Source organism: Pelodiscus sinensis, chromosome 5 (genome assembly GCF_049634645.1).
Source record: "Pelodiscus sinensis isolate JC-2024 chromosome 5, ASM4963464v1, whole genome shotgun sequence".
NCBI classification, from domain to species: Eukaryota; Metazoa; Chordata; order Testudines; family Trionychidae; genus Pelodiscus; species Pelodiscus sinensis.
The window spans coordinates 93,812,115-94,100,472 of NC_134715.1; the positions used below are offsets into that span (position 1 = coordinate 93,812,115).

Sequence of the window (288,358 nt, forward strand, 5' to 3'; positions counted from 1 at the left end):
TGTCAAACAGCCGGTTTGCTGTCATCCCGCTAAATTGGGCTGCTTACCCAGCCTGTACTAAAAAGAATCTGAGTCACTGGGTTACGACTAGGCTTGATAGCCAAAGCCTGCCAATCAGTGTCTCACTACAAAAAAAACCCTGAAAAACATGAAACTGCACACAAATAAGGAGCACTGCTTTCCTGCCTGCGCCAAGCGGCAGAAGGGGTTTAAAAGATGGCTGCGGCGCCCAAGTGCACTACCCAGAGTAGGCCTTCCGCCTTCTCAAGCGACTACTCCCACGGTCAGGGCTTTACCCTCAGCTGACAGGGTCGGGAACCTGTCACTGTCGGGCGGTCTGGGTCCCAGAGGGGCATCCCCCTCAACTGGTACCCCAGTACCACCTTGAAATCACAATCGGGAATAATGGATAGGGTCTCCGACAACGGAGCACAGCAATGCAGTTGTTGTTGTTGTATGTTTAAGCACTACCCATACAAGTGTGAGTGTGATCAGGGCCTGACAAGGGTTATACCAACCCTCACCAGGTCCTGACGTGGTCGCCAAAACTGTTACCTGGGGAACTGAGGTAAGCAATTGTTGTGGAAGTTAAGGCTAATGGCAGTGACTGAGCCTACGGCCTAAAGCTGGGTGTCCCCCTCCCAGAAGCCAGATTCGGCCTGGTGGTACGTATCTAATCACCGTTGGATTGGGTAACCACAAATCAGGCTAGACCAATGTTTAGGGCCAAACCATATATTTTTGAACAGTGTAACATACATCAACAACAACAGCGTGAACAATTCACCCTATCCCAGAAGAAAAGGAGATAGATAAGTCCCGGGTACAACAAAGGGGAATATACTTTACAGTGTCATAGGCAGATGGCAATTGATGCCTGCGACCTTCTACCCTGCGGTTAATGTAAAGCCTTAGGGGAGGATGGCAGGGAGTCCCTCGCTGACAGGGAAAGGTAGTCCAGTTGAACGGCCCTCCTGCAGGTGGATCTTGCCTCTAATGGGTCGGGTAGATTCCCTCTGGGGTTAGTACTTGGTAGCCCTTCGACTTCCAGTCCAATCCAGCAGGTAAGGATAGCGGTAAATGAGTCCAAGTCCATGTGGCAGAAGCCAGTAATCCTTAAGTGGGGCGTTCCCACACTCGCGAGGCTCTCTCTCTCTCTCCCACAGCTCGAACAAAATCCTTATACCCGGTCCCACGAACTAAAATGGAGCACCACGGGAGACGAACAAACACCGACGGGACTTGGGACAGCAGACAGTGACTGACAGGCTACAATACAGACTGACAGTGGCGAACCCAAACCCTTCCTTGGTCAGGGCTTATAAGCCCTTCAAGGCGGGAAAAGGGTGGTAAGGGTGGTGTGCAGCAAATGGTGCTGTGTGCAACACTCCAGTAGGGAGGGGTGCACAGTTTCTGAGCAGTGTGCAGCTCATTTTAGTGCTCAGTGCACAGTTTTGGACTGAGTGCAAACTATAGTGCGGGCTGCACCGAGCAGATGACCGTGTGCACTTAGGTTTTGGCGGGAAAAGGGTAACACAGGGAGAAGAAGGAAAACAAGATGGAATCTAAAGAGGCTCCATCTTGAACATAAGCTTTAAATGTCTTTTCCCTGGCAACAGCAGGCTTCTCCAGACACCCTGTGGCCAATAGCAAAAGGGTCCTCTGTGGCAGCCTCCTGGGGCCCTGTGGCTAGGAGTGGCACAGCACATGCTCCCACAGGCTGCTGCATGATCTGCGGGCAGCAAGGGCAAAGTGTGGAGTGCCCAGTTTCTCCCCAGCCATTCCCTCCACCCCCTTTATGAAAGGAAAGTGATGGCACCCACATGATGTACTTTCCCCATCCTCGGACGATGTCCGGGACATGTCCGCAGGGAGCGGGTCAGGCTCCTGGGTCAGCTGGGTTGTGATGCTGGCTTCATCCAGGTCCATCCCCTCTACCCCCCGTGAGGTTGATGATGGGCTTCTTGAGCCTGGAGTCTACAACCAGGATGGGGGAAGGGACTGATCCACCCCCCAGGATGTGGGTAAGGTCTTTAAAATAAGGGCAGCTGTGGGGCTTTGCCCTGGAGTGGGAGTTGCCCTCACTGGCCTTGGCATATACCTGGTGGAGCTCTTTGACTTTCATCCACGCCTGCTCTTGGATGCGGATGTGTCCCTTATTGACCAGGCTGTCGGCCATTCCGGCCATAGACGTTTGCATTCCTGCATCTGGTGCAGAGATCCTGAAGGTTGGTCTCGTCATCCCAAACTTCAATAAGATCCAGGATCTTCACACCAGACCAGGAAGGCGCATGTCTTTTTCAGCCCCGGCAACTCCCTGGGAGCTGTCTGACTGCTCCCTGGGAGCAGTGGAGCGCTGGGTGGGAGCAGCAGACTGGCTCATTTTGGGGACAAAAGCAAGGTAGATGCAGCTGCAGGATGGCTCAGGGCGGTCAGGCTACCTGGTAGCCACAAACCATTTCTGCAGAAGCTGCAGCTTTAAGGGCTCCAGAGTTTTGCTGAGTGTGGACAGAGTGGCCAGCAATGCACCCTGGGAAGGGCTGGAGGCTCCCTATTTTGAAATAGCAGCTATTCCCTGTCTACATAGTCCCTATTCTTAAACATCTATTTTGGAACAGGCGTTATTCTTTGTCGAATGAGGTTTACAGAAGCTGTCCATTATTTTGAAATGATTTCGAAATAGCGGAATTGCTGTGTGGATGCTCTCATAGTTATTTCGGAATAACGACTGTTATTGTGAAATAACTTTGCTGTGTAGACACACCCTTAATGTCCTCCAGTCCCTGTGACCTCCCCCGGGTCATTGACCTAACTCAGAAGTGGTGTGCCGCGCTGCTGCCAATGCCTGTCTCTATCAGCAGAGCTCCACTCCTGAGACCAGACACTAGTGAGCTCCTCGGTATGGGCTGCCATAAAGTTGTTAATGGTTTCAGTTTCAGGTTTGGTGAAATTAGGCCTACACTCTTCATGACACCACCCCTTATACCTCTGCCGTTGCTCTGGGACATGGGACTTTTCAAACTGGTGCTGGGGTGTAGGCCAGTTAGGACCCAGGCTTCAGCTTTTATTGGGTGGTGAAAAGTGTTGCTGTTCAGTAATTTCAGGAGCCCACGTTAGTGTATGCTGCTGAAACCTGATCCTTTTTTGGCACAAAACCACTGTGTAAAGCCCAGGTGCAGCCATGTGGGTGCTACTAAGCATCTCTCTCTCTCTTTGCCATAGGCAGCTAAATAACTGCTGAACTCCTACCTTGTTTGCCTGACTCTCTCTCTGCAGACTGGCAGCACGCCAACCTGACTTGGAGCTGGGTGCTGGGTTGCACAGCAACCAGTGGCTGGCACTGAGCCCAGCTGTAGAGTAACAGGAGGAATTCTGGCAGCATGGGGGAGTGGAAGGTTACCTCTGCCCAGGAGTTTTGAAGCAAAGGATTTCTCTATAGTGAGGGTCAGGATGTGGGGAGGACCCCGCACCTTGACACAGATCTGTCTCCCCTCATTCTTGCTTATCCTCTTTCTCTGGCTGGGTATGGCCCTGAGGGAGTGGTGGAGTTCCCCAGCTGAGTCCAGTGGAAGCGGGTCGGGCAGCTGTCGGTGTTTCGTTCAGCTGTATGACTCCTGATCTTCCCCTGCTCACTGTCCAAAGCACTAGTCAGTATTGCCGTCTTTCCTGCCAGCCTGAGGCTGCCATGTGGTCCCAATGTGTGTGTGCTTCAGGATAGGAATGAACTGATGGTGGGTTTGATTTTTCTCCCAGTGGCCAGCTGGCACTGTGACAGACATTGGGATCATCAGATCCTCCTCTAGGATGATGGTTAGGCCTAAAGCAGTGGAGAGTAACCTGCAGCCTGTGGGACTCCTGCAACTATGGACTGTGAGATATTTTGTAGTGGATAGGGTTGCCAGATTCTACTGATTTCCAACTCCATAGTTTTATTCCTACCAGTATTTCTAAGGTGACACACTTGTAAAGCAAGGGCACGTGAAGTGAGGTGTGTGCTGATTGCATACAACATTGACTTTGAGAGCCATGCACTCCCTGTGCAGCCTACCAAAGTGCTATCTACAATCAGCACACCCTACAAATTCTAGGCATGCAAGTGCAGTTAGCAAAACAACTGCTTGCTGGAAGACTGTCTTGGTTATGACAATCTTGTGGCTCATGGAGATGAAGGAGGGCCACTCATGCAACTCACTCATGAGCCTACGTTGCCTATCACAGGCCTAGATGGAGAGTAGCCTCATTTCAGCTGCCATGATAGGAAATAGCACCTTTCCCTATGTGGATCAGACCAGAGAAAACCATTCTCTTGCACAGCTCTAATGCACAGACCCATGGTTCCCCGGCTGCCCTAAGATGCAGGGCTTCTCTGGAATGTGACAGTGTGTGACTTCTGCTGGAACAGGGGTCAGAAACCTTTCAGACGTGGTGCGCCAAGATTCAACATATTCACTTCTATTTACAACTCAGCGTGCTGGTGATACTTTTGAAAACCAATAATAGTCTGACTTACAGCAGCTTCATAATTAATTAATAAAGATGCAGATCTTACTGTTTAGTGTGATCCTTGGCCTTTCTTTCCCTTGCTGAATTCTCCGATCTCAGGCTCATAGTTTGATCTTTAAGCAGCACAGAAGCCTCTGAGTTAGAGTTCAGCAACCTACAGTATACCAGAGCAGTTGCCCAAGCAGCCACCTCCCAATGCAGCCGTGGGCCTGTCCCTGTCTCCAACTTGCCTGCCTACAGCTCCAACCCCCAGCAGCAACAACCCGCCCAGCCATGGTTTCAACCCGCCTCCCCTGGCTGCAACCTGCTCAGCTATGGCTTCAATCCCTCTGCTGGCAGCAACCCGCCTGGTTGTGGCTTCAACACCCTCTCCAGCAGCAACCCTCCCGCCTGCGGCTTCAATCTCCCTGACAGGAACCCGCCCACCTGCTACGTGTTCTAGGCGTAAAAGGCTAACAGCAGCCACCCCACAATGCAGCATGAGCCCCAACAGCAGCCACCACAAGCAGTCATCCCCCAACACGGTCCCGGAGCCGTCTTGGCCCCCAACCCGCCCACTCATGGCTTCAACGCTCCCCGGCTGCAACCCACCTGCCTGCATCTTTAACACGCTGTGGCAGCAACCTGCCTTCCTGCCATGTGTTGTAGGCCCAAAAGGCCAGCAGCAGCTGACTCATAATGCAGTCACAGCGGCAGCCAGTCCCCAATGTGGCCCGGGCCTCCAGAGTGGCCGCCTGAGAGGATACCCCCCAGTGAGGCCCTGGGCAGCAGGAGCAACCATGACACTCACCTTCCAGGAGCAGGAGAAAAGTGAGTGCTGCTGCAGAGGTGGGTGGGCTTAGATCAGAATTTTTTGTGCATTCCTGAGTAGGTGCAGACGTTAAGGGAACACTGGCACAGGCTCCCGGCTGCATGGGGGAGGAAGGGCAGTGTTGAGCTCCTGCCTCATGTGCGAATGAAAATCGGCTCACGTGCCACTTGCGGCACGTATGCTGTAGGTTGCTGACCCCTGTGCTAGAATGTGCCTTGACTGAGATCTGCCTGGTTGCTTAGCCACTAGAAAAGGGATAAGGCATGTGTATACGGTGTTTCCTTTGTTCATCCCTTGGATGCTCTGCCCTCCTCTTTGTGTCTGGTACTACTTGTTTCTCCAGTGATTTGGAAGGATTTAACATTGACCATATGTATGTAGAGTCGGTTGCCTGTATATCCAAAGTCCAGGAACTGTTGAGGTGATTGACAGTCAAGTGAAATGGTGTTTTTTGAGAGGAGTGGCTGTCGTCTTAGTCCGTGCCCTTCTGATTTCACGTTTTGAGATAGCAGTTTTTAGGAGGCTCTATGGGTGTTCTTATGATTTCAACATGTAGAGCTCACTACAGCTGATTTCCAAGGGTCTGTTGCTCTGCTTGATCATTAGAAGTAGAGAGGCTGTCTTGTGCATGTCAGTCAAGTGGCCATGTGTGGGTTTTGCCAAGTCTCTTGATTGGTACGAACAGATCTTCACTCCTGACTTCCATTGACATCAATGGCAGTTAGGCACCTACATACTGTTGTTCATTTGGCCAATGGAACTTCACTTTGTTTTCTTCTAAGCGCCGCTGCGTAAGATGGCTTTCTCTCCCCATGCGTACCATGGGAGCCCAATTAACTAACTTAGGCTTTGAGCAGCTCACTCACGCATGGCCCCACAGTATGCTAACATCTTTATGGCTGACCTAGAACAACGTTTCCTCAACTCCCGTCCCCTTTCACCCCTCCTCTACCTACGGTACATCGATGACATCTTTATGATCTGGACACATGGCCAAGAAACACTGGAGATATTCCACAGAGATTTCAACAACCTACACCCCACCATCAACCTCAGCCTGGACCATTCTACACGAGAGATCCACTTCCTGGACACCACCGTACAAATCAACAATGGAAAATTAGACACCACTCTCTACAGAAAACCCACTGACTCATACAGTTACCTACATGCATCCAGCTCCCATCCAGAACACACCACACGATCCATCGTCTATAGCCAAGCCCTTCGATACAACCGCATCTGCTCTAACCCCACTGACAGAGACCAGAAGCTTCAGGATCTCTACCAAGCATTTATAAATCTCAACTACCCACCCAGAGAAACAAAAAAGCAAATTGAAAGAGCCAGACGAATACCTAGAAACCATCTACTTCAAGACAGACCCAAGAAAACCAACAATAGAACACCACTTGTCATCACCTACAACCCCCAACTAAAACCTGTCCAACACATTATCAATAAACTACAGCCAATATTGGAACAGGATACCATACTCAAAGAGGCTCTGGGAGACAGACCCATAATCTCCTATAGACAACCACCTAACCTCAAGATGATTCTTACCAACAACCACAGGACATACCACACTAATACCAACCCTGGTACCTTCCCTTGCAACAAACCCCGTTGCCAGCTTTGTCCACATATTCATTCTGCTGATACCATTATTGGACCTAACCAAGTGAGTTATAAGATCAAGAACACATATTCCTGCGCATCCAGAAATATAATCTACGCTATCATGTGCCGAAAGTGTCCGTCTGCTATGTACATTGGACAAACATCTCAGACACTTCGCCAAAGGATTAATGCCCACAAAACAGATATCAGACAAGATCACAAAGAGAAAACAGTTTCTTGCCACTTTAACCAGAAAGGACACTCTCTAAATGACTTAGCCACCTGCATTCTGCTACAAAGACCTTTTACATCTGCACTTGAAAGGGAATCCTCTGAACTGTCATTCATGTTAAAATTCGACACTTACCACCAGGGACTTAACAAGACTTTGAACTTTCTCACCCATTACCAAGACAGTTTCCCCAATTATCACCTGTAATACCATTAACTCACAAACATCCCACTCTCCCTACCTTTAATATCAGCAATTCACAGACACTTACCTTCCTTCCTCCCCCTTCCCACCCCCCCGCATCCTCCTTCTGTTCTGCAATGTGATTTGTCCTTTTCATATTTGTTCATTTTTTTAATTGTATCCTTTGGTATATATGGTTGTGACTATTTTCTTCCACTATTTGATCTGAGGAAGTGGGTCTGGCCCACGAAAGCTCATCATCTAATAAACCATCTTGTTAGTCTTTAAAGTGCTACATTGTCCTGCATTTTGCTGTTCATGTGATTTTTTAGTAGCCTAACAGGCAGTATGATGCTCAGTGACACATGCCTAAATCCTTTCAAGTATCCAGCCCCTGGCTCCATAGGAATACTGCTGACATGAGAGTAAGAAATGGATATTTCTGATGCCTTGAACTCTTGGCTAATCAGACCCTGAAGCAGACTGAATGGAGACTCTCTCAAACCCTTGGAGAAACTTCACAGGAACAATCATCTGGACAGAAAAGATGTTTTGATGTCATATTGCATATATTTAAATGTATCCATACTGATTCACTTTGATTTAAATCTTGGTCCTTATCAAGTCCATGGAAGCTTAGCCATGGACTTCAGTTGAAACAGGATTTAGCCTTTTAACATTTAGACTGGAAACACTGGACCTCTTCATTTTACACCAGTACAACACCACAGAGTTCATTTACTCCTCAAAAGAAAAAAGCCATGTTATGTTCTGGACAAATGTATTCTTATATTAAAAAAGACACAAACAAGAGAATAATTGCATTGACCTCTAAGGGGTGTCTGAATTTACATAAGTGGAACTGAGAGCAGAATTTGGCCAATAATGTTCAAGCAGAAAGGGACCAAACTGATGAGAATGGCATGACTTGGAAAGTATCAGAGGGGTAGCCGTGTTAGTCTGAATCTGCAAAAGCGGCGAGGAGTCCTGTGGCACCTTATAGACTAACTGAAGTGTAGGAGCATAAGCTTTCATGGGCAAAGACCCATTTCGTCAGATGCATGCCACAGGACTCCTCGCTGCTTTTGCATGACTTGGAAATACAATTATTCCGCATCCTTTGCCAGTCTGATGTTTAAACAAATGATAAATGGTTTGTTTAAAATGCATTAGTTCACTGGAAGGCATCTGACCTTAGGCCAGGAACTGAATGATAAAGTATATGACTTTGGGCATTAGGATTGTGTAGCAATCTGCGTGGATACACCCTACTGAAACATATCCAGCTGATCTGGTTCATCAGGTCAAAATAATATTGTTTCTATGTTCCAATCCCACCCGCTGTCCCTTCTGAAAGCTAAGCATGCAGTTCACTTTTAAAGTGGTAACGACTGCAGGATAATGTCAAGAAGAGCTCTGAGTAAGCTCAAAAGTTTGTCTCTCTCACCGACTGAAGTTGGTCCAATAAAAGATATTACCTCACTCATCATTTTTTCTCAATCTAAACTGGCAGGACTCCTTTGCAAACAGGGCTGTCCCAAAGGGGACATGGGACCTGGGGCAAACCCCCCAGTGTCCCAAGTGTAGGGCCCAGGGCAACCGCCAGCAGCAGGCCCCACTCTTGCCTCAACTCCGCTCCACCCATTTCCCCAAGCCCCAACCCTATTCTGCCCTGCCTCTCTCCACCCCACCCCCGAGCAACGCGAGATGGAGGATTACAGGGACTGGCAGAGAGGCAAAGGCAGGGCTCACCCTCCCCCATTCACTCCAGCAGGGGCCTCCAGAGTGGCCTGGCAGCCAGCTCAGCTCCACCCTGCTGCCTCTTGAAGCTCGCTGCACCACACTTTTCCACAGCGGCAGGAAGTGGCGCATCGTGGGGCTGAGGTACTCTGCTTCTCACTGTCACAGAGGAGTGAGGCGCAGCGGGCTGGGGGAGGCAGTAGGCGGAGGCAGTGAGCCAGACCACTCCAGCTCCTGCCACTGTGGTGAATACAGGAGGGAGGGCTGAGCCTTGCTGCCACCCCATGACAGTTCCCACATGTGCTGAACTGAGAATCTAGTGTGAGGGGACAAAAACAAACACAAAAATATCTTTGTTTCTGTAAATTCATTCCTTTTAAGCCTTCTAAGGTTTTCAAAGGCACTTTCCTAACTCTCATCCCTTTAAAGTCGATACTGAACCTCCCATTGGCTTAAATGGGAGCAGAGTTGGGGCAGTCTTGTCTTGAGTGTTTTTGAAAATTCCACTCACTCTTTCTCCCAGTAATTTAACCAGTGAATCTACTCTTCCAGGTATATTCTGGGTGTTGTAAAATCAAATGAACGGTACGAGATGCCTCACAATACAAAGAAAAGAAAACAGACACACAGACCTTGGAAGTTATTTAGGTGCCTAACACCCACTGTGGATGCCTTTGAGACTCTGGGCCAGAATCACTTCCTGAAAAGTTGATATTCAAGCTTTGGAATGACAGACAAGAATCATAAACCCAGAAATGACATGATGATGTAGTCACACTGGGAGCTCTACACCAGTGTCAGGAGCTCTACACTAGCATCAGCAGGGCCAGAGATAGGGCAGGGAGCCCCAAGGACAGGAACCAAGGGGGTAGCCAGCAGGGGAGCACTGACCTCCCCTGGTCTGACAAATTCCCTGGTCTGGGATAGCTCAGGTCCTGAGGGTGCCAGGGAGGTCCAACCTATAATTTTGTCTGCTGTGGTCTTTGGTGAAGTAGTTTTCCTATCCATTAAGCACGTTCAACTCCTTGTTATCTTCAGCTGGAGAGGGGGATGATCACCCCCTAGTTGTCAGCTGGTCACTGAATAGCAGGAGGGGCTCCTCAGTAGTGCTAAAATATTTTTACTGGATCATGTTAAATATTTTGGATTTTTTACAACGGAATAAATAGGAAAAACTCAGCTGTGCTATGTAACACGCTAATTTATTGGGTTTGGGTTCTGAAGTCCCATGTTTAGGCTCCCCTGCAATCCACAAGACTCCCCTTGAACTTGCAGGCACCTAAACTCAACCAGCATCTAAGTTTTCTGGGTAAAAGTTCCCCTAAATGGTTATCCTCTACTTTAGCCCAATAGTGACCCATAAACTGAGGAAACAATGGCATTCACTTGCGGTCCTGAGTTGGTAGGAGTGCTCAGAGGCTGCCTACCAAAGCAGGATCCACTTAGAATCTGGCCCTTACAGGAGAAGAAAGAGGTGGTGGTGCCACCAGCCACCATATAGCTTTTATCCTAATAGTTAGAGCACTCAGTTGGGATGTGGAGATCCAGCTTCAACTCCCCACTCAGGAAGAGGAGAGAAAGGATTTGAACATAGGCCATCCTCATCTCAGGCATGTGCTGTAACCACCATGCTCTGGGAGTATTCGCTTTAGCAAAGCTTTTGATACAGTCCTCCCATAGTATTCTGACCAGCAAGTTAAAGAAGTAAGGCTTGGATGAATGGATTATAAGAGAGGTGGCTAGATCATTGGGCTCAATGGATAGCGATCAGTGGCTCAGTGCAGGGGCGGCCCGTGAGCCTAGGCAGACTAGGCAGTTGCCTAGGGTGCCGCTGGCCCGGGGCGCCCGATGATGATGTTACGGGGCGCCCGGGTGCCCGATAATTACATCACGGCCATTGATGACCATGCAGGTGGGGGCACCAATCATGCCTTCTGCCTGGGGCGCCAGCTGCCGCTGCTGGCCTCGAGCCACTCCTGGCTCAGTGTCTCGTTGGCAGCTGGTATCAAGCAGACTGCCCCCAGGAGTCAGTTCTGTGGTCGTTTTTGTTCAACATCTTCATTAAACATCTGGCTGATGGGACGGATTGCACCCTCAGCAGGTTCGCAGGTGACACTAAGCAGGGGGGAGAGGTAGACACACTGAAAGGTAAGAAGTGACCTAGAAAAATTGAAGGGTTGGGCCAAAAGAAATCTGTTGAGGTTCAACAAGGACAAGTGCAGACGGATGCACTTATGACGGAAGAATCCCTTGCACTGGGATTTTCTGCAGAAAAAGTCCTGGGGATTACAATACACAAGAAGCTGGATTGAGTCAACAGCGTGCTCTTGTTGCCAAGGAGGTTAACAGCGTATTGGGCTGTATTAGTAGGAGCATTGCCAACAGATCTAGGGAAGTGATTATTCCCCTCTATCCAGCACTAGTGAGGCCACAGCTGGAGTGTGGGACCCACCCACTACAGAAAGGATGTGGACAAATTGGAAAGAATCCAGCTGAGGGCAATGAAAATGATTAGGGGGCTGGGGCACATGATTTATGAGCCTGAGAGAACTGGATTTATTTAGTCTGGAGAAGAGAAGAATGAGGGGAGATAACGCTCGCTTTGTGGATTGCAGTATTGTTTCTGTGACTTTTTAGGCACTGTGACACTGAGTTCATCAATACCTAGATCATTTTGTGCATCCCTCAAGCCCAAATATCTCACCACTACATTTTGGAATTTGAAAACACACTGAAAGGCATTTTACATAGAAAAAACTGCACACAGTGTATTGAAAAATGTACTTCAGCTAAATACAACCCTTGGATGCATTCTCCTTTTGTGTAAACTAGATATTAGCAAGATGACCAGAAGCCAGCAGCTTGGATATGACAGCAAACCAAGCACAAATATACTAAAAACCAAGCATTATCTCTTCACCAACGAAACCTTTAGGAGCTGCTGATGCTCCAAACGATTAGTTGGGCAGAAACACTGCAGCTGTTTCTTATGCTACCCCCAGAAAAGAACTTTATTCTCTCTGTTTTCTCACACGCTCCTGAAACTTCTACTTTTCCTGCACTTGATCTGGGACCAGATGCCCAGTTCAGCCACTCCTTCCTTCCCTCTTCACATGACTCAGCCTCAGGTGCATCAAGCCATCTGCTCCTTCCTTGCCTTATGCAACTTGGGTGGGACAGAAATTGTAACAGCAAGATTGATTTTAAATTATGGGCTACACTCTCCCTCACCAGAATACAGGTGTTTCTTATAGGAGAAGGTACAAGGAGCCTTATGCTACTCCATGCACTTCCTGTAAATGGGATACAGCAAATAGAACACTCTGTGCTTATTGGAGTACTAGGATTGTTCCTTCCTAGCACCTCACAGTACAAACAAGGAGCATGAACAATACCAGTTCTCCCACCTTCCACATGTCTAGCCAGCCGTGTGAGCTGATGGCAGGGGAGCAGTCTGAACCATCCAAAGGCATAATGCAGAGTCCACACTTGTGCTTTGTGTAGAGGAGCTCCTGCAGAACTTGCATAACCTTTAGCCAATCTGTACTTCTCTGCCCCCCTCCTAGTGCTCCAATACAAGTCACATAGTAAAGCACATGGAGACCTAGAATTCAATCACTGAAGAAGATTTTCATCCAGGATTGCATAGGGTCAATCTCCTCACAATCAAGTCCAAAAGAACAAAAGGAATTAACTTAATTCTTAAGTACCAACTTTATAAAATCTTATAATGCTAAAAATCATAATTTCTACTACAGAACAAGGTTACTTCATAGTCTACATACATTATCTGTCGTTACACATAAATACAAACAAAAGAAAAATTAAATCAAATCCCACAGAAACACAGCAAGAAATAAATCAGTTCTAAAAACTGAGATTGAGTTAATCTGGTTTAGCCTTTGGTTCATCAACTCTATACTGTCTGCTGGGTCAAAAGCACTGCAATAGTATCTTCCCTCCCCTTGCTTACAAGAATTTCCACTTGGAACCCAGGCATTCTTTCTCTTCCTCTTCTAGACTGTGGAATTACTCAGGAGGTCAGCTAACTGATTAGCCAACCAATCCATATAAATGAAAAACCCTGCTGCAAAATGCTTCAGTTAGAAGCCTGCTTTCTGCTCCTATGGCTGAGCATCTCCATATTTAATCCAGGTCACATCTTGCTCATGTAAAGCATCTACACTGACTACTTGTAGCTGGACTAATAGAGTCCATTGAAAGCAGGAAGTCTAGTGAGGATGGCCAAAATCATCACACCCAATTCCAGAAACTTCTGGGAATCGAATGTTAACTGTGCATCTGCCTAGCAATGGTGATCCAGAGTAGACAACTCATTCCTCTTCCTTCCTTTTCTATAGATCTCTTTAAGAGATCCCTATTAGGCATGTGGGTTAGAACTGTACTGCTCTCATTGCAAGCCAGAGGCTGAATGTCAGAGTCTGGTTCTTTGCAGAACTAGTTATCCATCAAATAAATGCACAAATAGTACCACACAATTCACTGGTACTGGACAAGTCAGAAACTTCCTGCTTGTCATTAATGAAATTCTGATTTCCAGAGTCAGAAATCACTACCAAGATGTGTGGAGCATATGAGATCCATGTCCCAATGTACTGATATAATACACAAAGTCACTGTTGGTGCCCTAACCACATTTTATTGTGTAATAATTAGGAATGCGTAAACTGATTTAGATCAAAGTCAGAGCTATGTTCAACCTAAAGTCAACCAAGTACAAATATTAAAATCAGTTACATTTCAAAAAGAAAATGCTTCTACATAAGCCTGCATTTCCTGGGTTTGACTGTGCCTAAAAGTACCAAAATAGCACCAAAAAAAGGTATCTGTTGTAGTGTTTCCAGCCCAAACTAGGCATTAAAATATTAAGCTAACAAACTCAACTGCTTTGTATAAGAGCCCAAACCTTTGAATCACTTATCCAAACTCAGCTACTGAATCTTCTGAGCTTCACTCATCCCTAGTTGTCATGGAGCTCTCTCATGAGTCTGCCTGGCTCAGGAAAGATAGTCTTCCCATTACAGGGATCTATGCGACAATAGCACTTGTAAACCGACTGACATGGCAAACTGCCAGGGGAACCTCATAGGGACAAAAAGGTTATTTGACCTCAGTATTTGACACTTAGGTGACCACTGCTGTAATGCTGTGTTCAGGTCAAGGGGCCAGAGTGCCATATAAAAATGGGGGAAGGAATTCCTTGGTACAGAAACTGAGTACCCTGACACAGATGTTTTGCCAGAGGCAGACTGTAGTGTGCTGAGCTGTGGAGATTCTGGGCATTTCTACAGCCCATGTGATAGCTCTTGGAGGCTGTTGTAACTTACGAGTACCTCACTCTACACCAGTGCTACTAGGTGTAAAATTAAGCTCAAGGAGGCACACCCAGATTAGTTCTCATTGCGTTAGCATTCTAACAAGAGGGTGTTGCTACTGTGATGAGAGGCGCTAACTGCTAGGATTGGCAGGTGTCCAGTTTTGAACCGGACAGTCCAGTATTTGAGCTCTCTGTCCAGGAAACAAATTGAGAAAACACTGGACATATAAATGTCTGGTATTTTCTAATTAAGTACATTTTATTGTTATCATGAGCAGGGCTCAACAAACTGCGGCAAAAACCACTCGCCAGCCCTGCACTGCGCATGCACGAGACCCGCACTGTACATGTGCGAACCGCCGGTGAACAGGGCGACTGGCTGAAATCTACTTGCCACGGACAAGTAGATAAGTGGATTTGTCAAGCCCTGATCATGAGTATCAGTACATAGTTGTATACTGAATGAGCGCATCTACCAGCCAGGCAGTATGCAGCTACACAGTAGAGAGGAGGGGGGAAGTGGGTGGGCGTGGGGACACCCGTCTGCCCCCACCGGGACCGTGCATGGGTTGGGCAGCACCCCGGGATCTGCATGCGTCCAGGTCAGCCTCGCTCCCCACCGGCCAGTTCCCCCGCCCCAGCCAACCCCACACCCCCCAACCCCCTCCCAGCCAGCCCTGCTCCCCGCCGTCCAGTTCCCCCCCGGCCAGACCTGCTTCTCCACCCCCTCCTGGCCGGAGCTGCTTCCCGCCGGCCAGTCGTCCCCCCCGATCAGCCTCGCTCCCCCTGACCCCCTCCTGACCAGCGCCACTCCGGTCCCAGCTTGCCCCCCCCCCCCCCCACCATTCTGAGATCATGTGTGTCCAATATTTTTTTGAAAGCCATCTGGTAACCCTACTAACTGCTTTGAGTATATACCCACCTGAGACACACTATTTTGCTCAGTGTAAGCCCACGTATGTCTCCTCCAGCTGGGAATTACACCCCCACTTTGAAGTGCAGTCATATCTTTAGATAGGCCAGGTCCCTGACAGGGAAGGGTTAATCAGAAGCCTGAGGCTTAGGGAGTCACTCCCTGCTGTATCTTGTTAAGTTTGAGAAGGGAATTTAAAGGGGGAAGCCCAGCAAAGCAGACAAGCTGCACTGTGGTGTCTGGCTTATGTCAGGAGCCAAGCAAGTGCCTGCCTGAGGATCTGGGTAGGGTGACAGTGTGGTAGTCTCTGGGCAATGCGTTTGAAGTTCAGGAATGGAGGTGGGGGGTTGGCATTGGCACAGGCACAATTTACTGCAGCTGCTGCTTTCCTGCAAAGAATGGGGGCAATTAGTGAGACTGTGTGTGCTGATGATTTGGCGGTTTTATTTTCTGATGGACTCTAAGCAAAGGCTCCAGAAGGTGCTGGACTTCTAGAGAAGACACTGGGGGAGCTGGAGAGGAAGTGCTACAGGACCACTTCGGGACACGAAAGAGCAGGTTAGAGTGGTATCTGTGTGACAGGTCCCCGCTAATGTCTGCTTCAGATACACCAGGGAGCAGCCCAGGATTGGGAGGATGCAAAGGTAGCCCCACCCTCTCCCTATGCTGCCAGTTCTGTGCTGTCAACCGGTTGTGTGTTCTCAGGAAGGTGTGGTTGGCTGCAGAGCAGAATGATCAGGAAGAACTGGCTGTGCCAGTGGAAGGCAAAGATCTGCTGGTATCCGGCCATTCATAGCAGCTCTGCCTTTTCCTCCCACTCCCTGATGCCCTCAAGTGCTCATACCACAACTCTTATCTGTCCGGCACCACCAAGCCAGTCCCTCCTCCTTGCCGCCTGTCCACAGCTGGGTAAAGCTGCAGAAGGCCAGGCACTGTTTCTCACGCAGCACTACATTTTGCATTTTTAACTAACACGTTTCTGACAAGGGAAGAGGTCACACAGTCAGGAAACTCTCCACACCCTATGCTCTCTTCCTTTTACTACGACTCTGTCACCCCTCTCCCCAGCATTGCATAGCTTCTGTGGGGCTAGCAGCCTCTGTGCTAACAGGGGAATCATTCTACGTAGATACCATTTTCTTCTAAGCAGGTTCCCCCATTGGCTCTGCTTCCCTCCTCACTGCGCAGCAGATGGACTGTATATGTTCCTTTATGACTTCCCACAAGTACAAAGGACTGGAAGGAACCTCCTGGGTCATCAAGTCCTGTTACATGCTATCTCAGGCAACCACACCATGTAATCAAATCCCTTATCAGCCTCTTGCTATGAACATATCTTGTGTTACAAAAGTCTGCCATTCTGGGGCTGCAACTCTCCTGTTTGCCCAGTAACTCAGCTCAATCTCAGAGCTAGGCTAATGCTGCTATTAGGGTACCTTGCAAGTCTGTTTGTTGTTAGCACAGCCAGGCTGAATCCCTGCAATAACTCTGCTAGTGTGAGTTCAGTTTCACAGAGCAACATGTATTTCTGGGTGAGGGTACAAAGGCAGCTTTCCTTGTGTTGCTGGTAAAAATAGCTTCCCTCCCTTCCCAGGGCAGGAAGTGCACACCCCCCTCAACTTCCTCTGAGACTTGCTTACTGAGACGGGGTCCTTTCTCACCAAGAGAAGTCACACCCTTACGGTTGGGTGTGGATGTACCACACACAGACCTAGGCAGAACAGAAACTGTTACAATGCTGAGCTTTGCATTGGAATCCTCCAAGCTGAATCTACGCTGCAGGGGCTTAGCCACAGGCGGTGGCCCACATACTTTGCATCCAGCCCCACCCTATAGCCCTCCAGGGCTCTCCTCATGCCTAGGGTTGGCAGATGGTTTCAACAAAAATACCTGACACACTTGACATTACATCACAATCTACATTACATCTTAGTTAGAAAATACCAGACATTTATATTTTCTCAGTTCCCGAACAGAAAGAGCAAATACTGGACTGTCCAGTTCAAAACTGGACACCTGTCATGCCCCAGCGCTTGTTCTGCTCCCTCCAGCCTGTCCGGCTCTCTGACCAGGTTCTACCCCACTCCGCATGGCACTCCAGCCCAGGTGCAGAGTGCCTAGAGTTACTCTTTTGCCTGGTGCTACAGCAGAGGAGTGGGGCCAGTTCGCCAGGGCTTAATCCCCACCACCCATCAAAGCCCATCCATCTGAAGTAAAGGCCAACCCAAGTGGGCCCTTCTGGCTACACCACTGCTACACTGGCCTGCATGGAGATCATAATTACTCACTAATGCCCTGGTATTCAGAGCATGGTTAGACAAGGCCCATGTTTAAGGCACCTTTACATAAACTTTTGCTGCCTTACCATTTGATTTCTTAAATGCTAAAGTTTGGTGTGTGTTTGACTGTTAAGCTCCCAAATTATTCTATTAGCTACAATAAAAAGGGGTGTGGTCCGGAGGTGGGGGGGAGGCTGTTGGGAGGGCCACAACATTCTTTTGTTTGTAGTTCTTAATCCTGGAATACACTAAGGACTAAGGAAAACAGGGTTGCTTGGGCAGAGCCAGTCTTAGAGGCAGACGAGCCGAGCCCGGGGCCGCCAATTGATTAGGACCAGCTCTGAGCTTGGGTGTCTTAGTCCATAGCCATGTGGCTGGATGTGAATTACTTCAGAGGGGCATCTCATCTTTTAGACTCTTTCCCCCAGTCAGATTTCAGGTAATTAAATCAGGGCCAGCTTGCTAACTTGGACTCTGAAGGTATGTCTAGACTACATAGCTCCGTCGACAGAGCCATGTAGATGAGTTTACTAGACACAGGAAAATGAAGTGGCAATTTAAATAATCGCCATTTCATTTACATCAAAATGGCCACCGCGCTGTGCCGATCAGCTGTTTGGTGGCACAGCGCAGTAGCCTGGATGATCCGCAGTCAACAATGGAAGCCTTTGTTGGCCGCTCCAATAAACCTCATTCCACGAGGCATAAGGGAGCGGTTGACAAAGGCTTCCATTGTCAACCATGGAGCATCCAGACTACTGAGCTGTGTCACCAAACAGCTGATCGGCACAGCGCGGTGGCCATTTTGATGTAAATGAAGTGGCGATTATTTAAATTGCCACTTCATTTTCCTATGTCTAATAAACTCATCTACATGGCTCCGTTGACGGATCCATGTACTCTAGACATACCCTGAATGTCAGACTTAGGCATTGTAATCAGGAGCTCCCATAATGGTGCCTGTAGTGCCTTATGTTACCAAAAGTCTGCGCTTACTGTAGGTGTTTCACTTTTGATAGTTTGGGCAAACACGTGTTTCAGGGTCTCTGTTTATGGAAACACATTCATTCAGACAGTGGAAATTGCCTTTTGTTGAAGCACCCACTGCACTCTCTTTCCATTGAAAGATGTCAATAAAATGAACCCGGGTCATTTTATTTCTTTATGACACTGTCTGAAGAATGTGTAAATATTTCTGCTATCTAAGGGTTAAGATTTCTAGTAAATGATTAACCATGCTCTTGCATTTTGCACCTTTTCATTTACCCTCTCCTGCTTGTATTATCCATCACATATTCAAATTAAATTCTGTTTTTATCTGGCAGTAAATTGTTACAGTCCTCTGTTCAAATGTATGTGTGACATGGCTGAAATGCTGTCAGTGGTATGGACCAGGCAATAATTTAATTTCAGCTCAGTTTTTCTGAGAACAAAGGATGCTACCTGGCATTTTCTATGTATCACTTCAGTGAGACTAACACAGAATTCCAATATTTAATTGTAAAAGGCTCTTATGAGAGTATATAAGCATCTAAATTGAATGCATGCATAAATCCAGTGTAAGTTTTTTCAGGGGGGGAGGGAGGGTTTTGGAGGAAAACCAACATATCTAATTACATTCAATGCCTGTTGCTGAAAATGTCTCTTTCACACAAGAGTCTATGGTTGTTCCTTTGCTCATTGTTAGCAATTAGTAGTTTTCTTCATGTTAGCTAATATTTTATTTTTATGAAACACAGTGTGAACTAATGGCTACATCATTGGACTAGGACTGAGGACATGTGGCTGCTGTTCCTATCTTTGTCTCTAGCCTCCAGGATGACCCTGAGCAAATCAATTAATCTCACAGGAGCTTCCATTTCTCTGCCTGTCAAGTAAAGCTACTGATATCTACCATCTTTGTAAAGTACTTTCAGATTTACAGAGAAAAAGTGCTATGTAAAAGTTAAGTAAAGCTGGTTGGAAAATAGAATTTTCTTCGTACTTGAAATACCCTCTACTCAAAATATGTTTTTGTTTTGAATTAAAACAAAAAGCTGAAATTTCAGAATTACTTACAGGCAGGAAATTCCAAAACATCTTGATTTGGAAAAAGAAAAACCGTATTTTGGTATTGTTAAAACATAATATTAATGGATATTATATATTAACATTAGAATACAATGTAAGAATCTAAATGAAATTATACCATTGATTTTTCCTTTCAAAATTATGCAAAAAGTTAATCTTAGACACAACTGGACATTCTAACAGAAAAGTATTCCATCAAGAATCTTATGGCTAGCTAGAGCTAACTTTTTAAAAAGAAAACAAATATATAGGGCGTAAAATCAACATGATATGAATCATAGGCCCTGATATGCTTCCAGTGAGCTCATTTGTGTCCGAAATAGTCATATGCAGGGCAAACATGATATAAGTAAGGCAGGCTGTATAGCCTCTCTCTCTTTCCCCCATAAACGATGTAACAAGGAAAATTGTTGGGGTCAAATTCATGTATGTCAATGTAAATCCAGAGTAATTCCTTTTATTTTGGATTTACGCTGAGAAAGCTGGTACATGGAAATAGATGCAAACTGAGATAATGGTTGTGGTGTCCCACAATTTACAAGGTACCTACCATGCTTTTTATATGAAAGCCACCAAATGGATTATACTGGCTCTGCAGACAAGCAAGTTAGAGAAAGCAATGACTGTAACACACACATCTGATTTATCTGTATTACTCAACATGCTTTCAATTTTGAGTGGTTTATTAAAACCAAGGGAGAGGCTCTGGGTGTGGGTGACACACCTGACTTGTTTTTGTTTTTAGAGGTTGGCTGCTCCGTGTTTTCTTTAAACAGAAGCTCCTTGCTCACAAATTCTAATGTCAGTCTGGGTGCATACAGGCCATAGTCTGAAGAGATGAATTCTCACACCAGGGGTATCTAGTGGTAAATTTATTACTGATGATTGTGAAAAGGTTAATTTTTAATTGCTCATATGAAAGCAGCTGTTTGACAGAGGGCTACATTCTGATCTTAGTTATACTGGTGAGACTGAGATCTCAGACTATGAGCCAAGATCTCCAAGAGCCATGTAATTCTACTTTTCTAAATACAACCATGATCACATTGAACACAAGCTTCTCCTCAGATTCATTTTTGTTCCTTAATCTTTAATCTTCAAGCACCCTAACCTGCTATTTGCATTTGCCCCTTCCTTACTAAAGTAATACCCGGAGGTTTTGCTTGTGCAAAGACTGCAGGGCTGATCCAGATTGCATCTTAAAACCAAGGGCAGCACCACCATGTTGTGAGACAGACTCTTGACAAAATTACCAGACTAACTGATGGATATTGACAGTGGGTATGTCATTTAATTCATAAAATAATACACAATTTTTCACACTGAAAAACCCCAGCAAGTTATATAATGATAACTAGGGAGCTGCACCCGCTACTTTCTATGCTCACCAACCCCCCTCTCTCTGGTGACTCTTGTGGCCTGAGAGCGTGATGATGTCATTCTGTCGCCCGACAGAATTTTTTTTTAATATATATGGAGAGATAATAAATCAATTCAATACATTTTTAATGTATTTCACCGCCACAGACAGGGGCTTTACTGAGCCTCTTTGGGCACAAAAAGGGCAGAGGAGGAGACAGGATAATAGCTTGCTCACTGGTCAGATGCAGGAGGTGAGAAGCATGACGACTGCACCAATGGGATGGGAAAGTGGGTGTTTTAACCCCATGTGTCTGGGATTATGTTCCCATCAGGTTCAGTGCTTCCCACCAAGGTGGCCCTGTTCTACATAGCATACCCAAATGGGACAGTGGGTAAAAGTGGATAATTGCATAGGGACCCGTTTCATTACAGAGATCTGCAGTGCCAACCACTAGAATGAGCCTCTTTCTTCTAGCACCTTATGTGGCATCCCATCGCTGCAAGTGGATCCCTATCCCTGCTGTTGATGGTAGAGAGGAAGCATAGCCAGGCTGCTCTCCTGGCATGCAACCTCCATTTGCAGATGCCACCCTCTGCAGTTCCCATTGGTCATCATTCCCAGTCGATAGATTGGGACTCGGGAGCTGCAGAGTCAGTGCTCAGGAAGGTGTGATGAAGGCAGCATGCTGTGCTTGAATGCTGCCTCTGTCTCCTCTCTCCGAGCACTGACTCCATGGCTCTCAATTCATTGGCTGGAAACGACGGCCAATAGGAACTGCAGGGGGTAGTACCTGAAGATGGAGGCAACATGCCTTAGAGCTGCCTGGCCGTTCCTCCTTTCCACCAGCAATAGCAGGGATGGGGATCCATTTGTTGGGCACCAAGTCACCTGAGAGGAGTGCCTCCCATACCACAGACTTCAACATTTTTATGGTGTACATTTGTGCCCATGTATGGACATGTTGTCAACCCCTGCTTAAAATATGCTTCCCCATCCCAGCATTTGCCTCACGAGTTAGGATTCTCTTGAACCTTACTGGATCTTGTCAAATTTTACATCAAAAATCATTTAAACCAAAATGTTTTTCAACTAGAAATGGTCACCCATTGATTTCGGGGGGAGACGTGGTCAAACTGATTTCCTGACCATTTCTCCTAACTATACCACCTTTAGAAGTTTGTTTTTCTGCCAGGGAAAACCTCTTTACAGACAAATTGTTTTAAACAACATTGCCATCTAGAGGAGAACTAGAATCACAATTAAAGAGTATTCCTTAAATCAACCAAGAGATACTTTGTTCCTCTAACACCTTCTGTCCAAATCTCTACAAGAGCAATAGGTGATGGAACTAGGTACAAAAGGTGCTGCAGCATCTCCCAACGTGAAGTACTTTCCATTATAAACAAGGTTTCCAGTTGGGTTCAACAGCTCTCCGCAGCCTCACTATAAACATTGTTCTAGCACTCCGGCGGGGAAATTTACAAACACTGAACATATCCACTTTGCAATGGGAAAACTAAAGCACAGAAAAGTTAAGTAACTTGCTCAAAGTCACAAAGATATTACAAGTATCAGAGGGGTTGCCATGTTAGTCTGAATCTGCAAAAGTGGCGAGGAGTCCTGTGGCACCTTATAGACTAACCCAAGTGTTGGTGCATAAGCTTTCATGGGAAAAGACCCACTTGAAGTGGGTCTTTGCCCACAAAAGCTTATGCTCCAACTCTTGAGTTAGTCTATAAGGTGCCACAGGACTCCTCGCTGCTTTTAAAGATATTACAGTTCAAAATAGGAATTTAAGGGCCAAGATTTTCAGAAATTAGGCTCCTAATTCCATATATAGCCACTTAAAGACATCAGTAAAAGCTGCTGGGAGCTCAGTATTTTTGAAAATCAGGCCTTGTTTAATTGCCTAAATGTGGCCTTAAAAGCCTCACTTTAGATGCTTATTGCCACTTTAAGAACCTTTGTTGTCCTTTTAAAAAATGCTTCTTCCATGTACAGGAAGGTCGGTACCAGTGAGGATGAAGACTGTAGTGGTTTCAGTTTGATGTAACTTCTGTTACAGTTGACTGGACCATTAGCTATAGTGCTGGCTACACGAGTTTCTGTTCCTACTCCTCCACCCCACACTATCTACTTTTTCTGCATCAACATTTGTCTACCAGTTTTCTTTAAAACTCTTTTCCAGTGCCACTTGCTTTCTTGGTACTCCCATTGGAAGCTATGATTTATTTGAGATTAGTTGGGAAATTTGGATCAGGAACCTTCAAATTGCACAAAAGTTGCCTATTTAACAGGGATCTTATTTTTGTTACCCATGTCCCCCCATCTCTCCTTTTGTCTGTCATCTTTTCTCAAAGAAGATTGTATGCTCTTTGGAGTAATGTACAGGGTCAGAATCCATCCTTATAGATTAGACAGATGTGCTCTAGTTCAGCTAGAAGTTATGGCCTTGATGAAAGAATTACTAGTTGGGGGTTTATGGATTGTGTTATGCAGGTCAAACTACATCATAATGATTCCTTGTGGCTTTAAAACCCACACACTGAACAAGAAAACAGCGTTAAACAGAGAAATGCACCTCTCTGTGAACAATTTAGCATTTTGTAAGACACTCAGATGCCACAGATTCAATACTTGGTACAAGAGACAGAGGATGGTGAGAAGGCATGTCAGGCAATTAGGGATCTCTGATTCTCAGAAGCTGATGCACATAAGTGTGAGCAGTTGCCTGGGCTCCTCTAAAGCTGTGGCTACACTGTAGCCTTCTTGTGGAAAAGCTTATGCAAATGAAGCACAGCATGGAATATTGCTGCGCTTCATTTGCATAATTAATGAGCAGCCATTTTTGCGTAAGAGGCTTTTGTACAAAAAGGGGCTGTGTAGATGGCTCTTTTTTGCGCAAAAACCCCCTCTTGTGCAAGAGCCATTCTTCCTTCATATTTTGAGGAAGAACAGCTCTTCACAGGGGAGAAAATACTAGGAACTGGTGGACTCTTTATTGGGGAACAACATAATGAGAATCAATGGCTAGAAGCTGAAACTAAACTCAAATTAGAAACAAGGCACAACTTTTGAACACTAAGGATGGTTTCCAAGAAAAGTGGTGGCTTCTCCAGCTCTTCATGCCTTCCAGGCAAGACTTTGTGCCTTTCTGGATGATCTGCTCCAGCAAATCACAAGTTACTAGGCACAATCCAGGGGAAAACTGTGTGAAATTTAATAACCTGAAATACACACTAGGTCAAACTAGATGAGTGTTTCTCAACCAGTGGGACGAGTACCCTTAGGGGTACTTGAGAGAAGTCTGGGGGGAGGGGTACATCAACATAACTGCAATTTGGAGAAAACTGAATTTTTGTTTTAAGTTTTACAGTGCTTTATTATATTTGTACTTTTTACACCCAAAAATTTCACCGGCCACCCAGCTACGATTAAGTTGTTTCAACAAATGTGTTGCAATGGCTGAAAAAAATTGTGTGTGTGTGAAAACTGTAGGTACTGGGGGTACTTATAATTTTTTTTTAAAAAAGGGAATACTTTATTAAAAAAAGGTTGAGAAACACTGAGAATCTAATGGTCAATTTGTTACCCACACAAATTTCTCTATCCCTTCCAAACTTTAGGGACACTCACCTTTACCCAATTCCTAGTGCTCAAGGTGCAACCCTGTTAATTTACACATCCACCTGTAGCCAATTCCTAGGGCTCAGGGTGCAACTTCCGGCGGATTTGCAGGATCTTTTGCCACTGAAAGAGCCTTACGCAGTAATATTCTTATTCTCTATTTATTGACAATTCCCAAACAAACAGAATACACATGCTAAGCACAGTGTCATGCTCACCAATCCTGATAAAGGCAGGCAGACTTCCCTTCTTGGCCAGGCAAGGTCAGTCTTTCTGGATCTAGCTGCTGCATGACACAGTCGTGCAGAGGAGGCTGTGTCGTGGAAGTGAGCTCTTTCAGGTCTTCCCTCCTTTTCCTTTTTATCTTTTTCTTTCTTTTCCTTTTGCTTGCTTGTCTCCTTCTTGGACCCCCGTTTATACAGCAAAACTTCCTGCTTAGCTATACCGTAATCAATTATTTTACTGTAATTTTACTAACCAATCATAACATGCTGTAACAGAATTATCTAACCAATCATACCCCACCACCTTATTTAATTTACACCTAGCAAAATTAATTATACAACAGACACAAACAGTTACAAACCAGGCAGAGAGCACACAGACAAATAATAGGAAAGTGAGGACAATAATCACAGAATGCAGATTCAACTATTGGTAAACAGTTTCTTGCCAGACGAAATGCTGTTAATTAAGTTTTCTCTCCCTATCTTGATAACTGTTTCTTTACCTGGTGACAGTGGGTGCTATTATGATAGGATTCCCTTTTCACAGCCTGCTGTGACACTATTTTAATGCAATTTAGATGGAATGTGAGTATGTGACTCCAGGCTTTACAGCTAATGGCTGCTGCTCTTCAGTTTGGCTGCAGAAGACGGCTTTAGTTTAGGCCTTCCAATATGGCTACAGAAAAACCATATTGTTATATAGAGCCGGCCCAAGCCATTCATATGCCCCTGGCGCCCGGTGCATGCGCGGTCCCGCCCAATCTGGCAGCCTCACGTGGCGCCCCCTACAATGGGGTGCCCCGGGCGGTAGCCCAGGGTATGTCTACACTACCCCGCTAGTTCGAACTAGGAGGGTAATGTAGGCATACCGCACTTGCAAATGAAGCCCGGGATTTGAATTTCCCGGGCTTCATTTGCATAAGCGGGGAGCTGCCATTTTTAAAACCCTGCTGGTTCGAATCCCCTGCAGCTCGGCTACACGGTGCACAAACTAGGTAGTTCAAACTAGGCTTCCTAGTTCGAACTACCGTTACTCCTCGTGGAATGAGGAGTAACAGTAGTTCGAACTAGGAAGCCTAGTTCGAACTACCTAGTTCGTGCCCCGTGTAGCCGCGCTGCACGGGGTTCGAACCAGCGGGGTTTTAAAAATGACGGCTCCCCGCTTATGCAAATGGAAATTCAAATCCCGGGCTTCATTTGCAAGTGCGGTATGCCTACATTACCCTCCTAGTTCGAACTAGGAGGGTAGTGTAGACATACCCCCAGTCAGCCCGTAGCTTGGGCCGGCTCTGTTGTTATACCTTCTAGCCTTAAACTAGCCTACTTGTCAAAAGCTGGGAATGAACTTGAAGTTTATCTGTTCTGTTCATTCCCTCTGGGGCACCTGGCATTGGTCACACTGTCTGTGACTGGATACTGGGCTAGATGGACCTTTGGTCTGACCTAGTATGGCTGTTTTTATGTTCTTATTTTCATGAACACTCTAGCAAGTACCTCAATATTCAACTACTATGGCTGTTAGATCTTAAACACTGTTAGGCAAAGTGGTAGGTAACGCAGGACAGTGTTGTTATAAAAGCTTTGTAATCATCAGATTGCTAAATGAGATCAATAAGGTCAGAACACTGTTTGAATACAGTAACTTTGCTGGGAGCTGGGAAAAGGGCAATGGGATATTGAAGTGGGAGCCCTGGCAGAAATTGTGGCTGGCTCATTCAGGGATCACACTGGAGTTTAATGGGAGTCCACATTGGTGCCATATTTCCCGTCCTTTGAAAAGCTGAACCATGCATATCTCACATCAGTTCTGCTGGCTATACAGAAGGTAAGGTAGTAAGGCATGGTAGCACCTGCCTTTCCATTCTGGTAGCTGCCAGACATTGCATGGGGAAAGGAGAAAGTTCCATAAAACTTCTTTTCAGCCACAACTATCCCCTGCTGAACAGAATGTATTAGCATCTCTGATCCTCAGAATATTTTTAGGTAGCTTATTTAATGAACGTTCCTTATTTCTGTTCTACTAATGCAACATTGTAGACCCTCTCTTTTAGAAGATGCATTGTGAAATGGATGCCACTTCCAAACCACGTACACTAGTTTCAGAAAGAAAAGTGTCTATTTTTCTCATGCACCAGATATTTACAAGATATTATTAAACTGTTTCAGAATGGGACAGCCCTGACTGCAGATTCTGGGCAAACTAAGAGCTTACTCTTGATGGGTCCATATAAATTATTAATCATCAGACATTTGCTTATGCCTTGAAGGGCAGTAAATCGTGTTTCCCCTTTTTTATGGCTTCATGCCTCACCCAAAGGAAAAAAATACCATCGTCAGCTTTTACTTTAAAAAGAATTAGGAAGTTCAATAGTTATAGGAAATTTTAGAATGAAAGCATGTGTGAAAGAAGGAGGAAATGAGAGTTTAAGTAGTAAAGAGCTGACAACAGGGATTTATCCAAAATATCTGTAGGTTTTAATAACCCCAGCCAGAGCCCAGCAAGTGTCATGACACGTCTCTAGGTAGTGGACTACCTAGGACTACCTAGGCCACTTTGAAAAACAAGATGAGGCAATAGGTTGTAACTCTAATAAGGAAGGTTGTGATAAACTTTCCATTAAATGGTCATTCTTCAGTTCCTCCCATCATCCACCATATCTCATAATCCAAAGATGGGAAACAAAGATGAGTCTTCTGTGACTCAAGTGCCTAAAAATTAAATCCATATTTAGGTTCCTTTGCCTTTTTTCAGGCATTTAAAGATGAGACCGGGGTCGGCTAGCCTAGTGATTCGATGGTGATGACCTTAGAGTTGCAGGGCAATGGACTAAGTATATTTATTTCTGTATGATCTGATGGGGTTTAATTATACAAGTTTCCAATGCACTGAACTGCTGTTTGTTACTATCTGGAAACCAAAAAACACTGAATGGCCTGGTTGTCTAAGTCGGTGTTTCTCAAAGTGGTCTGGGGATTCACTCTGAGAAACCTGCTAACTGGCTGCTGTGGCTTGTTTATTTTCTGACTCCGCAGCCACAGAGCCTCATGGCTCCCAGTGGCTGTGGTTCACCATTTGCAGCCCAGAGGAGCTGCGAGAAGCAGTGTGGTTCGGACCACCCCTTCCTTCAGAGCCAGTAAATAACAAACCACAGCGGCCAGTTAGCAGGTTTCTCAGAATGGATCTGCAGAACCACTTTGAGAAACACTGGTCTAAAGTATTGTACCCCATCACCCCCCAACACAAATGCAGTTTGAAGAGATTTTCCTATAAAAAAGACCACCTTTGCCTCTCTCATGGCAGTTACATATCTTCATGGCCACAAGGCCTAGCTACGGTAATTGGTTCTTGGTAGGACTTCTTCACTGCTTAGAATTGGACAGTTCATTGATTCACGGGTCTGAGAAGCCACGATTATTTTTAGGCCGTTCCACATGCATTTCATCGGCAGTAAATACAGTGACACATTTTGTTAAGTTGTTTTTGCGGGCTTTGGGTGTACAAAATCATGGCTCTGTAGTAATGGGCCTGAGGGTATATTGCATATGCTTTGTGATCCAGCTCAGTCCACCTTGTCAACTTTTAAAAAGCACCCAAATATTTACCCCTTTCTCAAAAAAAACCAAAACCCCACACCCCAAAACTACCCACCAAACCCATTATTACCTCTTTGATGGCTTACTTTTCCTGTGTGGAACCCATTCAAAATGCATTATTATTATGCTTCACTTATTTTTGATTACATTGCACTGTAGCACTGGGAGCTACACCCTTTGTTTAGATAGAGTGCTGGGCATTAGTGCTGTGTTGTCATGGGCTGAGGTGAAGACCTTGTCCAGGGTGGGGTGGTGGCAAGGGCACTATTTTAGGAGGGTAGGAGGGAGTAGCAGCCGTGTGCTCCAGGATGTAGCTAGCTTTCCATCCCGTTCCCTGGAAGCTAGAGGAGTGAGGGGAAAGTGCTTGCAATCCATGCATGCCTCTCACACCTGGCTGGTGAGAGAGGCATGCACGGAATGTCAGCACTTTTCCCTCACTCCCTTAGTGTCCGAGGAATGGGATGAAAAGCTAGCCATATCCCAGAGCACACGGCTGCTACCCCCCAACCTCTTGAAATGGCGCCCTAAGGTGGGGGTGTCTGCCTCACAGCTGTCACACCTGCATTCACCCCTTTTCTCCCCCAGATGGTACGTCCAGTCTCTCATGCCCAAGATGGATTACTCCTGTAAGTAGCTCCCCAATCTACATCTTGCCCTTATTAGTGGGGTAGCACAGTTCAATAGTCTCAATAGGACCCAATGTCCAAGGTATTTAACTCACCCCTATTAGCAGGGCAGCATAAGTCCATAGTCTTAATGCAACCTGATGGTCTAAGTCTGTTTTAAGGGGTAATAATTAGGGGAAAGTTTTACATCCTCTGGTGGGGGGGGGAGGGAGTGTACCCCAGCCCAGGACCCTGTTAGTGGCTCACTCTAGCCACTAAGTCAGCGTGGAAATTCCTGATGCAACATGCTGATTCTCTAACAGCGGCTCTCACACCCTGTGGCTGTCGCCATCCCTGGGGTGTGTTCTAATTCCAAGACCTTGCTGCACTGGTGGATCTCTGTCTCCCCTCCTTCCTCTGGGATCTGGCTACTTCCACCCGCTTCTGAATCCTGCATTGTCTCTGGATTCATCGGGTTACCAACCTGCATGGTAGTGTCTCGGTGTCTGGGCCGTCGCTGAGGCTTGCAGTGAGCTGGCTAGGCAGGTCCTCTCCCTCCAGCTGCCAACCCCAATTGAGCAGAGCTGCTCTCTTTTATAGCAGTGCAGCCCAAACCTGTACAGTAGGATAAAGGGGGTATGGCCTCCTCTGCTCTCAAGATGGAGTTAACCCCCTCCTGCTCAGTGCGGGGAGAGTACACACTGTCACATGTGGCCATATTTACACTTTAAAGGGCTGCTGCCATGGCTGTGCTTTAATGTTTTAAGTGTAGACTTAGCCTTAGTGGGACTAGGCCTGTCTGATAGTTTGTCTAGGGGTGAGGGAACCTACGAAAACAAACTATTCTCAGTTAAAAGCCAGCACACTTAGCTGAAGTTATTTCAAGTAGCTCTGGTTTGGCTGAGAACACAGAACTCAATTGCTCAACTTACCAGGTTTCTCTACTCCTTTCAGCTAAAACAGGCAAAAGATGCACCTGTGAAGGGACCAATGCCACACTTTCACTCCAAAGCCTTGCAAATCGTAGAAGCCAATATCTTCAGGGAAAACACCCTGAAGCAGAGGAAATCCAGTGCTGGGAATGTACATGAAACAGATTCCAGGTGGGAGTAGTAATGGGCCTATAGTCCTACAACAGATTTTGTAAATAAACCTGGGAAGACAGGACAAACCATGCAACGTCTGAAAACAAAGGATGACTTCCTAATTGTTAGTTAACTAGTTAAGAACAAGCACTTTCTGAGGGACACGCTGCATCAAGGAGTAGCGAGCAGGTTCTCTTCTCCTAAGGGTCACCTTTGTAAGTCTACTTATAAATAACCAATTCCATTGGCAGAGAAAGCATAGTAGGATAATAGTTGCATTCGACTCCTAGTAGAAAGGAAAAAAAAATTCTCAGTCACTTTTTAAATTTGTTAGTCTAGCTGCTAGCACATTTTAAAGGAAAGAGATGAAAGAATCATGATAGTCAATTCTTATTAAAATGACACCTTGAGGCTGATATGAAATTAGAGTGTTTTCTTACTAGGAACTGGATCCAATTCTACAGCTGACTTTGGACTCCACCTCTCACTCTTTCCAATCACCTCCTGCTAGGGAAACATTCCCCTTTACAGATATCAGATAAAAGTTTCCCAAGCCAATTTGTGGTTTCCAACTAATGTATATAATCTTACATTACTGGTGATGGTGAGGAATTTAAAATGCACAGAACATCCCTTTGCTTTCCCTACAATCACAATTTTATTGTTTCCACCTGTTCTCCATAAGAAGTCCCATTCTGTCTTGCTTTTCATATATAAACTAAAATTGTGACATCAGTGATGTCCAGTTTTTCCAGTTTGTGAAGAATAATCCCCTTTAAGACCGTTTATAAAAAGAGACCAGGAGCCTTCCTGGTTATGAATTATTTGCTGAGTTGCTTTTGATTAACCTGAAAAGTGCAATTTTGAGGTATTAGATCCTTGCCACCTCGGAGTATATGGGTGAAAGGGAACATTTTCTGGCAACATCATTCATCAGCAAATGATCCACTCTGTGTTAGGTTATATACAACTGAGGAGGGGTATCCATCACATGCACCTTTCAAAGACGGCGTCTGGATAATACCCTCATCAGTTACTTCTACTGCCAACATTTATGGTCCTTCCACATTCATTTTAGTGAGCTCTATTAAGGAAAAAGCTATTCCACATCATAGGGCATGCGTGGTCATAAGATAAATTCTATGCCGAGCAGATAGACCTAAGCAAGGTTTGGCCTCCTGTATTCAAAGCATATTTACTGAGTATTCAGGTCTATCGAGATGCTTATGTGGTCAAATCACTAGGGCATTACACCATCTCACAGTTTTTAACATGTTTATCCTTGCAACCCTGCCCCCAGTAAGACAAGAATGTAAATCCCAATACTTCTAAACTACTGGAGAGTGAAGGCAAAAAGAAACTAAAGCACAGCTTTTCAAAGGGTCTGGCTACACAGCAACTGCACACCTGTGGCTGGCTCAACTCAGCTGACTCAGGGTAATGGGGCTGTTAGATTTCTGGGTGGACTTCAGGACTTGGACTAGAACACCCTGCAAATGGGAATAGTCCACACTGCAATGAAACAGTTTTGGAGCCTGATCTAGCTGGAATGGGCAGACGTGTTTTTCTTTGCTATGTAGACAGATCCAAAGGTACTTCGGCACCTAAGCCCCATTGACGGGTAGGTGGCTAAATACTTCTGAGGATCTGCGATGAAGCAACTAGCCTAAAGCAACAGCAAATATGCGGGGGAAGCAAGGAATTGAACCCTTACCACCTGAATCCCCAGGCAGCACACTAGCCATTGGGCTGTTCTGTAACCCTTTCAGCCTAAGGAATTCAAAATTCCTCTGAAACCATAAAATGCTCTGATGTCACACAGTGTTTCAAGTAAGTGACAGAATCAGGTATAACTATGTATAAATTTGGGGAAAAAAAATCTTAAGACGGGCATGTGTTGGCAGTGCTGTGCTGTGTAATTGTTAGTGGGGGGACAACATGCTCACACTGTCTACTACTTCGCTAATGCTACAGGATGCTAGCTACACCAAATATATTGGGGCTGGGGAACAGAAGAAAATGGCACTGCAGAAGTCACAATTAGAACTTATCAAATAATTCTGCAATTAAGAAACAGGGTTATCAGCCAAACAACACGGAACAAATAGTATTCAATCAGCTGTCGTTTAGGTACAGGGGCAACACAATGGTATCTGAGGGTACGTCTACACAGCAGTGTTATTTTGGAATAACTGACGCTATTTCAAAATAACTGCCCCTTGTGCATGTGCCTTGATGGGGTGGGGCAGCTTGCATGTTCTTATGATCCCAGGAGCTATGCTGGTGGGAGCTTAGGGCTTCTGGTAGTTTCAACCAAGCCGGAAAGGTCAAGGGGAGAGGAACCAGACTAAGCATGTACACCGGTCCTCCAGGATTGGGGGTTTGGCTCAGGGCTAACAACACTGATCTAGAAAAAGCTTTTGTTATGGAAACAGTAACAAAGAATTCCTTCTCAACTGTGTGTGATGGCTTTCCAGAGTCACTTACAGAGACTTGTATGACTGTCAGTGGTGAAAGCAGAAATGAAGGTATTGACATGAAGATGGAAGTCCTGAGTGCCAAGATTAAGACCAGAATTAGGTTCTGGAATGTACGTACCATGTATAAAGCGGGTAAGCTTGCGCAGATTACAAATGAAATGAGATGCTACAAACTACATATTCTTGGTATCAGTGAGAGTAGATGGATTGGATCAGGAAGAATGAAGACTAGTACTGGTAAAACAGTCCTTTTTTTCAGAAGGGATGATGATCAACACCATGAGGGAGTAGCTATCTTCCTGAAGAAAGGAACAGAGAAATGTTTGCTGGAATGGAAACCAATCAACAGCAGACTGATGAGAACTAGGATGAAAGGTAGACATGTAAACATTACATTAATCCAGTGTTATGTCCTAACAAATGAAAGTGAAGAAGGAAAGAAAGATAGTCTATGAATAGCTTCAAGCTGAAATAGAAACAGCATTACGTTATGATCTTATAATAGTCATGGGGGACTTGAACGCTAAAGTTGGGAGGGATAATATGCACAATGATAGAACTATGGGGAAACATGAATGAGAATGGAGAGAGGTTAGTGGAATTCTGTACTTTAAATAATCTTGTCATCGGAGGTACACTCTTCCCTCACCGTGAAATTCACAAGTTAACATCAAATGGTCTGGTAGGACTTTATGGCTACGTCTACACTGGCCCCTTTTTTGAAAGGGGCATGCTAATTTTAAACTTCGGAATAGGGAAATCCGCGGGGGATTTAAATATCCCCGCGGGATTTAAATAAAGATGTCTGCTGCTTTTTTCCGGCTTGGGGAAAAGCGTCTAGACTGGCCCTTTGAAGTAGAAATAAGAGATCCTCCGGAATAGGGCTTTATTCCGGAAGATCGGGCCAGTCTCGACGCTTTTTTCCGGCTTTTCCCCAAGCCGGAAAAAAGCGGCGGACATCTTTATTTAAATCCCGCGGGGGATATTTAAATCCCCCGCGGATTTCCCTATTCTGAAGTTTAAAATTAGCATGCCCCTTTCGAAAAAGGGGCCAGTGTAGACGTAGCCTATATGTTTTGTTAGTCTATAAACATAAACAAAATGGCCACCAGCAAAAAAACCTCTTCTTAAAGGGGCCATGCTGCTTTTTCATTTTTCCTCAACAGAATTTTTTTCCTGAAGTTTTTTTTTTGGGGGGGGAGGGGGGAGGAGAAAGGAGGGAGAGTGTTCAGTACTTTTGGTTAAACCATCTGGCAACCCTATCAGCAGCAATACAAAGAAGCAAACCGGAAAGCTAAGAAATTAGTGAGAGCTGATAAGAGAGCTCACATAGAGGAACTAGCAGCACAAGCTGAAGAAGCAGCTACTTGAAGATTTCAACAACCTACACCCCACCATCAACCTCAGCCTGGATCATTCTACACGAGAGATCCACTTCCTGGACACCACAGTACAAATCAACAATGGAAAATTAGACACCACTCTCTACAGAAAACCCACCGACTCATACAGTTACCTACATGCTTCCAGCTCCCATCCAGAACACACCACACGATCCATCGTCTATAGCCAAGCCCTTCGATACAACCACATCTGCTCTAATCCCACTGACAGAGACCAGAAGCTTCAGGATCTCTACCAAGCATTTATACACCTCAACTACCCACCCAGAGAAATAAAAAAGCAAATTGAAAGAGCCAGACGAATACCTAGAAACCATCTACTTCAAGACAGACCCAAGAAAACCAACAATAGAACACCACTTGTCATCACGTACAACCCCCAACTTAAACCTGTCCAACACATTATCAATAAACTACAGCCTATACTGGAACAGGATACCATACTCCAAGAGGCTCTGGGAGACAGACCCATAGTCTCCTATAGACAACCACCTAACCTCAAGATGATTCTTACCAACCACCACAGGACATACCACACTAATACCAACCCTGGTACCTTCCCTTGCAACAAACCCCGTTGCCAGCTTTGTCCACATATTCATTCTGCTGATACCATTATTGGACCTAACCAAGTGAGTTATAAGATCAAGAACACATATTCCTGCGCATCCAGAAATATAATCTATGCTATCATGTGCCGAAAGTGTCCGTCTGCTATGTACATTGGACAAACATCTCAGACACTTCGCCAAAGGATTAATGCCCACAAAACAGATATCAGACAAGATCACAAAGAAAAAACAGTTTCTTGCCATTTTAACCAGAAAGGACACTCTCTCAATGACTTAGCCACCTGCATTCTGCTACAAAGACCTTTTACATCTGCACTTGAAAGGGAATCCTCTGAACTGTCATTCATGTTAAAATTCAACACTTTCCAAAAAGGACTGAACAAACATTTGAACTATCTCACCCATTACCAAGATAGTTTCCCCAATTATCACCTCTAATACCGTTAACTCACAAACATCTCACTCTCCCCACCTCTAATATCATCAATTCACAGACACTTACCTTCCTTCCTCCCCCCCCCCCCCATGCCCCTCCTGTTCTGCAATGTGATTTGTCCTTTTCATATGTGTTCATTTTTTTAATTGTATCCTTTGGTATATATGGTTGTGACTACTTTCTTCCACTATTTGATCTGAGGAAGTGGGTCTGGCCCACGAAAGCTCATCACCTAATAAACCATCTTGTTAGTCTTTAAAGTGCTACATTGTCCTGCATTTTGCTTCAGCTACCCTAGACTAACATGGCTACATTTCTATCACTACTAAGAGAGCAAGGAAAGGTTTTTAAAATCATCAAGCTTGTTTGCGGTAAATACCTTGCCACTACAAGTGTCCCTGTCATGGACAAACAAGGAAATCTACTTATAACAGAGAGGGAACAAGAGGCTCGTTGGGCAGAATATTTTCAGGAAGTTCTAAACAGACCACCACCAGAAGAAGCAGCTGATATTCTAGAAGCGGAAACAGACCTTGATATAAATACTGCTCCACCAAAAATGGAAGAAATTAGCATGGTAATAAGGTCCTTAAAGAATGGTAAATCTCCAGGACACGACAATCTCAATGCTGAATTGTTCAAGGCAGACCTAGAACTTGTAGTCACTATTCTCCAACCGCTCTTTACAGCAATATGGGAAGGGAAGCAGATGCCAGAGGAAAGGACAAATAGAATTATTGTTAAGATACCCAAGAAGGGAGCACTCAATGACTGTAACAGCTGGTATGGCATCACTCTCCTTTCAGTTCCAAGAAAGATCCCTGCTAAGATCATTATTCAGCGGATTGTAGATGCTGTTGATAAATCACTGAGGAAAGAACAAGCTGGCTTCGTAAAGGAAGGGGGTGCGTAGATCAAATTTTTGTACTGCGTAGCATCACTGAGCAATGCATTGAATGGCAGAGGTAGTTGTTCATCAACTTTATTGATTTCAAAAAAGTCTTTGACAGCGTTCATAGGGATAGTCTTTGGAGTATTCTGAGAGCATATGGAATACCACAACAAATCGACTGCACATTCGGAAAATGGGTCAGACTAACAGTTAGCCAGAAGACGACAGAAGTCATGACCCTAAATATTGAGGCACCAGCATCAGTTAAAATCAATGACCACAACCTACCTATCACAGAGAGCTTTACATACTTGGGTAGTATTATCAGGCAAGACAGAGGTGTCAGAAGTTATATTCAGAGCAGACTCAGTAAAGCCAGAAATGTCTTCATGAGTCTGAATGCTGTATGAAAGTCAGGGGCTGCCGTGAGCCTAGGCAAGGTTGGCAGCTGCCTAGGGCGCCGTTGGCCCAGGCTCTCGATGACGACGTCATGAGGCACTGGGGCGCCCCGTGATGATGTCACGGCCATTGACGGCTGTGCAGGCAGGGGCGCCGCAATTGGTGCCTCGCCTAGGGTGCCAGCTGCGGCAGCCGGCCTCGGGCCACGCCTGATGGAAGTCATCACAGTACAGCATCCGTACCAAACTGAAGTTTTATCAGAGCTGTGTTTTATCAACACTATTATATGGATCGGAATGCTGGCAGATGACAGAGTACGACCTCAATAAATTGCAGACTTTTCACACCAGAAGTCTTCAGAGGATCCTCTGTATTTTTTTGGCCAAGAATAATTTCTAATCAGGACCTGCTTGCACAGTGTAAACAAGATGACATGGCTACTATCCAAAGGCACTGGAGATAGATTGGGCATGTTCTCAGGAAAGATGGAAGCTCCATCACAAAGACTGCTGTGCACTGGACTCCTGAAATAGAAATGAAGAGCATGAATTACACTTGGGGCACTACTGAAAGGCTGGCCAGAGACAGACAGAAGTGGAAGACCTTTCTTACTGCCCTACACTCCAGTGGGTGTGAAGGACGACGACGACGATGATGATTTCAAAATAACAAAATGCACACCTACACGGCAAGCTGGTATTTCAAAATAATGTCGAGCTGGAGGACTTCTTACTCTGACCCCTGTAACCCTCATTTAATTAGTAAGGGAAGTCGGAGGAAGAGTGTTCTTCCTTCAAATTTCTGCTGTGTAGACAGTGCTAAAAGCCAACTTAAGCTATTTTGACTTCAGCTACGAAGTTGCGTATCTTAATTTGACTTTTGCCCTGCAGCATAGATATGCCCTGAGATACACAGAAGAGGCCACAATAGAGGTATCTGGAAATACATATAAAAAGTTGCTCAGCTATTATAGGTCCGTATAGTGTCTCCCTCAGATGCATTATGATTTAAATAAAAGTTACGTGCCCACAAATAAAAATGCTCTTCTAAAAACAGGCCACTTGCAAGAGGGGGAAAAATGTGGTGAATTATCAAGATATTAATCAGACTATGTAAATTAGGAAAAAGAGTTTTGGATTAGAGAGAGAAAATCATCAAAATCATTTCAATGAAAAGGAAGGAACCATCTGCCTACCCTCCACTCAGGTAGAAGATTGAGCAAGCACAGCTTTTAACATGTGATTCCTTACTTCTCTCCCCCACTTTTACAAAGCATAGTAGTATTTAATGAAGCTCAACACTATCCATCAGGTCCAGGGAACTGTCTTGCTAAAAGAATTGTGGATTTTGGTTTTTTTAAAAAACTGTTTCCAAATATGGAACAGAAAATACTTTTGTTACAGTTAAAACTTGGCTCATCTATGTGCTAGATTTTCTGCATTCCTTTTAAAGTATCTTATAGTCATTGGTCTAGTCATCTCCCCACAGCTGTTCCATTATAAGAGTCTTTAATGGAAATACTACAGTTGCCCTCTTATTATTGGACAATTGCCTTCAGATTCCTGGAAATACAAGTTGTACCTCCCTGAACTGGGACTCTCTGGTCCGACAACATCATAGATGTTCATGGACCAGAAATCCCAGAGGTAGGGAGGCCAGTGGTGAGGCTGGCAGCCCCATGGCACAGTGGGGGCCCCACTGGTGTGAGGAGCTCCTGGCACAGCTAGGAGCCCTGCAGCAGGGGGGCTTTGGTGGCGTGGGGAGACTCACGGCGTGGCCAAGAGCCCAGCAGCAGGGAGCTCCGATGGTGTACAGACCAGTCAGATTCCAATGGTTTCAGACCGGGGAGATCCAACCTGTACCTTCCAATTACATGAACAAACCCCATGGAACCTTATTAGCAAAGAAGCAGGAGATACATTCACTCTGATGCTCAGCCCTCAAAATCCCCATTCACTCAACACTCCAACTAACAGGCATCTTGGAGAGACATTCAATGGGTAAATGGAGGTTATGATGCTGGCATTATCCATTCCCTCATACCCATACCCCTACTAGTGCAGATGCAACTTATCTGTAATGTTTTTAAACTCCGGACAGATTGGCAGGGAAGTTTGAGCTTTTGAGAAAAAGGAAATGGGATCTGAGAGTGCCATGGCATGGATTTCTGTACAGGATGGAGGGAAACATCAACTGGAAGGAATCAGTAACAAAGATCATGTGTGTCTAGAAACAACAGGAATTCCTTCAGTTGTTAATAACAGGATTTAAAATGTTAAATCCATTAGATCTAGAAAAACAGTTTGTTTGGTTTTTTTCTGCTCTGTTCTTCCATGCCACATATATCCTGAGTGAAATCCTGGTGCCATTGTAGTCAGTGGCAAAACGCCAGCTGACTGCAATGAGGCCAGCATTTCAGCCACAGAGCATTTTTTCTTTTCTAAAATTAAAGCATGCAGTTTAATGGCCCTATTATCGTGTAATGCCTGCTTGCCTGTACTGGCAGAAAAGGTGTATACAAAGTTAATAATACATATAGCCAATCCGGATGTGAATGCATCAGACTTATTGTGGAAGACAGCGCCGTATGTCATTGAATGGATGAAGTTTGGGTCTTTCAGACATTAGTAGCTATTTTTGCCCTATGCAACAGAATCCATCAAATAGATTTCAATTTTAAGTTATATAAATAAACCAGTGCTTTATTTTCATTTTGTTAATCAGCTGTGTATTCAAGTTATAGCACACTAACTTCCATACAGAATGTGCTTACTATAATAAAAAAATATACAGGTGGAAAGAAGTGTAATGCAAACACTGATATTAACACACACAATCACTATAGTTATTTGATAGAACAAGACCAGAAGTAGTTAACATTTAAAATTAAATTTACTGGATAAAAACTGCAACGTGCACACTGAAGTTCATTGATATAAAAATACAAGTCATTTATACATTGTATACACACAAAAGATATGTGGAAATCATTTACACAGCTAGATACCAGGAATAAAGTTCAGGATATGATCATGCAAAGCTTCACTCCTGTCACACACAATGGCACTGCCCGGAATTGCTAACAAGTGTAAGGCTTGTAGGAATGAGTCTCTTAAACGTAAGGGGGAGAATGTGTAATTGTTAAGCTTGAATGTGGAGACCATTACCAGGTAGCCTTAAAACTTGACAGAAGTGTTGTTCTTATTCCACAGTAAGAGTGAAATTGTCTTCAAATAAACATGACAGATGCACTGAAAAGAATGGGAATGGTGATAAAATAAAAAGGCATATAAAAAAATCTGATTTGTTTTTCTCCCTCGGGTCAGCTACAGAACTTCCATTAATTAATGGACGTTTATTTGACTACAACATAAAAGAACACCCATGCTAGATCTCGGGACTCTTGCCGTTATCAAACACAATACACAAATCATTATAGAACTCCAACTTCCCCATCTGCCTTCCCTTGGTCAATGGGGCTCATGCTTGTACCTCATCTTTCCTCTGACCAATGGGAGAAATAGAATTTTGTAAAATCCTATGTCCTTTCATGAGACTTGCTCTCATCCCTGCTCTCTAGCCCAGCCCAAGTACTTCATTCCTAATAATAAGCAAAAACAGATTGAATCTCCAACCTCTGAAACCAAAACGATTTGGTGCCCATCACAACTCTGCCCTCTGATACCAGACAGCCAATTAACCCAGTGCAGTTGGGTTGAAACACCTTCCTTCCCCTCCTCTCAACTCTGGGTTGGAACAGACCCCCCCCCAGTGCAGACAGGAGCTGCTCCAACTGGGCACCTAGGCCCGTTGCAGACAGAGGCTGCTCTGGATGCCATTACCAGTGGTTGTGTGTGTGCATGTGTGTGTGGGAGGGAACGGGGGTCCACCACGAACAGAGGCTGCTCCAGCGCCCTGTGACTGGCCCCCTGTGGGGCTGGAACAGCCCCTTACCCATGGCAGGTAGAGAGCTGCTCCAGCCCCCACCAGTTAACCTTAACCGGTAAGCCTTACCCACTAACAGGTTCAACATTCACATCCCTATTCTGTAATACCTACATGAGTCTCACCTATGGGGATATACATGCTAATGTAGTGTATTAAGTTAGGTGGGTCAGAAATTTCCCCTCAAATCTGGCTTTGGTCAGAAAACTGGATTTTGACTAAATGAAATTCTTAATTGTAAGTGTTTGGTTTCCATGGAAAATTTCAGCTAAAGCCCCAAAATATGAAAATAAAGTTGTGGTGCCCCAGGCTCACATTCTTCTCTGTAAGCCAAGTTCCCCAGCTGAATTGCGCGCGCGTGCGTGAGAGAGAGAGAGCGCGCCAAGTTCCCCAGCTGAACTACAACTGTGTGTGTGTTTTCAATGAGAGAGGAGTGTAATTACAGTCATTGGGTCAGATTCTAGACCATGCTCTGTCCCCTTTTTATACTGCTCCAGCACTGTGTCCTCAGGAAACTACGAGCTTCAGAATAGCATGCTAGGAAGTCTGAGGAAGCTACTAGTAGTCACTCTAGCTCCAAGACACTTCTGTAATTAGTGCCAGAATCTACAGCACAGAATCTGGCCTAGTGCTTATCCACCACCTTCGAAACTGTGAAGAAGCACTCTCATTGTGGAGTGTACAATTTGGAGCAAGGCAGGGAAAAGGGGAATCGAAAGCAAAAAGAAAATACCATGACTCTGAAGTCCACAGTAACATAAGAGAAAGACAGAGGTTCCTGCAGTAAGCAATTAGGGAAATCATTATCTAGTGTTTAAGAGCACAGGTCTGGGACTCAGAAGACATGGATTTTAGTCCCATGTCCCACTAACAACTTGTGCAACCTGTGACAAATCTCTCAACTCCTTGGTGATTTACTTCCTCACTCTGCAGCAAAGGGGAATAATAATGCTTATCCACCTTTGTAAAGTGCATGGACCTCCTCAGATGACGGACACTATGTCATATTTATTCTTTCTAATCATCTCTTAAAAATAAATGAGCCTATATATAGAAATGCCAACAAGCCAGCAACATGGGCAGCAGCATTTCCTCAGCCTGCTATTGTGGGTGGCATTCCACATGCTACACCAGCTCCACAGGCCATGGACGGCAGTTGACTGCTGTTATCAGAAGCAAAGCACCAAGTGGAGCAGATGCTTTCTTGCTGCAGATGGCTTGATTACCTCTTGCAATATTAGGGATCAAGTTTCTCTTCTGCCCCAGGTGACATCCTGTCCTGCTCACAGTGCATCTCTGAGCTGGTACATTAGTGTGCATCATCAGCATGCTCACATTACTCACAGAATGAGAATAGCTCAGCACCTGTTAAGGTGCAAGCTGTGTGCGGAAGTGAACTCCTGGGAGCATCTCCTGGGGAACTGATCTCCTTTTCCCTCCTTTTTTTCAGGCCTGTGGACCATCGGGGTGGCAGGGCAGGGGAGAGACTAATCACCCGTGGGAGAGGCCAGGGGGAGAAAACATTGTGAGCTTCAACTTGCAGCTTTCCTCAGACTCTGGAGAAAGGGAGGATTTTTCCCTTGTGGGGACTGGGGTACGGATTTATGGGTTCCCAATTCACTAGTAGATCTTAACAACAGGTTCTGACACAGCAGCCTGCCTGTAGGGATAGTTGCTGCTGTTTAGGATCCTCTCCCCCTGGTAACACAGATCCAGCAGGTACTGTACCAGTATTAGTAGAGGGCCCTGTGACTGCGCAGGAGCAAAAGGGACCTGAAGGTGTGTGTCAGGTGTCATATAGTGCCAAGCTATATTACTGCTCTCATTTCTATATAGAAACACCTGCGCTTTGCAATGGTTGGTGACTCGGAGCAGGGCACCTCTGTCTTACTCCCCCCAATATGGCCTCTTTCATCCTGCTCCTGCCTTGAGATTTAGTGGCACAGTGAAGAGGAGGGAGGAAAATGATTCCACTGGAACAGCACAGGCATCTGATTCCATGTAGGCAAGGGAAGGTTCTACTGCAGCTGTCCTGTGAATAATCAGAACCTAAGCTTCAGTGTGTCTATCAGGTGAGGTACTTGCAACTTTAGGAAGATGTGGTGCATTTGCACATGGATAGGTTTCACTACCGAAAGTTTTGTTTCCTGGATAAGTCAAATTCACAAACATGTTACTTACTAACCACACTCTCCTCTGGGAAGAGCTGTTCGAATTCCCATTTCCACACATAGTGTCTGGAGGAAAAGAAATTCTTTAAAAGATCTTTAGGCCAGAAGCTTTTCTGCATTTACACTGAAAGAGAAGCAGAACACCAGCCAAATTACTGCACTCCTTGAGTCATACCAAAAATATACATTGTGAACCAAGAGATACAGATGCTCAGTCCAAGATCACAACTGGGTACGTAGTGTGTCTAGAAAAGTTTGATGTGCATCAGTTTTCATTAATAACTATTTAAAAATCATACTGTGGTCACAGAAAAACTCTTAAAATATTAGCTTCTGAACTATCATATAGAGAACTTTACTTTTGTTCTTACCTTTAATAAAATTTGCAAACATAAATTTTGGCATGGATCATTAACTTTTCTCTGTTGCTCTTTTGTTTAATATAAAAAGCCAATGTATGAGTAATAACCCAAGATGTCCAAAGTCAACCTAACTTAATCCTCAAACAATAAGGGCGTGATGCAAAGAAATTTTAAAATGTTAAGTGTGAGCTTCTGTATGGCTAGACAATTAAAAAACCAAACATAAGAGGAAAGAGATTTGCAAAGTCTCACTTGTATGGAATTTAGACACTATGTGAATAGAATGGATTTGTAAAAACCAGTCACATCTAAGAAGTTACAGGAGTCAATCTGTGTCTTAGAAATTACACAACAAATTCTCCAATTTAATCCACAGGGTGGTATTTCATCCACACCAGTGGTACACATTGCAGAATGTTGTACCATAAAGAAGCATGCATGAAAATAAAAGATCTTTCACCACACTGTGGATTAGAGAAATAACTGTGCACTGAAATGTTAAGAATAAGAAATACCCAATTTAGGAAACTCACCTCTGAAATACTGATTTCTAATACAGCAGCAAGTTGGTGCCTGTAACTCTGAGTTTTGGGAAGAACAAATTGTGGTACTATTTGGTCTAATTCAACAGCAACCAAGTTAACTGGATACCCTGGGATATTATAGCACCTGTGGTTGAAACAGTGGTACTTTAACTGGCCTGAAAATGCTGTTCATTGTATTTTAAAGAAAAGTAAGCTCTCTTCAATGTGTAATCTTGCTCAAAAGATACATTGTAAATAGACCACGGCTCTAATTCAAACTTCCTTTATAAAGTAGTTTCAGTATGTCTGGCGCAAAAATTAAGCTTTGAAGTGCCTCTACCATCTCAGAGAAAGTCTTAAATATTGTTCTTCACTAAAGGATAGATGGGCACTGAGTACCAAATGAAACTAATAGCCAGAGGCATTTGCTTTCCTGAAAGAGGATATCTGACATCATACAGCAGATCAGAAACAAATAAATAAAATGACTCTTTACGGTATGAAGATAAATCCACTACAATGCTGTGAGAGTAGCAGACTCCACCTTGACAATGTCAGTGTATTCTGTAGAGAAAGTAAAATTCTGTTACCTTCAATGGTACATTTATGAGATTGTGTCAAACAACAACCCTAAAATGTTGGATGTCAAAACAAAACATATTAAAACAGTATATTTCATAAAAACTGATGGCAAAATGCACCAGAATTAATTATAGTTACATACAACCAAGGCCATCTCTCCATGGTCTACTAAATTAACACCTTTAAGCACACAAAACGTCTATCGGAGGGGCCTTAATAAAATGATTAGTGGAACACAGCCAAGCTGCAGGGGAATTACATTCTCAGAAATCTACTGAGTATAATCACAAAGCTATCTGTGAATGCTAATACCCTGTAGCCCCAAAAAGGCAGAGTCCCTTCACTGCCACAATTCTCCAGCCTTTTACAGGACATCTCATTTTAAGGTGGAGTTATCTAAGTACAAAAAGGAACACAAGTAACCAATATAAAGCACTTAGGTTTAGAAGCACTTATGGAAGAGTTTGTGAATGCAGATATTTACAAACATTGTATCTGGAGTGCAGATATATTATTTAGTGAAAGAGAAATTTTTCCTTATATTGTGTATTTTTATAGTTCATCAGAATTCCATAAGTTAACAAGCAAGAGTCTCCTCCCTGAGAAACGTGCTTCTCATATTTGTGCAGACACTCCCGTTCCCTAACTCGGCTACAGTAAGGCATGGACAATGCTAAGATGACAGGGTAAAATCCTAATGATGGAAGTAAAAACCAGTTCTTCCCTTTGTCTTTGTGGAGCTTGTCTACTCCTTTACAATTGCAGCTGTCAGTTGGCATCCATGCACTCTTGCCTGGTAAGTAGAGGTTTTCCACCTGGGCTGTCGGTCTGCATGCGCAGATCCTCTACTGTCTGCAGCAAAGCTTTTCTCTCCAGCTCTAGAGTGAGAATGGATTGCTTTAATTTGCACTCGTTGTTCAATAACATTTCTACTTCAGCTTCTAGGTTTTGGATCTTTCCATTTGCCACCTTAATGATAAAAAGAAAACAAGATTTCCTAAAAGCTATGAAACCAGTAGACCTTACAGACAGAGTTCTCCTTAGTCCCTCACGCTTTTACAAAGTTCTACCGATATGGGTCATGTTTTCTACATAACTGGAAATTCTATTATAAACACACACTGAATTAAACATATGTACCGTTACTTCCACAAACGTAATATTACTTATAAATAGCATTATCCATTTTTTCCCTTTCTCTAATCTGTATTGTTCAGGCTTTAGTGTGATTAAACCTAGAATATAACCAAGCAGAGAAGACTGAAAAGTTAAATCTACAAATAATCAGCTGACAGATCTTTAAATTTATTAGTTGCCATCTTTTAATTAAGGATAGCATCACTATAAATCCAGAGCGCTACTCACTACAAAATTACACTCCACAGGGTGTCAAAGTGCAGAAACATCATGATGCAGAAGGAAAAAATATGTCTGCCAATGACTTAGAAGCAAACCAACTGGTTACTTTTACCAAACTGAATAGGATTTGAATAAGATCCCAAAAGCCTGCATTCCCCATCCTACCCACGATGTCATCTACCTTCCAAGTTTTTGTTTTTGATCTAAGACGCTTGAAAATCTAAATAGAGAGCCCATCTCCAACCCCCATATTCCCTTCAAATTGTCCTTGAACTCAGAAGTTGCATTAAAATGTTTCTTTACAGAAAGAAGGAGCCCTGAAGAGTTCAGTGGATCAGTTTCTTCAGAGAACAACTGTACCACCACAGGAGCTGTGGCTAGATTACACCTCTCTGTCATCAGAGAGATGTAGATTAGGCATGTCGAAATTGCTAATGAAGCAGGGATTTCAATATTCTGTGCTTCATTAGCATAAACATGGCTGCCGCTTTTTTCGAAACGGAGCTTTTTCAAAAAAGGGGCAGTCTAGACGTGGATCTGTTGAAAATAAACCCTTTTTCGACAGATCCTGTATTTCTCAAAATATGAGGCTTACAGGATCTGACGAAAAAGGGTTTATTTTCGACAGATCCGTATCTAGACTGCCTTTTTTTTTTTTTTTTTGAAAAAGCTCCATTTCAAAAAAGCAGAGGCCATGTTTATGTTAATGAAGTGTGGGATATGTAAATCCCTGCTTCATTAGCAATTTCGATGTGCTTGATTTACATCCCTCTGTCGACAGAGGGATGCAGTCTAGACATAGCCAGGGCGAGTTTGGAAGCAGTCACCAACAGAACTGTAGACTGAATGGACTGAGGTCAGACACTGGACAAAAAGACATGCTATTTCGTGTGTTTCTAATCATCTTGGACCATAGATTCTCAAACTTTCTCATAAAAATAACTGTATCTTAATAGAGAATGTGTTTCATAAACATCTCTCCCATTCATGATCCCAAACACCATCTCTCTCTGATTTGTGACTATCTGCACTGCAACTACAGCAACTGCTTAAATGAGAAGGTATGATTCAGACTGCATAAATGCATTTAGAGGGTTTTTCCAACTACTAAATTTCATTAATTAAAGTGAGCCAGCATCATGGGACCCCAGTCTGCTTTCCACAGACCATCAACAAGGCTCAGGAATCTCTGCTCCAGTCAAACTTAAAAGGTTTTAAATATCAGTTGGTAAAAATTGTAAATAACACATACTGAAGACCTTGATCTCCATTAGGTTTCTTCTCTTTACAATGGTCTCTTCTGAAAGTATGAGCTAACAATGGTGTCATTGGCTCATTAGCTAGGAAATACAAACAGTACCTGCAGCTCTTCCAGCAGATCAAAATTCTGTTTTCTCAAACTAGTGTTTGCCTTTTCCAACTTGTCCATTTTCTGATTGTCATTGAGAGAAGAATCTATCAACTCATCCTGTAGCACATGGTATTCCACTTCATAAGCTTGCAATTGCTTGGCAATATCCATTTCAAACACCTGTTACATACATAAGAGTATTAGACACTATGAAGATCAAGAGAACCAAATGCATACAAAGTCTATTGGTTTATTTTTAGGGTGTAGGCTACTTTTTAGTTTATATTGCTTAGCCTTGAGGCAGTGATGTCCAATGGGTAGATGACATACATGGGAGTCAGACGTGAGTTCATTTCAAATTCTGACACGGACTTATTGTAAGTTGCTTCTCAAAATCATACACCAAAGTTTTCAAAAACTGTCCACCATTTTAGGTACCAAGGTTAAGTCAAGTAGGGCATCCAAAAATGGAGGTACCCAAATTTAGATGTCATTTTAAAAACTGTAGTTCAAGCCCCTTTATGCTTCAGCCACCACACACGTAAAATGTAGTTAATAACTTAGCTACCTTTGTATAGTACTGTGAAAGCTTCACATAAAGATCTCTGTGGGCAAACTACTTCACCTATTTCTGATCTTGTTATTTACTGTAATAATATTTTTAGTGCCTAAAAATATTAAAATTCTAGAATTACTTCAAAAGATTTCAGAGGAAACATTACACCATGTTGAAGCAGAATTCCACTATTAATCATTAACTATTAATCACTGACAATGTCCTCAATCCTTATCAAGACAGATACTGAGCCAGACCCTGCCCAAGAGACCTTCTATTTTAAAGGCAAATAAAGTAAACTGCATTGAGAGAGACCCAGAAGAAAGAAATGCTATAATGGTCTTCCCTCTGTTTTTAGTATATCCACTTTCCAATTTTCCAGGAGGGTTAAGTGGTAGTCAATATTACTCTAAGGTCCCTAAACAACCTTTCTGAAAGCAATGAAAAGATGAAATGAGAATGACCAAATGTCAAATTACAGAAACAAATGGAAAACTAAAGTTGAGTCCCTTAATAAAAACACAATAAGAAAAAATACTCCAAGTATTTATTTGGTTGTTCAAACTGAATTTAATCAGTTGTTCCTTATTTTAATGTCTTGTATCATATTTCTCTTGGAAAGACATCAAAATTCAATTGCCATCTGAGATACTTAGTGAAGTAATGAGAAATATTGTCTATTTTCCTCATTTGCTTTGGGACACAAGAGGTAACGTTTTCATTGCTAGAGGAGGGACATAATTTAAGAACATATCAGCTATATAAAATTACTGTAAAAAACTTAGAATCCATGTTACCACATTATAAAAATAATCCCTAATAGTTTTATTGAAATATGAGTGTAAATGTTCAGGCTTCTAAACACTGAAGATTGGATCTCAGTACTTTAGCTGAGGCCTCCCCAGTGCTGAATGGAGAAGGACAAGTATTTCCCATGTCTTACATATGACACTCCTGATAACATACCTCAGAATTATAGTGTTGACTCATATTCAATTAATGACCCAAAATAACCTCCAGATTCTTTTGATGAGTACTGCTGCTTAGGCAGTTATTGCCAATTTTGTAATTGTACTTTCGATATTTCCTTCCTAAATGTAGTATTTTGCAATTGTCTTTATTGAATTTCATTTTGTTGATTTCAGACCAATTTTCCAATTTATCAAGGTCATTTTTAATACTATTTCTGTCCTCCAAAGTGGTTGCAATTCCTTCTAGCTTGGCATCATCTGAAAATTTTATAAGTGCACTCTCCATTCCATTATCCATGTCATTAATGAAAATATTAATAATGTCCCACCAAAATCAAATCTATGCAGAATTCACTAGATATATACTCCCAGTTTGACAGCAAACCATTGATAACTACTCTTTTAATATAATCTTACAATCAGTTTTACATCCATCTTGCAGTAATTTCATCTAAACAAACTTCCACTAGTTTGCTTATGAGAAAGTGTCAAAACCTTACTAAAATCAAGATATGTCTCATCTACATTTACCCCATCTGCTAGATTAGTACCAAGCAGAAACTTGGACAGATGACCAGGGAGGAGTATAAATATATTGCTCGAGAATACAGGGGAGTTATCAGGAAGGTGAAAGCGCAATTGGAATTGCAGCTACCAAGTGATGTGAAGGCTAACAAGAAAGGTTTCTACAGGCATATTAGCAATAAGAGGGTGATCAGAGAGGGAGTGGGGCCCTTACTGAATGAGGGAGGTAACCTAGTGACAGATGATGTGGGGAAAGCTGAAGTACTCAATGCTTTCTTTGCCTCTGTCTTCACAGCCAAGGTCAGCTCCCAGACTATTGCACTAGGCAACGCAGTAGGGGAAGGAGGTGGATAGCCCTTGGTGGAGAAAGAACAGGTTAATAACTACAGTATTTAGAAAAGCTAGACATACATAAATCCAAGGGCCCAGATTTAATGCATCCGAAGATACTGAGGGAGTTGGCAAATGTCATTGCGGAGCCTTTGGCCATTATCTTCGAAAACTCGTGGAGATAAGGAGAGATCCTGGATGATTAGAAAAAGGCAAATGTAGATCTTTAAAAAAGGGAAGGAGGACTATCTGGGGAACTACAGACCAGTCAACCTTACCTCAGTCCCCGGAAAAATCATGGAGGGGATCCTCAAGGAATCCATTTTGAAGCACTTGAAAGAGGGGAAAGTGACCAGGAATAGTCAACACGGATTCACCAAGAGCAAGTCATGCCTGACCAATCTGATTAGCTTCTATGATAAAGTAACTGGCTCTGTGGATATGGGAAAGTCAGTGGATGTGATATACCTTGACTTGAGCAAAGGTTTTGATACGGTCTCCCACAATATTCTTGCCAGCAAGTTAAGGAAGTATGAACTGGATAAATGGACTGTAAGATGGATAGAAAGCTGGCTAGACTGTCAGGCCCAACGGGTAGTGATTAATGACTCGATGTCAGGATGGCAGTCGGTTTCTAGCGGAGTGCCCCAAAGATCGGTTCTGGGGCTGGTTTTGTTCAACATCATTATTAATGACCTGAATGAGGGGATGGATTGCACCATCAGCAAGTTTACAGATAACACTAAGCTAAGGGGAGAGGTAGATATGCTGGAGGGCAGGGATAGGATCCAGAGTGACCTAGAAAGATTAGAGGATTGGGGCAAAAGAAATCTGATGAGGTTCAACAAGGACAAGTGTAGAGTCCTGCACTTGGGACGGAAGAATCTCAGGCATTGTTACAGGCTGGGAACCGAATGGCTAAGTAGCAGTTTTGCAGAAAAGGATCTGGGGATTACAGTGGATGAGAAGCTGGATATGAGTCAACAGTGCGCCTTTGTAGCCAAGGAGGCTAATGGCATAATATGGTTCATTAGGAGGAACACTGACATCAGATCTAGAGAAGTGATTATTCCCCTTTATTCTGCTGTGGTGAGGCCACATCTGGAGTACTGTGTCCAGTTCTGGGTCCCCCCCACTATAGAAAGGATGTGGACGCATTGGAGAGGGTTCAGCGGAAGGCGATCAAAATGATTAGAAGGCTGGAGCACATGACCTATGAGGGGAGGCTGAGGGATTTGGGTTTGTTTAGTCTGCAGAAGAGTGAGGGGGGATTTGATAGCAGCCTTCAACTTTCTGAAGGGAGGTTCCAAAGGGGATGGAGAGAGGGTGTTCTCAGTAGTGACGGATGGTAGAACAAGGAGCAATGGTCTCAAGTTACAGTGGGGGAGGTTTAGGTTGGATATTAGGAAAAACTATTTCACTGGGAGGGTGATGAAGTACTGGAATGGGTTACCTAGGCAGGTGGTGGCATCTCCATCCCTAGAGGTTTTTAAGTTTCGGCTTGACAAAGCCCTGGTTGGGTTGATTTAGTTGGTATTGGTCCTAGTTTGGGTAGGGGTCTGGACTTCATGACCTCCTGAGGGTTCTTCCAGCCCTATGATTCTACCCTGTCAATGGAGGGTGTGAAGTTTGTTTGGCATGATCTGCTCTTAACAAATAAGCTATTATTTATTATCCTACTGTGCTCAAGATGTTTATAATTTGATTGTTTAACAATTCGTTCTAGTATTTTTCCACGTATCCAAGCTTGGTTGACTGGTCTATAATTCCCTGCGGTCATCTTTGTTCCTTTTTAAAAAGACCAATACTATGTTTGCTCTTCTCCAGTTCTCTGGGACCTCACCCAGGCTTCTTGAGATCTTGAAGATAATTGCTAACAGTTCTGTTAGAGGGTATATTTCATAAGCCTCTGCTAACTTGAATACATTTAACTTATCTCAATATTCTTTAATCTTTTTTCTTTCCCTATTTTGCATTCCTTCCCCTTGTTGTTAACATTAATTGTGTTAAAAGTCTGGTCACGATTTACCTTTTTAGTAAAGACTGAAGCAAAATAAGAATTCAACACTTCAGATTTCTTGATAGCATTCATTATTACCTATCCTTTTCCACTAAGTAGAGGACCTACACTTTCCTTAATCTTTCTCTTGCTCCCAATGTTTTTATGGGACCTCTTTTTGTTTATGTCCCTTGCAAGGTGTAAACTCATATTGTGCCTTAGCTTTTTTTATTTTGTCCTTAATTGCTTTTGCATTCTTTAGTATTCATCTGTAGCAATTTGCCCATACTTCCATGTTTTGCAGGATTCCTTTTTGATTTTCAGATCATTGAAGAGATGCTGAAGGAGCCACACAGGTCTTTTACTATTTTTCCTGTTTTTCATTTGCATGTATGGGATTTCCATTTTCTAGGCACATAAAAAATTCTGCAGAAAACAAAGTTGTGACTTTCAAAAATCAGCCTATGCAATTCATCAAGGCTGTTAGTTTTTGTCACGACTGCTCTCTTTAAATCTCCTTTCACCCTGAAAGGGGAATGTAGTCCCTGCTGTCATAACCAAAACATCAATTCCAAGAGGCCAGAATGTTAGGAAAATCAAAAATTTAACCTAAAAGCGAGCCAACTTAGGGCAAGTTATAGCACGGAAGCCACAGGCTACAGTTGGGGGAAGCAGGAGGATATGGGTTTGCCTAGTAGCCTTAAAGAAGCTATGATCAAACCAGATGCTCTCTCTAGCATCAGCCCTTACTAATCAAAGGAGAGCAGCTGTTCAGCCCTCAGATCATTCTACCTGTCTGCACTACAACTACAGCAGTCTGCAAGTACAGCTACACTGTGGGGGGGTTTTTTCAGAAGAGATATGCAAATAATGCTCGCATTTGCATACCTTCTTCTGGTTTTTTTTCCCCGGAAGAGGGAAATGGCCAAATGTCAGAAAAAAACCCTCTTTCGAAAGCCCCTGTAAACCTTGCCCCCTTGTTGCTTCTGCTCAGATTCAGCAGTTTCCCTCACTTTACCCAGGTGTGAGTCTTGCAGCACAGCACTATACTCTGGCCTTTGTGCACTGTACATAATCTACCTGCCGCAGAGCACCCACCTGCCGCAGAGCACCCACACTTTTAGCATCCTTCTTCCCTTAACCCTGATTTCCTCTAACTTTGCCCCTCTTCCTCTGATATTAAGCCTTGGGAAAAATCCTTAGCCAGTTTAGTGAGCCTGCTTGTTTTAAGGGAGCAGCGCTGCCAGGAAATGGAAAGGCACCTCCCCACCCCCAAGGTTTTCTGGGGGTTTGTAGTGCTTTCACCATGGATGTTTCTGGGTTGAAGGGCACTCTCAATCTGCACCCCCCACAGCCACCTCTGGACAGGTGCGTAAAGCTCCAGCTGCAGAATGAACCCCACCATGTCTGGGGGAAAGGAAAGCCTTCAGGAGGGGAATAAGTCACCACTTTTCAGTTCTCTGTTCATACAGTGCCTAGCACCCGGGGTCCTGGGCACTACAGTAATAAAATAGCAATACCGGTCAGGTGTATTTTCCCTCACTGTGAAGAATTGTCATAGCCAGGGCATTTTCAGGATAAGAGGGTCACTAGGCAGACCCCTGCAAACATGGGTTATTTGTGTTCTTTACAGGCCCACAAATACAATATTCTCCTGATTATCTGAACAGCACAAGATTATTTATTCAAATCATCAGGAGTACGGATAATGAGGGCAGGAGTCATTCAGCAGCAGGGTGCCTTCCTTCTCCTCACAGTCCGATTTGGGGTGGGTGAGTGTCTGCTCAGCCACTTCTCCCTCCTCACCTTCCAAGATCAGGTGTGACTGATCCTGCAGCAGCGCAGGCTCCCTCACTCCTACGACACCAGGGCTGCAGAGGTTCCCCAGCTGCCACATTAGCCATTCACCATCAGGGTGGCCTCTGCACTCCATGGGTCATCCTCCTCTTTGCCACCCTGACTGCAAGTCTCTTCTCTATTATCCAAAGCTCCATATTACCCCATCCCTTCCTTACCCCACCCCCCCCCAGCCTCAGACACATGCCCTTTGTTGTATGCACCTCACACTGGGGGACAAGGAAGAGATTCAGATAACGTGGGGGCTCAGATACATGAGAATATGTGACATCTGTTAGAATCACCTTTTGTCACATCAAGTATCAGAGGGGTAGCCGTGTTAATCTGAATCTGCAAAAGCGACGAGGAGTCCTGTGGCACCTTATAGACTAACTGAAGTGTAGGAGCATAAGCTTTCATGGGCAAAGACCCACTTCGTCAGATGCATGTAGTGGAAATATCTAGAGGCAGGTATGAATATGCAGGCCAGGATCAGGCTGGAGATGACGAGGTGGATCCAATCAAGGAGGATGAGGCCCACTTCTAGCAGCTGATCTGGAGATGTGACTTCCAAGAGAGCAGAAGCTGCTTTTGTAGTTAGCGAGCCATTCACAGTCTTTGTTTAATCCAGAGTTGATTGTGTCAAACTTAAAGATGAACTGTAGCTCAGCAGTTTCTCTTTGAAGTCTGGTCCTGAAGTTTTTTTGCTGCAGGATGGCTACTTTTAGATTTTGTCACATCAGTGTTTCATCATTCCCCTCCCCAACAGAATAGCTGCCATCGTGAGGGATGTCTCCATGCTCCCCGGCACTATGACCGAAGGCAGGAGATGCACCATCCCATCTACTGTGTCTTGAAGACAAGTTTGCTGTTCCACAGCATCTTCCTATGCATTAACAAACTTGCATCATACAATGCAGTAGAGAAGACATAATGAGGACATAGAAATCTATGACACAGGTAAGAAACATTAATGTGCACAAGGCTCTAGTAAAGTTATTTTTTTCTTCTGAAACTATATGTGGAGAGTCAAACACTCTGTAAATGGGTAAGTTTAGTGGACATTCACAGCTCACTTTGTTGCCTATCCTGTACAATGTGTTATACATGGAATATATGCCAACAAACTGAAAATCAATTAAATGCACTTAGTAAAAATCAGAATTGTAACTGTAATTAACAGTGTGATTAATGATGACTAATATGTAAGGATGCCCAGGTACTGCATAAGTAATATGGTTCCAAAACCTCACAAACATATTTTAAACTACAATTAGTAACCTAGTCTCAACTAGGAATAGCAACAATCACTTTTCTACACTGCAATTTTACAAAAGAATACTCCTCCTCCTAACTTATTTAATGAGAACATAATTTCTCTTAATAATAGGAAAATGTTCAGATAGTTTCATACTTGATTAATGGTCTTTTCCATCTGTACCAAGCCCAGGTTTGGAAGTGTATTTTTAATAAAATCCACTATGGTTTCCAAGTTCTCATGTTGCAGAATCAAAGGCTTGTGACTTCCCAACAGGCTTAAAGCCACTTTAAATATAACTTCTGATCCCTGAAGAAAGAGCATATCTGTGAAAACAAAGAATAATCGTAAGTACATAATACAAGCAAATCTTTTGATATGAATAGTACAACAGTAACGTTTCCAAAGTATAACAATTTCATATACTGTTGGGATCAAGAGGCTAGAAATATTCAGGCACAGGAAGAAACCATCCCAATGCGCAGCAAGAAAAGCAAATATGGAAGGCGACCAGATTGGCTTACCGGGGAAATCCTTGGTGAGCTTAAACACAAAAAGGAAGCTTACAAGAAGTGGAAACTTGGACAGATGACTAGGGAGGAGCATAAATACATTGCTTGAGAATGCAGGGGAGTTATCAGGAAGGTGAAAGCGCAATTAGAATTGCAACTAGCAAACGAAGTGAAGGGTAATGAAAGATTTCTACAGGCATGTTAGCAATAAAAGGGTAATCAGAGAGGATGTGGGGCCCCTACTGGACGAGGAAGGTAACTTAGGGTGTGTCTAAACGACACCCCTCTGTCGGCAGAGGGATGTAAATTAGACACATTGAAAGTGCAAATGCAGACAGGATTTAAATATCCCATGCTTCATTTGCATAATGGTGCTCACCACTTTTTTTTTTTTTAAACGGGGCTTTTAAAAAAAAACCCAGCAGTTTAGACAGGGCATTTTCGACAGAAATGTCCCCTTTCGAAAGATCCTGTACCTTTTTTTTCGAAACGGGTAATTTCTGTCGAAAAAGCTCCAACTAAACCACCTTTTTTTCAAAAAGCCCCATTTTGAAAAAAGCGGCAGCCGATGTGTCTAATTTACATCCCTCTGCCGACAGAGGGGTATAGTTTAGACACACCCCTAGTAACAGATGATGTGGGGAAAGCTGAAGTATTCAATGCTTTCTTTGCCTCTGTCCTCACAGACAAGGTCAGCTCACAGACTAATGCACTAGGCAACACAGTAGGGGAAGGAGGTGGACAGCTCTTGGTGGGGAAAGAACAAGTTCGGAACTATTAAGAAAAGCTAGACATACACAAATCCAAGGGCCCAGATTTAATGCATCCGAAGATACTGAGGGAGTTGGCAAATGTCATTGCGGAGCCTTTGGCCATTATCTTCGAAAACTCATGGAGATCAGAAGAGATCCTGGATGATTAGAAAAAGGCAAATGTAGATTTTTAAAAAAGGGAAGGAGGACTATCTGGGGAACTACAGACCAGTCAACCTTACCTCAGTCCCCGGAAAAATCATGGAGGGGATCCTCAAGGAATCCATTTTAAAGCACTTGAAAAAGGGGAAAGTGACCAGGAATAGTCAACATGGATTCATGAAGGGCAAGTCATGCCTGACCAATCTGATTAGCTTCTATGATAAAGTAACTGGCTCTGTGGATATGGGAAAGTCAGTGGATGAGATATAACTTGACTGGAGCAAAGCTTTTGATACGGTCTCCCACAATATTCTTGCCAGCAAGTTAAGGAAGTATGAACTGGATAAATGGACTGTAAGATGGATAGAAAGCTGGCTAGACTGTCAGGCCCAAAGGGTAGTGATTAATGACTCGATGTCAGGATGGCAGTCGGTTTCTAGCGGAGTGCCCCAAAGATCGGTTCTGGGGCTGGTTTTGTTCAACATCATTATTAATGACCTGGATGAGGGGATGGATTGCACCATCAGCAAGTTTACAGATAACACTAAGCTAAGGGGAGAGGTAGATATGCTGGAGGGCAGAGATAGGGTTCAGAGTGACGTAGAAAGGTTAGAGGATTGGGGCAAAAGAAATCTGATGAGGTTCAACAAGGACAAGTGTAGAGTCCAGCACTTGGGACGGAAGAATCCCAGGCATTGTTACAGGCTGGGAACCAAATGGCTAAGTAGCAGTTTTGCAGAAAAGGATCTGGGGATTACAGTGGATGAGAAGCTGGATATGAGTCAACAGTGTGCCTTTGTAGCCCAGAAGGCTAATGGCACATTAGGGTGCATTAGGAGAAGCATTGCCAGCAGATCTAGAAAAGTGATTGTTCCCCTTTATTTGGCTCTGGTGAGGCCACATCTGGAGTACTGTGTCCAGTTCTGGGTCCCCCCCACTATAGAAAGGATGTGGACGCATTGGAGAGAGTCCAGCGGAGGGCGACCAAAATAATTAGGGGGCTGGAGCGCATGACCTAAGAGGAGAGACTGAGGGATTTGGGTTTGTTTAGTCTGCAGAAGCGAAGAGTGAGGGGGGATTTGATAGCCGACTTCAACTTTCTGAAGGGAGGTTCCAAAGAGAATGGAGAGAGGGTGTTCTCAGTAGTGACGGATGGCAGAACAAGGAGCAAAGGTCTCAAGTTACAGTGGGGGAGGTCTAGGTTAGACATTAGGAAAAACTATTTCACTAGGTGGGTGGTGAAGCACTGGAATGGGTTACCTAGGCAGGTGGTGGAATCTCCATCCCTAGAGGTTTTTATGTTTTGGCTTGACAAAGCCCTGGCTGGATTGATTTAGTTGAGATTGGTCCTGCCTTGGGCAGGGGGCTGGACTTGATGACCATAGAGGTCTCTTCCAGCTCTATGAATCACCAATCAGTTATTTATATGATTGTGTTTTCTAGTTAAACAGGATTTTTTATTTTTAACAGTACCTTTACACTGAAAGGGAAAATGGAACTTTTGTAAAACTTTTACTCTGAAAAGGAAATATTTCTTTAATCCATGGAATCATCATCACAAGAAGCTATGTGGTGGGATGTGTGGGATTTTTAAAAGGATCAGCTATTCATACATTTTATGTAGGAAATATGTTTTCAGCTATGCTAGCTAAGTCATGTGCTTCAAGGGCATGAACCGAGCTATGCTATGTAAACAAGTTTTTTTTCCTGTTCAGATGAAATAGCGTTCAAATAGCCACATATATAAGAGAGTGAAAATGCATACATTGTGTGATGGTCTGTAAATTTTTTTCTAAATCATTAGATATAAATCATGGCCATTATTAGTTAAAGTGACAAGCATGTGTTTCACTAGCTAGATCAACAACCCTGGTTGGTGAGTTATTGCCTGAGACATCCAGTACATATTTAAGCTATGTATAAGCTAGGTTGTGCAGTGAAATTAAATAGTGTTACCCATTCTTATGTGCTGTATTTTTGAGGGGATTCATGAGAGCTCTATGAAAGTAAATAGAAGCAGCAGAATTTATTGTTCATTGTCAGTTCTGAGCTTGAATAGGAGTATAAATGCAAGAACCTTAATAAAAACAGTAGGAACCTACGCTTATAAATACAGTACTGACTAATCTTTCTTCAGCCCTGTTTCTTACCTATGGGAGGGAAGTGCAAAGCTGCATTATGAAAATATACCACACTCCATATAGGATTTTAGTTAAAGAAGTCAATTTTCCAACAGCATCTGGTTCATTTGTTTTAATATAAGTATCTGAGAAACACCTTAATATCCTAAGATGACACACTACTATTCACATTTGTAGCCTATCTTGAATTTTTTACTAATGCAGACTGTGCATTAATGCTGCAGGTGGCCCCATAACGACAGCATCCTGGTGCAGCCATAGTATCTAGCTACCTTTCAACGTAGCTTCCTTTCTATCTCTTTCTTTTTCCTTTACAAACAGTCTACAGTCTAGCACAGGTCTTCATGGAGACAGGAAATACAGGAGAGCAACTCTGCAGAAGTCAATAATTGCACTCACAATCCATCTGGCCAGGGGAGATACAAACAGCTCTTTCCCCCTCCACAGATTCTCTTGCTACTAGACCTCAAAATTTCCTCTAGGTTTTAAAGAGAGACTTTCATAGAGGAGGAAGTATCCACTATATTACGAAAAAGGTACGGGGGAGGGAGGAGCAGTGAGTGGACCCATATGGAGAGAAAGCAGATATTTGTTTTCATTTAGGTTCGATAATTACCAAATATATCTGTGTTTATACAAAGGCTTCCTCTCTTTCTTCTCTTTGAATCGGCAAGTGAAGTCATTCTGCTGAACTGGTAGCATCACAATAACTTACATGGCAACAGGCTGATGCCAAATACATTTGGGATGCCGTGATCAAATAGGCAGGGAAAACCAGCAATGAGGGGAAATGGTGCTGTCAATACACAAGACTCTCCAATGCATCAAAGAACATACAAAAAACCTGGCTGACAAAATTTCTCTGTAAAAATATTCTCTCATTTGAAGCTTGCATCAAAATGAAAGTTTCCCTCTATACTTCCTTGACTTTACCCTGAAGCTTTAGCTCATGTCACTTTTTCTTATATTCATCTCTCTCACATAGAGGGCAGAAAGAGCATGAGAAACATGTAATAACTGATCATAAATCTTGCATTTCTGCCCTGTTCACACTCAAAGCTATGCAAAGAGTTTCAGTTCAATATACCCTGTAAGAGGTAGGGCTGCTATGAAAGGTGTAAAGGAGAGCATCTGTCCTCGTATATCTAGCAAAACTTGAAAAATACAGAACACTGCTCTGTAATGGAAGATAGAGTATGTAATATTAATACAGAGGACACCAAGCAAGAATCAAGAAAGATGAAGTACAAAGCAGAACCTAATTAAGCCGAGAGTAATACATGACCCCACATCCGTCCTTAGGGACCTATACAGTATTAAGGTCTGAGCTAGATTGATTATATACTTCTGAAATCCCTCACTCGTCCATAAAACAGTGAGTAATGAACAAAGGCCCATTTGTTTTAGGAGCTTATCCATCCTGAAGCCTTGCTGCAAGTGGGCTGCAAGCCAGCGACAATGCAATGTAGACATCCAAATTAACGTCAGCATGATTGGCAGACATCAGGATTTAAAATCAAGTTATCAACCATCTTGGAACAGAATAAACTTTGTTCTTCCAAGTCTCCTCCCCCCACTAAGTAAATAGGTGGTTTTAGAGAACCTTTGTTTAGCAGTACCCTCACATGACCTCATACTCCAAAGTGTTGAAAGTTTGGACAGATGGAGAAAAAGGAAAAAAGCACTTTGGCTTCTTTCTAGCATAACACAGCCTTGTACCCCCAGAACTTCTTTATAACCTATGGCTTTAATAAACTGGAGCACAGCCTTCACAAGACAGTGGGTTCTATGGGAGTCTACATGCATTATACCTTTACATTCTACTTGACTGCAAGAGTCAAGAAATGAAGATTGCCCTGTCAGTGATTTTCCATATCCGCATTCCACTATTGGTGTATATGCACCTGATGTATTCCAGTCCAGAGTCTTTAGCCAGCAGCACCCTGGTCTTTACTCAGCAGAATGAGGCAGTGTGCATGCACTCTGAGAATGCTCATGCTCTTCATCAAGGACATATAAGGGCAGAGTGCATCAGCTCTCCTCAGTGCTTTGGGCATTGAGAGGGAGCTTGCCAGCAAATTTCTACCGAGCAGTTAATAGATTTGATATGTTTAATAGTTTTTAGTATGAAATGGCCAAAGTGGAGATTCCGAAATTACTGCCTGGAAGCAAGCCATAGTGAATTGTGCATATGGACAACCACACAAAAGAGAATGGAACGTAATTTACCTTTAGGGTAACTGGAATTCTTTGAGATGGGTTGTCCACATCCACATTCCACAACTTACCCATCACTCCTCACCTTTGGAGTCTTTATCCTTGGGATGCTGCAGTTGAGAAAAAATTAAGGAGCACTGGTGCACTCTGCCACTTAGATGTAGAGCATGAGAACTCAGCGTGCTTTTTTTGAAACCTTGTCTGCAGGTACTGCAGGTCAAAAATTCTGAACTCAAAAGAACTCCAATTTCTGCCTGGTAAGTTACTTTCCATTGAATGGGCTGAATAGTCAAAAGTTGGCAGGTACATCAGTTTGTCTGGTTAGTATGCATTTGAGACACTAAAGGAGTCAACTTATTTTTTCTTTCTCTCTAAGAATCTAATGAGTGAGTGTTAAAATCTAAACCTGCCAAGTAGTACAAAACTGAGTGACCACTTGTACAGGAATTACCTGGTTCCCAGCACAATATGCAGTACTGCCAACCCTAACCACTGAAAAATCATAAGACTGGCTTAAAATTGTGATAATTAAAATTAAAATAAGTTTGAGATTTCTATTTTTCTTCATCTTTCTGAGTTTTCTGCATGACTGAAGCTGAGACACTTTCATTTAAAAAAAGTAGTAAGTTCAAGATTTTCACCTAATCATATGCTCCAGGAGTTGCTTTTGTTTTAAGAAAGCCACCAAATATTGAGACTTTCAACACTGGACTTGTACTTCTGGGGAAATGACTTTTAGGAGATGATTTTAGTCTCATGTGCTCCTCTGCTGTAACAAGATACTAGTTTCACAGAAGTCATTCACTTGTATCAACCATTTATGCCATTGTAAAGTCTTCTGCTTTTTAAAGCTCTATAATCTTCCTGTGGCAAATTAAAAGCAAAATACACAATATGCAAATGTACTGAGAAGTCCCAAATGTATTAGGTTGGGCATAAACTAAAACCATGTATCTTTTGTGTATCTGCAGTCAAGCAGTTCACAAAGGATCATCCTGACACGACAGCTCAATTAACCATGGATAATTGAAAAGAGGAACGTTGATTAGAAATTAAGTACTTGACACTTTCATTTTCATTCCATTCCTGGACAGAATTATTGTCATTTACACACTATCACTGTGAGGCTAGCCTGTTAGAACACAATCTTGTTCCTTGATTAGGTGCTATGCTCACCATAACCAGCTGTGTATCAATAAAGGTAGCAAATACACATTTCATCTATATAATCTATTCCATCCTTATCGCCGTGGTATCTTCCAATGCCATTTTCTGCAATGATTTAAATAGAAAAAGGAGTGATATTAAATAGCACTAGGACTATTCTTGAAATAAATATTTATTATTTGCGTTTGTACCGAAAAAGACTGATTAAAAAGTTTAGGAAATCAGTAGCTTGATCTCTCCAATCTATTTACCAGGATAGAAATGAGAATGATTAGAGGCACTGAAAAAAAAACCTTCCATATATTGAAAGCTTAAAAAGATTGGGAATGTTTATCTTAGCAAGGAGAGAAATGAGAGGACATACGAAAGACATATGAAATGACGAAGGGCATAGAGAAGGCAGACTCATAAGAATAGGCCATAGGTACATTCAATGAAATAGAAAAGCAGAAAATTTAAAACTGACAAAGGAAATAAATACCTTTCCATGTAACACTCAGCCTTTGGAATTTATTGCCACACACTATTAAGGCCACTTCTTAATAGGATATTTTTAAAAGAACTGGACATTTATGTAGTTGCAGATACTGAGTCACATTTGCAAAAAAGTGACATAGTAGACTAAATCACATTGGGACTTAGTTGCTTTTAAAATTTACTCAATAGCCAAAGTTAGAAATGTTATCTAGGAAGAAACTTCCCCCGTGGAGAAATTGTCCCATAACTGTGACTGAAAATCTTTTTGCATCACCTTCAGAAGCAGCTGGCCCAGATACTTTTAGATGCAAGCGCACTGAGTATGTGGACCATTGGGTTTACAACAATTCCTATGCTCTGAAAACAATGCGTGATTATGTGCTTTTCTCAATGTGTTTTTCTGTACAAGGAAGCTAATGTATTTCCAGGATAGATAGAACCACTGTACTAAACTGTCTCCTTGGCTCTTCCATGCCTGTTGCCTAAGGCAGGGGCCCTCAACATTTCCAGAATACCATACTTTTTCAGGAGTCTGTTTTGTATTTCATACTCCAAGTTTCACCACATTTTAAAAACTACTCACATACAAAATCACACAAACACTCAAAAGTGCCACAGCACTATTACTGAAAAATTGCTTACACTATATAATTGTAAAATAAATCAACTGGAATATACAGTTTGTATTTACAGTTCAGTGTACAGTATATATAGCAGTGTAAACAAGTCATTGTATGCAATGCAACTAAAATTTGCACAGACTTCATAGTAGTTTTTATGTAGCCTGCTGTAAACCTAGGCAAATATCTAGATGAACTGATGTACCCTCAGGAGTATGCATACTTCTGGTTTAGAATAACTGTCTTAAGCAAAAACAAAAGGAAAAACTATGTAGCACTTTAAGGACTAACAAGATGATTTAATAGGTGATGAGATTTCGTGGGCCAGACCCACTTCCTCAGATCATATTCTGAAAGAGAATTGGCATGACCATATATACCAAAGGCATGCAAGGAAAAAAGTGAACACATTATTAAACTGACAAATCAGATTCAGAACAGAAGGTGGGATGAGGGAGAGAATAGCTGTTTATAAGTCAAAGACTGACTAATCAGGGGTGATAAGAGGGGAAGCTGTCTTGATAATATGTGTAAGGTAATTAGCATCTTTTTTAAAGCCCATTTACAAAGTGTCAAATTTAAGCATGAATGAAAGTTCTGAAGTTTCTCTCAGTAATCTGGTGTTAAAGTCTCTTTGAAGTAGGATGCATGTAGTAAGGTCGTTAAGACTATGTCCAGGTAGGTTGAAATGCAAACTGACAGGTTTTTCCTTGTGAAGATGTCTGATTTGTGGACATTAATTCTTTGGCGAAGTTTCTGAGAAGTCTGTCCAATATACATAGCAGAAGGACACTGTTGGCACATGTCCTAAGCAAGCAACTAATCTGGTTGAAATAAGTCATTCTTGTGACATCTTATTAATTTTGGCCAGTGTATTTGTTCTTAATGAGGCAGGTCATTCATCTAAGCATGCCTCCCCACATATATAATTTATTTAAAAATATATGTATAGTTAGTAGTGCCATCCATTTGTGGGTGTATTGATTTAGCCATGGGATATCAATTGCCTGGTTTTGTGCCCCTATTGAGTACATATTGTATTCCTAGACCATTGTGTGACAACACTGGTCTTTTTACACCTAATTGTAATATTGTAGACCTATAACTCAGTGGTCTCCAACCTTTTTAAGTATGAGATCGCTTTTTGAGTTTTAAGTGCAATCCAAGATCTACCTCAAATCCAAATACTTTTGCCCCATCTCCTTTGTGCCCCCTTCTCTGAGGCCCTGCCCTCTGCTCACTCCATCCTTCCTTTCTCCTCTATCACTTTCACCAGGCTGGGGCAGAGGGTTGAGGTGCAGGAGGGGGTTCATGACTGGGGTAGGGTTTCAGGATGTGGGCTCCAGCTGGGCCCTGCTTCCCTCAATTGGCTCCTGGGTGGTGGTGCAGTGCAGCTAAGGCAGGTTCACCCCTGACCTGGCCCTGCACCACTACCAAAGGCAGCCAGAAAACTCCATCCCAGGTCCTGTTGTGCTCCCTCCCTGCTCTGTGGAGATGGGATACAGGGTGGGAGAAGGGGGACACCTTGACATCAGCACCCCTCCCCTGCCCTGCACAGAAGGCAGGAGGCCCCTGGGGGACAGCTTCAAGGCAAAGGGCAGCAGTAGGGGGAGGGGCAGCTGAAGTGCCAGCACCTGATAGCCTATTAGCCAAACCAGCCAGGATCACCGGTCAGAGGCCTCAAGATCTACCAGTAGATTCTGATCTACTGGTTGGTGATGACTGCTATAACTCCTAGAATATACAGCCATATTCATTGTAAGATGCTAAATAGAAAAATGCTGATGAATGAGATGGACCGCAAGTTCAAACACAAAGGATCAAAGAGAATAATCCAGGATTCAGAACATTCTACCTATTGAAGCCAGAGTGAAAAGTACAGCTGAGGTCTAGTCTACACTACCAGCCACTGTAAGTTACATCACTCGGAGGTGTGAAAACAAAACTCCTCTGGCACAACAGGTATCTAAAAGTATGTTACAAGGAGGGAGAGAGAAAAAGTGTTCTCCTTGGCCTCTGAGGGCAGGACAAGAAGCAATGGGCTTAAACTGTAGCAAGGGAGGTTTAGGTTGGACATTAGGAAAAACTTCCTAATTGACAGGGTGGTCAAACACTGGAATAAATTGCCTAGGGAGGTTGTGGAATCTCCCATCACTGGAGTTATTTAACAGCAGGTTAGAAAGACACCAGTCAGGGATGATCTAGATGGAGCTTGGTCCTGCCGTGAGGGCAGGGGACAGGACTTGATGACCCTCAAGGTCCCTTCAAGTTCCAATATTCTATGATTCTAAGAACATAAGTTACATCAACTTAAAACAGTGTCCACATTGTGCTATGTTGCTCTCCTGTCAACATAGCTTCTGCTTCTTGTGAAAATGGAGAGTAATTATGGGAGAACACACTCCTGTCGGCATAGAGCATCATCACCAGATACACTGTGGTACCACTGTAGCACAGTAGTGAAGGGTTGCCCTAGGTGTGAAGAGAGACAGAGAGAAACACACTCAGCACTTGTATGCAGCACTTCGTGATGTCAGCAGAGGAGGATAAGAGGGAACAGCCTTTATGAGTTCATTTATGTAAACTATGCTGTAGCAATTGTAGGGAAGGACAAAAATCTGACAGTTACTAATATAACAAAGGGATACTAGAAATAAGATATGAGAGGATTGGTATATGTAGTACATATGGAATACTGGTGAACCTTGAAAATATATAAGGAATCATTACATCAATGACAGATGTAATGCCTGCAAGAAAATGGGAAATAATGGGTCTGGAGTCAGGCAAGCAGAACAGTGTAAAATCTTAGAAAATGCTTGACCAGATGTTAAATGAAAAGATTAGATCTATACTGAATATGTCAAAAGCAAAATAGATTACAGTTAGCAATAGCATAAAGCAATGCTGAGATAGCCTCATGGCAGCAATGCCAACATTCCTGTGTAAAGGGAGGCCTGGGACATGGCACAAGTAGGATTTCCAACTTAATGAACACAGAAAGGCTCAGTAATTGGGGAGTATTATAGGACTTAGCTGAAATGAGAAGAATGAGGAAATCCAGAGAAAAAAGTTAACAATAGAGGCAATGAGGCAAGACAATCAGTTCTAACCTTCTACCATCTCTGAACAGCATTTTGCTATAAACTTCCTATAAGCTGACTGTTGCCACTACACAATATATCTGCAGATGGGCCTACTAATCAAAAATAGGATAAATATTATCTTAAGTGTATGCAACAGAGTGGACCCGGTAGCAATTCAAACACAGTTTCAAGAAGATCAGAAAGATAATTTTATGAAGAGTTACCAAACACTCTGGCAACAAATCCCAGGGGAAACTGAGAGGCAAACATGGTCAGAAACCAGGGGGCAGCATAGAGACTAGGGCCAATCTCATGTTCCTCCAAATGATTGTAGAGATCTCTATGGTAATCGTGAAGAAGTCTGGAAAGTTGATACATCTGGATCTGCAAAGAAGAGAAAAAGAAACAAGAACTAAGAATAATAGACTAATTGGAAGTTATAAGAACAAAGACCATGCAATACATGAGAAAGGACTGAAACATATCTGCAAATTAATGTCAAAACACATTTATTAAAAACTAAATTAACCTGGAGCCTTTTCAATAGGTAGCCCTTCATGATCACCCACATTAACCACCCCTTCTCATCCCTAAGTTGACAGAGCGGATGCTCCCTGTTTCAGGGTTCCCTTGTGCTTTCTCCCTACAATAGCCAATTATGCAGGGCTTTCTGAACACACTTCCATGATAGAAGGGTCTACTTGAAGGTAAATCCATATTAAACAAGAGTTGTGTGTGTTTCTCATAATTTCCCAATGGCCTCTCTTAAATTGAAACATAAACATCTTTAAGATCTAATCCTCTTTACAGAGCCCCTTCATCTCTCTAGCAATTCTGCAGTGAAGTAAAAAAGCAGAATATGACAATCATATCACTAACAAAATATATTTCTCTTATTAGAAGCATCCTTTTTACAAAGCCATACAAAACAAATACCTGTAAAATAGTCATGTCAGGACGATACTGTTTCCTTAGGCCCATATCAAACATGAGAAACTTCAACATTTTAAAAGCATCTTCTTCAGTCATATGAAGCAGTAGAACTCCGGCTACAAAACTAAGGCCCTGGCAGTACCCTACTTCCTGGTCCAGTAGAGAATAGGCCTTTAAAATATTGTAGAGTGACAGCTGCCCAGTTCCCAATTGTGCTGAGAAATAAGGATGTGTTGGAAACGTGCGGCCTGTGAAAACAACTGAGGTTAGCAATTCCAATTTTAAAAACAAAATCTTGCGAGGTTACCAAGTTAATCTTTTAAAGTCAACTCTCAATGCTAACATTATTGAGTTTATTATATAAGACAAGGAGAGCTTTTGTACCCCATGACATATGTATTTTTGTAATTTAAAAAGGACATGGTTTATGGACAACTGCAGGGGTCCAAATGAAGCCTTCTTAGACCATTCAAGTGAATGGTGTTAACTTCAGATTTATAGTGATGCAATGATCAGAATTTAATCCTCTAAATCTAAACAAGCAAACAAGACCACCACTTCCTCCTTAAACTCAGTTATCCATAACCCCTTCAATATTGATTTCGGCTGGTTTATAATAATAACCACTGTGATCTTTAGTGGCCAATAGTAACTCTATTCCAGTTTCCTTAGAGTTATCTAATCCAAACAACATAAAGTTACATTTCTGATTGATCTGTGATATACGGTGAAATAGAACTAATGTGCTTTTTTTTTAAATCAAACAGGGCCATTTTATTGAACTCTCCCTACAGATTCCTATCAATATGTAAATGACCACAGTAAAGATCTGATATTCACAGAATAAATAGTAGGTGTTTCAGAAATAGGACATTAACCTTTTGGAAGGAGAAAATAAATTATGAGATTTCCCCGTCCACAAGCTATTTGCACTCAGAGGAAGTTTTAGAATTTCTTTTGTTCCAGGGCAAGCAAAATGCCTTTTGAAGTTGCCCACTTGTTAAATATCACTCCACCCTCCAGCTTCTGAATTGCTCTTGTGTGAGGTGTGTTGGTAGATACCATCAGAGCTCTTGTTTCAAAAAGACAAAGCCTGGGGCTGGTTCTTCTTTCATTCTGGCTAGTGCAGGGAGCTACCAAGTGGGAAAACTGCATTTGATTATTTCTGAGTCTAGTCTCATGACTGCCAAAGCAATTAAGGGATTGAGTGCTGCAGAGGTACTGTGCCTAGCTTCACAAGTGAAAGAGCACTTTCATTTTTCTGCAAGGACTTCTTTGCCTAAGAATGTATTATTCTAATACATTTGATGAAAATCTTACATAGCCTTTCTCTGATAGCAAGATCCCATGGCACAAGTCACTCAGTAAGAAGGTATAATTGGGACCAGGAAAAAATTCAGTATGGAGGGATCCTGAAAAAGAAGTGGGTGGGATGGAAGTAATTTTGCTAATCTCGCAATTTGGTGTATTTTTAAAGCTCCACCTGCTCCTGGAATCCTGTGATTCAATCAGGATCAGTTTTTCTTTAAAACAAAACAGTTTGTGGCCTTCACAGTTGTAGAGAAAAGATTTTAAAATGTGACCTAAATACACCCTTAAAGGCCCAGATACTAAAAGTAAAGTAAAAAAAACCCCTAACTCTACATTTATTTTTTTGAAAAATCTTATGATTTTAAGCTAATTTTGTGATTTTTGAAAATTTAATGTTGGTAAGATTGGGATGTGCAAGAATACTGCAGACATTTATCTCTGACCATGGCACATCCCTACACTGTAGCCAGGAGCGACCTGAGGCCGGCTATGGTAGCTGGCGCCCCAGGCAGGCAGCGCAACTGGCGCCCCTCCCCCACATGGCTGTCAATGGCTGTGACCTCATCATCGGGCGCCTGGGCCAGCGGCGCTCTAGACACCTGCCTAGTTCGCCTAGGCTTATGGGCTGCCCCTGACTGTAGCATCTAAAAGCCACAAGCCAACAAGCTGAGCAGAAGAAAAAAGTGACTGTTGATCCAGTTATTTGTTCCACATTCTCTCATATACATTGAGTCTGAAGTCTGCCATTGACTACAGCAGGCTTAATGAAAGGGAAAATATAAGAGAGTTATCTTCAAGTTACAGTCACTCATTTTAAAAAAAACTTACTGTAGTTACAATGAACACTTAAGGATTCTGTAACTAAAAGATGAGAGAAAACATGCTAATTTTGAGTTTATTTTGTCCATACACAAAATGCTATCAATGTCACAAGGGAAACAATCTCAAAGTTTCTCCTTCAATTAGTCAGTTAAGGCTCTGGAGGATCAGAACCTATGCCAAATGAATCTTGTGGCTCTAAGGTGAGCTCTTGTGGCTCTCAGGTGTCAATCTTTGCAGGCCTGGACCCTCAGTGTACATATAGACACTTCACAGAACAAGAGGGAAAAGAAATTAAACCAAACCAAACAAACAGGAAAATGTGCTCAAAGTAATAATAAATAAAAACTGGCAGACAAACTGAGGCTGGTGCAGTACACGATGTTAGCTTCTTAGAGGCAGGGATTGATGTTTTTTGTTCCATGTTTATACAGTGCCTAGCACAATGGGGTCCTAGTCACTGACTACTGCATAACCAATAATACACATATATTTAAAATAGACAAAAGATCATTTGAGAGTTCTTGTAAGAAAAGCTGTGCCAATGTACAATTCAGTATGTCCCCAACTTCAGAATGAGAGACAAACATTTAAATATCTATACTAACACAATCACAAAATGATGCTCCAGGCAATATTGATTCATGGCAGCTCTGCCGTCACTGCAGAGCCTTCAGTGCCAAGCAGCAACCTGGGCATTGTTTAATACAATTCATGCCCTTTTGAATCTTGCTTGCTTAGGCAAGGTTGATATCAACTAGGATGTGTCTTTCTTCACTATTCCAGCACTTACAAAGTCAGATTCCGATGCCATTATTCATATTTAATTGTACTTTTCAATTCCGTGAATTCATTGGGACTTCTTGTTCTGCTCATTAGCCTTAACTATGAGTCTGGCCATGCACCTGCTCAGGAGAGGAGAAATAAGCTACTCACATTGCCAGATGCAATCCAGGGAGGGAGAAAAGAAAGGCATCTTTCAGTGGGCTGCTACTGCATGTGGGCATGGAACAGCAGAAGTCTGGGCCCAGCTCTTCCCATGTGTCAGCCAGGAGCAGCCAGCACAAAGGGAATAAGCTGTGACAGGAAAGGGGCTGACTTACCTCACTTCCCCTCAAACAGAAAATGGGAACCAAACTATAACTGTCATTGTCCACCCGGTCTCTCTCCTGGGCAGGGGTGCTATGTGCTGCCCCTTCTTCAGGCTGTAGTGCAAGGTACCAATTCAGCCCAGTGTAACAGTATTATAACTTGGCCCACATTTTGTGTGAAAAGATTCCTGAACAGCAAGAGCTCCTTAGCTTAAGTTGGGAAAGTTCTGAAAGTTAGAGATGTTAAATTACGTTTAATTAACTCATCAACTAGTTGATGGAATTTCATAGACTTGTCAATTAGTTGATAAGAGGGGGAAACTGTGGAGCTGCAGTAGGGTTAGCTCCCAGTCCTGGGAGCTAACCCTACTGTGGCTCTGCCTTTTAAATGTTTTAAAAGCCTGCCGATTCTTAATGCATTAAAAACAGCAGAAGTGCAGCAAGGGGAACCAGACATGAGCTGGAAATCAGCTGTCCCAGCTCACTCCTGATCCTCCCCACTGTGCTTTTGCTTTTTAAATGTATTAAGAGCCTGCTGGCAGGTCGGCTCTTAATACATTTAAAAAGAAGAGGTGTGGCATCTTGGACTGGGCATAAGCCGGGAATTTGCAGATTCCTGGCTCACACCCAGTCCCCCGCTATGCTTTTAAGCTGGCTTCCCCAGCACTGGTTCCTGCTCCCCCCACCTTGCTGCCTCTGATAGAGGCAGGAAGCGGGGGGAGGGGAGAAGCAACTAGTTCAGTCACTACTCAACTATCTGATAAGCTTGTGCTTATCGGACAGTCAACTAGTCCCTTACATCTCTACTGAGAGTATTCTAAGTTACATGTTATGAGCAAATATCTTCTTGTCCTCAGAAGACACAGTTTTCCCCACAGAGAAAGGCATTCTTACAGAAGAACTCTAGCTCTGTTTCAGATAAACATCTCTCACAGCCTGGAGGAATGCCAGTTGAAACATGCAAATACTCTCTAACTACCTGTCGAGCTGTTGCTGCCTGCCTATTCACAACAATCATTTAACCTCACAGTAAACCTTAGGAGTGTTTAGTTTTCCTGATTTATTTTCTAGTTTTAGGGCTTGGTTCTTCCCCCACGTATAGCTTTCCCATACAGCTTGAAATCCTTAATGACTGTGTTTATACAAAAATGTACAATTATTGCTTTTGCAAATACATGCATTTATTTTAAATCTGAGTACATAACCGCAACCATAAAGAGATACTTCTATTAGCATGGGGCCAAAGAGAAAACATCTGTAGATTACTGAACTGTCAAGCCCCAGAAGTTTGCTAGGGCACCAACCTGTGCACTACTGATGAACTAAAGGAAAGGCTAGTTCAAAATCCCTAAGTTAATACTGTGAAGCTGACTAGACAGAGGAGATTTCAAAAGAGGCCACAAAATCCTATGCTCCCTGCTCTAGTCTCAGCCTACCTGAATCTATACTGGGGCATGATTCAGGTACCCCTCGGTGCCAACTGGCAGAGGAAACAGGGGTGCACCATGTTTTAAAAGGATACCCAGGGTTGGATATCTATACAGTAATTTACCCAAGCAGGCATGTAATTTCTCTACCAAAAGTCCACTGGTCAACACAATCATTGCGGGCTGTACAAAGGTATAATATTCTAAGAGTTCAATATCTATTGAAAATTATGTTCTTGAGATTTTAGAGTTAAGAGAGGTCACTGAGAGGTGACCTACTTTGGAAATGTTCCTGTCAGACAGGCAGTAACTGACACTTATAGTTGGTCCAATAAAAGACATAATCAGAACCACCTTGTTACCTATCTCCCTGTCTGGCCATTTGTGTATTTTATTTCTCACAGTGTGTGTTAATTTGCAAACTGATCCAGGTGCAAATTGAGAGATTCCAAAATATACATCAGAGAAAATGGTCTCAATCTTTCCTTAGCTTAATTTGGGAAAGCTCTGAAAGTATTCTAAGCCACATGCTCTGAGAAAATATCTTTTTGTCCTCAGAACACACAGGTTCCCGCACACAGTTAGGCACTCTTACAGAAGAATTATGTATCCCCTTCGGGAATCTGTTTTACCTTGCATACCCTATTTCATCTCACTTAAAAACTACTAGCTTACAGCAGTGAAAGTAGCTTAAATTTTCTTACAGATACTGTTCTATTTCAATATGGGTCCCAGCTAGCTCTTTAAATAGCTCCCTGCAGGCTCAGCCAGCTCTTGATGGAGCTGCACACCAGGGCACTTATTTACTTTCACGTCTACTTGCTTACAAAATGAGACCGAAAAATAGATAAGTATCACAGCACACTATTACTGAAAAATTGCTTAACTTACTCACTTTTACCATATAAAATAACATTGGAATATAAATATTGCACAGGTTAGGTTGCACATCCCTAAACCAGGACTCTCCAGTACAGCAACATTGGTGGTTCAGCAGGACCACAGATGTTCTGGGCCAGAAAGCCCTGGTGGACTGTAGTCAGCAACAGGGGGGCTGGAAGCTGGGAACTCCAAGCAGCCCTGCAGGGGAGCCAGGGCCACTGTCAAGTGTCAGTTCCTCTGGCAACTGGAGAAATGCAAAGGTAGTGAACAACCACATTGTGACACAATCTTTCCCTTAGCTGGATGCCAGTACTGGAGCTACATACTCCTGTTCTGTGAAGTGTTTATTCACTGACTTCCTTGTTACTATATTGCTTGGTATTTTGATTATGTTTTAGGAAGCGTGGTAGACGAGAAAGGAGAGTTCTTTAAAAACCAATTTATTTGGAGATGTGAATGACTCCTTAATATTGTAAACAATTCTGTACCTTCATATCTCAGAAACAAACCTCCTTTTAATGCTTGAGCTTACAAATGAGATCAGGTAAATTTGTACCTTCAGCTACATTTTACCAAGCATTCTTTTTTAAAGAAAATTATTTTTGGGCTACCAAACATTGGAATGTGGTAGGCTAATAATCCTCAGCACTTGCTGTAACAGAGCAATGGCACTGGGTCTCACAAGAATTTAAATACGCATAATGTGAATCACAAGCAGCTGGGTGGCAGCCATAGGGCACATAAAATCAAGACCAAATCTATGTCAGCCAAAAATCCCGTACAACAAAGCCTTCATTTTAAATGTGCTTTTGGCCTTTTACCATCAGCCATAAAACAAGCAACTTTGCAATATAACAAAAATTATTTATTCAAAATTCGCTCCCTTTGGTTAGTAATTAATAATCTCTCTCCACAGTTCAGAAGACTGCTACGTTCTTTAGAGTAGATACAAGTGTGGCCAGCCACCAATTAGAAATGAGAGAAAATATTCTTCTCTACTCTTTAAAACAGTGGTGGGCAATTAGTGGCCCATGAGCCACATGTGGTTCACTAGGGTTAGCCCCTGGCAAGCCACCAGTGCTTTATTTAACTGGGGGGGGTCTGCAGGTACAGCCACCTGCAGCTCCCGTTGGCCATGGATTGCTGTTCCCAGCCAATGGGAGCTTCAGGAAGCAGGGTCCTGGTCTACAACACTTCTCTCAGCTCCCATTAGCCAGGAACAGCACTTCGCGGTCAGTGGGAGCGACAAGCAGCCGTACTTGTGGACATGAAGGTAAATAAAGTGCTGGCAGCCCACCAGGATATGAACCCTGGCAAATCACATCCGGGCCGCAGGCTGCTTATTGCCCACCCCGATTTAACATTTGGATCATTCCAACTAATTCTACTCAGTTCCCTCACAGCTGGGTATCTGTGTATGCTCACTTGAAATAATTTACCTCTGTCCTCACAACTAAAGGCTTGTCTACACATGGAGTTGTTCAGGTACAACTCTAAGGCCTAAGACACTCCCTTAAAGTAAAATCTCAGAGTTATGAACCCCCTAATTTATGAACTGACTGGTCAATCACTATGGATGTAAGCAACTAGTCGACTACCCGATAAGCATAGCCTTATTGGGTAGTCGAGTGACTTCTCAACTAGCTGCTCCCCTACTACCTGTGTATCAGAGGCAGCAAGGGGGAGAAGCAGGAGCCAGTGCTGTAGAGGCAGGAGAAGCAGAACAGCAGGGTTAGCATCTGGGAGTGGCGCGAGTCAAGAGCATTGCGGCTCTGCACTTTAAATGTAGTAAGAGCCTGGCTCAGACTGCTCCCAGGACCACTGTGGCTCTGCCTCTCCCTCCTGCCATCTGTCTCTTATTACATTTAAAGTGCAGAGCTGCAGCAGGAGCTCCCCCACTTATCGACTAATCGAATAGTTGATGGACTTCCAACAACTACTAGATTTCAATTAACAGATACTTAACATCCCTATCAATCACATACCTCATTTGGAAATAGACATATGCAATCAGGCAGCAGCAAAGACCAAAAAAAAAAAAAAAAAAAAAACAGAGGGGAGGACACCACAGTGCTATGTTAAATGTCAACTGCTAAAAATAAAGGGAAAAGAGCATTTTTCTTCTGCATAGTAAAGTTTCAAAGCTGTATTAAGTTAACGCTGAATTGTAAATGTTTGAAAGAACAACCATAACATTTTATTCAGAGGTATGAACAATCTCCATTCCCAAGGTGTTTATAACTTTAAGATTTTACTATGTTTCAGGAAAGGATGTAAAACCACCTCACACCCAACTACTTCCAATGAAATCTGTAGTACATTTAAAGCTGCCTGATTCTAGTTTTAAAGAATAGTTCAGTCAGTTACACTTGCCATACAAAGAATTGTAGTTTGTCTTTCCACTAGCATATTATTGCCAACACTTGCTGATTTTATTAGTCTCAGACACAATTTTACCTAACACTTGGTTACTGTGCTGATAAAAAAAAAAGAAAGATCTAACTGAAGGAGCAGATCTGAAGGCTCTGGAACGGAAGTTTAATGCAGCAGTTTTGCCCCAACTGCTTTCAGCTAAATTGCTATTCTGTAAAAATAATTTATGGTAATAAATAATCTGAGGGCAACAGGCCAGTTCTGTTCTACCTCTTCAGGATTACCAAACAGCATCTAAAATGCACAATGTGTATTAGTCTTTCAGAGTAAAGAAAAAAAACAGATTTTTCCTCAAATTTTAACCAATTACCCAAATGACAGTTGTTTGGCTATTTACAGTTCTGGCCCTCTGTGAATGGCAACAGTTTCATTACTATTTTTAGTAATCAATCTCAGTGATTATTCTTTCATGGACATGTGAAAAAACAAAACCCATCAACCACACTCTTTCCACAGTACTCTGAAATACAGGGCCAGTTTATTCATTTATTATGGCAGAATTCAATGAATGGTCGTTAGCCTTGGACATAATCAGGGATTACAACCAAGGTATAGTTGGAGTCTTCTCAGAAATATAGATTAACCGTTTGTGTTTCAGAATGTAACGCTGCGTTGAAACACTATGTTGGGGGAAAAGAAGAATATTTATTTGAAGTCTAGGGAGTTTTCAACAGGGCTACTAACCACATCTTACCAAATCATTATGGCTATGTAGGCAATACAGTATTTTAATTGCCCCCCTGCATGTAGCATATCGCTCTTGGGGAAGGACTATGTCAAAAATTTAAAAATTCTGTGCACAATATTTTAAAATTCTACATATTTTATTTGTTACAATAACAGGCTAATCAAGCCAGTTTCTATTATTTTGGTCATTTGTTTCAAAATATCTCTCAGAAATACAGCCACCGGAAAAGATTCAGGAAGTGTTTTTTGAGAACTAGATTTTTTTAATAGGCATATTAAAACTAAGCTCTGAGTAATAATTAAATTACAATAAAGAAACATATTTCCTGTACCCTGCCTCCAAAAGCAATGCAAAGGCTTGGAGGAGCTTGTGGTAACAGAAGAGCTGACAGAGAGGGTAGTAAGGTCACGTCTACACAGCAGAGCTAAAGCCGAAATAAGCTACGCAACTTGAGTTACGTCAATTGTGCAGCTTAAGTCAAAATAGCTTATTTCAGCTTTTGGCGCTGTCTACGCAGGAGGAAGTCTTAGAAAGAGCACTCTTCCTCTGACTTCCCTTACTCCTCATAAAATGAGGGTTACATGAGTCCGAGTAAGAAGTCCCCCAACTCAATATTATGTTGAAATAACTGCTTGTAGTGTAGACGCAGACTATGTTATTTTGGAATAACATCAGTTATTGTGAAATAACACTGCTGTGTAGACGTATGCTAACTGTTGGGAAGAAGCCTGGGTGAGATACTGGAGGGTTGGTGGATGCAGGTGGGAAAGTACAGAACAGAGGTTTTTTTCTGTTGGTGAGGGATTGTTAGACAGTTGCAGACCCTGGCTGATCCCAAGCCTCTCCCATTTAGTCAAGCACATCTGCCCCCCCCCCATGTCCCTGCTTCCCATGGGTCCCTGTCCTGCTCCCCATGTGTCCTTGCATCCCCAAACAGCCACCTCTTCTCCTCCATCCCCATGTGTTCCTGCACACCTCTTCCTCCTCCCCCCATCTTCATTTGGCCCTGCACTCCCATTTCCATTCAGTCCCTGGCTCAATGCTCTCACCCAATTTGCTCCTATGCCTCCACCCCAATCTGTCCTGTTCATTAGCTCTTCTGAGCTCCAGTCTATGTGACCCCCCAACAGCTCCATGTGCCCTGTTCTAGCAATCTTTTCTATATCCCATGTCTCTTCCCATGGGCAAGATGCTGTGAGGAAGGCAGCCTCTCCATATCTGGCTGAGCTGACTGCCCTCTCTTCTGGTGCCATAGCAAGCCCTGCGGGTGAAAGGTATATTTGCAACGCCTTACTGGCAGAGCATATTTTCTGCTGGGGACAAAAAGCTAATGTCACGCTGATATTTTAAAAGGGCTCTAGAGGCACTCCCAGCAATTACAGACCGGTAAGTCTAACGTCAGTACTGGGCAAATTAGTTGAAACGATAGTAAAGAATAAAATTTTCAGACACATAGAAGAACACAATTTGTTGGACAAAAGTCAACATGGTTTCTGTAAAGGGAAATCCTGTCTTACTAATCTATTAGAGTTCTTTGAAGGGGTTAACAAAAATGTGGACAAGGGGGATCCAGTAGATATAGTATACTTAGATTTTCAGAAAGCCTTTGACAAGGTCCCTCACCAAAGGCTCTTGTGTAAATTACATTGTCATGGGATAAAAGGAAAGGTCCTTTCATGGACTGAGAATTGGTTAAAAGACAGGAAACAAAGGGTAGGAATAAATGGTAAATTTTCAGAATGGAGAGGGGTAACTAGTGGTGTCCCCCAAAGGTCAGTCCTGGGACCAATCCTGTTCAACTTATTCATAAAAGATCTGGAAAAAGGAGTAACAGTGAGGTGGTAAAGTTTGCAGATGATACCAAAATGTTTAGGATAGTCTGCTTCTGTCTTGACTGTGGGGGACTCCAAAAAGATCTCACCAAACTGAGTGATTGGGCAACAAAATGGCAAATAAAATTTAATGTGGATAAGCGTAAAGTAATGCACGTCAGGAAAAACACCAACTATACGTACAGTATGATGGGGGCTAATTTGGCTAATACAAATCAGGAAAGAGATCATGGGAGTTATCGTGGATAGTTCTCTGAAAACTTCCACATAGTGTGCTGCGGCGGTCAAAAAGGCAAATAGGATGGTAGGAATTATTAAGAAAGGGATAGAAAATAAGACCCATAATCTCTTACTGCCCCTTTATAAAACTATGGTACGCCCACATCTTGAATACTGTGTACAGATGTGGTCTCCTCACCTCAAAAAAGATATTTTGGCCTTGGAAAGGGTACAGAAAAGGGCAACTAAAATGATTAGGGGTTTGGAATGGGTCCCATATGAAGAGAGGTTAAAACGACTGGGACTTTTCAGTTTAGAAAAGAGGAGACTGAGGGGGGATATGATAGAGGTCTATAAAATCACGAGTGGTATGGAGAGGGCGAATAATGAAAAGTTATTTATTAGTTCCCATAATAGAAGAACTGGTTTCAAAGGGTTGTCATAGTCAGGGGTGGTAGTGGGGTAAGCTCCCACGGCGTGCGTCTCCAATAGCCTCTGACAACTGAAGTCCAGCTCCTGGCCTTCACGTGTGGCTTAGTTTTCTGAGTCCGGCAAAACTGTTTGTACTGACAGGAGAAGGGGTGAAGGCGGGTGACTGGCACCTTAAAACCAGTAGCTTCGAGCAGGTGGGGCTCGTCAGCCTGGGAAGGCTGCCCATCTAGGAGAAGGGAAACTCTGAATTAAAACCTCCACTGCCTTGCGGCAATACCTAGTTATGGGAAAGGCTTCGGGAGTATACCCCGAGGACAAATCTGGAGATGAAGCCCCTAAGGCTGTTTGAGGTCGTACTCAACCTCACTCTGGCAGCTCCTGCGATGACATTGATACCAAGCTGTACTGGCTTTCGCCTTTCCCTTGGGTTACATCAGTGGCGTGGAGAGGGGGATCCTACTGCTGGGCATCAGCCGGTTCTCAACTTACTTGCCCAGGCCTGCGTCCTGGAGAAGACACTCCGGCATCGCTTTCTGAGCGGTGACAACACGGGAAGCAGTAGTTACCGGTAGTAAGCCACTGCACTTGATTGGCGTAGAGTGAGGCGCCAGGGGTTGCTTCTGACGGTGGGAGAGGTCTTTGGATCTCATTGGGCAGCTACCGCCTGCCTCAATCTGGGAAGCCCCCAGCCAAACAGGTGCTGCCTCGCCATGGTCCACTTGCTCCATTGAGTGTGTGGGGCTTAGGGAATCACCAACAGGTGGATCGTTAACCTTATACCAGGCAAAACAAACAAGCGACAAAGTATTTTTCTTGACGTGCATTACTTTACACTTATCCACATTAAATTTCATTTGCCATCATTTGCCCTTCACGCTGGGCACATGGAATGTAAGGACCATGATTCTGGGCCTTACAGAAGACCTACAGAGCATTAGTAACCCCCGGAAGACAGCAGTCATTAATAATGAGCTGAGAAGACTGTGAATAGACATTGTGGCCCTCCAGGAAACAAGGCTATCGTCCTCTGGATGTCTCCGGGAGAAGGATTTTTCCTTTTTCTGGCACGGGAAGCCTCCAGAAGAGACCAGGGAACACAGTGTTGGCTTCACAATTAGAAACAACCTAGTTGGCTCAGTCATACCACCAAATAACTGAGAGAATGCTGAAAATCCAGCTTCAAACATCAGTGGGCATGGCCAACATCTTCAGCGTTTATGTGCCTACTTTAACTTCTGCCCAGGAAGATAAGGACAAGTTCTATGATGAACTTAGTATTGCCGTCAGTGAGGTATCTTCCCATGAGCCGCTATCCATCTTTGGCTACTTCAATGCCAGAGTTGGCAGCGACCATCACAACTGGCCATCCTGTCTGGGACAGTTTGGAACAGGGAAGATGAATGAAAACGGACAGTGCGCCTCTTTGAACTCTGTTCCTAACATGATTTCTGCATAACCAATACCTTTTTCAACGTCAAACCCCAGCACAAAGTTTCGTGGCGACACCCAAGATCGAAACATTGGCACCAGCTTGACCTTGTCCTCACCAAACGCAGCCATTAGGTAGTGTCAGGGTGACACGCAGCTACCACAGCGCAGACTGTGATACTGACCACTTGCTCGTGTGTAGGAAGGTGTACATCCAGCCGCAAAGATTTTTTCGTTCCAGAAAGGAAGGGAGGCCGCGAATTGACACTGGTAAGACTTGTGACCCTTCAAAAGTATGCGAGTTTGTCCACGCACTTGAAGAGGCCTTGCCCCGCCGGGATGACACTGATATGAGCAAGAGATGAGAACAACTACGGGACGCTATCTATGATATCTATCTTTGGGAAGAAGACAGTCCAGTCTGCTGATTGGTTTGAAGCCCACACTGAAGTGCTGACGCCCTTGATTGAGAAGAAGAGACAGGCACTGGCTGCATACAGGTCCTCTCCCAGTGAGGAGAACCTGCAGGTGCTCCAGTTTGCTCGGAGTCAAGTGCAGCAGGTTGTTCGGCGGTGTGCCAATGATTACTGGCTCCAACTCTGCTCCAAGATTCAGCAGGCTGCGGACACTGGTAACATGTGAGGAATGAACAATGGGATCAAGCAGGTCACTGGTCCATCACGAAGGAAGACTGCCCTACTTAAGTCAGCCTCAGGCGAGGTTTTGAAGGACAGAACCAAGCAGATGGAACGTTGGGTGGAATACTATTCACAGCTGTACACCAGAGAGACCATAGTTACAGAGAGAGCCCTGAATGCCTTTGAACCTCTGCCCACTATAACTGAACTTGATGCTCAACCCACCATGGAAGAACTTAGCGACGTGCTAAAAGCACTCTCTTCTGGAAAAGCCCCAGGGAAAGATGGTATTCCCTCGGAAATCCTTAAATGCACTAATGGTACCCTAGTCTCAGAGCTGTATGGAATACTCTGCCAATGTTGGAGAGTAGGCAGCGTACCGCAAGATATGAGGGATGCTAACATCGTTACTGTCTACAAGAACAAGGGTGACAAAAGCGATTGCAACAACTATCGCGGCATCTCCCTTCTCAGCACCGTGGAGAAGCTATTTGCATGTGTTGTCCTGAAGAGGCTCCATGTTCTTGCAGAGAGAGTCTACCCTGAGTCTCAGTGTGGGTTCAGAGCTGAACAATCCACCATAGACATGGTTTTCTCTGTTAGGCAACTACAAGAAAAGTGCAGGGAACAGAACAAACCTTTGTATATTACTTTCACCGATCTGACCAAAGCATTTGACCTTGTCAGTAGAAAAGGTCTGTTCACGATTCTGGCTAAGATCGGCTGTCCTCCCAACTCTGCTCAGCATTGTTAGGGCCTTCCATGATGGCATGAGGGGGACCATCGTATACGATGGATCCACATTCGAACCCTTCGAGATTCTCAGCGGAGTGAAGCAGGGGTGCATGCTGGCTCCAACACTGTTCAACATCTTCTTTACAGTTTTGCTCAAATATGCTTTTGGAACAGCTACAGATGGCATCTTTCTCTGCATGAGAATGGACGGCAACCTCTTCAAACTGTCGAGGCTTAGAGCAAAGACCAGGGTGCTTACGAAGCATCTAAGGGAGTTCCTTTTTGCTGACGATGCAGCTATTGCTGCTCACACTCAGCAGGAACTACAGTCACTCATAACTCGCTTTGCAGACGCATGTATGGAATTCGGCCTCACAATCAGCTTAAAGAAGACCCAGGTGATGGGCCAAAGCGTGGGTAACGAGCCATTTATCAGTGTGTTAGATTATGAACTGGAAGTCGCCCATGAGTTTGTGTACCTAGGCTCTACGATCTTGGATAACTTGTCATTTGATAGTGAGATTAACAAGCGCATTGGAAAAGCCGCCACAACGTTCACCAGGCTGACGAAGAGAGTATGGGCCAATAATAAGCTTACTATACACACCAGGGTGCAGGTCTACACAGCCTGTGTTTTGAGCACACTGTTGTATGCCAGTGACACATGGACTTTGTGCTCAAAACAAGAGCAGTGGCTCAACACATCCATATGCGCTGCCTTAGGCGTATACTCGGTATCTCATGGCAGGACAAGATCACCAATAGCGCAGTGCTTGAGAGGGCGGGCACTGTCTCCGTGTTCACCCTTCTCAAACAGAGGTGTATGCGCTGGCTTGACCATGTCTCATGTATGTTGGATGGCCAAATACCGAAAGAACTTCTCTTTGGCGAACTGGCATCTGGAAAGAGGCCGAAAGGGGGACCTAAATTGCACTATAAGGACACGTGCAAGCATGACCTCAGCGCTCCCTCTATCAGTGCGAACACCTGGCATTTGCTCGCCTTAGACAAGTATGCCTGGAAACAGGGAGTGAAGGAAGCTCTTGCTATGTATGAAACTACCTTGGTGAAGGAAGTGGAAGACAAGAGAGCCCTCAAGAAGATCTGTGCCCGTGATACCAGAGCGACATCTGCTGCTCACAGTGCGGAAAGGACTGCCATTCCCGGATTGGATTGCACAGCCACAGAAGAAGCTGCTCAAATCAGTCCAACAGGGGCACAAACCCATGATCCTTTGGGATCGAAGGATGCCTACGATGAATAGGAGAACTAGAGGACACCAAATGAAGTTAATGGGTAGCAGGTTTAAAACTAATAAAAGAAAGTTCTTCTTCACACAGTGTGTAGTCAACCTGTGGAACTCCTTACCAGAGGAGACTGTGAAGGCTAGGACTATAACAGAGTTTAAAGAGAAGCTAGATAATTTCATGGAGGTTAGGTCCATAAAAGGCTATTAGCCAGAGGGTAGAAATGGTGTTCCCAGCCTCTGGAGAAGGATGGCAGGAGACAAATCACTTGATCATTATCTTCGGTCCACCCTCTCTGGGGTACCTGGTGCTGGCCACTGTCAGCAGACAGGCTACTGGGCCAGATGGACCTTTTGTCTGACCCAGTACAGCCGTTCTTATGTTCTTATGGTAAATTTTCAGAATGGAGAGGGATAATTAGTGGTGTTCCCCAAAGGTTAGTCCTAGGACGAAGCCTATTCAACTTATTCATGAATGATCTGGAGAAAGGGGTAAACAGTGAGGTTGCAAAGTTTGCAGACGACACAGAACTGCTCAAGGTAGTTAAGACTAAAGCAGACTGTGAAGAACTTCAAAAATATCTCACCAACTAAGTGACTGGGCAACAAAATGGCAAATGAAATTTAATGTGGATAAATGTAAAGTAATGCACATTGCAAAAAATAACCCCAACTATACATATAATATGATGTAGCTAATTTAGCTAAAACTAATTAGGAAAGAGATCTTGGAGTCATTGTGGATAGTTCTCTAAAGACATCCACACAGCGTGCAGCAGCATTCAAAAAAGCAAACAGGATGTTAGGTATTATTTAAAAAAGGGATAGAAAATAAGACGGAGAATATCTTATTGCCCTTACATAAATCCATGGTACGCCCACATATTGAATACTGAATACAGGCAGTCCCCGGGTTACGTACAAGATAGGAACTGTAGGTTTGTTCTTAAGTTGAATTTGTACGTAAGTCGGGTACCCCAGGTGTCCCCGATTCGGCCGCTGCTGAAACTGACCAGCGGCTGACTACAGGAAGCCCGAGGCAGAGCTGCTTTGCCCCGGGCTTCCTGGAATTAGCCGCTGATCAGTTTCAGCAGCAGCTGACTTGGGGACACCTGGGGTAGAGCAGCTGGGGTGCTGCCAGGTTGGTCGCTGAGGTGTAGTGCTGCGGGGACCAACCCGGCAGCGCCCCAGCTGCTCTGTCCCAGGCGTCCAGATTCAGCCACTGTTGAAACTGACCAGCAGCGGCTGAATCGGACACGCCTGGGGCAGAGCAGCTGGAGTGCTGATGGGTTGCTCTGGTAGCGCCGACCCTCGGCGCGGTGGGACCAACCCGACAACACCCCAGTTGCTCTTGGGGACGCCTGGGGCAGAGCAGCTGGAGTGCTGCTGGGGTAGTCCCGCAGCGCCGCTCCTCAGCGCTGTGGGACCAACCTGGCAGCCCCCCAGCTGCTCTACCCCAGGCGTTGGCGAGAAAAGCCTGGTCTGCTGGGGGGGAGGGGGGAGCACACTAGCTGCGCACCCCTCCCCCCCCAGCAGACCAGGGAGACGCGGAGTGGCTTTTCTCGCCGCGGAGGACGCGGGAGGAGGGACTGCGGCGCGTCTCGGCAGTCCCGCCTCCCGAGTCCTCCGCGGCGAGAAAAGCCGCTCCGCGTCTCCCTAGTCTGCTGGGGGGAAGCGCCCCCCGCACCGCCGGAGGCAACGAGAGTGGGGGAGGCACCCCGCACTAGCTGCGCCCCCCTCATTCGTAAATAGGGGTCCGACTTAAGTCGGATCAACGTAACCCGGGAACTGCCTGTACAGATGTGGTCTCCTCATCTCAAAAAAGATATACTGGCATTAGAAAAGGTTCAGAGAATGGCAACTAAAATGATTAGGGGTTTGGAACAGATCCAGAGGAGAGATTAAAGAGACTGGGACTTTTCAGCTTGGAAAAGAAGAGACTAAGGGGGGATATGATAGAGGTCTATAAAAACATGAGTGGTGTGGAGAAAGTTAATAAGAAAAAGTTATTTACTTGTTCCCATAATATAAGAACTAGGGGCCACCAAATGAAACTAATGGACAGCAGGTTTACTACAAATAAAAGGAAGTTCTTCTTCACACAGCGCATAATCAATCTGTGGAACTCATTGCCTGAGGAGGTTTTGATGGCTAGGACTATAACAGGGTTTAAAAGAAAACTAGATAAATTCATGGAGGTTAAGTCCATAAATGGCTATTAGGCAGTATGGGTAAGGAATGGTGTCCCTAGACTCTGTTGTCAGAGGGTGGAGATGGATGGCAGGAGAGAGATCGCTTGATCATTACCTGTTCGATTCACTCCCCCTGGGACACCTGGCATTGGCCACTGTCGGCAGACAGGGTACTGGGCTGGATGTACCTTTGGTCTGACCCAGTATGGCCATTTTTATGTTCTAAATGTCTGTGTTGGTGCAAAGTCTACACTATCAGTGGGGGGAGGAGAGGCTGGAGCTGGCAGGGAACTACCATTGTAAGAGGAGAAAGACTGCAATAGAAAACACAAGCAGGAACAAGAAAGCAGCCTAACAAATTCTGTGAAACAAAATAGCAGACTCATGACTACACATGGCTAGCATGCTGATTGGGGAAGAACACGGCTGGACACACCACTTAAGAGGCCAGTCTTAGCAATGTGCATTAATATAATATTGTTCAATAGAAATCTACATCTTAAAGAACATCTGCCTTCAGGACTGAAAGTCTTCTGTACTTCGACGTCTTTAGTATTCTGAGGCAGAACTGTTATATTTTGGCATTTTGAGAGAGAACAGTAATGCTGACTAGAGATGTGAATGTGCACCTTTATATACATGATTTATTAATGAACCTGGGCTCATTGGTGAATCCTAAGGGTTACACAAAATCTCCCCCCGCCCCAACTCTATATCAGAGCCAGGGCGGTTGGAGACAGGAGGCAGTGTGCATGGGGAAATAGCTTTTAAGCTAGCTCCCCACGCATACCAGCTCCCAAGCTTCTGACACACAGGCAGCTGGGGGTAGGGGGAGCGGGAGGGAGAAGAGGCGCACTGGAAGCCGGAACATGTGGGGAGCTGGCTTAAGTCAGCTCCCGTAGAATTGCCTCTTCCTCCTCCAACAGGGGGCAGGTGGGAGCCAGTATGTGTGATGAGCCGGCTCCTACCAGGCCCCCTGCATGTAAATGTGTAACCACTGTAAATTTCAGCCATTACATGTTTACATAAATAAACATATTTTAACATCCCTAATGCTGACAAGGAGAGAGAAAATGAAAATGAACTGATATGCATGGAATATTGTCTTTTGGGTGGCCAGAGACTATCAACCTTAACTCTCTTCTCACTATTAATAAAATTAGCTCAAATCACTCCTCTGTGACCTCACCCTAAAACAACAGTTTCACACAATTTAATCTTAGTATCGTGTATTTCACCCTGATATTATAAACACCCTGACAAGCTTTAAAAGCTACTCAAGAAATGGAATGGAGGATGGCTAAAGGAAAAGATTTTCAAAAATGTTTGCCTAAGGTTAGCCTCCTAAATCTATAGTAACTGGCTTGATTAACAATGGTACTGAACATTAGTAGCAGCTCCTTAGGAAGCCCAGGGCAATGGCTGAGTGCTCAGCATCTTTGAAGGTCAGTCTGCTTGTTCAGGTGACAAGATATGAATTCAGCAACCTCATCTAGGCTCCTCTTTTTAAGAAAACTTGACATTAACAGGCCAGATGCCAGCTCGTGCCAAGGCCTTAGGCCTCCTGAACACTTACAAATTCCAATATAGAAACTAGTCTCTTTACCCTATGTGTTAGCATTATCAAAGTAAACGTCATATGTTATGTTGATAAAAAGTGTTTAATGATTTCTAAAATGCCTATAGGAAGCTGCATACTATTGTTCTCTGTTGGCTATACCCCACACTGTAAAACGTTAGCAAGCATTGGTATTGTAAACATCTGTGACTATGGAACTCACCAAACAGGGAAAAAGAACTGTATTAAGCAATTTATGGCATCTGAAAAAAAAAAGTTAAATTCTGTTCATTAAATGCAAATGATCCACCATGCAGGATCATGGATCAAAGTCTTTAAGTGCATAAACCCTCCCCATGAAGAAGGGACCTGTGTGGGAACTGTTGCTGTCATCTTGGTTTCTGTAAGAAGAAACTTTAAGTATGGACAGAAAAACATTTCAAGTCTGGACAGTATAACTAAACTATAAGACTGAGATCCCCAGTGTTACTCTGCAAAAGCGGCGAGGAGTCCTGTGGCACCTTAGAGACTAACTGAAGTGTAGGAGCATAAGCTTTCGTGGGCAAAGACCCACTTCGTCAGATGCATCCTCGCCGCTTTTGCAGATTCAGACTAACATGGCTACCCCTCTGATAGTGTTACTCTGGGTAGCCCTAAAAGACTTTTGGGAGACTGGCAGAGTGCTTACCTTTCAGCTGCTTTTTGAAATTACAGACAGCAACTCGCATACATTTTCTACTTCAACATCTCAGTAACACCAATTTCCCCCATTTTTTAGCTAATAAACCTTTGGTAAGTTTACTGCAGAACTGGTTACCAGCATTGTGTTTGGTGTGAGATCTATGATGGAAACTGACCTGGGCGAGTGACTGGTCTCTTGGGAGAGAATGTAACCTGAATATTTTGTAATTTTTTGGTATAAGTGACCATTTATCACATAGTCCATCTTGCCTGAGTGGCAAGATAGACTGGAGTGTCAAAAGAAGCTGTGTGGGATTCCATTATAAAACTATTACAACTCTTCAGTCATCTGAAGAAGTGAGTTGTGCCCACGAAAACTCGTGATACCATCTACATGTTTTATTAGTCTTTTGGGTGCTGCTAGATTATTCGTTGTTTTTTAAGTTTTTCCAGGTACAGACTAACTCAGCTACCTCTCTGAAACTCTTTGAGATTTCACATTTGGTACTGGCGTGGTGAAATGTAATTATGGAACACGGCACTGGTGGGGTATCTGCTCTGCTTTTTGACAGTCTGCCCTGAGGTAGGCCCTCTGGTCATGAAGCATACCAGGCAGCACAGAATTTTAGAACAGAAACTGAGTGAGACTCAACAAATACCTTTGAAAGACATACGAATTTATTTCTGAATTGTTTTACCAAAATAAAGCCAACAATCTATGGATACTCATTAGAACCAAACACCTACACTTTTCCAAATAAAGCTGTTTTAAACAGAAGGCAGCATTGAGGATTAGAAATGAGTCATGCCTATTATAAACACGCCTCAACTCTTACAGACCTGCTTCCCTGTCAGTTTCGATCCCATTGACTTTAGGAGTTCCCTGTCAATATCTGAACCATAGCTGCATTAATCACAAATATATCAAACTGTTTATTTGCCCTATCTAATGAGAGGAGATTGTAGAACAATTCTGTAATTGAAATATAGACTTAATGATTTCCTAATGATGTGAAATAATTATTTTCAATTATATTAGATTAAAATCACTTCCTATCCATAAACGATTATTAATCAAGAAACATTTTACCGGTTATTTTCTTCTTTAGAATTCTACCTCTCCAAAGGTTATGAAACTTTAGTTCTCATTTCACAATGATGCTGTAGACTTACCCAGGTCAATAAGTATTGCATGTTGCTGGGATGTTAATTGTTTTAAGAGTTCTTTGTAGGGAGTGTCCTTTGGCTGCTGCTTACTTGGAAACTGATGTTTAAGCTGGTATTGTTCTGCTAAAAACTTCCAGATCTCACCCCGGTGATGACGTGGTACTCCTTGCAAAAAAGGAAAAAATAAGGGTGAGTGGGAAATAGATTGCTCTTCTAATCACAAGAGTTAAAACATGCCTCCAGTAAACAGTTCTGCAGCACCAAAGTTACAAACTGATGAGTCAATCACACACCTCATTTGGAATCCGAAAATACAATCACACAACAGCAGCAACCAAAAAACACCCCCAAAACTAAATACAGTACAGTACAGTGTTAAATGTAAATAATTTTAAAAAATAAAGGGAAAACAGCATTTTTCCTCTGCATAATAAAGTTTCAAAGCTGTATTAAGTCAATATTCATCTGTCCTCATGTTTTGCTCAGACTTATGAACAACCTCCATTCCTAAGGTGTTCATAAATCTGAGGTTCCATTGTATTAGCAGGAATGAGGTTTGGTGGATGTATCTAATTGAAATTATCTCTAACCTTTCAATTAATACACCTTATGGAAGACTATAGAAGCTGGGTATGCAGCAGGCCAACCTAAATGGAATTCAGGTTGATCTGATTTGATTTTCTCCCACCTCCCAAAGCACAAAAAATCCTAACAGGAGGGATACACACTAGTCCTAGGGTTGGCATGCTGGCTGTACCAGGCTGAAATTAGCATTATGCATCTATTTTGAGAGAGAAGCACCACTAACAAACAGTTATTGCATCAGTTTCCTTGCCTAAGCAACCTAAGACTGCCAAACTGTAAAGTTATTAGTCTCCTTCACCTCTTTCTAAACTGAAGTATACAACTTAAAACTTTCTGATGGAATTCCTATAGATTATTTTCTAATATCTCAAATGATACTATTGTCCTTCTGATTAGCACAAGATACAGTGCACTAGGATTTGTGCATACCATAAGCACCCAGCATGTGCAATTCTGACATCATCTAGCAATTAAAACAGAGGCTTGACAACTAGGAAGAATGGTGTTCTATTCCTACTTCTGCTATAGACTTCCTGTGCATCCTTGAGCAAGAAATCATGTTTTAAAGCTTTACTTTCCCTATTTGGAAGAAAAGATTATGCTACTTCCCTAAACCATGTATGGGAGTTTTAACTCATAATTGCTTGTAGTGCTCTAAAATCTGTAGACAAAGGAAGTGCAAAGTATTAGCATAACAGGTCAAGCTGTGTTACTATTCCACATGAGTAAAGGTACTTTAAGAAATCCATAGGGCTACTCATAGCATAAGATTTTATTCAGAACAAATAAGAGCATCCAAATCTAGCCTGAAATGTGCTGGACTTAAAGGTCACATTTTAGAATTCAACAAATATATACCATACACCAAATCCTAATTCAGAAAGAGTGTTTATGCTAAGTTGTGTTTTTTATTGTTTCTTTTGGTAAATATTTAAAGCATAGGAAGAGGTCAAAACAGGAGGTCAAAATAAAAAATTACCAAATAAGGGCTGAGAAAAGTCAGAGTCAAACATTTTTGGCAAAAAAGGAAGATTCAGCTATATTAAAACAAATTTTGTTAATTTCACTCAATTATTTCAATCAAGGAAAGCATCCACATATTTCATTTTGATTTTTTAAAATAATTTATTTTATTAAACATTGGTTTTGAAATCCTTTAATTTTATTTTAAAAATAAAAAAAAAACAAAAATGAAATAAAAAAAGTATTTTTGTGAAACAAAACAAAATTGTCCATGACTGTTTAGAACTGCCAGTGAACTGAAAAAATATAGTATAGGCCTACCTCTAGATGAAATACTTACGCAGGATAATTTTATAGTTCTTCCTTACATGAAAACTGAAATGAATAAGTATATCCACCGATGGCCAATAATATATATCTACTACTACTGTATACACAGTTATATATCAATTAAATCACCTTCAGGGTAAACAGTTCATAAATTGTTCTCATATCTGTGTCCAATGCGACATCTACATAAATAAGTTATTTAATCCTATTTTAAAGATATTTTGTATTTAAATCCTATTACAGATTAAGACTCAAACGAATTAAAGCAAGCAGATAAAATATAGTTTAAGTATGACAGTAAAAAAGTTAGCATAAAAACTCTTTCTGAATTAGGATTTGGTGTATGGTACAGCTATGTTGAATTATGGTACATCTATGTTGAATCATGTTTTGAGGGTTTTTTTGTTTTTGTTTGTTTGTTTGTTTTGAGGGCTGGAGTTTCTTACTAAAATTAATTGAAGGACCCCTCTCCCCCCCGCATTGTCAGGAATAAAGTTAGAAAATTAAAGCTCCTGGGTGGTGGTGTGAGGGCCCAACTGGGCAAGGCAAGCCCTACCTCCATTCCTTCCACCTGAGGTCCTACCCCTTCTGCCACCTCTCCTCTCTGTGGAGTCAAGCCTGGTTCCCATCAAAGGTTACTGCCCCCAGCCCTCTTACTGTCCTCCATCCCACCAAGTGGCATGGCCCCGCCCTTCTCAGGTGTTCAGAGCTCCTGGGGCAGCTGTCTGATGCCTCCTTGGTGCTGAAGAGGTGGGCTGCCATGCCACAGCTCCAGCCCTTCCAGGTGGCCAGCATTTAGCATATGCCATTTTAGGAAAGCAATACCTTCCTTTGCTTATGCTACACATGTTGGAGCTGTACACTGGTATATCCGAGTTATAACTCAACTAGCGTGGCGTCATTTTCTTATCTATCAGCGGATGAACAGACAGGTTCAACAATGTAGTTTATTAAATACCTGTCAGCAGTGGATGACGGCTAGCTACCTAGCCAAAGAAGACCTACTACTCTACACAGATTGAGAACGTAAGGCTCTTGGCTCTAAAGGGCTGAATCCTCCAAAAATTACTGCAATACAAATAGCAGTATACAAACAATCAGCAAATGTGTTTTTCCATAAAAATCCTCAGGTTGTGTCCCCATTTATGCTGTTCAGACAGGACTGATCACCCATTTCTGAAATACTTAGGAAGATAGCTATGCCAAATATATACAAGATAGTCAAGCTGTGTGGCAGCAGAACTCAGCTATAGATGGCTCTCCTATTTTTCATATATAATATAATAAAAAAGGTTTGTCAAGCAAAAAAAATTAAATTATCATTGTGTGATTAATTGCACTGTTAAGGAAAACGAGAATATAATTTATTTAACTATTTTGGGTGTGCTCTACATTTTCAAACACACAGTTCAAATTATCACATGGAATATAAAGTGTGTAGTGCTCACTTAATATTTATTCTTAGCTATAAGTACTTGCACTATAAAATCAAAAGAAATAGTATTTTACAGTTTACATAATAAAAGTACTGTAATGCAAACTCTTTATTATGAAAGTTGAAATTACAAATGTAGAATTATGTACAAAATAATTGCATGTAAAAATTAAAAAAAATGTAAAACTTTAGATCCTAAAAGTCCACTCAGTCCTATTTCTTATACAGCCAATCACTCAAAAGAGTTTGTTTACATTTGCAAGAGATAATGCTGCTCATTTGTTGTTCATAATATCATCTGAAAATAAGAACAGGCATTTGCATGACTCTCTTGTAGCTGGGGTCACAATATATTTATACGTCAAATGCACAAAATATTCATATTTCCATTCAAGCTTTAACCACCACTGCAGAGAGCATGCATCCAATGGGTTTTGCTCAACAACAGTCCAAAGCAATGCAAACTAATGCATGTTCATTTTCGTCATCTGATTCTGTACCACCAGCAGAATACTGATTTTCTTTTCGTTTTCGTTCAAGTTCTATAGTTTCTACACCAGAGTTTTGGTCTTTTAAACTTCTGAAAGCATGCTTCATACCTTGTCCCTCTTCAAATTTTGGAAGGCACTTCAGATTCTTAAACCTTGGGTCAAGTGCTGTAGCTATCTTTAGAAATCTTACATTGGTACCTTCTTTACATTATGCCAAATCTGAAGTGAAAGTGTTCTTAAAATGAACCATATGCTGAGTCATCATCCAAGATAGTTATCACATAAATATATGGCAAAATGGAGGTGAAATAGAGACGGAGACATACAAGTCTCCCCCACAAGGAGTTCAGTGACAAATGTAATTAACATTTTTTTTTAAACAAATGTCATCAGCATGGAAGCATGTACTGTGGAATGGTGGCTGAAGCATGAAGGTGCATGCAAATGTTAAACATATCTGGCACGTAAATACCTTGCAATGACGGTTACAAAAATCCCATGTGAACACCTGTTCTCGCTTTTAGGTGACATTGTAAATAAGAAGTGAGCAGCATTATCTTCCATAAATATAAACAAGCTTATTTGTCTTAGCTATTGGGTGAACAAGTAAGACTGAGTGGACCTGTTGGTGCTTAAGTTTTGCATTCTTTTATTTTTGAGTGCAGTTATGTAATAAACAAAAATCTACATTTGTAATTTAACTTTCATAAAGAGCTTATACTACAGTACTTGTATAAAGTGATCTGAAAAATACTATGTCTTTTGTTTACCATTTAACAGTGTAAATATTATTAATAATAATAAAGTGAGCAGTATATAATTTGTGCTCTGTGTTGTAACTTAAATCGATACATTTGAAAATGTACAAATACATCCAGAGATATTTAATAAATGTCAACTGATTCTACTATTAGATTACTAATAGTATGAATTAACTATGATTAATCGACAGCCATGATAAATAAAGAGCCAATATCTGCCAGTAAAGAGCTCAACCCGCTATTAATATAGTTGTGGAACTACTTCAGAACATATTTCTTTGTTGTGTCTGTGGTGAAGTGCGTGCAGCAATGAGGGGAGGAGTGTGACTATCATAGTTCCTTATCCATATATGAAACAACAGGCCTAGAATATGGCCCTGACAAGTTGGCTGAAGAAAAGAATGTTTGTTCTGGCATTGCATAGAAAACAACAGTGAGGAAAACAGACATTTTTCTCATAAACATGTGTAGAGTTCATGCATGTTCAGCAATACCCTGGGAGCCATTTATTGCTAATTTGAGCTCTATAGGCTTCATGATCACTGAACATTCAAGGCATTTTTTCCACTTCATTTTCATAGAAGCATTCAAACTATACAAGTCAATCAGCTAAACCACACTGTATTATGGAAGATATGAATCTCCCTGGAAGCTGGCTGCTGGCAGAGCCTGAACAAGCACTCCCATAAGGCAATATTGTACGAGAATGGAATTTAATGCTAATCTGACTCAAAAGGAAGACTTCTGAGTCATTTCAACATAGGAAAATATTTTGTTTTTAAGCATGCTGAAATGTTTTGTTTTGATCAAAAATATTGAAATGAAATGCTCTGGCATTTAAAATATTATATTCAGAATTTGTTCTGTGAAAAAAATTGACATTTCAACTTTTCATCTCATTTCAGGATGAAAACTAACATTGGAATTTCCTGAACGACTGAAATTACAAATTCCACTCAGCTGTAGTAGATATCATTGACTCACTTGGGACCAATTTATTCTCTTGTACAGATACTGTATTGAACCACTTTCTGACAGGGTATGCAGTCAGAGTTGGGACAGGATTTCCAGGTAACAGAGAGTTCGCTCTGCTCTGTACATGAATAAATAAATCTTGGAGGGATTATCTGAGTTTTTTTCAACAGTGTCTAATACAACTGAGCTGCTTTTGCTACAATTATGCTGTCTTAATCTCTTTTTCCTTTAGGAAGAAGTTCATTAAAAGTGAACACTATAAATAGCCGGTCCCCGAGTTACGAATGCATCGACTTACGACAGTTCGTATTTATGACCAACCTCCTATACAGTCGGAACCCAAATTACAAACAAAATCCGCACTTACAAACAGCGTGGCCGTAAGTAAGTGAATTTAATCTGATTTACGAACAGATCAAGTTACGACCTAGTGTTTGGCTGTACTTTACCCTAAGGTAAATCAATGGGAATGGCATATGTGTAGTTGAGGGGCAATGGGCCTCAAATGTGTCAGTTTAAACATTGTCAATTGTTTATTTAAACCACTGAGAAGTCCCCACTTGATAGGGTAAGAAGAGAACTAATATTAGTAGAGAAGAGTAACCGAGTGACTTCTAACATTAGTTATACATAAATTTCACCATTTGAAAAATATAGGCTATTCTTACCTTGCCCAACAGCAGAATGTATTGTTTCCATGTCAATTTTTGTTTTTGACCTTCCTGGTGTACTCAGCATTTTCTCCCAAACTAAAGTTACATCTTTCAAGCATGGAGTGATTTCTTCATAATGAAGTTTCAAACGCCTGTTCAGCAAATTGTTTTCAGAAGCTAGAAAATGATATTAACAGTGTACCAGTTAAGAGTGTACAATACAAGTTCACTTACGTAGGGTCTTAGCATGCAAATGTCCACAATAATGCCAGTCTACATCACTGAAGATGTAGGATTTTTGACAAGCACTGTAAGAAATTAGTGATAGAAATGTAGCCGTGTTAGTCCATCTTGTTAGTCTTTAAAGTGCTACATAGTCCTGTATTTTGTAAGAAATTAGGGATGCTTTTCTATTTTAAGCTGTTCTAGTTGAGCAATTCCGTTTGAAACTATTCTGCTAAAACACACTACATGGAAACTCAGATGCAGAGATTTACAACTTCTCAGATCTTTAAAATTAAGAGAGACAATGAAGATGGTTAATGAAAAAGGCTAAATTGTTAAAGATAGTTCTAGATATCCACTTCTCAAAAACAGGATTTAATCCAAACAAAATAAAAAGTGAACATGAGATACAAAAGAAACATATGTCCACCCTTTTAAAAGCTAACCTGTATTTTCAGCAGACTTATCAAGGAGTACTGATATTTATTAGTACAACATCGTTACAACACTGAGCATATGCCACAATCAAAGTCTCTGGCAAGTCTATAGAGAATTTTAGGGATAGTAATTTTTAACAGGATTTAGAAAGGACTGGGGATCCAGTTGTTACTATTGAAAGACGGTGGTGAAGTGGTCAGAGCAGAGGTGGCAATAATTTTTATGAGAGGGGGAGAACACTTCACAAATTTCTGAAGTGGCCCTGGGCAGAAGGGGCATGGTCAGAAGACTTCTCATGCTTGCCTGCCCACAGACTCTGATTGACTTGGGGGTGAGGGAGCATGTGAAGTCTTTGTCTCCGCTCTCCCTCCAGCACCTAGAGAGAATTACCCCTCTAGGTGCCACACACCTCTGGCATGGAGAGGAGACTTTGCAAGCTCCTCTCGCCCGCAGGCCAATCAGGGCCTGGGGGGCATGGGAGTGTACAAAGTCTCTCGCCCTCTACCCCCGCCCTGCCAGAGGCACAGGGCCATTAGAGAGAACCACCAGCTGTTTTAAAACAGTCTGATATAGAGGGAGTGGGGGAGGACAGGGGGAGGAGGAATGAGAGTAATCAAGTTCTCAACTCAACTAGTTGCTTACATCCTTAATTTGTATGTGTGAAGAAAGTGAACAGAAGCACTTGTGAGCATATAGAGGTTTGGGAACAACCTAGAAATGTGAGCGAGGCAAGAGGAGATAAAAGGTATGTCTACACTACAGTTAGACACCCGCTCCAGCTTGTGGGGATCAGGATAAGAGGCTGTTAACTGCAGTATCGGCAAGATCCTAGTGCCTGGGCTGCAGCCCAAGCCTATATGTCTACATTGCAATTAAACAGTCCCTTTTCATGAGCCTCTAAGGCAAGCCCCAGTCATCTGGAACAGGCTAGTCACAGGTTTTTAACTGCAGTGCAGACATAGCCAAAGTGTGAATGAGGATGTAAAATGCTAAAAAAAAAAATTAACTCATAGTAAATCCCAAGCAGCCCTCTTGAACTGAAACTATGTTTAAAAAGTAATGTCAAAGTTTCCATCACTTTAATGGTGTTTGTGTAATATATGTTCAATACCTCGTTGCTGTGACAATGCTTTACTGTAATGCATTACGGAGTACTGTCATTCTGAGGATATATTATTACCATATATTATAAGACTACTGTCACGTTGATGATTTAATACCATAATAACTTCATCAAAATAACACACCTATTTAATACTGTGTTGAGACAATCTAATTTAAAAGGACAAAGTATTTTTAAGAGTTTAGCTCTCCATTGTTAAAGCTATTTATACAATGTAAATCTCGTTTCCTTGCTGGTTTTTCATCTCTCCCATTTGCTGTAGAGCTGTAGGTGGTACACTGAGAAAAAATTAATTCTGATCACGCCAAGATACTTTGTCATTACCACTATGGGTACAGTTTGCTATACATTTATTGCTATTGAGGTTTTTAAAGCACTGATTTTGTGGGTCACATGAAGCAAAGGCTATTTTTCAACTCGCCAGAAATGAATGGTAGATGGGATATTGTTTGAAAATTTTCACCTTTAAATTATATAGGAATTTGGGCCCTGATGCTGCCAACATTTATGCTCATGAACTCAGTGGAATTAGTCGTGAGAGTTAATTTCTGAGTTTTTGCAAGAACAGGGCCTTTTAGTTTGCCAATGAATAAAACTCTATGGATTTGTGGCATTTCATTAATCTGAATAACCTAAATCCTTACATTTTATTTTAAACTTTTTTGTTCATAAATTAGGGATGTTGACAGGTAACTGGTTACCCAATAAGCATTACTTTTAACCATTAAGGGTGAAGCTTACTGGATAACAGTTAACCGGTTGTGGCCAGACAGCCCGCCTCCATATCATCCATCTTATTGGCCTCTCTGAAGCATACAGGACAGAGAAGGAGCAATAAAATCAGCATAGTCTATGCTGGCTCATCTGATCCTGAGAAGCTGAAACATAGATATGAGGAGAGATCAGGATATGCGAGACTGCCACCGGCTGGCACCTATGTTGATTCGAACACACACACAGTCCCTGGATGAGGAATTTCCCACTGAGAAAACAATGTCCCAGTACTTCCAATTTAATCATCTCAAATCTCTCTTACAAGTGTAAATTAAGTTCACAACTCCCTTGTAAGAACTGGTCTCACAGCAGACAGACCAGCATCAATTGGCATTACAGATAAGAAAGAGAAATACGTGACCCCATGAGTATGTAAGATGGGCCCAGCACACACTCACTTGGAGTGTCATTCTACCCTCTACCTGCTGGTCGGGTTAGGTATTTGACCTCCCGAGGTTCTATGGGGACGCCCACCTCGTATTTTCGTCTTTCCTAGGAATTGAGGGACCGGCCCTGGCCTGACATGCTGGAGTCGAGAGGCACAGAAGGGGGTAAAAATGGTACCTGGATGTGGTCCTCTGTCTTAAGTGTACACATAGAAAGAGTAAGCTGTTACTTGGTACCATTATTTCTATTTTTCTATCTTTATCTTCTTTGTAACCATTTTTAAGACCTATATTTTGCTAATAGTTAAGAAATAGAACAATAACCATTGCAACCATATGATTTATAAGCTTCCTCAATAAACCTGTAACTGTTTAAGCTTTAACCTGACTCCTTCAGTTGCTGTAACAGAACCGAGCACAATTTAAAAGAACTTCAGCCGGTCATAAAGGGACAGATATAGGGAGAGCTTGGGCGTTTGGATTTGTGTCACACCCAGGTGGCAAAATTCAGTTGGGGCGCTTCTCAGTCTCCCCGAGGCTGCCCGCTGCGAAGGAATTATGAAATTCTAGCAGCTGAAATCTGAAGCGTAATAAGCTCTCCCTGTACACTTATTGGGGTGCCTTTCAACCTCTTCCAGGTTGCCCACTGCAAGGGACCCCGGTCTCAGCAGTTAAAGTCTTAGGCGTATAGTACACACATAGTATAGGAAGAGCTTGGGCGTTTGGATTTGTGTCACACCCAGGTGGCAAAATTCAGTTGGGGCGCTTCTCAGTCTTCCCGAGGCTGCCCGCTGCGAAGGAATTATGAAATTCTAGCAGCTAAAATCTGAAGCATAATAAGCTCTTCCTGTACACTTATTGGGGCACCCTCCAGCCTCTTCCAGGTTGCCCACTGCAAGGGATCCCGGTCTCAGCAGTTGAAGTCTTGGGTGTATAGTACACACACACACACCACTCACTGCCCTGACCGTCAGCTGACACCGGTATCCGAGGAACAGCCTGCTGTGGATGGAGGGCTGCTCCAGCCCTGCACAGGGCCAGAAACAACAGCCCCACACAGGCTGGGAGCCAGCAGCTTGCACAGGCCCCATTTAATCAATTACCCAACAAATGGGAGCTGTGAGAAATGTAACTGGTTATGGCCATCCAAGGCCAAAGGGAGCTACAACTGCCCATTCCTGCACAGATGCAGGTAAATATAGAGGCAGCAACCTGATGGGGCTAACCCATGTGAACCGGATCCAATCCTCAGGCTGGTATTTGTCTACCCCTGCCTTAGGGTACGTCTAGACTACATGTCTCTGTCGCCAGAGGCATGTAGATTAGGCTACCCGGCATAGTAAAATGAAGCGGCGATTTAAATAATCGCCGCTTCATTTAAATTTACATGGCTGCCGCGCTGAGCCGACAAACAGCTGATCAGCTGTTTGTCGGGTCAGCGCGATAGTCTGGACGCGCGGGTGTCGACATCAAAGGTATTTGTCGACCACCCAGGTAAACCTCATCCCAGGAGGCTTACCTGGGTGGTCGACAAATACCTTTGATGTTGACACCCGCGCGTCCAGACTATTGCGTTGAGCCGACAAACAGCTGATCAGCTGTTTGTCGGCTCAGCGCGGCAGCCATGTAAATTTAAATGAAGCGGCGATTATTTAAATCGCCGCTTCATTTTCCTATGCCGGGTAGCCTAATCTACATGCCTCTGGCGACAGAGGCATGTAGTCTAGACGTACCCTTAGAAACACAGACTACAACACTGAATACTGAATTTGGACAGTGTAAAGAAGATTATATAAACTAACCAGTTACACTCATATGGCAACCCCATGGCCAAGACTGAATTCCCACTCCCAATTAACTAACCCTCACAAGTTAATTATGTAGGAATTTACAAAATTAAAAGCTGAAACACTTTACTCCTTACAATACTGAATCTCATTAGAATGACCATCATTTTCCAGATGGATAAACCAAGTCACAGAGACATCACAGACTAGATTTACAGATATATGTGCCTAATGATGCAGATAGGCACCTTATAAACTCTCATTAAGTTAGGTGCTGAATTTGCTTATGTAAATTTATAAATCTCACTGGGTACCTGACTACGATCTTAGGTGCTTACATACCTTTGTAAAGATAGTTTCAAGTGAGCTGCCCAAACTTTTGATATTAAATATGAAATTACTTAATATTAATTTTTAAGATAGCTGTCTATGATGAGAACTAACATAAGAATTAGTGTTACAGTTTACCATATTCTTCTAATCTCTTTATGTTACCCTAAGCCCTCTGATAAAGAACCTCTACATTACCATACTCAAAAATCCTTACAATGGGATGGTTTTAGGATTTGAAATTATGCATTCTTATTGGTTTCACTGATCTGTATTTAATGCTTGTGTGGCTTGTTTTTGCGAACTAATACTAGAGGGAAAACAAATTCTAATGAGCAATTATTATTTACAATGCTTGTAAGAGGTCACTTTTTTGTGTTTGTCTGTTTTCACAGACCCATCCCGTTATGCCAAAGTTGTGGTTAAAAAATCCAAACATAAATTTTCTTTTGATGTACACACATTTGATTTTGAATGAATGAATAATTATTACTCTTTAAAGAAAGCAAAATAGACTTTCGCTTTACACTCTACAAGGCATTTTAAAAACAGTGACAAAGGTTATGTTTACTACTCCGTCTTTTCTGGATGGCTCAGTACTAATTTTGCTTTCAGTACCACCTCTGCCTTTACAGTCAACTGATACTGGTATATAATAATTTATGCCTGGTGTCATAAAAAACTGGCTCGGGATTGGAATTACAACCATCAAAAGGACACATATACATGGGACTTTTTGTGACAAGTCATGAGAGGAGTGAGTGAAACTAGGATGCAGAAAGACCCTAAAGGTTAAAAATAAGCAGTGCACTTTTTTCGTAATGCCCGGTTGCAAAGTGTTGGGTTGTTTGGTTTTTTTTTTTTAAGTCTTAACTCCTTAACTTTTCTTTCCTCCTTTTCACACTGCCATCATGGCTGTTTACTTCCAGGACAGGTAAGAGTAAGACTGCAAAGAATCTAAGCACCTGTGACCTTTACTCTTCAATTTCTAGTCTGGAGCTGTCCCTCCTTCAAATGATGAGACTTTTGCTGTAAACACAAGCAGTGACACTGATAATGGAGATTTGTGCAGAGAACAACATACAAATAATGTGATTTATTCTCTCCTAGATCAGTGTACGGTACCTATCTCATTAGCATCAAGGGGAGCTACAGACTGAAGGGAAAAATGGTCTGTTGCTACGCTAGCCAAGACTACTTCTTTCAGCTCAATGTTCAGACTCACCATATGGGTACATTCAATGTGTAATTAAAGGTGAGCCAAACTACCATAGCACAATGAGAATTGGGTATTATACATGTTGATCTTTTTGTAAGAGAAGAATTAGGCACTCTCAGGCAAAACAAATTCAGACGGATTGTGGTTACGCTTCAGTAGAAGTATTATTTAGCTACACATTCTTGGTAAGACACATCATAACTCATACCCTGATATTCCAACAACATTTTTACTACAAATTGCTGTATGCTTAAATGCTGAATTAAAACAATTATAGCATCAGTGGGTGTGTTATAGTTACGTGTCAGTTTAGAAAGTAACTCTGTATATAAGTGAAACTCTATTCATCAGAGGATCAGATTTTCTTTCAGATTTTCTTCAAGTAAATACAAAAAAAATATAAAAATCCTTAAGCCCCCTGGTCCTCCTATACAAAGATAACTAAAATAAGCATTGCAGTGGCAGCCTGCATTAGAGCTGATGGACAAGCTCACTGTGATTTTTTTTGTTTTGTCTTTTGCAGTTAACAATAGTATCTGCCACTTTTACATTTGGAAACAATTCTGCCTTGCTGTTCAATATAAAGAATGCTTATGGAAGTCAAATGTAGTGGTATGCAAACACTGAAGGTAGAACATGTCCTTAGTAAGCGAGAACACCTGGACATAATGTACCAGGAGCTAAAAAGGGTGTGTAGTAAATACTATATTGCCCATTTAATTTTAGCACATTTACTACTTAATTTAGTAGTAATCAAAATGAACAAATTCTGGGCTTACTGGAATATTATTGCATATTAAAATATTTACTGTTAGTTTCCAAAGATGAAACCCCAAGAATATATGGCTAATAGTAAAGCAGAGCCTGCTAATGCATGTTTCTACTGCTTTTCAAAACATGTTATGGGCTGCTTCTTCTATATACCAGCAACTCCCCTCCTTGAAATGTATCTGCCTGTAAGGAAGAAAAAAAAGCAATTCCAATATACATGTGATACTGTTTCTTTGACATGTATAGCACACTCCCTAGGTCTTGTGTAGACTTGTTTCTTTCATTTATACTGATCTCTAGTGTATTTGTGGTTGTTTAGTAATTAGTAGCTATTTTCTCTGGACAGAGTGGTATTCAACAGGTGATTATTTTCTTACTTTTCACAGATATAAGTGTCATACAATAGTTTAACATGTTAGCTGTGGGTTTCAGTTTGAAGGTGAAAGAGGCAACGAATAAATTTTAGAAGTATTAAAAAAAGAGGAAAATATACATTTAGGTTCTCACAGGTTCAGAAATTCCCACAGCAACTGCATAACATAGCTTCAAGTTAAAGCTCTAACTGGAAGTTTTAGAAATCTGTGTCTGAGCCGAGAGTCCATACTACACAAAATCTTTCAGGACTGGCACGGCGGATGCAAATGTTCCAGTGTATCGTTACCATCTTTTACAATTTGTACAACAGGTTAACCAAACACAAACAGGTCTTTGAAAAAGGTAACAAAACCAGGTTATGAATAAGGTTGGTTAATACTTGGAAAGTTCATACACATTAAAATGAAAAAAATAAAATAAAAACAGTTAAACAGAAGAGAGAAAAAAGGACTTAAATATTAATGCCATATCTACCTTTCTAATACCTTATGATTGTTTTCTAATATCTTATGACTATTTTCTGATCTTCTTACACAAAACACACAAGCTTCAGGGGATAGCCAGGTCAGTGTGTACAGGATAAACTTAAAAAACAACAAATGGTCTGGTAGCAATTTATAGACTAACAAAATTAGTTTGTTATAGACTAACAAAACATGTAGATGGTATCGTGAACTTTTATGGGCACAGCCCACTTCTACAGATTACCAGAGTTTTGAGTTTTGATGCACTTTAGGATGCCTATGAAAGCTCATGATACCATCTACATGTTTTGTTAGTCTATAAAGTGCTACCAGACCATTTGTTGTTTTTTAAGTTTATGCAAAACACATAGTTAACATTACATTACTCAGTTCCTATTATATTACTATCAGTGTCTGCATAATGTCTATGTAACTGTCAGCACCCTCGTAGACAGTATTTCACTACAGATTGCAGAATAAGGCCAACTGTTTGAGGGCTCTAACTCCCCGAATAGATAGACAGAATTTAATGGTTTAAACAACCACCTGGGCATCAGAATATACTACAGAGGCAGTTGAGAAGGACAGAGCTGAGCTCCTTATCAGCACTTTCTGGCACCAGTATAAAAACATCCAATGAAAGGCCAACAGTAAAGTGGCAATTAAGATAAAGTAAATAAGCCGTAGGTAAAAGATTAAATGAGGAAAGACTACACAGAAAGAGGATTGGGAGAGACAGTGCTAGACTTACTTATCTATATTGCTTTTACATTTTTTATTAAGACCTGATCCTATTCACTGCAAAGTCTTCAACACAAACCAACCACAAAGAACTTGTTCTCCATAGGAGCTAATTAAAATGATTACTAACCTTGCAACTTTTGATTTTCTTTTTCCATTCTGAGCAGCAGTATCTGTTGAAGAATGGCTTTCTGCCATAGTTCCCGAAGCTCCCAAGATGTCCGTTTCCTCTCTTCCTTCACTGGTCCAAAGGGACCATCTTCACAAACTGGTTCTAATGGGGACCTAGGTGGAATATCTCCCAATTCAGAATAATCTTGAAAAGACAGAAATGAGCATGACTCATTTAAGTTTCATAGTCAAATAAAGGGGTACATTTTCAAAAGCCAGCTGCCACTTACTTGTGTACATGAAAAAAATGCACTATATATAGATCTAATCTAGGGATGTTAACTGGAAAGCATATCAGTAAGCATGGGACTTACTGGTATGCTTACAGGTGAACCAACCCTTGTCAGTTAATTCTGGTGGCAGCCAGCCATAATAGGCCAGAGCAACACTGGCTGCGGCATGGCCAGCGGGCTGAACGGTGCGACCTAAGCTTAAAACAGTTTTAACATCCCTAACCTAAACTTGGCAAGTGCAAACAGCTGTGTGTACTTTAACACATACATATGCAGTCTCTAAACACCTAACCAAGTGCAATTGGAACCAATGGATTTCGCAGATGCAAATGTTAGAATTTGTGTGTCAAGGTCCTTAACTTCTTAAAGTACTGTTTTAAGTATTAGAATTCTGGATGCACACCCAGAGATGTTTGCACTTGACTTTATACAGAAAAATGGTCGCACATGTCAAGAGGAAGCCTAGCATGGCCCTTTTGTTAAATCTATCTTATGTTCCCGGGAGAGGGCTCAATTATTTAAATAATGCATTTATACTGGAAATCTAAGACTGGAAATTTCATGCTTAATTGAACACACTTGCATTGTGATTATATCTGTACCTTTGGTCTACTGCTCTATCAGATTTAGACACTTTTTCATTAACATCAGAGCATTAAAAAGAAATCCTGGTAGGTACATTTTCACCTTCCTGATGATAAGACTTGCTGTCTTAGGTTTGACTTAGACCTGTCATTAAAGCTCTGACATATTTCTCCTCCTGGAAGTTACTGTCTAGGGAGATACAGGGGCGGGGGGAAGGAGGTGAAGAGATAGGCAGAGACGTGGGAAATCCATATCTTTAGGCATCCTTACTATCAACTGTGAATTGAAAATCTCACTTTTAACCCATCTTTATTCGTTCTTCAAGTGCATCTCTCTCATCCAGTTTGAACACCATCTAATCTAAACATGTTGGCTATTTGTATCAATGGGGTTTTATTCAGTCACTGACTTCAGAGGAAGCACAAATGGAGAAATATGGGCCTGATTCCCTCTTATGAAATTTCAGTTCTAGTATTTTATCACCAGCAGTATCAGGGGTGGCCCGTGAGCCTAGGCAAACTAGGCAGCTGCCTAGGGTGCCACTAGCCCGGGCGCCTGATGATGACGTCACGGGGCAACGGGGCACCCTGTGATGACGTCACAGCCATCGACGGCCATGCAGGCAGGGGCGCCGCCCTGCCTAGGGCGCCAGCTGCTGCAGCTGGCCTCGGGCCGCTCCTGGGCAGTAGCTTTTGGCTTGCAGTCAGGGGCGGCCCATGGCTATAGGCGGACTCAGCCGCCGCCTAGGGCGCCGCCGCCCGGGGGGGCCCGATGATGATGTCACGGGGGTGCCCAGGGCGCCCACCGATGACGTCTGTCCATTGATGGCCCTGCAGGCGGGGGTGCCGATCGCGTGTTCCACTTGGGGCACCAGCTGCCACAGCCAGCCTCGGACAGCTCCTGCTTGCAGTATTTCTTGTATGTTGGAAATAGCACTGAATACCACCTTGCAATGGCTAAGAAATATTTTATCTCATACTCTGAGTACTGTACCATATAATTCTGTTTCTAGAAAAAGCTCTATGTGAGCAGACCATGCAAAGCCCAATGATTCTGTGCCAGTGCAGGGTTCCAAACCCAGATCACTGAAGGATCATTATCTTACTGATCTATTAGAAATTCTAATCAATATACCACACATTTTCATGAGACCAATGCACCAATAACAGGACAGACAGCTCAGGATGCTAGCTGTTTGTTTATGATTACTTGGTATATTTGAATGTCCTTACATTTGTGCAAATAAAATATGGGACTGCAACCAGACAATAAAATTATAGATAGCCCAGTATATGTTCCATAAACACCAATAATACAAAACAAATTTCTCCCTCCCCTTCTAAAAACAGCCTTGGTACATTTCTCTCTCTCTCTCTCTCTCCAGTTAAAACACTAGCCTGAAAAAAAATAATTTACCAAAGAACAGACATAACACAAGCAGTAGATTCTCAAATATCTCCATGCCCATGTGTCTCAAGTCCGACATAGAAGAATTCAATTTATAGGATTAAAACTATAGTTCAGGCACATGCAGTCAGTCCCTGTTCGGCTGAGACCTCCAAGAAGGGAACCAAGAGTGATGATGGTAGAGATTTTTGGTAATACGCAGAATAGCCTTCTAGGAACTTGACAATAACATAGGCCTTAAAGAATTATGTTTTCATGAGGGACTTGCTATTGGAGCGAAAACACAGAACAGGTCAAAAGAGCTTTATCCTCATTAATCATCAGCTTTATCCTCTAATCTGCTTAAGTTAGTAGCTGGAGCTGAAATGAGAAGACCCAAGGTACCACTCTTATGCCACCTTTATTTCGAGTTTTCTAATGTATACAGGCTTGTAGAAGCTGCACAGCAGCACTTATGTCAGCCAAGGAGTGCTATAGCACTTCCCCTACCCAAAACACTCCCTAACTATGCCAGAGGGTAGGGAGTTGACAGAGGAATGGCTTTGCCAGGCAAAGTTTCACCACTTGCCAGCTTACAGCAGCTTGCAACTCTTTTGCACTCTTGGAATCACACAAAGGATCTATAACAGAGGCCAGAGACTGGCCCATTATTTCTCAAAACTATAAAGACATCAAAACCAAATATGCTAACTAAAGCTTTATAAAAGGGACACATCAATAAATTAGAGATGTATACACTAGCAACTGAAAGCTTTTTTGTTCCAGAGATTTTAAAATAATCAAAACTATTATATAAAAAATGCTAAACTGGGTTTGACATAAAAAACACCCAAACCTTAACCGCATTAACACTACACCAATACATTTAATAAAATGGGATGAATATCAGTTCCCAATATAATTATTCAGTACTGTGGTTTTGAGACCTACAGCTAAGACAAACAAAACATTCAAGAAATGTTTGTTATAGTTTCTGGCTTTCTGTCACGCATAACCTTTACCTCTCACCAAATTTTTCACTTATGATTATGTATTTAAGTACCTTTTGCAGTCAGTCAAGCATGCAAATGTCCACTTAACAAATTCATTACAGAAGAACTCTTAAATCAAAAGTAGGAAATATGCCTGAGAATATAAAAGGAAATATTCTTTATTTTTAGGAAGACAATTAAGACTATTTAACACTTATAGCCACTTACATTTTATCTCTGTGCTCAATAAACTTCTTTTACTGTTTATAATTACCATTAAGTTTGTATGAAGTGTGTGGCAAATGTGCTTGGGTTTTACAAAAGCTGGTACATGTGCACTTTCCTTTGATGAAGTGATGAACCAATTAATAAATTAGATGCTTCAGTTGTGGGAGCTGGGAGTGGGAGTAGCTGGTGATTTATTCTGAGAGATTCATGAGTGGCTCTGGGAGCATTCATGCCATCGGGCTGGGTGTTGGGCTCCACATGTGGTTGTGCTGAGTAATAACAGCACCTGATGAGGCTGCTGCTGGTCACAAGCAAGGCATTGTGAGAGAGGGCTCAGGCTGGAAAGAGTTTAGAAGGCAAAGCAGTCCCACAGCCCCAGACCCTAGGGGAATCTTGTCACATATGGGACTTTTCTGTTCAGCCAAATGAAATAGCTGCACAGCCTATCCCAAGGAAAGCGCCAGATCACTCGGTGGCTACACATGCAAGGAAATGCTCTACTTTAAAAGTAGTAAAATGGACCCTACTCTAACTAGTCAAGGCCAAACTTGCTTGTGCATATTATCTCAAACTAGGGAGGAGATATGCTCTTGTCAAATTGGTAAGAGAAGTAGAAGTAGGTGGTAACCTGGGCAGCAGTGACCATGAGACAGTTGAGTTTAGGATCCTGACAAAAGGAAGAAAGGAGAGAAGCAGAATACAGATCCTGGACTTCAAAAAGAAGACTTTGACTCTCCTCAGGTACTGATGGGTAGGATCCCCTAGGAAGCTCATACGAGGAGCAAAGGAGTCCAGAAGAACTGACTATATTTTAAAAAAGCCTTATTGAGGGCACAGGAACAGACCATCCTAATGCGCAGAAGGAATAGCAAATATGGCAGGTGACCTTCTTGGATTAACAGAGAAATCTTCAATGAGCTTAAACCCCAAAAGGAAGCTTACCAGAAGTGGAAACCTGGATAGATAACCAGGGAAAGGTATACAAAGATTGCTCAAGCATGCAAGGGTGTAATCAGGAAGGCCAAAGAGCAATTGGAATTGTAGCTAGAGAGGGATGTGAAAGGTAACAATAAGAGTTTCTATAGGCATGTTAGCAATAAAGTGGTCAGGGAAGGTGTGAGACCCTTACTGAATGGAGAAGGCAACCTAACGAAGATGATGTGGAAAAAAGCTGAAGTACTCAATGCTTTTTTCTTGCCTTGGTCTACAGAGACTAAGGGCACGTCTAGACTACGGGTTTGTTTGTTTTTTCAAAAGGAGATATGCAAATTCGGAGCTAATTAGCATATCTTCTTCCAATCGCATTTTCAAAACCTGGTCTTTCGAAAGTGAAAGTAGTCTGGAAAAAAAACCCGCATAAATCTCCTTTGTTTAGGAAGAGCGGGTTTTTTCGAAATAGGGTTTTTTCCCAAAAAAACCCCACAACCCGACTACTTTCACTTTCGAAAGACCAGGTTTTGAAAATGCGATTGGAAGAAGATATGTAAAGTAGCACCGAATTTGCATATCTCCTTTCCAAAAAAACCCCTGTAGTCTAGATGTGCCCAAGGCTGGTTCCCAGACTGTTGCACTGGGCAGCACAGTATGGGGAGGAGGTGAGCAGCCCTCAGTAGCAAAAGAACAGGGTAAGGACTAGTTAGAAAAGCTGGACATGCACTAGTCCATGGGGCTGGATCTAATGCATCTGAGGGTGTGGTGAGAGTTGGCAGATGTGATTGCAGAGCCTCTGGAGAGTATCTTTCAAAACTCTTAGCAACCGGGAGATATCCCAGATGATTGGAAAAAGGCAAATGTAGTGCCCATCTTTAAAAAGGGGAAGGAGGAGGATCCAAGGAACTACAGACTCATAAGCCTCAACCTCAGTCCCTGGAAAACTCATGCAGCAAATCCTAAAGGAATCAATTTTGAAACACTTGGAGGTGGTAGTGGTGATCAGGAACAATCTATATGGATTCACCAAGGGCAAGTCATGTCTGAACAATCTGATTGATGAGGGAACTGGCTCTGAAGATTTGGGGAAAGCAGTGGATGTGATATTCCTTCACTTTAGCAATGCTTTTTATACAGTCTCCCATAGTATTCTAGCTGGCAAGTTAAAGAAGTCTGGCTTGGATGACTGGATATAAAGGTAGACAGAAAGCTGGCTAGACTATCAGGTTCACCAAGTACCAGTGATCAGCTTGATGTCTAGTTCGGACAACTAGACAGTATCAAGAGGTTTGACAAGGACAAATGAAGAGTCCTGCACTTAGGATGGACAAATCCCATGCACTGCTACAAGCTGGGGACCAACTGGCTAAGTAGTAATTCTACAGAAGAAAAACCTGGGGATTATAGCAGATAAAAAGCTCAATATGAGTCAACAGTGTACCCTTGTTGCAAAGAAGACTAATGGCATGTCGGGCTGCAGTAGCAAGAGCATTGCCAGCAAATGTACAGAAGTGGTTATTCCCCGCTAGTCAACACTGCTGAGGCCACATCTGGAATATTGCATCCAGTTTTGGGTTCTCTATTACAGAAAGAATGTGGACAAATTGGAAAGTCCGGTGAAAGAGAACAGAAATTATTAGGGGGACGGAGCACATGACTTATGAGCAGAGTCTAAGGAAACTAGGATTGTCTAGTTTTCAGAAGATAAGAATGGGGTGTGTGTGAAGGATTGATAGCAGCTTTCAACTACCTGAAATGGAATTCTAAAAAGGATGGAGAGAGGCTGTTCTCAGTGGTGATAGATGATAGAATGAAGAGAAATTGTCTTAAGTTGTAAGGGGAAATCTAGGCTGGATATTAGGAAAAACTGTTTTACTAGGAGAGTTGTGAAGCATTGGAGAGGTTTGCCTATAGAAGTGGTAGAATCTCCATCCTTAGAGGTTTTTAAGGTGAGACTTGACAAAGCTCTGGCTAGAATGATTTAGCTGAGGTTGGTTCTGTTTTGAGCAAGGGATTGGACTAGATGACCTCCAGAAGTCTTATCCAATCCTAATCTTCTGTAATTCTATGACATTCCTGAAAGCAGATATTCCCAACTGTAGTTTAGAAGGCCATTTTTTTCCATCATTGATTACCACTGAAACATACATTTGAAATTAAAAACAGAGGGCGTGTCCATACTGAAATTAATATATTGTAACTGATTTAGGGCTATTTAACCAGCAAAATCTTTACACAATGTGCATCAGCTGTGATAATTTTCTCTTTATATTTTTGCATTAAGATACACATGTCTTTTGAGGAGAATAGAGATCTGTAATAGTTTACAAGTTTCTTCTAGAGTTAGATATTTTAGCAAAAATTTTATTCAGGAAGAAATATGTCTTCTGATAAACAAGCATCATATTATTGACAAAGGCAGTTTGAGGTTGCCTGGATCTAGAACTCAGGTTGTCAAGCACAAAGGAAAACTGTTTGGACACACGCACACAAGTCTTTCTACATCTTCCATAAAGTTAGAAGTAAATACACCCAGAAAATGTGATAAGAATTCTACACCTTCTTGTTTTTAATCTCTACATCCTCCCTACTCAGCATTTGAAAACATTAAAACATGAGGATATCAATCTTCTTCAGTAGCAAGGGAAAACCTGTAACATATCATCTAGTTCAGTGCATGTGTTTAAACAATTTTAGCTCTCATGAATTCTCCAATAAAAAAAGTCACCGTATCAACATGTATCAGTGTGGCATATTAACTAATCAATGTCAATGTGGCATATTAATTAGTCAAGGTTTTGCTTCCAGTTCAGGCAAGAATTTTAAACTATAGAAGGGGAGAAATTTTCATATCCATTGCCCCATACCTAATCCTGGTTATCTTCAGAGAGAAAAACTTAAACCATAGCAATTAAGATGATAAAAGAGGAATCCATTATATGGAGATTAAGAAAATTATAAACTACATTATTATGGAGACCAATCCAACCTCTAATCACACCAAGAACGTGTCCTCATTTCAGTTTCCACCTTACGATTATTCGCTCTTTTGTGTCTTTTTGTTCTTATTGTTAACAGACATCTTAGGTCTTCCTAGACTAGACCTTAATATACTAATTCACCTCCATGCCTATGACGATATTGCAAAATAGCAGGTAATCAAGAAGCCAAAGTGAACATGTGTAGCTGCCTAGATGACTTGTTTAAAGTTTGCACAATGGCATCATTCATTTAGTTTATTGGGCAGAATGTGCACATAACCCTTGGAAGCTATGTAAAAAAGGAATTGATAATCCAGCCCTTACCACTCTTCATGCACATACAGTGTTGCCAATGACACCCATGCAGGACAGCTTCCAGAATCAGAACAGGAGTCAAAGGACCATTGGAAAAAAGTGAACATGTCAAGTCTTTCTTGCAAATGTTTTGGAGAACAGCAGAGAAAGGAGAAAGAAAGGCAGAACAATTCATTTGAAAGTAATTAGAAGTGCATATTCCAGTGAATCAAACTGTCATGTGCAAAAGACTAAACAATGTGCAGCTTTCAAGACCTATAAAAGAACAGCAAATGCACAGAGGCAAAACCTGAATACCTAAGTAAACAAATGGTGGAAACTCAAGGAATCAGCTTCCCTGTTCACTTGCAAACCTTATAGAATTTTGTTGACCCTACTCTGCATCTAATCCATATAACTTTAATGCACTGTGAATGAAGAATATCCAAGAGAAAGAGATACAAAAATCTACTTTAAATTCATAAAATGTTTTCCTGGTTCACATTTCCTAGTTGGAGACATTTTTACTTTTATTTCAGAAGATGGAGAAAGCTAGTAGGGGAGAGGCTAGTCTAGATTTCATTTTGACAAATAGGGAGGAACTAGTTGAGAACTGGAAGAAGGCAGCAGTTTAGGTGAAACTGACCATGAAATGGTAGAATTTGTGATTCTAAGAAATGATAGAAGAAAAGGAGCACAATAGAGATAATGGATGTCAAGAAGGCAGGCTTCAGCAGGCTTAGGAAGTTGGTAGATAAGATCCCATGAGAAGAAAGTGTAAGGGGGGAAACAGTACAAGAAAGTTGCCAGGTTTTTTTAAGGGTATGAAAGCAAACTATCCCACTTCAAAAGAAAGATAGGAAGTAGGCGGCCACTCTGGCATAATCTTGAGATCTTCAGTAAGCTGAAACTCAGATAAGAGACCTACAAAAAGTGGAAACTAAGTCAAATTACAAAAAATGAATTTAAACAAATAATACAAGTACGTGGGGACAAAATTAAAAGGGCCAAGACACAGAATAAAATTCAAGTAGCTGGGGACAAAGAATAATGAGATATTCTACAAATATATTAGAAACAAGAGAAAGACCAAGGATAGGGTAAGCCCATTACTCAGTGTGGACATGTGTGTAGAGGAGAAGAAACGATAGCAGAAAGTGTAGAAATGGCATTAGTGTTAAATGACATTTTTGTTTAATTTTTCACCAAAAAAGTTAGTAACAGTAGGAAGGATAACATAATGAATGCTAGTGGGAAAAAAAGGTAATATCAGAAGCTAAAATAGGGAAGTAAAAACTTAAAAATGTTTAAACAAGTTAGATTTCCACAAGTCACCAGGGACTGATGAAATGCATCCAAGAACACTCAAGGAGTTGACTGAAGAGAGGTATCTGAGCTACCAGTATCTCTGAAAAATCATGGAAGATGGGAGAGATTCCAGAGGGCCTGAAGAGGGCAAATATGGTGCCTAACTATAAAAAGGAAAATAAAGACAACCTGGGGAATTACAGACCAGTCAGCTGAACTTCAGTACTCAGAAAGATAAAGGAGAAAATTAAGGAATCAATTTGCAAACACCTAGATGATAATAAGGTGATAAATAACAGTCAGCATGGATTTATCAAGAACAAATCATGTCCCAACCTAATAGCTTTCTTTGAAAGAGTAAAACACCTTGTAGATAGAAGGGAAGCAAAGGAGGTTTAGGTTGGACATTAGGAAATCCTTCAACAAAGGTGGACATTTTCATGAGAATTTCTAAATTGCCAAAAATATTCATTTTTCATTGAAAAAAACTGTGATTTTTTTTTTAACCCGCTAGCTCTTATAATCACATTTCTGTAGGATGCACATCACTAGCCTGTGTTCTCCAACTAAGTATACGTGGAAAGATGCAGGTGTTGTGGTGGGCCAATACATTACTTATTGCCCTGCACAGGTGTGACCTGGGGATGGAACTGAAGTACAAAAATACTGGTGCACTTCATACTGGTCGTGGAAAGGATTTTTGTGCTGGTCACATATCCTATGGCCTGTTAAAGGACATACTGGAAGAAGACCAAATATCAGTGTTTACTCTTATCTGGTAGACAACACCCACCTGAATGATTGCCTGCCTATCATCTGGAATCTATGCAACAATCTATCCAGACCAATCTCTTGAACTTCATATGGGTGGAGTTAATTCATTATATGCATTATCAAGCTTCTGTCCTGAGAAGGCTCAGCAAAGAGTTTAAACAAACAAACCATCACCCACAAAGATGAGACACACAAATCAAAAGGGCCATAAAATATTACAAAGGAGGCACTACTGTGCAGTATCATTACAAAGCTCGCAAAACAAGTTTAAGGAAAGTGGAGGCAGAATGTGATATAAATGAAATTGAACAAAATTTGAGTGTTAGGGTAACAGAATTTGCAACACATTCTCATTGGACTTTATAAGCTACAAAAGAAATGACAGCAATCATCAGCAGGGCCATAGGCAGTGGGTGAAGGTAGGGCTGGAGAAAAAGCAAGCCCCCTGCCCTGCCCAACTCCACCCCTTCTGCCTAGGCCCCTCCCCCCCACACCACGGTGGAGCAGTACACAGCCCCACTGGCCCCTCCAGCTCCACAGGGAGGGAGAAAGGAACATGACCCCAGGCTCTCTGCCCCCAGAGCACTGAGGAGAGAGACAGGTGCATAGTCCTAGCCTAACTGGCCCCAGAGCACCGGAGAGGGTGGGAAGCAGAGAACTGAGGAGGGAAGGTGTTAGGGGCAGCCACATTCTGCCCCTAGTATGACTACAGTAGGTATTCTAGGGATGGAGAATGGGTGGGACCAGGCTGGTGGTTCAGGAAGGCAATGCCTTCCCCCACCTATGATACCATGCTGCCCCTAGGTAGGACCTCACAGAGATTCATATTTTCATAACAAGTAACTATAAGTTTTGCCTTCAATCTTTTTTTTAGAGTTCCCTATACTATTTATCAATGAAAAGAGCTTTGTTTTATTCATCAAACTCTTTTTGCTCACACAAACTCATTTTGAAACTCATTTTTTACCAAAAAACCACCAGGCTTTTCAAGAAAGCCTATTTTTAAAAAATATCCTCTCAGAAATGCATAGCTACTGTAGGTGTGCTGGGGGCGGAGTGTGGCTGCCCCCAGCGCTCTCCCTCCCTAGTTTTCTGGGACTGGGGAGTCTGAGTCTGTGCACTGTGCGCCCTTCCCAGGGCTATTCAACTAGTAATACAAAATCAAAGAGAAACAATACCTACGGTTATAACCACAGAGGTACAAGTACAGCATTTTGTATTTTACTTACAGGTGTAGAGTTTTTAAGTCTTCAACAGATGTTATAAGTACATATTGCTAAAATACTCAGTCCTTTTGCTTCCAGGAGAGTCAAAAATGGGAACCAAAGTCAGAAACAATTTATTTTAGTCTCATATACTGCTCTAATAATGAGGGATGGGAAAGACAACTGAATAGCTAAATGAGGAGTTTTTGAAAATCTGTGAATTTTAAGACAGCTGTTTAAATATCAGTACTGGGAAACTGTTTTGGTGTTTTGTTTGTTTCTTTAGCCAAAAACTTACTGTATTTGGCCAAAGCAAGCACTGCTTATAAAAGCACCTCAATTACTTATGTTATTAATTGTTCACAAATTAATACCCAGGCATTTCAATGGGCACACCAGCTGTCAGATATGAATGGATTACATGAGGCAAAGTCTACACCATAATCCTGCCTAACAGGTCAATGTGGGCACATGAAATCTATCAACATGTATAAGCGACGAGGAGTCCTGTGGCACCTTATAGACTAACTGAAGTGTAGGAGCATAAGCTTTCGTGGGCAAAGACCCACTTCGTCAGATGCATGGCATGCATCTGACGAAGTGGGTCTTTGCCCACGAAAGCTTATGCTCCTACACTTCAGTTAGTCTATAAGGTGCCACTGGACTCCTCGTCGCTTTTGCAGATTCAGACTAACACGGCTACCCCTCTGATACTTATCAACATGTATGTGTCTGAAGGGAAGAAAACTGAAGAATAGCTCTGTATAAACTCAAAAGCGTGCCTTTCTCACCAACAGAAGTTGATCTAATAAAAGATACTACACCTCATCCACCTTGTACCTCAATTTTTTTGTAAAAGTAGATACTTCACACGCTATACTTTTTTGTTCCAATGTCAGCTCACAACTTAACTATTCTGTGTTTCAAGACTAAAGCTATTTAAAAAAGATACGTGTCCTTTGAAAAGACAGTACACTACAAGGGCTCCAAAAGAGGAGGTTCATTCCAAAAACAGAATCTATCAAGTGTAAGGCACCATGTAGAGCAGAGGTGGGGAACCTAATGCCCAGGAGCCAGATGTGGCCCCCAACTTGTCTGGATTGAGGCCCAGAGGCTCAGCACTCCCCCCTGTATTGGGGAGCACGTGCTAGTTCTCCTGCCTGTCCCACTGTGGGGCTGGTGCACACAAAATCTACTAGCCTGGGCCCCGCCAAGCTCTGACATGCGAAGGGAATGAGGGGAGTGTCTTTCTCCTTCTCAGCTGGGGTTCACATCAGTGAGGGTTTCTTTTTTGCTTCTCACTTGTGTTGTGGCCCCCAATTGATTTTTCTATGGGTCAATGGCCCCCAACCCTAAAAAGGTTCCCTACCCATGATGTAGAGGATGCATCTGAAGTAGGCTTGTGAACCCCCAAGTCACCTGTGGAACATTTTAAGCATAGACATACCACAAGACAGATTCTGAGTATGGGTAAGGTAGAGAATAAATTTTCTTTGAGGTCGGTTTTGCTGTAAATCAAGCTACAGAACATAAGAAGATACACTTCTCAGAGCTAAGTAACACTAAAGCCTTATGCTATATATTTGTGCTAGGATTTCTAAATATTGTAACACAAGGAACAAACTATAATAGTTATGTCTACAGGAAAACAAGAGTTGTTAAAACAGCAGGGGTGCATCTACACAGCAGGGCTTAACGCGAAATAAGATACACAAATTTAGCCATATCAATTCGGTAGCTTATTTCAAAATTAGGAGCGTCTACACAGCACTTGTTTCTAAATAAGACCACGCTTCCTCCAACTTCCCTTACTGCTTGTACAATAAGGGTTACAGGAATTGGACTAAGACGTCCCCCAGCTTAACAATATTTCTACATTATCTCAAAATTGTAGAATCATAGAATATTAGGACTGGAAGGAACCTCGAGAGGTCATCGAGTCCAGTCCCTTGCCCCCATGGCAGGACCAAATACTGTCTAGACCATCCCTGATAGACATTTATCTAACCTACTCTTAAATATCTTCAGAGATGGGGATTCCACAACCTCCCTGGGCAATTTATTCCAGTGTTTGACTACCCTGACAGTTAGGAACTTTTTCCTAATGTCCAACCTAAACCTCCCTTGCTGCAGTTTAACCCCACTGCTTCTTGTTCTATCCTCAGAGGCCAAGATGAACAAGTTTTCTCCCTCCTCCTCATGACACCCTCTTAGATACCTGAAAACTGCTATCATGTCCCCCCTCAATCTTCTCTTTTCTAAACTAAACAAACCCAATTCTTTCAGCCTTCTTTCATAGGTCATGTCCTCTAGACCTTTAATCGTTCTTGTTGCTCTTCTCTGGACCCTCTCCAATTTCTCCACATCTTTCTTGAAATGTAGTGCCCAGAACTGGATACAGTACTCCAACTGAGGCCTAAGCAGCGCAGAGTAGAGCAGAAGAATGACTTATTGTGTCTTGCTCACAACACACCTGTTAATGCATCCCAGAATTATGTTTGCTTTTTTTGCAACAGCATCATACTGCTGACTCATATTCAGCTTGTGGTCCACTATAACCTCTAGATCCCTTTCTGCCGTACTCCTCCCTAGACAGTTGCTTCCCATTCTGTACGCGTGAAACTGATTGTTCCTTCCTAAGTGGAGCACTTTGCATTTGTCTTTGTTAAACTTCATCCTGTTTACCTTAGACTATTTCTCCAATTTGTCCAGATCATTTTGAATTATGACCCTATCCTCCAGAGCAGTCACAACCCCTCCCAGCTTGGTATCATCTGCAAACTTAATAAGCGTACTTTCTATGCCAATATCTAAATCGTTGATGAAGATATTGAAGAGAACCGGTCCCAAAACAGACCCCTGCAGAACCCCACTAGTTATACCTTTCCAACAGGATTTTGAACCACTAATAACTACTCTGTGAGTACGGTTATCCAGCTAGCTATGCACCCACCTTATAGTAGCCCCATCTAAGTTGTATTTGCCTAGTTTATTGATAAGAATATCATGCAAGACCGTATCAAACGCCTTACTAAAGTCTAGGTATACCACATCCACCACATCTCCCTTATCCACAAGACTCGTTATCCTATCAAAGAAAGCTATCAGATTGATTTGACATGATTTATTCTTTACAAATCCATGCTGGCTGTTCCCTATCACCTTGCCACCTTCCAAGTGTTTACAGATTATTTCCTTAATTACTCGCTCCATTATCTTCCCTAGAACAGAAGTTAAACTAAATGGTCTGTAGTTTCCTGGGTTGTTCTTATTTCCCTTTTTAGAAATGGGCACTATATTTGCCCTTTTCCAGTCTTCTGGAATCTCTCCGGTCTCTCATGGTTTTCCAGAGATGATAGCTAGAGGCTCAGATACCACCTCGAGTATTCTAGGATGCATTTCATCAGGCCCTGATGACTTGCAGGCATCTAACTTTTCTAGGTAATTTTTAACTTGTTCTTTTTTTAATTTTATCTTCTAAACCTACCCCCTTCCCACTAGCATTCACTATGTTAGGCATTCCTTCACACTTCTCGGTGAAGACCGAAACACAGAAATCATTAAGCATCTCTGCCATTTCCAAGTTTTCTGTTACTGTTTCTCCCTCCTCACTGACCAAAATAACTTCCTGCTGTGAAGACACAGACTGTTATTTCAAAATAATGCTAGTTATTTCCAAATAATGTTGCTGTGTAGAAGTACTCAAGTAGAATGAAGTTTCAGGTAAATAATTCACTGACTTGTATTGTATACAGTGAATTTTCCAAGTTAAGTGTATCAACTAGAAAAATAAAATATAATTCTTACAGTATTTGCCATTTTGCATTGTTGCTAAACAAATTAATACTGTTATAAATAGTTGCTAATGTGTTGGGGGTAATTTTTTCAGAAATGATAAAACTGAAATAAGCCTTCTTTATCCATTTGTTTGGAGAACAGGACTCCCCCATTACTTTTCTAACACTACAAAGCTGAAATATTTTTAGGACCTGCTGTTCATCAATATGTTGTAATATTAATGCTATTGTATAGTCTGTCTCATGCACCAATACAGTTTGCCAGACTGAAAAACCAGGAAAAAATACTTTTAAAATTGTATAAGATTTGTTTACTCTAATATGCAATTTTTGTATTTTTTTAAACTGAAGCAATTCTTATACATGGAGGTCAGATTTCTAAGTGCTCTATAACTGTTTTGAAAAAGTAGTCTCTTTGTTCCTTCAATATTGAATTGCTCATTCTCCAATATAATGATTTTATTCTCTTATTATCTGCACAATACCCCACTTTAATGCACATCCTAGAACAGATCATCACTCATTCTCAAATCTGAAACTGACAGAGCTGTCATAATCGTATGAACCCTCTTATTACTAAAACACCACTCATAGCTGCCAGCAAGATATTTTCAGTACAAAAAATGGATTGTTTTCCCATCGATATTCAAGGAGATTATATTATCACATCTATTTAAACCTGGTATTTTATTTTAAATGTTTATCCCAACTAGGAATTTTTGATGTAGTGTGCAAATATGTACCCATTATGATAAATTCTGAAAAATGATGTACAAACTCAAGATTTGAAATTGGAAATAAAATTATGAAAATAGCTGCACCAGGATTTAATTTTCTCAGCCATTTAAGAAGTAGGGCTAACAAACAATTTAAGATCCCCCACTTTTGTAATAAAATCCAGAAGAGCAAATCCTTGCACTTACACAATTTCTGACTGTAATCAGTGAGGCTGCATACAAGTGCAAGGTCAATCTGTGTGAATATGATTTCAAGTGGGGGCTCAGAGAAACACAATTTACAAATCCAGGAATTCTAAATGTTTCTGGACATTTGCAATTAATTGTGTGTGATGTTTCTTTTGAGGATTTAGTAATTCCCTTGAAACACACAAAATACTACAATTTAAGTAAGAACCAGATTATTCTCCACCCAGAAGTAGTGCTGTAGCAAGTCATAATACACAAAAGGACTAAGATTGGAAGCTACATTTTGCCACTATGAAAACAGCAGCAGAAAGGCAGAGAAAACAAAATAGTGGCATATAAATTAAATTTTGAATTGTCAACTGTTCTAGCATGAGAAACACCCCCACCTAGTGTTCACATGACTTCAGCTAGACACAGTAAATTTATTCAACGTATTTTGCTCTCTTACCTATAAACCAGTGGTCTCCAATCTTTTTAACCACAAGATCACTTTTTCAATTTAAGTGCAATTTAAGATCTACCTCAAACCCTAATATCCTTGCCCCCTTCTTTCCCGCTCCTTTCTTTGAGGCCCTGCCCCTGCTTCACCCCTTCTCCGAGGCCTCACCCTGCTCACTCAATCCCCTTCCTCTCCCATCCTCATTCATTTGCAACAGGCTGGGGTTGGAGTGCAGGCTCTGGTCTTGGGCCTATTAGTTTGGAGTGTGGGAGGGGCTCCAGGCTTAGCTCAGGAGAGGGGATTAGGGTCCAGCAGGAGTTTCAGGGTGCAAGCTCTGGGAAGGAGTTTGGGTTCAGGGGGACTCACATCTGAGGCAGGGGATTGGGTGTGGGAGGAGGTTAAGGGCTGGGACAGTGGTTCAGGATGCAGGCTCTTCTGGGCATCATTTAACTGAGACTGCTACTGGGTAGTGGAGCAGTGGGGGTAAGGCAGGCTTACTCTTGCTGTGGCCCTGCACCACTCCTGAAAGCAGCTGGTATGCATAACATTGGTTCCATGGCGCCATGTGCTGCTCCTTGTCTATAGGCCTTGAGCCCACAGCTTCTACTGGCCATGGTTCCCCGTTATTGATCTACTGTTTGGTGACCACTGCATGAACAAACATTTTTTGAAACTGTACTAACACTTTGCAAACACTGTCCACAAACTACATCTTAAACTGTTCATGGTGTGTGACTGGGGGGCAGAGTCACGTGCAACATTTCTGTTCAGACTGGATCAAAACAAAACAAAAACAAAAACAGAAAAAAAGAAAATAAATTAAAGAGGGCTTCATGGACACATTTTTAACAAGACTAACTCACCAAAATTGTGTGTACTGTATGATTGGGAACAACAGCAAAAAGACATTATAGACAGAAAGAAAAAGTGAGACACAGAATCCATAGTATATTTGAAGGCAGGAGCATCAAATTTATTGGAGCCTATATGTAACTAAGGTAACCATACCAAACTGCCTGCCAGAACTGTTTCAATGCAATCCTCAATGGACACCCAATGACTCAACCTGAGGGTGAGCATGAAGGCTCTCTTGCCCTCTCTATGCGTTCACCCTCACACCTGCTTTGGGACCCTGGACTGAAGCTAGAGTACCAGCACATTCTTGTTCTCTTACTGCTGGTGTGGCGCACAAGAGTCACAATTTATGTGATACCCAGAGGCAAATCCCCTCATCATGCCTCACCAGTCTGGCACACTGGTACCTCAAATCTGACATTTTCTAACCCACCTGCAGCACTGGAACCTGTCCACATAGAAACAATTGTAATTTAAACCCCAAACCAGACCTCCTGGATGCTGGGTTGGCAGTAATAAAACCCACACGATTGTAAGCAAATTCTGTCACATGGAAACAATCTCCACAGTCTTTGTAGTTTTCATAGCCTAATTGAAGCTCATAGTAAAGCCAATGCCCATTTCACAGAAATGGTGATTTGTTACTTGATTTGTACATGTGTTTGATTTGTTACTTGATGCAAGCTGTATTGTTGGAAAGTATCTAATATATTTCATGCTTAAAGATGCTAATTAATTGCAGCAGCTGTTTGAAAATGCACTGTTTAGGGGATGTGGCCAACAGAAAGTAATGTGGTTAGAATGCTACTACACTGTAGGAATAACTAGCTCCCTGAGGGTATGTCTAGACGACATGGCTCCGTTCACGGAGCCATGTAGATGAGTTTACTAGACGTAGGAAAATGAAGCAGTGATTTAAATAATCACCACTTCATTTACATCAAAATGGCCGCCACGCTGTGCCGATCAGCTATTTGGCGGTATAACGGGGCAGTCTGGATGTGCCGCGGTCAACAAGGGAAGCCTTTGTCGACCGCTCCGTTATGCCTCGTGAAATTAGGTTTACCAGAGCGGTTGACAAAGGCTTCCCTTGTCAACCGCAACGCATCCAGACTGCCCCGCTGTGCCACCAAACAGCTGATCGGCACAGCACAGCGGCCATTTTGATATAAATTAAATGGTGATTATTTAAATCGCCGCTTCATTTTCTTACGTCTAATAAACTCATCTACATGGCTCCGTCAACGGAGCCATGCAGTCTAGACATACCCTGAATGGCCTCATAATCGGGGGTAGGGGAAGTGACAAGCTTGCCTAGACCTGAGAATCCTATTGGTAGAATTTCAAAGAGATGAAACCAATAATCTCTACAGAAATTATTCTTAAACCCATCATGTGTAAACGGCGATGTCTGCCTACAGAAGTTCACATCCAGCCTGAAGAAATGAGTAGGGAAAACTTTATAATTGCTGTGTACCATCTATAATTTGGTTTTAAAAAAATACTATGAAAAAGACTGAATTCTCTGTTAAACTTCATAGAATAAGCTGGATGTGGGTGTGTTTAAATGGCATAAGCCATGGAACCTTTCAAATTTTATATTTCTAGATCAAAAAATGAAAATTGGCAGACAGATGAGAGTCACACTTATTTGCATAGTCTTGTACAAGCAAATGACCCAGTAAAAAACAAGTTACAGGAGGCCCCCGACTTGCAACACGATTGTTTCCGGGGGAAGTGTCGCAAGTAGGTGGCATTGTAACTCGAACCCACATTTACCATAGGTGCTGTGCGTTGTCGTAAATGTAGGCCGAGGACATAAGTTGGGGTTTTTTGGCCCCTTCCTCACTTACAAAAATGGTTGTAAGTATGGGGGGTCAGAACTCGGGCAGTCACAAGTCGGGGGCCTCCTGTAAAATGAAAGTTCTGTTGGCTGCTGCTATATATAGCAACATATAATACATAACAGAATTGCAGTAAATAATAAACAAAGTAGGAGGAACTTATGTCTACATCCAGACTTTTGCTGTGACCTTCTAAGATACTGAGTAGAGCTAAATGAATTTTTTTTTTTTTTAACATATACATTTTTTGGCTGAAAATATATTTCTCTGTGCTCTGCCACTAAGTAAGCAGATGAAAACTTTATTACCCCCTTATTGCATGAAAACTATCTAGGCAGGATTTGGCCATAGTGAGTGGGACCTATGGTCCATCTAACCCAGTGTCCTGTTGCCAGATGCTTCTGAGGGAATGAACAGAACAGGGCAATTATGAAGTGATTCATCCCATCATCCAGACCCAGCTTCTGGCATTCAGAGATTTAGGGAAACCCAGAGCATGGGTTTGAATCTCTGACCACTATGGTTAATAGCTATTTATGGACTGGTCTTCAATAAACTTATCTGATTCTGTTTTGAATCAAGCTGTACTTTTGGCCTTTGCAACGTCCCCTAGGAAATGAGTTTCACAAGTAGACGTGCACTGTGTGAAGAAGTAGCTCCTCTTGTTAAGGTGTTTGTCTATAGCTATATAAATATAGGTATACTAGATAGATCTGAGCAAATAAATTATAACAAATCATCTGTTAGACACATTTTGCTCTAATAAAACTTATGATTTTCACAAATTATTCATTATCACACCAAATCTAATAATGTTTTCTATAGTTTATGATTCAAACTATATTGCTTAGTTATGACTGGCCAGATTTGTCTTTCACTTTTTACAATGAGAACTTGAGTTCCTATTTTGCATGTCATCTCTTTTAGCTACAGATAAGAGGGTCACATGAAGGCAGTAAACTTGCTCAGAATGCCTTGCATTCAGATGGATTCAGAAGAACATAAGAAAGGCCATACTGGATCAGACCAATGGTCCATCTGGCCCAGTATCCTGTCTTCTTACAGTTCACACTACCATATGCTTCAGAGAGAATAAACAGAAGGGTGCAATTATCATCTGGTATCCATACCCTGCATCTGGCACTCAGAGGGCTAGGAACTCTAAAAACATAGGGTTGCATCTTGGCTATAGCCACTGATGGACCAATCTAATTCTTCTTTGAACTCAGTTATAGTTTTGGGCTTCACAACATCCCCTGGCAACAAGTTTCTATTGTTTGTTTTAAATCCGCTGCCTGTTGATTTCATTAGATGACTCCTGGTTCTTGTTTTATATGAAGTGGTAAATAACACTTCCTTATTCACTTTTTCCATGCCATTCATGATTTTTCCATGCCATTCATCAAGGTGTGAGGGGGGGAAGTACTATGCATTTGATAGTGCATTTGGATATTTTCTTATTGCCTACCCCTTTCACAATGGCTCCTAATATTGTTAGATTTTTTGACTGCAACTACACATTGAGCAGATATTTTCAAAGAACTGCCCACAAGGAACTGAAAGATCTCATTCTTGAGTGGCAAAGGCTAATTTAAATCCCATCATTTTGCATGTAGAGTTGGGATTATGTTTTCCAATGAGCATTACTTTGCATTTATCAACACTGAATTTAATCTGCCATGTTGTTGCAGAGTCACCCAGTTTTATGAAAACAATGAGAATTCCTGTGGCAACTTAAAGACTAACAAATTTATTTGGACATCAGCTTTTGTGGGCTGGAGCAGATCCATGAGACCCTTGGCAGGGATATATACACACATGCAAAGATAGGTATGTTACATTACCATGTAGAGGACCAGTACTAACAAAGCCAATTCAATAAAATGTGGCCCATTCCCAACAGCTGATAAGAAGGTGAGAATATCAAAAGAAGGAAGATTATTATTTGTAGTGAGCTAGTCACACCCTCTCTCTATTCTGACCTAGTTTGATAGTGTTAAGTTTGCATATGAATTCCTGCTCTGAAGTTTCATTATGGAAATTTTCAGGTCTGTTACTAAGGCCTTGTCTACACTGGCACATTTTGTTGCTAAAAACTGCCTTTTGGCAACAAAACAGTGAAAGTGTTCACACAACAATGTGACTTGTGTCTGGAAAATCATCCAGTTTTAGTGACAAAAAACTTCTAGCCCTGAGGCTTCTGTCATTTTCCCTCCCTTTATTATCAACAAAGAGCCAGTGCGGACTCTGTGGTTTGTTTTGTCAAGAGAACTGGCTTCCACTAGTATCCCACAATGCCTGCCCTGATGGCTGTCCTCAGTGGTTTGTGATCTCTGCTGTCCTCCAGGCATACACTCCTCCCCTTCCAAAGCTCTGGGAAGTACTTGACAGCTGCGTGAGTTGCTCCATTTGTGGAACAAACAAAGAACAAATCATTGGAATGGTTTGCTAGAAACACAGCAGCAGGCAGACTGCTGCTGCAGGGGCAAGACTGGAGAGGCTGCTGTGCTGCTTTGACATTCCTCAGCACTGAGAGTTCACAGAGCAATGAGGGAATCCCAAGAAGCACAAGGATAAGCTCTGCCTTCCCACGACACTGCATGTGGGATGCTTACCCACAATGTTTTGCTCTGTCTGTCAATAGGGTTCTAACAATGTAGTCATGAAATGTCAACAATGGGAGGCAAAAAAAACAGCCTGATCATTTTTCACTTTTGGTGACTTCTTCATGTTGACAGCACTTTTGTCACCAAACCTTCCCAGTTCAGACATAGCCCCAGTGTCAAGGGAGGTTGAAGAGCTCTCCTACTGTTATCAGTATTACCATACTTGATGTTTGATTTACCTTTGTAACTCTTCCCAAGTCAGAATTGGATTTAAATATCATAAGTGATTTGTTATTGTCTGCAAACTTTGCCATCTTGCTGTTTACTTTTTCCAGATCATTTATGAATATGTTTAATAGCAAAGGAACCAGTACAGATCCTTCAGAGACACCACTATTTACCCATCTCCACTGTAAAAATTGACCATTTATTCCTATTCTATTCTTATCCCATGAACACTTTACTCCTGCAGGAGTTCTGCAACAAAAACTAATAAAAATTCTGCGCCAAAAAATACAAAATTCTATGCACAACATTAGTTATGAAATTAACAGTAGAAAAAATGAATACTAAGCTAAAGTGAATGAGTTTACCACTCTGGTTTCTATACATAAATGGATATATACATGGGGGAAGAGAAGCAAATTCAAATATATTACACAGAAAAGAGAGGGAAGTAACTAAATCACATAAATAGTTCTCTAATAATTAATACTAACCCATCACATCTTAGCTTCCCTTATTTCTGCAGCTATTCTGTTTATCAAGCTGTAGATTGTTAAAATAGTATCTTGCAACTGCAGTACACTGACAAGCCCCAGAGAAAGAGCTAGATCAGGTATTATATCTAGGAGTTATTTCTTTTTTTAAAGGAGAGCTTTGAATTCATGTGTAACCCTATTTCTGTCAAGGATGTCAATCTTGCAAAACTTTGCAGATTCACTGCATAGCTCAACTTAAGCAGCACTCCATACATCTATTCTATTCATGTTTTCACCATGCCTGTATCATGGTATCAGAGCAGTTGTAAGAGATGAATTAAGCAGTGGCTGGTATCTATTATATATGGTGACTTTTCCATTCCTCTGCTCTTTCCAGCAGGAAAAAAGTGTAAGGCTTTGTCTTTGTTATGAAGAATGACATTTTCATTACAGAAGGCGAGGTTGAAAAATTGTGCTTTGCACTTGGAAGTGAAAGTAGTAAGCTTTGAGGATGATGCTAGAGAAAAACCATACAGCAACTACTCTAACAATCAAATTTGTAAAATTACTTTGGTGGTATATAAATACCTTTATGCTATTTGTGGGCTCCTCTTGCATGTTGCATTAATGTTTGGCAGTAAGAAATCCCAACTCTGTGGACAATGGTCTGCAGTTTCATTTTTGCTTGCTCATCTTTTAATTCCAAAATAATAAAAGCTTTGTAAAATGAGACTCCCTTTTCATTATTCTTGGTATGCCTTATGGAAACACCACAAAAATAGGTTTCCATTAGGTGTTTCCATAAGGCATACCAAGAATAATGAAAAGGGAGTATCATTTTACAAAGCTTTTGAACAGCACAAAGTAATGAACAGCACAAAGTAATGAACACCACCTAATTAGAGCTGGCAAAAATTCTCTGTTCTATTCTCTGAGAGAGTTGTTTATTTTCAGCCATACCACAACCAAATGCTATATTTTAAAAAAAGTTAATCCAAAATTCATTGAGGTTCTTTAAAGGAATTAAAGGAAGAAAATAAGGGGGGGAAGAGATAAGAAATCATTATTCAAACAAGGCAAGTGTTTTGGACTGAGGGTACACAACTGAAGCTTAATTCAGTCCAGTTTTAAGCAGATGCAACTCCACTGTAATTGGAAATGTTATACCTCTTTGCACAAAATGGATGCGAATTTTGCCTTTGAAAGCTCAGTTCTATGTGACATAAGATGATCACATAGTGGTATTATAGTTTCTTTAAATAATGTAAACCGATCCACACCATGTACTAAAAGGCACCACTGAGAAAACAATTATTTCACAGGATTAAATGAAATATATATAACAAGGTATGTCCCACCCTCTGCCCCCCACATTTCTTTAGCTAGCTGGTGTAATGCACTCTCAGATATTATTGTAGAGGTAACCTAGAGTTGAAAAATAAAAGTTCCATAGCTGGGTAAGCCATGCTATGACACAACAAAGAGTGTGGGAAACATACAATGGAAATGAGCCACGTGGTAGGTGATTAAATAGCAACCAAAAATTAACAAAGGTAGTTCTTCTCAAGCTGTTTAAAGTGTCAAACCCTACATATAGCAGACACAACTACAGAAAATTAGTACTTTGGAGGTCAGTTAGGGCTGTTAGAGTATAGCCAAATACAGATCTTACCGTCATATCGACTAGGAGAATCACATCCTTTCTGTGGAGTTGCAACTCGAAGGAATATCTGTTGTCTCCATGAATGCCGGCGAGTCTTTACAGGGGTGTCATTGCCAACATCCAGCTGGCTTTGTTTAGACTCATAGTCACTAAAATTACAGAGTACAGAATGGCTTATGTATAAGTTATGACAGGCACAAAAGTTATATAATGATACTGAAGTGTTAGGTTTCAGTAGACATAAAAACCAAAGCTATCAAGGAAGGACAGCTCTGTGTCCTATACATGCAGGGTGAGCCTACAGGTGTTAAATGGGTGAAATTCACCCCATTTCAGCATGCATATACAAGGTCATATGTATCACTTAAGTTAGCGACTGGGCACATGGCTTTCTTCAGCATTTGCTTGCCACATTTTTTATGAATTTAATGTCAACATTTTACAATTTATTTTGTCATAATATTTAAATTCACACAATATGTAACATGTGTACATACAGAATGGTGAAAACACTGCTTATACACACTAACAAACCTTTACATGATTAGTTAACAGCACTTGGCATTTTCCCCAATGCCTTTAATTACTGGATCTCAAAAAACTTTATAAACATTTGTTAAAACTTACAACCCCTGTGCATTCGGTACATGTTGCACTTCTTTTTCAAACTCAAAAACCGATGAACATAGAGGCTAAGTGACTTCCTCCAAGTCACACTATGAAAATCAGTGACAGAGCTAGGAACAGTTCCCAGGAATCCTGGTTCTATGTCTTTGTTCTGATAGGCTTCACATAATTCTGAATTTTAACAAAACACTCTAAGTAATGATCAACAGTATCTGTCCACTTTAAAAATCCCACTGTTAACTCTTTTAAGAACTCAGTTCATTTTTTGTCTTTTCAGTTACTGCAGATTGAGAGACTTGTGGGAGATTGTGTTGAATACTGAAGGAAACAAATAAGCTTTAGAGAGCTTTGGCAGTAACTTGTTTTATAAGCCAAGGACTATGTCAATAGGCTCATTCCAGCCTAAGGAAATTACTGTAGTGTGGGATGTACCCTGTATTTTCTTAATGATGTTCTGGTAATATGGATGTGCCCTTTTGGGCAAGAGGAGTCAGACAGTGGGAATTAAAGCTGTATTATCATGACATCTGGATTCAGAAAGGGACAGCAGATCCAGAGTCTATACAGAACAGAAACCATGGTAACCGCTCGACTTTTGATGGCATTCTCATTTAGCTTACTTCATCTATTACAAGCAAGCGAGTGATAAATTATTAATTTCTACAAATATAGAAAGTGCTCTCAAAATTAAAACAAAAAATCCTTTGAATAATACAGTTTTATATCCAGACTTGAAGACAGAACCCTACCTTGTTGCACTCCTAAAGTCAGAGGCGTTATTTTCATCTACAGGAGCCAGAAATTTTAAGAAATTTGGCACAGAGGAGGAAGAATGAAGCTTTTTCCGTAGGGCAGTACGGTAGGAGGTGCTGAGAGTGCAGTTGGGAAAAGTGCAGTTTAGAATGAGGAAGTATAAATATGCAGAATTAAAAAAATACACACTGCAAGCTTCAAAATAAAAACACTTTCAGAATACCAAGGAAAATAAAGTAAAAACTAAAATTGTGTCTCAAGCTCTACTCTGAAATCATATTTGGATCACCTAACTGTTCTAGTATTAGTATACTCTAATAAGTTAATTATCTGCTATGCCCAAGGATTTATAGTGCATGTTTCAACATAAGAATGGCCATACTGGGTAAGACTAAAGGTTCCATTTAGTTCAGTATCCTGTCTGCCAACATTGGATAATGCGAGGTACCCCCAGTGGGAATGAACTGATCAGGTAATCATCAAATAATCCCATCCCTGGCCTTTGACATACAGAGGCTAAGGACACCATTCCTACCCATCCTGGCTAATAGCCATTCATGAACCTATCCTCTATGAATTTATCTAGCTCTTTTTTGAACCCTGTAAAAGTCCTTGTCTTCACAACATCCTCTGACAAGGAGTTCCACAGGTTGATTGTGCAGTGCATGAAGTATTACTTCCTTTTGTTTGTTTGACAAACAAACTTGCTATCTATTAATTTCATTTGGTGACCCCTAGTTCTTATGTTATGGGAACAAATATATAACTTTTCCTTATTCACCTTCTTCACACTAGTCATGCATGATTTTATAGACCTCTACCATATACCTCCTAGACTCCTCTTTTACAAACTGAAAAGTCCATATCATTTTAATCTCTCTTCAAATGGCAAAACCTACAAAAACAACATATGGCCCTGCAGCACCTTGGAGACTAACAAAAAATGTAGATGGCATCATGAGCTTTCTGGGGGCAAACCCACTTCACGAAAGCTCATGATACTATCTACATTTTTGTTAATCTCTAAGGTGCTGTAGGACCATTTGTTGTTTTAAGTTTTTTTCAGTTACAAACTAACATGACTATCCCTCTGAGACTTTTCTTCATATGGCAGTCATTCCAAACCGTATTTATTTAATCTAATAAGAATTCATGCTATTTTATAGCCAAACAACTGCTAAAATTGATAGGTACATGTTCCAATATCCTGCTTTTTGAGGGAGTGCAGGAGTAGGAGGGGTGGAAAACAGTTGACACTTCTCTAGCTAGTATGTGGGGGCAGCAACTGAATAAGTTGACTATAAAAAGTGACAATGACTTTCAAACAGCAGTAAAATTTTTGGCATCTGATTGTTTGTTACTCTTATATGGCTGGCAGAAGCACCAATCAAACCTCTCTAGAAGCATTTCAGCAAATATAATTCTTGTTCCCAACCTTTCTCTCCTAAACTACCTACACAAAGCTCCCACAGTAGCACGCAGCTGAGTTAATGACATTTTGTGCTTGGAATGGAAGCTGATAAAGTCATCTAGTCTGTAATAACTAGAAGGTAACATTGCTAAGGACAGTAAAACTCCAATTGTCCGGCATCCAGTGGATAGTCCGGCACCAACTGGAACTCGGAAGTGCTCCGGCCAGCCGGACAATTGGAGCTGCTCTGGCCCCGGCTTCCCCAAGTCTGCCACAGGTCAGTTTCAGCAGCAGCTCACTTGGGGAAACTGGAGGCAGGGCAGCTGCGGGGCTGCCGGGTTGGTCCCACAGCGCTGCACTCTCCCACGCTGCACAGTTCCCCTCCGACCGCCCCACCCCAGACTCCTCATAGCCCCCCTTCCGGTACTCCGGCATATCTGATAATCCGGCACCCCCTGGGTCCTAAAGGTGCCGGATTATTGCAAGTTTACTGTATTAAGAAATCATACAGAATAAGCTACTTGGAGTAGGCTATTCTGTAGGGGGTCGCTAAGTCTCTCTTGTTGAAGTTGTTCTACTTTGTAGAAAACACTTGAATAGTCATAGGCCTAGAAAGAATTATTGTATAGTCTGGTGGTTAGAATCCTCGCTGGGATGTGGAAGACCCAAGTTCATGACCCTAGTCCAATGACTAATTATTTATAAGTAGTGGAACAGAGTCAGCATGAGATTGAAGTTCCATACACCAGAATCTCCTACAAACCAGGGATGGGGTACCTTGGCCCAGGGCTTCCCTTGATCTGGCTCACAAGGCTCAGGGCTCTCTCCGTGGTGGGGAGCTAGTGCTGACACTCCAGCCACATGGGTGGGGGAAAAGGGGAGAGCCAAGCCTTGTGGGCCAGATCAAGGCAAGTGCTGTCAGCATCCAGCCTGTGGGCTCTGCCTTCTGCCATTCCTCTTCTCCCCTGGCTAGGAGAATGGCAACACAGGTAAGCTCTGCCCCTGTGCTTGCTTGCAGACTCCACCTCCATCACTCCCACTGGCCAGGAACTGTGGCCAATCGGAGCAGCGGGGGCCAATGCCTGCAAGCACAGGGGGGCACAGAGCTGCCAGTGCCTCCCCCAGGAGTTGCACCAGGTAGGAATCCCAATCCTCTGTTCCCTCCCACCCAGGCGCTTCACTGCTGCCATGCACCCTATTTCCCACCCAGACCCCACACCCCCAGCTGACTCTCCTGCACCCTTCCTTCCACTCAAACCCAGCACCCCCATCCCACACCTGAACCCTTCCTCCCACACAGATTGCAAAACCCCAGCCTGCTTCTGCCTAGAGATATAAAATCCCAATTAATTGGTTAACCAATTAACTGTAAGGTTAACCTATCATTTAACTGACTAAGCGGGATCCTGGACAGGGGACCACTCCAGTCCATGTGGGACAGGCTGCTACCTCCCGGCCCCGCACTGAGGCTGGGCGTGTCACTGGCTTCTGGCTCCTGCACTGGCGCTGCTGCTGGTTCCCAGTCCCACACAGGCTCCACCTCTGTCACTCCCATTTGGCCAGGAATTGTGGCCAATGGGAGCGGTGAGAGTGGGTTGATGGCTGCAAGTGCAGGCAGGGTGCAGAATAAGCATGTTAAAGATTAGTCGACTATCCAATAAGCATGTGCTTATCTGATAGTCTTCTGACTAGTCGACTAGTAAATATCCCTCCTCCCCGCCCAACTGCCTGCCTGTATGAAGATTCTTGTACATTTCAAAGCAGGCACAAGCATGCAGCCCAGAGTCAGTGGGACTTCCTGCTGGCCTTGGGCTGTATGCGGAGTTTCGCAATCCTCCTTCGAAATGTACAAGTGCCCCCATTGAGAGCAGGGGCTCTTGTACATTTCAAAGGAGAAATGCGCAAGTACCTGTTGACTAATCAAATAGTTGATGGAAATTCCATCGAGTAATCAACTAGTCAATTAACCGCATTTTAATATCCTTAGTGCAGAACTTCCAGTACCCTCCCCCAGGAGCTGCATCAGGAAGATGTCCAAAAATTCTGGAGAAACAGAGAGCATCTGAGTGTCTTTGGCAACTGATTCCAACACAACAGTGGTGTGTGAGAGTATCTGAACTAATTTCATTCAATCAAAATAAAAAAAATCACACCAAGTGCCCTACACTAAAATGCCATATAGGTAAACATCATAAGTAAACACATCTCCTCTGGTAGATTTTAATCATCATCATCATCAACATTATTATTCAGTCACTGTGCACACAGTAAGTGAGAACAATGCAATGTTTTGTGTTTAAGCTACAATAAACCAAACACTCTCCAAACTACATACATCTGCCATCTCACCTCTTTTGGGCAATATGCCCACTTTGTTCTCTGCTTGAATTATGCTTTATATATTTTAAAAAGGTGGGTGAAGAGGCCGAGGGATTAAGACGAGCTAGAGGAGAGAGAGCTGAAGATTGACCAGAACAGCTTTCAGAATCGCCAATAGATGTGCCCAAACTGTACAGTGAGATTCCAACCATGTGGGGGGGTGAGGTCAGAAAAAGAAAGAGAACAAATCACAAAAACAGAGAAAAATGAAATGAGATTGATTATCTAGCCTAATTTTAAAATGTCCTACTTCTGCCAGCTAGTGATTACATATAATTCTGATTTATAACTCTATTAGCAAGATACTGCACACTGTAACCTAATCTACAGAAGTGTTTGCTTACAGGCCCTGATATAGCAGGGTACATAAACACATGCCTGAATTTAAGCACCTGAATCACTGCAGCAAAATCAATAGAACTATTCAAATGTATAAATTTTGACACATGTTCAAGTGCTTCACTGGGTAGGGGCCAAAATGCTCAGCATCTTGCACAATGGTTTCTACATGTACTTTGGAGATAATTTAGGAATCTAAATCTCTTTGAAAGTTATTAGGATTTGGTCCTAAATGCCCTGGGCACTTTTGAAAATTTTTTCCTACTACAAATTTTTCTAAGAGCTTCATATCCCCACACTGTATATTTATTGCTTTGACTAGCTTACCATAGTATACCACTAAGGGCCCAATTCTTCGAGGATTAAGTGTCATCAGCTGCTCCCACTGAAGTATTAGGATGGGACCAAAACAGGAAGTGAATTCAACTTTTAGCTATAGTCCCACCATAAAATATGAACTAACTGAGAAAATAGAAGCAGATAGAAAGTTTGAAGGAAGGCACTTCTGAAATTAAACCAACAAGCACTAAACTGTACCACAGAAGCCATTTTGCATTTAAGTAATAAAAAAGTTCAAAGAAGGGACAAAAAGACAACTCAGGTTATGTTTCCTTTTAAATACCACAATCCTCTTTTTTCTCTATCATCTAACACATTTACTTCTACCACCCTGCCGACTGCAGGGTAAAGTAAGCTAGCACTGAGACAGATTTACTACTGTCTAGCTTGTGTAAACCAGTAGTTCTGGCAGAGAAACAGAAGTCTACAGACAAGAGTGTTTCCACAGTAATTAAAAAAAGCCAAGACAGGGAAAGAGAAAGAAAGAGAGAGAAAGTGGTGGAGGACAGTCTATAAAGCCTTAATGAGATTTCAGGAATGTATAAGCAAGCCTTTAAAGGAGGTCATCTGAAGAGCATTAACATGAAAAATATTAAAAATCTATTTTTGTTAGTGAAACTTTCCTGCTGAATCAAGAATTGCTTTAATTATACTGGCTGGTTAAAACTGAACAGGAATCTTCCTTCTGACACAAATTAGAGAATTTTATCACGGTTAAATGGTAACAATGGTAAATATTCCTCTTCATAAATATGAAATGGAGTGGTACCACAAAAGCCAATATGTATTTAGACTGCTCTCAGATACATCCAACAAAAACTATTTCACACTGGTTGCACAGGGAACTAACTCACCACTTATATCATGCTTATGTAGAAAAAATGGCTTTTTGACACTTACTGTGGAATTGCAAGTTTCATATTTTGTCCCCTTCCTTGAACAATACCAGATGAATGGAGGAGATGCTCCTAAATATATTTTAAGAGGATGACATACTGCTCTAACACTAAGCACTATATTTCTCTTTTGTTAAATGAACATACCTGAGGTGCAATGAACATCCCCAAATTTTCCCCAAATATCTATCAAACAATATCCTGCTTTTAAAATGAGTCTTACTTTCGCCTGTGAGGAGTCTCTGTGCTCACTGAATGATACCTCATAAGTTTCCTTTGTGGAACGGATGGTGATGTTTCAACTGGTTCTAGAGAATCCTGGCATTCGATAGGCAAGTGACTCAATGTGTTTGCTCGCCGGCGAAAGCCTTGCTGAGGTAATTTATCAGGCTGTTCGATGGGGTGACTAACTGGTTCACTGGAGAGATCTCCCACAGATCCATTGGTCTCGGCAGGAGTTTCCAGAGGCACTGGGCCTTCTTTTTCCCACAAAGATGGTTCCTAGAAATAGAAAAATATTCACATATATAAAACATGATTTATAAATAACAATTTGAGGTTCTCTATCCCAGGTCTATTTTTTGACATCATAAACTCTTTTGTACTACAAAGACATTTATTTCTAAAGAAGACTACTTTTAGTCCAGCTGAACATTTCAAGAAACTAAATACAGTCCAACACTTTCCAGCTTTCATGCCTAAACTTAGGCACTCAAATATGGTATTAAAAACCTGCATCTCACAATATGTTGGTGGAAGCTAGACAACTCTTCAAGACAAGCATCTCCTTAGATAACTAATTTTGGACAGTAGTTTGAACATTTAGGCCACAGTATCTCACACAATTACCTAACCTTTAATGTTTCATTACTAATCAGCAAGACAGACACATGCTGTGATATCCATGCATTACACACAGGGGAAAAGGCTGAAGAGTAGTTATCCTCAACATTTTGAAAACAAAAACCTGATTAAAAAAAATGGGTAAATGAATATATGGCATGTTATTATCAAAAAAAGCTTCAATGTACAAGAAAGCATTTCAGACTATAAAAAAATCCATTTACATTGTAAAATTTAACACAAAACTGCATTTTTATCGAATTACCAACTCAGATGCGTGAATCTGTCTAGGTACTCATATTGACCCAATACCCATTATATCTGATTTCCTCATAACTAGGGTTCTACCAAATTCATGGCCATGAACCATAAAATCTGATCTACCACCATGAAATCTGGTCTTTTATATACTTTTATCCTATATTATGTAGATTTCACATGAGAGACCAGCGTATCTCAAACTGGGGGTCCTAACACAAAAGGGAGAAGTTGCAAGCTTATTTTAGGAGGGTCAGTAGTGCCACTCTTACTTCTGCACTGCCCTTACAGCCAGAGAGCAGCGGCTGATGACCTCTCAAGGCAACATCCCACTAGCAGCAACGCAGAAGTAAGAGTGGCAACATCAAACCGTGGCACCCTTACTTTTGCACTGCTGATGGCGTTTGTGCTATGTTCAGAGCTAGGATCCTGGCCACCATTCATCAATTGCCTAGCTCTGAAGGCAGTGCCGCTGCCAGCAGTAGCACAGGTGTAAGGGTAATACTGTAGTACTGCAACCCCTCCTGCCCCCCCGCCACACACTTTCTTTGGGTCAAGACATGTAACATTACAACACTGTGAAATTTTAGATTTAAATAGCTGAACTCACAAAATTTACAATTTTTAAAACCCTATAACCATGAAATTGATCAAAATGGACTGTGACTTTGGTAGGGCCCTATGCATAAACAATGAATTTATATTCACAATTCACCTGTGATGGGGAACTGACACACTAGGAGTAGAAATGTGGCTCACTTAAATAAGCTTTTCACCCTACCTGACTTATTCAAGGTCACATAAGAAGCATGTGGCAGATTCAACAACTGACATCAGGTCTCCTGTCTGGCCATACCACAAGACCTTCCTCTCTTAAGATCTTCCTAACTTATTTTACTAGACTCTCAAACCATACTATAATTATATAAATCCTTTATATTTAAAAGTTTAATTCTATAGTCCTTATCAATGTATAACTCTCACTGAAATCCAAAAAGCTGCATTGCTAAACATCACATTGAAATCAACAGTCCTTTGATGCATCATTTATGTTCACTGTTGTAATCTCAGAGAATTAATCATTGACCAAATAGGGCTCACTAGCCCCATTGTTTCTTTGCTCCATAAAAGAGATAATTTTTAATCAAAATGACTCAAGACAGCCTGACATTTTTGAAAAAGAGAAAGTGTCATGGAGAAATAGGTTTCTATCTCTTAGGGAAGCTGCCAGGGTCAGATCCATTATGATCTCTCTTAGCACATGAACTCAGGATTGCTGTTTCCTTGTTAGACATGCAAGGAGGATGAGGTAATATCTTTTACTGAACCAACTTCAGTTGGCAAGAGACACAAGAATTCGAGGTACATAGAGCTCTTCTTCAGGTCTGGGAAAAGTACTTAAGCTATGTCAACCCTGCCCACCATTCAGAGGCATAGCTGTATCACTGTAAGGTAGCAGTGCAGCCGCTCTCGGTTGGCAGAAGAGAATTCCCCCGCCAACAAAATAAAACTACCCTCACTGAGAAGCTTTAGCTTTGTCGGCTGGGCAGAGCACTGTCCACTCAAGTGCTTTTGGTCAGTAAAATTTTTGTCGGTCTGAGGCAGCGGGGCTGACAGTCTGGCTGGACTTCTGGGGGTGAAGAGGAGGCTGTTCTGCACCCCTGGAAGGAGCCGTGCCTAAAACTAGGCAGCCCTCAGCGCCATCTGGAGAGCACCATGCTTCCCCCAGGCAGCCCGCAGCACTCCAGCAGTGATTTAAAGGGCTCAGGGCTCCAGCTCCAGCTGCAGTAGCAGCAGCTGGGAGTTTCAGGCCCTTTTTATATCACCAAACCCCAGAGTAACTGTCCCCTTTAGCCACCCCGGCAGGATGGGTGTTTTTCCTCACACTGTTGGTGGACAAAGTTTTACTGATGAAAGTGCAATATATACGCTAGCCTCTGAGTGTCACAGTGAAACAAAGGGGAGCAGATTAGCACAATTAATTAATACATTGTGAGAGACCTTTCAAAGTGAAGTGGACCATTTATGCACTGCTGTCCCACACACAAAAAAAGGCAGGGAATGCTAAGAGGATTTCCATTTGTTGTAACAAACAATAAATACACTGTCTTTATTAAGATAATGACTTTTAATGTCCAGTAAAGTTATAACTTTAAGCTTCCAGGATCATGTTTTAAAGATGATGTGCAGTTTTCCTTTGAGGAAAAAGTCTGAAAGATCAGATATGGAGTGTTCATTTTGTGTGTGAAAGGGATATACTGTTTTTGTCTTTTATGATTTTTTGTGTGAGCTCATTCAAAAGCTTAGTCTGGTCTTCACTTCAGACCTGTATCAGTATAACTATGTTGCTTAGTCATGTGAAAAATGCATACTTCCCTGAGCAATGCAGTTATACCAACCTAACCTCCCCATGCAGACAGCATTATGTCATTGGCACAGCTTCTCCCATCAACATAGCTACTACAGTAAAACTCCAATAGTCCGGCATCCAATATCCGGCACTCCTGATAGTCCGGCATCAAAATGGCAAGAGCCTAGTGAGTGAACTTCGGCAAAAAATGAGTTACAAGGTAACAGTGACAGCAGCTGAACTGAGCAAAAGGTGTAAAAAGGGCTTAAAAAAACGAAAACATTACAGCATACTGTATATGTACAATACAATAACATACAGTATGTACAATAAAAAGGGTTAAGAACACTTTATATACAGTATATAATGTGTGTGCGCGCGCGCGTGTGTGTGTATATATATATATATATAAAAATAAAACCATCTTATAGTACCTCCTGATAGTCCGGCATATCTGATAATCCGGCACCACCTCGGGATTATCGGAAGTCTACTGTACCTCTCAAGAAGGTGAATTAACTGCCCTTCAGTCAGATGAGGGCCTGAAACATAAGCCCATGTATCACAGGCCTGGTGTGAGGCCTGAGGCCTAGGCACAATGGTCAAGACTTTGCTAATATAAAGCAAAGTTAAGCTGTGAGCAAGAGGCAGGCCCTGCTCACAGAAGTTGGCAAGAACAGGGCTGATATTACAGAAACACTCCTACCTAAGAGGTACTAAGAACAGGCTACATTACAGAGGGGTCGTAACAGAACACTTTGAAAAGAAACACACTCCAACAAACAACAGACATAGCGATATAGGTTCAGGACAGGGTCTAAACTGACAGCATGCTAATGAATGAACCCCCACGTACAAGATGGATAACTAGGTAGTGTCAGAGGGTTGCAAACCTGATACGTCAAAAGTAACATGCAATTTGTTTGTACCCGTGTATAAAAACGTACCCCATGTTTTCTTTGTCTGGCCTATGGAGCAAAAGAGAATCCAGCCATGGACTGAGCTGGTCCATTATCAGGAGATACCGTAATTTAGCAAATATAACCTGCGGGTTATATTCATTTTTACAAACCCCACACCTCCCCCCCTCGGGGTATACTCGGGTGCAGGGTATACAGAATTTTTTTTTTTTACTCACCAGGTGGTTGGTCACCTCTTCCTGTGGCTGTGCAGCCGCCAGCCGCCGGGCGGGGGAGCACTCACTCCCCGGTTCCTGCGAAGCTGTAGGAAGGGGCGGGGGAGCGCTCATCCCCTGGTTCCTGGCCACCAGCCTCCAGCGGGGGAGCGCTCATCCCCCTGCCCCTTCCTGCAGCTGTGCAGGAACCGGGCAGTGAGTGCTCCCCCGCCCAGAGGCTGGTGGGTCCTGCTCCCCCGCCCCTTCCTGCGGCTGTGGAGGAACCTGTGGGAGAAGCGCTTCCCCGCCTGGAGGCTGGCAGCTGCGCTGGAACCTGGGGCGGTGAGTGGCTAATCCTCCCCCTCCCCCGCACTGTAAATATACCCCCAGCAGATATATTCCCGGCACAGAAAAGTCTTGTATACCCCATAGGTTATATTCGTGCTCGGGGTATACAAGATTTTTTTTACTCAAATAGAAAAAACCGCAGGGTATATTTGGGTGCGGAGTATATTCAAATGCGGGATATATTTGCTAAATTACGGTACATATGTGTAGTAGTTTGGTAGAGTCTACTGACAACTATTACTGTACTTCATTTGACAATACACCTGGCCTGGGGCCTTTGATCCATATCAAATTTTGTGGTCTTCGGGGGCTCCCTCAGAGTCTGCTGTGTTAACTCCATGTGCAAAGTCAACACAACACATAAGAGGAGCAAACACATGCAGCAAAATAGTTATCATCATTAATAGAACAAAAGGCCTTGCAAAGACACCACCCCAGTGAATGTCTAACTACCACATATGCCAATGGAAAAACTCTTGCCATTTCCCTTGTAGAAATTCCCTTTATTATTACCTGATTTCACACACACAATTATTATCAGGGTATTTAATGCACTAGAAGAGGTACATCAAAAGTTGTGATAATGTATAAGACCCATGGATAAGCTAGCAAGGGATGTGAAGGGTATCAAGAAAGGTTTTTACAGGCATGTAAGCAATAAGAGGGTGATCACAGAGGGTGTGGGGTTCCTTAGTGGATGAAGGAGGTAACCTAGTGACAGATGATGTGGGAAAAGTTAAAGTATTCAATGCTTTTTTTGCCTCTGTCTTCACAGACAAGGTCAGCTCCCAGACTAATGCGGTAATGGGAAGGAGGTGGGCAGCCTTCGGTGGAAAAAGAACAGTTAAGAACTAATTAGAAAAGTTAGACATACAGAAATCCATGAGTCCAGATTTAATGCATCCGAGGGTACTGAGGGAATTTGCAATTGTCATTGCAGAGCCTTTGACCATTATCTTTGAAAACTCGTGGAGATTGGGAGAGGTCCCAGATGATGGGAAAGGCAAATGAAGTGCCCATCTTTAAAAAAGTGAAGAAGGACAATCCGGGGAACTACAGACCAGTTAGCTTTACCTCAGTCCCCGGAAAAATTATGGAAGGGATACCCAAGGAATCCGTTTTGAAGCACTTGGAAGAGGGGAAAGTGATCAGGAATAGTCAACATGGATTCACCCACAGCAAGTCATGCCTGATTAATCTGATTAGCTTCTATGATGAAGTAACTGGCTCTGTGGATATGGCAAAGTCAGTGGATGTGATATACACTGACTTTAGGAAAGCTTTTGATACAATCTTCCACAATATTCTTGCCAGCAAGTTAAGGAAGTATGGATTGGATACTGTAAGGTGGATAGAAAGGTGGCTAGATTGTCAGGCCCAACGGGTAGTGATCAACGGCTCGATGTCAGGTTGGCTGTTGGTTTCAAGCAGAGTGCCCCAAGCATCAGTTCTAGGGCCAGTTTTGTTCAATATATTTATTAATGACCTGGATGAGGGGATAGATTGCACCCTCAGCAAGTTTGTGGACACTTTGCTATGGGGAGAGGCAGATATACTGGAGGGTAGGGATAAGGTCCAGAGTGACCTAGACAGATTAGAGGATTGGGCCAAAAGAAATCTGATGAGGTTCAACAAGGCCAAGTGTAGAGTCCTGCATTGTTACAGGCTGGGGACTGACTGGCTAAGTAGCAGTTAGGCAGAAAAGGACCTGGGGATTACAGTGGATGAGAAGCTGGATATGCGTCAACCATGTGCCCTTGCAGCCAAAAAGGCTAATGGCATATTAGGGTGCATTAGGAGGAACACTGACAGCAGATCTAGAGAAGTGATTATTCCCCTTTATTCGGCATTGGTGAGGCCACATCTGGTATATTGTGTCCAATTCTGCCGCCCTCCCCCCCCCCACTACAGAAAGGATGCCGACACATTGGAGAGGGTCCAGCAGAAGGCAACCAAAATGATTAGGGGGCTGGAGCACGTGACCTACGAGGAGAGGCTGAGGGATTTGGGCTTATTTAGTCTGCAGAAGAGAAGAGTGAGGGGGGATTTGATAGCAGCCTTCAACTTCCTGAAGGGAGGTTCCAAAGAGGATGGAGAGAGGCTGTTCTCAGTAGTGACAGATGGTAGAACAAGGGTCTCAAGTTACAGTGAGGGAGGTCTAGATTAGATATTAGGAAAAACTATTTCACTAAAATGGTGGTGAAGCACTGGAATGGGTTACCTAGGGAGGTGGTGTCAAGTATCAGAGGGGTAGCCGTGATAGTCTGAATCTGCATCTGTGAATATGAATCTACTAGAGAGGTGGTAGAATCTCCATCCCTAGAGGTTTGTAGGCCTCAGCCTGACAAAGCCCTGGCTGGGATAATTTAATTGGGGTGGGTGCTACTTTGGGCAGGGGGCTGGACTCAATGACCTCCTGAGGTCTCTTCCAACCCTAGGACTCTATGATTCCATAATGTGTATGGGACCCATGGATCTTGAAATATGTGTTGGGGAGAGGGTGTTAATCATTACAGCAGTGGAGATATGTCAATGGATTTTGCATCTGCTCTGATGGCAGGGTCTGGGGCTCCTTTGAGTTCATTGACCTGGTCTGTGGGGAGTTTGCTTCTGGGGATTAGCTTGGCAAAGTGGGAGGGAGTGCTGTTTGAAGGCATGAAGAAAGGGTTTGTGAAAGTTTTCTTTCTGGATGTGGGACCTCTATAGTATGGATTGCTATTGTTTAATGATACCTGTATGTGCTCCATGGTAGAGTGGTAATCTGATGCCCAAGGATGTAGTTTATGATCATACCATTGCTCAGGGAATTCAGATATATTTTAAGATGGAGAGCACACCTGAGTAGTTTCAATGTAGGGAGAGAAGAAGACAGAATTTAGGATCTTGCATGTTGATATTATGGGCACATTGATGTCAGTGTCACACTGCATGGGAATGAGGATCTGCCCTCTGGATCAGCATTCAAGAACAGAACTCCCTTGGGCAGACACAAACACATTCTTAGCACCAAATTGTATTGCTATATTTTTCCTATCTGGTGTTCTGTTTTTTTCCCCCTCACACAATCCATCAGTCTTTTTATTCATGAAAAAATAACAAATATAAGGCATTACAATAGAATGATTACACCTACACATCACATGATTGTAAGAAATGTTACAAAAAAGGTTATCAAAAGATACTTAGTTTATTTAATCATTATAGTGATTACTTACTTTACTTGTGCTGCTTAATGTACTGGATAAGGAGCTGTCCAAATCTATACTTCCAGAACTTTCTAATGAACCCTTGGCTCTACTACCCTATAGAAATAAAGCATATGAAGCAATCAAAATTAGAACACAAAAATTGTATTCCAACAGTCATATCACCAATTCTGCCAGTATCAAATTCAATTTCCTGAAATGTTTATGAATAACTTTCCTCTCCATGACAAAAAGCTGTTTCCTTCAGGAAGCCATGGATATTTTAAGGACCATAGCAATTAATGCATTCATGCAGGTCAAATTGGTTTTTTTTTATTTTGCAACTAGGATTCTTGATGGTAGCATCATATTCCACAAAATATACACATGTGAAAACTGTTTGAATAATTATATGCTTCCAATTGACTTATAAATATTATCACAGCACCTCCCTCAGACCATGAAATGAATTTTCACAGTAGGTTTCCTCCATCATAATGTAAAGATAGGTTTTGACCAGGGTATTCAAGCAATTAAAAAAATTAAATAACGATTAATCGCGTGCGCCTCCCCTTTGAAACAATAGGGCAGTGCTGCATGGAGCCTGGGATCAGCTGGAATCCCCAGCTGACTCAAGCTCCATGCAGCACTGCCCCTTGAAAGCGCTGCAGTGGCGTTTCCAAGGGGAAGTGCATTAGGAGCTACGGGATCATCTGGTGACTCCAGCTGATCCCCAGCTCCACTGTGGGAAAGCCCCTTTGAAGTGCTGGAGCACCACTTCAAGGGGGCTTTGCAACAGGGAGCCAGGGATCAGCTGGGCACTCCAGCTGATCCCTGGGGCAGCTCAGCATTAATGCCTGCAATTAACACATTCAAAAAATTAATGCGTTAATCCTGTCCTGCATTAATCACCGTCGTTAAAGCAGGTCATTTAACAGCTCTAGTTTTGACTAGTACAGAGGACTGAAGACTACATCAGCACATTGGTCTCACATAGAATTTCCAAACATACATCACCTCTCATATACTGATTAACATTTCTCTAGATCAGAGTGAAAATCCATGGACTTTGCTACAGTCTCTTCAACAACATCCTGATTAGGTTACCCAGAGGAACATATAGAAACCTAAAAAACAACAAATAGTCTAGCAGCACTTTAAAGACTAACAAAATATGTAGACGGTATCATGAACTTTCGTGGCACAATCCCCTTCTTTAGATGACCAGAGTGTTGGAAGTCCAGATCCAAGAAGATTCTCCCCTTTTTTTCCCTTCTCCCTCCCTCCCTCTTTCCTTTATTTGTTCTTGGATCTGGACTTCAAACACTCCGATTATCTGAAGAAGTGGGCTGTGCCCACAAAAGCTCAGGATACCATCTACATGTTTTGTTAGTCTTTAAGGTGCTATTAGACTATTTGTTGTTTTTTTAGTTTTTCTTAATGGATAGTCCTGCAACAGAACATCTCCAGAGCAAATATGCTCTTGACTACAGGCAGCTAATACTTGGCTTATATTCTAAAGCACTAAGGTTAAAGTTCTGTATGAAGTTGCATTCCTACTACAATAGAATTCTTTGTTGAATCACTGCCATGGATAACTACTATTTTTTTTCTGAATCTTACTAACTTTTTTGCCTGAAGCCTGGTCTACACTTAAAGTTTATCAATATGGTTATATTAAGTAAGGGCCTGATTTTTTTTTAACCGACAGCACTATACCAATAAATGTAGATGCAGTTATATTAAAAGAATCATAGAAATGCAGGGCTGGAAGAAACCTTGAGAAGTTATCAAGTTCAGCCTCCTGCACAAAGTCAGAACCAAGTAAACTTTCCTGACCAGTATTTGTCCAAACTGTTCTTAAAAACCTCCTACAGAAGGTATTCTCCTTGGGAAGCCTATTCCAGAGCTTATTTACCCTTATAGTTAGAACAGAAAGCTTTCCCTATTATCTAACCTAAATCTCCCCTACTGAAGATTAAACTTGTTATTTCTTGTCCTACTATCAGTGGACATGGAGAAGTGATCACCATGCTCTTTATAACAGCTCTTAATGTATTTCAAGAGGGTTATCAGGTCTCTACTCAGTTGTCTTTTCTCATGACTAAACATGCCCATTTTTTTAACCTTTCCTCAAAGATATTTAGAAAACCTGATCTATCATTTTTGTCACTCTCCTCTGCAATTCTGTCCAATTAGTTCACACATTTCCTAGAGTGTGGCACCCAGACTTGGTCACAGTACTACAGCTGAGGCCTCATCAGTGCTAAGGTGGGTGAGACAATTGCCTCCTGTATCTTATACACATCTTTCCTGTTAATACAACCCAAAATACTACTTGGCTTTTTTAGCAACTGCATCGCCTTGTTGACTCAGTTTGTTTGTGACCCACTACAACTTCCAGCTCATTTTGAGCAGTACTACCACTTAGCCTGTTATTCCCCATTTTGTAGTTGTGCATTTAATTTTTCATTCCCAAGTGTAGCATTTCACATTTAACTTTAATGAATTTCATCTTGCTGAGTTCAAACTAATTCTCAATTTGTCAAGCTCACATTGAATTCTGAAAAAAGCAGTGATATCTGCAAATGTTTTAAGTGTACTCCCCACTACATTATCATAGTGGCATAACATATCCATCTACAACTGCACTTACACCAGTATAGCTTATGCCAATCAAACACTTCTACACTGATATAATAATGTACATGAGGACTGTCCCAGCAAAACTCTCCTAATATAAATTAGGCCTTTATAATCTGTGGCAGAGATCTTTAAAAGTTATCTTATGTTTGGTAAGGGCATATTTATTTTTATTTTTCTAGTCCATTCTCTACAACAAACTTTTGCTGGCATAGTTATATTGTTCAGGGAAGTGGTGAAGTGTGATTTGTTAGAAATGCATCTGTACCAGCAAAAATGTCCACGGAAAACACAATTATCCTGGTAAAATTGTGATTTGGCTGGGAGAGCTTATTTTCTTTTAGGGTTGGTAGCTGTAATAAGCTATGCTGGTAACAGTGCAATTTTACTAGTATGAGCTGCATCCATGCTAGGAGTACTTTGCCAATGCAGTATACAGGGATAGCTAAATTGGCAACACACTGACAGTGTTGACCTGCCCTTAATTAAGCTGAATGCCCCCTAGTCCTTGTATTATAAGAAAGGATCAATAGGACTCCATGAGAAATCTTCTCTACTATTCATTGTTTTATAAAATATACCTTATCAACTTTTATCTATCTCAGTGTTTCTTAAACTTTTTAAGACCGAGAAACACCAAACAATATTTTTTTTTAATGCGGAACACCAAGGATTCCCCCTTTTAAGGATGGCCATGTTCTCTCTACATATGGTGGCCACAGTTTTTGAACCTACACCCCCTGATCTCTGGTTACTGGTTACTCTCGGGGTCAAGATGGACACATGACCAGAAGTAAAAGTAACCCCCTCTAAGAACTTTTCCCACCATAGGGGATGAGTTTGGTCCCCATTGAACCCTCTCCCCTCCAATGCCGGTCTCTCCCCTGCAGGTGTCTGCCCTTCTGCTTCACCTCCAGAATCCCCTGGGACCTGCACCTTCCCTTAACCCTGCACCTTCCTAGTGCTTCCTCCTTCCCCTCTTTCTCCCTGATACCAATCCCCTCAACACCCTCTGCCCCAGTTCCTCTCATGCCCCTCTGTGCCCTCGCACATGACTTGCTCTATCCCTGCCTTCCTCGTGCCCACCCCTTCTTTCAAGCCTTCTCCCAGCACCTCCCCCTCCCCTTGTTTCCTCTTGCCCCCAAGGCCCTTCCCTTCCCCTCTCCCAGCATCATGCTATCCCCTCCACTCTCCCTGACACCTCCCCTCTCTCCTCCTGCCCTTTTCCTCATTGTTTCCACTTGGCCCCCTGGCATTTGTCTCTCCTCCACCCTTTCCCTTGGTGCCTGCCCCTTTCTTCTCCTGCCCTGCCCCCCCCTTTCAGGACAAGCCTGTTCTTCTCCTACCCTCCTTCCCCCTAGTTCTCTCCGAGCCCCTCCCCCACGTTTTGCCTTCCAGTTTGTGGGGCTGGAGTCTGTGGTTGGGCCCAAGCTCCTTCCAAGGCAGGACCACTTGCCGGGCCTAGAGCTGGGCTGCCTGCAGTGCTCATGTTAGTGCTGCATTCCAGTCCCCGCACCAGCTTTGGCTCCCATTAGGAGGAGCACGGGGGTGGGGAGGGGGAAAGAGGCGGAAGAAAGCCCCCACCCTCCCAGGTCTGGCTTGCGGAGCTTGGCAGAGTGAGCGGGTCCATGCACTGCTGCTCCCCCAGTGGAGTGGGAAGGGGCTCTGCCCACGAAAGCTTATGCTCCAATAAATCTGTTAGTCTATAAGGAGCCACAGGACTTCTCATTGATCTTCCATTATATCACCCAAATGTGTTCCTCCTAATCTTCTCTAGGTCTGACACAAATAATTCTGGGGTATATACAGATTTTTGAAACCACATTGTTCACCCCCTCTCCCACATCATTAATAAATGTTATTTTAAATACCTGTCCTATTAATAGTTCTTAGTAAGCCCACATTTAATTTCCTTATATTAAAAACTGAACAATTTGTTTTATTTCCCTTAACCAGTTTCCAAGTCCATGAGAGAATTTACTGCTAATCCTGTAGCTGCTTAGCTTCCTTTATAGTCTCTAGGAAAGCTTTTGAAAAGTTCCCCTCCCCCACCCCACCCCAAAATGGTATTTACTGCTTCTTTATCCACTTATTTTGTTCACTTCTATATGAAAGTTATAATTTTCATTACAAAGCCCATGTTTACCTAAGTATTTCTAGAACTCTAATAACTGTTAAATAACTTACTTTGGAAAGAAACAAAAGTCGATGTAAACTATGTGTTTGTCACTTAGATAAATGCTATTAATTTATAGTAAGTACAAATGAAGATACCTACCCGTGACAAGATACTTTCTAATGATTCTGTTAGCGACCTTTTAGCTTTGCTTTTCAACATATCTAATCTGAACCTGGGAGCACTGCTTGGCATCTCATTTCCTGTAGCCTCTCCAAAAGGCTGTGAAGCCTGTGATATTTAAGAAAGCACATGTAAAATACAGGGTAGTACAAAACAAAAAATTCAGTGAACGATTTTTGACATCTCAAACACATTTTCAAGCTTTTCTAAACCAAAGCTATATTAACCTTATTTGTGTGTGCATTGTGTTTCTACAGACATAACAGTGCTAAAGCTTTGCGGTAGTTTATATTTTAATTCTTCCAATTTAACAAAGAACTTGAAGAGTAGGATTCGTTACCCAGAAAGCAAATATGAGTAACATTGCAGGAGAGAAGGTAACAAAATTCAGGGTGTTTGGGTTTTTCATTTGTAAGATATGAAGTTCAAAGTTATTTACAGTTCTACAGCTCAGAAGATAAAAGATTGAAGTAGCTATGATATTTTCTACTAAGAAGAAAGGTTGGTGAGAGGCAAATCAACTTTACTGATAGAGCTTCGGCCAGATTAATATTTTTTGGTTTCAGGAGCTGAAAAAACACATTACAGTATGTCTCAGCAGTATTAAAATCACATATAGTTTATATATATAAGATATCATCTTACTCCCTAAACACCCACTTGCCAATTGTCTAGACTCTGAAACTATTGGATAAAAATAATTGATATAAATCCCAAATGAAACCCCCAAACACCAATTCCTTTTGTCCTACCTCAGCTCACACATTTCAGGTCAGATACCCAAATGACAGGAAAGTTGACAAAACAGTAAATGAGGAAAAAAAAGTGAAGCTTTTTTAGCTTTGATAATAATTAACCAAAAAGCAATAGAAAGACCAGAGACTAAAATGAACCAGGGCTAGCCACGGAAAAGTGGGTGATGCCTTTCGAATTACTTCATGTTTTAACTCGGAATACTTAGAGGAAGCAGATTTCCAAGATGTTGAACATAGGAACTTCAATGAATCTGACCCTTCAGTGCATTCACTGTGTACCCAACCAGCAGGAGAAAACTATCTAGAGTAGGCATTGCAATATATTTCCTGCTATTGGTAGAAACTGAAGGAAATGTTGACTAATATTTTCAAAAGTGACTAGTGCTTTTGGGTGCCTCGGTTTTGGGGTTACCAGATTGAGCCACCTTAATAGGAACTGAGTTTCAGAGAGGGGTGTTCAGTCTTCTCTTAAAAATCATACCCGTTCATCTTGTATCAAGGTGGGTACTCCAAAACTGAGACATTCAAAATCACTCGTCTCCTATGAAAATCTCATTCATGTATGAGACCTTTTCAAAGCCCTCATCTGATGAGAGGGAGGAGACACAAACTGCTGTAAGGCTAATGGCAGCAGAAAAATAAGCTTCTCCAGGGTAAGAACCTGCTCTCCTCCCTACAGGGGAGGAAGCTAAACCTGAATGTCTGTTTAGGGAAAGGACTGACATCCCGGGGCCAACAAAATGACACCCTGCAGCAAGGGGGCAGGGAAACATCTCTGTATTTTTTCTTTTCGTTTGGTGGAGGAAACCCTTCCTAGACCTGCCCCAAAGTGCTTCCCAATAGTGTGTGCAATCAGCTAGCACCTCATTTCACATACCCTTGCTTTACATGTGGGACACATTAGTAATACAAGGAGGTAAAAAAAACGTTGTGGACAGAAACCAGAGTAATCTGGCAACCCTACACATGGGTAAACAAAATATCTTTTGGACCCCACACAGAATTCCAGTGGGCCACAGGTTGCCCACCACTGATTTAGAATATTCCTATTAAATAAAGTCACTTCCCACACCAAATCACAGTATTAAAATGACATTTACTGCAATCCCATTGTTCACTTTGCTTCTGTGCTCTACTTCTTCTCCCAAATCCTGTCTCTGTCTTGTCTGTTTAGTTTGTAAGCCTTTGGGACACAGATATTTTTGTACAGTGATTGCACAGCGCATGGAACAACTGGACCACACTCTTGGTTAACTCTTGGTACTTTTCTAATAAACATGTTAAATAATAAATATCCCACTAGGAATAAGCAAAATGGGTTTTCACTTCAGTATTAATTTAACATTAAATACAAAGATTGAAATTCACCATCGAGAAGTTAGCAGAAAAAATATTTTTTTGTGAAATTTTACGTACCTGCTTTGCTTCCCCAATGTGAACATGATCCTTCTGTTTTTCTTCATACATGTTTCTTAGAACAGAGATAATCAACTCATTCTCTTTCTGATCATTTCTTGGTCTTAACTTCTTTAAAAAGAAACCAGACACATGGAAAAATAAGAGGTGCATTCATATAGTAGCTTTGAAATTATTCCCATGTATTTTAACTTTTGTGGTTGCTAGAGTGTAGTAAATGCTCACCAAATAGTTTAATCTATTTGATGTTGCTGTACAATTCCTCTAGAGGACGCCAGTGATTCAAACAATACAGCAACATAAATACATATTTTGATTATATTTCACAAATACCATATGGTGCTGTGACTAACAGTAGCGGCTACAATCTATTAAATGTCATTTGAACCATATTTTAGAAAACATAACATTGTCATAGCTAGAACTCTCAGTATAAATATCATTTATCAATATGATTACAAATTAAAATTATAGTTTTAGCTCTGTAGTGCTTATGTAATATTTCTCTCACCCATCTGACCTTTTACTAAGATACAATTTTCATTATATAAAACATCACCTTTGTAAAAGTACCTTAGGAGAACACAGGAACACAGGAATTTCAAAAATTCAACTTATATTTGTAATCTTGCTATTGATTTTTAATCTCAAATTTTGGGAATGGTTAAAATTTAAATACTCAGTGCAGCTATTGTATTTTGCAAAGAGGTATTCAAAACATTTAGAAAAATCATGTACAATTGATTAAATTAAATTAATTACAAGTATACTCTCCAACTCAGTTAAACGTTCTTTTAGTTACAGGGAAACTCAGTTATAATCACAATAGTGTTTGAAATGCATTAATGGCTGGTTCTACAACAGGTAAAATTCTATTATTAAGGAACATCTGAGAGGAGACAAGATGAACGTGTTAATCTCTGCTTATTCCAATTTCCACTTAGCCTTTAAAATTATTAGAAAATAACTCTTTTCTTCAAGTGGTAACCTATTACAGTGCATATCACAAAGAGAAAGTTTGTTTTTTTTTTTAATTCATGACATTCTTACAATTATGTATATAATATCTGGGATATATTATGAGCAAATGTCATATGTGACTGGAAGCATCTCTGCACATGGCAAATATTTTTAGAAAGACCTCAAAAACGGAAATCAGGAAAAAAATATTGAGCCTTAAGGACACCCGGCATCTAGAATCACAGACCACCACAATCTGTATTGAAAAAGCATGAAGAGATGATAGATTTTTTTGTTACATTTCATACAGGGGATTATTTCTACAATTTAACAATAAAATAAAAACAAACAATCTTCAATAGATTATGTTTTAGGGACCTCAATGCAATTAGACAAGTTTTAGATTACCAAAATGTCAGCTGACTCAATAGTGCCCATTAACCTCAAAATTCCCAGGTCTTACTATATTACGTAACAAACATTTTCAATTTTGATTAGTCTGCCCCAAATCTAAATATTTCAATTTGTCAAAATATTTAATTTTGGATTAGTTCCGCATTAAAGTGAGTCTGCCTGCATGGTGCCTTATGTTCCCATTCTCTATGAGATGAAATTACTCATCCTATGATGCATCATAGCCCCAAACTGTTACGCAGTGAGACAACATGACAACTCAGCAGGACACAAATTAACATGAGATTTCTCCAAAACTAAACCGATTTGATTCGACAAAACAAAATATTTACATTGAGGTCATATATCAAATCAAGCTGAAATGAAGTTCAATTCAGAAATGTCAAAACGTTTTGTTTTGGTCACAAGTATCAAAACAATGTTTCACATCTTCAAATTGAATGTTCTGGGGCTTAGTTTTTTGATGAAAAGTAAAGTTTTCTATAGACACTTTGTAAAAATTCCATTAGTCAAAAATCTAGTTTTCTATTAAAAACAGTTTAGACGGAAGACCTGATCAGCCGTAGAAACAATGGTGAATGACTGAGAATTTAAAACACGGGGAGATTTCCCAATTGTCACCAAATACTGCAAGAAGCTAACAAACAAATCTCAGGAAAACAAGCTTTGACATAGATTGTACAAGAGCATGGCTATGTAACTTTTAACTTAGAAACTAAACAAGCCAACAAAATACACATATTACCTGAATCTGCTCAAACACAGAGGCCTGTTCCTGGTTATTGAGTAGTGTTAGATGCTTCTGGAGTTCTAGTTTAGTTTTAGAAGGATGTAGCCCTAAATAAGCGATGAACCAAGAAAAAGCAGACAAGTAATAAGCAAACTATAAATCAATATAATACACTAATCATATGATGTACACAGAAGATTAAATAAGAGTTATAATCATTGCTATTTAAATTAATTATCTGCATTAGTTTTAGCTGATAGGCACTATAGTACATATATTTAAAAGAAGTGTACTTTTTTGTAAGTAATTATATAGAACCATCTCTAAATACGGTACTAATTTTATGATACATGTAAAATGAGGAAACAATCATTTTCATCAAGGAGTTTTGCTGGAATAAAGTGCAGGATTAGGCTTTTTAGCTGATGTAGAAGACTGCAGGGCTTTGTATTACAGAATGAACCTAGAATCTGCTGTAGTTTAGCAAACAGCCTCATTATTGAAGTTTTATGCAGTAGAGGTTTTGGGTTTATTATATGCCATTAGCTACTCTCTCACGTATATGCCTTTGTCTCTAATTTGTCTCTTCAAGAGTTTTGCCAAGATATATTAAATACTGTATTCTCCAGCTTTTTCCTTTGCTGAATTCATTTACTGATATTTTAAAGGAGACAATCCTGTGGCTGTCAATAGTTCTTCCTCTTCTCATTCTTGATTAAATTTCTTTTTCCACTATAAAGTTTCTGTACTTGTTAAGCCTCTGATTGCGGGATGTATACATTTCTCCATCACACTGAAGTGGACAATAATAGTCAATCAGACTCAATTGTCTTTTTAATGCTCTCAGAATTGTAGCTAGCTGCAGGCCAAAACAAAATACAGGATAGTGTTGTTGTGGATATTCTGCTGTTCCTACAGTCTAATATAAGATATATCTTGGTCCAACAAGCTACTGTGGCTTTTCATTTATTTGACAGCTGCTGCTGTTCCTCATTCACCCCAGTCCTGCCCTAAATAGCTAAATTCTTAGCTGTAAGATTTGCTGAATTGCAAAATGTTCCTGGCCTCAAGTCTTTGCCACTTTCTGTACAATGGATGTAAACTGCAATTACTTTGTTTTTTACCAGAAATATAGTTCAAACACATCAAAGGGGTCCACTGTCTGACATCATGTTTGAGAGCAGACCACCTCTTCTATCTATCTCAGTTCATTAACAGAACAAGCAATCCTCAGCTAGGGCAATATATTCCTTAAAAGTACATTTAAAAGTTATTTCCATTTTTTATTGTTTACAAATTTAAGAACTGTGTAATTTTCAATGCAATTATACTTAACCTTTATTTCTTTTTAAAATGTAATTAAATACACAGTATGAATCAATTTAGCTTTTATTTGATCATTCTTGACACTGGCACTCTGTCTGACCTTATACTGAAGTTACTTTTTAATTAACTGACCAGCTTTCAAATGTCCAAAGTTAATATATTCCTGAGTTTTAAAAAAGTGTATTTCTTTAGATCAATGTTCACACATAAAAATATGACTTTGGCAACTCAGAATACATTTTCAAGAGGTTTCATTATCTACATTGCTTAATACTTACCTTCTATCTTTTCACAGAGCTTATGCAGGCATTGCATAGGGCATCCGTCACAGAGTTGGAGCTGAGCTTTGGAGGTTTGTTGCACAGCAGCTACCGTGAAAGCCTGTTTCAAAGTCATCATGATTTCATCAACCTAACAAGAACAAAAGAGAAAATCAAGGCAAAAGATTTAAATGTGATTTCTGCTACACTAAATTGGTGTTGTTTTCAACACAGCAAAGTCAATCTCTAGGGCTCTTGTACATTTCAAAAGCAAAGCAGATGGGAAACAAGGGGGCTCATACATTTCAAAAACAAGGAGCACTAGGCAAGAGGGGGACTGCTTAAGTCCCCCACTGGCTCTGCTCTCCCTGCAACGCTTCCACCTTTGAAATGCAGCCAGAGCCGTCAGGGCTCTTGCTACATTTCAAAGGCGTAGGCACCCTTATTAACTAACTGAAGAATTGATGCAAATTCCATCAACTATTTGATTAGCTGATTAATCTAAATTTAACATCCCTAATTCCAACTTCAATAAAAATGTAGTTTCTTAAAAGCATGTAATCTTAAGAACAATTATATTTTTATAAATGCAATGGGAGTTGAGAGCAAACAACAGAAAAGCATAAGATTGTATCAGATCAGGACTTTAATTTGCATCTCTTACCAGGGCTTCATCTGTGCACTGAAACACATAGCAGACAAAGTAGCAGCCACCGTTTCCTGAAGACTCTCTACAGATGAACCCAAAGTGATCCACATGTCTAATTCCCTGGCACAAAAGTAGTAGTAACAAAAGAGTCAGACACATTTACAAGTTGATTCCACACAAGTAATTATCCCACCAACATTAGACAGATGCCCAACAGCATTAAATACTTATTTATAAATTTATAAATGGATCTTTTGGAGAAGAAACTGCATGGACAGACACATGCATGACCACTAAACATACCACTAAACATACCAGATAAAATTTGACCTCCAATGTATAGCATTAAATTTAAAGAACTGCTACAAAGTTATTGCATCCATACTAGGGACTTAATTCAGTGACCTTTACTTAGTTGGACTACTATTGTCAGTACATATTAAGGATGTTAAGGACTAGTCAAATAGTTGACTCCGCTCCCCCCCCCCCCTTGCTGCCTCTATCAGACAGAGGCAGCAAAGAGTGAGGGAAGAGGGTGTACCTCAAAGAGGCAGTGACACACAGCTAAACCTGGGATCAGCTGTGCGGCGCTGGCGCTTTGAAACAGTGAGGTGGCGTTCAAAGCGGCAGTGCTGCACAGCTGCTCCCCGGCTCAGCTGTGCGGCGCTGCCCCTTTTGAACACCGCCTCAGCATTTCAATGTGGCAGCGCAGCACATCTGAGTCCCCAGTGGGGGCTCTTGTACATTTCAAAGGAGGAATGCAGAAATGCTTATTGACTAGTCGAGTAGTTGATGGAAATTCCATCCACTACTTAACTAGTAAATTAACTGATATTTAACACTCTTAGTACATCTAACTCAGAAAGAGGAAAGATTACAGAATCAGGTACAGAATTGAGGAAAAAAAACATATTACATTATTCTGGCAGTGCCCATAATGTGATAAGCACAGCTCAAATGTCGAGAAAGAAAGTACTTACCTTAAAGAGTTTTAAGACCTACTTCCCCAATATTGCAAAGATTTATTCATGTGTTTAACTTCACTCAATTTGAATAGTTCAACTGAATACAATGGAACTACTTTTGCTGTACAAAATTAAGCATGCACACAAGTCTCTGCAAGATCAGGGCTTCTGGTATGCACTGCACAATGACTGAAGGAGAGAAATATAATCAAACTTTGTACTATTTTATTTCCTAAATACAAATTCTTCTATCCCCAACTGTCCCTCTTTCTACCTGTTATTAGTTGCTCCATGTCATGTAGATGACACACCAAAACTTGGTTTAACTAACTGATATTATGTTGATTCAATGAGTATTAAATAAAACTTCCTAGATCACACAAGAAACTGACCTCACCTCAGGTCACTTTTTCAGCCAAAATCCTGAGTCATCAGAAAGACTTCAAAAGTGACGAGGAGTCCTGTGGCACCTCATAGACTAACAAGCCCAACAAAGAAACCAACAGAACACCATTGGTCATCACCTACAGTCCTCAGTTAAAACCTCTCCAACGCATCATTAGTGATCTACAACCCATCCTGGACAATGATCCCTCACTTTCACAGGCCTTAGGAGGCAGGCCAGTCCTCACCCACAGACAACCCGCCAACCTGGAGCAAATTCTCATCAGCAACTATACACCGCACCGTAATAACTCTAACTCAGGAACCAAACCCTGCAACGAACCTCGGTGCCAGCTCTGCCCACACCAGTGACACCATCACAGGACCTAACCAGATTAGCCACACCATCACTGGTTCATTCACGTGGAACAAGATATCAAGGACATAGCTGTTCTAAGAAACTCAAGTTAATGAAATTCACATTCAATTCATGACACTCTTAACTTAGTGTATTCATTTATTTGAACCAATGTCCCAGCACAGCAGCTGTTTGTCAGCACCATGATCAACTCTGCTTGATGTGAGCACAGCAATCCACAAAACCTCTATCTTTAACTAGGAAGCCAAGCCAAGGTCTGAAAATGGAAGGCAGGATTCAAAAGACTAAGGTGTTAAATGTTAACACATACACACACACACTAGGATTTCTCTGCTTCTGTTGTCCTTCGCACATGGCAGTTCCCTGTAAACATGCATAAAACTACCTCACTGTTCTTCTTCAAGTGTCTCCTTAAAACACCCCTGTGCTGTGATGCCAGCAAAAAGATTCCAGAATGGCCAAGCAGCTGCTGTGCTGATAGCCAGTGCTTAATTGGTAACAAAAGAGGCGCCTGACTCAAGCTATTTATTTACTTTCATAACTGCCAGAAAAGCACCGAGATGCCCAGACTACGAACTGAGAAGCCTAAAGGCTCAGCCCTGGCAAAAATGAAGCATTGCTAATATCTCTGTCTATCATGCTTACCAGTGTTATCTCCTGCTTTCTTTGAGAAATTGTCTAGTATTCTATCCTACCAGCTCTTTCTTATGTGATTATGTACAATCTGTATTTAGATTGTAAGCTATTTGGGGCTATTTTGTTCTGTGTATCTACAGCACCCTAATACAACAGGGTCCTGCTCCATGACTCAGTATCCTAGACTCTACCTCAATACAAACATATAGTATTAAACATGGTCTCCTGAAGTCACATTGGTCTCCTCAAAAGAAGCCAGGCTGCTCTTCTGCGATGGCTAGTAAAGGTGATTCTGTATGGAGGTAAGATCGATTGCACTGCAGCAGGCTGCCCAAGGGTAATGTGAAGGAATGTCTGGAGGAATGCTGTGACCTGAGCTAGCCCCCATAGAGGCATGGTGGTAGCACTACCCAGCTCCTTCTTGACCTCAGTTCTACCCTGACAACGCTCACTGCTGTGTCCCTGGCTCCCATCCCTGTGCCTGTCCCCATCCCCAGCACAGCTCTGCTACCAGCCCTGTCCTTCTCTCCCCCCAGCCCCCACCCCCAGCCTTTGCTGCTGGCCATGGCTTCATTCCTGGACTGGGGATGAGCCACACCTGGCAGTGCACCCAGATGCCAGCCCCCACCATGGCCCAGCTACAGCTCTGCTCCGGTCCCTGCTCTCAGGCTCAATCCCCATGACTCACGCTCAGCTGTGGCCCCAGCCTCTACCCCCTTACCCCGGTCTGCTCCCCTCTCCTGGCTTGTGGGGGCAGGGGAAACAGGGGTAAGGAACAGTGTATCTCTGGATTCCCTTAACTATAAGCTGAGTGCAATAATTGTGTATATCTGTGTGGTCTACAACAAAAAGTAACCTGAGTTTGAATGTTATTTATGAAGAGTGTTCAATGAACTCTGAAGTAGTGTTTGCTCAGTCTGTTTCAGTGACTGATAACACACTGTACACCACACTAAAATAGCTGAGGGAATCCTGAACTTGCGCAACAGTGAATCATGTCTTCTGGAATATAAAAGCAGAACTTGACAGGAGATGTGGCCCAGTTATGTTTTACTTCACAGAAAACAAAGTAATGACCTCAGACATTACAAGGCTAAACATTAAACAAGAAATGAAGACCTTACAAAATTATAGAATGCCAAGGGGTCTACTCACATGGGGATCCACTTGGAATGACTAGGGAGAGGAGAATCCATGACAATTCATGAATGGCAGAACTATTGTAAAAAATTTACCTGAGAGCAAAAGGATATTTCCTTGAAGCTTTTCTCAAGTGCTACTTTTTTCGTGTCAGGACTGATAAGGTAAACTTCTGACTGCCCAATCTGAAAACCAATTAAATAAAAACAATTACACTGAGCTGCAAGAAATATTACATCAGATTTGTTCTAACTACAAAATATTCCATGGATATGAGAAATTATTCCACTCTATGACCCAATGCAGATTTAAATTACAATAGTTCAACAAGCACCACATTTTGAATGAGAGAAAATATTGATGCAAGGCTGGACTGGGACTTACTATCACATTTATAGCATTCTAAGATACTGAACTGGGATTTTGTTTTCTTTATGAGCAAAGGAAATATTAAAGGACCTACATTTAACTAGAGAACAGCAAAACTACACGCAAGAAAAATCCTGTATCCTGGCTGAGGGTTAGAAATGATGATCACTGTGGTCCCTTCTAGTCCTATGGTTCTGTGACTCTACAAAAATTCAGATTTCCCCTGACCTTGTCACATATCAGTTGAATCAACGTCATGTGATGAAACTGCAGTAAATCAAAAGGCAAGCCTGGAAACACATCAAACCCACAGTTGTGTTTTTTAAGTGCTGTTAGATATACACAGCACTTAAAGGCAATGTATCTCAAGCTATAAACACAAGGCCACTGGAGTTATATCTTTTATTTACATTTAGCTGTAGTCCAGTTTTGCAGCAATAACCTTGAGCTGCTGTGAAACACTGCCAGGTTTGAACAAGAAGCTTTTTTCCCAGACAGACATTACATGCTAAGGTGAAACAGATGTTCAGAATTTTTCAGCTTCTGGCACCATTTTTCATGAGACTGGATATGGGCCAAAATATTTAAATTGTAAACTTAGTGCCAGTTCTCTGGGAGCATCTTGATCCCAATTGTCAGAAGACTGTATCTGCAGCCAGGATAATTTTAGGATGTTTTCCTCTTAGAAAAGTAGATTCCACACAGAGCTCCCCTTTCTTCCTCTCCCCCCTCCCCACACCCCTACAATTCCCAGAATGCACATTATATAAGACACCTGACTTATTGTAAAGAATTATCCAAGAGTGTAGGGAAGGAGAGCTGGGCCCCCTTTGTCTGTTCTAAAACTTCCCCATGGATTCATTCTTGATGCCTTCTCTCACTTTAGCACTCAGAGAAGCCATATCTACAGTCATGTCACTTATTTGAGTAACTAACTCTATACATTCAAGTTTGAAGCACCTACACATTTGAGTCAAAATGTTCAGTTTCCACATCTGCGAAACACAGTTTTAAATTACACGCCTCTTTCAAGAAGTGTTGTGGCAATTTAGTAGTTGAAGTTCTACGAAAGTCCCAACGTTTACCAGGGTGGGCAGGGAGCTAGACCTAAATATATCCCTCTTCCCTCAAACCCACAAATGTTTGCCATGGTTTAATCATTCAAAACAATATTTGTTTAAAAACTAAGGTTTATTTTAAATGGCGCTATTGTATTTTCAAGGTACAGAATTTGGCCTAGGAAAGAAGGGCACATAAGGTATGGCTTTAGGCAGGGGAGCACATTTCCATCCATTCCCTTCCTCCCCCCACCAAATTCACCTCCCTGAAGAAGGCAATGTACAGCTGCAGAGCACAGATTCTAGAATAGTCATAACTACTGTTGCCCTAATCTCATCCCTCAAGGCATAATGCTTACACTTCCATTGTGTAGGTGTAAACCTTCTGAGATCCCTGCTAACAGCTCATCTTGTCCACTACTCCAGAGAAGTCCATGGCTCAGGGCCATAAGAAAGCCCTAAGAAATTAGTCTGATGCAATCTAAGGGCATATCTATACCATAAAATTAAGTTTACCTAATTTATGTCTGAATATAGCTGTCATAGTAATTACATAACTTGCACATCTACGCTTTGTTCATTGTGTTGACAGTGTGCATCCTCATAAGAAGCACTTGCACTGTCAGCAATACAGCGTCTATGCTGACTTTATGCCTCCTGTGAATGTGGTGTTATTAAGTTAGGGTACGTCTAAACTACATGCCTCTGTCGGCAGAGGCATGTAGATTTGTTTGTTCAGCAAAGGCAAATGAAGACACGATTTAAATGATCGCCGCTTCATTTACATTTACATGGCTGCCGCGCTGAGCCGACAAACAGCTGATCAGCTGTTTGTCGGCTCACGCGCTAGTCTGGACGTTCCCCCTGTCGACATCAAAGCCCTTTGTCGGCAGCCCGGTAAACCTCATTCCACGAGAAATAACGGGGCTGCCGACAAAGGGCTTTGATGTCGACAGGGGGAACGTCCAGACTAGCGCGCGAGCTCAGCGCGGCAGCCATGTAAATGTAAATGAAGCCGCGATCATTTAAATTGCGGCTTCATTTACCTTTGCTGATCTGTCTAATCTACATGCCTCTGCCGACAGAGGCATGTAGTCTAGACACAGCCTTAGTGTAGCAGGATAGTTCCATTGGAGGGAGCAAAGTTTTAGTGTAGATACATACATGGTTAGATCTGGCTGGCATCAACCTAATTCTGTAGTGCAGACCAGGGCTAAATTTGATAAGTACTAAACAGTATTTAAAAAAAAACTTTAGTACTAAAAAGCACAGAATCAACACCTAGTCTCTTGCTGCCACCATCTCCAGGGACAGCCAGCCAAAAAAAATGCACACAAGTACTTAATGTTCTCAAGAGATGAGCTCAAGCTAACCAGCCAAAATATTGTTTGCTATACTTCATCTAATTAATCAGTGTTGTACAGAATATTGCAAACATGAATTAATTTGTAATATAACTGGAAAGTGAAACAAAACTAACCCACATCTTCTTCAGATTCTGACCTTTAACCATATGGCCTACCAAACTAGGGGTATAACTTCCTGTTAATTTTGTATATCTGGTGCCAATCTCAACTTCAGTATGCTCATAACTACCATAGTAACCCACAATTACACGTACACACCAACTACTACTGGGAGTAGGTGGAGTTAAACTGCAAGAGCACCTTAATTAAACTGTTTGTTACGGGACAAAAAGGCTGTGGGTGTATTATGCTAAACACATATACAATATCACAGAAATAAATTAGTCCCAGTCTTTACATCAGATCATTATTAATAATATTCCCTAATAATTTCTTAACATTTTCTTTTGAATGTTTTAGAGGGTGTTGTTTTTAAACCATTTAACTCAATATTTTTCTGATAATGTAGTTTTTACCCAGAATGATAAAACTTTAAAATAAATATATATACAATTTTACGTTTAACTTAAGCTCCAATAACTGCAGGAAGTTATTTAAGGAGGAATTTTCATCTTTGTAGGACATTTCTTTTATATTTCCTATCTAGTGTTTAGAGACATAATATGCCAGCAATAGTTGCAATCTTGTTTTACCGTGAATAACATAGTCCGGTTTCCTGCAATATCTGTTGGCTGCACAACGTTGTGTCCATAGTTAAGTTGACGTTTTAGGTTCAATGAAATCTCAGTTTCATCAAAAGAGCTGGCAAAACTGTTACTCCTCCAGCTCCTATCTTGCAAGTCTCTCTTAAAATATAAAGAACGCAGTCCAGGCTGAGAGCAAGATTTCCTAATTGGTCTTCTTTCCTCTTCTTCGGTGACCAAAGGTTGGAAAACAGATCGCAATTTATCACTGAAGGATAATCCTCCGGAATTATTGACAGCTTCATGTTGTTGGGACAATGAATTAAATTCCAATTTTTTGCTACAACTAACATGGTTAAATTTTTCAATACATTCATCAATTAGCGCTGGGGGTGCATTTTTGTGTGCTACTGTCATTCGTCCACAGAACAAGACCTCAAACTTTTTGGAAAAAGGGTCTTCAACTTCAGATAGATTATTCTGAAACTCTTCCTGACGAGCGATTTTTCCAGCCTGCCGAATGGAGCTTATAATTTCAGGCACCTACAAGAAAGATGAAAATACAATATCAACAAATGCTTCTTTACACTTAAAACCCTAGAATGTTAAAAGGAGACTCCTCAGATCAGATTTTCACTTTCCAAGTAGCCTCTGACTTTGGGCATTTCCTTTTCTAAGAGACGAGCTGAGGACATCATTAATTTAACTAAGACAATATGCACATTAGCAGTTAATCATTGTTCAATAAAAAAATCTTGCAGGGGGGATGAAAATTGGTTTATTTGCTTCCCTAATAATACATCATCATCATTAAAATCTAATCAGTGGACTGAGTCATCAAGGTACTGAAGATTTCCAAGAAAGCCTCTAGTAAGTGGACTGATTTAAATCAAAACCATTTTAATCATAAATTTTAATCATGCTTTATATCAGCAAGCACGAAACTTTGGTATAAATCGTTGATTTTAAGTGGCTTGATTTGTATATTTTAGTTCTTTGCCTAAAGAAAAGTTGATTCTTGGTAACCCTTAAAACATGTTGATTTGCAACTAATTATAGCCTTTACATTCAATTTGGAGCCTATTTTTGCTCACTAAGAGGATACCTAGTATGTATACATCGATATATATTTATTTAAGCAATTATATAGCTTAAATTACATTTATTTGGAACCTCAATGTTTACATATTTTTAAGGCTAAGAAGTGCAGCATACACCATGCTGTGTGGAGAATAAACAACATCTTCCAGGTTCAAAAGTTTTGGAATAGTCTTCCAGTGTGCTCAAGCATGCACAACCCATGGTAAACTCACAAGGACCTCAAGGACTCCACTTGGAACCACTGTACAGGTTGAAACTTTCTGAACCTGGACTCTCTGATCCAGCAACATCTATGGTCTGGAAGGTTGGTGCACAGTCAGCCAGTGGAACTCCTTGCCAGAAGATGCTGTGAAGACTAGGACTTTAACAGGGTTCAAAAAAGAGCTAGATAAGTTAATGGAGGATAGGTCTGGAAATGGATGACAGGAGAGGGATCACGTGATGATTACCTGTTGTGTTCACTCCCTCTGGGGCATCTGGCATTGGCCACTGTCGGCAGACAGGACACTGAACTACATGGACCTCTGGTCTGACCTAGTATGGCTGTTCTTATATTCTTATGGATGTTCCAGTAAGAGAAAGTCTTTACTGGCCTAGGCTACCAGACATCAATGGCAGCAGGGCTGCCCAATAGGGCAGCAGGGGCTGACAGAGCAGCGGAGGTCAGCAAGAGGGGGAAGCTGGCTAGGAAGCTAGCTGTCAGGCCAGGGTTGGAGAGGGCTGGTGGCAGGGAGGCCAGAAATTACCTCCCCTGGTTAGGTAGAATCCTTGAGCTGGGACTGGTAAGGTCCCAAGAGTGCCGAACCAGGGAGATCCAACCAATACTAGATTATTCATTTTATACTTGTGATTTATTTAACTGAGTTTGACTGGAAATCAACTCAATAAAAACTGTGCAAAGCAGCATTTACAATGTACTTATTTGTTATATAAAACAATGCTACTTGTGCTGGACAGTAAGTTTATAAAATGTTTTGCATTTAAAACTGATTTATTAAAAAAGGCAGTATTATCAATCGTTAATTAATTGCACTGACTATTTCTGGTCACCATGTCCTTGAAGCAGAGGAGCCAACAGTCTCTGTGGGCCCCTGGGCAAGGTCAGCTCCACATTCCCAAAATGGGCAGGACTTCTGGCCAAAGGGATAGGGCCATTGCAGTCAGCCTTCCACACCACCCAGAGCACTCCGACAGTGCCACAGCAGAGGCTGACAGAGCCAGGAGCCCTGGGGTCTTTTTGAATTGCTGGGCTCTGAGACAACTGCCACCACTCCCTCCCCTTTCCTCCCCTCATCAGTGGCCTTGACCTGAAGATTTTAGCTGTAATGGATCTCACCCTTCCACAGCTAGTTATCATACATAGATTAGAAGAGGGGGGAAAACAAATTTTCCTGCAGTTTAAATTCCCAACTGGTTTCTAAACTTTGAATAAAAGTGTCACTTAAGCAGACTAATGTGCTAAGCAGGGATGTGAAAATAAAATCTGCCGAGGATACAAAACTGGGAGATACTGTCAATACAGAGGAGAATTGCAATGTGATACACAAAGATCTGGATGAAGTTGAAGACCTGACTGACTGAAATGAGATGAAATTCAACAATACTAAATGCAAAATCATGCAATAAAAATTTCTGATACAAGACCCACCAAAGTGACAGGGGTATAAAAAAGCCAAATGTGATCAAAGGTTGTATTAGGCAAGGCATTTATAGAAGTGCTAATGCCATTTTTCAGTGCCCTGATGGGACCTCATTTGAAATACTCTGTATAAGCCTGGTCACCCACCTTCAAGAAAGATTTAAATGAGAACAGATGCCAAGAGGTGATCAAGGAACTGGAAGATGTATCTTCTGAGAGGATTTTGGAAAAGCTTAGCAGGTTCAGTCTAGCAAAAAGACCTTCCTCTGAAGCACCAGGGATAGATATGACTGGATGAGACATTAGATGGGATGGGAAAGGCCAGAACTGTGAGTGGCACCAAGCTCTCTCATGCTCAGGGCCGGCCCACAACATTTTGGCACCTGAAGCAGGGAAATCAAATGACGCCCCCTTACCCCCTCACTTGGGCCAAAACTTTGAAAGGTCTAAATTCTGCCTTCTTCCTGTTCTAGCTCCTCTCATGGCACTGCTCTACTACTACCCCAATACAGGAGAACTAACAACTTAAAATGCCTTGTTCAAACGCCTGAACAGCAAATGTAACTAATGAAATGTGCACCTAGAGCCGAGAGAATACATATGCACCAGCAGCAGACACCATTTTCTATACTCTGGGTCCTAGGGGCACCCCCCCTCCCCCTCACAGCCTGGCACCTGAGGCAGCCGTCTCAGTTCGCCTCATGGTAAGGCCATCCCTGTGTTTGGCTGACTGGTTCTTGCTTATGTGTTCAAGTTCTACCCAATCACCATATGTGGCAAGGCATGTATCCCCCAGGTCAGGCTGGTAGTGACCTTGGGGTCTTCTCATTTTCCTCTGCAGCATGTGGGTGCAGGCTGCTTGCAAGGGTTATCTGCAAGATATATTTCACTTAATCATCTCCCTATCAATGTGGGGAACTTGAGCTCCGGGGTACCTCAGTCTTCCCCATTCTCTGTGGTAGTCTAATCTCCTGTAGGCTGTACCACTTTGGTCTAATTTCAATTGTTAAATGAAATGTGCAGGTGTTAGGGTATACAGGAAACCAGACTAGATGAACTAGTGGTTTCTTCTAGCCTTAAACACTACGACCCTATGATCTACTTGAATGAAATGAAATGAAGAACATACTCTGTCTGCCCCTTCAGAAGAGGCTGCTTCTATCAAAAGCTGTTAAACCCTTCAAAAAACTCCACTTCCAAGTGCTTAGCCAGCAACTTGCATCAATTCAGTGGTTTGACTTCCTTTAAACCTTGGCATCAAACAAGCACTACCTACTATTATTTTTTATTTAATTTAAATGATTTTAATAGATTCTAAATCAGTTTAATATTTGACATATGTTGTTTATTTCAAATTTAATTTTAAATAGGTTTATATTTTAAAATTAAACCTCTATTTAATTTAATAATTTAATTTAAATATAATCAATTTTCATCCACTCTGGCCTCTGCCATTCAATTCCGTGTTTACCAAGTTCAAACTCTAAAAGGAAAGAAAAATAACATTGCAGAATATAACAAGAGCCACAGAAGAATCTGGAATGCCAAGGACTTGTATTATTGGTAGATTAACAGCAAATCTTGTTATAATCTTCACAGTAACACATCCTACCATTAGACAAAAATGTTTTTGACATAAAATAATTTTGTTTGGAAAAAACCCAAACTAATTCATTTTTGTTGTTTAATTCTACAATTCCTTCAGGTGGGAGTCCTGACTAAATTTTTTTTTTTTTAAATCTCTCCATGTGCAGAGAATCCATGTTAGGAAATACTCAATTATGATTAATAGAACCTATAAATTACAAAGAAAATATATTAGTTTATCTGAGGCTAATTCATTAATTAACATGAATTGAACCAATGATAGTTTGAAATTGCTTCTGCTATCTGAATAGCACATGTAAGCCTTAACTGTCTGCTCACATTTACATTGTGTGTACCATACTTGGTTATGTCCTACAGTGCCTTGGATTGGAGCAAGGCAATTATATTATCAGACCGGCAACAAAGGATGTAAAATACACAGATGTCATACTATATTCATACACTGGAGAATACAGAAAGGTATTTAACAATCCAGGTTGATTCTGACAAAAGACCAGTACATAGTTTTCCTACAGATGTGGATTCATCATTCTAGTGCAAGAAGAAATTCAAAATTAAATCCATCACTTTCAGAATGATGTTAATGAAAATCTGATTGCTGATGTTGCAATAGGATGTCTGGAATAGCATTCTAAAACATCAAACCAGGAGAAACATCTCCCCACACAAGTATATAGATGGCAAGGTATGCTTGAACCCCACAGAACCCTTTCTGGAGGTCACCTCTGCTTTTAATAGACACATCCATGTTTTTTCAACTGTTCAAGTAGAATAGGATTATGCTGAAACAGTTTTACCTTTAAGAGATCAAAAAGGCCTCAGTATGATTTAATTTTATAGATAAGGAAGTATGGCAAAAAGTCAGAGGATTAAAACAATGAATATGACAATGACAACAATTAGGCAGGAAACATTACTTCACCCTTGAAGCATGATGCATGAGTCACCAGCTAAGTCATACATAGAGCAAAAAGACAGTGGGTCAGGATTTCAAAATTCTATTCCCAACTATGCCACTAATTAGATGAGCAGCCTTGGGCCTGGACAGTTCTGTGCCTTGTATTTAATCTATATAAAATGAGAATGACAGTTCATGTTGCTTCCAAGTGCCTTGTGAGAGACAAATAATTTATAGGCCAAGGCCAATCTGTGTGACTTTTTCTAGACTGGAAGAAAACAGCTGTAGGGAAGTTTAAGCCATTTTTGCACCCTACTTAATTCTGGTCCTGTCCAGAGGCACTACTTAGGAGTAGACATAAGGTTGCCTTAGGTGTTCCAAGATATAGGTGCCCATCGATGGACTGTTACCCCACCATAATAGCCTTCTCTCCCCACTGCAAAGCCAACACACCAGATCCCTAGAGATTCAGTATTTGTAAAGCACAGTAGTTTGAGACACTCTCCTAAAGGCTGCTACTTAAGGGCGAAGTGATTTTCCTGGAATTGAAGAGAAACTGAGATTTGGATGAAGTTTAGCAATTTCTGATTCAGATTTGTGAATTTTAAGGGAAAAGCCCTTTCATTTGGCCACATACATGGTGTAGTGTCAATTACACACATAATTTAGTTACGTATCGCCACATTTCAGGCTGTGTCTCCAGGAGTGTTTTTTTAGGAAATCTACCTTGTTCCGGCTTTACCTGGTAGCACTAGAGCAAACCAATTACAAGTATTCCTATTATCATGTTATCCAGACATGCTCTGCACGGCACAGAGAATGCAATAGGTTAAAGACACTGACAGCTCATCTATATTCCCATTCCTACCATTGGTACTATTGGTAAGGCTGTGGCAGTGGTGATACAACCGAGGGAGATTTCTTGGAAAATTCTAGCATCTGCAATGCCAAAAAACAGCACTAAAATGCACTTTCCTCAAGGAGTTTGCACCAGTACAGGGGAAAAGTAGGGGAAAATTCCTAGTCTAGCTAGAACTGTGACCAATTGCTAATGCATTCATACTGAATTTATTTTCTTTGGTGTTTATATCCCTCAGATACTTTTGAAGCCTTTATGAGACTGCTGTTCTATAGCAAACTTGGCCCTAAATGTAGATATAATTTAACAAACCTCCTCCCCCCCATATCCAAAGTTTACTTTAAAACAGTTAATGAACTTCTTATTCAAAAACATATAATGGGCTTTAAAAAGGAAGGGACCGTTTTTATTTTGCTATGGGCTTGAATTTCCTGGTATTACATCATTTATAAATAGCAGCGGGGCTTCAGTTCCATGTCTATTTAAGAGTATTTCCTCCTCTGTTCTGTAAGAACATGAAACACTTATCTGGCTGGACACTTAAAGGATAGCCAAAGTACAAAAACAGGGAGAAGTGCTTCCACTTACAATTTGCATTAGATTCCAATGGTTAACCTAAATAATTACTACAACGGCATAACTGCACCCATTTCTTTTACATATGTGCATACCACCAGACAGATTAGGCAAACTGATGAAGCATGGTTCTAATATTTAATACAGACATTAAGTAGAAGTGGTAAATCTGCACTAGTCTGTGCACTGAAACAGTCTCCTTAATTTGTTAAGAAGATGAGAGTTAGGGGAGAAAGAGAAAGGTGGGCACAAGTTTTTCCCAAATATCCTCTGTGGCTCCATCAAATTGTTCGCAAATATTTTTACTATAAACCTTCGATAGTAGGGATGTTAGATAGTGGGTAATAGAATAGCAGAATTTTTATTGGTTACTTGAGTATTCTATAGGCCAGCCCCTCTCCCAGGGTGCTTTCTGCCACTTTGCACTGCTGCCTCTGTATCAGCCGGTCCACGAGGAGGGCCAGTTTAAAAAAAAAAAAAACAGCTCCCTTCATGGACTGGCAGACTGCTGCCCTGTGCTACTGCCTCTGATACATAGGCAGCAGCATGGGGTGACAGCAGCCCCTGTCCATAAGAGATGCCAGCTCCCCATGTACAGAGACTGCTCTGCCTCCCATGCAAAGCAACCCCTGTTCATGGCAGCAGTGCAGCAGGGCAGGTGATACCTATGTGGAGATGGTGCTGGGGGGAACCGGCTTTTAAGCCAGCCCCCCCCCTCCAGAACCAGCTCCTGCTCCCCCCTTCTGCCTCTGACAGAGGCAGCAAACGGGGGGGCGGGAGGGTGAAGCAAGTATAGAGTAGTTGACTACTCGCTTACATCCCTAATCTGAGGTTAGGTGCAGAAGAGAATTCAGGGTAGGGGGCTGGGGTGCAAGAGAAGGTGTGGGATCTGAGAGGGAGTTTGGGTGAAGGAGGAGGTTGTCATCTGGGGCAGAGTATTGGGGTGCAGAGAGGGGTATGGGAGGGGGTATGAGTGCAGGAGAGGATACTGACCTGGGGGAGGGTGTAACAGAGGTGCAGGGTCTGAGAGGGAGTTGAGTGCAGGCGGGGATGGGATGCCAGAGCCTAAGCATCTCCTGGACAGCAGCTCTCTTGGGCAATCTTCTCTGCCTGCCAGCAGCTCCTAGTTGGCTGTTTCATGTAAGTCTTAGCTCTGGGGAGTGGAGGCTTCACATGCTGAATCAAAATCTCTCAGGTCTTATTGGCCAGAAACCAGACAATGGGAGCTGAGAAATTGTGTTGCACTGCCCCCAGCACCAACAAAATCTCTAAACTCCCATCAGCCTCTTTCCTTCCAATAGGAATGGAGAGATTTTTTCTGGGAGTGGGGACAGTACACAAAGGCTCACCACTCCACCCTGCAGTGCAGAGAGCACAGAGAACAGCTAACCACTTTGAGTGGCGCTGCTCCATGCTGCAGAGGCAGGCGGAATGGATGAAATGGCCTGGTAGGCCAAATCTGACCCATGGGCCATATCTTGCTCACCCCTGGTCTAGCAGCATTACCAACACTTCCACTGTTTATTGGGCTCTTAGAAAACATTTAGGCATAAATTAGAGCTAAGTATCAGTATCAGCACAACACTGAGAAACAGGACTAGTGGCTGTAAACAAACTTTATGGGATAGTGGGAAACTTGGCCACACCCATGATTATGCCATACTATGGATGGCATAAAATTATTATGCCATACCATGGATGTTGCCGAACTAGAAAGTGCTAGATTTGAGAGGTTTAACCTGTACTTTTAAGTGGCCATTCTTAGCATTTTTAACATTTCAAAAGTCAGTCATGCCATCCTAATGCTAGAAATATTACCATCTAACACAATGAGAATTTTGCCTATGTAAGAGCTACATGACTGAGCTAATGTTAAATGTGGCCCCTTCAAACCCTTAGCAAGGTGGACATAAATTCTGTGGCAAGTTACCTGGCTTCTATTGGGGATGTGAACAGTTAACCAGTAAGCCTCACCCTTAATGGCCCATCACTGGCTGTGGGATGCTCCAGCCTCTCAGGATCTGCCATGGAGAAGCCCCCATCCGCAGCAAGGGGGGGCTGCTGCAGCCTCCAATACTAATACTAATATCCAAGTTGAATGGGGGGACCACTCCAGTGCCCGTTTTATCTATAACCATTTAAACTTAACGTTTAGCCAGTTAACTAATTAAACGGGATTTTACATCCCTAGGTTCTACAACACTGTGATGAAAGTGCTCTTGTATCCTGACAAGTTATAAAATGGAAATTACTACTTCATTAAATTGGTGTAATTTGCTATTTTGAAACAAATTAAGTAGGGGCTATAATGAGGGTGCAATGTTGATAATTGAATTGATATCTGATTGTTATGATAGGATCTGGAAATCAAGCAGTGATGCTTGGTGGGATGATATGTTGCTGAAAGCATTTCCACATGGGTTGGAATAGTCTCCCAGGGACTTGTTTCTTGGTGTCCCTTCTTAGGAGTCTGGTGCACCATCTCTTCTGCAGCGATGTGAGACAACAGGTCTAGCTGGATGCATAAGATGGCTTATTGCAGTCTGTCTCTTCTACCTCCCCACAATGTTCACCTGAAGTAAACTTAACTGTGGCTGGAGCTGAACAGCGGGAAGGAAGCTCATATTTTGTAGTCAGGGATTCCAGGATTGTTCTAATCCTATTTTGTCATCTTTATTTCTCTGAATTCATTGTCTCTATTGATAGCATTTACTGACTATACTAGACAGATAAACAGCTCTGGCAACTCTGTGATACAATGTGAGGTTTGTGGATGCTGATGATAGCAAATGGAATCATGCTAATAGAGGAAGAGCAGATGACTGATGATCAAGCCAGTTTCCACACAAAACATTCATGCTATGGCCAAGTTGTAAACCTAACTCAATACATCAAAGATGGCTTCAAAATCTGCAATGTTTTAGAGACGGCTTTCCTTGATCTGTCAGCTACTTATGATACTGTGAACTATCATGCACTTCCATTGTAACTAGCTATAATTTTGAGAAATAGGAAGATGGCCTAAGTAATCCTGCTTGCTAATCAACATTTCCCTTGTTGAGAGGGATGGTCAGAAAAGTCAATGACAAATTCACAAAATGGTTTGCTCCAAGAATCAGTAAGTACTAGCACCCTTACTACCTAACATCCACATAAACAGAATTCTTCAACATGCAAAGGTTCATTTATGCAGGTGATCACTGTATTACCACCAAACAGGAAAGATCTCAGGATACCGTGCACATTCTAACTGGCTATCCAAGAACTGCCAATCCTCACAACACCTTCCACCTGAAAACCTTTCAGACAAAGGAAAGCCCCAGATTTTGTATGGGGTCATACAAAAATCAAGAATATGAACATCTAAAGTATCTTGGAGTGACGTCAGGCTGAATCTAGACATTCAACGTGCACATCAAGAAGCTGAAAAAGTAAATAAATTCCAGCAATTGCGAACCTTCATTAAAAAATGGCAAGCTGACCCGAAAACACTCTGAGCAAAAGACTCTCGGGGTTACTCATTTGCAGAGTACTGTCCCCAGTATGGTTACACTTGAGGCAGGCACAAAAAATTGATATTGGTTTCCAACAATCCTGTAAGATCATCCCTCAGACTGAAACAGACTTCTACACCGTTGCTTGACTGTCTGACAGGGATTGCTCCACCACCGGTGAGGTGAGATGCCTTCAATAGAAAGAAGGCACAAAAGCAGGTGCAAGATTCAAGATGTCCCATTTCACTTCCCAAAGGGTTAAGTCTAGAGAACTCTTTGACTAGGAAAATCCCTTAACCTCAAATACCCCGGTGGAAGGCTACGGAGTTACACAATGACAGGAAATGCCAATAATCCTGGCCAATCCGGCTCCTTCAAAACTCCTCCTCCCAGGCACTTAAACAAAAATACTAATATCTGTCTTGACCTGGAATGGCAATGACTGGTGACAATATGACCAAATGTAAGTTGAGGAATGATTCCAAATATCAACCTAGAGAGCTCAGAATAAATAAACACTTGAACATTGCCTGATGCAGTGCCCCATGTCAACATCCTGTACTCCTGAGAAACTATTCAATATACGTGACTACATTAGGTCTTGGCTGCAGTTTTTTTAAAAACAATCTATCATCATGATGAGATAAGAGATGTTAAATAAGAAGTGCTGGTTTTACAGTCACATTTACCACGAGACATCCTATACAGGAACTAGTAGTTGTATGGATTTTGCACGATAGGCATTGAAATAGGGGAAACATTTATCTTATCATTTCAACTCATGTCATAATAAATATCATCAAATTTGTAAACAACTTTAGACCATTTCTTTTAATTGCATATTGATAAGTCTCAAAGGGGTAGCAATGGTAGTCTGTATCTGCAAAAATGAAGAGTTCTGTGGCACTGTAGAGATTAAGAGATTGATTAGGGCAAACGCTTTGGTTTTAATCTTATGTTCTAATAAATCAGTTAGTGTCTAAACTGCCATAGGACATCTCAGTTTAATTGCCTGTGGTATATCAAAATTGTATTGTTCTGTATAAATGATAATATTCATCATGGAGTGATAACTTCTTTCGAGTCCCACAGAACCTTCTCCTTAATATCATCTCTAAATCAATCACATTTAAAGGGCCTGATAATTAAAGAGAGTTTCTGTGTCTTTTTACATTTCGAAATATGCTACTTACAAATAAAGACAGTGACTTACCTTATCTGCAGATATAATTAGAAGTTAAATGCCAGCATCCTTTTATTTGTGTACATAACCACTGTGTCCACAAAATGAAACCCACAACGATTTGTGCGCACAAATAAAGGAAGCCTATTATATATATAGATAATTTCACATGCACAATTTTTGGTTCCTGGAATATTTGTATTATTTTATGTTTAAAGAGGGAAAATTAACCAGAAAAGACAAGTAGTGGATATAGATTCTTTTTGTAAATCAGACAAACAGCTACCAAGTCAAAAAACTGGTTCCCAAAGCCACATGACAAAGTACTGAGCAACAGCACAGAATGTAACTTTGCCAAATAGGAGCAGTGCTTTATCAAGCAAGCTTCCTCCTTCTCCCTTCCCCCACACACACTGTGTAAGACTGTGCTGGGAAACAGAAGGCATAACTAACACAGGAGAACAAATATTTATATTTCAGATGCTGTAAATGTGGTATCTAAAAATTGTACTTGGAAGCAAATTGTACATTTATTGAAGTAAATTGGCTGGATTATTTCTGTTGTTATTAAACTGACACTGAATGGAATCACATATAGAAAAAAGAAATATGCATGCAAACTATAAAATTAAGAAATTGTAGGCAACCCCTAGTCTTTATAAGGTTGGTTAACTTAGTCAGAGACAAACCAGCACCTAATTTTCTTAATGTTTGTTTTTATTGGTTTACTAGCTTAAACACAACTACTACTTCTACATTCTGAACTGAATCATGAGAAAAATGAGTTATTTTGTGTCTGTGAAGGGTTGTTTTATTACATAATAATGGTCTGTTAAATGGTATATTGCAGTGGTCCCCAACGCGGTGCCTGTGGACGCCATGGCGCCCGCCGGGGCATTTATGTGCGCCCACCTAGTGACCAGGGCCGACCCGAGCCATTCTTGCGCCCCAAGCATGCAGCGCATGTGCGGCCCCCACTCCCGGGTGCCTGGCAGCCCCTAAAGGTTGGGGACCACTGGTTTATTGAAATGCAAGAAGCTGCTCTTTCTCCTTGAGAGGCAAGAATTCAACACACTCATTTTTTCCAGTGCAACCAAAGGTTACCTTCAAAGGTCTATGGAAAGACGCACATTAAAATGTCTCATGTCTTCAGCCTTCAGTAAGGCTAAGAAAAAGAGTGATAAACTATTTTAATTAAGAGTAATCTGTAACAGCTGAATGCAACAGCTGTCTTTTGGTAAATATACCCACACTAAAAAAAAGATTATTTATCAAACAAGACATAAGTAGTAGGGTATTGCATTCCACTGAAGATGAACTGGGTAATACATAAAAACTTCAATGCCACAGGACTACAAAAATGCCAGTATGATTTTCAATGGCAAACAAGGGTATCACAATATTGAGGGCTAATGTACATTTAGAATGCCATTAGCACTTAGTGATATTGTTACCTGCATTGACAGGAGAGCTTCTACTCTCAGTGTAGTAACCCTACCTTCTCAAGAAGCAGTAAGTATGGTGACAAGAGAAGCCCTGCCACCAACACAACACTGTTTACATCAGTGGTTTTATGTCAATATAATTATGTTACTCAGGGATGTGGATTTTTGCAACTCTGAGTGACATAGCTATACCAATAAAAGTTTCTAGTGCAGTTCAAGCCTGAGTACAGTGGTAACAGTCCTTCCTTACGGTATTAATTCAGAAACGCACTTCAGAATGTGCGTACCTTTGTAGCCATGGACTGACATAGTTAAAGTGAAACAGATTTTCAATTTTGCTGAATTAGGGCGTATGCAGTTTTAAGGCTTTATGCATCACAAGGTGCAGATCTTTTTTATACAGCACTTCTAAGGCCATGTCTACCCTACAAAATGAAGTCACCCTAATTTGCATTGGCATAACTGCAGTTGAGAAAGTCTACAGTTTACTCTGTGTCGGCAGTGCATGGCCTCACCAGAAGCACTTGATTTGTACTGTCAATGTGGGACATTATGAGTCGGCTCCTGACAGCCAATAACAGTCAACATAAACATCATAGTGTCTACATAGACACTGTGTTGACCCAACGACATTAACCTTGACTCCATGGTGATTATGGAGGTAGAGTTATTAAGTTAACATAACAAGTCTGTTATATCAACAAAAACAAAATTTAAAATGTAGACACTCCCAGAATTAGGTCACTGTAAGCTCTGTTGCATTGACACATCTCTGTATGTAGATCAGACCTGAAACTCTGCAGGACCAGATCTTGCATCACATCTCAGGACACATGTTAGAGCACTGGACAAAAAAGCATTTTGATTAACTGTAGTTTGACTAATCAACATCTGATTGTTATAGATAACAGATTATCTTAATTTTAAAAGGGTGTTTACTTCCCTGTTATTCAGTTAATGAAGTGCTAAAAAAATACTAGTGATTTGTCATTTGATATTTACCAGGAAGTCTAACTAGCTCTCTTTCTCCCTTCTTCCAGCAAAGCTCCATAAGGCTGAATGTAAGCTTCACAGGAGTGTAGCTGCAGAGGAACTCCACTCCTGTAGTTTTCGAACTCTCTAGCAACTATACTCTGATGCAGACCATGTCTACACTAGCACTTAGGTTGGCAATACTTTTGTTGCACAGGTGCTTGAAAAATAACACAAGTTGTGACATGTATTTTGCTGTTTAAGCGTGTGCGTGAGACACTGCTTTAAGATCAGTGTCCCGAGCCCCTCCGCGGCTTTGCTCCGCGTCTTCCTGGTCTGCAGACCAGGGAGACACGGAGAAAGCCCCGGAGTACACGGGCGCCAGGACCGTGAGGTCCTGCAGTCCGTGTTCTCTGGGGCAAGCCCCGTTCGTAACTGCGGATCCGACGTAAGTCGGATCCGCGTAAGTCGGGGACTGCCTGTATATTGATAGGAGAGCACTCTTCTGTCAGCGTAAAATGGCTACATGAATGATCTTAAAGCAGTGTGTCACTGTAAACTTGTAAGTGTAGACATGGTCTAAGAAGTAATCTTAGGCTCTGTCTACATTGGGAAGGTTCGGTGACGAAAGTGCTGTCAATATACACAAGTCACCAAAAGTGAACAACAATCAAACTAGTTTCTCTGCTTCCCACTGTCAACATGTCATGGCCACATTGCTATCACCCTGTTAACAGACAGAGCAAAGCAATGTGGGTAAGTATCCCACAGAGCAGTGCAGTGAAAAGGCAGATCTGATCCCTGCACTTCTTGGGATTCTCTCATCGCTCTATAAGCTCTCCATGCAAAGCAATGTCAAAGCAGCACAGCAGTCTCTCCAGCCTTTTTCCTATAGCAGCAGTCTGCCTAATGCTGTGTTCCTAGCAGGGCAGAATAGAAGCATTTCAATGATTTGCTATTTGTTTGTTTCCCCAAAAGGAGGAGCTCACTCACCTGTCAGGTACCTCCTGGAGCTTTAAAAAGGGAGGGGTACATGCCTGCAGGGCAGCAGAGATTACTAACCACTGAGGAGAGCCATCAGGGCTGGCATTGTGGGATACTGGCAGAAGCCAGTTCTCTCAACAAAACAAACAGCAGATTCCACACTGGCTCTTTATCAACAATAAAAGGAGAGAGGGGGGACATAAAATTCTCACAGGGGTGGAAGTTTTTTGCCACCAAAACTGGGTGTTTTCCTCACAAAAGTCACATTGCAGTCTAAACGCTCTCACTGTTTTGTCACCAAAATGCAGGTTTTGGTGACAAAATGTGCCAGTGTAGACAAGCCCTTAGTTACTGATACAGTACATATCCTTAAGTATATTTTGGAAAAGTAAAAAATTTTAGCACTTAGCCTCCCCCATTACACAACTATTAAATCTTTATAAAGACATGAGATCATTTTTGAGATATGCAGAATTTAGTACTGCTTCAATTTTGTATTTAAATTTGGGAAACAATAAAGGGCACTTATCTTAGACTTTCCGAGTCTGACAATGATTGAACAACACGATAAATCACATCAAAGCAAACAATAACCCTCACAGCACACAGTCATACCAAACAACTATGGAGCATGAAAAATCAAACTATTTTCCACTTCACCTGAGCAATATCAGCTTTCATTAGTAACTGTATTTTGAACAGTCTGCTTGTTCTGCTTGCCTGATTTAAACTGTGATATTGGCAGGTTTATTATATTTTATTGTTAATGCCTGCAAAGAAAGTGCAATTGCATTATCCAGAGACTGGATTTAAATCTCTGTACTATTAACTTCCTGCTCAACTGGAAACATACTTTTTCAAAAAGACAAATTTTAACATTGGCATATGATATTAGGACGTCATCAGCTGCTGATGAACTGCCTACACTAGAGTTCCTATGGTAAACACAGTGCTCTATATTAGGGATGTAAGCGAGTCCTTGAGTCGACTGCTCAAGTACTCACTCCGCCCCCCCCCCCCATTGCCTTGCTGCCTCTGTATCAGAGGCGGGGGTGAGGGGAGACTGAAGCCAGAGTTTGGGGGAGCTGGCTTAAAAGCTGGCTCCCCTCAGCACCATCTCCACAGTTCCACCTGTCCTCCCCACCCCACCGCGCTATTGCCTCTCTCAACAGCAGTCCATGTCTGTGGGGTGGTCCCAGCTCCCCCCTTGACCTCCCCACAGACAACTGAGCAATCCCAGCTCACGCCGGATCCAAGAGCTATCCTTGCTGTGGTTCTGCAGTTTAAATGTAGGAAGAGCCAGACAGTGCGGCTCCTACAACATTTAAATTACAGAGGTGCTGTGCGGGAAAAGGGGTACATCCTGGACTCAGTGCCAGCTGGGACTGACCCAGAATTGCTCAGTCCCAGCTCACACCAAGTCTGGAACCTACCCCTGCTGCGGCTCTGTAGTTTAAATGCAGTAGGAGTTAGACTGCCTGTGCATCCACCTCTTACTACATTTAAACTGCAGAACCACAGTGGGGGTAGCTCCTGGACCCAGCATGAGCCAGGACCGAGGAAGCCTTCTCTTATCATCTAATCGTGTAGTCAATAAAAATTTTATCGACTACATCATTAGTGGATTACCCGCCTCTTAACTTCCTTAATCCATATCTGCATCTATGTAAATACTTACTAGCTAAGGTGCCAGCATCTAGTTATCACTCAAGAATTTGTAGCACAGTTCCTGAATTTTATAAAACTTCTTGTTGTGCATTGCAAATGGCTTCTTCTCTGTATGTTTTTACATCCGCTTTTGAAACCCATCATTGCTGCCTGTGGTAAAACTGCACCAATGTTAGCAAAAAAAAGAATTTTAGAAAAATAAGGCTTCTGTGGACAAGGCCTGCCATAGAACTATTTACTTTGCTATTTGGCTAAGACAGAAATAGCCAAAACACTACTATTCAATAAGTACTATGTACCCAATAAGTACTCCTGTTTTATTTGGTTACCATATAAAGTCATAATGGGAATTGTACATTTTCAATCTATTATAAATGACAGCTTAATAACATTGCTAAACAAACTAGACCAATATAGTACATGCCTTCTCAGAACACAATACAGTACTTTTAATACCACTGTCAACTTGAGCTTGACAATTTTCATGTAACCGATGAGAACTACATTCCAAAGACTGCCCTTTTTACATGGTCATGGGAGCAGAGAGTACCCATGAAACTTGAACTGACGCAAAAGCTTTCCTTTCCCTTCTAAAAACAATGTCTTGAGCGAGTGTTTACAGATCACTATAAGCAAGATCAAAAATAGAACAAAACTATTTTGTGTTATGCTAAAATAGGAAAAACTGGTGGGGTTTCTTCTTGTTTTTATAGATAGATAACAAATACTGATGTGATTCAGCTTTCATGTTCGTCCTTTAAGACTCTGCTCAGAACATACTTCTTCCATGAGGTCGGACTTTACCAGGCCTGCCACTCTACTAAACATTTCAAATATAAATACAAATGCATATCCAAAATTGCTGCACTCTTCTGGCTGCCACCTACTCACAAAAAAACCTGATCCAGAATATATGGCAGTCAATGGAAATATTCCCTTTGACTTTGTGGGTTTTGGATTAGATCTAAAGTGCTTTGAGTATCTGTTTTTTCTGGGAGATAATCCTGCAAACTCCTCCCCCGTAAAAAATTCCAACAGAGTCAATCATACGTAGAGAACTTACATGATCACATACATCCGTAGATACTATTCATTTCTTGAATCAGGGACCATGCCTTATTTAGTCCTGTACATCCCTAAGTACATTTGCAGGAGCTCAACCAAGGTGCTAATTGCTAGACTAGGTTTATCTTTCCAGATGACATTTATGTAACACTTGTTTCAGAAACTTGTTTCCTAAAAGCTAGAATTATATTCCTTTGTACCCCAAGGGCTTGTCTACATGAGCATGCAGTCTGTGGCAAGCTGCGGTGTGAATCTAACCAACAATAGCCCATTGCACATTAACTGTATGGGTTTGATGATGCATACTAACAGTTCATTGGTGTTTATCTTGGATGAGGCCAGAAACAAATCATAGTTTGATATACAATGGTGGCATAAAGTAAAATTTGAATGAGGCAGTTATGCCAATGTCAATCTGTAGTATGGACCAGTGGTTCCCAAACTTTTTGACTATACCGACCCTTTTTCAATCTATTAAAATTTCACGGGCCCTCTTTCCTCCCTGGGGGAGAAAAAAAAAAGTAAGGAAAAAAGTAAAGAAAAATAAGGATCAAGCCTGACCCTTATTTTTAAACTTTTCACAGGCCCCCTGCAGTACCGTCGCGGACCACTAAGGGCCCACAGACTACAGGTTGGGAATCACTGGTGTAGACCGAACCCAACTAGTAATATAAGCTAACCATTGCAATCAAGACATGCCCTAAGTCACATCACTGCCCTAAAAATCATAAACAAATATTTGCTGAATTAAGGCCCTACCTTTGTGTACACCTGTGAGTTAGAGGCACTAGTTCATATGTGATGAGCACATCTGTTAAAGTTACATGCGCTGCAAAAAAACCAAACTGATTTTATAAAAAGTGAAATATAAAAATGGATTTGCAGACGCAGAGAAGCCAGAAAGCACTCAGCAATCTTGTTTCAATTCCCATCTAGGTTAAACTGGCCCAAATCCACACTGAAGGCAAGGGTATGACTTCAGATTTAAATCCATATAACAGTTTAAAATCTATACCTTAGTAACTCAGATATGAGAATTTAATATTTCCCAGGTATTTCTAACTCTTTGTTCTATGTTTGTATCTGAGTAACTGCAAATATGCTCAAATGCAGTAGGATTACCTCTCTTACAAGTTTGGTGTCGGTTTTGGTCTCCCAAGCTCAACTGAAAAAAATTCACATCCTTTGGCTTGAGAGTTCTGGCTTCTAAACTTGACAATATCTACCATTATGACATCATACTTTGGAAGGGAAATATGTCCTCTCCTCATCTCTCTGGTTGATGATAGACATTCAGGGAACTGAGTCTATGAACGTTTTGGGGCAGCAAAGCAGTTGGAATATTATGTAGATCAAAGGTGGTATCTATTAAGCGACAAACATAAATAAATTGTGGATATTTCAGAAGTGTTAGTGGTCAGAAGTCAAAATGTATTATTAAAGAGTTTGTTTACTGCATTTTGGACAAATGTTTCTATAATTTATCAGTACTTCGTAATGTATTCCACTTCAATTCAGTTTATTTGGAGAGACACTAATTTTGGAGGCCTCACTTTCTTTCCCTATCCTTCAGTTCACTCTGAACACACACTTAATAGCCCTTTTCATGCCACGCGGTGCTTTATCCACCATGGGGACACCTTTAACTCAAAATCCCGTCTTCCAACCAATTACTGTGTGGTGTTATAATTGTACTTTCCTGTAATTGTTTGGGGGAGGAGGGCTATGTGTGTTGTTTTTAGGTTTCTCTTCTTGATGGATGTGTGAAAGATTCACACAGAAAGGAGAAACAGCTGCTATCAAATACAAAAAATTAAAAAAGCAATATATCTTCTACTCTCTCAAGTAGGCTTAGGTGGTATATGTCACAATAGAAAGCTTTTAAAAAATTGAAACAATATTAATATTTAAGGTGATGATATCCCTTTAAAAGGTGATATTATCCCTACAGATGATGAGCTGGGTGCCTTTTTACATTAGCACCTCAAACAGGCAGGTGATAGTGCTACATATGTGCATCTTTCCATTCTTTTTTTTTGCTCTGCAGGAAGTTTGTCAAATCATTCTTCTCAGTTGAAAAAGAATGCAGCAAGGCAAATCCTTGATGTATTTTAAGCTCCTCAGTCATCCCGCCACATGGGATTTTTTAGAGAGTTGCACTCTTTAATTGGAAGGAGGGGAAATATGCTTTTCTCTTCATCAGCAGCATATGACGAGGCGGAGGAAATAAACCCCTGTAAGTGAGTGATCTTCAGTAAGGTCCCACTCCTGAAATAATCTGAGAACCCTGCTTGAGAAGTCTCATAATGTGGACTGACCATGTCTTAACAGAGAGGGCTAGTTGGGACTAGGGAACCTCATGAATTCTTATCGGTTAGGCGACTATTCTATAATCCCTGGGGGTGGGACTGGTAGCTCGTGTGCTCCAGCCTCACTCCCGAGGAGCCCCTTGCCACCCCACGCTGCTGTGTCTCTATCAGAGGCAGCAGCACGGGGTGCCGGGGGGAGCTGGTCTGCAAGGGGAGCCCCTTGAGGACTGGCTGCCTACCACCCTGCGCTGTGCCTCTGTTACTCTGTTACAAAGGCTGCAGCGCAGGGTGGCAGCAGCCCTTGTACTGGGTGTGTGTGTCTGAGCTCCTGGACCTGGCATGAGCTGGAACTGAGCTGGGCTATCTGGCTCCTAATACACTTTATTAAATGCAGAGCCACAATGGGGAGCCGCAGTGGGGGTGGGGAGGGAGGCCCAGACCCAGTGCAAGCTGGGACTGAGACAGGCTACTGCCCAGCCTGCTAAAAAATGTACTGGCAAGGAGTGGGGGAGGGGGAGGGGCAGGAGGAATTGTGTGCAGTCTATAGCATTAACCTATAAGCTTTTGCTTATCGGTGAATCAGTTAATCGTCTACACGATTACATCCCTCGTTGGGACTAGAGATATTGCACTATTTAACCGATTAGCTTATGCTTATTGATTAATGATGTTGGTAACACTCAGCTGACTCTCAGAGGCACAGCTTTGCTGTGGCAGGAGACGGAAGCCTCCCCCCTGGGAGTTGGGGCAGTAAGGGCTGCCCTCTCCACTCCCAGGACTTCCCCAGGAGTGGAGCCAGCAGCCCCTGCCAGCCCAGCTCCCAGGGAGGAGGCTTCTCTGTGGCAGGGAAGCTGCCACTGGGGAGCTGGCCTGGCAGGGGCAGGTAGCCCTGCTCCTGCGGAGGCTTTGCTGCAGGCTCTGCAGTAAGCTTTATACTTAAGTATAAATAAGCTTTATACTGCAGTGTCAACAGCGCATATCCACAGAGATTTTTAGTGGTTACATGGTTACCTATTTAACCGAATTTTAGCATCCCTACTTGGGACTACCTTGATTGACAATCATGTATCATCTCCTTCAGAACTACCAAAATAGTTTACACCAAATGGAAAAACTTCATTAGGTAGGTAATGCATTTTTAACTGTCTTTGCTAACGAAATGAAGTATCTGACAACAAAAAGGGAGCCAGGACTATGCATAGCCTCCTCTTTGTGACCCATTGTGGTAAGTTTTTCTCAGACAGCTGAATAGTTCTCATTCAAATCACATAGTGAAAGCTTTTGCAAGAAGGCCAGTAAGTTTTCCTTGACTCATTTCAAAATGCAAAATGTCATTCTCTTTCTGTGATACTGGTTACAATTTCCCTACAATTCCTTGCACAACAAAAAGTCTCACTTGGAGATAAGTAATTCGGTCACTAAATACATTTTTTTCTTTTTGCCTGAATGCCTTGATTTAATAGATAGCACATCAATAATTTAAAACAGCCTTCAATATCTGCATTGAATGCCTAGATATCAAAAGTGATAAGCACTTTAGAAAGTTGGACACAAGTGTATTGTGAAACTAAATTTGCAGATACTCCTGGTAGTTTTATAGATTTATTTTCAGATCAAAGCAACGTTCACAAGCATATAAATTGGGTGATTATAATGAAATATTTTAGAATTATTGAGTCCTAGACTGCAATCTCTAAGAAAAGCATGGATTACTTGTAAAAACAAATTTTAAATTGAAGGTCAATAAATTGTTACATTGTTCTCCTTACCTAAAGAAACATTATAGTAAAAACATTGGATACATTTGTAACTCCTACATTTCATTTGATTTAACATCACTAAGACTTACTACTGCAGTGGTATTTGCGAAAAGGTCCCTGATTCTTTTAAATACACCTGAAGAGATTTTTCAAGATGGTTTTGCCCCTATGAAATAATCTGTTCTTCAGTCATTGCATCATTAACCAGTCCTCTGCATAGATCTAAGGAAGTTCAAATGGGCCCAGTAAGTGACCAAGCAGTAAACACATGCTCACTCTCAGGATAATTTAAATATTAGTAGACAAATAAGATTTGTCTCCTTCCTTTCTTAAAAGTATCTATCTGCTAGTTTTAGTCCTCATTCTGTGGGGAATCTTTCTGTAATTATATCATCCTAAATTCTGATTTTCCCTAAGACATCTGCATTTAAAAACTGCACACAACAGGCTAAAAGGAGTTTGGAGTGCTTAGCATCTCCAAACATCAGGTTAAAAGTACCTCAACCGAAGCATCCAAAACAGAAAGACATCCAAAATCACTTTTGAAAGTAATGATCTGGCTATGAAAGCTCTTATTTGGTAGTGATAAAACAGCATTGGACTTTTGATGCTAAAGCAGAAACCTCCCAAATGCACTCAAGGACTGATCCAACGTCCATTCAAGTCAATGGAAAGACTCCCCAAATGTCTACTTTCAGCCAGAGTGATCAGAAGGAGACGACATGTCTCCCACCCTAAAGAATGTCATAACGATAGGCATTGTCAAGTTTTAAGCTACAACTATTAAGTCAGTGAATATGAATTTTTTAATTGTGCATGTGACTATACTGTTAACATACCAAATTTGTGATAAAGGTACATGCTGCAATTCTGCCAATATGATTGGGAGTTGGGAGATGCAGGAAGTTGGCCAATCCTCAGGGATGGTTGGGCTCGTGGGGGCTGTGCTGCCCGGGTGCCGGCTCCTTATGACTGGCCGGGGGCTGCCAGATCCCTGGAGCTAGCTGGGGCAAGAAAGGTTTTAGGCCATACTATGTGAGCCATAGTATGAGCGCCCCTACCCAAGTGATTCAAAAATACTGGCTCAGGATTTCAGTAGTAAGAAACAGAAAAGGAGATGGTGGAAAAGAAGATAGAATCTGTTAAAAAAAACACACACACTGCTTAGCAGATAAAAAGATCTATTAATCTCTCCCCTTTTTTTAAGGAAGCCACTTCATGACTTGGAAAGATCTTGTTATAAATCCCTCATATTGAAAGCACTGTATTTACAAACTCAAGATGAGCTTCACTTTAGACTTCCACTTCACTAAGTACCATGAAGCATAAAGCAGTGTAGCTGTTCTCTGGTGCAAGGAGCGGTCTCTCATTCACAAATAAAACTACCCCCAAGCAAGGGGCATAGCTTTGCCAACAGGAGAGCTGTTCCAGCTGATGAAGTACTTGCCCTTTTTGTCGTTAAAATTGTAATTCAGGGGTGTGTGTGTGTTTTTCACACCCTGGAGTGATGAAAATTTTAACAATGCAAGTGCAGTGTACAAACCCTGTCTATTCAGCTTCTCTCCCTGAATTACATCCGGTGCCTAAAAAAGTTTACCAGTTAACCAAGATGCATGTCCTCCATAGGCTTTGCATATCTCTCTGTTACTACCAACAAAGCAGAGGAAATGACCTTTTTTTCTGCCATTTATGAGTCCACCAATATACCAGCCCTAACTCACTAGTTTTAAGGGCTTTTAACTTAGTAAAGTAAGTGTCCTTAAGACTTATCCCCCATCTTCTTGTCAACCCCTAAACCACACATTCTGCCTCCAGTCCATCTACCTTTGAGATGTCTTTTTACAAGTGGTTACTAGCTGGCCCAGGAACAATGTATTCTCAACAAACTTTTAGGTGAAGGTTTCAAGGAGACAATGAGGCTTTTAGATTCTGAGGATCAGAAATATGAGCTGCAACATTCCTGCAACCCTATGAGCTGATCCATGAAATGACACTGATGGATGCTGGACTTGGCAAAGATTACACGGCCCGCCTTTTTGTGAGGCTAGAGCAGAGGGAAGCAGTAAAAGGTAATGATCTCTAAAACATTGATATGGCCAACATCCGTTCTTGTAATTCCTACTGCTGTTGAGAGTTGTCCAAGAAGCACAAGGTAAGATAAGAGTATCTGTAGAGGAGTGGGGGGCAAACAATGGCCCATGGGCCACATCCAGCCCATCAGTCCAGCCTCCGAGCTCATGCTGAAGAGTGGGATCGGAACTGCTTTGCCCAGAGGAGCCAGCCCAACTCCCAGGCAACCTGGCTAGTACAGGCAGCTAGTCCCAAGCCCTCTCCTTCTGCCTCCCCTACTCCATAGCCTCAGCTCTCCAATGTTGAGGGGGACTGGAGGAGAGGCAAGGGATCCCTGGAGGGAGGGGGCAAGGGCAGAGAGCAAGAGGATTTGGAGGAGAGGCAGGGATCCTGGGGGATGGGGAACAGGGGAGATAGGATGGAGGCAGAGTTCCCAGAGCGGTCAGAAGGTGGGGGGGAGGGGGCGGGAAATAGGAAGTGGCTGCCAGGCCAGCCCTGGCGCTTTGAGAAGGACAGTCCCCTCCAGCCTTCCCTACCCAGCCTCCATACAACTTTAGAACCTGATGTGCCCCTCAGAAGAGAAAGGTTGCTCACCCCTGTTGTCGAAGCTAAAGTGCATATAATAATATTTGTTTACCTTTTTTGCTTAAGTGCTATTTCAGCACTGGTTGTGTTTTCCCAGAACTCATCTGTACCTCAGGAATTCAGTGCTGAACTGCAGACTGAGTATTCTCAGTCACATTCATCTCTAATGTGCATTCCTAAAATGGCCATTTCATCATATTTGGGATATGTCTCCAGTAGCAGCACGACAGCAACCAATAGGGTTTTTCTGTTGCTGTAGTAAATCCCCTCAAAAGGTACTTGATAGGCCAATGGAAGAATTCTTCTGTTGACGCAGCTGAGTCTACAGACTGACCTGGCTACATTACTTAGGGTGTGAAATTTTACACAACTGAACAATGTAGCTAGTTTGACCTAAGTTTTAGGAGTAGACCAGGCCTGAGCCTCTAAGCAAGATGGCTTAAAAATAGCTATTATTTCGGCTCTAAAGCTGGTAGCAAGAGCACTAAATAAAGATGAACTGTTTAGTCAAATATAATGTTTAAAACATGGTAGTGGTATCTCATATTACCAACGTGGCCAATAAGGCTATCCTGCTGCCACTGAAACCAATGCTTATTTTGCCACTTATGTGGTCCCCAAAACTTGCTTGTCTTGTTTTCCTGGACAGTACCACAGACTTCAGTAAATTACTTGGGTGAGTAAAGGAAGGAGGACTGCGCTGAGATCTAAATGTTGTATTTAGATTTGTAGAGGCTAGACCCTGGTAAGTGTTATAAAGTAGCAAGCTCAGCTAGTCATTCAGTCTGGTCAGAGACCAGTTTTGATTTGGAGGTTGACAGGGATCTGAAAGCAAATGTTTATAGGAAATTAATTCCAAAAGGCTTCAGTGATTTGGTGAGCAGAAACTTACATAGCCCAGAATAGTTCTTTCTAAAGTGAAGTTATTTGTTTAGTGCATAAATGTACGTGGTAATTCACAAACAGACAGTATTTACACAAAGAATCTATAATCTTAAAAAGACACCAGAAGTAATTGTATGGAGTCTTCGTAACAAGGCCAAAATCCTCACCAATATGGGTAAAAATGTTTGCAATACAAGTCATTCATTGAGAATCAAGAGAAGAAGAGGGGGAGATAAGAATAGTTAACTGCAGTTTGTGTTGGTAGGAATTAAGTGCTAGTTAAATAAAACATTAAGAAAATGGGCAATAAATACTGTCGTGATTTGTATTTGAAAAGATATAATAAAAAGGAAGAAAAAATATTTTAAAAGATATATTTAAAAACAAACAGTAGCCACCTTGTCCCCTAGACTTCCTGAACATAAGCCCTTGTCTCTAAGGCAAATCAATTTCATTTGTAGTTTCACGCCTAGACCAAAAACTTGATTACTTTATTTTGTCTCAGAGACATGTATTATAAGAAACACCCAAACATAGTTTTATAATAGAAATCATGGTATAACTTTAGCAAGAGGAATTCTCATGAGCAGCACTAGATTGCACCAGAATACCAAGAAACATTCCTTAGATCAGGGGCAGGGAATTTTTTGGGGTCGAGAGTGCTGACCCACAGAAAAAAAAAGCTAGGGGCTGAACACTAGAAGTAAAAACAAAGAATAAACCCTCACTGACATGGCCCCCAACTGAGAAAGACACACCCCACATTCCCCTTACACACCAGAATCTATGGGGCCCCAGCCTAATAGACTTTGTGTGCTCCAGCCCCATGGTGGGATGGCAGGCCGAGCAGCTGGAGCACCAGCACGGGCTCCCCAATGCTGGGGGGGAAGCCCTGTGCTTCAGAGGCCAGATCCAGGCAAGCTGGGGGCTGCATCAACTCCTGGGCCACAGGTTCCCAGCCGCTGCCTTAAACAGAGATCACACTTAAAAATTCAGCTTTTCTAGGTATATATTTATTTAGTTACCTAAAGCTACTGGCAAGTTTAAGGATGCACAGTAGGGATGTTAAATTTCGATTATTCCGCTAATTGAGTAGTCGATGGAATTTCTATCGACTACTCGATTAGTCAATAAGTGGGGGAGCGGGCGCTCTCTATTCCCACTGCACCTCTCCCTTTGAAATGTACAGGAGCCACCTGCTCCTGTATATCTCAAGGGGAGACAGAAAAGTGCAGGAGCCTGTGCCAGTGAGGAGCAAAGCAGTTCCCGCTGGCATGGATTCCCTTCTGTTCCTCTTCCTTTGAAATGCCCAGGAGCCGCAAGATTAGCAGAAGGAGAGGAGCAGCAGTGGGACCAGCGCAAGCAGGACTGTTCCAATCCCTGCTCACACCATGTCCCCATTGCCCCCTGTCCCTGTGGAGACAGTGCCGGGGGAGTGGGAGCGGGGGACAGCAAAACCAACTTTTAAGCTGGCTCCTCCCAGCACCAGCTCATGCTCCACCCTTGCTGCCTCTCTCTGATAGATGCAGCGGGGGGGAAGGGGAGGGGACCGCGCGGAGTGACTAGTCAAGTTCCTACTCAACTACCCGATAAGCATTTGCATCCCTAGTGCACAGCATACATAGAGGATATGACTTCACTACAGGCCTGAGCTTCTGGATCAGCCTAGCCCCAGATGCGAGCAGCAGCACCATCATGCCAAAGTTACTGTATCCTGATGGCTGCTGCTCCTCTCCCCTGTCTGTCATGTAGGTTACTGGGTGCACTTCCCATAGTTCTCTGTGCTGCAATAAGCTTATCTAGTCTATTATTCTCTCCTAGTGAATTGGGGAAGAACTTGTCTGTTAGTCTGGGCATGCAGATGGAATTGTGGGACAGTGCTGGGGGATTACCAGCAAGCAAATGCTTGAGCCTGCTTCTCATTACAAAGTGGGTGGGTTACCAGCCTAAGTGAAAGCCTCATTCAGGCTTAACCTGTACCACAGGGCAGGGCAGCCTAGCTCTTATTCAAAGCACCCCTAAACTTGGGCATGAAGATTGTGTGTTGATGACAGCAGATATGGTGGCAGATATAAGAGGCTTGGGAGAGACTTGAGGAGTCTCTGCAAATGGTGCAAGATATTCTGGATGTGTTCAATGTTCCCGCTAATCTTTTCCATCCATGTGTGGAATAAATTAATGTGCACCAAGGCATGAGGAAATGTGCACCACCAGTAGAAAAAAACTGCTAGGTGTGAGTGATCTGCTAATCAGCTGGGCAACATGTGAATCTCTCCTGAGCAGCCACACAAGTGCACAGCTTACAGGAAACACTATATGTGGTGCAGCTTCCCTTGGAGGTGTGCTAGCTTGCTGCCTTTGGAGCACCATTGCTGGAAACTCCCAAGAAGTGGAGGGGCCACCAGGATCTGAACTATGGCTCCGCTCATGCTCCACCCTAAGGTCCTGCTCCCACTTTATCCCTTCCCCTGTGACCCACCTGCACTGCACCTCTTCTCCAAGGCCCCGCCCTCTGTTCACCTCTTCCCACCCTCCTCTCACTTCTCTCTGTCCTCTCCATCTCCCCGGCATCACCCTTAAGACTGGAGGGGGCAGAAAGAAGCAAGCTGCAGAGGGCTCAGGAGAGGGGATGGTGGGTGGTGCCTCAGGGCAGGGGGAAGAGAGAAGTGGTGGATATTCAGGATAGGGGTTTGAATGGTTAACCGATTAACCAGTAAGCATAACCCTTACTAGGCGATTCTTACCAGTTACAGTTAACTAGCAGGGGCTGGGGCGCTCCAGCCCGGCTGAATCAGCCCCTGTCCTTGGCAGGCTCAGCCTTACACACTGCAGGCAGGAGCACTCCAGCTCAACCAGAGCAGCCCCCAGCCACAGTAGAGAGGCTACTCCAGCCCAGCTGTGGTAGACCGGGGTGCCACTCCAGTTCAGCACCTCCTGCCCCCGGGCACTCCCATTTCATCTCTTAACCAGTTAAACATAACGTTTAAACAGGATTTTACATCCCTAGTTCAGGAGAAGAGGTGTGGTGAAGCACCGGCAAGGTCTTGGGGGGAGGAGGCAGAGCGGTGATAGGGCCTCAGGCAGGGGCAGATGACAGTTTTGCGGGGCCCTGGGCAGCATAATTCCGCGGGCCCCCCCCACTTTGCCACGGCGCATGCGCAGCGGCACCATGGCGCATGCACGGGGCTTTCTGAAGCACGGGGCCCGGGGCGGCCTCAGGGCAGGGTGGAGGATGGGGCCGCACTCTGAGTGACGATGCCCCTCCCCTCCTCCCCAACCTCCTGTACCCCACACTTCTAGGGAGCTTCTGGCACTTGCTCACATCCTCCTCAAATGCAAGTCATAGGCTGCCTATGGATGGCTTGAGTATAGCTCCAAATAAGTGCCTGGGTAATATCTGCAGTCAAGATGTACCCTAAGGCAGTATCAATGCCCAATCAAGGGTGCAATTCTCTGAGTGCATGTTACTTCAAAGGGATTGTTCCTGTGAATAAAGTTACTGACATGTGCAGGTATTTATAGGACTGAGCCCCTTCGCAGATGTTATTGAGCACCTGCTCTACTAGGAGGCATTTGTTTGTTTTTAAGATGCGGATCTGTTTTCTGAGCAGTTTTGTCACTTTGTACCACTCCCTATTTTGGAATGGCCCAGGATGTGGTGAGGAGTAGATAGCTGGGAGGACTTACAAAGATTGGCAGGACTGGTGTTTGTTTTCAAATGAGTATTTACCAGTAGGTAGAGACTCCTCTTAATCGGCTTTTACTGAGCTGGTTTTGGCATCCAGGACAATGTTAACAGCCTGGTTAGAAATTTCTACATGCATGATCTGTTTTCACTTTCTGTCCAAATTAGTAATATTGGTTAATTTCCATAAAAACAGAAATTAAAAACTAAACAGCTTTAAAATATTAGAGATTTTTTTAAAGCCGTGTGACACTCTTATAAACAGAGTTAAGAATGTTGTCAGCTGTGCTACCTACTATAGGAAAGTAGCCAAGCCTGTGCACTATAAGTCCTGCCTTGTAAAGTTCCAATCTTCGCTTCTTTTTGACCAATTGTTTTTTCCAGGTGACAAGTACACATCATTTTTTACAATAATCATCCATAAGACTATATATTTTTGTACCACTTCACATAGAAATCAAGAGTGTCATTTCCAGGGCAACCACAATAAATGAGTGCTCATGCAACAGACAGAGAATATGCAAACAGGGCAAGGCAGGACCAGACTTGTGATAGCAAAGGGGACAGTAAGTTTTAACATGCCTTTAGTACGATAACCACTTAAGTAGAAAATAAAGGTCAGACTGGCAAACAAAGGGACAACATTGCCCTGCAAAATAACAAGAGTTTAAATATTTTTTATTTATATCTATCTTTACAGAGGCCCTTGTTTCAAGATATTCTGCAATATGGAATAGAAAACAAAACCATTTATCTGAGAAGCTCAACAAAATTAACAAAAGCAGTCAAGTGTTACACAGACATTCATGAACATACCCTCATAACACTTCCATGAGGAAAGAGCTGAATCAGTTTTGCATTTGGGGAAACTGAGGCACAGAGAAGCTAGGCGACTTGCACGTCATTTGCCTACATCCAAAAGTAGTTTCATATTCACAGTGAACCTCAGGCTACAATTCTGAACAGAAACAGTGGGAGTGCCATTACCTCTTTTTCCAGAGCCAACAAGAACTATTACCCTCCAATAAGCAATAAGACCAGATTTATAGTACAGTTTTAATCATACTTTCCCCTAAGTCACAAAATCAGCTGTAAGATACAACAGCCAATAACCATAACTTCAATTAATCTCAACGCAATTTTAAATTAATATTACAAAAAATATTCTAATTTCATTTGACACAGTTAAAAAGAGTAATACAACTCTTCACCCTATGCCAAACTTCTGTGATTTAACCGTGTAAAAAAAAATCTAGTAGCTCTTACACTTTTTAAAGAAAGAATACATAACAAAGTGAGTGAAAACTCCTCCTACCTTAGCCACCCAGCTGAACAATGGTGACATCCTACAAGATCAGACACAGATCACCACACGCTGTTGTAACTTTAGCCACTTTCACTGCCTTTTTTCCACTTCTTGCCTGCTTTTGTCTGATAAACAACTCTCTCACATCTGCATCAAGCAGTAGCCTAATTTATTGTGAAGAGAGAAAAACCTTCTTTAGAAACAGTGTTTTAGGCAACCCGTCTCATGCTGCAAAAAAGCATGTTCATTTCCCAGACTCTACAGTAACTATGAGGTCACTGGTCTTTGAGACTTTCACAATTCCACACAGTCTATCTCAGAGGTTCAGTGTAAGAAAGGAAAGGGCTGGGTGGGTCAGAGGAGGAGGGGAGTATGCCACAGGCAGCTTTGAAAAGAGACTCCACCTACTCGGACGGACGAAAAGGGAGAGAGAGAAAAGTACCAACAGAGTACTGCTGTGTGGATTATTCAGGAAGTTGTGAAATGTGGTAGTTTGTGCTTAACAGAGCTGTAATAACATGTCAATGATTTCAAGGGGAAAAAATACAAACTATACTGCCACCCAATGCTGCACTTATAAGTAACTCAGCTCAGCATAAAGACAGTATTCATAGCTACTTAAAAACAGTTAACATAGCTTTCTAGAAAAATGCAGTGTCAAATAAATGTTTAAATACAAACTGAAAGCAAAAACAAGCTTCTCTTTCAAAACGGTCAAAACTGCAAGTTTTCAAAATAATTTGAGTTATTTCTAAGTAAGTTACTGACATTCAATCCAAATACTAGTATCTGTACTTTAAAAAACAAAATGGCATTAACAGAGAATAGAACAAAAATAACCTTGGAATCAGTGTAAAATGAGTTTCAGGCAGCTCAAGACATATTTGCCATCCAAACCGGATGTGTTTCAACTACCATATCACTGATCCTTCTGTTAAAAACGCTAGGAGTGTCTGTGGGCATACCTGAAGAAGAGCTCTGCACAGCTTGAAAGCTTGTCTCTTATTGGACCAACTTCTGTTAGTGAAAAAAATATTACCTCGCCCACCTTGTCTCTATAAACGTATAGTCACGCTTAAATCAATATACCTACATTTACTGAAATTAAGATGCATGATCTACTCTCAAGTTACTGCTCAGCAGGGAGGAGAATATAGCATTAAGTCTCTTACTTGTCACCAAAAGAATATGCTGAATTTGAACTCAAAGAATGGTTGCATCAATTAGAAACAAAGTGCAAAGTTCTTCAACATACAGATGCATATGTTTGTTTACTCTGTATCAGTGGGTACGTCTAGACTACATGACTCCGTCCACGGAGCCAGGTAGATTTGTTGTTTTGGCAAAGGCAAATGAAGCCGCGATTTAAATGATCGCAGCTTCATTTACATTTACATGGCTGCCGCTCTGAGCCGACAAAAAGCTGATCAGCTGTTTGTCGGCTCGCGCGCTAGTCTGGACGTTCCCCCTGTCGACATCAAAGCCCTTTGTCGGCAGCCCTGGTAAACCTCATTCCACGAGGAATAACGGGGTTGCCGACAAAGGGCTTTGATGTCAGCAGGGGAGCGTCCAGACTAGCGTGCAAGCCGACAAACAGCTGATCAGCTGTTTGTCGGCTCAGCGCGGCAGCCATGTAAATGTAAATGAAGCCGCGATCATTTAAATCGCGGCTTCATTTGCCTTTGCCTATGTGTCTAATTTACATGCCTCTGCCGACAGAGGCATGTAGTCTAGACACAGCCAGTGTGTCACAACTCTCCATGTACATCCAAGACTTGATTGTAAAAGAAAGCGAAGTCTTATTCTGAGGAGCGGCAATGGAATGAGAGAGTCACAAGCAAGACATAGCTCCTGCACTGTTTAGTACAATAGCTATAACATCCCTAAAGAGCAAGCTGCTATGGCAAAAAGTCTGAATTTAGTTTTAAATTCCCTTCAGGATATTCTTGAAAAATGTGTCTGAGAGAAACTTGTCCCAGTTTGGATATGGAACACAGAGCAGTACTGCACTATTATTTATTTATTTTGCAGCCACACCTAGTAGGAATGTTAAATATCGGTTAATTAAATAGTTGATTAATCTAATGAATTCTTATCGGTTAGTTGACTATTCTATTGTGCCAGGACAGCCGCTCTCCGGGGGCGAGGAGGGTCTGAGCTTCCGGACCCAGTACAAGCCAGAACTGAGCTGGGCTGCCTGCCCACCTGGCTCCTAATACACTTTATATGCAGAGCCACAGCGGGGGTAGGTCCAGGACCCAGTGCAAGCCAGGACTGGGCTGGGCTTATGGCCAGCCTGCTAAAAATTTACTGGCAAGGGATGGGGGGAGGGGGAGGGAGAAATGCATGTAGTCTATAGCATTAACCTATAAACTTTTGTGTATCAGTTAATTGGTTAATCGACTACATGATTACATCCCTAGCATCTAGAGGCCATAATCAGTGATTTGGGTCACTTCTCACAGAGAGAAAAGACAATCTCTGAACCAAAGAGCTTACAATTGAAATATATAATTAGAGACAACAGAAGACTACAAACAGACAAGAGGAAGTATTCTGTAAGTATGGCAATTTTGAGTGTTAAAGGAAGTGGTCACTAGGCATTTCATCCTCTGGTGACCTAATCATAACTGAGAAAACAATCTTGGTTTTTGAAAGTCCAGAATGTTAGTTAGTGATAATACACAAGGAAGTTTATAAAGCACTGCTTGAACCATGCCTCAGTCTAGACATTAGATTTCTCCCTCTCATGGACAGTAGTCATCATGTTCATCTGGGGACAAAAACTGTTGCCAATATACTTAAACCTTTTGCACCTTTTATCTGAGAAGCTTATCGGCATTTGACAAATATTATGTTCATTTTACAGACAGGTAAGTTGAGTTACTGAAAGGTTACATGACTTGCTCTAGGTCACACATTCAGTAAATGGAAGTGATTCAAAGTCTATTTCTGTAAATACTAGATTGCAGTGTTTGTCTATGAAGCCAAAGTAAGTTGTCCAATTTGGGCTAATAAGAGGAGATGCACTGTCAGGCAAAATGGATTTTTACATTATTCTTTATTCCAGTTGTGTTCTATTTTAGTGAACCTGACACCTAAAATGCAGGAAAGACTATTATGCAATAGTCTTACTGATACAGGAGCCTAAATTTCATTTCAATTTTTAAAAATTGCTAAGTGCTGAAATAACTAAATACCTTTAAAAATCTGGGCCTCAGTCCACTTTTTTCAAATATATAAATGGGAGACATGAGGAAAGAAGGATGCAGTCTCTTATTTATTGCTCATAATAAGTGGACCTATCATCCTTTATTTGGCAGTGCTGAAGTCATATTCTTCTAACATTGATCATGAACAGAATGGTCTCTTAAGCAACTCTTTCACTTCGCTGCAGATCTTCTGTCTATAAAGAAGCTTTCACAGCTGCCTCTTCCTGGCTGGATTCCTGATACAGTTACAATTTTAAACAAACAATACACAAACCCTTCCAGTTTTCATTACATGATGATGCCAATCAAGAGACACCACTGGAAGTGACTCTTTGTGTGATCCTGAGCGAACCATTTCACCTCATTCTCTACATGAGCTTCCAAATGTGTGAACTGTAATAGCAATGTTTACATGGTTGTGTAAAGGATTTTGATGATCCTTTGTATTCAGATTCAGAAAATTAGGCATAGAAGTGTAAGTTCTGCCACAGATTTCATTTGGGGAAAATTGCTTATATTTTGTACTTCCCAGTCTTGCAAGAGTGAAGAGAGCATGCACTGATTAATGCAATAATATCTAAAATATTTTTGCATAAATGGAAACAATTTCAATATTTCTTCCATAGTTTAATAGGACTAGCAACTGCCTTCATCTTCCAAGAAGTCAGACATCCTAAATATAGAACATTATATTTTTCTATTTTTAAAGCTTCGCTTTGCAAAGTTTAAGCAAATAATTTCTTTTCCAAAAGTATTGTGCATCCATTCTGAGTTAATGGAAAAAATTACAGGAGTAAGAAACATATTTCTCTGTATAAAAAAAATAAAAAATGTCATTTGAAACACCTTACCTAAATTCAAGATTTTTACACCAAAACAGTCTACTGGATAATGTATAATGGAAAATATTAGCACATAACTGCTACCATTTCAAAAATAACAGTCATTAGTAGCAATTACATGCCGTAGCACTTTAAAGCCATATTTTAAAGTTTAGATAATCAGAATATGGTTTGATCGCATTTGCAGATGTCCCCTATCAATTTACAAAAATAAAAAACAAACAAACAAACATTACTTTTCCTTAATGACAGCAGTCTGCTTTCAAAAATGTGCAAATTTGTAAGAAGAATTTAAACTTCGAAGATCTTTAAGGTCCTCTAGACTCTCTTCTGGCCAAGATTATTCCATTATAGTCCAATTTTAAAGTCTGTAATTATCTTTGAGACTTCACTGAAAGCTAAGAATGACAGTCTCATAAGAATTCAGACCGCACAGAGCACTGACTAGGTTACTAGCTCCAGCACTAGTCTGCAAGCATTTGCAACTCACTTCCCAAATTATAATTCCAAATGCATTAGAGAGAGACTCGCCTATGCTGTTATCATGCCAAGACTGGATATTTGCTCAGTGGGTGCCTTTACAGCAGGAGGGCCTAGTTCAATCCATTTCTTTTTGGATCTTTTCCCTGGTATTCAGTCTAACTATCTTTTGGTGTTAATTTTATTGTTAGTTCCTACACTCACAAATATACACCCTAAGGAAAGGAGATCTCAGCTGCTGAGGAAACTTTTGCTTCCGAGTACAAAGGCAAGAAGCAATAAGAGCAGAATCAATGCAGTTTAGCAGGCTTGCATGTAGAGGGCGCTGACTGGCAACAATACAAGGATTCAAAACAAGTCATCAGCCAGACCTGGAAAAAGCAAAATCCCCAGCAGCAGTAACTAGCCCCTCGGAAGTGAGCAGTGAATTCCCACGATTATGTAAACTTAGAAATTTCCAATAAATCTGACGATCTAATTTCAATGTCTGCAGTTGATATGCACGGATAGCATCTAATTCAAGCAGAGCATAACAATCAGATAGACATATCAGTGGAATATAATGGACGTATTAGTGTTTCTTGGTTGAACTCCGTTGATGACAGGATATTAGGAATAAGATAATTAAATAAAATTAACCATGTCTAACACTAAAGTCACAATGAAAGAACTTCATCCAAGTTCAAGGGGAGGGCAAAATGCAGACCACATTGCAAACCAGCCAGGCTCCCTGCCCTGCCGCAGCATGCTGCTCAGAGCACCTCTCTGAACATTGAGCTAGAAGGAAAATACTAGATTTGGGAAAACATATTATTCCTTTATAAAGGGCCATTCCTGCACACTGGAAAATTATTTTTATATAGGTTTCAGATGATAGCCGTGTTTGTCTGTTTCAGCAAAATCAACAAGAGATCTGGTGGCACTTCATAAATGTTTTGGTCTTTAAAGTGTCCATGGACTCTTTGTTATTATGCTCCAATAAAACTGTTAGTCTATAAGGTGCCACAGGACTCCTCGTTGCTTTTGCAGATTCAGACTAACACGGCTACCCCTCTGATACTTACATTAAATGGAGCATAACTTAGGTAATTCAGAAATAAAGAGAAACCAGAGTATATAATAAAATATTTCTGCATATCAACTTTTACAGCATAAGGCCTTGATTCTGTAAAGATTCTTGTGCGTGATTAATTTTAAGCATGTGAGTAAAATTATTGACCTAAGCACATGAATAAGTCATTGCAGAAACAGTGGCTAGAGGCTAGATCTTAATACTCTAGACCAGTGTTTCTGAAAGTGCTCCGCAAAATCACTTTCAGAAACACATTAACTGGCCATCCCAGTTTGTTTATTTACGGGCGCCGTGGACACAGAACCTTGCGGCTCCCATTGGCTCCGTTTTGTCCTTTGCAGCCAAAGTGGCTGGGCCACCACTTTCCGCGGCTCCCCTTGGCTGCAAAGGACAAAACAGAGCCAATGGCACCAGTAAATAAACAAACCAGGGCGGTCAGTTAATGTGTTTCTGAAAGTGATTTTGTGGAGAACTTTCAGAAACACTGCTCTAGATGGCTATTAAAAGTAGATTATATTCCCAATCCTACACAATGTGGAACCTTTTAAATCAACTGCTGACAGCATTTGTGGTATATTTGCCTTAAGCACAGGTTTCTATCGTAAAAAACATGTTCTACTAATTGCTTAAATCTTCTCACAAACTTCAGCAAGATAGAACTAATTCTTTCCAGATTGGCTTGTAGACAGTAATGACCGCATCTTAACTAATTAAAAAGCACCTTCTGCAATACTGACCAATCAAACCTCAGCCTTAATTATTCTTTTTCACTGCCAGCCTTCATCTGATTAGAAGCTACAGCATACTCCTTCACCAGAAATGCTATTTCCTATGTAATCTTGTATTCAGAACATTATTGGGAGCTTGTAAGATGTGTAATAATTTTGTAGGAGACATAATTTTATTTGTTTTTTGATAGAATTATCCAAGATTTTTATGTTGCACTAGTTATTGTATTCTAGTTCAAAACAATGGGAATACAAAACAACATTTTTGCTTGTGTTTTTCATCTGCTGTTTCTCATTTTTCCTTCTCTAGTTTATTTAATACCTGCAATGTGTCTAGACAAACACCATGGATTCTATACTCTTATGTTGTATATAACGTGCTGCCTTTGGCTAAGAACAAGAGCGAGGAACATTTGATATAAACTAAAAAATGAGATTCAAGCCATGCCTATTATGCCTCCACACACCAAATCCCCTTTCTTCATTCCAATACATACATGTTATTAATTTTAAAAATTCACATTTTGGAATTATGTTTTACCTTACCATTCTCAGCAAATTCATTCTAGAAGATACATTTCCTAAAAGTCCATTTCAAAATAATTGTTAAATATAAAACACAAAATTGTTAAAATGTTGCAATGAGATTTCTCCCCAATAATCTTCCATGTTTTGGATCAATCTTGAATATTTCAAAGGCCTTAGCATATTTTACTCTAAACCAAAACTGCATACTTCGGCCACGCGTGCTAACTGCTCTTCTGTTATCCTGTTAGAACAAAGGACTCCTTAACTGGCTTGAGCTGTCATCCCATCATTATGAATCGAAGCATATGCTTCAACTGATTCATTCAGTATGGATTCCTTCAAATGTTTTATATGACAGATTGTCCCTTTCACTTAATAAGTAGCGCCCCAATTCTGCAAACGCTGATGCATGTGTATGACTTCATACATGAAAGTGGTATGAGACTGCTTGGGCAGACACCACAGTTAAGCACATGTATACGTGTTTCCAGTGTAATGACCTAAAATACTACGTATTTCAAATGTAGCAGATTGCTTAAATACAAATAAAATACTTATATATATTTTAAATCAATAATAATAATAATTTGAACACTGATCTTGCCACTGCCTCAGTGAGAGAAGACCCCTGAGTTTATGAAGACTATTGTGACTGCTTGGAGATCTGGGCATGGGCAGAGGGCAACCTGTGCAGACTCAGCTAAGGGGCTGGGATTACAGTGCCCTTCATTTCAAACAACTCCAAAGTGCATGAAAAATAAGAATCAGTTCAACCACCATGGAAACGGAGCCACCTCTGAAGCAGAACACTACATGGCAGTTTAAACTAGAACACAGAGAAAAGCTAGCTCCCACTACAATTGCAAGCACAATACAATAACCCATATCACGGACAGCACCTTGATTTTCTCTCTCATCTCAAAAAATGCACGTCCGGTAGCACGGTGTCACCTACCACCAAGAAGGAGTATTGGGTTAGTTATGATTTAAAATGGTATCTGAGGCCACTGAAACCAGTGTCTAAAAATATTCTTAATCTCTGCGTAGATTATCGTTTCTAATAGTGTGAACTGGTGATCCTTTTTATTTTCTTAATATCTTGTATAATGCATAAGGAGGCCTGAGTGGAGGAATTAAAAAAGGGAAATATCATACTTAGGTCAATAAGAAACAAAGATAATTTTGCCAATATTAGAGCCAATATTAGCTGTCAGGATGGAATTCAAGAAATACCTTGGACAGTAGAGCCTTGCACAGAGTAGCTGCTGGCAGGGAACAGAGAAGTAAGAGCGAGACCTTGACTGGGTGCTGGGACAGGTAGCTGAGGCGAGAATGAAGAAGGTACTGAGGGCAATGGGGAATTGGCCCTGGAAATGGTAAAAGCATTAAAGGAACATAAAGAGGGGGAACAAATGGTTGCTATTTACAGGTTTCCTGGGTTGGGACCTGGAGTACTGGGCAGGCCTGGTTCCCCCTCCCCACTTGCCACTGAGGAAGCGGCTGCACAGTAATATCCCTCCCCTGCGCACTCAAAGAGGAAAACATAAAGCAATCGAACTAGGGGAGGCTGAATCATGAGGAGGACACGGCAGTTACTGAGGCTGAGCGCCAGACAGAGAGCATGACAAACCACAAACAGGGGCACTGGCCCCAAAATAATCTCCAAAGTGACCAAGAGGAGGCACCAGCCCACTGGTGAGACCATGACACCATGTTTTAACGTTCATCAATTTATGAGAACTAGGGATGTTAAATATCGGTTAACTGAATAGACAATTAACCTCCTGAATTTGTATCAGTTATTCGACTATTCTACCATCCCTGGGAGACTGTATCAAAGGCAGCAGTGCTGGGTGCCAGGTGGAAGCTGGTCCGCGAGGGGAGCCAGTTTAAAAACCAGCTCCCCTCATGGATCGGCTGCCTGTCGCCCCACGCTGCTGCCTCTGATATACAGGCAGCAGTGCAGGGTGGCAGCAGCCCCTGTCCAAGAGAGAGGTCTGAGCTCCTGGACCCTACACAAGCCAGAACTCAGCCAGGCTGTCTGCCCACCCAGCTCCTAGTACACGTTAAATGCAGAGCTGCATCAGGGGTATGTCCCAGACCTGGTGCAAGCTAGGACTGTGCCAGACTGCTGGTCAGTCTGCTAAAAAATGTACGGGCAAGGTGAAGAAAGGGAATGCCTGAAGCTTATAGCATTAACCTATAAGCTTTTTCTTACCGGTTAATTGACTACATTATTATATCCCTAATGAGAATCAACCGTTCTTTAGGAAAATAATAAAATAAATATGCAAAAAAAAAAAAATACCCAATAATTTAAACACAGTTTCCTGCTTACAGATTTAAATTGCTTTGATCTCAATTTATCCTCTTAGTCATTGGTAATTATTGTTGGCTGTATATAATTATAATAATCTAAGATTGTTAGATAAAAATGAGTTAAGATCTAAATACATTTTGGAAACCCTTAATGATATGAATGTGTAACTCTCATTCTCATTAGTGGGAGTGAGTAACACAAATATCTATATAAGAATCAAGCCTTTTACCTTCTGAAATCTGAGACACGCCTGCAAATTTCCAAAAGATAAAAAATTGGCCCTCAAAGGCTTAGTATCTGGATACGGGCTTATTACATCAAGCCTCTAGCACTGCTGACAGTTAACATGTTTTTGTGCCTACCAGATATCCTACAAAATAAATTAACAGAGACATTCCAGAACATTAACTGATGCCAGATACCAATCACTGTTGAGCATACGCCTTGTTTTATCTATTTAACAGATTAAAAAAACCTCAATCCTCCCAGAAAAAATGCTGTCCCTTAGAAATTTCAAAGAGTATTTCAAACCCATAGGCAACTCTTTTCCTATATTCTGCATTTGCTCCTGACTTTAATGAGCTTTCTGGATCAGGCTCTAAACTTCAAGGCAAGAAATTCCTCTGGTTGTAGAAAGTGAATTAAGCAATCCTGCTTCATGAAAGTTGTGAAATATCACAGTATCTTACACTTACTTTGGATAGCCACTAAGTGGCACTCCAACACTTTATCATAAGATGCTGTAAAAGGTTGGGGGGGGGGGTAGGATATCAACAGCCATCCCTTGGATGTTTAACCTCATGTGAAGTATGACACTTATATTCTGCTAATATAGGAATTTTCTAGGGCCTTGAGTACATGACAAAATGTTTCTGGGAAATATTTTGTTTTGTGCCTCATGGAATAAACAAACTTTCTTTGTAAATTCCAATCCTGTTAAAGAAATCAGAAAGAGTCTTCTTGTACAGTCATGGCATTTTGAAATACATTCCACCCCAGCTGGGAACACCAAACAGTCTCATAAGAAATTCGGTTGAAGCTATTTTGGTGAAGGGCAAATTTAAGAGGCTCTGGAGTTCCTGACACGGCTTTTAGAAATGCCTCAGAGTTAGATTTCAATTAAAGGCCTCTGGAAAGACTGCTGCTGTTTGTACTGGCAGAAGTACACTAGGACAGTTTTTAGTTGTCGGCAGAGAGATAAAAATGACAAATGATGCTAAGTTCTTCTTTAGACCCTCATGTTTATAACTTCTGAGTCAGATGCTACACTGACATTTGTATTTTTAATTCAAGGCATAAACCACGACTGTTTTTCCTAGCAGCAAAGCTAAACCAACGATGTTAATTAATTAGTAAAATTCTACTGAATATTCTTCTATTGCACTCTATTTAAAATTTCAATTCCATCTTAAAAACAATTCTGTCTCTTTGTTTAAAAAATCCTATTATGTAGTGAAACATACATAAAAAAATTAAGTTTAATAAATTGGGATAATTCTCTCAGATCCAATCTATCCAGAAGTATCTTGAGCATCTTAACTGTTATTGGAAAAAGCAATTAATAAGATAAAAAACATATATTAAGTTTGAGACCTCCAGACTTGTGGAATTTGTATATGCAAGTAGTCCTTATTGATAATGTTAAGTATGTGTGTTAAATATTTACAGGAGCAAAATCTTATGGTTAAGGTTTACATAGTAGCTTAAAAGGTAAATTGCAAAGAAATGCCATGATTTAATTAATGCTAGGTTCATGTGCTGAATGCCCTACTAATACTCATCTCCAACTTTGACACTTATTTTTATGCTCCATGCTGCACAAAGCATGGGGCATTCACCACAGAAATTCAGAACTGACTGAATTATGAACTTCATATTTAACTCTTCCTCCTTGAGAAAGCACATTAGAGGAAGATCTTTCATTACATGGGCACACCGTACTGTAGGGCTCCTCAACTTTGGAAGCCCTGGGAGCCACAATAATACTCACAGCACATGCCAAGGCTGCAACTTAAGTGTGGTGGCATAGACATGCAAATAACTTTTCCCTCAATGCCCCGGCACTCCTAGCACCTCCTTCCTGGGGGCTAGAAATGCTGACACCCTGTACTCATATGTTCCAGCCAGCCTGTCCTCTTGCATCTTTCAGTGCTCACCCTGCCTGAGAGATGCCTCATCATTGTGGAGCGTGTTCCCTGCAGAGGCCATGTTTAAAGGATCCCACCCGCGGGCCATGTGTTGAGCCCTGTGGGCCGCAAACAAATGTGTCACAGGCCGCATGCGGCCTATGGGCCACATGTTGAGCAGCCTTGCTGTACTGGACAACAGACCCTATAGCACAAGTCAATACATTACACGGGATTCCATCACTAAGAGGAACTGCATTTTTTAATAAAGTTTTGCTTGTTATCTGTGTGTGAAGTTTGCACGCTTGAAAAATGATGGCATCGTCAGAAACTGACAGCCAGATGAACCAGCTACATAGAAGGATTCAGCTTAACCCATTGCATGGCAAGTGGTTGGAGTGATGGTTCTGAGATGGACAAAGAGAAATGACCAGCTCTAGATAATTATTACTGTTGTTCTTATTCCAGCCCAACTCAGAAAAGCACCTATTAGCTTTATATAAAAGACAATAAAGTCCAATTGGGCATTATGGCCCCAATATCAGATCCATGTAACTGGACTCTGGAACTCCACCTGTGCAGATCCAATTGCTGACCTTAAACGGAGGAGGGGGGGGGAGAGGAATTCATTCTTACAATGTAGATTGTTGCTCTCCTTCATTTTGGTACAGAAGAGAAGTAGTTGTGTTGATGACGTACAGTATTTTCACAATTAATGGTTATAATGTAATATATAACAGGCACTTATAAAATGCCTTATCAGCTTTGCTTATGTATTGAACTCCTTCCTCAGAGCACAAATCTGGGGACCTTGAGAGCACAGGTTAAGGTCTGGCTGTTTATGTAGGCTTTTCTTTGCTTGAGTGGGACTCACAGTAGAGAAGATTTGAAGCAATTTCAGGAAGGCAATCCCATCTAATTTGATATTAATTTTTTTTTAAATACACACTTAGAGCTTTTCCTACTAATCCATTTTTGAAACAGAAAAATAAAATAAATTAGTACAATTGCTTTGTACTGACTTGTGGTCTCTGTTACAAACATTAATACCATATATTTCTCAGAGAAAGTTAAAAATCAGAGCTTTCTAAACATGCTTGTAAATGAACAAAAAAGAAAACGTAAGAATTTTATTTTTACTGGGTTGTATCAGATCTTAGCCAGATCTGATCCAGCTTACAAGACCTTTAAGTCTGTGTAGATCAGGAGCGGGCAAATATGTTCCGCACACCATATCCAGTCCACCAAACCACAGGATTCAGCACACCACCATCCCGCACCCCTGCATGTTGCTCAAAGTAGCCAGCTGCAGAGGCCATGTACTCTGCGCACACCAGGAGGAGGGAAGACTTTGCACACTGCTACCACCCCCTGGCCAATGGGAGCTATCTGGGCTGAGCTTATGGTGCAGGCAGTGCATGGAAACCACCCCCCCCCCCAAAGGGTGTGTGGTACGCAAAGAGCCCCCAAAAACATGCCACACTGGGCAGCATGCAGGGGCGTGGCAGGCAGGGAGTCTATGGAGAGTCAAGCCGGGCTGCTGGCTAGGAGCTATCTAAGGTAAGCTCCTCCTGGCCAGAGCCTGCACCTGGCACCCCAGCCCCTCCTGCACCCCAACACTCTATTTCAGATCCAGTGTTTGGATCAGAAAAGTTTGGCCCTTGACCACTTCCCAAATTCTTGGAGTGGCCCTGCATCAAAAAATTATTGCCCCTGCATACTACAGACACAAGGGATTGCGTACACAAATTTGCCCATGGGACAGGTTACATCCTTTATCTTTTTGTGTTTGGCCCACATAGGCCTCCCAAAATATTTTTTAAAATAAATACTATTTTCTGTTAACAAAACACTATGAAAAATGTAATTTTAGCTATGTATAAAAGCTGACATTGAACATCACGAGTCAAAACAATATTTTTATGGAAATCTGCTCTTTATCAGGCGAGTTTGCTCTATTTTCTCAAAATTTCACAGTATAGCATTTGAAGGCTCTAAAACGCCTTCAAAGAAAAGTTATTTATTAGTTCCCTAAATAGAAGAACTAGATGACACCAAATGAAATTAATGGGTAGCAGGTTTAAAACTAATAAAAGAAAGTTCTTCTTCACACAGCCTGTAGTCAACCTGTGGAACTCCTTGCCAGAGGAGGCTGTGAAGGCTAGGACTACAATAGAGTTTAAAGAGAAGCTAGATAATTTCATGGAGGTTAGGTCCATAAAAGGCTATTAGCCAGGGGATAAAATGGTGTCCTTGGCCTGTTTGTCAGAGGCTGGAGAGGGATGGCAGGAAACACATCGCTTGATCATTGCTGGCCACTGTTGGCAGACAGGATACTGGGCTAGATGGACCTTTGGTCTGACCCAGTACAGCCGTTCTTATGTTCTTAAAACAGATTATCATCAGGTGTCTGTTTAACAAAAAATATAAAAATCTAGCTCTTACATAGTTTAAGATCACTGCTAATTACAAAACACAAGCTGATTAATTCAAGATTTTCTTACTTCTTAATGCTTAACTGTATTCCAAATACAGATTTGTTCTTCTAAATGTCTTTCAGTTTTCAACTAGCTTTAATAAACCACAGAAAAGACTAACTGCAGGAAATGCAAGACACTTCCTTTCTCATCCAGTATGACTCCTTTGCAGTCTCATACATTCACCTCAAATGCCTATGCACATGTAAGCCGCGTTTGATGTTGAAAAGAATCACTCAGCATTCTTTTCAATGTTAATTTTGTATTTGCTTGTTTATCTATTTTGTTATTTGTGTTGTTATAGTGCCCAGAAGGCTCACTCTGAGTTGGCACCCCTTTGTGTTAAGTGATACATGAACACAGACTCTCATCTGATGACTTACAGTCTATTTTACAGTTAAATGTAAAATGTTAGTATTAACAAAAGGAACACTGAGATCTTTAATGGGACTGCAAATTTTTCAAACATAGGTCCTAAATTAAGTTGCCCTTATGCTACAGCTCCCCCAAAACTTTCTTCTAACAGACTAAAGTTTAAAAAATAGTTTGTAAAAGGATAACTTTTTGGGGGGGGTCAGTAGTCGTTTGACATTTGTGCATGTGAGACAATTAGGAAAAACAGGTTGGTGCACTGAATTAGGCTAAGTCTATACTTAAATCATTGTAAAGTATGGTCACAGCACTGGTGCTGGAAGAAAACTTTTCCAGCACTCTATGTACACTACCTAAATGAGAAGCTCAACTTCTAGTGCTGTAACTTGCTCCACTCTAGGGAGGGTAAGTAAGAAAGCTGCAGTGCAGTAAAGTGACAGTGCAGACATGGTCTTAAGCACCAAAGTGTTTGGGAAACAAGGTTAAAACGACAAAAGTAAAGAGACTGCCACGCCCCAGTCTATTGTAATATATTGAGTTCTCTATATGAGGGTCTCTCAATATCTCTTAGGGAGAAGTACAACCTGACTGATGTTTTACAAATAGATATTGAAACTTGAGTAAGATTTATTTAGATCCTAAAATCTCCAAGAGAACCAGGGGCAAGCTTTAAAAATGGCCAGGGGTCAGATTCTCTCCTAGACAGGATTAAGGACATGCCATTATTTGGACACTATGGTTTGCTTGATACTTGGTATTTATTCACCAGGTATACAAGGTTTGCCTCCCACACAAAGAGCAGGAGTTTCTGACTCCAAAGACTGTATTCTATGTGGTTCTGTGATCATTCGTTGTGGTCATTTGAAGACACTTTTCACAGTGCAAGTTAATACTGTCCCAGTGATTGTTAATTTATTTCTCAAGCCCTTTTTGAAGGCAGCAATTGCTCCTATCTAAGAAAGGGAGCTCCACTGGTGCACCCAGAGAACAGCATTATTCTCCTCCACTAAGGACCTAAGCAAGTAGCCGACTACTCGACTACCTGATAAGCTTATGCTTATGAAGTAAATGAGAGGAGTTCTTGGTTATTCGTTCCCACCCTTCCCCCCCCCCCACTTGCTGCCTCTGTATGAGAGGTAGCAATGGGGCTAACAGATGCCACTGTTGGGGGGGAGCCAGCTTAAAAGTCAGTTTCCCCCAGAACCATGTCCTTCCCCCCCCCCTTGGAAGAGAGGAGGCTGTTGAGCCACCCGCACTGTAGCTCTGCATTTTAAATATAGTAAGAGCAGGCTCTTACTACATTTAAAATGCAAAGCTGCAGCATGGGTGGCTCCCGGAGCCAGCGCAAGCCAGAACTGAGCAGTCCTAAACTGCGCTGGCTCTAGACCACTGATGCTCTGTATTTTAAATGCAGAGCTGCAGCAGTCCAGAGCCAGCGCGAGCTGGGACTAGTCAGTCCCAGCTTGCACCAGCTCCAGGACCTACCCCCATTGCGGCTCTGCAAAGTGGCCCACTTATCAACCTGAAAGGCGTGATACAAATTGTATCAATTACACGACTAGCCAAATAACTGCTCTTTAATATCCTCATCCTCCACCCTCCTGTTTTCATCCCCTTTCTCTAGCACAAATTAAATTACTTGGTGGTCTCTTTGCTTCTCCCCAAGTTTGCCTTTGCATGAAAGCCTGCCTTCAAGACACCTACAGCCAAATTCTCAGCTTGACCAGGCTTGAGTTCAGCACAAAACCCAGAAGAGGTATAGGTGGATTTGCAACACAAGGGTACTTTAAAGTATGCCCAGCTATCCATAGACTGAAGGGGACATTCACCAACTGAGGATCTTTGGCCCACAGAGGGGCTATGAACATACACTCTGCCTCACAAGACCGGAGGTAGCGAATGGGTGGCCCCCATACCAGATGAGATTGATTGTCATCAACTCAAGCAAACTCTGCTGTGTAAGATGCCCACCAATGACCTGTTTCTAGAAACAGAGAAGACAAAATCACTTCTTTTTATTTTCCTTTTTAATTACATACTGTTGCTTATTGAACGTCAAGCATATGGAATCTTAGAACACAGCCATAAATAAAAAAGGCTATGGAATGTGTGCTCATATTTTTCCTCCACCCATCCACCCCTGCCCCAGTACCATGTACAATTGGGAAACTGCGTTTCACTGCATAGTGGTGCAATTAGCATTTCCAGCACTAAAACATATAAATAACTTCATATGCAATAAAGTTCCTGAAACAAGCCTATCGTGGTTTTACAGTCAGTATATGCTAAACACCACTGCACAAATGTACCAAACCTGTTACAACCTGTATGTGGGACGTCTCAAGGAGAATTCTGGCACAGTATGTCAAGGTTTCCATGCCCAGAGGTGAAGGGAATGAAAGAAGCAAAAGCATATAAAGATTCACAAAATCTAAGAAAAGAAATACTCATCCGATGGAACTCTTGAGCCCTCAAACAATGTCTCATTTTGCAAGACTGAGAATCCAAATACAGACTGCTGGGAATGTGGCTCATATTGTGATAGATGACTATTGCCTTCTAGAGAGTAGTAATGGCCATGTGGTTAAGACCTTGCCCTTATATCTGGACCCCTAAATGGTCTTCGTCTCTTAGTTTCTCATCTGTAAAATGGAGATAATAGTTCTCTGTCTCATGGGGTATTCATGAGGATAGCTAAATTATAGTCTGAAACATGCTCAGATACTATATTAATCATAGGCCTCTTTAACCTGTGTCAAGTCTTAGTAAGCTAGTAGCACCAAAACTCTGGGTATGTCTATACTTGCACCCTCTTTTGAGAGAGGGATGCAAATGCAGCCGAACGAAATTGCAAATGAAGCGTGGATTTGAATTTCCCTCTCTTCTTTTGCATATTCACATTATGGCGCTATTTCAAAATAGTGCTATTCCGAAATAACAAACACTGTCACAGCATGATTATTTCAAAAGAAAATCCTTCTTCTAAAATAACCCTTATTCCTCCTACAGTCAGGTTTACCAGTTATTTTGGAAGAAGGGTTTTCTTTCAAAATAACTGCGTCTACACAGCGTTTGTTATTTCAAAATAGCACTATTTCGAAATAGCGCCATAATGTGAATATGCAAATGAAGCACGGGAAATTCAAATCCGCACTTCATTTGCAATTTCGCTCAGCTGCATTTGCATCTCTCTCTCGAAAGGTGGTGCAAGTATAAACATACCCTCTGATGCTCAACAATAGAAAATGTCAGTGATTAAATCAGCAGCAAGTTTGTAAGCACTTTTTATAACCTTAGTTCCACTACTCTGCATTTCTCATACATGTGTCTCAATTTTCAACAATAAAAGAGAGAACAAAAAATGTATGATGAATGTTGACAACCTGGCTCTGAGATAAGAAACATTGTAGCAGTATAGAAACACACTGTGATATTTCAGATTCATGTTTAACCTCTGTTAACCCAGACTCTCTGGTCTGGCAACATCTGTGGTCTGGCATGGATGTTGCAGGAACAGAGTCCTGATGGAAGGCTTGTAGCCAAGAGTATTGTAGGACAGAAAGCCAGGACTGGGAGGTGCCAAGGGAAGAGGGGGACAGGAAGACCTCCCCTGATCTGGCAAAGTCCCTCATCTGGGACCAATCAGGTCCTGAGAGTGACGGACCAGGGAGGTCCAACCTGTACTCAGGGTCAAAATCTTTGGTCCACACCTTCTCCTTGTCACCCATAGGCCAGCTACTGATTCTGAAAGTTGAGGACTCTTCTATCAGTCACATAATATCTATGTAGCCACCCAACACAATAACTGCCTCAAATGCCATATAACTGCCAGAGAGCTGTGGGAGAACTTCAAGAGGGGCTATGCTTCCCCAGTTTCCTAGTGGGAACAAGTTTCTCTGCAGCTGAAAACTAGGAAGGCTGAAGAAGCCATTCAGTCTAAAACACTGTGCATGGCTATATCAGGAATGCAGATGATACTTAACCCACCATGCAAAAATTGGGTTATTTTTACACCATGCATCTGTTTACCCAATCCCCCCTCCCCCAAATCATAACAGATTAAATCTTGGCCCCACTGAAGCCCATGAGGAAATTCCTACTGACTACTTACAGCTGCTCTCCCTCTACCTTCTCTCCACAGAAGTGCTGCAGAGACACTGCTATGTGCTAGCGTTCCCTCAATATGTGAACTGCACCACCAAATCCCCTTACCATAGAATAGCTAAAAACTAACTTTAGCCCAGTCAGGTACACAAGAGCAGGGCGGGCAAAATACAGCCCAGGGGCTGGATCCAGTCCGCCAAGCCACCTGATCCAGCCTGGGGACCACCCTGCTGGAACCCTCAGGTACACAGCCATTGCGGTTTAAAGTGCACTCCATGCGGCTCTCTGCTCTGCTGGCAGGGAGAGGCACTGTGGTTACATCTACACTATGAGTACACAATTCCCTCCCAGATTTTGCACACCCCCCCCAGAGTCCCTTCTCCAGGCCAGAATCCTTTCTTGCACCCATACTCCCTCCGTAACCCTATACCTCAATCCTTTGACCAACCCGCTCCTTCACCCAAACTCCCTCTCAGACCTCACACTGTTTCCTGCACCCAAGTCCCTTACCCCGTGTGCTCTTCTGCACCCAACCTTCATCCTAGACCATGCATCTCCTCCATAGAAAAATGCAGCCCTTTACTACTTTCCAAAATCTTGGAGTGGCCCCCAACCAGAAATTATTGCCATCCCCAGTACTAGAGAAACAAATGAAACATACAACCTCTCACACAACCTCTCACACACACTTTCATTTTTTGCTATGATTCATCCAAGAACCTGTTCTAGTCTATTCTCTTTCTGCAAGAGCCCTAGAAAGGTTATGGAAGCTGAGCAGAGACAGAGAAAGGGTTAGGAGCTACAGAGGGTTCCCTGAGAAAAAGGAGGGACTCATTAATGAATCTCCTGCTCTTTCCCTTGAACAGGTCACAAGCAAAGAGTAGCCTCAGTAAAAGCTGGCCCAGTGAGGATCCTGTTTACTCTGTGGCAATGACCTACTGAACCCTGGCAGTCATAGTACACAGTACTTTAAGACTCTACACTCTAAACCAGGGGTGGGCAATAATTTTTGAAGGGGGACCACACCAAGATTTTGGAAAGTGGACAAGGGCCGCACTCTTTCATGTATTAATGGAGAAGATGCAGGGTCTGGGATGGAGGTTGAGTGCAGAAGGAAGCTTGGGGTAAAGGACTGGGGTGCAGGAGGGAGACTGGAGTCTGGGAGGGAGTTTGCATGAAGAAGGCAGTTGTGACCTAGGGCAGGGGACTGGCGTGCAGGGGTTTGGGATGTGACCTAGGATAGGAGGGGATTGTGATCTGAGGCAGAGACTGGTGTGCCAGATTTGGGAGGGAGTACAAGAGGGTTTGGGTATATTGATTGGGGGGGAAGAGGATTGGGGAAGGGAGTGGCTAGGGTGCCAGAGGCAGCAAGTTCTGTCCAGGAGACTTATCAGCCAGTAGCCAAACCAGCCTGCCTGCCTGCCTGCCGAGCTAAGGCTTGCAGAGCTTAAAACGTTTCCCAGCCAGCTTGCCTTGCCTGGCCATGTGCTTATGTGAATAACTGAGCCGAGGAGAGGGTGCATGGTTCTTCTTGGCTGCCTCTTATTCAAACAGGCAGTTACCATTGGCCATTTTCTGGCCAGAAACCAGCCAATTAGATTGTTCTGGGGGTAGGGGCAGCTCTTGAAGCTTTTCCCTCTTCCCTCCAGTTTTGAAACAGAAAGGGGACCTGGCAGCTGTGTTTCTAAGGGTGAACGGGGCAAGCAGGGGAGCCTGCCTGTCTCCTTAGGCCAGATCTGGTGGCCTGAGGGGCCGCATCTAGCCCATGGGCCATATTTTGCCCAGGCCTGCTCTAAATCCCAAGGTCTCGCTGTTAATATTTGCATATGCAGACATTCGCTTGGTTCTGAGCCAGGTCCCCTAGGAAGTATGCCACATATAGTAGCTGTTCCCCGATACTCTCCTCCATTTACCCTTACACCTTCAAAGTCCTTCACAATTATGCTTGTCTCTTACCACATTGCCCCCTCCTCAGCCTATTAATCATACTAGTCTTCCTTATCTGCTTCTCCCACAGCCATCTTCCTGCCTTCTTCTGTCCAGCCTGCTCTTATGTGAAACATACTCCCTGAACTTATATGTAAGGCCACTGCCCTTTCCTTCAAATTCCACCTTTAGACTTGCTTCTTCCCTGATGCTCACAAGCAGCTGACCAATTAATTACGGATCATGCAAGAGGCAATGAGGCAGTGGTCCCCAACCTTTTGGGGCTGCAGGGAGCCCAGGGGCAGGGGCCGCGCATGTGTCGCACGCCCGGGGGAGACACCACGCAAGCGCTGTGTGCCCGAGGTGCAAGAATGGCTCGGGCTGGCCCTGGTCACTAGGTGGGCGCACATAAATGCCCCGGCGGGCGCCAGGCACTGCGTTGGGGACCACTGCCAGTGAAGTATATATAGTGTTTGTTCATTTCTGTGATTTTAAAAACAAATTACTTTATTTGCTACCTAGCAAGAGTCTTACATTTAAAATTGTCCAACAAAAATAAGAGTGAGGTGATTTCAGGAATGGTGTGGTACTTGCCACCTTTCTAATATACTGGTAACTGTATCCCCAAGGTCCCTCTCTTGCTCTGCCTCTTCCCTGGCCCCTCTGCCCCACTTCATCACCCAATGGCCCATCCCTTCCCTCACACACACTCCTCCTCCCAGTAATTCAAGATTGGTTTTCAATCCAATTTGGCTGGAGCCCTATCTTCCTGTATTAGTGTGAATTCCATCTCCATCAGTGGTGGACAAACTGCAGAGGCTCAATAGGATAATCTGCTGGTGGCCCACCACACACTCTGCTGATTTTGACCACAGGAACAGCCCTCCACAGCTCCCACTGCTGTGGTTCACTGTTATTGGCCAAAGGGAGCTGCGAAAGCAGTAGGCATCATGTCGTTCTGGCCCATTGGTTGCCCACCACAGATCTATATCAAGCATTGCCTTTCCTGGATTTATCAACAGAGCTGCAACAGAGATACTTATGGACTTGGATCTTATAGCATTTTAACCAGAGACCTTTTGTCCTATAAAATGCACTGCATGTCCCTAATTATTACAATACTTTGGAAAAAGCCTAGGGGGTGAATAATGAAAAGTAACACCGAGAATAAGCAATTAAGTCTACTGCAGCTGTAACCACTGTATTAATAAGTTATATTTGGCCCAATTTCTCATATGTAAACAAATTCTGCCTGAGTTTTTCAGAAAGGTGAGATCATAACTTCAAAATGTTTATTCAGCAAGACTGGACTGGTAAATAAGTAAAGTAAATAGAGTGTAAATTCAAGACCTGCTCTGAGGTGGGTGGCTTACAACAAAGTTTTAGTAATTCAATGCGGTCACCAAGCTAATTTGGACTGTTGTGTTTTTTCCTAAATAAATAGGCACAAATAGAAAAAATATGCTGTACATATTTTGTCCATTGAGGCAACAAAGAGGAAGCTGATCATATCAACACAATCTAAATCTGGAAAACTGCTGTTTGATTTCTCTGAGCAAATGCTGCAGGCACTGAAAGGCATCCTCTGGGACAAGAGAGCTAATGGAATGGAATAGGAGTCTGCTGAGTCACTCAGTCCACAGAAGTTAAGAGTTCTAATACTTGTTTCTTCTGAAGGAGAACAAAACAGAGATGAGAGAATTTCAGATTAAAACAATAATGATCCTAACACACTGCTGTGCTTCCAATCTGGGTATTCTGCTGTCTCAATACACAGATCTCTCTCTGATAAGCATGCACAACTTTCAGTAATGCTTACATGCACACAGAGACAAAATAAATGGACACTGTAAAGAAAAACACAACAGAGATGACGCAATTCCAAATTAAAACAATAATGATCACAGACACTGGCATCCAAAAATCTATGGACACAGTTGAAACTGTAACCCCAAATGTTTGTACTTCCCTTATTTCAAACAGTTCCAGGAGTCAGATCGAGCAAGTGAAAACAGTATTCTGTTTTTCACTCTGTTAAAGAAGAAATTATACTGGAGGTGATGAAAGATTTTAACTATCATCCTAACGAAACCACAATCCACATAATGAAGTACATAACCATTTGTAAAAGCTTCTTTCTACTCAGTGCCAAGTCCATCTACTCCCACTCTTAAATGCATACATCTTATATCATATTGAGTGGCCCCTTTTTAAATTTGACAGTATTTTCTCACTGATGCACTTGCGATTTAGGCCCTATTTGGCTGTTAGTTTAATTAGCTGTTTTTTTATCTTGGGGGAATTTAACTGAAGTGGTGTCCATAACCATGTATCCAGCACTGAGCCAGGCACCATTCTGTTTGGTGTTATACCCTGTCTTGCTGCGGAGCAGATAGCTGTCGGTAGATCAATGTGATATACTGAACCCATGCAAACAAAAAATCTCTCTGAGGGACTTCAGGGGCCATTCTCATGAGTAAAGCATGAAGGATTTGGTCCAGTGCGAGCTTTGCCTCCAATATTAATAACTGCAAATTATACCTCAGTGGTGTTACCGCTTTGCCCACTGAACACTACTAATCAGCTTCAGAAACCTAATGCCCAGTTTTACTCACCTTACTCATGTGAGCAAATGGTATTAGCAGATTACTCACATGGATAAGAAAAGCAGAACTGGATGCCTATTTTTAGAACAACAGCATTCTCAGAGGGAACACAAGCTACTCATATAATGTAGGATTAGAGAAGGTCCACCGCAGTTTATGGATGAAATCCTAGCCCCACTGACATCAATAGAAAAACTTCCACTGACTTCAGCAGAGCCAGGATTTCAGCCCCTATCACTAGCTTATTGTAAACTAAGCCCTGATCCTGCAAAGATGTACATTTGTGCCTAACCTTACACAGTAAAACTGAGTGTGTGTAAGTTCAGCCCCTGTGTTATGTCTTTGCAAGACTGAGTTTCTAGAAGTCAGACTGTAATGAAAAGATCCAATCATCAGAAAAGTTATCTCACTTTGAAATGCATAGTATTAATTTCTCTTCTGCATTTACATGTCCCAAAAATCAGCTTCTAATATCTTATGGAGCAAAGCAAGAGAATTGCTTTCTTACTTACTTTTGTTTGATCAGCAGCTCTGAATACGTAACAGATACTTTGCTGATTTACTGCTCCACCTTTTATCAGACAAGCAAAGTAACTTGGATCGTGGCTATTGTGAATCAGTTTGTGGACATGTTGTGGCTTATACTCAAACAGGCTGCAGCAACTCAAAGGATCCCACTGTTGGCTTTTCCCTGTGTCTAGTTCACATCGCAGGCTTGCTGGTGAAACATAAAGCTGGATTTGGGTGGTGCTAGGTTCTTCTACGGAAGACTGCATACTGAGCCGCCGAATCTCTGTCACTATCCAAGGCAGCATTGGCATGGTGGTTAGAGAATGTACTGGCAGAGAACCAACAAGCTGGAGACTAAAATCCACTGAGAGATCAGTGGGTGCTTGAAGTTTTTTAACTTTGAATGACAGAGGCTCCATTTTATAATCATCAAGGGATTCAGAAATAATCTACCAGAGTTTCAAGTTCCCAGGAATGAAGATTCCTTTAATTGCACAGTACTGGAATTCTGAAAGGAAAGAGATATTTATAGTTACAGTAACAGTCATTTACAATTTTCTACTTAAAAACAGTAACCAATAATGGAAACATTCAATTTCTACTCTTCAGCGTAAACCCAGGGTTCAAACTCAGGTTCAAGCCTAATTCTCCTTCATCTACACACAAATCCATAGAGCTTGAACTCTATGGTCTTGAAGGTTCATGCCTGAGTCAAGCAGTGTACAAGCCCCACTGCTCTGCAGTGTGAACACAGCCCTACTAGGATTCATGCTCTGGGAGCCTGCCAAAAGTATTCCCACAGTTTGGCTTCATGGGCTTTTTTGTCCTCTTGACAGTCAAATTTGTTGGTCAGTCAAGTTTTCCCACACTTCACCACGAACAAAGGGCTGAAGAGGTCACATTTTGGGAAGAGACTTGGATGTCTGGGATCTAAGTAGTTCAACTCAAGCCTGCACAATATAAATACAGACACTGGAACACAAGGTTGGGATTCAGGGTTCAACAATTCCAAACCCAGAGCTACAAATAGTAGAAATGCTCAAGCCCTTGTGTTAACAAATCCAACATCTGCTAACTCAAGTTCTACTAACTCTGGACTTACATTGCAGCCCAGAGTAGCCATATTCATTGATTTCAAGACCAGAAGGGACCATCTAGTAATTTTATAATCATCTAGTCTAGCCTCCTGAATATCCATAGGTCTTTGCTGAATTAATTCCTGCTTCAGATCCTATAGCTATGATTGAACTAGACCGTATATTTTAGAAGAGCATGCCATCTTGACTTTAAAATTGCCAGAGATGGAGAATCGACCACAATTCAAGGTAAACTGTTCCTATGAGTCTTTATCAGCATCACTGCTGCCCAGGACAGTCTCTCCAATCCTGTAATTGAGATTCCATTCCTTGTTCCTAGATGTAGGACTGATTTATCTATATTGAAATGTACATTGTTTCCTTGTGCCCAGCTTACCAAGCAACCCAAATGCTCTGTATCAGTTTCCTTCCCTCTTGATTATTTATCAGTCTCCCAATATTTGTGTCACCTGCAAACTTTATCAGCAATGATTTTATGTTTTCTTCCAGATCATTGGTAAAAATGCTAAATAACACAGAGCCAAGAATCCCTGCTGGACCTCACAAGCAAAACAGCAGCTCAGTGACAATTCCCCCATTAAAATGACATTTTTAGACTTATTCCTTAGCCAGTTTTTAATCAATTTAACGTATTCTATGATAATTTTGTATCTTTTTAATTTCTAAATCCAGGTGCTCTGTGTTGTCAACACAAATACCTGACAAACATCTAAGTATATTACAAACACTATTACCTTTTCCAATCAAATTTACAAGTTCATTGAAAATGTATCAGGTTAGTTTGACAAACTCTCTTTTCAACAAAACCATGTTGACTGGCAGGGCTCGACAAATAATGCCATCTACTTGCCCATGGAGAGTAGACTGCAACCCAGAAGAGCCGGGTTCGGGCGATCTGCACATGCGCAGAACGATCTCCGCATGCGCAGATCGCCGGACAGCACAGCTGGCGAGTGGGGCTCGCCGCGGTTCGGCAAGCCCTGTTAATTGGCATTATTTATATATTATTTCTTTAATTATTATTATTTAATCTACATAACATAAGAATGGCCCTTCACGGTAAGACCAATTGTCTATCAAGCCCAGTATCCTGTCTTCCAACAGAGGCTAGTATCAAACACTTCAAAGGGAATAGATAAACTGGGGCAATTATTGAGTGGTCTGTCCCTGCTGCCCACTCCCAGCTTCTAGAAATCAGAAGCTAGGAACTCCCAGAGCATGTGATTGCATCTCTGACCATCCTAGCTAACACCAATTGATGAATCAATCCTCCATGAACTTATCTAATTCTTTTTTAAACCCAGTTATATTTTTGCCCTTTCTATCATCGCCTAGTACCAAGCTCCACAAATGGACCATGTTGGATTAAAACGCACTTTATTAATTTTAAACTTAATGCCTATTAATTTCATTGGGAACCCCTTGTTCTTGTGTTATGTGATACAGTAAATAATGCTGAACTATTTAATGTCTCTGTACCATTCATTTTATAGATCTTTGTCATACCAACCTTACTCATCTATTTTCTAAATTAAACAAGTCTCAGATTTTTTAATCTATCCCCATATGAAAGCTGTTCCATACCCCTCTGCATTTCTGCAGTCCTTCTCTCTATCTTTTCCAATTCTAATATAACTTTTTTGAGAGAAGGCAACCAGAACTGCATGCAGGATTGCAAGTGTGAGTGTACCATGAGTTTATAGAGGCTCTATGATATTTTCTGTCTTATTATCAGGGCTCGACAAATAATGCAATAGAACCCAGAAGAGCCGGGTTCGGGTTCTTCTGCAGATCGCCGGACAGCGCGGCTGGCGAGCAGGGCTCACCATGGTTTGGCAAGCCCTGCTTATTATCTATCCTTTCTTCAATTATTCCTAATATTGTCAGTTTTCTATAATGCCATAGTGAGCAGATGTTTTCAAAGAACTAGATACAATGACTGCAAGACTTCTTGAGTGGTAACAGCTAATTTAGACTCAGCAATTTGTATGTAGAGTTGGGATTATGTTTTCCAATATGCATACTTTGCATTTATCAACACTGAACATTATCTGTCATTTTGCTGCCCAGTTAGTCAGCATTGTGAGATCCATTGGTAATTCTTCACAGTAAGCTTTAGACTTAGCTATCTTGAATACAGGCAGTCTCCGACTTACGCGGATCCGACTTATGTCGGATCCGCACTTACGAACGGGGCTTTCGAGGTGGCGGATTGCTGCCTGCGAGCTCCGGGGCGAGAAAGCCCCGTTCGTAAGCTGCTCCCAGTGCCCCTGGTCTGCTGGAGACCAGGGGCACCGGGACTGAAGCCGCAGCAGCGGCGGTTCCCGAGCTTCTGAGGCTTTGCCAGAGCTGCTGCGGCTTCGCTCCAGTGCCTGTGGTCTGCTGGGGACGGTCCCCAGCAGACCACAGGCACCGGGACTGAAGCCGCAGCCGCAGCGGGGTCCCTCGCCTCTGAGACTTTGCCAGAGCAAAGCCTCAGAGGCGCGGCACCCCGCTGCCGCTGCGGCTCTGCTCCCCATGTCCTTGGTCTGCTGGGGAGGGGGCGCAGCTAGTGTGCCCCCCCCCGCAGACCAGGCTTTTGTTGTGGACCCTAGGGCAGAGCAGCTGGGGTGCTGCCGATTGGTCCTGCAGCGCCGCTCTGGGCACTACTGGACCAACCCGGCAGCACCCCAGCTGCTCTGCCCCAGATCCTGATTCAGCCACTGCTGGTCAGTTTCAGCAGTGGCTGAATCAGTACGCCTGGGGCAGAGCAGCTGGGGTGCTGCTGGGTTGGTCCAGTAGCGCCAAGGAGCGAGGAGCGGTGCTACTGGAGCAACCCAGCAGCACCCCAGCTGCTCTGCCCCAGGCGTCCCCAAGTCAGCCGCTGCTGAAACTGACCAGCGCTGACTACAGGAAGCCCGAGGCAGAGTTGCTCTGCCCCAGGCTTCCTGGAATCAGCCGCTGATCAGTTTCAGCAGCAGCTGACTTGGGGAGCTTGGGGTTCTTAAGTTGAATCTGTATGTAAGTCAGAACAGGCGGTCAGTTTCAGCAGCGGCTGAAAGATGTAAATACTATAAGAAATATATATTTGTATGCCTCATTTCAATTATTTTAAACATCTTTCAAGTACTGCTCGTTTCATGTAGAGAATGCAAGGGGAACAGTCCAGAAATCTCTCCGTTTATAAACAAAATGTCACTGTTGTTGACCTCAGCTTAAGGAAGCACTTCTATTTTTGTCTAACCAACAAAATGCTTTGTAACAACATTACCACTGTGCTCTTGCAAAGGCTTCTTTCAAGGATGCAAACTCCCTATAGGGAAATGAAGCTGTCTCTTCCCTTTTTGAGACACTATTGTGAAACTTTTTTTGCTAACACTGAAAATGGAAAACAATTCAGCAACTGACCAGGTAGTTTTGAGTCGTTCAGGGCTCAGCTAGTACATACCGCCAAGAGCATGAACGTCATGTTCACCAATTATAACCTAAGTTCTCTGTAAGCTGCACTTCAGGGCGGCCGTGCAGCTGCTAAATAAGCCCCACCAAGAGGTTTAAGGCTGGGAGGAGAACTACTGCAGCAGCAGAAACTTCCTGCTCCAGACAACAAGCTTGCTGGTAGGGAAGGGGGCATAAGGAGGAGGGAGGAAGTAAGTAAGTATGTGGCTGGGATGGCAGGGGGGCAAAAGGGAGGGGAGTTTGGAGCGTGTAGTAAGTACATGTCTGGAAGAGGAGTAGGGTTGCCAGATGGTTTCAACAAAAATTCCGGACACACTTGACATGACATCACAATCTACATTACACCTTATTTAGAAAATACCAGATATTTATATTTCCTCATTTTGTTTCCTGAACAGAAAGCTCAAATTCTGGACTGTCTGGTTCAAAACCGGACACCTGGCAACCCTAGAGTAGAGGTTTGATTAGATATCCGATTACAGCAGCTGAGTTTGCCTGCCGCTTCCTGTGAGGAAACCCAGCACACTCCTAACTTCCTGGTCTGGGAGAGGGGGAGCAGACTGCATGGAATAGGTGGAGGAAGTGTGTGTGTAGCGGGGAGTGGGGTTGTTGACATCTGTGCAGTGAGGCGGGATCAGGGGACAGTTTGTTTGGGGTGTCTTAATTTGCTTCCATCTGGGCTGCAGGCAGCAAGAGTCAAACACTGTCTCAGCACAGCAGCCCTAGCTGTGTGACTCTCTTCTGGACTCTCTTCTAGGCTGGGCTGGGGAGGGAAGGAGCAGATTACATGGGGGGAGGTGGGGAAAAGAGGTTGTGGGTGGTTGCTGGAGTCTTTGCAGTGAGATGGGAGCAGAGGTGACTTTATTTGGGGTGTCATAACTTGCAACAAGAGTCAGACTATCTGTCTCAGCACAACAGCCCTAGTTGGGCTGTAGACATAGGACTCTCTCCTGGGCTAGGACAGGCTGTAAGGAGTGATGCCAAAGGTGGATTAAAGCTTTTAGGCTGCTTTTGTATACTAGAACAAAAGGCCTAGCTCATGACATTTGCATGATTGCATTTCAAACAAAGTTTACATAGGTGTTAATGGCTTACGGTAAAAAAGGAAAGGCTTCTTTTAACAATTTTTTTTTAGAGTTGTAGATATCTGCAAACTCTGATATTTAAGATTTTTTTAAATCCTTTGTTACTAGTTAATACGTGGTACATTGTTAAAACTGGAAAAAACTTAACCATGGATCCAATTTAATTTGTTTGGCCTTTCAGTTGGTGTGGGGTTGCAGACAAGTGCTCTGGGGGCTTCCACTCTTTCAATAAGGGCACATCTACACAGCAGAGCTAAACATAAAATTAGCTACACAACTTGAGCTATGCTAATTGCGTAGCTTAAGTCAGAACAGCATATTTTGACTTTTGGCACAGCAGTTATTTCTAATTAGAGCGTTCTTCCCGCAACTTCCCTTACTCCTCATGAAATAAGGTTTACAGAAGTCAGAGTAAGAAGCCCATTATTTTGAATTTATTCCGAAATAACGTATGTAGACATAGCTTAAGTGACACACACACACGGTGAAAGTCCTCTTTATTACAGCTGTTAATACATTATCAGGTCCCACAATCACTCTTCTTTCCTCCAAAACTAAAACACAACCAACATTTTCAATGTTTCCTCCTAGATCAGGTTTTCTAACTCTTTTAGAATTTGTTATTATCCTCTGGACTCTCTCCAGTTTGTCCATACATCTGCTATAGTATGGCATCCAGAAACAGACACGGTAGTTCAGCTGAGGCCTTACCAGTGCGCAATAGAGGGCCAATTACCTCTCATGTCTTACAAATGACACTCCTGTTAAAACACTTCAGAGCAATACTAGCCTTTTACACAGGTTCACCACACTATTGGCTCATATTCACTTTGTGATCTACTATAACGTCAAGATTTTCTTCACTAGTATTACCGCCTAACCCAGGGGTGGACAAAAGGACCTCTGTGGGACAGATTCGGCCCGCCAAGTGGTTGGATCTGAGCCACGGAGACCCTGCTGCTCCCCTACCCCAGAGGCCAATTAAGGCTTGGGGGAGGGGGAGCACCCGAAGCCTCTCCCGCCCTGCCAGGGGCATGTGGTGCTTTGAAGTGCCATGCACTGCTCACAGGGCGGGGGGGAGAGCAGAGGAGGCTTTGCACACACCCCCGCCCCCAGGCCAATCAGAGCCTGGGGGCGGGGTTGCTGGTGAAGCTTCCTTCGCCCTGCCCCAGCCCTGCGAGGATCCCACGGTACTTCAAAGTGCCACATGCTCCTTGCAGGGTGGGAGGAGGCTTCCCACGTTTTCTTGCCCCCAGGACCTAAATAGCCTGGTGGTAGGGGAGCTTGCCAAGCCCCTTCCAGGGCATGAGTGCCTAGTGGGAAGGGGGGGGCAAAGGAGCTCCCCCACCCCCAGACCAGTCATGGGGTGAGGGTGGGGTAGCCCTGCCCCTTCCTGTTTAGGCCCCGCCCCTTCCAAGGTGGCCCTGGGCTATTTCAAACATTTTTGAAGTGGCCACCAGCCAAAAATTAATGCCCACCACTCACCTAACCAGTCATTTCCCATTTTGTAGCTGTACATGTTTGGGGGGGAGAGGGGATAAGAGGGGAAGGAACTGACCGGGGCTGAAAAAACAGTCATGGACCCTTTAATTCCCAGGACCAGTGTTTAAAAAAAAAAAAAAAAAGTGCTAATATTCCAGGGGAAAAGTTTGTTGGGTTTTTTTTTGTCAACAAAAGGAAAAGTTTACCCTTTTAAGGAGGCTATTTTGAAGTCTGTTCTCTGAGATCCCAGTATGCTGCATTCTTTTATATTAAGCCCTGCCCAGGACGCTCCATCCCCCCTTCCTCCTCTCCTTCCCTCCACCCCCCCCTCAAGTCAGCCTGAGCTGCGCATGTTCTGGTGGATGCCTGAGCCAGGAAAAACAGAAAATACTGGACATTTCACATGTCCGGTATTTTCTGAATTTTTTTTACCAGATGGAAGACCCAAGTACCAGACTGTCTGGTTCAATACCGAACACCTGGCAATCCTAGTTGTACATTTGATTTTTCCTTTCTATGTCAAGTGCTATGAATTTGACTTTATTGAACTTCATCTTGTTGAATTCAGATCAATTTGACAATTTGTCAAGGTTGTTTTGAATTCTAATCCTGTCCTCCAAAGTGCTTGCAACTGCTTCCAGCTAGATGTCATCTGAAAAATGTATAAACATTCTCTTCACTCCATTATTCAAGTCATTAATGACAATATTGAATAGCTCCAGATCCATGATTAACCTCTCTGTGCTCAAATTAGATATGTCCTACCATTTGACAGTGAACCATTGATAACTGTTCTAAATTGGCCTTTCAACCTGCTGTGCACCCATCTTATAGTAATTTCATCTAGACCGTATTTCCCAGTTTCTTTTTTCCCCAATTTCTTTGGGGGAAAGATTTTTTTTGTTTTAATCAAACATTTTCATGAAAATGCTCCAATTAAAAAGTAATTTTTATGAAAAAAAATTTTATTCATAAAATTGTGTCCAGCGCCAATCACAATCTCCAGTGATGTAAAATGTTGCTACCATAAAGACATCTAACATTACAGCAGAGAGTAACAAGTTATTTTCAATGCTTGATCTAAGGATTAAACTATATTAGACATCTGTTTGGACATACTTCAACAAGTATTGAACTTCTGGAGTGTATTTAATATAAACTCAAAGATTCTTGGCATCAACTTGCCTTTTTAAAAACTAAGTACATGAATTGCTTTCCATGTCCACACTTGTGCCATTTTCAAATGGACTGTCCTCTTTCAAAAACCTAGAACTAAATCTAACTTTTGGAACTAAAATCATGAACAGTAATAGAAAAAGCAGATTCTTGGGATTCAATATTAGTAGTGCCAAAGAGCTAATGGAACCTAATTTTAATGCCTAGAACATGCATCTCTTTAACTCACAAGCCTCAGAATCTCCCTGTAGTCAGCCTTGTCTTCCTTCCTCATATCCATTCTTTCTGTGTGACTTCCTTCTGTTGTTCTTGTCCTAATTTATAGACAAATTCTGTCCTAAATTATAGAAGTTTAATGCCATTGCTTTCAATGGGGTCTAATGTAAACTAAGGGATAAATTCTGCTTTAGGAACTGATCCACAAATATTTATGTGAATGTGTAACTTTCTGCCTCTGGGTAGACCTGTTAATTTTATGCTTGTTAATAATCCCATTCAAGCTAAGCACAATTACAAAATGACGAATGTTTTAATCCCCTCAAGTACCCTCTCAGAGAACAGGTTTTGCTTTCTTCATCCCACCCAAGGTGGAACTATGTGAACCTACCCCTCTTTCAATGGTTAGGATGAGTTCTCCATCATTAACATTTTTTAAATCAAGATTGGATATATTCTTCAAAAATCTACTCTAGGAATTATTTTGGAGGAAGTTGTGTATATTATACTGGAGTCAAATTAAATGACCACAACAATCCCTTCTGGCCTTGGAATCTATTAATCTAGATCGGATCTTTAGACTGCAACATCCCTGTTTTCCAATCACGTTAACTAGCCTGACCCAATGGTATTTGGCGTCCTTTTGGCCTTTTATTTTGTAGTCTGGACAGTGACTGATTTAAGTGACTCAAAACCAGTTTCTACAAAATAAAGTGTTGCTTATTGATTCACTCAAAGATACACACCATGCAGAGCAAATGGACAAAACAGTTTCCCTTGCCTAAATCCAAGGACAGGCAGGGGAAGGCAACGTCTTCTCAAACTGCCAGCCTGGCCCCACCCACACTCCACCCCCAACCTCCACTTCTTTTCAGAGCATCTCCCCCCCTCTTTCCCAGGGATGCCTGGTTTCAGCCCCATCACAACTTGGGGCCATGCCACCAGCCCTCCTGTGGCTGGGCACAGCCCACACTCTTCAGCCAGGGGGGCCACAGTCCCCCCGCCCATGGTCCAGGGAAGGCTAGGGCCATGCACTGCCCACTCCACCCCCCCTACCCATCTGGGGCCGGGCACCATCCACTGGGGCAGGGATGGCCTGCTCCTGCAGTGGGGGGGCACTTGGCTCCCACAGGGTCCTGAGTAGCAGGGACAGGACTGAGGGCTAGCCTCCCCCAGCCATAGGGTCACTCACTGCCCATGCCTATACCTTAATCTTTCCTTGCAGGCTTTGGTAAACTCCATTCAGCCAAGTTACTACCATATTTGGGTTAGGACAAGCAAACTGACCTGCTACAGCATGCTTTCTGGATCTCTTTGTACCCCGTCATCATTCACTCATACGCCTTGGGGCAGCTACTAGCAACTCATTCAGCCTCTCCCCGAATCCTGCCTAGGCCAGCATCATTTAAAGCTTTAATGTCTCCTTCGATTCTAGATTCAGATCTGGGAAGAGCAAACTTTGCCAGCCTGGTAGCAGCACTCCCCTAATAACCAGACAGATCTGTGATGCAGATATTACCCTTACTGTAAAAAAATTCCCTGAGAATGGATGGACATATGCTACACTTCATCAGTCTCTATTGCAGGGCCACACTCCTAATCTCTTGGGTATCACAGCAGCAAAGTCATAATCAGAGCAGTCAACGTCAATGCACTAGCTTATGCCCAGAGACAAACAGGATCTTGGCAAACCAAGGGTGCAGGAGGACGAGGAGCAGTGCTCCACTCCTTCTTCTGGACCACATCTACAAGATCAGCCTAGAGCTGGGTTCAAATTCTTTGACTGTCAAGGATGCAAATATAAAACATTCTGAATGCAGAGCTGAAACTGCAGACAAGCAATAGTGAGATGCCAAACACGCCACAGCTCCTGGCTACAAATGAAGACAGGCTTCACAGAAAAGTTAGCATGAATTGACAGTGTGGCAGAGGCAGTACAAGGAAGTGGTCTGGATGTTGCCACTACATAAATCCTCCCTACCTAGAGGAGGCCCCAATTGTCACATCAGCCAATGGAGGCTGGTTGCAGAACTCACATGAAACCACTCCACACTAGGGATGTTAAATACTGGCTAACTGAATAGTCAATTAACCTCATGAATTCTTATCTGTTCCTTGAGAAAGCTGCTCTCAGGCCACTCCAGTTTGTTCACCTAACAGCTCTGCAGCCACAGAGCCGCAACACTCCCACTGGCTGCAGCCGTGGCCCACTTTGAGAAATACAGTACTGATCTAGACAGCAAAGAAAAAAACAACAGCAGAGAAGTAACATCTTAAAGATGCTTTTACACAGTACATCCTGCCTCTAACCTAACCAGTCCAGGGCGAGAATGGGAGGCTGGGAGAGTGCCCCTGCGCCAGGCCACATCGGGGAGAGTAGAGGAGGGAGAAGATTGCCCCCCACCCTGGGAGAGTACAAGGGGGAGGAAGAGAGCCCCCTGCCCTGGGATGGGCCAGGGGAGACAGAGAGAGAGCCCAATAGCCCCCACGCACAAGCCAGTATGCGAGGTGCACAGTCCCTGATGTCCTGGGAGGCCCCCAGGGAGAAACCAGCAGCCAACCCCAGCCTCTGCCCTGACTCCTGCACCAGACCCCTCACCCTCCCAAACCACCAGCCTCCTGCTCTGAAGGACCTGAGCAATGACAGGTAACTCTTCCATTTGGTGTGTGTGTGTGCAAATATAAATACATACACACACACCCATACACACACACACACACACACACACACACACACACTCAATTCCAAATATCAAAGCTTCTCACAAAATTCCCAAGTAATTTCTCATCCATCATGTACTTTCAAAAAATCCTGACTCTTCAAGGATTCTTTCCATTGACTTCAGTGGGCTTTGGATCAGGCCATAAAATGTATACAGCTTTAAATCCTGGGCAAGTCCTTTGCCTTGATGATGACAACCACTCAAAATAATTACTGTCACACTAGCTAGCACTTTGTTCTATGGCCTCAAATGAATTAAAAACAGTTAAATGGAGTGTAAAGAAACAATGAATATTCTTTCAGGAAAGTGGCAACAGACACTTGGCTGTGCTATGAATTACAAAATGAATGGTGTATAAACAAATCTGGAATCCATCAGCAAATTAAAAAACTAGTTTACTGTTCCTGCTCTTGACATCTGTTCCTATGTGCTATTGCTGACAACAGAAATTAAGATGCTCCTGCCTGATATTTTGGGTATTGAATCTTCTTAATCAGTTTAAAATTATCTAAATTTTAAAACCTAATATATGCATTAATTAATCCCAAAACCGGAAAAACAAGCCAGCTTGCTAGACAAGTTATAGTGTTCACATTAGGGATGTAAGTTACTAGTCGAGTAGTCAACCACCCGATAAGCCTAGCCTTATCGGGTAGTTGAGTCGACTAATCGCTCCCCTCCCCTCACCCTTGCTGACTCTGTATCAGAGACAGCAAGAGGGGGTGAAGTAGGAGCCACTGCTGGGAGGAGCCAGCTTAAAAGTCAGTTCCCCCCAGGACCGTCTCCACAATGCCGCGGGCCGGGAGAGCCTCATGTCAGGTCCCAGACTGCTGTGCCTCTGCATTTTAAATGTAGTAAAAGCTGGGCAGCAATTACTACATTTAAAATGCATAGGTCCCACTCCCAGCTCGCACTGGGTCCCGGACTTAGCCCCACTGCAGCTCTGCAGTTTAAATGTAGGAGGAGCCAGGCTTCCTGCGCACTTGGCTCCTACTGCATTTAAGCTACAGAGCTGCAGCAGGGGTAGCTTCTAGACCCAGCACAAACTGGGACAAAGAGACTCCCCTTATTAACTAATTGTGTAGTCAATACAAACTGTATCGACTATACAATTAGCCAATTACCTGCTTCTTAACATCCTTAGTTGAGGCATGAAAAAGGTATGTAACTGACAATCATGTTACACCCTGAACTTCATTTCACTTTACCTATTCAATGACATGTTCAGAATGCCACAAAAACGTGTACCTAAAGGCATCTATTTTTCACTTGACTAAATTCTATGAATTCTTATGAAGAAACCACATCACAGAATGCACCCATTTCCCTTTTGACTTGTCCTTTTCCCTCCTCTCTTATTAACTACTTCAGTCGATAGTACTGTTGTACAGTGCTTACAGAAATTTCCACAATTTGACAATTTGATATTTAATCACTTATAAAGAAGCTCCTGACCATTCTTACTAAGGATATTAAAATGTGTGTAACTGATTGACCATGTAATTGATCACGGCTCCTGCCTATGATATCAAGGCAACAGAGTGAACCAGCAGAAGGCTCTGTGGCTAGTGCATGCAGAGAGCCGATTTTTAAGCCATTTTCCTCCCACACTTAGGGGCTTCTGCCTCTCGCCACATGCTGCTGCCTCCGTATCAGAGACAGCAGTGTGTGGCAGCAGACAACTCCCCAGGAGTCAGACTGGGATCCACGTGTAAATATTTGGATAATTGATTACCTATTTAAATGGCTACACTCTTACACCCCTAATTCTTATACCATTTTTTATCACTGTCCAAAGCTCAGAGTCATTTGTGTTTAAATCAGGGGTCTGCCACCTACGGCTCTTGAGCCAAATATGGCTCAGAATGGAACCCAAATATGGCTTTTTTGTCATTCCCAAAATACATGCAACTTTTTAAATTAAAATGAAAAATGTTAAAAACACATAATTACTCACGTAGCTTGAATGAACCTGAATTTGACCAGTTATGATGTAAACTTCAAAGAAATGTGTGAAAACATGCAGCAGCATAAATAATGTCTGTGAGTAAAATGTTTCATTAATGCTACTATTAATCCTTTTGTCAATTATCAATAATATTAAGTTGTATATTTTCAGTCATGCAAATAGGCATTCTTATACGGCTCTTTGTTGACCACTTGTTCTGAATTTTGATGTAGTTTGGCTCTCTTGTTTGAAAAGGTTGCCGACCCCTGGTTTAAATACATGGCAAGAGTACATTTTATTCATTGCATACAGTAATGTTCCACTCAATCTCTGGATTTAACTGGGGTCACAAATCCCTCCATCTGTACTGCAACAGTTTCCTATTGCAGTATTAGTTTCCTTTCTAAATAAAATGCAACAGACAGGTCTAAATCTTTTAAAACTGCTCTAAAAATAGTTGCATGTCATAACTCCTGCATACACTCATCTTTTACATTTATTTTAGCACTTAGCATTAAAGGTACTGTAGGCTTGTTAATTGTGTTTACGGTATCTAAATTCACATTCTGAGTACCCTGGACTACCAGAGACTGGCTTCACCCCTCTGAGAAGGCACTGTGTTGCTCTCAAAAGATCACTCTTGAGCCTTCTGACATATGGAACAGTGTTGACAGATTCTGGATGGAATTACATCATGTGCACCTGAGCAGAAGGAAGGATTGTAGAAATATGGACCTTTTTGGGGAAGAGTAAATAGAAGGAAACTGTGGACTCGAAGTGCTCTCTGCACAATATACACCCTACACAAAAATTAATCAAACTTTTTTAAAATGGCAAGGTTGATTCAGTTTACACTAAAAGCCACAAGAATATTTTGGGGGCACCCACTACAGGTAATGAAGTATCCATTTTCCAGCAGTGCTGCAGGTATCCCCTGACTGTGACAGTATATACTTTTAAGTGTAGATCCTGCTCAGGTGTTTTGACCATCCTGCAATGAAAATCACACATTGGTATAACTGCCTTCTTATATTGTTCTTGAGCAGTTCCAGCATTTCTAGGCAATGGATATACAACTGTTCAGTGTATATAGTTCCCAGGCCAAAGGCAGTATGTAAGATTACCCTGAATTCATTCTGTTGTGCCTCAGTACTGTAAACAACATGATCCTCTATCTAAAGATCTCAGAACAGAAGGTGCTCTTATATAAACACCACAATGATGGGGGGGGGCATCTCTATATCTCCCTGCTTGCCTCAACTTAAACCAGACCCTGTAAAGTCATTTTGGCAGAGCTTTTGAGCCTCACTGAACAGAGATCTAATCTGAGGATTTAATGCACACCACTAACTCCCCAAGCAACGGGGAAGTGGAACAGGCAGATGTCATCAGGGCAGCTAAACATCATTTCATGTTGGCATTTCCATATAAACTATTATTTTACTTCCCCAAAACCATAAAACTGCCCCAGATTCTAAAATATGAACTGATCGTACTTACCCTGCTGGGGAAGGGGGCAGGTGTATTACAATGGACAGAGCGAGACGAGCAATTTACAATGACACCCGCGCCCGCTTATGAACCCTGTAAGCCAGAACCACTTGCCCTGAGTTTGGTTGCCATTTCGGCCCGGAGGGCTGCAAGCTCGAGCTCAGAGGACTCACCTACGGCAGGAAGGATGGGCTGGCTCGCGAGGAAGCGCCGCTCTGGGTGGCGAGAGAAGGACTCCGGCTCCTCGCACTCGCTGGGGCAGAGCCCAAGGCGGAGCGTGCGTGCCGGGAACCACAGCGGCCATGCAGCTCCTGTTGCTTTCGGATCGTTCGCTACGTGCCAGCTTCTCCGAGCGGCGCCTCCCAGGCCGGAGCGGGGCTGCCCCCGCCGCTGCCGCGCAGGGTCACACGCGCGGGGAGGCGCCCCCCAGCGCCGGCTCCGCAGGCTCCGCGCCGACGTGCTGCTGGTGCTGCGCCCCGCCGGCCGGAGGCTGCCGGGGTCCCTCTCACAGGCGCGAGGAGCTGCGCCCGCCGCGACTCCCGCCTCAGCCAGGGCAGCCTCCTTAGGGGGCAGCGGCAGGGAGCAGTCACGGCGGGGCCTGCCCACTTCGGCGCCTACAGAGCCCCCCGGCAGGGGGCTCAGCCGCTAGCAGGTACATGCAGCGCGCTGCACGCTGCCCCGCGCGAACACAGGCACCAGCAACAGCTGCCCCCGGGGCACAAGTACTAGGTGCAAACTTGGTGTAGCAGGGACAGTCCTGGGCTACCAGTCACATGTGAGCAACAACTGCAGTGCAGGGAGGGCTGGTGGGTGCGTGCCGCTCCCTGGCTAGGTCCGGGGGCTGCCACGCAAACCCCCAGCTCCCCTCGCTCTCTCTTCCGGGAACATTCTGTACTGGAGTTCCCTAGGCAGCGCCTCCACCTCGGGGGTGGGTGATGAAGCTGCCCAAGGAGTTTAGGCGGCCAAACCTAGCTGGACAAGAGAAAAAAAGAAACAGTTCTGCTACCCCTCCCTCCCCAACTTGAAGTCTTCACTTTGCAGAGTTCAAAACAGACCAAACTTTCTCTTTTTTTAAACCCTAAATGGTTACTAGATCTTTTTGATTCCCAGTAGTAATAGAGATGTAACCGTGTTAGTTTGATCTTGCTGAAACCAAAGACAGGACTACGCAGCACTTTAAAGACTAACAAGATGGTTTATTAGGTGATGAGCTTTCTTGGGCCAGACCCACTTCCTCAGATCAAATTGTGGAAGAAAATTGGCATGACCATATATACCAAAGGGATACAATTAAAAAAAAAAGTGACAACATAAAATTGACAAATCAGATTTTAGAACAGAGGAGGGAAGGTTACTGTCTAGGAGAATGATATTAGGGGTGATAATTGGGGAAGCTATCTTTGTAATGGGTAAGGTAGTTAGCATCTTTGTTAAGGCCCATTCCTAATGTGTCAAATTTAAGCATGAATGACAGTTGTGAGGTTTCCCTTTGTAGTCTGGTGTTGAAGTCTCTTTGAAGTAAGATACATGCAGTGAGGTTGTTGAGACAATGCCCAGGCTGGTTGAAATGACAAGAAACTTTTTTCTTTGTGAAACTGTCTGATTTGTGGGCATTAATTCCTTGGTGAAGTGTCTGAGAAGTCTGTCCAATATATATAGCAGACGGACACTGTTGGCACATAGCATAAATTATATTTCTGGATGAACAGGAATATGTGCCCACAAATAACGGCATTGCACAAAAGGGTTTTTCTTGTGCAAGAAGGGGCAGTGTAGACAGCTCCTGGGCAAGAGCCTCTTATACAAAAATGGTGGTTCATTAGGTATGTAAAGGAGACTCAGTGATATTCCTCGCATATTCCATGCATCCTCATTTCCATATTTGACACAAGAAGCCGTGAGTGTAGACATAGCCTAAAGGTAGTATGCTATCAGACACCTTTCATAAGCACTACATTAAAAATTAGATAAGAAAAAAAATTAGAATTGGTTTCATAATAGTCACATACACGTTTATGCTTGAGATATTGACAAATTATTCAAAAATATAATTTAAAATGTTATTGATGTTTAACAATTAATTTTCACAAATGTGCAAAACTTTGGGAGGGAATCAGACAATGGGAAGTCAGACAATTATTTAATAATGGTGTCTCAGATTTTACTGTCAGATTGTGTTATGGCTCTTATAGTGAAGTTAGCATGGTTCCAGTCAGTTTCATGGGTGCTTTTCATAGAGCAGCGGCCCAGATAGGCACTAGAACTACTCACAGAGGATGAGGAGACAAAATTAACTGAGTCCCTGTTTCATTAAAAAAAAGTAAGAAGGTAGACGAAGAGTAAACGAGACAGAAGGCAGGATAGAAGAAAAGGCATAACCACTCAACTTAGAAAGAGCTACTTTCCCCAGTTGGTGGGACAGAGGAGTTGCTGTATTTGAATTATCTAATAGCCAGATGCTGATATGAAAGAGAGCCATAAACTGAACAGCACCTCAAGAGGAAATCCTAGCTCCCTCTTCATCACCAGCAGGAAGTGGCAGTGAGGCGTCTCTAGGTATGTGCTGGAGTTCAGTTACAGGGCCTTCTATTGTCCTATCTATGATCTCTACCTAGTAGAGTTTTTCAACTCAAATGCAAGGTTTTATAAGCCAAAATAAATGCTTTGAGTGGCAGCTATGCTTGCAGTGGTCTAACAGTCCAGTTTTCTAGCAAATCCCTCCCCCTTCTCTTTCAATCCATCTATGTTTTAGGGGTTTTTTTCATGCAGCTGAAGTGAAAGAAGAACAAAAGCAATCATTTTTATAGTTGGCAAACAGCTTGGAAATTTAAATTCAGGAGCCCCTATAAACAGAGAGAATTTATTTAATCTAATCACGTTATTTAGGCTTTTATACTGTATTTATCAGTACACTAAAGGTTTAGTCAGCCCAGAACACAGCTAGTTAGCCAATTAGAGTAGGCACATTTGCAATTCACTGTATTAAGAAATAGCTTTACAGATGTACAAAATTGCAGAACTAGTATACAGGGATTTCCATACTATACTATTATTGAGAAACTCTCAAGATTGGTTATACAGATGGAGATTCCCATAACTAGGCCAAGTTCATTGTATGCATAAGAAAACAATGTACAGTTACTGAAAGGTAATCACCACATCTGTGTCCTCAGGCTGTGACAATTTTATTTCAGAATATTCTATTTAAATCAATCCAATTAATCAATACCAACAAGTATTTCTGTTTCTTATAGTTACCAGTTTAACAATATATGTGAATGCAATGATAGCTTGTTAAGATTATGTTATTGCTATAGTGGAGAGATTCACAAGTCACAACAAACAAAGCTATTTTTGCTGTCAGTAGCAACAGTGTAACTCCATTTCAGTGGAGTAACTCAGGATTTATACTGCTGTAACTCATAAAGTGTGATGTTTACAAATGATCATATACAAGGAAAAGTTGATGGTGAGACAGCAGAATATTTTAATGGGGAGATGCAAAGTTATAAACATCAGTATTGGTGATAAGTGAACAAGTGGATTGTTCATATGAAACAGGAAGTGCTACTGCAGAGTAGCAAAGTGGAGTTGCAACTTTTTTTTAGATTCTGCTCTTTGCAGCAGAAGAGCACTTCAGAGATTTCACTGTTAGTTTCCTATTTTTTCCTCTTTTTTTGTTGCTATTACATTATCTTCCTCACAAACAAAGTCTGACAAGTCTCAGAGGGATAGTTGTATTAATCTGCATCTGCAAAAACAACGAGGGTTCTGTGGCACCTTAAAGACTAACCGATTTATTTGGGAACAAACTTTCATAAATTTATCTGACAAAGTGGTTTTACCCACAAAAGCTTATGCCCAAATTAATCTGTTAACGTTTTGGTGTTTCAACCCTAATATAACAATAGAAGTAGCACCATCATGCTACAAAAATACATTCTTGTATTCATTTGGTCACAAGGATGCCTGTAAAGAATAGGACACCATTATTGGTGTATCATCTTCTATTCATTATAACAAAAGAGCTTGTGTTGCTATTTCTGTTTTATTTGATGACAGCCTGTTTAATAAGTATATAAGGGCCTGATCCAAACCCTATTAAAGTCAATGGGAGACTTTCCATTGACATCAATAGGCTTTGGATAAAGCACTAAATTCTTATCTAATGACATCTTATTCTTCTGGTTCTATTTATATATTGTTCCAGTTATTCCTATCAGCAGAATGTTAAAGATGCCCTTTATCGGAGTGTATGTTTGTATGCTTCATATTTTGCAAGCACCCATAACAGAATTTGTTTATAATTGTCTTCACAGGCATGGAGAGTTTTGATAATACAAGTAAATGGTCATGAAAGAGCTGAGCCATTGTCCTATTAAAATAAGTGTAAAAACAAAAGTAGCATGCCTAGATGGTGTGATGTCTCTCTTAGCCCCCATAAGAATAGTTTAAAATGACAGCAGGGAACCTATTGATGTTTTAGGCTTTTCCTTTTGTTCAGAAACTGTTGCTGTTTGTAGTAAGATAAAGGCCTAAGGCAGGGGTTGACAAAAGCCTCTCAGTGGGCCAGATCCAGCCCATGAGGCAGTTCCAGGTTCCACCCCCTAGTGCAGGGGTTGGCAACCTCTGGCATGTGTACCACTTATGGCACACAAGTCAATTTTCAGTGGCACACGGGAGGGAACTTCTCCCCCTGCACAGCTGCTAGAGAGTGTTCCCTGCAGCAGGTTAGGCTGCAGTGGGAGGAGACAGTGCTGGGGTTGAGGCTCCTTAGTGGTGCCTTGGCCAGGACCAGAGATGCCCCTCTGGTCTGGGGCTGGCCCCAGAGTAGGGAGTCGCCCCTGCTGCAGCCACATGGTTCAGGGCTGACCGAGGACTATGTGGCAGCGGCCCCTCCAGCCTCTGGGGCCAGCCCTGGACCACGTGGGCTGCAGCAGCGGGGCCTCCAGTGCCAGCCCCAGACCACAGTTACGGCAGCAGGGCCTCCAGGGCCAGGCCCAGACCGCAGAGCCTCCAGGACAGCATGGCTGTGGCTGTTGCTGCAAGGAGGCACGAAACCAGGAAAGGTCCCTCATGCTCAGCACACCCCCTTCCAAATCTACTCACTCCCCCTTTCTTCTCTCCCAAGACCCGGCACCCTCCGCGTGCTCTGACACCCTCCCTTGTTTCTGCACCCTCTCCTGGCCACACACTGCACCCTCCCTTGCTCCTGCTCCCTCCCCCTGGACACCCTATTCCCAGCCTGCTTCTGCACCTTACCTCCCACCCAGAGCTTGAAACTTCTCCTCCTTCTGCAACCTCCCTCCCAGATCCTGCACCCCATTGCTGTCTCACTTGGCAGCCCACACAATGAACCCCTCATTTTTGTCCCTACTCCAGAGCTTAAGGGAGCCTATAAAATCTACTAAGTCTGGAACCACAAAAAAGTAAATCTGGTCTATGGGAAGCCCTGAACCTCAGTCTTCCCTATCCCTTCCTCTCGCCCATAGGGCTGGAGCACCAGAGGTGTGAGGTTTCTCAGTTGAGGGCTACATCAGTGAGGGCTGGGCTAAGGACCTGCTCTATTGTATTAGGTGTTAGATTGCTAAGAGCCTTGGATAGATATCCTGGTATTATTTTAAATGTATAGCCCACTTAAGTCAAAAGATACTGCTGATGGCTGCAATGAGTTTTGGCTCAAGGCCTAAAATCATAGACTCCTGCATGTGTTACCTTTTAGAAACATAGAAACCAAAGACCATAAGAGCCTCAGTTCAGCAATGTCCAATAACTGTAATTATAGAAAGAAAGAAAAAAAATCAGTCATGTGGAATATTCCCACCCAGTCCGTCAAAGAAAAGTGATAAATCTTAAGTTCCCTCCAAGCCTAGCTTCGGTAACCAGTTCAGACTTGTGCCTGTCAGCAGGAATCACTATGGTTAAGTACCTATCACACATGCACATTTCTGCTAAGGTGAATTTAAGATTGTGTATACATAGGTATGGTTGCAGTATACCTATCAAGAATGAATTGGGGAAAAAAAAATTAAAACCCATGTAGTTCAGAGAGTTTTGGAGATCTTGCAAGCATCACCATAATTTTGGATACTCCAATTCTTAAGATTAAACTGGGTCCATACAGGGTCTTTTAATGAAAAAGTGTAGAAAAGTTTCCTTCTGGATGCTATTTGTTTAACCATGAAAGAGTAAAAGTATTTTATTTGTACTGGAGATGACTACAGAAGAAACTGCAAAATGACAACCATTAAAACTAAGGTGTGGTTACTTCCTAGGGTCACTAATAAAATGAAACTGTTTTGGCTGCAGAAGATAGAAATGTCCTGGAAAAAAAATCATGCTAATCAGACAGAGGAAACTTACATTTACCCAGACATTGGAAAGTATGGAAATTCAGTTCAAGTTTCACCTAAAGCCACCATCAAATTAAATTTTTAGATATTGATTTTAAAAGTTTGTTTCAGCACTTTTTATAACCTGATTTACAATAATATTTCAAAGTTCTTCTTTCTTGTTAATATTTAGAGGTTGGTTGGGCTGTCTCTCGTGGGGCCCTGGAGCAACACCCAATATTCTTGGTTCCCTTTCTCTGTTTGCGTGCACTTTGCTGCTGCTGCTGCATGTTTCGGGCATGTCTTCACTGAAGAGTTAACTTGGACTATTACTCTGGTATTGCCACTCCCCCATCTGCACACAATCCTTTCACTTAAGTTTGGTTGTGCTTTAAACCCAGGCTAGCAGGGGTTTGGGTGCCATTGTCAGACTGGTAAGGTAACCCACTCACTTTATAATGAGGACACAGACTAAATCACTTGCATGTTGACAGTCCAATGCCTTCCCACAATTACCCTCTCCAATAGGCCTAAAAGGACAAACACTCTCACACAGTTCACTGGGAACGAATCAGAGTGGGCTTACAGGCTATATGGGAAGTTTTCTTCTATGCAGATATGTGGGCAATAGCCTGAGAGATCTTGTGTAAAAAGTTCTTTCAGAAACCCTGTCACAATACATCCAAAGTTAGCTGACTATAAACCAATTTTTATGCTATCCCAATTAAAGTATTTTGGCTACAATTTCCACAATATTTGCTTAATCTGGGCCCAAAATAGTACAAAAAATGATTTAAAAAATGTTCAAAACTATATTGAAATAATTAGTGAAAGCATCATACTTCATATGAAAATATATTTGAAATCTCAAAACCCCTTATCTTTATAGACAATTTCTTGCAGAATTCAAAGCACCGAAGTCTGAGCTATCTAGTGCAAATTATACACTAATATGGTCCTCATTGATCATACAGACAGTGAGCAATAATCAGCTATATTGCTATTTTGTTAAAATTACTGGTGCAATACATTACCCCGTTACCTAATTTATCAGCAGCAATCATGTTTCAGTAATTATGAATGCATTCCATTCTAACTGCAGGCAAAGTATTTGAATTCATGATATTTCAAATTAATTTCTTCCTAAAATGTACATGGTCGTATGTTTTGCTGGCAAATGAACAGTAGCATATAAAGTCTTTACAAGGAGGTTGTGTTCTCAAATCAGTATCTATTTACATTTTAAACAAAAAAGAAAGGGTAAGAACACAATAAAAAGTATATGTACCTAGCACTACCATGTTTTTCTAGAATTAACAGTTAATATTATGGGATATTGCATGCACAGTAATGAACATGGTTATCCAGATAGATTTTCAGGATGTGATTTCATTATGGCTTCCTAGGTGTGTGTCTCCTCCTTCTTCCCCTGCTTCTCAGCATGCAACTATTGGAAAGTTATCCTGGTATTAGGCCTAGCACTTGCACCGCATACAGAGCCAGTAATAAAACTTGCATGCCTTGGATTTGACCAATTAACATGTGTATTCATGTAAAATCAATATGGCCACACTCAAAAATGGTGATGAAGACCAGAAAATCTGCTGTTAGTCATCTAAGATTCACAAGAAATCCAGTTTTATGGCTGATTTGCATTATTATATGCATTCTAGCATCAAATCAAGGATTCCACTCAACCATTTCCATGTGCCAGGTTGGATAAATACTGTGAACATGCTCAAGTATGGTTGAACTTTCCAGGTGATAATTGGAAGCATTTCAACAGCTGCTGTCTAGAGAATGTGATAACATCCCCAGTGACTCAGGGATCCATCCCGCCTACAATAGGCATTCTATACACAAAAAGTACAGTGTGTGTAAAAAATGCTATGTTCAGTTGTCAGTATTACAGGAAAACAGGATGATGGAAAGTACCTCTTCCGGAACCATTCTACATCTTTACCCAACTCCAGGAAGGCACTTTGGTCAAGGCCTGGCTTCACTGTTTTTGTATCCGCATCTTATGCCAGAAAAAGGCAGGCTACATCACCAGGAATGTAAGAGACTAACTAGACCAGGCAGAAACCATAGATGCAGGAAAGTTGGGAAGTTCAAAAATAACATTCTCTTAATGTACAAGGACATTATGAAAGTTGAAGTTCGGTACCATAAAATGCATTACAGAAACTACACAAGATTTTGGACAAAATTTGTAGATAAGTATAAGCCAACTTGTGCTGAACAGATGCACTGTGAAGCCCACAAGATTGTACATACCACTGTCATCCACCAAGAGGTACTGCAGATGACAAGACTTACCCAGATTTTAATTGAGCTTGTGAAAATGCACGAGGGTCTTGATGCTTCAAATTATAAACAAACAATATATTGTACATTTTCATAATCATTTAGGCACAATCATGGCAGAAACAAATGTAAACATCACAGCATTGTTCTAATCTTTAAGTTTGCAGTAAATATTGAATACTATAGTAAAACAAATTTAAAGCAGAGTGGCAGAATCACAGTTTACACCTATGATATATGTCCCTGAGGAGTACCATGTTTTTGTATTGCAGAGTTGGTAGACTGAAATACAGCCGGTCCCCAACTTATGGCCACCTTGACTTACGACCATCCGCACTTACAACCAAAGCAGTCGTAAATGCGGGCTCCAAGTTACGAACGTGATCCACGCTTACGAACAGCTCGGTCGCAGTGTAACTCAGTGGGTTCCGAGTTACAACCATTACAAGTTACAGCCAAGCATTTGGTCCGTAACATATTCGTAATTCGGGGACCTGCTGTATTGCCTGGAATGTGACTTCCCCCAGCTCATCCCCTTTCTTATATACACCACAAGAATGTTAACGAGATGGGGTACATTGACACACTTTCAAAAAAGTACATTAATAGATTTCCTTATCAGAGGCAGAAACAGATACAGCAACAACAAATTCATTCTTAAACATAAGAGGATAATATTACCTGTAAGTATGCAAGCTTATGATGTACAGTCAACTAGGGCATTGCACAGTGGTGCACTGATTAAGAGTATGTTGGATTATCCTCCTGGAATGAGTTATCGCTGGCTACTCACAACAATCAGTTTAAAGTGTTGAATCTGCAAAGTCTGTCATGCAAGTTCATCAAATTGTAGAGTTTCGCTGGATTATTGGCAAGTCAGAGGCTGGCTATGTTGATCTCCCAGATGAAGTGACCTTACTCATATTTCTGTGCCAAGGCTTTATTTACCTTGAATCCAAGTGTTGAAAACAGTCCCCTAAAGCTATTTGCCCAGAGTTAACAATTCTGTCAAGTTGTCACCATACTAAACAAACAGGGACATTGTGCATCTGGAAATATGCTAATTAGCCATGACACAAACCTTGCTTAGCTACAGGAGGGTAAAAGATTCTAATGAAACTCCACGGAGTTTTGCAAAGAAAGCTCCAACAATTCTATTCTGGGACAATATTGATTTTGGAGGAAAAAAAACCCCTAACAGACAGAGTACTGTCACCAAGAGTTGTAAATAGGTTTCTTAAAGCACTCTCTAGATATGTGATAAAGCAGTACCATCAGAACAAGAAACAAGGTCCACAAGAACTGAGTGGTGATACGTGACCCATTAAAAGCTGATGGTTACAGTTCAAACCTGGAACCTGCATTGAGACATGAATTGGCACATATTTGCATGAAGGCTCTCAATGCTGACTCATGTACACTTCCTGGAGGAACATGTTTTTATACTGCCCTTCAGCATGATTGTGTTCTTGAGAAGTCAGCTATCCCTTGCCTTCCAGTTATTGAGGCATCAAACAAACAGATGTCTGTCTCTAAACAGTTTGGAAATGAAGTATTGATATAGCTGTTTAATTTTAAGCTGATCACGTAGTGTTGGCCATTGACCAAGCAATATATACAAAAAGCACAAGTCCAATGCAAAGATGATGATTACACAAGATGTTTGATAGCGTGGATAAGCAAACTGATTAGCTATGTCATTTCTAGGTGTCCTTGGCAGAACACTTGTGGATGCAGCACTTTGTGATATCTTGATAGTCAGAAGTTGCTGCCCTAGAATCCGTGTGTTCTGAAAGATCACTTACCATTGCAACATGGGAGTACACATTCTTTTGTATGAAAAACATGCAGTGCCTGAGATTCCAGTCTTCGAGCATTTCCCATGGACAAAGTAGGCAAGTAACTAGAGGTCATTGACTCATTTTATGTTCTGCATAGAGCAGATGAAGTAACCAATGTACTCATGAAATATGAGGACTACAGGCAGTCCCCGAGTTCCACGGATCTGACTTGTGTCGGATCTGCAGTTACGAACGGGGCTTTTCTCGCCCCGGAGAACGGGAGCGGCGGGACGCCCAGATGCGCCGCGGTCCGCCGTCCCCGTCCTCCGGGGCGAGGAAAGCTGCTCCCCGTCTCCCTGCTCTGCAGGGAGATGGGGAGCAAAGCCTCGGAGCACGCCCGCAGGGGGCGCTGTCCCCCTGTGGGCGTGCTCCAAGGCTTTGCTCCCCGTCTCCCTGGTCTGCTGGGGTGGGGGGTGCAGCAATTCCCCCCCCCCCCCCCCCCCAGCAGACCAGGCTTTTCTTGCCTACCTCTGGGGTAGAGCAGCTGGGGGCTGCCAGGTTGGTCCCGCAGCGCCCCTCCGGACCAACCCGGCAGCACCCCAGCTGCTCTGCCCCAGGCGTCCTGATTCAGCTGCTGCTGGTCAGTTTCAGCAGCGGCTGAATCAGGACGCCTGGGGCAGAGCAGCTGGGGTGCTGCTGGGTTGCTCCAGTAGCGCAGAGGAGCCGCCCTACTGGAGCAACCCAGCAGCACCCCAGCTGCTCTGCCCCAGGCGTCCCCAAGTCAGCCGCTGCTGAAACTGACCAGCGGCTGACTACAGGAAGTCCGAGGCAGAGTTGCTCTGCCCCAGGCTTCCTGGAATCAGCCGCTGATCAGTTTCAGCAGCAGCTGACTTGGGGATGCCTGGGTTTCTTAAGTTGAATCTGTATGTAAGTCAGAACTGGCATCCAGATTCAGCCACGGTTGAAACTGATCAGTTTCAGCAGCGGCTGACGCCAGTTCCAACTTACATACAGATTCAACTTAAGAACAAACCTACAGTCCCTATCTTGTACGTAACCCGGGGACTGCCTGTATGTCCAGAAAAAGAGCAAGGGAACCCAGTGTTTAACTTTTGGAGCTCTTACATAAACGTTGTCCAACGGTGGGGGAGTTGTATCTTTCAGTTATATGCTTCACGAAGCCAAGGCTGTCCTCTTACAATCAGGCAAACTATAGCAGGTGTTTTCCACCATATTGAGTGGAAATGGAGATGCTGCCCATCAGACTCAATGTTACACAGTGCGCAGGGACAGTGGCAGTCCAGCATCAGCGAGGATATGGGGTTTCTTCAATTGCACGTGACCAGGCTAAGCTGAATAAACCTGCAATAAATAGCCAAAAGCAAAAGGTGATTTGATTGGATTAACACAAAGCCATTCAGTAGTTTACTGAATTTTTAGTTCTTCTAGCACATTGTTGTCCATATGTAACCCATGCACTTAATAGGGAGCTATATCTTTAAGAGACCCCTTGGGGGAGATAGGAATGAGTTGAGTGTTACTGTTGCTGGGTAGATTCAGTACTCAACCCAGAAGTTTCTGGAGTTGGTCCAGTAGTTTGGAGTCAGACTTCATGAGAAAAGAGGCAGGGCAAATGATTGTCTAGTGCCTATGAGAGCTGGAAGAAGCTAAGCCAGGAACAGAGAACTGGCTGCTTTTCCTCACTTTGCAGCATGTAGTGATGTTGTTAACCCTCTACCAGGGATCACAGGCAATACTGCTTAGAGCTAGGAGAACCTGGTAGGGGAAATAACTTGTGTTAGTTGTGTGCTTTAAATGCTGTTTTGATTTTAGTCACACTGTTCTAGTTTAATTTCTCATTCAGTGGGATTCTTCAGCTTCTCTGTAAATGTAGCAATGGAGAGAGTCATTTCTATTTTGTTATTCTCTGTTTTTGTATTTTCTTGTAACAGGGTTTCTTTAAGCCTGTTTACTTGTGAACTAACTGACTAGTTAATCAGTGAGCTGGCTGCCTAGCAGGGACCATAGCAGAGGAAGAGTCTGCCTGGACTCCAACTGAGGATTCCCTACAAGCAAGTGGAGAAATCATTCAGACTCAGCATATAGTGCAAATTGGATCTCAGAGGCACAAACTGAGACCTTCATTAACTAAATCTAAGGTTTTGGAACCTGTGTCTCTTCTTACTGTAGTTGTGTGGACTGAATGGTTCAAATTTCACTTTTCGTTTTCTCTTTACTTATGTTTACTGTAACTGTTGACATTTGTGAGCTATAAAATAGCTGTGTTCTGTTGTAAGAATTAGAGTATGTTTTCTTAAGATTTTATAAAGTTATTGAATTAAATTGATGTCTTTAGTTTCTTTTGGAACTTGAATGTAGGGAGGATGACAATGGGCAATCCTTGCTGAAATTCCTTACAGACTCACTCTGGGTCTCCAGTAATGCTGTAGAAGTGGGGGTTTCTTTTAGGCACTGGAGAAGGGTATTGAAGTCTAGCCCACCCAAGGTTATACAAACATGCTAAAAATATTTTTCACCCAAAGGGACTACTTACAATATTTTTCTCAAGTGGATAACATAAGTTCTTCATTAATATTTTCCCTGTAAAAGCCCAGATCAGCCAAAAATGATTGAAATGTATATGGAAATATATTAAAGGCAAGATTGAGTGAATTGTAGTTCTAGACAAAACCCTTTGTATGGTGTCAATATTGGTGACTTTGAATGTTGTGTGACAGAAAACTGCATCAGCATCTGAACCTAAGCACCTGAGTTAACTCAAGCCAGGTGTGAGTAGCCAACTACAAAGCTATACCCAAGTTATTGTGTCCTTACTGATGCTGTATTCACCCATGTGCTGCTAAGCCACTCTGATTCATTTTTTAATTAAATGGTAGGAGAATGTGTCTATTCTTTAATCTGCCTCCAAGATAATTTTCATCCCTCTGGATATTGTTAAATCATTTCTGCCAGAACTGACAATCCTGTGGTTCATGAAAATCCTCATGAAGAAACAATTCAGATTTTGACCTCAGTCAGATTTCAGTGAATAGTGGGTTTGTTTAATTTCTATAATTCCCCCCAAAATGGATAGTCTCATTCTAAAGAGTCTGGACGCCCACTTCCATTTCAAATTACACAAGGAAAAAAAAATTACTGAACTCACTTGTTAACACGCTCAGCTTACTTCTAGGAACATGCGTCAGCAAAGAGTAGTTTACAGTTTTGTTTGGACCTTAGCGTTGCCTCCATTTCTCATGATAAACTTATTTTGTATTAAGAAAACAAATGTGTTCAATCTAGATAGAGACAAAGGATAATAAGAAAACACTCTACAAGTATATTAGAAGCAAGAGGAAGACCAAGTACAGGGTAGGCCCATTGCCCAATGAAGGAGGGGAAAAAAACAAAGTGTGGAAAAGGTAGCTGTGCATAACAATTTCTTTGTTTCAGTTTTCGCCAAGGAAGTGGTAAATTAAACCATACAATAGTGACTGCTGGAGAAAAGGAGGTAGGTTCATAATTTAAAATATGAATAGAAATTTAAAAATTACTTAATAAAGTAATTTCCCTACGACGACTGCTGAAATTTACATGCCCCTTCCGGAAAAGGGGCCAGTGTAGACGTAGCCTGGTTGTCTGGCAGGACCACGGATGTTCTTAGATCAGAGAATTCCAGTAGCTGGGAATCCAGCAGCAGGAGAGCTGGCAACCAGGAGCCCTTCTGGGGCTGGGAGTACTGCTGGGCCAGTTGCAGGGAGCCCTACCAGAATGGCAGCAGCGGGATCAGCAGTCCTGCTAGTGTTGGAAGCTCAGCCAACATGCAAGCAGTGGGGCTGGCATCCCAGCAGAGTTCTGCTAGGGCAAGGATCCCTGCAGAGCCCCTGGCAGTCGGGACAGCAGCCAGGAGAGGAGCTTGGGAGCAGGGGCTGGTGGCCAGCAGGGGAACTCTGCGACTAGGGGAAAGCCAGTACACCAGCAGCGGAGGGGACACTGTTAACAGTCCCTGGGCAAGACTTGTCAGGTCCCAAGGGTGCTGGGATCAGAGAGGTCCAATCTGAAATAGGTTTCCTAAACACCCACATTTAAGTCTACAAATGGACTGGTATGCTAGCTTTATTAGACTAAAGGGAATATTAGATAGAAGCCTTTTACTAAACATCATAATAAAAAGTTACAGATCTGTGGTCTAATTAAACAAAAATCTATCACACCCCTTCTCTCCTCCCTTCCCCCCCAATAAATCCAGGAACTGCAGTTAATAGCTAGTTACCTTATACTGTATCTAGAACTGAGGGATTCTGAAAATTGTTTGACTTATGGTAAATTTCTCCTTTGACACAAAGTTTGGCAGCCCTCTGAACTTGTACCCATGGAGGGCAGAAAGTTAGAATTACAGTATTAAAGAGGCAGTATTCAAGAAGCAAAGACCTCCAACCTCTTCACATCCAAATTATAGTTTATGATAAACATATGAGGAAAGGATGCTACATTCACAAATCAGGGGTGTGCGCACTATAGATGAAAACAGCTCCCAAATTAAGTTCAACATTCTTACCAGGATAAAGGCTGCTAAACGGTTTAATCCATCGTCAGTCTGTTTTGTTTCTCCCCTGAACCTCAGGTTAGATTGGAACCTGAAGTGCCATATTTTTAAAAATCTCAGATTAGTCAAAATTCCAGTCTCACCTCCTAGTGATCATGGTCCACATTGTTATACTTGAGCACCCACTGTAGTTAATCAACAACTGTTTTTAGTAGCACTAGAAATTCACGATCTGCATTATCTTTGGCTGTGAAGTTAAATCTATCATCATTCTTGCACTTTTCCAGAGTGGTTAGTAGAAACAAACACTGCAAATCATGACTGTGTTTTTAGTAAATAGTGGGAGATAATTTTACCAACTGGCTACATGACTAAACAATTACCTTAGATATTGCTAGTTAATACTGTTGCAAAGTTCTGGTTGTGCCTTGTGGTTCTTGTGCTACTGGTGGATAATATTAGCTTCAGACTTGTTGTGGTCCTATACACGACCCCTTGCTCTTTACAGGAGACAGAGTCCACAGCTTAGTGATCCATACTCATCACAGGCTAGTTCTTGGTTTTGGAGTGAAAACCCCTTGATAGTCCTGTTCTTCCTTCTTGGAACAGTCAATTACACATAGGACTTACCATATGCAATCAGACCACTAGTGAATCTGATTCTTATCTCCAGCAATGGCTGATATCAGTTGCAAGAAATCTTTTAATGGACCCACGCAAAATAATTTGCCCCTAGGGGAAACTTAATAACCAGTGATTAATAGTTGGCTCATATCTTGAAGCACATGCATTACTGTATCCTATATATTCCTTTTCTGAAAATTAAGTGCTTAGTCTGTATAGCTCAGATTTACAGACTTTAAAGCCAGAAGAGACCACCAGGATCACTAATCTGATCGCTGTAGTAGGCCCATGACTTTTGGCTGAAATTACTGAAGTCCTCAAATCTTGATTTAAAGACTTCAACTTACTGAGAATCTACCATTTGTTACAGTTCAAACCAGCAAGTGACCAATGCCTCCCATGGCAGAGGAAGGCAAAAAAAAATCTAGCATCTGACAATCTGACCTAGGGAAAATTCCTTTCAAGCACCAATCTGGTGATGTTAGAATCTGAGCATGTGGACAATACCCTCAAATCTGAGAACTGGGATAAAATTCACTGTAGTAATTCAGAACCCTCCTCCACAGTGACCCATCTATTGCTGTCACAATACAGGCAGTCCCTGGGTTACGAACAAGATAGGGACTATAGGTTTGTTCTTAAGTTAAATTTGTACATAACTCGGATCTGGCTCCAGATTCAGCCGCTGCTGCTGAAACTGACCAGGGGCTGACTACAGGAAGCCCAAGGCAGAGTTGCTCTGCCCCCAGCTTCCTGTAATCAGCCACTGATCAGTTTCAACAGCGGCTGAATCTGGAGCCTGGGACAGAACAGCTGGGGCGCTGCCGGGTAGGTCCCCCCAGGACCAACCCGGCAGCACCCCAGCTACTCTACACCCCAGGCGTCCACAACAAAAGCCTGGTCCGCTGGGGGGCGGGGGTCCCCAACAGACCAGGGAGACCCGGAGCAAAGCCGCAGAGACCAGGGAGACCCTCTGCGGCTTTGCTTGGGGTGTCCCTGGTCTGCTGGGGACCCCTCCCAGCAGACCAGGGACACCCGGAGCAGCTTTTCTTGCCCCGGAGGACGCAGTGGCGGGACCACTGCGCGTCTGGGTGGTCCCGCCGCCCACGAGTTCCGGGGCGAGAAAAGCCCCGTTCGTAAATGCGGATCCGACATAAGTCAGATCCACGTAACTCGGGGACTGCCTGTAGTATTTTTGTCCTTTTAATTACACTGGTCTACAATTTTTTAGGAGTCGTCTGCTTCAGAGATAAAATCTTCTATTTATTATGTATTTTGATGTGCTGAATTCAAATATGACAATTAAAACAACTGATTGGCTACTGTTTCCAAGATATTTAAGTTTTTACATTTTACATCTATGTATATTGTGTAGATAGTAGAGTTTTAATCAAATTAAAAACCTAGGTCTTTTCACGTGTTTATGGTTGCTTTACATGATAATATTTCACCTGTCCTATTTATGTAACACTTTAAAAATCAGCAAAAGGGTTATATAAATAAAATTAATTATGAAACAAAAGGCCAAAAACTATTATGTACATAGTTTAGTCCTATTCAGTGTCTACTCGGCACTTCTTGGCTTGTCTCTTGTATTCATTAAATGGAGCATCTCTTGTCACTGTCCAGCAATAGTCTGCAAGCATTGATGGGCTCCATTTGCCCTGATTGCAACAATGGAGAAACGCTATGTCCTGGTGAAATCGCTCGCCGTGCTCGTCACTCACTGTTCCGCAGTTCGGTGGGAAAAAAAATCTAGATGAGAGTGCAAAAAATGTATCTTTAGTGACATGTTGCAACCAAGGCTTTTGTATGCCTTGAGAAGGTTTTCCACCAACAACCTGTAGTTGTCTGCCTTGTTGTTTCTTAGAAAATGTATTGCCACTAACTGGAAGGCTTTCCATGCCATCTTTTCCTTGCCACGCAGTGCATGGTCAAATGCATCATCTCGAAGTTCACGAATCTGAGGACCAACAAAGACACCTTCCTTTATCTTAACTTCACTTAACCGTGGAAATTTTCCACAGAGGTACTTGAAAGCTGCTTGTGTTTTGTCCATGGCCTTGACAAAGTTCTTCATCGGACCCAGCATGATGTGTAAGGGTGATAACAAAATCTTCCTTGATTCAACATGTGGTGGATGCTGAACACTTTTCCTCCCAGGCTCCAATGACTGTCGGAGTGACCAGTCTATTTTGATGTAGGGGGAATCTCTTGCTCGACTATCCCATTCGCAGAGAAAACAGCATTACTTTGTGTATCCAGTCTGCAGACCAAGCAAGAGAGCAACAACCTTCAAATCGCCAGAAAGTTGCCACTGATGTTGGTCATAGTTTATGCACCTCAAAAGTTGTTTCATGTTGTCATAGGTTTCTTTCATATGGACTGCATGAGCAACTGGAATGGATGGCAAAACATTGCCATTATGCAGTAAAACATCCATGACTTCTAGGAATAACATGATGCAATTCATATCATGTATGACGCAATACCAGCTTCAGATTGCATCATTCATTATTTTGCCTAAAACGCAAGTACTGTCCAAACCCAGTCATAGATTTATTCATAGATCCAGTCAAAGATGTATTTTAGTCATTTCTGGTTTAAACTGAGATCCCTTCCCTTTATAACTCACTTATCCTCCACCATTCGCAAGTCAAGGGTAGTATAAACTGACCCGATAGCATATCTTGAAAACCAGAGCCAATCAACAATTTTAAGCATCATTTTCGTTCTCAGTGACCCAGAATTAGTAACGTTTGACTACATTTATTTCAGAAGCATTCTGGCTGTAGACCAGTGATCTGATTGCTTTTATATGCTGCTAAACGTTTTCCTAGTGAATCTGCTCAACCAAAAGGATTTCCATTAAATATCTTCTCTTTAAGTCCTTTACTATATTGAAAGATTATTCCCATTGTTTTCTGTCTTTCACTTTGTGGCCATAATTCTGTATAGGATTTAGATTAAATTGTTATACAAAATAACATTTTCTGCTTTGCAGTTTGTAGCACTGAAGCACCTAGTTGGGCTATCTTTAGTGCACTCTCCATACTTATTACTGCCTCCTCTTTAAATCTACATCCTGTAAATAAGGCCTATGTGAAAGCTGTGTCTGACTACAATCATTTGAATTAAAAGGTAATGTGCTAGTTTAAATACTTTTAACAAATATGTTGTCATTTTCATAAAAGCTCCATTATGTAGTGTGCACATCTGGTTTGGTTAACTGAATATGTACAGAACAGTGATAGATATCAGTTGCACTGTACCCTTTTGTGAAGGTTACATAAATCATGTTTTATTGTTTAGAATAATTCTTGCTTTAAAGTTATGGAGACTGAAACAATTTATTTCTATTGCACATCTCTAGACTCTAAAAGCATTAAAATATGGCTTTGCTATCAGATTTCCACTGACGACTACAAAGATCTCATCTGTAATAGGATATCATTTTACTTACAATGTGTAATTGCCTGGCTACAAATACCCTGTTTAGCACAGTCTAATATCTTGCATACAGCTTAACATGTTTCTCTTGTGCCAGAATAAAATCCTGGCAACTACCTGTAGTTTGAGTAGAATCAGTAGTATTTATTTTCAGTACTCTTTTTTTCGATTTTACCACTTGTTTACAAAGGAAGTCATTGGTATATAAGAATCTCACTTTAAACTGAGTTATATTTTGCTTCCAAGAGTCAGTTCAGTTTACACTAGGCCAGATACATTTTAGCACAATTAAACAAATATACACAAGAATGCTGAGTTACAGACTAATATTAGCTGCATGTTGTACAATCTCCAACATTAATATGGTACTTACAGTAAATATATGATTCAGCTTGCATGCCGTTTGTCAAGGTGAGCCATTGGTGGGCCGCAAAGTGTTTTCTTTACCCTGAGCATCCGCAGACATACCCACAGTTTGCTGGTCCAGCCAATGGGAACTGTCGTAAGCGGTCACATAACCCTAACTCTAACCCATAGCTCCTAACCCATAGCTCCTATTGGTTGGGAACAGTGAACCACAGCCACTGGACACTGCAGGGCTACATGCCTCTGGACACTCATGTAAACAAATTGTTTTGCAGCCCACCAGTGTTTTAAGGGATTAGCCACATGTGGCCAGCATGTCAGAGGTTCCCCACTCCTGTTCTAATTAGACGTTCTCTCACAGTGAAGTATATTCATACTGCAGTTTGTCCTCCCCTGATTTTTAATACGTTATTTTAGTTATTTCATTTTTAGAAGATCACTCTGGTTGAGGTGGTATGGAAAGCCACCTGAAAAGAATTTATGTATGAAGTGAAACATCCTGAGTCTCATTCAAGTCAATAGCAAACACCTCCCACTCTTTATCATTAGTAGTACTTAATTATTTATGGCCCTAATCAAAGATCAGGGCTGCATCATATGAGGCACTATACAAGTATGTACCAAGAACCCAGTTTCTGCCCAGCACAGTATTAATTGTATTTAGAGAAAGACACAGAACTGGCATGCTCAACTCCAACCTGGATGCTCCATTTCTCCTTCCCAGCCTTCAGGATGATAGCCAGAACCCATTCTGCTACATTGACTAATTTATGCTGACTAGCATAGCTAGTAGTACAAATTCTATGTTCCATATATGTATGCAATAAGCACCAACATTAAGCACAAATATTTTAAATGGTTATGTAGGCTAAAACTAGCCCACACTGTAATCCCGTAACTCCTTTCATGTATGATTTTAGATGTATACAGATAAATTTGTCAATCAAAATCCATTTATTCTATGTGTTAGTACAAGCTAGGAGAGGCACCTTCATGGACCACAACCTCAAAGGTTAGGAATCTAAATAAGGAAGGAACAAAAGTTAGGGAGCTTGGACAAACTGATGGGTTCTATTTTAGTGACATGTGAAGAGATATACAACTTATTATGTATAAATAAATACCAGCTGTAATGTATAACTTGAGGAGCATACCTTCTGTATAAGGTGCATGTAACATCACTGCATGAGACAGCTTCCCAGACACTGATATAGTATATAACCTTGCTCCTGTACTGCTTAGAGCAGTAAAACATGTTCATATGGTTCATTATGAAGTAAAGTATAGAGGCTAAGCAACTAATTACACAACTTATCAAGACTGAGAAATTCATACCCAACCTCCTCAAAATCCTATTATTTTGGCTAAAAATCACCTTTGGAAACCTGCTCTTCTAGGGACATCTACTCTGATTTTACCAAAATTACCCAGAGATTTCTAGTTCCCTTTAGTTACACAGCCCACTTGCAAAGATAAACCTAAGCATATTCATGCAGTGCTATCCAGTTCCTCATCAACATAAATGTTAAAAGCAGATTGCATTTATAGAAATGAAGGCAGGCAAGTATAACAACATATTTTATTAGAACAAGACTTGATTATTGAAACATAACTGCATCAGACAACTTTTAGTTGATAGTTTTCAAAAGGAAACCCTTGCTTTATGAAGATAAGAGAAAACAGAACAAAGAGGAGGAGGAACATCTTGGTAAGGAAATAAATTCTAAACTTTCCTTTTGGTCCTTAAAATGCCCTAGTTTTTAAATAGTGTAGAGTTTTGCTCAAAACACACCGCAAAGGAAAGTGCAATTAAAGAAACCAGCTACAGTTGTTTTACTCTGTCTTGGGCTGCAGTTTATATTTTTTTGGTTGAAAGAAATACTCTTCAATAGCACTGACCAGCTCATCTAATTCATTCTTCAGTTGGTCCGGGTCACTAAGAAACAAAAAAGAAAACCAAACAAATCATTGCAGAATAGCAAAAATTACTAGAAGGAAAAAAAAAAGATTCTGAGGGCTTGTCAAGACAGTGCGTGGCAAAGATGGGTTGTAAATTGCAGTATGCTAGCATGCTATGCACTAGCAAACTCCAGCTACGTGGACCCTGCTATTTCATGACAAAAAATAGTAATTGTTAGTCTAACACTCAGTGTGATGTTTTAACCAAACATTTTAAATTAATACTAGTAGCAATTGTGTGCTTTCTTTCTTAAAAATACATGTGGGGACTATGTCAGTGTTTAGTTTTAATCTTTGTGTATCAAGGAGCTGAATTTACATGTTTGTCCATGTTTTTCAAAATGTAATTGGATATGAGACAAAATCTGATTTCAGCTATAAATCTTCCCATTACATCCATAATTCATGGTTAGCGATATGGACTTTATATAAAATTTTCTTTTATTTGTGATTAAGCTAATGGTATTTATAGTTTAACAAGTTTGATATAAATAAATAAAAATAAGCTAGCTAGCTATACCCACACATACATACTTTGTAACCTAGCTGTTGATGCTCATCTTAGATTGTAAAAATCAAGAATTGTCTTTCATATATTGTTTTACAGCGTCCATCACAATGGGATTGAGGCCGTTAGGAAAATACTACCATAATATTCAATAATAAATATTTATACTAGGAATTTAAGTGACTACTCAAGTAGTCGACTACCCCATAAGCTTAGGCCTATTGGGTGTTCGAGTCAATACTCTCGAATACTCACTTTGTCCACCCTACTTGTTGCCAATGATACAGAGGCAGCAAGGGGGAAGGAAGCAGGAGCTGTTGCTGGGTGAGTGGACAGGGGAGGCACAGCTGCAGTGGTCCCCGAGATGGCACAAGCTGACCCCGCTGTAGCAGCTAATCCTGCTGTGGCTGTGCAGTTTAAATGTAGAAGGAGCCAGGCTACCCGCCTACTCGATTAGCTATTTAACCACTACTTAACCTCCCTAATATAAACATGAATTGAGCAATTCACAGACAGTGTTTTCTGGTTTCTATTTGAGTTAGTCATTAGTGTCCAAAATCTTCAATATCATTAATAGCTGAGCAGTAAAAAGTTATGAATAGATACAGAAAAAGAAATGCAAACTTTTCCACAATACACTATAAATGTACTTTAGCTACAACATAGCATACAGATATGGCAGTCTCCATTCACATTCAATTCTTGGTTTCTGATGAAACTTTCAAAGCTGTGTCTTTGTTTTGTGGACACCAGCTATTCTTTTCATAGAAAGGATGGTTCAAGACACTACCAAACTGGGCTAGATCTGAACTGAGTAACCTAAAAGTACATATGGCTAATTGTCAAAGCTACAAGGCACATTTTCTTGCCTCCTTTTTAAAAACAGGGAAAAAGGAATTATAGAAGGAGGGTACTTTAAAATTTGAAGTTGCTTGCCTTTAAGAGGGTAAGTTATATTAATTACAGTGTTGCACTTAGGATATTACTTGTGATGATTTCTAAAAAGCCTAAAGCATACAGACGTGCCAGTTTTTAGTATTTGTATGTCTATATAAATATACTGTAGGTTGAAAGATGAAAGATAAGAGCCTCTGATGAGGAAGAATCCAGAAGACTCATCACATGTTTGAGAATATATTTTGAAAAAAAAAAAAAAAAAAAACTCTCAATACTTTTTATATATGAAAATGGACCAAACTGATCCCGCTCTCAGACAAATGGGCTACATATCAAGGTGTTATTTACTTATGATCAAATCAATGTCCGAGGCTTCTGAATCAAAGGAGTAAGTATAGGTTTTTTCAATAATATTATCAGGGCTTTAATTACTAACTGAACCAGTAAAAAAAAAAAAAAAAAAAAAAAATGTTCAAAGGAAGTGCCCATTTCAAGTTGCCTTAGAATATTTTAAAATGCAAATTTAAAATGGCATCAAGTACAGAGTCCCTTTCTGCTCTTACTGAAGTCAGGATACAGTTCGATGAAATTTTGGCAACAGCAAGAATAGCCATTGCAGGAGGCCCCCGCTTTACAATGGCCCAATTTACAACCCCCCACACTAATGACCTTTTCCGTAAGTGCGGAAGGAGCCGAAATCCCCCAATTTACAACCTTGGCCCCACATTTACGATGGCACACGACACCTGTCATGAATGCGGGCTCGAGTTACGATGCCCCTGACTTGCGACGCTATCCCAATAACTGATCGCATCACAAGTCGGGGGTGGGGGGGTGGGGGCAGCCTGTAATTGTGCAAAATTAAAGCTTGGAATACACTCTTTAGGAAAAAATGTAATATTAAAAACAGACCTTTAAAAATAACTGAAATTAATCCTAAAAAGCAACACAATACCTGTTTCCAGGAGGCGCGCACAGTTCAGAATAGTATTTGATTTTTGGTTCTGTGCCACTGGTCCTCATAGTAGCCACCCCTCCATTAGCGAAAGTAAATGTTATCATTTGGCTACTTTTACTGGTAGGAAGCACCTAAAAATGCATAGAATCATTTCCTTAAAAGTTTGGTACTTTAATATATATAATGAGTTTTAAATGCAAAGGAAAAAACCCAACAATTTGTATTCAGTACAAAATGCAAACTAAATTATTTTGTCCTCTTGACTTCAACCACCATGTTGGAAAGTTTCAGAGGGGTAGCCAAGTTAGTCTGTAACTGGAAAAACAACAAATAGTCTAGTAGCTCCTTAAAGACTAACAAAACGCGTAGACGGTATTTGAGCTTTCGTGGATATTCCTCTGAAGAAGTAGAATTTTGTTGTTTTTCACCATGTTGGAGTTAGTCAAAATCTTACCTTCAACCTAAGATTTGAAAATTGAAGCACTGGCATGGCTTGTGAGTCACTACTAGATAAAACATCATGAAATCTTGTCAAGGTTTTCGTAGCATATGGAAAGAGCTACATGACACACATGCTCAGTGTCTATCAAAGCAAAAAAGTACAAATCTCCCGTGTAGAACCAATATTCTAAAAAAAGGCTAACAAACTCAGAACTTCAAGTCTGAATAGATATTTTACATTTCTTATATCACTGCTGAAGGGAAGAGAATCCCTCTAAAATAGTAGGAAAAAACAGAGAAACTTGAAGCTGTAGTAAACAGCACTATCCTCTGCATGAAATGTTAGTCAGCCACGGAAGCTCAGTTGAGACCAAAAAAAAAAAAATCACAAAATATGGTGACGAGAATCGATGTGGTTTTTAGTTGGTATTTCTACTTTTCTCTCAATGTTAAACATACTATTCGATCAGATTTTATAGTCCTATGATTATCAGATTTTTTTTTTTACAAAATTATACTTACAGCCTTTTGATCAGGCTGGCTGTTATCATAGCCAGTAGTTAGATCCCTTACTCCAGAAACTTTAAATTTGCCACATGATTTTGGATAAGTGTTCTTTCCATCAAAATTTCTAAGATTCTCAAATAGATCTTTAATAACCTTAGGATCATGGCAGATGAAATATGAAGCTTTGGTAATGTGGTAGCCATACCTGTTAAGAGAAAATACAATTTGAGAACACAGTCACAATCATCTAGATTGTAAAATATATATTTTTAAGTCACATTTTTATTTTTGTTAAAAAGACCAAAGCTGTTGGCATTTAGTTTAATATGAACTTTCCCCTCTATTTTAACTGCTGCAAAAATATCATTTTTTATAATAGGGAAGAAAAAGGATAGAACTGCAAATGACAAAAGAACAGTTGACACAGGTACAACAGGGTTCTTCAAGATGTGTCATCCATAACATATTAACAAAACAAAACCAAAAAACCAATTACGCTGCCATAGGTAATTGTCCCTCTGTAGTCCACTCTTTGTGACTAACAAAGAGTAGTTACGGTAGTTTGCTTCTACGTAGATACCTCGTCTATGTAATCATATAGCATGTATCTGCAAAACTTCCAGTAAAACACAGGTCTTATAGGCACAGATAACAAATTATATAAGAAGTAGGGATGTAACAGTGTTGTCGATTAACCGTTAAGCAAAAGCTTATACAGTAAAACTCCAATTGTCGGGCATCCAGTGGTCCGGCACTCCCGATAGTCCAGCACCAACTGGAACCCGGAAGTGCTCCAGCCAGCCGGACAAGAGGAGCTGCTATGAGCCCCATGGGCTCTCACGGCTGGGAAAGGGAAGGGGAGAAGAGGGAAAGGGGCTTATATCCCTGTGACTGGTCTGCCAGGACCCGCACTGTGACCAGCCGGGGAGTGGGTGGGGAACAGCGCAGCAAGGGGCGAAGCCTCCGCCATTTTGCAGGAAAGCGGGTGAAGCCTCACGCTGCTGCCCAAAGTTTCCGGGAGGGGAGCAGGTTCCCCACCCCCCAGATTGCAGTAGTTATCGCCGAGCAGAGGGGTGAGGGGCAGCACTGTGGAACTAACCTGGCAACACCCCAGCTGCTCTGCTCTGCAGCTTCCCCAAGTCCACCGCTCTTCAGTTTCAGCAGCAGCGAACTTGGGAAAGTGGCGAGGAGCAAAGCAGCTGGGGTGCTGCTGGGCATTGAGTAGGAGGGCGAGAGGTGGCACTGCGGGACCAACCTGGCAGCACCCCAGCTGCTCTGCTCCACGCTACTTCCCCAAGTCTGCTGCTGCCGAAACTGACGAGCAGCAGACTTGGGGAAGCTGTAGAGCAGAGCGGCTAGGGGGCTGCAGGGTTGGTCCTGTAGTGCCACCCCTCAACCCCCTGCTTGTCGATTACTACTTCAGTCTGGGGGGTGGGGAGCCCGCTCCCCTCCAGGAAACTCTCAGCAGCGGTGCAGGGCTTCCCCCGCCTTCCTGCAAAATGGTGGAGGGTTCGCCCCTCACCACGCCATTCCCCACCCACCCACCCCCCAGACGCAGTGCAGGTACCAGCAGACCTGTCACAGCCCCCCGCTGGAGTACCTCCCGATACTCCAGCATATCCGATAATCCGGCATCACCTAGGTCCCAAAGGTGCCGGATTATTAGAAGTCTACTGTACGTTAATACTATGGACTACATGCATTTCCCTCCCTGAGGGCCCCCCTCCGTTCACACTGGGTCCAGGACCTACCCCTGCTGCGGCTCTGCATTTAAAATACATTAGGAGCCAAGTGGGCAGGCAGTCCAACTCCGTTCCAGCTCCAACCAGGTCCGGGAGCTCAGACCCCCTTCTCCTAGAGAGGGACTACTATAACTCTACACTGCTGCCTCTTTATCAGAGGGGCACCAGGCAGCGGTCCGTGAGAGGAGCTGGCTTATAAACTGACTCCCCTCATAGACCAGCTCCCACCTGGCACCCACCCAGTATGGAGTGGCAGGGGGGCTCTTTGGGAGTGAGGTCAGAGCACACTGGCTGCCTGTCCCAGCCCCGGGGAATAATGAATTGTCGACTAACCGATAAGAATTCATGAGGTTACTCGACTAATCAATTAACCGATACTCAACATCCCTAATAAAAAGACAGGGTCCCAGTCCTGTGTAGAATCGCAGCTCTAGTTCCCAGTCAAACACATTTCTTTGGCATTTTAAAAGGCATTATATATACACACCAAGAACTGAATGGACCCATGACAGTATTGTAGCTGTGTTGGTCTCAGGATATGAGAGAGAAAAGGTGGATGAATGAATGAGATAGTATCTTTTATTGGTCTAACTTCTGTTTGTGAAAGAAACAAGCTTTCAAGCTACTGAAAAGCTCCTTTGTTTATGTATCTTGTGAAGCCTACAGAAGATCCCTATGGTGGATCATTTCCCAAGATACACAAGCCTTCAAAAGACAAGCCTAGGAGCCTAAATGCACGCACAACTGTGCTAGTTACTAAAACTCATGGCCTTAATTATACTGAATGTATGGCTTATTACAGCATCGTGGTGTAACCCACTAAACCTTTGGTTTTTGTCCTATGACTGCAGGGGTGTTAACAGGCCATTTCACCTTAAAAGTCCCTTTAGAATGTGTGTTAACTTCTTATGCTAAACAATCTATTCCAGCTTATATTTAACAGTGACACTGATTACCACACTCTGACCTGAAAAACTCTATGTAGTTCCAAAGCTTGTCTCTTTCACCAACAGAAGTTGATCCAATAAATATTACCTTACCCACCTTGTCTCTCTCTCTGGGACTAATACAACTGCAACAGAGGCTCCATTTGGTTTCTGGCATATTTTCAAATCTCATTATTGTCGAAGAGATATGCACAGTCACATGAATAAGGGGTCATAAGATTCAAACTGAACAGTTAGTTGAGGCAACTGTATACTTTATTCTTAAGATGTGGGAAGAGAATAAAGCTTTGTTTTTATGAAACAGGGCAACTTGTAGATAGATAATTAGTGTTGTAAAAGTACTTTGCCTCGATACTATATTACACAATATTAAGTAGCAAGTTAACTAAAGCATTGAGATGGTGAATATCTGAAAATGAGACAATTAAATTAAACTCACTCTTCATATATAGCTTTCAGCTGCTGAGACAAAGACAAATTCTTAGTTGCTAGCCAACTAGACAACTCTGCAGTTATTACAGCAGCACTGACACCATCTTTGTCCAGGACAACAGGGCTGCACATATATCCTAAATAAAAGAAAGCATATAAAAAACTGTAACAAAAGCATATAGAGTATACAGAAAAAACAAGGTTGACCAAAAATACAGATACACTGCAGAAGTTGAAAGTTTATATAGTAATCAAGTATCCTCATGTTCTTATATTAGGAAAAGCATCAATAAAAATTGTAATATGCTAAATTGCAACATTTTGTGCAGAAAAATCACCTGAAGAGATGAAATCACACACTTCAGTACCGTACAAAAATCCATTTAACATTTTCCAACCATTTCTAGAGCATGTCACAAGAGGTACTTTTACAAGTTAAAAAACACAATGGGGAAGCTTAGTCACTGAGTTTGGTCATAAATTTGATTCTTTCTATATGGCAACATGTGTTACTGCCAATGCATCACCAAAAGGCACACTTGCACTAGGTGTTGGAGTGCTATTCCCCCCCAAAAAAACAGTAGCTTCCCATATAGCATGAGTTATCCCAATTTGTGTGTCAATTCATAAAAAAAACCCAATTGTTATTTTAAAATTGCCATCTATGGAAACTTCAACCTCAGATTCCAAGTTAATTTGGTTTCTTTGTGACTTATGCAACCCCTGTAACTATGTTAACAATTCCAATTATAATGTACAAACCAGCTCATTACCATGTGTGCATCACCTCTGCAGTGCTAGAGGAAGTACAGGTTGAACCTCTCTCAACTGGGAATCCCTACTCCGTCAATGTCCGTGGACCACAGAAACCCAGTAGAAGGCCAGAGGCAGGAGCCTTGTGGGAGCCAAGAACTGAGCCAGGCTTCTTGCAGGGAGGCCAGTGGCTGGGATCTCTGCTGTGGGAGTCTGGTTGAGCCAGTGGCAGGGTGACTGTTCCATCAGCGGGCTTTGGCGAGACTGCGGTCTGCTGTGGTGGGGCCAGGAGCCCTGGCAGCAGGACTGCGGGGCTGCTGCAACAGAGCTGGCAGAGTCAGGAGCCCCGACAGCAGGGCCAGTGCTGCCCAGGGTCAGAAATCCTGGCGGCTGAGCAGCAGTCTACCACAGGGAGTTGGGGGGAGAGGTTGTCCTGGTGGCAGGACTGCGGACTGGTGGGGTCAGTTGCCATTGTGGCATAGTTGATGGGGCCGGAATGTGGGATGGAGTAGGAATGCTCATGCATAGGAAGCCTGCTGGAAGACTAGACTAGACCAGGAGCGAAGCCGAGCTGGGGGGCCGAGATAACCACCCCTGGTCTAGCAAAATCCTTCTTTTGGGACCACTCAGGTCCCAAGGATGCCGGATCAGGGAAGTCCAATCTGTAGTAAAAACTTAGCCAGGTAGATCAGATACTTAACACTCATGGGTTATGAGTGTTAAAATGATGGCATTTTTACATATCCACTTTTTGAAGCAGAACTGATCTTTACTGTTATACAGTGCACTAGAGCTATCTGTACTGTTCATTTCTTACCTATTGCTTCTTCAAATGCAAATAAAACAGTTTTCCCCTGGTCCATGAGCTGCTTGGCTCGATTTCCCATCCACTTGAAACCTGTCAATGTCTCCTATAGTGATATTGCAGGGAGAGAAATGTAAGATATGTTGCACAGAAAAAACAAATATGTTGCACAGAAAAAACAAAAACAAGATTAGACTTTTACACAACAGTTTACCTCAAAGTGAAAGCCTTCCTTCAGAGCAATTGCTCTCAAGATTTTGGAAGATACCGTGCTGGACAACATGTACACATCTTTGATGGCACTAGGATCTTGATTCTGATTTTTCCAGCAAGTGAAGATCCACCATCCTAAGAGAGCACCCAACTCATTGCCAGAAAACACTTTCCACTCACCACTGAAAACAAAATGCAATGTAAGCATTACAAAACAATGTAGATGACCAATGTAAAAGAAAATGAAGTCATCTAGTCATTATGGGGGTGTATTTCATTAAACATTCAACACCCACTGAAAATCAATGGGAACTAAGTGTCTTATTTTCCATTTTAAAATATTCTTTACTTTTTTATCCAACTAAAATAAGACATCTTCTTACCATTCCCATTGGTATATGTGCCTGTAAAAAGCTTCAACCATTCACTATTCTCATCTGACAACACAACTGTTAAAGCTGAGGAGAATTGAGAATAAGTATGTTTTTAAATTTTAAACTAAGGTGTTTTGGAGCATCTACTTTAATAAAGAAGTCCTCATATTCACAAGCTATAACACCAACATGACATGGAGGGCAGGGGGGAACACACTTGGTACTCAATGACCATTATTTAAGTGGGGTCAATGGCAGTCTGGACTACTACTTTTCACTTAATCACAAGTATATCTGGACACTGGGTCATCAAGAATGGAAAAGTCTCAAACAGAGAAATATCAAAAGGGTCAAAACTGACTCAATTATTGGAAGAGCAAGGAAAATGATGAAGGGAAAAGCAAAAAAGGAGAGCTGACAAAACTGGTAAAAAAAAATCCAGTTATAAAGGGGAACAAAGACATCACTAAAGCTGACATAAATCAAGACCTAGAAAAACAGTACCTGTTGTGAAAGAGAAGCAGCCTCAGTTTCTTGCATCTATTGATGCCAACAGGTACAAAGTAATGCACAGCAACAGTTTAGTGTAATAGCAGGTGACAAACTACTTGTGCTCTAACAGGAGTTTCTGTCAAGGGAGAAGTACAGACACTGTAGAAGTCCATTCTTAATATACTAATTAGTGTACAAACATCTTCAAAAGGAATTAGAGGAAGAGGACAGGAATGGATTCAAAATGCAAGGACTATGGCTGTCCAAGAGATTAGGAAAGAGGCAAAGAGAAGCAAGTTCACACATTGATGTAAGTGTGCTAAACCACAGGCAGAGTTTCTAACATGGAATATTAAAGTCAGATTTAAAAAAAGATGTGTTTGGCACTCTGCTCTAGAAATACGAACAACTTACCAGGTGATGCTTACTGGTCACCAGTGAATGGACAACTCCACAGGGCCGGACCCCTAACTCCCACGATACCACTTAATCATAACATTTCACCAGTCAACTGATTAGAAGGGATTTTACATCCCTACTTCGCTCTGGGTAAATGTCCCTGTAGAAGCATTTACTTTTCTCTCAATGCAGAGGAAATCTTGTGTGTAAGTTTCACAAATGCAACATCGTTAGCTGCTTGCACCTTTTTCCCCCTAGTTAACACATTTACTCTTTACATTGTATTTTTGCTGGTATGCAAGTGGACTTGGAAATTCTGTTCCTGACTGAAATGTACTTTTGATTTAAAACTTCAATGCATGCATCATTGTGCAAGAGCAGTAGAGAGGAGATAAAGGCAAACACAGGTAGCATGCTGGCTGAATATTAATATTGTGGCATTGACATGGCTACAACTACACAGCATAAAACTTTTTAGAGTAAAAGATGACAGGCTTCATCTACATGTCCTTAATGGATGCAGAGGCGAGGGTGCTGATAAGCCCATTCCTCTTCACAGGTTTCTCTAGTTCTAACAGCTGAGACAATGAAAAACTCTGGAGTTGTAGGAATGAAGAGGATCTCAGTGATTCTGGTGTGGAGAAAGAATTCTTGTGCTCTCCTCTGTGGGAGCTTGAGAGACTCTGTGTTCATCTGAGTGGTATAATCTCAAACCTCTCTATTTCAACAACCACAGTAGGAGACTGTTTCACATCACTCTGCTAACTCATACACAGTGAAATATCATCCACATTGCTCTTGCCAGCAGCAGCACAATGCTATTCCATACTGTAAAGAAATGAAAATCTGAAGTTCAGTGCAGCTCTGTACAGATCAACTTTTGTTCTACCAGATTAGGCAAAATGAGAAACATCAAATTTCTGGATGGTAGTATTTGATGGCACACTCCAAGTGAACAGCTATCAGCTACAGCTTTTTAGCAGCAGTCTGTGTGGTGTAGGTCACTAAAGGAAACTACTGGATGGTGAGCCAGAATTACAAGTTGCATAGGCCGCAAACACATTTGACAAATGTGGCAGGACCCACCCAAACGAGCTTACTTTTTGTGGCCCCAGCAACAGAATCTAGACAGACACAAATATCCAGCTATACATGGTTTACAATGGAACTGAGAACTAGTAGCCAGATCATCAGAAGTTACTGAGTACCTACAAATCTCACAGGAGTCAAAGTGAGTTGCAGATATACAGAATCTCTGATAATCAGTCCCAATATGTCTAATAAATATATCTTAGTATATTTAGTAAATCTCTACCCCCTGTTCTTGCACTGGGAAAAAGATAGTAGGGGGTGGATACGAAAAAATGGTGCAGTCCCCCTCACTGTGGAGGTAAATGAAAGAGTGATATGGAATTACAAATGCTAGTTACTACTTGCTAAATGAAATGAGCAAGAAAGGATTTTTGCAATCTACTACAGAAGATTTCTAGTTAAGAATCTTGATATGCTGTAAAATAGACTAAGATATTTGAGGTAAGGACTGTCTCTTCACATGTGTCTTATTTTTGTACATTACCTAGCACTATGGACTCTTAAGTCAGCACTGCAATCTCTTGGGTGCTATTGCAATATAGCTATCAATTCCCTCCCCTAAACAAACTTTTAGAGCTCTCAGGGTTTTCTTTAACAAACAGAACAAACAAACAAACTATGTGCAAAACCGAAAAGAATCATTACAATCATCATCTAGTCTGACCTACTGCCTAATACAAGCCACAAATGTTCCCAGAGTTAATTCAGGATTCACATCAAATAGCTGTGGTTGACCTACAGCATATTTTTTATTACTATACCTTTCTTGTTTCTCTGCAACAAGGAGTCTATCAGCATCTGGGTCATTTGCTAAGATAATTCCAGCCCCTTCTTTTTCAGCCAAAGCAAAAGATAATATCTAGAAAAAAATGGTAAAGTTTAACACCAGAGAAGGGTTAATATTAAAAGTATTTTCACTTTCCTATAGGCCTGTAACATTCCCATTTTTCACTTGAATCCACAAAGCTATGTTTATAGCAGAAAACACCATACTAGTACTGAGGGGACCCCCTCACTATTGCAGAGATAAATGGGCAGCAGTATTCAAGTAAGCCACAGAGTATGATTTAATTTATTCATCATACTTATTTTGGAGTTGGTTCAAAGCCCATTCAATTCAATGAGACTGCACTGAAGTTAGGGGACCATTCATACAAGTCAGGTTGCTCCCATGGACATTTGCAGGTAAGGCCTTAGATCTCTATATCTGATGTCATCTTACACTGTAGTTTAAATGTTAACAGCTGCTGGATTCATGTTGTTAAAAATGACATTGTAATTGGATAACTTTTAAAGATGAATAAACATTCTCAGGTTTTTTTATTAAGGCCATATGACAATTTTATTTCTCAGGTTAATCCTGAATATTCTACTGGAGAGTTAAAGAAAAAAATATCTTCTAATAGTTTATCTTATGATTAGATAACCAGTTAGTTAAAAGCTAAACTAGAACTATGAAATGACATTTATTAGCTTTTCAAGAAACCTAGTGGTAAGGAAACTCAACATTTAAACCCTGTGTTATAAAATTTTTATACCTAGATTTCTGGTGCAATTTCAGCCTGATATAGGAAACACTTTTTTAACATAGATTGCAAGTATTTTAAAAAGATATTTACCAGTACATCTTTACCCTCTTCGGGATTTGGGTACTTGACTGTTGGAAATTCTGGATCAGGATCTTTCTGTTCAGGAACAGCAAATGGATGTTTAAAGTCAAATGCTTTAAAGGCTGATTGCACAAATTCATGGCCTACCCCATGCACAGAAGTGTGGATGAACTTCAGCTTTGTTTCCTTGTTTATATTCCTGAAATCAAATAAATGAATGATGTTGAATTAACATGGCACTATGCTCTGTATGTTACTTAACAAGGTTCAGAAACAAACAACTCAATACTCTGCAACCATGTTAAACTATGAAACCAAAAGGAACACAGTTTATATTAAAAAGGTAGCTTTTTTACCCCCTATCTCTATCACTATGTTTGACTGCATCAATGCATCCTATCAAGTTTGTTCTATAGAGCGCAGGAGAAGGGAAAGAACAGGTGTTAGGATTCAGTACCCCAAGCTAAATAATGGCATTTCAACAGACTTCAACATAGGAGCAGAAGCTGAACTGAATGACAGTGCTGTATGTTGCTATGTTATTTATCTTTCACTCACTATACTCTTTTGTTAGAATTTTTAAATACTTTAGAGGTACATGCAACTAAGAACTAAAACCACTTTCTCAAACAAATATACAATACTTGTTTGTAATATCACAACATCATTTTTATACATTCCTGGCTTTCTAGTATATCTTGTTTAATGGTTGCTAGGCTCAGGTGATAGTCATCTTTCCAAGTGCAAACTAATGGTTCTTATCATCCTCTTGTAACTATTTAGTCTTTAAGGTGCTATTAGACTATTGATAGTTTTTTAAGTTTTTCCTGTTACAAACTGGGCCACCCCTCTGAAACTGGTAACATTAAAGTTAATCAAGTTAAAAATATAGATTTGTCACCAAGAGAATGATAGTCATCAACAGCTCACCTGTGAAAGCAGTGCTTTTGTATGTCTTTAAAGTAGTCCTTATTGATAGTGACATATGGATCATGAAGTAGCAAACTGCTGTCAATCAGACTGTCATCCCAAGCCTGAGGCCATGGCTCTTGGTTGTCTTCAATAGTTTGAGAGATTCCTTTGTCATGAGGTGATGTTATCTGTGCACCATTTTCCCAATACACCTAAACGGTATCCAGAATACACAGGGGTTATGTTAAACATGTATACCTTTACTAGTTTTAGTTGGCTAAATCCAGGCACAATTCATGGCTGATTATAGTAAATACAGCACAACATACTTGGGATATAGATTTCCCTAAACTTTTTTTTCCCCCTGAGGATGTTGTACCCTCTATTTAAATCCACCATGGAAAACAAGTAGAACACCATCAGGCTCATCTCATTTAGAGATAAACTATATTTCAGCCCATTTGCTAGCTAGGTATTTAATATGTATCCATAATACATTGTATCAATCTAATAGATTCCTCAAATTTAATATACATCCACTATGCCTGAGACAAGACAAGAAAAAAGGAAGATTATTAGTACACAAAAACTGACAATTTTTAAATAGCAAAACCAGTCAAAAATATTTAGCCCCCATGTCACCTACTATTCTTGGTGTTCAAACTGTTTACTTCGACCCATGAAACAAATCATTAACTATAAAATACTATAAAATTCTTAAAATTTTTAAAAAGTCTGAACAGATCTGAAAAAAACAGCAATATTAGCGGAAATTAAAAATATGTAAATTTTAGACCAAGAAAGCAACACATTCTTGGCAAATGAACACAGGACAGAATGCCAAAGATCTGAGTTCTAATCTTGCCTCTGTCTCTAACTTGCCATATCTTGGTTCAGCCACCTGTCTCATCTGTATAAAGGGGATGATACTACTGACCTCCCTCCTTCCGAGGGCTACCTTGAAGATTAAGGACTGGATAGCTTTATGAACATAGAGTGCTATTATTAGTAATGTCTGAAAATAGTGGAAGATATAAGTTATCCAGGAGTACCTTGTAACCATTATCTTGTTTTGGGTTATGGGAAGCAGTAATCATAATTCCAGCAGAAAGTTTCAGGTGAGTTATTGTGTAGGGCTGAAAAATAATAATATAAAGAGAGTTATTCTGGAGTCTCCCCCTGAGAAATTCTGGTTATCAAGCCATCAATGCACCATACAATCATGATTTTAAGTCTAGAAGATATCTGTTTTCCTTGCCATCTAGTGGTTTGACTACTTAATTGCAAGCATGTCCAGGACCATACATGCCCAATAAATGTAAGGTCAAACAAAGAATATTTGATTTTCCAAAGACTACAGTTTTACTTAATGTACCAAGATACTGAAAACAAAGTGAAACAACATGTATGAAAAAATGCTAGACTTGCTCATTTTACTGCTGTGAAATTTTAAGCGTACTAATTTCCTTCACATTTTTCATTGTAAATTTATATAAAATTAGAGCTAGACAGTATCAATATTTAAGTCAATCAAAATTGATTCCTCCTATTTGGTCACCACAGTGAATGATTTTTTGTCATCATCAAGACCAGTTCCTAATTCAGAGAGCACATTTTAGAAATAAATAATGCTGGTCTCCTGAAATCAGTAGCCAGTCCACTTTGTTACCAGACTGGTCTACAAAGTTGGTAAGCATTGTGCACACTGGGTTAGACACCGAATGTTTGATAGCTGCATGACAGCCCAGCATGGCCAAAAGGAGTGAACTACTAGTCAATAGTGAAACAGGTATTACAGGCAGTCCCCGACTTACGTGGATCCGACTTACGTCGGATCTGCACTTACGAACGGGGCTCTCTCGCCCCGGAGGTCGAGGTAGCGGATTGCTACCTGCGAGCTCCGGGGCGAGAAAGCCCCGTTCGTAAGCTGCTCCGGTGCCCCTGGTCTGCTGGAGACCGTCTACAGCAGACCAGAGGCACCGGGCGGGTTCCCGCGCTTCTGAGGCTTTGCTCTGGCAAAGTCTCAGAGGCACGGGACCCCCCCGTGGCTGCGGCTTGAGTCCCGGTGCCTGTGGTCTGCTGGGGACAGTCCCCATCAGACCACAGGCACCGGGACTCAAGCCGCAGCCGCGGGGGGGTCCCGCGCCTCTGAGACTTTACCAGAGCAAAGCCTCAGAGGCGCGGCACCCCGCTGCCGCTCTGCTCCCAGTGTCCCTGGTCTGCTGGGGGTGGGGGGCGCGCGGCTAGTGTGCTCCCCCCCCCCAGCAGACCAGGCTTTTGTTTTGGAACCTGGAGCAGAGCAGCTGGGGCGCTGCGGATTGGTCCTGCAGCGCCCGCTCTGGGCACTACTGGACCAACCCGGCAGCACCCCAGCTGCTCTGCCCCAGGCGTCCTGATTCAGCCACTGCTGGTCAGTTTCAGCAGTGGCTGAATCAGGACGCCAGGGGCAGAGCAGCTGGGGTGCTGCTGGGTTGGTCCAGTAGCACCGAGGAGCGGTGCTACTGGAGCAACCCAGCAGCACCCCAGCTGCTCTGCCCCAGGCGTCCCCAAGTCAGCCGCTGCTGAAACTGACCAGCGCGGACTACAGGAAGCCCGAGGCAGAGTTGCTCTGCCCCAGGCTTCCTGGAATCAGCGCTGATCAGTTTCAGCAGCAGCTGACTTGAGGAAGCTTGGGGTTCTTAAGTTGAATCTTTATGTAAGTCAGAACTGGCGATCAGTTTCAGCAGCGGCTGAATCTGGACGCCAGTTCCGACTTACATACAGATTCAACTTAAGAACAAACCTACAGTCCCTATCTTGTACGTAACCCGGGGACTGCCTGTAGTGAAAAATTCATACAATATTACATTAAAAGAGAAAATGAAAGCACTATATGAGCAAACATCAGCTATCACTCAAACAGAAATGTAGCAGGAGCTTATCTTCCAAAATTCAATAGGTACAAAAATATCTGTCAAACTCTGGTGGCCCCCCACCAGTCCCACTTTTCAGAAGAACTGCTATCTCGGCAGCAGCAAATCATGGTTAAACAGAATCAGAAACAGAGAACAGGTGCTTCAGGAGAAGCTGAGAAGTTCAGGGGAAAGTATCAACTGCATATCCTAATCATTTCCTCTATGGCTTATTGTACCTGAAGCAGTAAGGATCTGAAATAAGCCTAAACGTAGCAAACCAATGAGCTGATAAACAAATCTGTTTTTTCTATAAAGATAATATTTTTTGTACTTGACAGCACTCTATTATGTTGTATGAAAAAGAAATTATAGACAACCATACCACAAAAGGTGTAGGGGTTATACTGGAGAAGAGATATACGGGAATTCCCTGACTGATAAAAGTTGTTGCAGCAAGCCGTGCAAACCTAAATGACAAAAAAAGTTTATTTGGAAATATACTCATGAGATTCTCTCACTAGACAGTTGTGTAAAACCCACAACGAGCATGTAGATTTGATTCTGATGTAATTCATTTGTTCCTTATTTTGGTTACAAACATGGTCCCAATTTGCAGTACAGACTGGATTTTACCTGTGTTTTGTAACCCAAACACAAAAAGAAAGCAAAGCTAAATTTCTTATCAGATGTACAGTGCATACATGTTTACATTGAAAGTACACCCACATCTAACTGCTCAAAAGAAAATATTGTAGAAACAGTGACCAAGCTACAATAAATTCTATTTAACATGCAGAGAAAAAATTGTATTTTCCATAGAAAATTAAGAGTACCTTTTGCTGCTACTTCCACTTGAAGTATGGGCACGAGCATCAAAACCAATTACTACCCCTCTTTTCTTTAAATCACTGAAGTTCTTTTCAAGGTACCTGCAAAATCCCTAAATACAAAAGCCCCAAAACTCAGTCTTAGTATTTTAAATATGCTTGCAATACATTTTCAAATCTTTTTAAAAAGCCACAAATAAAGTACTCTAAATTGGTTAAGAGCACAATTTTATGGGAGCAAGAAATATTGACTAAAAAAATGGCTAGTCTCCAAACAAAAATAATGAACTGACTAGTTTTATAATGTGAATAATTCCAAATGAAAAATTTAAATCCAGGCAGACAGGGCAAAAATGTTTACTTTGGATTACAGAAATGTATAAGTTATTAATAGATGCCTTTTTCCCCATACTTGTGACCTGAAAAAATAATCACTATTAGTCAATACATTCATTTTTTTCCCCTCAAACCTGAAAATGAAATCGGTTTAGGCTTAAAAGCAGGCTCCACACATGCACCAGCTCCCACCTCTCCCCACCCCCCGCTGCCTGATATAGAGGCAGCAAAGCATGTGTGCGCGCGCATTGTAATCAATAAGTCTATACAGCATACAGGGATAAACTATACATTAACATTCCTAATATAAACTGGAGCTGTCACGCAATTTTAAAAATTAATCACAATTAACTGCACTGTTATATAATGAAAAAATACCATTTAGTTAAGTTTTCTTGAATGTTTCCTACATTTTCAAACACTGATTTCAATTACAGCACAGAATACAAAGAGTACACTGTTGCATTTTTAATTACAAATTACAAATATTTGCCTTGTAAAAAAAACTAAACAAGAAACAGTATTCTAGTAATACAAGTATTGTAATGCAGTCTCTTTATCATGAAAGTTGAACTTACAATTTATCTAAAAACAAACTGTACTCAAAAATACAACTATTTCAATTTAAAACTTTAAAGCCTACAAGGCTGCTCAGTCCTACTTCTTGTTCAGTCAATCACTAAGGGTACGTCTCGACTACATGTCTCTGTCACCAGAGGCATGTAGATTAGGCTACCAGACATAGTAAAATGAAGCGGCAATTTAAATAATCGCCGCTTCATTTAAATTTACATGGCTGCCGCGCTGAGCCGACAAACAGCTGATCAGCTGTTTGTCGGCTCAGCGCGGCAGCCATGTAAATTTAAATGAAGCGGCGATTATTTAAATCACCGCTTCATTTTACTATGTCTGGTAGCCTAATCTACATGCCCCTGGCGACAGAGGCATGTAGTCTAGACGTACCGTAAGAGAAACAAGTTTGTTTATATTTGCAGGAGATAATGCTGTCCGTTTCTTGTTTACAGTGTCACCTGAAAGTGAGAACAGACATTTGCATAGCACTTTTGTAGCAGACATTGCCTGGTATTTACATGCCATGTGCTAATGATTCATATGTCCCTTCATGCTTCTACCACATGCATCCATGCTGATGACAGGATCTGCTCAATAGCTATCCAAAAGCAGTGTAGACTGATGCATATTTATTTTTATTGAGTAAGATGCCACCAGTAGGGTTATGAGTTTGTTGGTTTGTTTTTTTGTGGTTTGGGTTCTGTAGTGTCTGCATTACAGCATTGCTCTTTTAAGACGTCTAAAAGCATGTTCCACACCTCATTCCACTTGGACTTTGGAAGACATGAGATTCTTAAAGCTTGGGTCAAGTTCTATAGCTGTATTTAGAAATCTCACATCAGTATCTTTGTGTTTTGTCAAATCTGCAGCAAGTGTTCTTAAACGAACATCTGCTGAGTCATTATCTGAGACTGCTGTAACATGAAATACATAGCAGAATGCACGTAAACACAGTGCAGGGCACACACAATTCTCCCTCAAGGAGTTCAAAAAATTATTGGATTTGTTACTGGATTTTTTTTTAAACAAATAAGTGTCATCATGGAAGCATTTTGCCTGGAAAGATGGCCAAAGCATGGGGGGGGGGTCATACATATCTGGCCCATGTGTCAGTTTTGTAGCCAGGATTCCATGTTAACACTTGTTCATAGTTTTAATGCCACCTAAAAGTGAGAAACGAGTAGCATTATCTCCCATAAACATTAACTAACTTGTTTGTATTAGCTATTGCCTGAATAAGTAGAAGAACTGGATGGACCTGTAGGATCTCTAGTTTTACACTGTTTTGTTTTTAAGTGCAATTAAGTAACAAAACAAAAAAAAGAAATCTACATTTGTAAATTGCACTTTTACAAAGACGTTGCTCTACAAAATTTGTATTGGTGAGCTGGAAAACACTATTTCTTTAATCATTTTACAGTGCAAATATTTGTAAAGATAATATAAGAGAGCACTGACATTTTGTAATTGATATACTTGAAAATATAGAAAAGCATCCAGAAATATTTAATCAATCTCAATTGGTGTTCTACTATTGTTTAACAATATCATTAAACTGCAATAAATTGAGATTAATTTGAATAATGATTAATGTTTGTATTTAATCATGTGAGTTAACTGATTAACTGACAGCCCTAATATAGCTCAATAAGATGGCAATTTTAAGGTAAAGATTTTAAAACTAGTATTTCAATACATGCTGCTGGGTTTGCTAAAGTAGTTAACATTGGCCTAATTCTGCTCCCACTGAAAACTACCTTTGAGGTTTTGGAGAGTGATTAAGCATAATGTTGTTTCATCTGATTACATTTTTATTAAAATATTCATTTCTTCTAAAAGCAGAAGAAAAGCCTGCAGTTACAGAACAGAAAAAACAAAGTGAACCTGGTACCTGAGTTGTCTGGATAATAGTCAAGTCATTCATCTGAGAAATTCCTGCCCCCATGGCTGCTCTGAGCCCTGCTGTCCCAAACTCCATCCGTGAACCAAAACATTTTTGTAGTTCTCCTGTATTTTTTTCAGCAACCATTTTCTTCACTATTTCTGAGGTTTTAGTATTCTGTAGAAAGATAAATTACAATGTACTGGTATTCTGAGAAAGCCTGTTTGTTATAGCTTTAGTCTCAAATTGTGATACTAAGAATCAGTAGAGTAGGAAAAAAAAATGAACTAAACTTGTATACCAAATTTAAAAGCTCCAAAGTATTTATCATAACACCTTCATAATTTTAATTAGTCCTGTTATTAAAGGATTCTTATTCCAATATTATATCCATAATCTGGCATACCAATTGCAGTTTGCAAACTAATTTGAGAACCTGATGCTGAAATCTTAGAAATCCTCGCTACTTTGAAAGTCTGTCAGATACAAAAATATTACAAAATGAGGTTCCAAAGAGGAAGGAGAGACGCTGTTCTCAGTAGTGATGGATGGCAGAATAAGGAGCAATGGTCTCAAGTTACAGTGGGGGAGGTCTAGATTGGATATTAGGAAAAACTATTTCACTAGGAAGGTGGTGAAGTACTGGAATGGGTTACCTAGGGAGGTGGTCGATTCTCCATCTCTAGAGGTTTTTAAGTCTCAGCTTGACAAAGCCCTGGCTGAGTTGATTTAGTTGGGGTTGGTCCTGCTTCGAGCAGGGGGCTGGACTTGACCTCCTGAGATCTCTTCCAGACCTAGGATTTTATAGTTCTATGAATACAGGTTGGTCCTCCCTTGTCTGGTACCCTTGGGACTTGACCTATTTCCAATGAGGGAATCAGCTGGATCAGGGGATGTCTCTTGTTACCAGTCTCCCAGGATACTCCTTCTCTCTGCAGTTGGCTCCACTACAGCCCCACTGTCACTGGGCTCCAGCCTGAAGGGCTTGGACTTAGTCTGCAGCCCACTGGGACTCCCGGGGACAGGATACCCCAGCTACCATGGCCCTACTTCTCCCCTGTCTGACCAGGGATTCCCAGGAATGGGGCTTGCCAGCTGTCCGACATCTGCTGCATTCCACTAAGGATCCCCAGGAACAGGGCTTGCCGACTGCCCTGCTTTTGCTGTGTGACGCTGGGTGTCCCCGGGGCCAGGCCTTGCTGACTACCCCATGACTGCCCATCCCGGCCAGAGCTCCCCAGGGATGGGGTTTGCCAGTTCCACTTCTGTCCCTCCCAGCCGGGTTCACTGTTTCCGCTAGCCGGGGCTCCCAGCCAGTTCACACTCCTGGGTGGTGGGGCTCTCTGATCTAGCAACATCCGTGGTCCTGACAGACCATGGTGTTGCCGGACCAGAGAGTCCCAATTTCAGAGGTTCAACCTGTATAAGATTAGACCATTACTGTTATGTGAAAAAATAATTTGAAAGAGAGGGTACTGAAAGGCTATTTAGGGAAATAAATAGATATTACTTGTATAGTACATACTACAAATATGCATGAAACTTAAAAAAAGGCAACATCTCTGTTCCACAAGCTAATATAATAACAACAGGAAGAAGAAATATGTGAAGGGGTTAGAAGGGAGGGAAGATGAAGACAAATATATTCCAAACAAGCAGTTACTGGGGAGACTATATCCATCCATCTTAATGGCTATACTTTTAAAGTTTAATAATCAACTACTTTAAAAACCAATTACTCAAAGAGGATTAAAGAAGGAACTGGAAGAAAGTCTCTTCACCAATTCTGGGATACAGCCTTACTCTATCCATAATGAGTAGGGGAGGCTTTTTTCTTTTTTTTAAATGTTCATTATGTGCACTGCTTTGGAGGCATTTTCCCTTTTTCTTGGAACATTACATGCAAAATCCAATTGTAATATCTCATCCAATGAAGTATACAAGACTTTCACTATATTGAAATACCCTTATATCAGCAATCTTCATATTAACAAGATTACTGGATTTAATGTTTCTACACTAGTAATTCCCTAATCTCTGATAAGCCAGAGAGAATACTGAAATAAGTTTTGGTCCAGTAATTAGGATACTGGCATAGGACCTCTGAGCCCTAGCCAAGATTCTCTGCTCTGCCACAGATTTCTGTGTGACCTTGGACAAATCGTTTGTCTCTCTGTGACTCAATTCCCTATCTCTATCTTACATTCAGACTCTACATTCTGATGCCAGAGTGCCTTAGATTGGGAAACAATGTATTGTGATATGTGGCATCTTGTGCAATTAATTATCCATCGCATGACAGCACATACTTTCTACTGAAGTACAATAAAGTTTAGATTTTAAAGTAGTTACATCTTAGACTTGTAGTCAACCAAGTGACTTTCTGAAGATCACAGAAATTATTATTTATTGAACATCTTTAGCATGCTTGATAATGTAACAGAGGAAAACAAACTTCCAGTGAACATTTAAACAGATGCACAGCTGCATTCATGTGAGAAAAGTCTCAAGGTTAGCCATGCTAGTCTGTAACTTAAAAAAAATTTGAAATGGTAACACAGAAACCTGTGGAGGAACATTTTAACCTGTGCAGGCACCCATTAATGGATGTAAACGTAGCCATTCTTTTACAAAGCAATTTCAGAAGCCAACTAGAGAGAGAGACTGTGGAACTGGCCTTCATATGCAAATTTGACACTATCTCCCAGGGATTGAACAAAGACATGAACTGGTTGGGCTGTTATATTCAACAACCAAATCACATCAAAAGCTAAGTACGGGACACTTACAGCCCATTCTATTAGCCTCATTTAGCACAGGCACTATAATTGACAAGGGTGTTTTTTTTTAAAATCTCCCCCTTTTTCTGCTTTACATTTGGAGTTTACATCCCTTTTGCTCCACTCATCTGAAGAAGTGGGTTGTGCCCACGAAAGCTCGATACTATATATTTCTCAGTCTCTAAGGCAGTAGTGAAAGTAACTTAAAATTTCTTACAGGTACTGTCTTATTGCAACCTGGGTCCCTGCCACCTCTTCAAATAGCTCCCTGAACTGTGGCAAAAGTCAGCAACCAGCTCTTGCCCTGTGGGGCCCACCATACGCAGGGGTGCTCCAGCCCAGCCAGAACAGCCTGTCTGTAGCACCCCTCCTTTAATTGGTTAACCGGTTAAACATTAAGTTTAATCGGTTAACCAATTAAATAGGCACTACCGCGGATGCAAAGCTCCCCAGAGTAGAAACAGCTACAAGATTTTTTAAAAATATAGACAAATACAAGCTCTGCTCTCTCCCCCCCAAAAGTATTGGGGAATTACAAACGGAGTTACTATTGTGCTCCCCCAAAGTACTGGGGACGAACAGAATTACTATTGTGAAATATTTTTGTAATATGTAAAATATTGAGAGAAACCACTCTGTGTAGATCATGTACTGAAAAAGTACCACACAGGCTTATCTGCAAACTGTGACTCATGGGTATAATTCCATCAAAATCAATGCAACCATTTTTGTGCCTAACAGTTCACAAGATCAGGACCTTATGTTGATATAACTGAAATAGTAACATGCAGTTTATCAGCGATCAAAAGTCAACTTCACTTTTTCCAATCAAAAATTACCTGTCATCCATCATTCAGTATCAACCCACTCCAGTGGTCTCCAACCTTTTTAACCACAAGATAGGGTTGCCAGATGGTTGCAACAAAAATACCGAACACACGTGACATTATATCAATCTACATTACATCTTATTTAGAAAATACTGGACATTTATATTTTCCTCAATTTATTTCCCAAACAGAAAGCTCAAATACTGGACTGTCCGGTTCAAAACTGGACACCTGGCAACCCTAGCACAAGATCATTTTTTGAATTTAAGTGCAATCCAGGATCTACCTCAAACCCAAACACCCTTCCCCTGCCTTCTTCCCACCCCTTCTCTGAGACCCGGCTCCTACTCACTCCTTCCTCCCTCCCTCCCCCATCCTCATTCACTTTATCAGGCAGCGGACTAGGGTGTGGGGGAGGGGAATCTAGACTCTGATCTTGGGCTAAAGGATTTGGAGTGTGGGAGGGATTCTGAGCTGAACTTGGGGAATGGAGTTGAGGCGCAGCAGGAGGTTCAGGGTCTGGGAGAAAGTTAGAGTGCAGGGGGGACTCAGGGCTAGGACAGGGTTTGGGGTGCAGGAAGGGTTTGGGATTGGGGCCAAGGGTCAGATGGGGCACCACTTACCATGGGTAGCTTCTAGATGGTGGTACAGTGATGCTAAGACAAGTTCACCCCTACTCTGGCCCTTCACCATTCCCAAAAGCAGCCAGCAAACTCTCTTCATTCCTGTCCCCCCTCTGCTTGCTCTGTGGAGATGGAATATGGAGGGAGAGAAGAAGGGCACCCAGATATCATCATCCCCTCCTCTTCTTCCCATGTCTTGCACAGAAAGCAGAATGCTCCCACGGGTGGCAGGCAGCAACACAGCAAAGGGCAGATGAAGTGCTGGCACTTAATAGCCTCCCTGCCAAACCTGTCAGGATCACCTACCAAATGTTCCAAGATCTACCAATAGATCGCAATCTACTGGTTGGTGACCACTAACGTACTCGTTACATTTTCCAGCAAGCACCTCCATACTCTCTCCCATGCTGCTCCACATTTCGGAGGAACTTTCCATAAACCACCTATTATCTGACTATGGTAAAATATTGGAGCAAGAATGCCCTCGAGTAGAAATCAGACTACCTTTCTGATTGTATCACAGTTGCATCTGTTATAGCAAGCTTACTTAAATTACCCACTTTATTAGATGTATCACCTGTTGGGGGGAAAAAACTGACAGTTGAGCATATTGATTGCCTGTAATCTTCTAGAACAAACTTTCATTTATATCTTTATTTGTTTACCAGGTCACCAACGAAAAGCTATTCATATATAAGCTGAAGCTATACAAAAAAAGGAACAAAAATATCTGAAGCTATAAAAAAAGGAACAAAAATATCTGAAGTGTTGGCCTATCCCTAATGATTTAAAAATTGCTTTCTTTTCCAGTTGCTCTGTGTTTTGATTTTGTTATTTTTTCTTTTGTAATTGTTTAGTCTTGAATAATGCTCACATTAAAATGTCAGACACTTCAAAAGGCACTTTCTTTTCATTTCATTTTACTTTGAGTTATTTTAATACAAAAAATACAAGTAACTTTTTTTGTGATTAAACGTAAGCGATTAAGGGTAAGCCTATTGGAAACAACAAAATCTTACTCTCCTTTACTAATGTTTGATAAAGTAGTGCTTAAAATATTTGGCCATTTTCCATATTTAACGAATGTTTGACCAATTATTATTAGACTGGTCAAACACCCAATTCTACTTCTTTTTATTAATCATACATAATACATCAGTTAACATGGGTCACCCCTCCCCCTATTCTCCCTGGTCCCACATTCCCTGTGGGATTTCCTTTTGAAATATACAAGAGCCGCACTGGGACTCTTGAACATTTCAAAGGCTCAGGTATGGCAGAGAGCAGAGGGCCAGTCCCCACACTGGCCCCATGCTCCCTGTGGCGCCTTCGCCTTTGAACTGTTCAATGGCGGAGGCACCCTTATTCACTACTCCAACAGTCGATGGAAATTCCATTGACTATTCAATTAGTAATTAATCTAAATTTAACATCCCTAGCAGCAGGCCAGCCAAGCTGCTCCATGGGTGAGTTCTACTCCAGCAGGGCTGGAGCGCCTCCTGCCCACAGCGCAGCAGCCTGCTCTGGACAGGCTGGGCCCGCCCCACCTCCAGCTGGTCCCCATGTGTTGCACCCTGGGTGGGCAGGGAGCTGCTCCAGCCTAGCTGGTCTAGAGTGCTCGTGGCGCAGCAGGCCAGGCCAGACTGGCCTGCCCTCCTGCCAGCTAGGTGCTGGCTGATGCTTACTGGTTAACAGGTTAACCATTCACATCCCTAGTGCTTTTACCCTATACTATACACCAAATAAAAATATTGCTAAGGGTTCTTAGTTAAATTTTAAGAGTTGTATTTATAAAGCTATCCTATAATGCAAAATGCAAAAGAATTGGGGACTGTGACTGATGTACCCCTGTATCCACCCCCTACACATACTATAATAATCTTGGTATAAAATATGCCATGGGAGCTATCATTCCAAAACTAAACTCACTGCTCATTAATATCATTGTGAAATATATGTAGCAACATTATATGTAAAGTTACAAAATCCCACAGTATGATGTTAAAGACATACAGCCCACATAGCCCCAATTCCCTAATATGATCTGAGGAAGTGGGTCTGGCCCATGAAATCTCATCATCTATTAAACCATCTTGTTAGTCTTTAAAATGCTACATAGTTTTTCCTTTTGTTTCTTAATATCACTTTATAGTCAAATGTTTTGTTCTTTCATCAAAATTAACCCAGTGTTGTTAATTGTGTAACTTAGCTGAAGGCAACAAGTTACTATGTACTAATCTCCAAAGGATTTAGTATATCTGGACTGTTCAGAAGAGAACTGAATACTGAAGAACACACAATTTTGGGGGAAAACTTAGGGTTGGGAACATGTTGGGTTCACCTGCAAATAACCTGGGCTCACAGAAATTGCTTTGCTGACAAGCTGCTGGACCAGGGTTGTAGCTTTACAAAGACACTCAGGGTGTGACCTGCATGCTGGTAGGCAGATTGTGAATGATCAAAGTTAGAAGCTACAACAACAAAGCACTGTGAGGCACTACAGGTTGTAGGGCATGGGTGACACAATCTCTGGTCTGGCTTTCACCTCAGGAAGTCATAGGGACAAAACAGGGAAGTTAAAATACAACATTGCTGAAAACAAACTAAAGGTAAGAGCCAAAAGGCTATTCAAATGCCAAATGAAGTGGAATAATTAAAAGCAACTGCAGATAATTAAAAGCAACTCTGAAAAGACTGTCCACCCCTAGTGGACAAAGTATTGGACAGGGGCTCTGAGTTATAGACCCAATGCTACACTACACTGGCTTGCTGGGTGAACTTTAGCACAGGGCTAGCCAACCTGTTAGAGATGAAGAGCCAAAATAGCGGTGGATAGAGCGCAAAGAGCCATGTACCGGGGGGGGGGGGGGGGCTAGGGGGGGGGGAGGCGGGGGGCGGGGATGGTAGGCGGGGGAGGAGGAGTTGTTGAGCAAAACAAACAAAAAAAGCCGCACGGGAGGAAAATAGGTGCCAGTATACCATCACAAAAAAAGCACTGGGAAGGGATGAAAGGTGCAAGCTCTGGGAGGGAATCTGGGTGCAGGAAGAAGTAGAGAAGGGGATGCTGGCTCAGGGAGGGGGCTCCAGGCTGGGGAGTTTGGGGCTGAGCTGTAAGGTTGGAGTGCTGAGCAAGCTGCAGGCTCGTGGCTATGAGGGTGCAGGAGTTTGGGCTGGAGTGTGCTCAAGGCAGGAGCTTGAGGGGCTCAGGGCAGGGAGGCTGGGAGTATGATGGGCTCAGGACACAGATTTCCAGTGTGTGAATGGTGCCGTTAAAGTTAAAATACCCTCCAAACCCCCCCCAAAGTAAAACCCCCTCCAAAGCCCCCCCAAGCCTAATGTGGCCCCAACTATGCAGTGGAGGCAGGGGACCGGGTGCTGATGGATGCTGGGGCAGGGTACTTGTGTGTGTGTGTGGGGGGGGGGGGGTCTGGCCGCAGGAGGGCACAGAGACAGCTGGGGCCAGTACCTTGGGATCCCGTCTGCTCTTCCCCTCCCCTCAGCACCCCCCTTCTCTAACCCAATCCCCTCCCCTTCCCCAGAGCCAAGCACCCCACTAACCCAATCCCCTTCCCCAGAGCCAGCCCCCCACCCACTCTAAACTAATTCTTGGGTTCCAGAGATGGAGCCACCGTTGCTAAAGACACGCACGTCTCCCTCCAGGGCAGGTGCTGGGGCATGTGTACTGAGAAGCTGGCCTTGAGACGTGCTGGCTGGGATGCTGTGCGCACCCCCCCCCCCCCCAACCAAATCCCATCCCCTTCCCCAGAATAGAGCCAGGCACCCCCCCACTCAAACCCAATCACTCTCCCTCCCCCCACGCTAACCTAATTCTCGGGTCCCGGAGCCACCACCACCACTACAGCCGCACATCTCCCTCCAGGCGCTGGGGTGCATGCGTTGAGCGACCCCACACCCAATCTCCGTCCCTTCTCCTCCCCTTTCCCTTCCCCAGAGCCAGACACCTCCTCTCCTCACTCGAACCCAATTCCCCTCCCTCCCAACCTTATGCCCAAGTCCCGGAGCTGCCGCTGGCACCACCGCCGCACCCGGAGCCTTCCACGCTGCCTGCGCACAGCAGCTGGCTGCTAGCACATGCAGGCTGGGACACTGTGTGAAAAACAGCCTGCACATGCAGGATATGATGTAATGCGCTGGGAGGCCATGAATGGAACAGCACAGGCCATGAGCATGCACGTGGCTCTCAGCGACCCGACCTGAGCAGTTCCGGGTTCCGTCAGGAGCCGCAATTTTTTTCTTGTGGCTCGCAAGCCACAGGTTGGCCACTGCTGCTTTAGCACATCACCTCCCTGTGCCTCAGTTTCCTCTTCTAAAAAAAAAATGTACAAAAGGGTCAGCAGCTATTCAACACAATGCATTTTGTAGAAAATCCCCAATTCTTCATCATCAAAACAAAAATCTTTTGCTGCAATGAATTTGGATGAAATTTTCTCCCAGAATAGAATTATGGCCAAAACCAGAGAAAAGAGAGTGTTCGCTAGAGGTTTCCTAATAAGCGCCCCCCCCCCCCCGCCCGCCCGCAACAGATGCTCAGAGCTGCCATACACAGAACTGCCACAGCTGTGTGAGAGGCTCCTTTCTCCTGGCTGTAGCAGTTTCCTGCTGGGAGCAGTGGAGCACAGAACAGCCTTGGCAGAGGGAAAGATACCTTCTCAACATTATCTCAGTGGTTTGAGCCTTGACCTGCTTAAACCCAGGGTTGTGAGTTCAGTCCTTGAGGGGGCTATTTAGGGAGCTGGGGCACATCTGTCAGGGATGGTACTTTGTCCTGCCGTGAGGGCAGGGGACTGGTCTCAATGACCTCTCAAGGTCCCTTCCAGTTCTACGCGATAGGTATATCTCCATTTATTCTATCACCCACCCATTTCACAATAGCATGGATCCCCCCTAGCTGGGAGAGAGGTGCCCCTAACTCAAGCCAACCCAGCCTCATCAGAACTGCTACAGTTGGCAAAGAGGCACCTCTCATCTAGCCCAGAGCTGCTGCAGAGAGAGAGAGAGAGAGAGGACTGGGGGGGGGGAGACCCTCTCTTCTAGAGAAGCCTGTACTCATAGACTCATAGACTTTAAGGTCAGAAAGGACCATTATGATCATCTAGTCTGACCCCCTGCACAGTGCAGGCCACAGAATCTCGCCCACCCCTCTTAGAATAATCCTACTCAAAACCTCATATCTACAGCCCCATCTGAAAACTCACACTCCCAGTCTTCACCCCTGCTCTCCAACTCTTTGCCCCAACCCTGAGCTCCCCTCCTGTACCCAAACTCCTCACTTCCAACCAGAACCCTCATCCCCTCAAGCCTGAGTCTCCTCCTAAACACCCCACCCTCCACCACAAATCATCCATATGCAGCATGAATTGTGTGCGCACCAATATAAAGATGTGTCACACATCGTTTCCATATTGGTGCACATAATAAAATGCATTGTGCACATGGACATAAACAAACCGGGGGCGCACTGGTGTGCATTCACCCAGGCGAGCGGGACACCAAAGGCCAAGTGCCTAGCTGCTCTCACACAAGCCTGGCTTTTACTACGACCTGCCCTCCAGAAGAGAGAGACACCCTGCAATCTCACCAAGCTTGGCTGGAGGCCCCGTCTAGCCCTGCGTGTCCAGGATTGTGTAACTGTTCTGGAAACGCAATGGTGGCTGCCAGCCCGCCCGAGGGCTCTGCGATCCACGCGCACCGCCTAACCCGCAGCGAACGGGAGACTGGCTGGAGCTATCTGCTTCCACCGACAAGCTTCTCCCGCCGCCGCCGCCCCTAGCAGCACGCGCAGGACCGGGGGGCGCAGCAGTTGCCTGTGATTTGCGGACCACGCCCTACAGGCAGCCGCGAGCCGCAGCGCCCCGCTCGCAGGCAGCCGGCCCGGGCGTGCCCAGCACCGTCACCTGCCGCCGCAGGCGGGAGACGGGCGCAGCTGGCACCGTCACACGCGCATCGCGGCAGGGGGCGATGTCGGGGGCAGAAGGGCGCGCCCGGCTCCCCGCCTCACCTTGTCCCAGCGCAGCCACTGCGCTGCCGCCTCGGCCAGCCTGGCCGTCTCGCAGGGACTCGGCGCCGCCATCCTGCCCGTCAGCTCAGCCTGCCCGCCCGGCGCGCCCTTCCGCAGCAGAGCGCTCCGAGGGGCGGGGCCAGTCGGCCACAGGGCCGAGGAGATTGGGAGCGAACCAAAGCGGCCGTTAGCTTCCCGCCCCCGCCCCCACCCCGCGCTTCCTCTCGGGGCGGGGCCATCAACGCAGCAGTTTGGGCGAAGGGAAGGATCCCCTCTAGCCAGGGGTGCCCAAACTTTTTTGAAAGAGGGCCAGATTTGATGAAGTGAACATGCGTGAGGGCCGACCATTTTGCCCGACATTCTTTGAACCATTAAAATTAAATGCAAATTAACTATTTTATGCAAAGTTTATTGCAAACGGCATACTTTTCATTTCGTCACATGGATCACAAATCTAAACAGGTGTTAAATCACTCTGCCTTTCATATCTGAAGGCCAGATGAAAAAAAAATCCAGGAAGCTGAAATATATGGCAGGAACATTGTAAAGTACATTACATATTATTGGTAATAAAGGTTGTCTGTCAACTTTTAAGTTCAAAAAATAGGAACAGGAACATAACACCAAGTAAACATGTTGTGTCCAAATATATTTATAACTGATTTAGGCCAACTGACATTAACTGAGATTTTACAATGTATTCATCTCAATACATATGGATTCGTTGGGGGCCATAAAAGATAGACATTGCCAAATTACCTGTGGGGCCGTATTAAACCGGAACACGGGCCGCAATTGGCCCGCGGGCCAGACTTTGGACATGCCTGCTCTACGCGCTCGGCGCTACCCTTACTGCGCATGCGCCAGCCTCCCGCACATGGTCGCTAACATCACCAGCTGCCTGTCCATTAACTCTGCGCTCTCGCGCCGGAGGGGTGTAGCATTCCGTGGAAGGGGCCAAGCTGGTCGTGTGGAGGTGGCAGGCAGAAGGCGGCTTCCTGGGCTGCGGAGGCCACAGTGTCCCCCTGGGCCGGAGCTTCGCAGCTTTTCTCTAGCAGAGATACCAGGCTGAGCTGCCCAGGAAACTTGGATCTGCCCTGCGTCTCCTCAGCTGCCTGCGGGGCACCTGTGGGATCTAAGGATGATCACGTTAAGGGCTAGTCTACTATCTGATAAGCATTTGCTTATGGGGCATCTATATATATATATAGATAGATATAGATATGAGTTGACTAGTCAATTCCCTTCCCCCTTTTCTGCCTCTATCAGAGAGAGACAGCAAAGGGGGAGGGGGAAATGGGGTACTTCAAAGCGGCAGCTCTACATGGTCCTGACACCGGGCTCCATGTGGCATTGCACTTTGAAACACCATCATGATGTTTACATCGACCTCGGGATCAGCTGGCAACTCCCCAGCTGATCCTGGTTTCCAGTGCAGAACCTGGGCAGCTGGGGACTCCCCAGCTGATCCCGGGTACTGGGCAAATGTCATGCATGGAGCCTGGGATCAGCTGGGAAGTCCTCAGCTGACCAGGGCTCTGTGTTCCATTTCAAAGCGGCCATGCAGCATGGAGCCTGGGGTTAGCAGGGGACTTGGAGTCCCCCGCTGACCACAAACTCCAGGGCTACGTCTACACTGGCCCCTTTTCCGGAAGGGGCATGTAAATTTCACGAGTCGTCGTAGGGAAATCCGCGGGGGATTTAAATATACCCCGCGGCATTTAAATAAAAATGTCCGCCGCTTTTTTCCGGCTTTTAAAAAAGCCGGAAAAGAGCGTCTAGACTGGCCCCGATCCTCCGGAAAAAGTGCCCTTTTCCGGAGGCTCTTATTCCTACTTCGAAGGGCACTTTTTCCGGAGGATCGGGGCCAGTCTAGACGCTCTTTTCCGGCTTTTTTAAAAGCCGGAAAAAAGCGGCGGACATTTTATTTAAATGCCCCGCGGGGGATATTTAAATCCCCCGCGGATTTCCCTACGACGACTCGTGAAATTTACATGCCCCTTCCGGAAAAGGGGCCAGTGTAGACGTAGCCCAGGAGCGCACTTCTGCTTTGAAATGCACAAGAGCCGCTCTTGGGACTCTTGTACATTTAAAAGCTTGCACCTGCATGCAGCCCGGAGTTAGCGGGACTTCCCACTGACCCTGGGCTGTATGTAGAGTTCCGCATTCCTCCTTTAAAGTGTACAAGAGCCCCAGGACTATGGAAGTGTCTATCCAGTAGTGGATGGAAATTCTATTGACTACTTGATGAGTAAATTATTTGATATATAATATTCTTAGGGGGATCACCACATTGCTTGCAGATGCTGGAAGCGTAGTGCCTGACATGTGACTGCTTACTGACCAGCTTCTCATGCCCAGGAATTGCTTTGAATGCATCTTTCCTCCTATCCCCTACACTTCAATAACTACACAGCACCTCTACCATTGTGGTTTTAATAACAGTAAAGGTGCAATTCTCCAGATACTTAATTAAAAAAAACTTCAGAAAATCCCCAAGATAAAGTCCATAACCATATCACAGAAGTTCATACTCAGCCCTCATGAGCACCATTTCAGATTCTGATTGGGGGACTCTGATAGATGAAGGGCTGGATTAAGGGGGGGGCTAGCCAGGCAGCTGCCCAGGGTGCCAACCTAAGGAGGGTGCCCCTTAGAGCTGCCATCAGGCACCGCGTGCCTGGGACTGGGGGCTGCGCATGTGCCGTGTGTCCGGGGGCAGAGCCGCACATGTCGCGCGCCCGCTGCCCGGGGCGCAGGAATGGCTCGAGCCAGCCCTGGATAGGTGCTATATCAGAGCAAAATTCTTCACCCTGGGAGGAAGGCCAACCTCAGGTACACCACCATCATGAGCCAAATAAAAAAAACCCATGAGACTGACTTAAAAAAATAAGATGACAGATAGATTTTGAGTCGTATGCGTCTTCGCTTTTTTGAGCCTTTAGGGCATACTCAGATCATGTTTTCAGCCTTTTCTCTCCAAACCCGAGGACTTGAAACACTTTCTACATGAAAGCTGATGGTGTGGGTTTACACTAAATAGGCTATGTTGACATGGCTGAAAGCACAGTCCCCTAGCTTAGATGCAGCCTACATTCACCTGATTGGAATCAATGTGAACAAGCACTTGAAGAATCTTTTTCTGTAACAACTGGAGGATCATGGGGGAGACGTGGCTATATATCCAGTGGTGAGAGAGGGCTCAGACTCCCACACTACCCACCCATTTCTTTGGGGGGGACCCAGAACTGTGGGTGTCCAGAATGTAAGGCAGGGGAAGGCTCGGCCTTTCCAAACCACCAGGCATAGCCCTGCTCATACTCTGTCCCCAAAACGCCTGCAGTAGGCATTCTGAGGCAGAGTGCTGCTGTCCCCAGCACCTGTCCTCCACGTGCTCCAGGGCTGAAGAGGAAGGGCTGGGCCAGGCCAGGCCAGGACACAGCGCACCCTTCTCCAGGGCTATGGAAGGCTGGGGCCATGCCACGCACCCTCCGACCACCTCTGGGGTGTGGAGGCTGGGGCCATGCCACGTGCCCTCTGCCCTCCCTTCCTAGGGCTGAAGAGGCCACGCCACGTGGAGTGACCTCCTTCATTCTCTGGTGCTCTGGGGCTAGAGAAGCTGGGCTGCGCTGGGTCACATGGCTTGCCTTTCTCTGGGGCTGGGGTCATTCCACGTGCCCCCTGCGCTCCCCAGGGCTGGGGGAGCTGAGGTGAGTGCGCGCCCACCTGCTCCCCTCCTCTCTCTGTGGTTGGGAGAGGGAGCATGCACACTGCATGCTGCTCCGCCTCCATGTGGGAGCAGGGCCTCAGAAGAAGGGGTAGAGCTTTTCTCCCCAGCTGTGCCTTCACCAACCACTCATGTTCTTTTCACTCCATTGAGGAGGAGGAGAGGGGAGAGCAGTGCCATAACTAGCTAATTTTGTGCCTGAGACAAGAATATAAAATTGTGCCCCCTCATGTATATATTCATAGTAGTTATTTCATAGAAAAAGGGAAAATACATAAATATAATAATAATAATTAATAACAATAACATCACAATATTTATCTATCATAGTTATGAGAGCTGCATAAACAATCAATTAATACATATATACATATAATTATAAAATATCACCATGTCAGGTACTTGTTTATAATTGTACTTTGTGCGCTTTTAATGAGGCAAACTCATCAATAATTGCATTGAAATTAATATTATTTACTACCTTGTGTTCTATTGATAAGATGGACATATTTGATAATCTCTCCTGACCCGGGGATGCTCCAATGTAGCTCTTAATTAATTTTAGTTTACTAAAACTTCTTTTGCAAGAAGCCACAGTCACTGCCTTGTCCCCTTGGTTTATGTAGCACATTCAAAGCACTTGGCACAGGCGGCTCAGCAGCATGGACTCCAAATTTGGAGGGGAAACTAGGGCTCCAACAGACTGAGGGCCTAGACCCCGACTCATAAAACCCAGGGATTGTAGATCCCAGATCTCCAGCTCTAATCACATGCCCCTAAGAGGTAGAGCCACTCCCCTGGCAGAGGTGAGACAAGACCCAGGAGTCCTGGTTCCCAGCCTGAGACTCCCACCTCACCCTCTGCACCTCTGCCCCTGTGCAGGGCAACCTGAGCTCCTTCTCCCCATGTCCTGCACGTGGGAACTGCATTAGGGTACCTTAAGGCGGTGCATGGTGCGGCTGAGCCGGTGCCTGGCCTCCCACACCGCTCAGAAGCAGCTGTCGCACTGGGCAGCTGCCAGGGCTGGTGACTGTTGTATTGCGGAGCAGCAACGTGCAGCCTGACATGTAAACTGCGGGCCAGCTGATGCTAATGGGCGGGGAAGGGAAGTGGCGCTGTCTTAAAATAAGTAGCTGTCTTTAAAATAATTAGTTTTCTATATTATTTTTCTGTGCCCCCTCAGCTATGCGCCTGAGGCAAGTGCCACACTTGCCTCACCCTTGTTATGGCCCTGGGGCAGAGACATGATAAGCCTCTGAGCCCTGAGCCATTCAAAGGAACCCGAGGGGGGCAGCTGACCCTTTCCTTTGTGGTGACACTGGACTGTACTTTCTGTTGCATTCTGTTAATCTGGAACTTGGTGAAGTGGCCAGAGGGCCAAGACCTCAGATCACCTCACGGGACTGAGTCCTACGGGTATTTCATTGTGATAGAAGATCTACAGCACAGCCCTGGATGGGCAGGGTCAGCTGATTCAGGCTCACAAGACTCAGGTTGCAGGGCTATAAAATTGCAGTGTAGATGTTTGAGCTCAGGCTTGAGCCTGGGCTTTGGGACATCTCGGCTTACAGGATCTCAAATATCTAGGCTGCAATTTTATAGCTCTTCTGCAGCCTCAGCACACAGTATTGAGTCCACTGATCTGGACCAGTCCTAAGTCTTTTATTGCAGTGTAGATATTACTCTAAGAAATAATGCATTATGCTCTTCTAAGATCTATTCCATTACAAGCTGACATGGGAGGGTTAGTGATAAAACATTGGTCTAAAGACGGATTTCATTTTACCCCCAATCTACACAGCACTACTTTTAAACAGACATAATAACATGCTCTTTTGGCATTAATACGCTGTGTTTTAAAGTATGGTAAAATTACTTCATTCATTTTCACCATTCCCATTTGCCTGGAACACTGTGCAAACTTTAGTGAGGATCTGACCATCCTCCTATTCTTTGCTTTGCTTGCAAAGAATTGGGGCCTATGTAAAAGTTCTGTTCTCATTCTTTTTTGTTTTGGGAGAGCAAGAGGGATATATGGTCTGATAGAAGCCATAAGATCTAGAACTCCCAGGGGCTGCAATGTGTAGAACGAATAGAAAGGAAACTGTTGGCCTGTCTAGTAGACTCAGAATGTACCCAAACTTTAGGGTAGGAGATTACAGTGTAGTATAACCTGAGCGTCTCTGGGCACAGGAGCCCATACACAGGCAGACACAGGTGAACTATATCTGTCCCATGCCTGTTATTCCCCACCCCCACGGTGCTCAAAAGGGCCAAGATAGCCAGAGGACCATGGTCCCCACGAACAGCAATAACAGCAGTTAGAATCAAATAAAGGTTCTAGCATTCAAGATTGCTGGAGTCTAGAGGTATAGAAGTCCATAGAATAGCGGTAACAAATGCTGGATGTCTATGAGATGGTGCACACCTGAGAAAAAGGACCAATTGCAAATGAAAAAAGGCCCAGAATGCATATGTGTCTCAAGGACTGGGGAAGAGTCAGTTTGCAAACCACTTTGACAAGGTGAGACAGATGATCTTACTTCAGAGAAAAATTGCACACTGTAGTAGATCATCAGGAAACTTCCCCTGCCAATCTGCTGGTTTTCTTTTAAAGCTCAGTTGCTGCCAGATATCAGAAGAGTAAGGAAGCAGCTCTCTCCAAGGCTGGTTATGTAATAGCCAATTCCACATAACAACCTCTACCTGCAATTTTATATAGACATTGAAGAGGAAGATTAATGGAATTTAGCATCACTCCTTGGGGTTTCTTTGAACAGAATGACCAGAGCCACTATAAATTAGTTCCTGTAAGGTGCTGCAGTCCTGTCAACAGCACCCCATGATGAACTGGTATTAAAGGGTGCTGAAAACTTGTGATCACAAGAATGTCTGGCTTCTGTCTACTGCTCAGCTGAGATTGGCACCTCTGCGATTAGCACCACTTGCATGCCATGGTTGTGATCCAAATAATTTGTAGATATCAGATACTGTTGGCCTGTTGCTTTACCGGTGACCTACCCCAGAAAGGGGAGATTAGAAAACAGGTAATATTTTATAATGATGCTAGTGTGTCCAATTGGGTTCTGGAACAAAGATCTCTATCGTAAGTTGTTTGCGTGTTGCTTGAGCTTGCCCTTCTTTAGGGATGCATTAATGACTTCCTCACAGTTAGGGGCCAGGCATTCCCCTCTAGTGTTAAGTAGCCAAAGTGACCAGAAAACATACAGAAAACACTGTCTGCTGTCTTTAACTTGCAGTCCATTTAGGCTCAAAGTAGATTACTGATAGTACTAATGAGACAAGCTTTTTACAGAATCAAACACAATTCTGACAGTGTAACAATATCCTGAACTGCAGTGCCACTGCTTTTCAGTCATCAACAGTATCTGCCAAATATGCCAAAGTGTGTCTGTTTATGTGGTGATTAGTCAGGCCTCCTTTCCTTGAGAAACTGCTGTACAAGAACATGGCATGTGTCCTAAAAGTCAGAATGATAGTAAAGCTCCAAAAATACCCATGACCCAGAGACAAGCTGACAGGACATCTTTGGGTAATGTCACACAGCACAAATATCATGATCCCATGTTATACATGCGCCTGCTTTTCATAACCATGTATTTTCTGAAAACTAAAGACTTTTAAAGAAGGTGTAGAATGATGGTGAGTTGGGTAATGGCAGAATTGTCTATGAGAGGGTATGTCTACATTACCCCGCTAGTTCGAACTAGCGGGGTAATGTAGGCATACCGCAATTGCAAATGAAGCCCGGGATTTGAATTTCCCGGGCTTCATTTGCATAAGCGGGACGCCGCCATTTTTAAATCCCCGCTCGTTCGAACCCCGTGGAATGAGGAGTAACGGTAGTTCGAACTACCTAGTTCGTGCCGCGTGGCTACACGCAGCACGAACTAGGTAGTTCGAACTAGGAAGACAAGCAACATGACTTTCTTGTGCAAGAAAGCCCAATGGCTAAAATGGCCATCGGAGCTTTCTTGCGCAAGAGAGCTTCTACACTGGCACGGAGCTGTTGTAAGAACTGATTAATATTTATACAATGCTTTGAAAATATTATTCTAGCCTGTAGTTTATAAATAAGAGAGGTCTTCAGTACAAAAATATCAAAGAGGATTTTTATTAAGCAACTAGCTGAAAGCTGATAACCAGTTCTTTGTTGCTTTCTCTCTTAGATTGTAGACACCATTGTGCAAATCATCAAAAGAAACCCAGAAGCTATTGCAGGCTCGGATTTATCTGACCATTTCATCAATAAAGTATACATTGCTAGTGTCAGGGACTCTAACCCAGACGGCTCGGTTCGTTGTCTGACCGCAAAGAGACAGGCAACACCAGCAAAGTTCAATCACAAGCTCTTTATTGAAGAGTGCACACAACAATAGAGAGCGGCCCGTCTCCAAAGAGAACCAGCCCCGATTTTAGTAACAGGTAGGCTTATAAAGACAGTTCCGTCGTGTCATAAGCTCTTCACCCAAGCCACTTACCCCCCTTTCTAGAAACTTTTAATATCTATGCATATCTTAGCCAACTATACAATGTGGCCAAAAGCGCTTCATAATGCATCAGTAACTTTCTTATCAATCACAAAAGGCAGGTACCAGGAACAAGGAGACAAAAGAGTCGGGTACAAACAAAGGGCAAAAATAGGGAGGTAAGATTAGCGAAGAGGAACAAAAACAGGGAGTTACTGACCAGTTTCCAAAGCAAGCCATTCTACTTACAGTAGGTACAAATATGTAATTTATCACTCATCTTACTTTATAACCTAAAGCCAGCATGGAGGGTGCGCCTCTGTTTGAACCACATTTCTGCTTCAGGTCAAGAATACCCAGAGGCCTACGTAATTAGCCTTTGCTAACTTTCCTTAGCATAACGTTGACCAGGCCTTGTTTTCCTGGTCCCAACACTAGCAATATCATAGATTTAGAAGCAAAATATTACACAATAAACCATTCCCAATGACATGCCACTCAATGCAGGGTGAAATGATGTGATGAAGAAAATCAGCCATCTGATTTACAAGCTCTCTAAAAGAATAATGGAGAAATCAGTTGGAGAGGAATAGGCAAAGTGTCATGTACTCCACGGCAAATTGCTCCTAACAGTAGCATCAAGAGCACCGCCACAGGTTAGCTGAGAGGAAATTTTGCAGAAAATTAATGTAAATTCAACACAGAGGTTTTATTTATGTAGTTATTACATTTTGTTATATCACACAGTCCTTATAGCTGCAGTTTCCACTATGCTATGAATTTTTGAAACACAACTGTTTTGTAAATGTTGCAGGCTGGATAAGGGGTAGTTAGGACTTTTGGCACTGATGGAGATAAACAAGGCAATTTGGGGTTGTGGGCAAAGCATAGAAGTTAGATTAGTAGTGCTAAAATATTGACAGGAAAATTGTCATTTTTAGGTTTCAAGTTAAACTTGTCCACCGGAATGGGACAGTTAATACTTTTCAGTTCTCATTATATTCAGTCTAAAAATGTAAGACAATAACATTGCATCAATTTCCACTTTGTTCACCTTGTAAGGTACTCTTCCCACCAATGACTAGATTTTTATTTATTTTTTTGGTGAGCACGCTTAGGTTTTGCAGCACAAATTCCATGGCAAAGAGTTGATTCCACTGGAAATTTGCAGACTCCTGAAGAGCCCTGGCAATAGCCTCTCAAAAGAAGTGCTAATCTCCCTATCCAGTTGTGGGGGATATGGTTATGATTATACCATTGGCTTGAATTGTGTTCTGTTCCCTTTTTATGCAGAATACCACGTGACATGGGAAACTCTGGAAGAGATGCTATCTTCACTTCTATGGTTCTTTCTAGGAATTACTTTGTTTTGTAAATCTGTAGTTCACATCATCAGGTTCCTTCCAAAGTATAAAGTGGTATGTGAATTGTTAAACCATGTTTGTCTAATTTATTCTAGACAGCAGCTTCTTTCCAAGTGCAAAGATGAATTGCTTTATGTTTGTCTTATAGACAACTAAGGGTGCATCTACACAGCACCCTAAACTCAAAATAAGATACGCAATTTGCGTTATGCAAATTACATATCTTATTTTTATTCTATTTTGAAATAGCTTATTTTGAAATAACACACTATTTCGAGACATCCCTTATCCCTCATGGAACGAGGTTTACAGGGATGCACGCCCATTATTTCAAAAAATATTTCAAAATAATGGGTGGCTTGTTAAGATGCGGTACAATGTAGACGTACACTAAGAATGAAAACTAATGCCAGTGCTTTTTCAAGTATATTTTTTCTGACTGTCCTTGCACTAGATGTTGCTTTACTTTTGAACCAGAAACCTTGCTCTTCTGAGGTTTTTAATTTTCT

The 288,358-nt window shown here is 42.2% G+C and overlaps 2 protein-coding genes and 1 long non-coding RNA gene across 16 annotated transcripts; 1 reads left to right on the plus strand and 2 right to left on the minus strand.

Annotated features, from left to right (window-relative positions):
• The first annotated feature begins 15,649 nt into the window (after positions 1–15,649).
• On the plus strand, positions 15,650–96,505 carry LOC142829662 (uncharacterized). 3 transcript variants are annotated; one of them, XR_012904326.1, is made up of 5 exons: positions 15,650–15,901; positions 53,656–53,846; positions 92,461–92,626; positions 92,763–92,914; positions 96,240–96,505. It is a non-coding gene; the product is annotated as an uncharacterized LOC142829662 (long non-coding RNA). The 3 variants fall into 3 exon arrangements; XR_012904327.1 differs by having other exon boundaries at positions 92,763–92,910; XR_012904328.1 differs by lacking the exons at positions 15,650–15,901; positions 53,656–53,846 and adding an exon at positions 92,136–92,253.
• Positions 39,050–227,426, minus strand: TBC1D1 (TBC1 domain family member 1). Of its 9 annotated transcripts, none has more exons than XM_025187957.2 (22): positions 227,231–227,426; positions 212,407–212,912; positions 159,019–159,552; positions 155,628–155,717; positions 152,044–152,148; positions 151,398–151,530; positions 149,809–149,900; positions 147,690–147,797; positions 145,498–145,626; positions 140,607–140,693; positions 132,702–132,979; positions 130,875–131,033; positions 127,111–127,230; positions 125,744–125,883; positions 101,947–102,132; positions 93,199–93,360; positions 86,997–87,155; positions 66,215–66,459; positions 65,503–65,662; positions 54,301–54,470; positions 46,679–46,849; positions 39,050–44,928 (listed from the first exon to the last, which is right to left on the minus strand). In XM_025187957.2, the coding sequence occupies exons 2-22, from the start codon at positions 212,821–212,823 to the stop codon at positions 44,728–44,730; spliced, it is 3,846 nt and encodes a 1,281-aa protein (XP_025043742.2). In that variant the 5' UTR covers positions 212,824–212,912; positions 227,231–227,426; the 3' UTR covers positions 39,050–44,727. The 9 variants fall into 9 exon arrangements, with proteins under 9 accessions (XP_025043742.2, XP_014432230.2, XP_006129590.2 ...); XM_014576744.2 differs by having other exon boundaries at positions 147,690–147,800; XM_006129528.2 differs by having other exon boundaries at positions 132,741–132,979; positions 147,690–147,800; positions 227,231–227,425.
• Positions 227,427–248,027: 20,601 nt separating this feature from the next.
• On the minus strand, positions 248,028–278,470 carry PGM2 (phosphoglucomutase 2). Of its 4 annotated transcripts, XM_075930588.1 has the most exons (15): positions 278,269–278,402; positions 276,464–276,576; positions 268,026–268,193; positions 265,232–265,338; positions 264,781–264,865; positions 262,557–262,640; positions 261,523–261,716; positions 260,602–260,791; positions 259,744–259,841; positions 256,627–256,807; positions 256,425–256,518; positions 254,862–254,991; positions 251,749–251,938; positions 250,783–250,916; positions 248,028–248,399 (listed from the first exon to the last, which is right to left on the minus strand). In XM_075930588.1, exons 3-15 carry the CDS (start codon positions 268,161–268,163, stop codon positions 248,297–248,299), a joined length of 1,728 nt encoding a protein of 575 aa, XP_075786703.1. In that variant the 5' UTR covers positions 268,164–268,193; positions 276,464–276,576; positions 278,269–278,402; the 3' UTR covers positions 248,028–248,296. The 4 variants fall into 4 exon arrangements, with proteins under 4 accessions (XP_075786703.1, XP_075786702.1, XP_006129600.2 ...); XM_075930587.1 differs by lacking the exon at positions 276,464–276,576 and having other exon boundaries at positions 278,269–278,470; XM_006129538.4 differs by lacking the exons at positions 276,464–276,576; positions 278,269–278,402 and adding an exon at positions 277,849–278,034.
• Positions 278,471–288,358: the final 9,888 nt, after the last annotated feature.

Coding starts and splice junctions, on each gene's coding strand:
- TBC1D1 (XM_014576744.2), bottom strand. CDS start 212,823: ATGGAGCCTCTGTCATTCAAAGTTAAAAAACTTCAAGCACCCACTGAT. Junction 131,034..132,701: donor GAGACTCCTCACAGGCGAAA/GTAAGACTCATT, acceptor CTCACTGTACAG/TTTGGGCACATCTATTGGCG. Junction 102,133..125,743: donor TTCTCCTAGTCGATATGACG/GTAAGATCTGTA, acceptor TGTCTTTTCAAG/ATTATTCTGAATTGGGAGAT.
- PGM2 (XM_075930587.1), bottom strand. CDS start 278,340: ATGGCGGCGCCGAGTCCCTGCGAGACGGCCAGGCTGGCCGAGGCGGCA. Junction 261,717..262,556: donor AACAAGATAATGGTTACAAG/GTACTCCTGGAT, acceptor GATACCGTTTAG/GTGTATTGGGAAAATGGTGC. Junction 256,808..259,743: donor GTTGCAGAGAAACAAGAAAG/GTATAGTAATAA, acceptor TTTTGTTTTCAG/TGGTGAGTGGAAAGTGTTTT.